General features: G+C 44.6%; 3 protein-coding genes across 5 annotated transcripts; 1 reads left to right on the forward strand and 2 right to left on the reverse strand.

Moving 5' to 3' along the window:
* Positions 1-23,279: 23,279 nt before the first annotated feature.
* LOC307213418 (uncharacterized protein) lies at positions 23,280-40,222 on the reverse strand. Its single transcript, XM_079971289.1, has 4 exons — positions 40,077-40,222; positions 35,999-37,060; positions 27,208-27,600; positions 23,280-23,703 (listed from the first exon to the last, which is right to left on the reverse strand). Exons 1-4 carry the CDS (start codon positions 40,077-40,079, stop codon positions 23,521-23,523), a joined length of 1,641 nt encoding a protein of 546 aa, XP_079827415.1. The 5' UTR covers positions 40,080-40,222; the 3' UTR covers positions 23,280-23,520.
* An 8,430-nt stretch (positions 40,223-48,652) lies between these two features.
* Positions 48,653-56,454, forward strand: LOC307211882 (uncharacterized protein). Its single transcript, XM_079969013.1, has 4 exons — positions 48,653-48,828; positions 51,490-51,720; positions 53,426-53,761; positions 55,933-56,454. Exons 1-4 carry the CDS (start codon positions 48,826-48,828, stop codon positions 56,134-56,136), a joined length of 774 nt encoding a protein of 257 aa, XP_079825139.1. The 5' UTR covers positions 48,653-48,825; the 3' UTR covers positions 56,137-56,454.
* Positions 56,455-91,026: 34,572 nt separating this feature from the next.
* EPAS1 (endothelial PAS domain protein 1) lies at positions 91,027-230,182 on the reverse strand. Of its 3 annotated transcripts, XR_013836566.1 has the most exons (18): positions 229,734-230,182; positions 211,687-211,743; positions 159,091-159,281; positions 139,608-139,759; positions 138,347-138,431; positions 133,902-134,020; positions 133,583-133,785; positions 120,484-120,590; positions 110,695-110,842; positions 109,101-109,309; positions 107,552-107,739; positions 104,348-104,458; positions 102,564-103,054; positions 99,831-99,954; positions 99,266-99,389; positions 96,537-96,728; positions 92,005-95,127; positions 91,027-91,864 (listed from the first exon to the last, which is right to left on the reverse strand). XR_013836566.1 is itself a non-coding variant. In XM_079968549.1 (17 exons), exons 1-17 carry the CDS (start codon positions 230,045-230,047, stop codon positions 94,976-94,978), a joined length of 2,967 nt encoding a protein of 988 aa, XP_079824675.1. In that variant the 5' UTR covers positions 230,048-230,182; the 3' UTR covers positions 91,027-94,975. The 3 variants fall into 3 exon arrangements, 2 of the variants coding, with proteins under 2 accessions (XP_079824675.1, XP_079824676.1); XM_079968549.1 differs by having other exon boundaries at positions 91,027-95,127; XM_079968550.1 differs by lacking the exon at positions 211,687-211,743 and having other exon boundaries at positions 91,027-95,127; positions 229,734-230,180.
* Between the last annotated feature and the right edge of the window lie 838 nt (positions 230,183-231,020).

Below are 231,020 nucleotides of genomic sequence, written 5' to 3' on the forward strand. Positions count from 1 at the left end.
AACAACCTTAGTCTAAGTGCTAAAAGGGCTCCAGTGGTGCATCCAATACGATCTCTTCGCAAACGTTTCCCAGATCACTTTGAAACCAAACTGTGCATTTCCCTTCCCAAGGAGTGGGAGCTGGCAGATTAGAGACCATCATCAATCTCTCTGCTAATTGTGTGTTTGACTTGCTCCTGGAACTTTTCTTCCTTAGTCTGCAAGTTCTTTCCCCTATGGATTGCACGAAAACAAAACAATCCGTCATGGGAACAAAACACACCAGTTTGCTAATTTTTAATTTAAGGAGGTGTTTCAAATGAAACTTTGCTCCCCTGCACCTCTACGCACCCCCCCACCACCACCACCACAATTTCTTGCATTTGGACTGGCAATTTCTATGTAGCTATTGGGCCCTTCCTACCACAAACATTGGTAGTCAATGCTAGTCCTAACATTTAAGCTAACAGATATGACTAAGTTAGGTTGATTTATTTCATTGGTTCTATTCTCAGTAGGACTTGGCTGAATACAACCCAGACTTCAATTGTTTTCTGTTACCATTTTGATTTCTTCTATTTAGTGACCGTTGTCATTTTGCTGCCTTGTAATCTTGCTGTCTTCTCCACATCCTCCTCTTCCTTCGTTTCTGAGGTGGCCGCTTACTCGTCACCAAAAATATGGAAAACCCATCACTAAAAGAAGACACAAGATTATGGTGCATGGGCTTGAACTGTGATCAAACAACTGCAGTAAGATTCTCTTAAACGGTGCTGATTGGCGCCTCTTCCAAAGTGAATCTGGAATTAGGGATGGAGAGCTGAACTCAACCATTGGCATCTTTCTTCTTTACCCAAAAGCAGACGACCCATGTAACGGAGATAACTGGACACAATCCCAGCTCTGGGATCTGATTCCCCGCCCCCTATGGAAAACTTGAGTGCAGCATTCATTTGCACTCAACTCCCTTTCCTTGGGATCATGACCACTATGTTTAGAACTGAGATGCCACACAATCTAATCTATTATTATTATTATTATTATTATTATTATTATTAAAGATTTTATTGGTTTACAAAAGTATGAGCAATCTCTCTCTCTCTTTTTTCCCCAAGTAATATTTTTACAGATCAGTTTCATTTGTTGAGACATTAGTGTTATATTAAGAAGAAAACGGGGAAAGAGGTGGAGGGGGGAAAGGTGAGTGGAGGTGGGGTCAGGTGGCAATGTTTCTGTTTTACTTAATATATGTGTCGGGTTTTGTGTCAGCGTCGCTTGTGCAGGTTCACTGCTATTCACTTGTGTTCCTTTGGTGGTGAGAGAGGTTGGGGTTGGCCTAGGGCAGCCTATCTCAACCTGTGGGTCCCCAGATGTTGTTGGACTACAACTCCCATCACTCCTAGCTAGCAAGGCCAGAGCTCAGGGATGATGGGAGCTGTAGTCCAACAACATCTGGGGACCCACAGGTTGAGAACCACTGGCCTAGGGTGTGGTTGTTCATTTGTGATTGGCTGTGGTGAGCATTCACACATGAAAACAAGCAAATCTTTGAAAGAAAACTAGTACTATTGCACTTAATATGCTTCTGAGATTGTTTGTTTACCTCTTTTCTTTTTCTGCTTTTTGGCTATAATCTGTTTGGGTTATAATTGTTGTTGTTGCTACTAATACACAATGTCTCCATCCAGGTAATCTTTTTTTTTTTTTAAGGTTAACCAATGAAGATAGGGACATGGGTGACGCTGTGGGTTAAACCACAGAGCCTAGGACTTGCCGATCAGAAGGTCGGCGGTTCGAATCCCTGCAACGGGGTGAGCTCCCGTTGCTCGGTCCCTGCTCCTGCCAACCTAGCAGTTTGAAAGCACGTCAAAGTGCAAGTAGATAAATAGGTACCGCTCTAGCGGGAAGGTAAATGGTGTTTCCGTGCGCTGCTCTGGTTCACCAGAAGCAGCTTAGTCATGCTAGCCACATGACCTGGAAGCTGTATGCCGGCTCCCTCGGCCAGTAAAGCGAGATGAGCGCCGCAATCCCAGAGTCGGTCACGACTGGACCTAATGGTCAGGGGTCCCTTTACCTTTTAATGAAGATATTCTTTTGAGCTATCATGTATCATTTTGGGGTAGGAAGGCAGCATGGAATTAAAAGCTATGAAACTCCCGAATCGAGAGACTGTTTGCCGAAAATTCATCAGCACTGTGTATCCGTTCCAAAGCCAAACAGCCCTGATTAAAGCCTGTTCACAAATCACTTTAATATCCATGATTACTAACCATAAAATTGTACCAATGAATTAATCAGTGCTTTCAGTTATATTTATGAACTAGCAAAATGCCCCAAAGGCAGCAGCAGAGGATCTTGGCACCAGTATTACGCAAGAAGCAATGACAGTCGAAACAGAGGTTGGTTATGGGGTGTGTGTGTGTGATAGATTGAAGCACTATAAAGTCATGGTGGTGGGAGCATTTGTAGAAGCACCATAGCTCAGTGGTAGAGAATCTACCTTGCGTACAGAGGATCCTAGGTTCAATCCCCAGCATCTCTTGCTATGGCTGGGAGAAGGGATAGGGGAGCAATTAGATTCAGTTCACACTTAATGGCTACCAGATCCACAATTTCTTTAACAATGTATGAACCAAGCACCTCCATTCTTACAAATTTGCACTTTTCTGAATTTTGCAATGTGTTTCTCCAGCTGAGCAACATGTACTAAAATATATATATTGGGGTTTGGAAGTGTGCGTGTGAATACACCTATGTGAAAATAACAAACACGGTTGCATTAAATTAGTGGAAAGTGCTTGCATAAAAAATGTGTATATTTGCCAAAACTGTGTATATAAATGTCTCTATTGGGAGAAATTATCGCTAAAATGCTGATGAATTTTCATAAGGGTTTTTTTTAAAAAAAGAAAAGCCTGCAAACTGCTTCAGAAATGCACACCATCTTGAGATCCTTGGAGGAAAGGTGGGATAGAAATGAAATGAAATGAAATGAAATGAAATGAAATAAATAAATAAATAAATAAAGTATATCATTGTTGAGAATATGTGCATTTCTATACACACTTTACCCTATGAAATGCACACATTACTTTGCTGGAAAACTGCAGCTCAAAATCCAGAGAAATGCAAATTTCGAAGGATGGCTGTGCTTCAGTTCATGTATCATTTCAGAAAGTGTGAATTGGGTAAATTTGCCTATTAATGCAATCTGAATCAAATTGCTCCCCTATCCCTCCTGTAGTGGAACAGGGATGGGCATCACCACTTCTTTCGCAGCAGCGACTATGATGTCATCTCCTGGGGCAATATCTGCCAATCCTCTACGTGCCAAATGGCTTTTCCCAGAGGGAAAACCCTCCAAATAAGCTAAGCAGAGGAAGAGGTAGGTTATATTAATACCAATTGCTAGATGATAGCACTAATTAAATTTGTTTTGAGGGTGTGGGAATCCAAGATCCCTGTATTGTGATCCATCAAATTATCATAAAATAGTGAGCAAGCTTTTGAGATCACCAGAACTGTCCAGCAGACTGGATGGTAAAGCAGGGAGGGGAGTCAGAATAGTCTCTTACCGCTTCTCCTATTGAAATCACTCCACTTGATCAAAAGCTTTCTGTAGACGGAATGATTCTTTGAATTCACGGACGGCGAAGTTTCTAGATTCAACCCTATTGTTTAATTAAATGCTAGGTTCACTAACTCCTGCCAACCTAGCAGTTCGAAAGCACGTCAAAGTGCAAGTAGATAAATAGGTACCGCTCCAGCGGGAAGGTAAACGGCGTTTCCGTGTGCTGCTCTGGTTCGCCAGAAGCGGTTTAGTCATGCTGGCCACATGACCCGGAAGCTGTATGCCGGCTCCCTTGGCCAATAAAGCGAGATGAACGTCGCAACCCCAGATTCGGTCACGACTGGACCTAATGGTCAGGGGCCCCTTTACCTTTACCTTTAGGTTCACTAAATGTTATTCAATGAACCAAGCAATTGTCCTTAAAAACTGAACTTGAAATCAATAAGCTTCGGTGCTATTAAAGATAAAGGTACCCCTGACCGTTAGGTCCAGTCACGGACGACTCTGGGGTTGCGCGCTCATCTTGCTTTACTGGTTGAGGGAGCCAGTGTTTGTCTGCAGACAGCTTCCACGTCATGTGGCCAGCATGACTAAGCCACTTCTGGCGAAACCAGAACAGCGCACGGTTCCTGCCAGAGCGGTACCTATTTATCTGCTTGCATTTTGATGTGCTTTCGAACTGCTAGGTGGGCAGGAGCAGGGACAGAGCAATGGCAGCTCACCCCGTTGTGGGGATTTGAACTGCCGACCTTCCGATTGGCAAGCCCTAGGCTCAGTAGTTTAGACCACAGCGCCACCCGCGTCCCTTAGGTGCAATTACCCATGTGCAAAATAGTGGCCTTTCACTAGGTTATTGTGGAAATACTTTCTACAGAGTTTACACGATTACTGAACTGTGGTAGCGGACTCTCAACACGTGCCACAAAGGAACCTAGAAATCAGTGCATGATATATGGAGGAAAAATGTATTGCATTTAAAAATCATTTTAAGAAGTGTATCTGTACCGGCCAGAACCTCCTATTAGCCTGGCATGAGCAAAAGATAATAAGAGATGATTGCATTGAGGATTATGAGCCTATTTTTAAGATAAAGTTTCTTGAGGTGACAGAAATTCACTGAGGGTGGAAAATTCTGATTTCAAGACTATAAGTCTCCAAAAATTAACATGTAAGTCAAATAAAACTCAGTGGGATTTGTTTCTGAGTAAACTCACATAGGAGTGGCCTTTCATTTACTTTTCCCCTGTTTATATTCATTTGAAATATTTCATGCTGCTTTCCTGCAGCTCTGAAGCCTACAAGAATGAAATGATAATATTACTTGGGACATCTTACAACTTTCACTATACTACCACTGGCCCTTGCTATCTTCATGCAAACTGGGAGACAGAGAGAAGAGCACAAAGCATATATTGAGAATGAACTATATTCCAGAGGTAGCCAAAATGCTTCCATTCTATAAAAGGAGCTTGAGTGTTAAATCAATAAAGGAGAGTGATGCATGACAGAGAGTCAGGAAATGCCCAGTGTTTTCAAAAGGTGCATTGAAGAGAAGACAAGAACATTATTGAGGAAGGTGTCCTAGGTGAATTCAATGAGCCCAGGACTGCAATTGAATAAATAATAGCCCAAACACACAGGCAAAGCAATTGTTAGTTATTTAATTTGGAATCATTGTGTATTTAATGCCAGGAGGTATTTTTTAAAAAATGCATCATTCTCAGGCCTCTTTCTTTTAGGATTTTTGTGAGTGCAGAGTTTTGAGGTTATCCTTTCATTACAAGGTGGCCAAATTGGTGTGTATTTTTCTCCCCAGGAAACATTTACCCAACACGCTGCAGCCTCCCCGGCTGCCCACAATTCTTCATCTGGGTGGGAACTAATAGGAGGAGTCACCCAACAATGCTTCTTTGAACTGCAGGCACCTAGGAAGGCTGCAGAGTGCAAACCACCAGTGAGATGACTGGCAGAGTGAAAGAAAGGAAAGGCACCCCTCGCCTCAAAAGTAAGGGAAGCACTATAACAGGACTGCACTCCCTGTACCTCTGACATTGTCTCTCCTGTTTCATAGTTTTTAAAGGCAATTTCTTTTCTCATTTATGGAGATGGTGAGAGTGGGGGTGGGGGTGGGGAAATGCAGGAGAAAAATACAGCATAGCACTAGATTCTATCAAATGTGGTGTACTCCAGTACTGTACAAGGAAAACATTAAACACCTTGATCAATTTTTGTTGAGACTGAAGTTCCTTCAGACAGCTGAGTCTTACATTATTGTTTAGGACCTTTTAGGTAAAGGTAAAGGTACCCCTGACCGTTAGGCCCAGTCACGGACAACTCTGGAGTTGCGTGCTCATCTCGCTCTATAGGCCGAGGGAGCCGGCGTTTGTCTGCAGACAGCTTCCGGGTCATGTGGCCAGCATGACTAAGCCACTTCTGACAAACCAGAGCAGCACACGGAAATGCCGTTTACCTTCCCGCTGGAGTGGTACCTATTTATCTACTTGCACTTTGACGTGCTTTTGAACTGCTAGGTTGGCAGGAGCTGGGACCCACCCCGTCATGGGGATTCGAACTGCTGACCTTCTGATGAGCAAGCCCTAGGCTCTGTGGTTTAGACCACAGCGCCACCTGCGTCCCTCCTTAGGACCTTTTACGTCCGTGCTAACTTATTGAATTGGGCTCAATAGCATATAGCAGGTACAGGCTCTTCAGAACAGGTGCTACATGGTTCCACTTGGTTGAGACAGTCCAAGTTTCTGATGTCAAGGGAATGCACAGCCATGGGCAAGGTGACCCCAGGAGAGGCCCCTCCTTTGTCTGGAGTCCCTGGCGGACTGGGTGCCTGGATGTACCCACCCTTGAATTTCCCACGGTGCCCCACAGCAACTGTTGGCTAGGGGCATTGTGGGAAATTCAGCCTCCTCCTGGCACTGCTCAAAATGTTGAGCAAGGGAAAAAGTGGGGCAGGGAAAGTATCAGCAGGGACCCCCCCCCCTGCACTGGGTTGGCTATGTCAAATCATCTGGGTACCCAAAAGCGGCAAGTATTTCCAGCTACTCCTTTTGGGATAAAATGGAAGATGACTGGAAAGATCAGGACAAAAGGGTAAGAGATTTTCTGGCAGGGGTGATGATTACTGGACATGAGCTAATGTATCTCATCATCTCTGTCTTGGGTTGTTTTGAATTTGGTTTGTCACATGGTTTCACGGCGGTTGCTGCTGCACTATGATATCAAAATATACCCTGAGGTCATGCTTGGTGGGATAAGCAAGCCCAGCATGGAAGGCATTCTGTTGCAAGAGGAGAAGGGATGCGAAGTGCAGGGAAGCGTTGCCAGGATCTTACTTAACGGAATAAATGTTGGCGATCAAGTGGGGCTCTGTAGCCAGGCAGTTTGCTTGGTTTAATGTCTGGTGCACCATTCCTCTCTGCTATATGGAGCTGTGAATTATAATCATATTCTGCATTACATAATCCTGCACAAAAGAGCAAAGGGGAAATTATATTTTATTATAAATGGCAACAACAACAGCACTTAACCACACTGTGTAGTTTTTTCATTTGTGCCAGTAGCGCGGAACATAGGAACTTTGGAAACTGCCTTACTCAGGTTCAATCCCCGACAGCTCCTGGTAGGTCTGGGAGTGTTTCCTGCCTGAAACCCCAGAAAGCTTCTGTCAGTCAGTGTAGACATGCTTTTCAAGGTATACATGCAGGCACTGGGAGAAATCATCAGGGGGTTTAGGCTGGGAGTCCATCAAAAGGCAGATGATACCCAGCTCTACCTCTCTTTCAAATCAGAACCAGTTAAGGCGGTGAAGGTCCTGTGTGAGTGTCTGGAGGCAGTTGGCAGATGGATGGCGGCTAACAGATTGAGGTTGAATCCTGACAAGACAGAAGTACTGTTTTTGGGAAACAGGAGGCAGGTGGGGGTGGAGGATTCCCTGGTCCTGAATGGGGTAACTGTGCCCCTGAAGGACCAGGTGCGCAGCCTGGGAGTCATTTTGGACTCACAGCTGTCCATGGAGGCGCAGGTCAATTCTGTGTCCAGAGCAGCTGTCTGCCAGCCCACCTGGTATGCAGGCTGAGACCCTACCTGCCCACAGACTGTCTTGTCAGAGCGGTGCATGCTCTGGTTATCTCCCGCTTGGACTACTTCAATGCATTCTATTTGGGGCTACCTTTGAAGGTGACCCGGAAACTGCAGTTAATCCAGAATGCGGCAGCTAGACTGGTGACTAGGAGTGGCCGCTGAGACCACATAACACCGGTCTTAAAAGATCTACATTGGCTCCCAGTACGTTTCCGAGCACAATTCAAAGTGTTGGTGCTGACCTTTAAAGCCCTAAACGGCCTCGGTCCAGTATATCTGAAGGAGCGTCTCCACCCCCATTGTTCTGCCTGGACACTGAGGGCCTTCTGGCGGTTCCCTCACTGCGAGAAGCTAAGTTACAGGGAACCAGGCAGAGGGCCTTCTCAGTAGTGGCACCCGCCCTGTGGAACGCCCTCCCACCAGATGTCAAAGAGAACAACAACTACCAGACTTTTAGACAACATCTGAAGGCAGCCCTGTTTAGGGAAGCTTTTTAATGTTTCATGCATTACGGTATTTTAATATTTTGTTGGAAGCCGCCCAAAATGGCTGGGGAAACCCAGCCAGATGGGCGGGGTATAAATAATAAATTATTATTATTATTATTATTATTATTATTATTGACTGTACTAAGGTAGATGGACCAATGGTCTGACTCAGTATAAGCCAGCTACAAGTTCCAGGATTCCTGGGGAGGGAGAGAAAGGGAGTGGGAGAGAGAGAGAGAGAGAGAGAGAGGTGATTAAGTTGTGAGATTATGCAGAAGTCTCATGCCTGGCCCTCCCCATGGCATGTGGTGTGTTTTGTCCTTTTGCAAATCACAGCTGGGGGAGCCTGCACATCCAGATCAGGACTGCAGCCCTGGGGAAGAGGGGTTTAAATCCTCCCCCCCCCCCATGCCGTCTCCCTGCTGGAAATCACCTGATAAATCAGGCCCCAGTGAAGTAACAGATTTCAAGAAGTGGGCAGTCCAGTTGTGAAGAAGTCTCGCTGTATTCAACCCCGGCTCAGCACTAAGAAAAAGGAGCTTGAAATGATGCAATATGGGACGATAACCATGTGGGAAGATTCAGCTGCCCACATCCTGTCAGGCCTGGCCCATGAGCAGCAGTCAGGGGACTGAGGAGTGACAGTGCAATTCTAGCCATGTCTACTCAGAAGTAAGTCCGTTTGAGTTCAGTGGGGCTTCTCCCTAGCTAAGGTTTAGATTTTCAGCATGCATCAGAATTTGTGGACAAGCCAGACATCAGCATGGAAGAATAACATACCCTCCAACATTTCTCCAATGAAAATAGGGACACCCTAAATAATAATAATAATAATAATAATAATAATAATACCCCGTCCATCTGACAGGGTTGCCCCAGCTACTCTGAGTGGCTTCCAACATATATAAAAACATAATAAACATTAACCATTTAAGAACTTCCCTATACAGTGGTACCTCGGGTTAAGAACTTAATTTGTTCTGGAGGTCCGTTCTTAACCTGAAACTGTTCTTAACCTGAGGTACCACTTTAGCTAATGGGGCCTCCCGCTGCCGCTGTGCCGCCACCGCACGATTTCTGTTCTCATCCTGAAGCAAAGTTCTCAACGTCTGTAACCTGAAGCATTTGTAACCCAAGGTACCACTGTACAGGGCTGCCTTCAGATGTCTTCTAAACATTGTATTGTTACTTATCTCCTTGGTTCGAGGGCCACAGAACTCCGTACCCTCCAACATTTCTCTGATGAAAATAGGGGCATCCTAAAGTGGGACATTCCAGGTTCAAATCAGAAACTGGGACAGCTTCTGTAAATCCTGGAAAATGAGGACACCTGGAGGGTCTGGAAGAATCACACAAACATGACACAGCTCAGGAGCCCCAAGTCACTCAAGTTCATAGCTCAGCCTTCTTCTACCTTTTCCTGGAGTTTCCAAGGGCCAGCCTAGGTGGGCAGAATCAGTCCGCCGTCTGAAGATTCTTCACTTGCCACCTGCCATTCAATGGCTCGCCGTATGCAGAAGCTTCACATAAATACAGCAGCTCTTGGCATTCCGCCTCCCCTGCTTTTATGAAAGAATGTGATGGACACATAAGGAATAAATACAGCTGCTCCCATCAAGTCTGGTTTGGCTCTGTGTCTGGCAAGTTAGCTGTTCCACCTCTAGGGCAATGACAGATTGACTCATCATGAGTTAAACATGTATCTTTCTGTCCAGTTGTATTTCACTCCAGGCTGCGTGAAGTTTAAGCAAATCCTGTTCGGTGTCTTTCTCCTTTTCAGTTAGACCTGAAATTTGGAATCGGGTTAGCTGACATAACAGTCATGCCTGTTCCTGGACTGAAATAGTCTGACCTTGGCTATCCATAGAGCATGGATTCCCTCCTGTCTAGACTACTGCAAGGCACTATTGGTGGAGCTACCCTTGAGAATGGCCTGGGAGCTTCAGCTGGTGCAGAATGATGCTTGCCTGGCTGTTGTGTGGAGCAATGAGAGAGGCTCGTATAACCCTGATCCTTAAAGAACTGCACTGGCTGTCAGTGAGCTGCCTGGCCCAATTCAAGGTGTAAGTACTAGTACACACTCCTGCCAACCTAGCAGTTTGAAAACATGTCAAAGTGCAAGTAGATAAATAGGTACCACTCCAGCAGGAAGGTAAACGGCGTTTCCGTGTGCTGTTCTGGTTCGCCAGAAGCGGCTTAGTCATGCTGGCCACATGACCCGGAAGCTGTACGCTGGCTCCCTTGGCCAGTAAAGCAAGATGAGCGCCGCAACCCCAGAATCGGTCACGACTGGACCTAATGGTCAGGGGTCCCTTTACCTTTACCTTTACTATTACACAAAGCCTGACATGCTTTGGGACTTTAAGGCGGCCAATGCGATGTTATCCAGATGTTGGGGACTACAGCTCCCATCATCCCTATGGGCTGGGGCTGATGGGAATTGTAGTCCACAACACCTGGAGGCCATCAGTAGGATACCCCTGGCTTCTTAGCACTATTTGAAGATTGCAATGTTGATATAAGCATTAGCCTCTACTTGCAAATGCAGATCAAGTGGCTGTTATAAAAGGGATAGGAACATGGAGAGAAATGAGTCTCTAATGCAGGAGCAAAACCTTGAACCTTGAATCTCCTGCAGGTGGGGACTGATGCAGTTTTCTGAGGGTTTTGCTGGTGGTAATCTTGTCCTGAAATACATTTTCACCACCAACTTACAAAAAAAGAGGGGGGGGGACCTCTGTAACTATAACCATTGTAGGTTTTCCTGTCCTCCTGTAATTGCGCAGTGTTCCTTACAGTCTCAGGATTTCCTCTTTCTGCATTAATTTGCACTTTGTTAGAAAGCGCAAAGGAAAGTGTTACGAGAGAAAAGGGATTTTTTTGTCACCCGCTGCAGTGCCTGCTTGTCACTTTGCTGCATGACTGCTGTTCTGAATTTTTTTTAAAAAAAAGGTTAAGGAAGCACAGCACACAGAATGCTCTACACACCCTTGTTTGTAATACAGACCTGTTTCTTCTTTTGATGCAAGTCACAATGCTAATGCAGATTTGGTGGAACTAAAACCTCGCAGGACCATCCTAAACATGTTTACTCAGAAGCAGGGATGGGCTAATATGTCCATTTTGGTTTCTTGTTTTCCAGTCCAGTTTTCCAGTCCAGCATAGCTGCCAACCTTCTCTTTTTTGCGGGAAATTCCCTTATTTCAGCGCTGTTTCCCGCTGCTTCCTGCTGGTATCCCGGATTGTTAGATATCCCGTAGACTGTCCCCGGGACAGGTGAGGCTGCTGATCCTTTATTTTCGAGGCTGCTGATCCCCTATTTTCAAATCTGAAAGTTGACAGGTGTGCAGTTCAGCTCTTCACATTTCAACATCAGCTTGTGAATTATTTTTTAATTAAAAAAGCAACCAACCTCATGCAAATTAATCAGCATCTTAGGGTCAAATTCTCCTAATATAGACATCCTTGTCTGCAATTTCCCCTATTATAAAGCATAGGTAAGGTAAAGGGACCCCTGACCATTAGGTCCAGTCGTGACCGACTCTGGGGTTGTGATGCTCATCTCGCTTTATTGGCCAAGGGAGAGAGAGAGAGAGAGAGAGAGAGATGAAAGAAAGAAAGAAAGAAAGAAAGAAAGAAAGAAAGAAAGAAAGAAAGATCTTCTATCATTTCCATTTCAGTGGAAACCATGTTTGCTAAGAGAACACATTTGGAAATCGTTGAACATTTACAAAGTGGAATTTAGTGTTAAGGAACTGTGCCTTGCTCATTGCTTCATTGCTGAAGTAATTTTTATGACGATCCCTAAGTCCAGAAAGGGGGACGCAGGTGGCGCTGTGGGTTAAAGCCTCAGCGCCTAGGACTTGCCGATCGAAAGGTCGGCGGTTCGAATCCCTGCGGCGGGGTGCGCTCCCGCTGCTCGGTCCCAGCGCCTGCCAACCTAGCAGTTCGAAAGCACCTCTGGGTGCAAGTAGATAAATAGGGACCGCTTACCAGCGGGAAGGTAAACGGCGTTTCCGTGTGCGGCTCTGGCTCGCCAGATGCAGCTTTGTCACGCTGGCCACGTGACCCGGAAGTGTCTCCGGACAGCGCTGGCCCCTGGCCTCTTGAGTGAGATAGGCGCACAACCCCAGAGTCTGGCAAGACTGGCCCGTACGGGCAGGGGTACCTTTACCTTTACCTTTAAGTCCAGAAAAGGCTCACAGGCTGAAGTGGGGCGGGGGGGGGGGAGAGACTTCTTTTTGCATGCTTGAATGTCATAAACTCACAGTTGTGCCCTAGTAATTGTAGCTCTGTTGGTGGACTCTGCAGCTGCCATATGACCAGTATATGACCTCATAGTTCTGTTTTCTCTCTCCAAGTCCCGTGCAGGAAGGAGTGCTGGGAAGGGAGGATTTAAGTGAGCAGAAAGAGGAATGATACAAGTTTGGAAGTTGCTTCAAGTGGAAATGTAAGCTTGGAAGGTGCCATACCCTCCAACATTTCTCTGCTGAAAATAAGGACGTCGCATTCCATAATGATAATTTACTATTTATACCCCACGCATCCTATTGGGTTGCCCAAGAACACTGGGCAGAAACATAATAAAACATCAAACATGAAAAAAAAATGTTTCTATACAGGAATTCCCTCAGACGACTCGGGGGGTTGGATAACTCCATACCCTCCAACATTTCTCCAATGAAAACAGGGGTGTCCTAAGGAAAAGCGGGACATTCTGGGATCAAATCAGAAACCCAGACGGCTTCTCTGAATCAGGGACGTCCCTGGAAAATAGGGACACTTGGAGGGTCTGAGATGCAAGCCTAGTTCTTAGGGTCAAACTAAACACAATTAGGGGGCAGCTATGTTTGTTCATATATGGGATACGGGTGGCACTGTTGCGGCACTCATCTCGCTTTACTGGCCAAGGGAGCCAGCGTACAGCTTCTGGGTCATGTGGCCAGCATGACCAAGCCGCTTCTGCCGAACCAGAGCAGCGCACGGAAACGCCGTTTACCTTCCCACTGGAGCGGTACCTATTTATCTACTTGCACTTTGATGTGCTTTCGAACTGCTAGGTTGGCAGGAGCAGGGACCGAGCAACGGGAGCTCACTCCGTCGCGGGGATTCGAACCGCCGATCTTCTGATAGGCAAGTCCTAGGCTCTGTGGTTTAACCCACAGCGCCACCTATGTCCCTCAGAAACCACAGGAGCTACCAACAAAAGAAGAGTGGCAGATGAAACTGATGGACTTTGCAGAACTGGCAAAACTGAACCAGCGAGACCAAGCATTCCAAAAGACTGGAACAAATTTATATTATATTTGAAAGACAACTGTAAGCAATTAACATCATTAGCAGGGTTATCTGAAGATTTGTAACATGAAATTGCTACCTATCCAGGTTGAGCAATATAATATTTTCGGTCATGATGTAACAAGGATAGGAAATGAAGCGAAATGTAAAGATGTAAAGTTTAATTTTGTAAACCATCAGACGGGAGGGAGGGAAGTCGTTAGGGTTGGTCGAGCCAAAGAGATAAAATAAGAGGGTATGGTGTTATGTAATATGATTATATGTAAAACCAATAAAAATCATTTACCGGTATATAAAAAAATATAAAGCACCACAAAATAATAAAAATAAAAATAAAAATAAAAATAAAAATAAAAATAAAAATAAAAATAAAAATAAAAATAAAAATAAAAATAAAAATAAAAATAAAAATAAAAATAAAAATAAAAATAAAATAATTTTAAACCACGTGCGTTGCCAGGAGGCAATGGTCCTTTTAGGATGTGGAGAACTTAGCTAGAAGGAAACGCCACTGATTTCCAATGAGGCTTACTTCTCAGCAGAGATGGTTAGGACCATGCTGTTAAGGCTTGGAAGGCTAAGATGCCTGCTTGAAGATAAGTTCATCATTTAAAAGAGGGCCATATGCTGCTCCTCCCTTATCCCTCCCGGCTCAGCTAATTTCGTGCCACTCGCCAAGAAAACCCGAAGTGTGCTGTTATCTCATAGAAAACAAAACTGAATACCTCAGTCCTAATTATAATTGTCCCTGACCTGCTTAACTTGTGCTCAAGAGCTGCCAAAATAAATGTGTCTTGCAGTGCAGCTGGAAAATGCCCAGACTTGGACTTGGACTTTGGCAAGTCTCCAGGGTAAGGGTGTTCCACAGCAGTGGGGGGCAGCCTTATGCTATTACAATGTGGTGGCTGCATGGATCGAGAGGATGCCGTTGGCTGATATTAAATATTGCAATCCAGGGGAAGTGAGGAGGCTGCAGTCCTCCTGAAGGAGGCTCAGTATACCTGAACGAATGTCTCTGTTCCCATCATTCAGCACGGACACTGAGGTCCAGTTCTGAAGGCCTTCTGGCGGTTCCCTCACTGCGAGAACTGAGGTCACAGGGAACCAGGCAGAGGGCCTTCTTGGTAGTGGCACCTGCCCTGTGGAATGCCCTCCCTTTGGGTGTCAAGGAAATAAACAACTATCTGACTTTTAGAAGACATCTGAAGGCAGCCCTGTTTAGGGAAGTTTTTAATGTTTGATGTTTTATTGTGTTTTTAATATTCTGTTGGGAGCCGCCCAAAGCGGCTGAGGAAACCCAGACAGATGGGCGGGGTATAAATAATATATTATTATTATTATTATTATTATTATTATTATTATTATACTGTTTCACACATTACACAGAAACAGAGAGCCTTTCTATTTCTGGCGCAGGGTGAGGCTCCAGCATTCTAATAGCATTGTCATTTTTGGAAACATAGGCTTATTTCAAAGATCAGTTCCTTAGCTAGGCTTATGTGGGTAGAAAAATATCCTATATGGGTAGAAAAACACAGAGTGGTGTTTTTGCAGTAACATGTGAAGTGGAGCTAAGCAAACAGTGGATCTGCCCTTTTCCTGCACTCCTTCCACAGCTACGTGTTCCCATTAGGACTTCAGAGTCTAAGTGAGATCCCAGAGCAATCACTGTCCCCTAAGATCGCCTTGCGAATCTGAGATGCACAATTGAGGATTATAGGAAAGCGATACTTTGGGGGATGCAGCATCGAGAACTGAATGCATAATCCTAATGGAGAGGCTTAATTTAAGATACTTGTTTTTAACAAGTCAGGAGATTAGGAGCAAGATTTGCAAACCACCAAATGGAGAATATTAAAATCATTTGGAGGCGCACCCTGTTACAAAATGCAGGCCACGGCAAGATGGCTCGGAAAAGATTAACGTAAAATTAACACATAAAAGCCAAGGATTTTCCAAGGAGAATGCTCTCACTGAAGCAGGAAACTGGTTCTTTACAAAGCCGATTTTTTGTGTACTTTTAGTAAAAAATAAATATTTTGCATTGCATTCTGTAATTCTAAAAGGAGTATAGTATGCATCTGTTTGAAACACATCTATTGAGTTATGTGTAAGGACTTCGTTCCAGCAGGCATTTAAAATACAGTTTTAGAGAGCTAGTGTGGTGTAGTGGTTAAGAGCGGTAGTCTCGTAATCTGGGGAACTGGGTTCGTGTCTCCGCTCCTCCATATGCAGCTGCTGGGTGACCTTGGGCCAGTCACACTTCTCTGAAGTCTCTCAGCCTCACTCACCTCACAGAGTGTTTGTTGTGGGGGAGGAAGGGAAAGGAGACTGTTAGCCGCTTTGAGACTCCTTCGGGTAGTGATAAAGCGGGATATCAAATCCAAACTCTTCTTCTTCTTCTTCTACCTCAGGTTACAGACGCTTCAGGTTACAGACTCCGCTAACCCAGAAATAGCAACTCGGGTTAAGAACTTTGCTTCAGGATGAGAACAGAAATCGCATGGTGGCGGCAGCAGGAGGCCCCATTAGCTAAAGTGGTACCTCAGGTTAAGAACAGTTTCAGGTTAAGAACGGACCTCCAGAACGAATTAAGTTCTTAACCCGTGGAACCACTGTATAAGCTTCTACCTCAAATCTGGTCGCTACTTTTTGTGTGTGGAGGAATGAAGAAGAATCCTATGCCATTATTATTATTATTATTATTATTATTATTAACATTAGCATTAGCATCATCATAATCATCATCATCATCATCATCATCATCATCATCATTTAGATTTTTTAGCTACCCTTCACCCAGGGCCATCTTAAGCATATCCAGCACCCTGGTGCAAAGCTCCCTCTGGCGCCCTCCCCCATTTCCCAGAGTTTTTTTTAAGGAGAAGGGCGCTGCCGGTGGGGCTGGAGGAGACGGGCAGCGGCTGGAGGGCAGCTCCTCTGGCGGGGAAGAGGAGGCTGGATGCGGCGCCTCCAGGCTCAGCTGGCCGCTTCGTGCCATGGTGGCCACGGCAGACGGAGGCTCCAGGCATGGTGCTGCTTCGGCGTGGCATGGCGGAGACGGGCGAGGGCGGTGAGCTGATGCCAGGAGGCGCCGCATCCAGCCTCCGCCTCTTCCCTGGCACCCTCCAGAACTTGGCGCCCTGGCGCTCCGTGCCACTAGCCTCTATGGGTAAGACGCCCCTGCCTTCACCCTATGATCCCAGGGCAAGTTAGAGAAACACAAGTGGTAAATTGTATCTCTAGGTTAGATTTGTTGTTTAGTTGTTTAGTCGTGTCCGACTCTTCGTGACCCCATGGACCAGAGCACGCCAGGCACTTCTGTCTTCCACTGCCTCCCGCAGTTTGGTCAAATTCATGCTGGTAGCTTCGAGAACACTGTCCAACCATCTCGTCCTCTGTCATCCCCTTCTCCTTGTGCCCTCCATCTTTCCCAACATCAGGGTCTTTTCCAGGGAGTCTTCTCTTCTCATGAGGTGGCCAAAGTATTGGAACCTCAGCTTCACGATCTGTCCTTCCAGTGAGCACTCAGGGCTGATTTCCTTCAGAATGGATCGCTTTGATCTTCTTGCAGTCCACATTACAGTGGTACCTTGGGTTAAGAACTTATTTCATTCTGGAGGTCAGTTCTTAACCTGGAACTGTTCTTAACCTGAGGTACCACTTTAGCTAATGGGGCCTCCCGCTGCCGCCGTGCACTTTCTGTTCTCATCCTGAAGCAAAGTTCTTAACCCAAGGTACTACTTCCGGGTTAGTGGAGTCTGTAACCCGAAGCACCTGTCACCTGAAGCATCTGTAACCCGAGGTACCATTGTATATGTGACACTGCCTCTGAAAACGGTTCGGAAACCCTCCCTGTGCAATGCCCCCCTGCCCAATGTCAAAGAGATAAACAACTACACGACTTTTAGAAGACATCTGAAGGCAGCCCTGTGTGGGAAAGTTTTTAATGGTTGTTTTTCTGTGGTTTTATGTGTGTTGTAAGCCGCCCAGAGTGGCTGGGGAAACCAAGCCAGATGGGCAGGGTATTATTATTATTATTATTATTATTATTATTATTATTAAACTTCAGCTAGTGCAGAATTCAGCAGCCAGGTTGCTCACTGGGACAAGACGGTTTGAGCATACAACACCAATCCTGGCTTGACAGATAGCTGTTGCTGAACCCCCTCCATCCCTTCCCACAAGGGGGAAGCTGTATCTGTTGAAGCTGCACCCACAGAATTTCATTAAAGGCACCAGAGCCCTGCCAGGGGAAATAGTGGCAAACTCATTCCTGGCTTTAAATCTTGTGGCTACGATGGCATACATCCAAGTTTTATATTCTACTGCTAATTGTTTAGAACAGTGTCAACAGCTGGAAGAGAAAAGAGACTTTCCTTTACATTTATTACTGCTTAGTTCTTTCACTCCTATGGAAGGAAAAGCTAAAGCAGAGCCATAAATCATTAGCCTCAGCTACGCTTTACAACATCACCACCACCTTGTCAGCAATTGTTCCTTTTTTTCTCCAGAGAGCCTTGGGAATTGTAGTTCTTGTGAGAATCGCAACATTTGTCTACTGGGGACCCCTAGTGTCTTCCTTAGAGACAAGCAGTTTTTACAAGGTTCCTGTAGTTAAGCTCTTCTAAGTTTGTAGTGTTGTTAAAACTGGAGGTTTGGATACATTATGCTTATAACAGGATATATTATTGTATATTTGTGCCTATGTTCCTGTTGCACCTATATATTGTTTACTGTTCTTGTGAGCTGCTTTGCGCATTATCTGGAAAAGCATACATACATATAAGCTTAATGATACTGAGATAGTCAGGATAACTCGCTTGGATAGACTCTTAATCCCAGGGTTGCGGCTTCAAGCATAACATTCGGCAAAGGATTCTTGCATTTTAGGGGGTTAGACTAGGTGACTCTTGTGGTCTCTTCCAACTCTACAATTCTATTATGTTACATGTATACACAAGAACATTGTCCACTGCACATGGGGGCCGTAATACACCTTTCTATGAGAGCAATGGAATCTTGTGCATGGATCATAGCAGCCTTAGTTTTTGTTTTCAAAGCATCTGCCACATACAGCAACGTGGCATAATTTTTGTTAAATTTTCTCAGGTACCCAAGCGCTCAAATCTACATCAGCATCACGAAGGGTTGCCAACTGGCTAGGACAAACCGCACACTTCAAAGCCATTCCTGTTCCCAGTTTGATCCGCAGACCTCAGCAAGCGATGCTTAGCATGGGGGAAAACTGCCAAGCAGAACCCGCTGCCAATTGCTAGAGCAAACCGCTATTGAAGGGACATCGACAAGGACATATTCATAATCTGGCAATCCTAGTCATCATTTGCATCATGGGGGGAAAGAGCCAAGAGGTGGTGTTGTGCATTGTGGCTTCCACGGCTCAGGAACAAACACCCCAAAAGGCATCTTTACAAATGCACTTATCAAGGAGTCGTCAATGACCCAGAAGCTTAGGAAACCATGCACTATGCTTTATCACCTCTTACTGCAATAGGGACCCTTTTCCCCAGACTGAAACTAGACATTATTTGGCCTGATTTCCGTATATATAAGTAAGAGAGCCTGATATAACTGAGCAGCCAATCGCCCATCAGAGTCTCTCACCCATTAATCTGTTTTATGGAGACACATCCAAGAACCTGCTGGGTCATCTCCCACCGCTGTTTCAGCAGCCTGAGCTCTGCAGCATCTCCCTGGGCACATCTCCTTGTTCCATCCGTGAAAACACAGAGGTTTTGCCAACAATAGCAGCACGGTACTTCCTGAATGCTAAGCTGTGTTGCCCAGCATAAATCTCACGTGGCAGAGAATCCTGGCATCCCTGCAACATTGTTAAACAAGGGAGACCTGCAACAAAATGCTGCAGTGTGCAGAGTGCTTCATTCCTTGGGTTTCCACTCCCCCACCCCAACAGACACTCAGTAGTCGGTGGCAACTGGCATGTTTAGTCCTTACTCAGCTGTTTTCATATTGCCGTTTTACTTTCTTAGGTTTCCCCCCTAAAGTGCTTTTGTACTGCTGCAAAAGCTAGGTTTCTCTCCCCCCCCCCCCCGGCTGCTAATACCTCCCTCTTTTTTCCTGTTGTTTTGCCTATATAAGTCCTGGCAGATGGCGGCACTCATCAGCCGAGTCTTCTGTTCGAAGGAGTAAGCCAGTTCCCAGTATCCTGCCACGCTATAGCGTGATCCGGGGGTCAGCAAGGTTTATCTTGCCTCAGCCGGATTGGTACCGCGGAGATCCCTCCGTGGGCTGGACTGTGTGTGCATATGAGCGTGCGCCCCCACAATTTTCAGCGTCTGTGTAGATGTGATTTTCGGTGTCTGCCCAGATGCACTTTTCAGCGTCGCGGAAGCGAGTCCCCGCACTGCGCCAGTTTAGCACAGTGTGAGAGCGGTCGGCTTAGTTCGGGGGCGGCTTGGGGGCCGGTCAAACGACCTCCACAGGCCGCTTCCAGCCCATGGGCCTTAGGTTGCTGACCCCTGGCGTGATCCAAAGACAGAACCTAGGATAGGGAAATGCAGATCGGAGTAGCTTGATTCTCAATAGGACAGCCATCTATTTGGGATGGGTTAGGCCTGGATTTTCTGCAACTCCGATTCTGCAAGTCAGAATGTAGAGATGAGGACATCTCTCAGGTACAACGCTTGCATGAGGAGGAGGGGTGCTGTAGAGGCCCCCCTTTTGTTGTTCAAGCCTGTGTTCATAGGCAGGGGGAAAGGGACGCGGGTGAAATTGTGGTCTAAACCACCGAGTCTCCTGGGCTTGCCAATCGGAAGGTTGGCAATTCGGATCTGCTCAATGGGGTGAGCTCCTGTTGCCCTGTCCCAGCTCCTGCCAACCTAGCAGTTTGAAAGCACACCAGTGTGAGTAGATAAATAGGTACTGCTGCAGTGGGAAGGTAAACGGAGTTTCTGTGCGCTCTGGTTTCCGTCACAGAAGCGGTTTAGTCCTGCTGGCCACATGACCCGGAAAGCTGTCTGCGGACAAACGCTGGCTCCCTCGGCCTGAAAGCGAGATGAGCACCGCAATCCCAGTCACCTTTGACTGGACTTAACTGTCCAGGGGTCCTTTACCTTTAACCTCATAGGCAGAGGAGCAGCAGGCCAGGGGCTTTTGCCTGATCAGTTGGCAACTCTGGAGCACGCTCAGAGAGCCTAGTAGGTATGTTCATTTCTCCAGCAGCAGCAGGCACGATGTATGCAGTGTGTGTGTGTGTGTGTGTGTGAGAGAGAGAGAGAGAGAGAGAGAGCAGCAGCAGCAGCAGCAGCAGCAGCAGCAACAGGAGTGACTGTGCAAAACAATCTCTTATTCAGAAGTGGAGTTGGGGGTAGGGGGTAGGGGAATGTGTGGTCCGACTATACTTCTGTTGATGCTACCTAGAATAGCAGCTTTTTTTTTCTTTTTTGCTGCATCACACTGTCGACTCCTGTTAATCTCGTGGTCCACCAAGACCCCTAGATCCTTTTCACATGCACTGCTCTCCAATCTGCCTCTTGAACCCCGACTCTTGTCTTCTGCATCCCAGTTTGGTGTCATCTGCAGATCTGATGAGCATTCCTTCATCCCGTCAATTAACATCTTTATAAATGACTTGAATGAAGGAATTGAGGGGATGCTCATCAAACGGGGGGCGGGGGCAGCGGTAGCAATACATGTGAATCACTAGCAGTACATGTGGAAAGTCTCCGCGCCTCGTGTCCGGGGACGCACGGAGCCCGTCCATAATTCATGCGCCTGAGCGGCTGCCTCGCCTCACGTACGAGCCGCAGGAGCCACCGAGGCCTCAGGAAGCGGAAGGCCCAGTCTGCACGTACCAAAGGAGGCTCGGCAGCGGCAGCAGCAGCAGCCCGGGCGCCTCACGTGGCACGTCTCGCGTCTCTCGCCTCCCTTTCTCCCGCGCCCCCGCCAAGTTTTGTCGGGGGCTCCCGGAGGCGAGGCTTGCGCTGGGAACCCTCAACTTCACAAAAGCGTGTCTCTGTGTGTTTGTGAAGAGAGAGTAGCGCCTGCCGGCTGCTATTTTTGTTTTGCTTTGTCAAAGGCAAAGCGGGGGGGGGGGGGGGACAGGACAGATTTCTGCACATTTGCAAAGAGGCTCTTTTCAGCCCAAGACGTGTCTTCTGGCTGAGGTGGAGCAGCAAACAGCAACTTTACCCCTCACCCCCAAGTCAAAGCGCGTAACACCGAAAACTTCATTCAGCCCTCAATTCTAATGCTATGAGAAAGAGGGAGAAACGCTTCTCTCTCCGCCCCCCCCCCGCCCGTTTCTCCATGCATTATCTTACATACGTACTTCTAAAGCAGGGGTCAGCAAACTTTTTCATCAGGGGGCCAGTCCACTGTCCCTCAGACCTTGTGGGGGGCCAGACTATATTTGGAAGGGAAAAAAATATGAACGAATTCCTATGCCTCACAAATAACCCAGAGATGCATTTTAAATAAAAGGACACATTCTACTCATGTAAAAACACGCTGATTCCCGGACCGTCCGCCTACCCATGCTCTAAAGTATCACCTCATGCTCTCTTTGCATATTTTTGTCCTTGTACTAAAGTATCACCTCATGCTCTCTTTGCATATTTTTGTCCTTGTACTTAAAAAAAATAAATACACAATATTTTAAATTATATATTTCACCATCTGAATCGAGACTCCTGAAGTAGCTGATCAAAATGTTTTCAATTCATAGAATCACAGAATCTTAGAGTTGGAAGGGACCCAAGGGTCATCTAGTCCAACCCTGCAATGCAGGAATCTCAGCTAAAGCATACGTGACAGATGGCCAGCCAACCACCAAGAAAGGACAGTCCACCACCGCCCGAGGGAGTCTGTTCCACTGCTGAGCAGCTCTTACTGTCAGAAAGTTTTTACAAATGTTTAGTCAGAATCTCAGAGTCAGGATTCAAGATAAAGATTGGAGATCTGGGCCCAAACTAGCAAAATGAGTTTCAATAGGGACAAATCTCAGGTTTTACACTTAGGCAGGAGGAACCAGCTGCACAAATATAAAACAGGGAACACCTGGATTGCTAGTAATATGTGTGAAAAGGATCTAGGGGTCTTGGTAGACCACAAGCTTAACATGAGCCCACCGTGTGATACAGTGGCAAAAATGCTAAGGCTGTTCTAGGCTGCATCAACAGAAGTCTAGTGTCCAGATCAGGAGTCAGCAAACTTTTTCAGCAGGGGGCCAGTCCACTGTCCCTCAGACCTTGCGGGGGGCCAGACTATATTTTGGGGGGGAAACAAAAACAAATTCATATGCCCCACAAATAACCCAGAGATGCATTTTGTATAAAAGCACACATTCTACTCATGTAAAAACACGCTCAGACTGTTCACAGGCCGGACTGAGAAGGCAATTGGACCAGATCTGGCCCCTGGGCCTTAGTTTGCCTATCCATGGTCCAGATCAAGGGAAATCCAAGTACTACCCTATTCTACCTTGGTCAGACCTCACCTGGAATACTGTGTTCAGTTCTGGGCACCACAATTTAAGAAGGGTATTGACAAGCTGGACCATGTGCAAAGGAGCACTGCAAACCAACTTAGCAGCTGCAGCTTTGTCCAGTCTCTTTGACTCCCTGTCAGGAATCTGTTTACTTCTGTTTACAGACTTTTAGGCTTCAAAGGATATAAAAATGGGGTCATTATTTTTTTTTTAAGGAAAACCATATTTGTGGACCATTTAGGAAGTTAGTGAACTTCTTGGGGAAGAAGAAGGTAGAGGTAAGGATCCCCACCTCAGGCGGTGCTAAGCAAATTCAGCAACGAGAATTTTTTTAAACTCTGTTATTAAAATAATTTATTAAAACTCAATTAAAAGTACATCAGGGTGCTTAGTCTGCATGCTTTATTGTGTCGCACATGTGTGTAAAGTGGGGGCAGAGAAAGATTGACAGAACTGGGGTTTTTCTGGGTTTTTGCGGTGCACGGGGTAGGCTTACGTTTTGTGCATGTGTTGTGGGTATTGGCGATTGCAAAGAGGAAGGTTGCATTAAATAAAGTCTGTGAAAATGCTGGTTCTGGGTGCACTGCCGGAGCCCTGTGAGCCATACATGCCAAAGTCTCTTACTTCCAGAATATTTTAACGGCACATATGAGGATGACACCGATGGCGAACATCTCGTGCTTCTTAATGAAGAAGAACACCAGTTCCTTCGCTATGTAGATGACGTGTATGAAGATGAAGCAATACAGGAACAAGGTGAACTGGTCCTGAGGTAACAGGAAATGATGGCTTCCCCCAGAAGGCTGTGGAGAGAGCAAAGGGAAAAGGTGTGAAGTTCCAGCCATGTTGCTGCAGGTCACCAAAAGTCTCGCTGAACAAAGATGCACTCTCTCCTTTGCAAGCGCCAGTACCGTAATTCCCGCATTACACTCCCATAGTGAAACCCTCCTGCGCTATTTATTGGAGGATGGATGGCGGCTAACAGATTGAGGCTGAATCCTGACAAGACAGAAGTACTGTTTTGGGGGGACAGGAGGCGGGCAGGTGTGGAGGACTCCCTGGAACTGAATGGGGTAACTATGCCCCTGAAGGACCAGGTGCGCAGCCTGGGAGTCATTTTGGACTCACAGCTGTCCATGGAGGTGCAGGTCAATTCTGAGTCCAGGGCAGCTGTTTACCAGCTCCGTCTGGTACGCAGGCTGAGACCCTACCTGCCTGCAGACTGTCTTGCCAGAGTGGCGCATGCTCTGGTTATCTCCCGCTTGGACTACTGCAATGCGCTCTACGTGGGGCTACCTTTGAAGGTGACCCGAAAACTGCAACTAATCCAGAATGCGGCAGCTAGACTGGTGACTGGGAGTGGCTGCCAAGACCACATAACACCGGTCTTGAAAGACCTTCATTGGCTCCCAGTACGTTTCCGAGCACAATTCAAAGTGTTGGTGCTGACCTTTAAAGCCCTAAACGACCTCGATCCAGTATATCTGAAGGAGCGTCTCCACCCCCATCATTCTACCCCCACACTGAGGTCCAGCGCTGAGGGCCTTCTGGCGGTTCCCTCACTGCGAGAAGCCAAGTTACAGGGAACCAAGTAGAGGGCCTTCTCGGTAGTGGCAGCCGCCCTGTGGAATGCCCTCCCACCAGATGTCAAAGAGAAAAACAACTACCAAACTTTTAGATGACAACTGAAGGCAGCCCTGTTTAGGGAAGCTTTTAATGTTTGATCCATTACTGTATTTTAATATTGTGTTGGAAGCCACCCAGAGTGGCTGGGGAAACCCAGCCAGATAGGCGGGGAATAAATAATAAATTGTTGTTGTTGTTGTTAATATTATTATTATGCTGCCTCAGCCAGCTGCCTAACTTGCAGAAATGTTCGCAGTAGCAGAACGTGCTCTCTATGGCTGCAAAATTTGGGTTTATGTTCAACGTAGTTTGCATTATATTCTGATTCATTGTTTCCGAGCTGAATCCACTCACCGAGTCTCCATTGCAACACACCCTTGTCTAGTTCTTCCCCGATAGCACAATCCTTGTTCTGAATCCTTCACGCTATGCATTAAAGCCTATTTATTCAGTGCACATTGGAAGCAGAAGGCTTCCCGCAAAGAATCCTGGGGACTGCAGTCCCCCCTCAAAGAACCATCATTTCCAGTGCCCTTATCAAACTACAGTTCCCATGATTCTTTGGGGGAAGTCACGGTCTTTGAATGGCTAGTGTGGATCTGCCTTTTGTTTCTCTCTCTTCAGGAGTTCTCCTGTCGTTTCCTGCCTTCACATACGGACCTCAAGTCAACACCCAGCCCATGCTGTTGGAAGTGGGTGAGACAAATTGCCTTCTCCAGATGACACACCTATTTCCTACCCATTTTGGACCATTTGCCTGCGATTGTCTTAACAAAAGATGAAACTGGCATGCCTGGGTCCTGACCATGAGGAAACCTTTTCCATTCATTCTGGTTCCCAGCCTCTTTCAAAGGAATGGGACACCTATGTCCACCAGGAACATTGCATAATGATCAGTGTGTTCTGCTCTCAGGAAGAAATTAACCATTATCTGCCTTCAGTCCCTGAGCAGTATTACAAATTACTCTTCCCGAGAGCTTTCCAAGCCAGCAATGTCTTGCCATCTGTTCAAGTTCAGAGCACTTTTCTACTTGATTATTTCAAGGGTGGCCCCTTTCACTAGCTGAGTCATTTGATATTAGTCAGGTTGGCAAAGTTTTAATTATATGAACCCATTGGCAGTGACCTTGAGAGTTGACAAACAGGAAATGCACCAGCCTCTGTGGGGGGTTTGGGGGGTGGGGTTTGGGGGTGGGCAGTGACTTTATTTTTATTTGCTTGTTTTTGGATTGTGAAGGGCAGTAGCCATAATCATTCCTGCTCTATCTGCTGGCCAACCAAGTGGCTCCGTTTTCCTGTAGTTTCTCAGTTCTCAAACTGAATTGGGAACTTGTGGTGAGTGACTGGAATCTATGAGGAATTCAATCTCTGGAAGCAGGAGGGGGAGAAAGAAGCTACTAAGGGTCAAATTTACCGGTACATGTTGCATGAGATCTGTCGCTGGAATTCTCTCTCAAAAACCAAAACTAGCAAGTTGCTAGCAGTAGAGAAGGATGTTGAACTCTTTCCCTTTGCTGTTTACTTGATCAAACTATTGCCCCCCCCCCCACTGTTGTTTCCCCTGGGAAGGAAAAATGCTACAAATACAGCAAAGAGCAGCCTTGGGAGGGAATTTTGATCTGGAAAAGACCTCAGGGTAGGGGAAAGAAATCTTTCCATGCTGCTGTGAGCAATTTCACATCCTACCCCCTTCTCCCTGGCTGCCTTTCAGGTTTTTGGGGTTGTTGTTTCTGAAAGTGTCAAGAGATTATGGTCCCTTTGCAAAATGCAGTTTGGCCATCAATTCAACTTCCTCAGAACAGCCACGTGGGCCCTGTTCCTGGCTGTGGAAGTAGGGTAGAGTCTCATAAGAGGACAGGGCTGTGGCACCTTTATATAGAAAAGGAAACCTCAACAGGGGTTAGTAAAGGTAAAGGGACCCCTGACCATTAGGTCCAGTTGCGGACGACTCTGGGGTTGCAGCGCTCATCTCCCTTTATTGGCTGAAGGAGCCGGCGTACAGCTTCCGGGTCATGTGGCCAGCATGACTAAGCCGCTTCTGGTGAACCAGAGCAGCACACGGAAACGCCGTTTACCTTCCTGCCGGAGCGGTACCTGCTTATCTACTTGCACTGGTGTGCTTTCGAACTGCTAGGTTGGCAGGAGCAGGGACCAAGGAATGGGAGCTCACCCTATTGCGGGGATTCGAACTGCCAACCTTCTGATCGACAAGCCCTAGGCTCTGTGGTTTAACCCACACCACCCGCGTCCCTTCAGGGGACATAGCTATTAAATGCGCTGAAAGCCCTGCACTGCTTTGTACCTGCCAGAGAAAATACAACACAGAAATGGTAAAAAAAACAACGGTTGTTTTTTTTTAAAAAAATCTACAGTGGTACCTTGGGTTAAGTACTTAATTCATTCCGGAGGTCCGTACTTAACGTGAAACTGTTCTTAACCTGAAGCACCACTTTAGCTAATGGGGCCTCCTGCTGCTGCCGTGCCACCGGAGCACAATTTCGGGTTCTCATCCTGAGGCAAAGTTCTTAACCTGAAGCACTATTTCTGGACTAGCGGCGTCTGTAACCTGAAGCATATGTAACCTGAGGTACCACTGTACAGAAAATGCAAGTTGGATCGTGGCCTGTATCTTCTTCCGTCTTCTTCCTCTGCTTTTCTCACCTCCACCTGCCAGCCCTTACCTGTGCCGTTGACAGTGCCTGCTGGCGCATGGCTTCCATCTTCTCCTCATGCTGCCGCTGCTTCTCCTTGTCTTCGTAGCGGTACCTGGTCATGGTGAGCTCCATATCTAGGCGCATCTTCTCCAGCTGAGTCGCCAGGGCGCGGGCCTGCTTGTTGCTTGGCTGCTCCATCTGGACCCAGGTGTCAATCTCCCCCTCCGTGTTGGCCAGGCCGCGGTGCAGGTTCTCCAGCTCCACCTGCGGCTTCATCCTCAGCTGTGCCTCTTCGTCTCGGATGTCCAGAGGGTCCGTCACATCGTTAGGGGTGCAGGGCGGCTCGGTCAGGTCGTCGGGGGCCGACGTTGGCTCAGTCACATTGTCGGCAGCAGACGAGACATTTTCAGGGTTGTCCTCCTAGCACGGAAAGGGCATCTAACCTGCTTTTGATGTCACAAGCCCATCACCTTCCTCCCCCATTTTCCAAGAACAAAATTGCAATTTGTTCGTCGTTTTTGCTTTGAAATAAAAATAAGTGGGTATATAAAATATAAACCAATAAACACACAATATAGCGCTTTAAATGTTTTTTTTAAAAAGCAAGCAGCTCTCATGAAGCATCGTAGGAAAGGCAAGACTAATGACTTAACCAGAGTTTGATTTTCTGGTACCTACACCTTTCATGCTAATCTCTAAGCTGGCAGGTAGCCAGGCTCACTGCATGGGTGAAGAACTAACCATGACTTCTTTTTAAATGCTCCATCTTCACCCCTTGCCACTTTTGAAATTGGGGTTTGACCTCACAACTTGCTCAGCTTGGAAATTGTACCTAAGTTGGCTAACAGGCTGCATACTGAAAAGCAATTTAGGTAGCTGATGCAGAACATCCTATATCCCCTCACCGCAAGAGAAAAATGAGGGAGTATACAACTTCTTATTGCACATTCATCATGATGCTCTAGAAGTGATGGTTCTATGCAAGCCCACTTTCAATGCCAATTGTGCCTGCAAAAGTTTTGGGGTGGCTGTGATGGACAGGCCCTGGGTCTGTCTCCTGGCATCCCAAGAACCAGTGAGAGCTGGTGGGACCAACAGTCAATCAGCAAAGAGTGAAATCCTAGAAGGACCTGAGGGGGTGTTGCTGGTTAGAACAGTGATAGCCATTCTAGATCTATCTGAGAATTGGTTTGATAAAGAGTGCTGTTTAAAAATTTCTGTATAAAGAGGGTGTATCTTTAAGTTTTGTGCCTCACATGGGAAACCATCAAGCATTAAACAGGCAGACAGTTTTGTTCCCTCCTCACACTTTGAAACTCTAGGTGGGATGTGAGTGGACACTGAGAAGCTTCACAGAACTATAATGCTATTGGTAAACACAGGCGCTACCATAAAATAGTTAATTATAGACTTCTATTGTGTGAATATGGGCTGCTGCCGGTAGCTTTATCTATTAACACTCCTATAATATTGGTCACACTACCCAGCACTCAACTTCAGTGAGGGTGTCTGTCACAATGGTGACACAACTTATTTTCCAATCAGTGCATATCGCACAATTTTCTGCTGAAATCACAGTTGGTTGTTGTTTTTTTAACACCCAAAAGAGTTCTGGTTTATTTTTGTCCCATTTTTATTGTATTTGTAGCACCTGCAGACAGCAATAATGTGGTAGCACTGGGGAAGCATTGCAGAACAAACTAAAGCAGGATAAATCCATCACTAGTCCACTACTGTTGTGCCCAGAATGCACCGACAATAAAACACCAGTGTGGCTGGGCCTCTTCTTAAAATTGAGTAGCTCTCATTGCGGTCAGTGCTTGGATAGAAGGCTCCTTCAGAGCCCTGTCCAAACAGCTCTGAGCTTCCTGAAGGAAGAGCAAGACAAAGGATAATGGAGGAACAACCATTCTTACCATAAGCGACTGAAGCTCAAGGCAGTAGGCGTGTGAATAACAGGGCAGCCTTTCGTTTCACTAGGCTCTCACTGTCCCATGATGCACTTCTGCAACCCGCCACCCCAGACAATATAAAAAGCAAAGCCAGACTTAACAGAGCCAACTGCCAAACTGATGTCATAGATGCCTCACTATGACATCACAGCCCGCCTGTTGCTACAACTGGCTCATCACTCAGTAGTAGAGAACCTGATTTCCATACTCTGAATGCTGAGCAAATGGCAAAAGGAAGTGGGTTTTAGCCTAAAAGCCTCATTTATAGTGTCTATTGTAATGCTGGGCTGCATCTACACAGCTATAAAAAAATGTTCTGAAATTGCTTAAAAAAACCTTTTTAAAGCTCACAATGTAAAATTTCATAAAGTTCCAATTTCAGCTCTACAGCGCCATCTGGTGCCACAGTGTTCTAACACATTTATAACTTTTGGTTTTCTTTTTTTTACTAATGTAGCTGAGTCCCAGATTGGTATATAAACATGGCGGCTGTGTCTGCGAAATACCCTAATATTTATATGGTGGAGGTTTTGTGTTCTGTCTTATCCTTCTTTTCTATCATCCCAACCTATCATCCCAGTGATAAAAATGAGCAGGCCTATTGGATTGCCACCATAAACTATAACTTTTCATCATTTCAGAAAAAAATAGATCTGTTACCTGATTAAAGGAATCTTATTCGATTAACTGTGTAAGTTTTAATTGTATATGAATATAAACAGTAGTTCTAGCGCAACATGCACTTCTCCCCCTGTCTTAGCCCACAAGATGATGCATGTGTTCAGTTGTTTTATATTTATTTAAAGCATTTTAATCTTGCTTGTTGGAAAAGAAAAGCTCTCAGAATAGCTACGAGATGTTTGCGATAAGGCGGTCCCTGCCCTCAGACGTGCAATCTTTCGTGAGCCCCTCCATCTTATGCTCAGGTAATATATACTGTATGTATAAATAATTCCATATATCCTAAAGACATGTAACCATGGGAAGCTGCCTTTTACTCATACTACTACTACCGCTAATAATAATAATTTATTATTTATACCCCGCCCATCTGGCTGGGTTTCCCCAGCCACTTTGGGTGGCTTCCAGCAAAATATTAAAATACAATAATTAAGCAAATATTAAAAGCTTCCCTAAACAGGGCTTCCTTCAGATGTCTTCTAAAAGTCAGGTAGTTGTTTATTTCTTTGACATCTGGTGGAAAGCCATTCCACAGGTTGGGTGCCATTACCAAGAAGGCCCTCTGCCTGGTTCCCTGTAACTTTGCTTCTCGCAGTGAGGGAACTGCCAGAAGGCCCTCGGAGCTGCACCTCTGTGTTAGGGCTGAACGAAGGGAGTGGAGATGCTCCTTCTGGTATACTGGGCCGAGGCCGTTTAGGGTTTTAAAGGTCAGCACAATTGGTCCATCCAATTCTGTATTGTCTGCCCAGGCTGCCTGTTGAGGCACTCCAGGCTTCTAGGCAAAGTTCTCTCCCAGTCCTATGTGGAGATGCCAGGGATTGAATGTGGGACCTTCCACATGGCAAACAGATGCTCCACCACTGAGCCCCAGCCCTTCCCCTAGTTTTGCCACACCACTATCTTTAACTCACACATGAGTATGCTGGATAGTACAGGAAGTACATCTGATGATGGTTCCTCAGATTGGGTATGGTTGTGTTCTTGTGGTCTGAAAGCTGAGCGCAACTGGCTGTTGGGCTACGTGTTTCCTCCTCCTCCTTGAAAAAGTTGGCTACCACCCCATATATCTTTTGGAACAATGGCCACTGCTTCCTTTTTCTGATCCCAGTCTCCTCCCCTCATTGCCTTTGTGATCTGCGGGCACAAAGCAGCCAGCTGTATGTGTAACGGACAGTCTGTGTCTTGAATGGAGTTGTTGCCTTATTCATTCACGACAGACCAGGCGGCCAGGAGGACAACAAGCCCCTTTGTCAGGAGATCTAGCCAAAGGCATGCTGACCGTCTCCACTGACTTCATATTTATCTGGTCTCCTCTCCTCCTCATCTGTGAGTTAAACAATGTGATGCTTTGTCTCCGAGTTGTGAGCGAGCAACTTTTCCTTCCCTTACTGGAACTTCGGCGAACTTATTTATTTATTTATTTACTTACTTACTTATTTATTTATCCGCCCCAATTAAGCCGCGCACGTCTCGCCAAAGAATGAATGAGAAAATGTTATTGAACGGTGAATGCTGGAAGGGAAAGTCTCTGTCTCTCTGTGTGGCCTGTTTTAAAGGACTGTGAGCGCAGACAGGTGGAGTTCCACTTCTCCTTTTTAAGTCATTTTTAAAAAGCCTTGAAAAATATGTTTCAGCTAGAGACAGCTGTGGAGAGGGAGAAGAGTGTTTACTAAGAGATTAGGAATTTGCCTTATACTGAATCAGACCATTGGTCCATCTAGGCCAGTATTTTCAACAATGGCTATCAGCAGCTCTCCATGGTTTCTAGTCCCACAATCAATCTCTCTCTCTCTCTCTCTCTCTCTCTCTCTCTCTCTCTCTCTCACACACACACACACACACACACACACACACACAGAACGATTTCCCTATGGAAACAGAGGCACATATTTACCGTATTTTTCGCTCTATAAGATGCACCAGACCACAAGACACACCTAGTTTTTGGAGGAGGAAAGCCAGAAAAAAAATATTCTGAATCTCAGAAGCCAGAACAGCAAGAGGGATCGCTGCGCAGTGATAGCAGCAATCCCTGTTGCTGTTCTGGCTTCTGGGATAGCTGCGCAGCCAGCATTTGCTCCATAAGATGCACACACATTTCCCCTTACTTTTTAGGAGGGAAAAAGTGAGTCTTATAGAGCAAAAAATACAGTAATTCTTACTAACTCCACCCAAGTTTCACCTCCCATTTTCTTAAACCTTTTTATATATACAGTATATAAATGAAGTTTTCTAAAAGCAACAACAAACTCCTCTCCAACAGCCTTTGTGTGACCCGACTGCGTAAAAGGCAAAAAGAACTCCGTAATCTCAGCAGAAGAACACAGAGCCTAGGACTTGCCGATCAGAAGGTCGGCGGTTCGAATCCCCACAATGGGGTGAGCTCCCATTGCTTGGTCCCTGCTCCTGCCAACCTAGCAGTTCGAAAGCACACCAGTGCAAGTAGATAAATAGGTACCGCTCCGGCAGAAAGGTAAACGGCGTTTCCGTGCGCTGCTCTGGTTCGCCAGAAGTTGCTTAGTCATGCTGGCCACATGACCCAGAAGCTGTACGCCGGCTCCCTCGGCCAGTAAAGTGAGATGAGCGCCGCAACCCCAGAGTCGGTCACGACTGGACCTAATGGTCAGGGGTCCCTTTACCTTTACCTTTACTTTCCATGTAGGCATGCACTGTGAAATAAATAGCAACCTGATTCTCCATTATGGCAGAGATGGAGAGCCTTAATTCAAAGTGCTGGTTTTGATTGATAAAGCCATACGTGGCTCAGGATTGTGGTACTTCAAGGACCACGTCTCCTGACATGAACTGACCAACGCCTGTGATAATAATCTGAGGCCCTTCTTTGTGGGCTCACTCGATGGGAGGTTCAGAAAGTGGCAGCACAGGAACAGGCCTTTTCCACGGTGGCCCCCCACTTGTGAAATGCTCTCCGCAAGGAGGTACACCTGGCACCATCTTTATCTAGTTAGGCAAACACTTCTCTCTGTACCCAAGCTTCTGGCTCTTACTTTATAGCTCTTTTGATGTATTCTTAGACTTCTATTTTTGCTCGTGATTGGTTTTTAATGCAAATCGTTTTGGTCGCTGTGTGAGAAAAACGACTAACAAATAAAAATAAAAATAACCACCCTTCAGATGTTGTTGGACCACAGCTCCCATCATCCCATCATCATAAACGGCCTCAGCCCAGTATACCTGAAGGAGCGTCTCGTTCTGCCCAGACGCTGAGGTCCAGTCCTGAGGGCCTTCTGGCGGTTCCCTCACTGTGAGAAGCAAAGCTACAGGGAACCAGGCAGTGGGCCTTCTCGGTAGTGGCGCCTGCCCTGTGGAACGCCCTCCCACCACATGTCAAAGAGAAAAACAACTACCTGACATTTAGAAGACATCCGAAGGCAGCCCTGTTTAGGGAAGTTCTTAATGTGTGACATTTTAATGTATTTTTAATCTTTGTTGGACGCCGCCCAGAGTGGCTGGGGAAACCAAGCCAGATGGGCAGGGTACAAATAATAAATTATTATTATTATTATTATTATATCCCTGAACATGGGTAATGCTGGCTGGGGCTGATGGTAGTTGGAGCCAAGCAACATCTGGAGGGCCAAAGGCTTCCCATCACTGGATTATGACACCTCCTGACCCAGACGAGCTCAAATAGTATCCATACAGTCCGGCAGAGCCTGTATTACTTCTGCAGCATAGTTGTGGTACTATGTACATGCCAAAAGCACCTGTAGACTGCGTTAAACTCCCAGAGCTCAAGCTTGAGCTGGGAGATGAACCAGGATTTGAGTCTAATGGTCTAACACTTCTATCTTCTCAGGGCTGGCCCTAGGAGAAATACAACCCCTGGGACGAAATGCTTTCAGCACCTCTGTTCCCTGCCTCCCATGGCCAGTTTTACAGTGTTGCCAAGTGGTATGGCTTGCTCAGGACAGCAAAACTTATTGTCCTGCTGTGCTCAAGCTTCCCTAGAAATGTTCATGAAAAGGACCCCAAACAGGCATGCTGAGTTGGGCCCAACAATGGAGGGTCTGTTGCGCATGCATGATGTCACACGTGCGACGCCCTGGTCCCCCCCATTGGGCCATGCCTGCCGGGATGTGCGGGTGCCTGCCGAGATGCTCTGGCGATCGCGGTGGGGGGCACAGATGGAGTGCCAGCAGATGCCTAGGGGCAGTGGGGGATGGCAGCACTCTCAGTATTGGGGGGGGGGTCAGCCCACTGCCATGAAATGTTGAGGGGGCAGAAGCCCTTCCTGCCCCCTATAGCCAGCGCCCCGACCCAAAGTTAGCTCTCAGTAATTTTGCTCTAGCTCACAGCAGGCAATACACTCAGCAAACATCAAGTCACCAAGCTCAATCCTGTTTTCTCTTCGGCGTGGCCCTTGGCACAAGCTCCCAACTCGCCTACCCATAAAACCAGACCTGTATTTGCTGAATTGACTCTATGCGAGTACTGTCAACCCCCGATTTGCACAGGGATTGCGTTCCAGGTCATTGTGCACATCGCTGGAGCAGACATAAGTCTACTACCCCTGTCCCCATTCCGCCCTCTTCTGGGTCCAAAAATGGCATGCACATGTACGGTTGCTCATGCTTTGAGCTCGTGCAAAATGGTCGTTCCCTGTACACATCTCATGGAGGAAAACACAAGGCAGAGAGTCTAGCGTGTTTTATCAAAGTATAATATACTACAGGCAATGCAGAGCAGAGGTTCAAAGTTATAAGGGAGAGACATTCTGTGTGTATTTGCTGATAGCCCAGCCTATGGAAGGAAGGAAGCCAATAGACAGGGCACAGGTTCCTCATTCAGACTGTGGAAGAAAGAAAAAGAGTTGCATGAACAGGATTCGGAAGACAGAGAGTCAAACCTAGTCCCTTTCATAGCTGTCAAGCGTCCCTTATTTGGCGGGACAGTCCCTTATCCCAGTGCCATGTCCCGCTGCTGTCCCTTATTGATGAGGCTTTGTTTGGCTGCTGGCTTGGCTTTCTGCCTTTGGCTCGGAGGGGCTCAGAAGTCAAACATACCTGTGCCCGGAAAATCCCTTATTTTGGCTGCTGATCCCTTATTTTCGAGGCTGCTGGTCCCTTATTTTCAAATCTGTAAGTTGACAGCTATGGTCCCTTTCAAATTTCCATTCAGGGGTTAAACCCACCAATGCCCAAGCCCAGTGACCAGCAGTGAAGTACCAATAAGCCTAGAAACATTCAGGAGCACCAGTGGAATGTCACCCATAAAATGATGGCTCCTGTGCTGATTAGATCACAGGTATCTGATGGTGTATTTGATGTTTTGACATAGGCCCTACAGCAGGGGTAGGAACCCAGGGTTCCTCCAAATGTTGCCCAACTACCACTGAACAGAAAATTGTAAACTTGGAAGGCAGTACCATCAAACTACCTCCAACACTCTTAACTACATTATCTCATCTTCCCATTTTCTCTCATTTCTGAGGTGTGTGGGGGATTATAGTTAATTTTTAAAATCAGTACTATATGCCACCATTTGCCGATAAGGTGCGAGGGCAGCGTGCATCTATAAAAATATAAAAGCAATGCCATAAAATGAAGGTCAAATTATAGTAAAAACAGTTCTGTAACTCTAAGATACCAGAGGAAAAGGCTGCGTTAACTGGAGACCAATGCAGATGTTTGTTTTTTCCCACATTCATGTTGATTTGTGCTCATGATGCTACTGGGATGGTCACACAGACCCTGCTTTCAATACCGTTTGTGCCTACAAAAATTTCCAAGCAGTCACATTGGTTCATTTCTGATTAGTGCCGATCCCTCAGCTTCCTGCTCACGTCCTGTAACTTTTTTATATAGCGCAAGCGTTCTGGTTTATTTCTGCCTGGCTTTTGTCATGCTGTAGTCCCGCCAGACTGAAATAAAGTGACAGCACTGTGGGAACATCAGAAAACAAACTAGAGCAGGATAAAACCCCACCACTTGGGAGCTGTCACTGTGTCAATAACTTGTTGTGGAATCCGCCTGCAATAAAGCACCCATCTGGAGGAGCCTGTATTTGTCAAAGGATATTATTTGCATTTTACAGTCCTTTCCACAAGAGCAGGTAAGAGGCGAGCCAGAGCGAAAGGGTCTCTGTGTACAAGAGGGCTAGAAAAAGGCTTGCAATCCAGTATGACCACAACCTCCCTTCTTATCTCCCGGTATCCCCTTTACCTCCTTGGGTGTTGCCTGTTGCTGACGCAGCTGTTCCATCTTCTCCTCATGCTGCCGCTGCCTCTCATTCTCTTCATGCTCGTATTTGAGCCTCGTTAGCTCAAACTCCATCCTCCTCTTCTCCAGCTCGGTCTCGATGGCTATGTCCAACCTGCTGCTCGACCACTCTGACTCTGCTCCGCTCACCACAATGCGGGGCACCTGCAGACCCAGGTGCTCAGTCACCTCGTCGGTCTTCTGTTCCGGTGGCACTGGCGGCCTACCTGCCTCCAGGATCTTCTCCAGCGGTTGTTCAGGCTTCAGGCCTTCCTGTTGCCCACTAGGCTCAGAGTGGGACTTCTTTTCAGTCACATCTGGCAAGTAGACTTCCATGGCCAGCTGTAGTTCTATCCTCATCTTCCCCACCTCACCAAAGGTCTCAGAAAACAACTCAGTTGCAGCTTCCGCCTTGCTCCCCGTCGCCTTCGGACCCAGCACTCGGATATTCCCTTGCCGCAGGCGCAGCTTCTCCATGGTTTCCTCGTGCTGCCGCTGCTTCTCCTTGTCCTCGTACATTTTCCGCTCGTGCTGCCGCTGCCGCTCGTTCTCCTCGGAGATTTGCTTCAGCTTGGCCAGCTCAAATTCCATGCGCATCTTCTCCAGCTCAATTTCCGTGATGGGGTCCAACTTGCTACCCAGCTGCTCCTCGTCCCCTTGGCCAGGCGTTCTGCATGGCAAGTGCTGGCGTATGTTCTCCATCTTCTCTTCATGTTGCCGCTGCTTGTCGTTCTCCTCGTGCTGGCGCTTCAGAAGGGTCAGCTCAAAGTCTAAGCGCATCTTCTCCATTTCGCTATCGGCTCCCTGGGTCTGCTTGGCGTTCTTCTGCTCCTGCTCCTTGGCTCCTTGGCCGTCCTTGTCCTCTCTGTGCTCATCCTTCTCCTCTTTGGCAACCGCGTCTAACGGCATAGGGCTGCTGGCGGCTTCTAGCTGCCTTCTGGTCGCTAACGGTGTTCGTTGGTCTCCATTAGCGAGCGCGTCAGTCACAATCGCGGGGATGGCTGGGGACCCTGAACTGTTGGCATCCTGAAACAGATTGTGGGTGGGGAAGGGAGAAGTCACACACGCTTTTCTGAGAAGACATCATCAACAAATATCACATTGGGGGCGGGAAAGTTAAGGGGGAAAAATTCAACTGGTTTTAATGCACGAGTGTCAGGCTTTGGGGAATCGACCTCCTCCCCTGTAGCCATAAATGAGCAGATCAAACAAAAGGGAATTTTTACCAGTTTCTTTATTAAACACAGCAAATGACAAAAGAAAGGGTCTGCCCAGAATGGCGGTGCTCACAATTAAGGCTTACACCCCTTTCATTCCTATTAATCTACATAACTCCTATGTTTTGTAATCTGAGTTTGTAGACTCTGCACTTTCTGTTCTGAGACTTTCTGAGCTCTTCTTGACCTTGAGAAGAGTGGATAAATGCTGTCCAATGACTGTGAATCTGTTAATCCTCTCTCTCCCAGTGTTTTTTCTGCTAGCTGTTCCCCATCCAGTATTTCCCAGCTTCTGCCTTCTGAACTGTGCCCCTCTGTAAACCACTGTTCCAAATCTATACTGTCTTCCCGCTCCTGGGAAGATTCAGGAGCAGGGGGAGGGGGTGGCTCCCACGATTCCTCCTCAGTGCAAAACTCCTCAGCACGGTCCGTGACAGCAAGGCCAAAATGGCTGTGTTGCACAAAAGGGCCCCACTCCACAGCAACTTGGAGCAAGGCTCTTAGTTTGGCTGCCCCTGTTCTGTGGAACAGCATCCCCATCCAAATATGAAGGCACCCACTATCTTCACTTTCCCAAATGCTCCAACTTTTTGGAACAAAATCCAGGATATCCACACCCACCATGCTGCCCTGCCCCACCTCTCACAGCTCACACTACTTGTCCTCACCCTCCCAACACTCATCGCTTGCTTGTGCTACTCACCCTCACTCTTGATGCTCTCGCCCGGCGCTCTGGCATTCAGCAGAGTCATGCCAGATAACTGGTCTGGAAGGCGCTTTGGCACGACTCTGCTGACAATTGCCAGAGTGAGTGTCTCTTTGACTGAAAAACAGGACATTCTGAGATTGAAACAGAAGTCAGGATTGGCTTTTGGATACAGGATGTCCCACTAAAAATGGGACAGTTGGCTTTCCAGAAACAACGGAAGACATCTTTTTTTCCTAACAAGATTCACAGCTGAATGGATGGGACTCTGCTGTGGGTGCCTACTTCATACTGAAAGACGTACATTGGCTCCCAGTACGTTTCCAAGCATAAGTCAAAGTGTTGGTGCTGACCTTTAAAGCCCTAAATGGCCTCAGTCCTGTATACCTGAAGGAGCATCTCCACCCCCATCGTTCTGCCCAGACACTGAGGTCCATTGCCGAGGGCCTTCTGGCAGTTCCCTCACTGCAAGAAGTGAGGTAACAGAGAACCAGGCAGAGGGCCTTCTCAGCAGTAGCACCTGCCCTGTGGAATGCCCTCCCATCCGATGTCAAGGAAATAAACTACTATCTGACTTTAAGAAGATATCTGAAGACAGCCCTGTATAGGGAAGTTTTTAAATGTTTCATTACATTTCTCTGTATGTTGGAAGCCACCCAGAGTGGTGGGGTACAAATATTTTATTATTATTAAATTTTATCTGCTGTTATTTTTATGTTGTTTTCAGCTGTCCCTCCCCCCTCTGTATTGTATTTTGCACATTACCTTGAGACATGTGCCAAAATTTTGTTGTTGGCACCCATCTGTCTCGAGAGGGATGTGAAAGTGTGTCAGAATAGTGAAATGGCATGGGAAGTTTAGATGACATGGGAAGATAAGGCAAATTCATGGAGAATAAGCTATCGATGGCTAGATGGCTATGAGTCACGATAGGGATATGCTATCTGTAAGGTCTATCATCCGGAGACAGCTGTTGACCTCATATCCTGCTTGCAAGCCTTCCAGAGGTTGACCACTGTAGGAAACAGGATGCTAAATTAGCTAGGCCTTTGGTCTGATCCAGCAGAGTTCTTATTTTCTTAGCTTAGGTGGGTATATCTTTGGCCCAATGAAGGACAAGATAGGAAGAGGAGGAGGAGGAGAAAATAAGGGGATTGCATATCAACAGAGTCAAAAATCATCAAATGTCAAGAAGATCAAGGAACAAGAGGAGGCCAATTGACTTCTCATCCATTCCTGCTGCAATGCAGGAATCTCAACTCAAGCATCCATGACAGATGGATATCCAACCTCTCCCTAAAAACCTGCAAGGAAGGAAAGTCCACCACTTCCCGAGAGAGTTTGTCCCACTATTGAGCAGCTCTTAACGGTCAGAAAGTTCTTTCTGATGTTTAGTTGGATTCCCCTTTCTTGTAAGTTGAAGTCACTAATTTGGATCCTACCCTACGGAGCAGGAGAAAACAAGCTTGCTCCATCTTCCATGTGACAGCCCTTTCAATATTTGAAGATGGCTGTATAAACTGTTCAAACTAACAAACAAACTGCATCAGCATTCTTGAGTGTTTTTCTAGGGTAGGGTGCATGGAGATAAAATACTCTGCTTTTAATTTCACATTTAATTATTTATAATGCTAATATCCCACCTTTCCTCCATGAAGCTTAAGGTGGTATTCATTGTTCCCCATCCTACCCTTTTATATGTATATATAAAAGAATCCTCTCAGCAGCTCTGTGGCGTAGGTCAGTGTTTCCCAACCTTGGGCCTCCAGCTGTTTTTGGACTACAACTCCCATCATCCCTAGCTAGCAAGACCAGTGGTCAGGGATGATGGGAATTGTAGTTCAAAAACAGCTGGAGGCCCAAGTTTGGGAAACACTGGCGTAGGTTAAGCTGAGAGAAAGTGACTGGCCCATTAGGCTCACTTTGCGAGCGAGAGACCCAGGTTCAAATCGCTGGGCTGGGCTTGGGCCAGCTCTTAGTTCTCAGCCTAGCCTACTACACAGGGTTGTTGTGAGAATAAAATGCAGGAGGGAGAGAAAAATAATTGTATGGTGCTTGGGAAGAAAGGTGAGATATAAATGAAATAAAAAGAAAAAGGAATGAGAGTGACGGATCTTACCATGGCGAAACTGGCCCCAGGGAGACAAGAATCTTAACCACGGCACATGCAGAGATATAATTTCCCCCTCAATCGGACCCCAGCTGCCCCACTTTGCAAAACCAGGCCATGCAAATCCACATTCCAGGCCAACTGCCGTGATGATGTCACGAGATTCCGCACTCGGCTTCTTCCTCACCCTCCCAAGCGACTCCGGCAAGAAACACATTCAGCTGCTAACAATTTGGCCCAGAGCTCCTTCAGCTGCTCATTAGTAGAGCATGTGGGCGAATCTGGTCAATTTCATCTTCTCTCAGTTTCTCATTTTTTTCTAGTCTTAGGGCCCATTTTTAAAAATTAATTTTCAATTACAAAAATTCAATATGCACCATATTATATTGACACCAAATAGCAATACCAACTCAAATACAAATCAATTACATAGCCAATTATAAATTTTGGGTGGCTTCCCACGTGCTGTACTTCAAGGTCTTATTCCCTTTAATTCTGCCTCAAGACTGTCACTCAACCCAAATACAATCCATTCTTGATAAAATCACTTATACCACAGCTACAATAATTAACTTCAATTCGCATTAACAAATATAATAATTTGTAGATTCCACATTTCCATGTCAGTTTGCAAATTCTTTAAATAAAAAAAAAACCTCTTGTGAAAATTGGTTGGCATTTGAGGGTGAAATGCACACAATATGCAATTTTGTGTGCATTATAATTATTATGTTTCCCTCTCAAAAGTGAAACTGAAAGCAACTTACACACACACACACACACACACACACAACAAATCCAAGCCTGCTAAAAGATAACCAGAAAATTAAGATCTAAAGATATGGGTCTATATGAACATTTTTGCTCGGCACTTGAAAAGAAATAGTGATGATACTAAGCAGGCTACCCTGTACACATTTTTTGCAAGCAATTTCCCTTAATATAATATTTTGCTGTACACTTTGTCCTAGCACATGTGGTTTTGCACACATTATTTGACTGTAGAAGCGAACCGCAAAACTCAGAGACATGAGCATTTGGAAGGGTTTGTTTTGGTTCAGGTTTTGTTTCAAGAAGTGCGAATTGGGTCGATTCGTCTTTCAATGAAAACTAAATTGATTTTCTCCCCCAGACCCATAAAAGCCCCCAGGCTGAATCCCTAGTGCATCTCTTGCTTAAAAGGCCATGGAGGAAATCCCTTCGTGAGACCCCGGGGAGCTGTTGTCCATCTCAAGACTGCTGGGCTAGAGGAGACCAATGGTCTCATTCCACATGAAGCAGCAAACCTAAGTTCTTGAGACCCTCTGCTGGAAACCTGATGCAAAGCGAGGTGACCTTTTCAACATCTTTGAGAAGATGTGAGCAGCCACCCAAGCCCAGAACACTTTGTCGTTAGTATAGGGTTGCTGTCTTGTCCTCTAGCACTTCAACCTGTGACTTTTTAAGAGCAGTGTGATCAGCAAACACTCACAAGTTACCATTCTTCTCTGCTTAAGAAGCTTCTCTTGCAGATTTTTGTAGGTCAGCCTTCTCTTTTACACACACACACACACACACACACACACACACACACACACAGTTTCCAAAAAATATACAACATATTTTATCTTATACAATATTTTGGACTTCCATCAACCACATCTGAAGATTTTTCAGTCTTCATCACTTAATCTGCATTTCATTAGTTTCACTATTACTTTTAATAGTCCTTCACTAATAATTCTCTTCATACTTTTCTCTGCCATATTTCACATAATCCTCCTTACAAAACTTCTTATAGTCCTACTAGCATAATCTGTTGATTACACTTGCATTTCAAATAATTCACATATTTACTCCAGTCCTCTGAGAATCTCTGATCCCGCAGGTTTCGAATCCTTCCTGTCATTTTATCTAATTCTGCATAGTCCATTAATTTCGTCTGCCTTTCTTCTTTCGTCGGTAGTTCTTCTTGTTTCCATTTCTGTGCCAATAATACTCTTATTACCGTTGTTGCATATAAAAACAGTTTACTATCCTGTCTGTTAATATCCTCCCCTACATTGCCAAGTAGAAATGCTTCTGTTTTTTTTTAATAAATGTATATTTCAAGATCTTTTTCATCTCATTATATATCATTTCCCAGAAGCTTTTCACTTTCTTACATTCCCACCACTGTTGGTTTCTGCTCTGTTCACTGTGCAGCGAAAGGCTTGTCACAAGACAATGTTTACATTCCACAGTCTGTACTGTTGGTTTTCCCACGGGAAAGGGAGGCTGGATGTGACGTACACTGGTTTCCTGTTTTTCACTGTTCTCACAGTGTGATTCTCTCTGTGCTTCAGAGGAGAGAGGATGCATTTCTGCTCCGGCAGAGGCAAAAATGTTTTTCTGTAATCTACCAGCTTTGAAATGTAAATAAAGCAATATAGAGTATGAGCACATATTCCTCATCATTCCGCTGTGCACGGACACTGCTAAAATCAACATTCTTGGTTATGGGCCCAGGCAGACGCAGTCATCTGATGCCGGCAAAAGGATCGGAATGCAGAAGGTCGGATCGGACGCTATCTGCTCTGCGCGTCAAGATGATTGATGAGGTATGTGCTACTGCTCCGGGCAGCCTGCCAGCTTCTAATTAATGGCTTTATGGCTGGACTTTGAACTTTTATGTCCGTTTGCCGGGAACAGGCAGCGGCTATGCTGGGGAAATCGAAAGTAACTTTTGCTGCTTTTGGGCTGAAGCAGCTGCAGATAACAGTGACGCAGCATGATTTAGGGCAGCAGAGAGAAAGCACTTTTGAACTTGCCTTTGGAATGAGGCTTGAAGCAGCACAGACGCAGCTTATATAAAGCAGTTTATTTTAACAAGCTGCATAAGATGGCTAGCTGCAGAAGGCTGGCTGATGCAAGTGGGGAATCTGATGCCAATCAGCCACATGCTCAGCTCAGAGTAGCCTGTGATACTGCCGTGATTCAGAATGAAGCAGATTGCCAGGGTGATAGCTGCATGGAAAAGGGGGAGTCTTCACAGACGTCATCCCAGAGTGCAGTGGAACCACCAGATGGCGCTAAAGCTTTGAAGGCAGTGAAATGCTACTCGTGTGGACGTCTAGGCCATATGAAGAGGGAATGCAAATATCCCAGGGCCAAGACAGAGCAGCGCAGCGAAAGCTCATCGCGTGGAAAAGGCCAGAGCAAAGGCAAAGGTCCGGTGTCCAGGACAACGCAGCACAAAGCAATGGTCTCACGCTTCACTCCAAAAGTTGCAGAGGTCCAGAAGACGTCTAGATCTTTCTTTGTTGTTGATTCAGCGGCAACCCATCACATGTGCAACGATAAGCGACTGTTCGTGTCTTTTACACCGCAGGAAGGTGCGATTCACCAGGCGGATGACCACACAATTCCCAGTAAAGGCTACGGAACTGTTGTTCTTCACAGTTTGGACTTATCGATACAGAATGTACTTTATGTTCCAGATGCCAAACATAATCTGCTCAGCGTTGGACAGCTGAATGAGTGGAACATTGACGTTTCCTTTAAGAACAAAAGGTGCATCATCACAAAGAAAAATGATTATGTATTGTATGCTGAATATGTTGATTGTTTGTATGTTTTGTATTATGATGATGTTGTGCAGGATGACACTTGTTGCATTGCAGGTTCTAACAAAAGTTTGCATGCAGAATGTATTCATGATTTTCATCGAAAATTTGGACATTTGCATTTTGAGGCAGTATCTAAAATGCCTGCCTTGGTTGAAGGTATGACTATTAAACCCTGCAGGTACCACATGAAGTGCAAGGCATGCGCAGCAAACAAGGTGAAAATGGCTGCGAAAGGTAAGGTGTCTAGTAGGCAAGCTACAGAACCATACCAAATTGTTCATGCTGATTTGGTTGGACCACTAGCGCCCTCTTTGGGTGGAAATAGGTACTTCATGGTTCTCATTGATGCATTTTCCAGGTATATTTATGTGTACAATCTCAAGCAGAAATCAGAGGCTTTTCATAGGTTCAAGGAATTCTGTGCTTGGTTGGAAAATGTGCAAGGTAAGAAGGTAAAGACTCTTTTCAGTGATCGCGGAGGGGAATTCACTTCTCAGCAGTTTGAAGCTTTTCTGTCTGAGAAAGGAATTCAACACAATTTGTCTAGTCCTCGCTCGCCATGGCAGAATGGACTTGCGGAACGAGCAAATCAGACATTGCTTCAAGGGTTAAAAACCTTGCTACATGATGCAAATCTTCCAGAGAGTTATTGGGCCGAAGCTCTCTCATGTTTCACTTACAGTTATAATCGCAGGTTATCTTCAGCGATTGGTTGTACCCCCTATGAGAAGATGTTTGGCAAGAAGCCATACATCAAACACATGAGAATTTTTGGTTCTGACATGTGGGTTCACTCACCACAAAACTCCAAGTTAGACAAGCGTGGTTTGCATGGTATCTTTCTAGGTTATGAGAAAGGTTCTTACAGAATAAGGATGACTGACTCTAAGACCATTAAGCTCACAAGAAGTGTTGAGTACAATGCCAAGTGGGGGGAGAATGTGAGAATTTTCCAATGTTATCCTGATGACAGTGATGAGACTGAGGATAGTCAAAAGCAGCCACAGCAACCCACACCCACTGATGAAAGTTCTGATTCTGAGTCTGAAACTGAATCAGGTGATTCAGAGGATTTCAAGAGTGCGAAAGCCTCTATGCGACCCTCTGAAAGTTCTGATCAAGAATTGGAGGAACCATTGTTCACAATAGGTCGCTTTTCTCCTAAGAAGGAAGAGAAGAGTGTTGAAGACCTAAGGCTAATTCGCAGGTCACAAAGAGCCACAAAAGGCAGACCTCCAAAGAGATTTGCTGATGAGTTTGCTAAGATAGCAGTAACAGCTGTTAAAAGCTCCAAGAAGGTATTTGAACCTTCAAGTTTCCAAGAAATCCAGGATTTGGATTCAAAGGAAGCTGAGCCATGGTTAAATGCCATGAAGGCTGAGCTTGATTCCTTGGAAAGGAACAAAACATGGGAACTTGTTCCAGTAGTTCCAGGAATGAAACTGCTAGGAAGCAAATGGGTCTTCAAAGCGAAGACTGATCAAAATGGCAAGATAGTCAGACACAAAGCCAGATTGGTAGCCAGAGGTTTTGCACAGGTACCAGGTGAAGACTATCACGAGACCTACTCACCCACAGTAAGGTATGAGAGCATTAGGCTTATGCTCAAGCTAGCTGCAGAGGAGAATCTACACATTAGTCACCACGATGTGAATACAGCTTTTCTGTACGGATCTCTAAATGAATCACTTTATATGCTTCCACCTGATGGCGTACAGGTAAAACAGGGATTTGTTTGTGCTCTGAAAAAGTCCCTTTATGGTCTCAGACAAAGTGCACGGTGTTGGCACACAAAACTCACTGAGGTATTGTTTTCTCTAGGTTTTCAGCAAGGGAAAGCTGATCCATGTGTATTTGTCAAAGAGGAGGGGCAAAAGAAACTGTATTGTTTGTTTTATGTTGATGATTTATTATTCTTTTGGAAAGATGTCACAATGTACAATAACGCCCTAGCTCAACTGAAAGAACACTTTGACATGAAAGATCTTGGAGAGATAAACAACTACCTATCTCTGGAAATAGAGAGAGATCAAGATGGTAACATTCTAGTACACCAGTCACGGAAAATTGCTGATGTGTTAGGCAAACTAAACCTGATGGACGCTAACCCTGTAGACACACCGATGATAACAGGCTATCAGGTAGATGACACTGAAGAAGCATTTTCTGACACTACACTGTACAGAAGTGTGCTAGGCAAGCTAAACTTCATTGCCAGATGTTCAAGACCAGACATTGCTATTAGCTGTAATTTGCTAAGCAGACAAGTCAACAATCCTACTGTTAAGGATTGGAAAGCTCTGAAACGCGTAGCGCGGTATTTGAAAGGCACTATGCATTACAGACTGAGATTTAACAATCAGAAGTCTGGTGGTCTTGAGATATTTGCAGATGCAAGTTTTGGAAGTGACACTACAGACAGGAAAAGCACGTCTGGAGTTTGCTATATGTACAATCAGGGTCTATTTGATTGGTCATGCAAGAAGCAAACAACACTTAGCTTAAGTACTTGTGAAGCTGAACTGAATGCACTGTCTTATTCACTCAAAGATTGTGAATGGTTGTTACAATTGTGCAAAGACATGAAAATTCCTGTCAAATGTCCAATCCAGGTTTACCAGGACAACAAAGCATGTTTGGCTTTGCTGAATTCTGAAGGTTGTAAGCAAAGCACGAAGCACTTGCAATTGAAGTTGCAACATGCTAGGGAACGTATTCAGAAGGGACTCGTAACGGTGTCCTATATGCCAGGTAATGAAATTCCTGCTGATGTATTGTCCAAGATTGTATCAAGGGATCAACACTGTACCTATGTGCAGAAGTTGGGTTTGTACTGATATTGTACGAACACGCTGCCCAGTGGTGTTCACAGAAAGGGGGAGGATGTTGGTTTCTGCTCTCTTCACTGTGCAGCGAAAGGGTTGTCACAAGACAATGTTTACATTCCACAGACAGCATTGCTGTTGTGTTTTCCCACGGGAAAGGGAGGCTGGATGTGACGTACACTGGTTTCCTGTTTTTCACTGTTCTCTCAGTGTGATTCTCTCTGTGCTTCAGAGGAGAGAGGATGCATTTCTGCTCCGGCAGAGGCAAAAATGTTTTTCTGTAATCTACCAGCTTTGAAATGTAAATAAAGCAATATAGAGTATGAGCACGTATTCCTCATCATTCCGCTGTGCACGGACACTGCTAAAAGTTCCTTCTTTTTCTTTACAAGGTGAGCCTTCTCTTTGTCTCTGCACGGGACAAAGTCAGGGTGAGTGTATCCCCTGCCCTGCTACTTTTATTTCTGGTCAGCTGGAAAATCTATCTATCTGCAGTTAGCAGTCAGCCAGATCATGATGCTGGAAAGATCCTCATTGAAGGAAGCTACTCCTTTTTTGCTTGCATCCAGCATCTGTTAATCAGAAGTATAAACTGCCTCTGAACATGGATGTTCCATTCTGAGCTACTGCAGCAAAGTTTCATTCACAAAAGCCATGGTACAGCTCTCATGTGGAATAGGCTGAATAGTGACCACAAAGTCAGTGTGGTCAGTCACACACCAGAGAGAGAGAGAGGATAAAGGGGTTACACATTTGCATAAAATTTGCATTTTGTAGATCTACTGAGGACCTTCCTCTTTCATCAAGTCTGTGAAGTTGATATCTTTTCTAGTCTTCACCTGCATTGGAATTGTTTTTATGATTTTTAAAAAAATGTTCTTCTCACTCAATGGTTGCCATCCTGAGGTCCTTTGGAAGGAAGAGTGTGATATACTAAATAAACAAGCAGATGCCGATTCAGAAACAATCACTTTAATTTAAATCGAAATACAACCCACCTCAGTATAGTGGTAAAGACCTGTATTTCTGCTCAGTCGTGTCCAGTGTTGATGGTCAGCTCCAAGGTACTCACTCCTACTTCTCGTGGCTGTTTTCAAACCAGATTAGTGTTGAATTTTGGCATCAGAGGTAATGTAATACGTTACAATGAACGCAGTATATAAATTCAGTGGAATATTTATGGTTGCAGAGCGTTATTTAAAAATGTGTTTTCAATTAGGCGTGTATCCACAGAAGCACGAAACCTTTCCATAACTAGGCACCCTGAGTATTATTTTGCAATGAAGTGCAGTTTTCTACCGGGGGGGGGGGGAAGGAAGGGAAATAAAACGTCAGCAAATAAGGAAATGAAAGACAGTGTTCTCCTCTCTGTCAGATTCCACGATAGTCGCTTTGGAAGGTGTGCTGCTGCAGCAGCCTGACAGATACTTGCAGATACTGAGAAGATACGTTGGAAAGAAAAACAGTGAGCAAAATGAAGGGGAGGAGTAGTGGAATAAGCAATGCCAACCTTCCCACCCCACCTGCACAGGTGGGGCAGCATTCAGGTGATCATCAGAATAAGGTCTAACCCAAGACATTTACCTGGCTGAGGTGGGCTAGAAGATGATGCTGCCAATTCCATGTTCAGAAGCCAACAAGACTGGCAGCTGAATCAACACCAGAGCAGTGACCTTCGCTGCGCCTGAGGGTGGCAGGCTTGCTTAGGGGGCATAGGGCACTCCAGGTGGCATCTATAATGGGGGCCACTGACCCCTTGCTGACTCTCCCTGCCCCCCAGCAACTTTCACCTATGGCAGCTGCCTTACTCCTCACCAAGGATGCCAACTTGAAGAAAACATTGAGGCTTTCAAACTGTTTTAGTTTTGTGTTAGTTTTAATGTATGTGGGGTTTTTCCTGTAAGTCGCTTTGAGTTACTTTTCATTTTTAATAGTGTCCAATAAGATCAATAAACAAATGTTGTGATTACAGTGTGTGCTGTGGGAGGAGGAGCAAAATACACCCTTCTTGGGTCATCTATTGATATGGCCACATATGATGTTACCAGTACTGTTTTCAAATAAAATATATAGCAGGCCTACAGACAATCCACAAAGGCCTCTTAGCAACACTTGTCTTAACTGTTGTGGTAACTGGAAAATTATGACATCATCCCAGTGCGGAATTTTCTGACATCACTGTGGCAGTTCAGGAAAGAGCTTGTAGCTGGTGTTTGAGCAGTGTGTGTCTGCTTCAAACTGGGGCAGCTGGTTTCGGTTCTTCTACATGGGGCAGGTGGGGATATAGAGGCTCCTGCCTTGGCATCCAATGTTGATGTATGTTCCCTTCCCAGTACAAAATCTGCTATGGTAAGAAATCCCAGTAAGTTCTTTCTGTTTCAGGATGGGGAAAGATCGTCTGAGGAACCTTTGGCCCTCCAGATGCTGTTGAACTACAACTCCCATCATCCCTTGGTCATGCTTGGTCGGGGCTGATGGGAGCTGTAGTTCAACAACATCTGGAGGGCCAAAGGTCCCCCACATCTGCCCTAGTGTTTCTAAGGCCATACATTTAAAGGTCCCCACCACAAAGAATCTTGGGAACTGTAGTTTCCCCCCTCACAGAGCTACATCTCCCAGCACTGTCAACGAATTACAATTCTCGGGATTCTTTGGGGGGAAGCATGTATTTAAACAGATTGTATTTGTGGATACTAAATCTTGGAGGTAATGAGCAGGGCTTATTTTCAGTCAGAACTCAAGTGGGTGCCATAGCAAGGGAGGTGTTCATGGTAAGTTCTGGCAACTCTTTTTCTAGAAAAATAGCACTGTTGTATGGAAGTGAAAGTTGGACCATAAAGAAGGCTGATCGCCGAAGAATTGATGCTTTTGAATTATGGTGCTGGAGGAGACTCTTGAGAGTCCCATGGACTGCAAGAAGATCAAACCTCTCCATTCTTAAAGAAATCAGCCCTGAGTGCTCACTGGAAGGACAGATCGTGAAGCTGAGGCTCCAATACTTTGGCCACCTCATGAGAAGAGAAGACTCCCTGGAAAAGACCCTGATGTTGGGGAAGATGGAGGGCACAAGGAGAAGGGGATGACAGAGGACAAGATGGTTGGACAGTGTTCTCGAAGCTACCAGCATGAGTTTGACCAAACTACGGGAGGCAGTGGAAGACAGGAGTGCCTGGCGTGCTCTGGTCCATGGGGACACGAAGAGTCGGACACGACTAAATGACTAAACAACAACAAAGGGGGCAGGGGCAAGATGCAGGCCTCTCTCTGCTTTGCAAGGGATCCATTCACACCTCTGAAAGGAGCAATCTGCTCATCTCCCATCAGCCCTCTGGGCAGAGAGGACAAGACAAGGCTGTATCCATTCTCCTCATATGACTCCTGACAGATTTATCCTTAGGAGATGTGGCCCTTAATGGGGAAAATGCAGCCCACTCCTAATATCATGTTTATCTGCAAACCTGAGATGGGCTCAAGGCAGGTGAGAAGGAACTTAGGGCATGATCTAGCAATACTACTAAATTTTATTATTTATACCCTGCCCGTCTGACTGGGTGGTCCCAGCCACTCTGGGCAGCTTCCAACATAATAAAAACACAGCAAACGTCAAAACATAAAAAAGCTTTCGGATACAGGGCTGCCTCCAGTTGTCTTCTAAAAGTTGTTTATTTCTTTATTTCCTTGACATCTGATGAAAGGGCGTTCAACGGAGAAGGCGCCACTAACCGAGAAGGCCCTCTGCCTAGTTCCCTGTAACTTCACTTTTCGCAGTGAGAAGGCCCTCGGAGCTGGACCTCAGTGTCTGGGCTGAATGATGGGGGTGGAGATGTTCCCAAGTCAACACCTTTTAAGTGATAGAGAGAGAGAGAGCTATAGCTATGTCAATCAATGAGTGGGAGAATTAGGTGCCTCCTTAACTCTCTCACTGAAATCAGGGCTGGATTTAGGTTTGATGAGGCCTTCAGCTACTGAAGGTAATGGGGCCCTTTATATGTCCAGCTGTCCTTTGTCAACAACAAATTGTCACTGTTTTTTTTTTGTGTGTTGGCACATTCTGGGTTCAAAGCATATTCAGGGGACTCCACTCCCCGCCATCAACAGTGGCAGTCAGGGAGGTTTGGAGGAGGCTGGCTGTGAAACACCCATTCGATCCTGACTCACATGAGAAACTCACTTTATAGCGTACCCCTTGTATCAAAACTGGGGGAAAGATGGCGTTGTGGAAGAGCTGAGTGGCAAGCTCTGAATCAGGCAGGTAACAATGGGGTGGCCCTATATGCCTTTTCTCTTCCTGAAAGATCGCTTTAACCTGCTGAAACATATTCCCTGTCCTTCCCTCTCCCTTTCTCCCCTTTTTATTTTTGTTGCTGGTTTTGATTGCATCTCCTTGACTTTGTGTGGTTTTGTATTAGAAATGGACATTTGTTGTTGTTTTGTGCATTGTAATGGGCAAAACAAATAAAAATCAGTTATCTTTGAGTGCGCGCACACACACACACACACACACACACACACACCCCTGCTTTAAAAGGTTATTTATGTATGCCACTACCGCGGCTCGTGTTTTGTAAGCCCCAAAATGGGAAATGAGTGAAGTCCTAACTAAAGAAGAATGGCCACTTAAACTGATGGAACATGCGCACCTTGCAGACCTAACATGTAGAATAAGAGAACAAGAAGAACATATGTTTAAAGAAGATTGGAAAATGTTCAGTTAATATATGGAAGGAAAATGTGTTTATTTGAAACCGTGGGCAGCATTAAGATAAATTCAACAGTGTAAATAAGTTTTGATGGATGTAATAATGCAATACTGAATGGTTTGGTTTATATAAAATATGCATGGATTTATGTTATGCAAAATGAACCATGGAAAGAGAAGAACGGAAGTCATTGATATTTTAAGGTTGTTGAAATGAATGTTCCAAAATGCAAAACAGAAAATTTAATCGAAATTATAGGAAAAAGCAAACAAACATAAACTGCCCTAAATCCCCATCTGTTTTATAACAGGAAGTATCCAGAGAACCCCATTCCTCATCAGATTTCTCCAACTTTGAGACGGAGTCTGTGCACCAAACAGACAAGGAGATTCAAGCAGATCTGGATCACACCAGCAATGTGGAAGGCTCTGAATATTCTTACCAAGGAGGCAGTGTAGGGTTCAAGGAGATGCAAACCGAGATTGAGTTTGCTGTGCAGATAACCCCAATTAAAGATTTGAAAAAGCATCAGGAAAGGATGGTAAGTGGCAGCGGATGTGGGGCAGAGATTCCTTGGCTCTGGGAATCCAGTTGAACTCCCATCCTTTCGATGGGAGCTGACGATTACACAGATCCAGCGGTCATCTTTTCTCATGACGCTACATCTGCAACCAATGAGGGCAGGAGGTCTGTGAGGCAAGTGGGGGAAAACAGCCTTGACCCAGCAGCGCATTCAGCAAGTGTGAGAAAAGAGCCATACATGCCTAATGTTTCTCCTTGCAGATGGGGTTCCTGGGCCATTCAGGGTCCTTTTCTTTACATAGAGAAGTATCTGTTCATCAGGACTCACGTAAGGTCCCTTCTTATAACATTTGATTACTGGAACACACTCTGTGTGGAGCTGCCCTTATATTTCATCTGGAAGCTGCAACTAGTACACAATGCAGTGGTCACAATCCTCATGGGAGCAGATTATTGGCAACGTGATTTCTGCTGCAGAGACAGCTGTGCTGGTTGCCAATTTGCTGCCAGGAAAGCTTCAAGGTTCCTGTGTTAATTCACTAAGCCCTAGAGCACCATCAGATGTCAAGGAAATAAACAGCTATCTGACTTTTGGAAAACATCTGAAGGCAGCCCTGTATAGCGAAGTTTTTAACGTTTGATGTCTTGCTGTGTTTTAATTTGTTGGAAACTGCCCAGATTGGATAGGGCAGCCCAGTCAGATGGGAGGTGTCATCACCACCACTAATAATAATAATAATAATAATAATAATAATAATAATGGGACCAAGGTACCTTAAGGGCCATCTGATCCCTTATACTCAAGCCACTCGCGAAATCGCAACATGAACAGCAGAAGCAGCTGGAAATTTATTTAACCCGGTTCAGCCTCACAAATGGCTGGTGGAATAAGAAAAGCTTTAAAAATAACCTAAAAATGCTGATAGAACTAGCCATCCCTGGACAACTCCTTGCTCCAAGCTTCTAGAAAGGGCTGTTGCTTATAGACTTCATGGAGGCATTTGACTGGCCGCTAAGGGAAATGCCGGTGCTGGAGTAGACAGACCTTCAACAGGGCTCTTATTAGGTTCTTTTGCATCCACACATCACATTCAGCCCCACAGCATGTGTCTACCATATGGGGGAGACCATGGATGTCTCCAAGGCAGATAATGATAGAGCATATATCTATAGTACAGTAGATGCCAATGCTAAGGCTGATATCTCTCAAGACTTTAAGAACAGCCCAGCTGAAGGACCAGCCACTCTAGCACTCTAGCATTTCCCGTAACAGCCAAGAGATGTTACAGATGAAGAATTTATCAGAGAGTGGGATATATGCAGAGTCTATGTAAAAGAACATTGTCAAAAGATCAATCTGTTGGCAGGTTTTGACTGAGCATCGGTGTGTAAATAGGATAATTTTACAAAATAAAATTTATAGTAAGTTAAATAACATGGAGAAAGGAAAGTTTAAGCGTATATTTAAGGAATTTAATTTGGGAACACAAGGGAAGATCGGAGGGCTTGTCAAATTTAATCACAAATGGATGTACAAAGCAAGTATTAGTTAAAGAATGAATTTTTTTATTTCTCATTTTGCCTATAACATCTATTGTACATTTCTGTTATAAAGTTTTCAATCAATAATGCATTTAAAAACTGGGGGTGGGGTGGAATGGAGCATAGCTGGCCTGGCTACTAGCCACTGATACTTCCCCCCTGTCCCTCCTTTCCTATTACAGGACGCTGCAAGGGACACGCCAGCCTCTTCGTACGTCCCTGATGACATGACAGAGACCTTAGACAATAAGAGTCAGGGAGACCGGCTGGCCATCAGCACCCAGCGAGGGACCAGTGCTCTGCAGCCAGAAGCCTACTCTAGGATAGGCGAGGCCAGCAGTATGGAGCGGATGGGTCAGCTGCACAGCAGGCAGATCACAGCAGCTGATCTCGACCTGGAGAAGATGAGGCTTGATGGTGCAATGACCAGACTGAGGTACCGGCATGAAGACAATGAGAAGAGGCGGCAGCACGAGGAGAAAATGCAACAGCTCCATCATCAGACAACCCCTCGATCAGTAAGTGAGGGGGGAATAAGGGGTAGATGTGAGCTTTCCGTTAAAAATGGAAACCAAATTCTGCATTCCTTGGCCTACAGCACCTTTGGGCATTGTTCTAGGTCAGGGGTCAGCAAGGTTTATTTTGCCTGGGCCGGATCAGTCCCGCAGAGATCCCTCCGTGAGCCGGATCTTGCATGCATGAGCGTGTGATTTTCTTTTCTTTCTTTTTTATTAGTTTTTTAACATATCATTTCCAACAATCACATTATATATCTTCTTATCTTATACATTGTTTTAGACTTCCGTCAACAACTCTGATGATTTTCCGTCTTTTATCACTTATTCTGCATTTCTTAATATATCTATTACTCTTAATTGTCATCAACTAATAACTCTCCTCATAGTCTTTCTTGTAATATTTCATATAATTCTCCTTACAAAACTTCTTGCAATCCTACTAGCATAATCTGTTCACTACTATTACAGTACTTTTCAAGTAGTTCATATATCTACTCCAGTCTTCTAAGAATCTCTGATCCCGCAGGTTTTGAATCCTTCCAGTTAATTTATCCAATTCTGCATAGTCCATCAATTTCATCTGCCATGGTAATTCTTCTTGCTTCCATTTTTATGCGTGTGATTTTTGGCATCTACATCTGCGCAGATGTGATTTTTGGTGTCTGCGCATGCGCAGATGTGATTTCTAGCACTGCGGAAGTGAGTCCCTGCGCCGCACTGCACCGGTTTAGTGCAGCACATGAGCGGGCAGCTCAGTTCGAGGGTGGCTCGGCAGCCGGTCAAACGACCTCCGCAGGCCGCTTCTGTCCCATGGGCCTTAGGTTGCTGACCCCGTTCTAGGTGCTGGAATCAATCTGTAAAAAAAACCAACTGCTTAGTTCCTGCTAGGGATGGAAGAATCTGTTAATTTCTACTCCCACGGTCTCATTTTTCCAACCTTAAAGCCAGTTCTCTACATGCCTGTGGCAATTTGCAATTAAAAAAAAATTATTATTATTTTAACCCTCATGAAAATTCTCCAGCATTTGAGTGCCCTTTTCTCCCAGTAAACACATTTTTGTATGCAGTTTGAACCACGGCCAACATTTCTGCAAGCAATAGAATCCTAATGTAATGGATTTTTGTATGTTATTTTCACAAATAACATTCATGGGGTTGTTGTTGTTTTTTGCACAATTACTGCTAATGTATGCGCTCTCTTTTTTTTTGCAAATGTGGTTTGGTTGGAAAACTGCATTGCAAATTTCGGATAAGAGCAACTTTGGAAGGCTGGCTGTGTTTCAACTCTTATCTTGCTCCAGAAAGCGAAATTCTCACAGATGCAACCTTAAATACAAGCTAAATTGAATTCTCCTCCACCCCCAGCTCTGCCTCTACTGACCCTTTGGCTTTGTCTCCCATTAGCTATCTTCTGCCCCACCAGATCCAATGGATACCAGCTTCCACTATCAGGCCCTTGAGGATTTCTCCCAGCCATGCCCTCTCCCTGGCTACACCTCTCACTGCCCCTGCTTCATAGCTGAGGCTGATGGGAGATCTGGAGGGCACCAGGTTGGCAACATGCTTCCAAAACACACATTTGGCTTCTGCCACTGTGTCTAAAGAAGACATTTTTGCTGTCCCCACCCAGAACAGTTGATGCATTAAGAATATAGGAAACCCCAAGGCAAGCACTGCCCATTGTATGCTTCATTCAAAAGACATTGGGGCAAGGGGGGCATGGTCCTTTTCCTCCAGGAATGAAAAAGTTTGAGGGAGAAAAAAAGAAAAGAAAACACATTAGATGCCATGTTGTGGGCTCGCCTGACTTCTGCAGTTTGACATTTCTCCGAATCGGTATTCTGAATGCACAAGCTAAATATTTCTGAGCATGCTTAAGTCCATATAAATCAAGGATGGAGAATCCGTAGCTCTCCAGCAGTTGTGGGACTCCAGGCCCCATCAATCCAATAACATCTGGAGGGCCTTGTTTCCCCCACTCCCGATATAAATCAATGGAATTTAAGTTGAGCACATTTACAATGTCTATGAAGATGCGAAGCCCTCTGGGTTCAATGGGAAGGTGTTTATAGTATTGTAGGCTCTTTGGGTAGCTGATCATAGGGAGCGTTTTGTTAACAGACACCTCTTTTTCCTCCCCCCACCCCTGTTTCTCTCCCCCCCCCCCACAGATTGGGCAAGAGCTCCACGAACTCCTTCAGCCCCAGAACCAGTATGCCCTATTTTTTTTCTGCTTCATCTTTATCCACATTATTTACACAGCCAGGGAGCTGGCTTTCTATTTTATTATGAAACACGACGTATTCTGCTTTGCCATTTTGCTGTATTTCATTTTCAAGAAGATTTTACTGGATTACAGAAGTAGGAGAAACTAATCACGAAACAGCAGCAGACTCTAGGCAGCAGAGAAAAAAAGAGGGCAAGCAGCTCCCTGATGTTTATTTATCTCCGTTCTATCGCCTCTCCCTTCCCTCCTCTTTACAATTCCCCCTTTTTCAGTCGCATGCGACGAATGCAAGATTTGGCTTGGCTGTCTAACTGCACTGGCAATTCTCTCTATCAAATGCCGCTGCTGAGTGTTGTTGTTTCCCTTTGCTATTCAGTTATAGGCTCATCCATTGCAGCCATCCCACCTGAGCCTGTCACAGTCATCGATGTTAATAAATTGGCCTAGAATTAAACAAAAAAACAGATTCTATTTCCCCAATTTTTTCTTTGAAAAGGGGGGTATAGGAAGCAGGGCCCCTGGAAATGTTTGTAAAGGGCTGGACAGGGGGAGATTCAAGACAATCCAGTAATATGTCCAGTAGGCAGAATATCGACAGATTCCTGCATAGGACGGGGATCGACTAGATGACCCTTGAGGTCCCTTCCAACTCTATGATTCTATGATAGGTAAAGCGTTCCCATAATTGAATTTCCATCCTCGAAAATACTTACTTTGTGCCAGCCGCATAGCTGTTAAAGGCATGAGACATCACTTGCTTTTTCTTGTACATATAGTTCTCATGGCAAGTTCCTGTTGAAAGACAGTTAATCCCTTCAGCAGGGAAAATACAGGAAATGCCTCACATTCCTTCCTTCTAATCGTTTAGCAAAAGTGATTAAGTGACCTTAGCAATGGCAGCACCTCCATAAGTGCCTAATAAGCCTTAGAATGTTGCCTCCACATTTTGCTTCCTAACCTTATTGATAGATGTCCAATTCACTTCCTTCTTTTAATTGAAGGCTAAGAGTCTGCTGGTTGGCTGGGTGTGTGAGAATGGACATGAAGATGAACTAGCAATTGTTCAAGTTTCTTCCTCAAAGTGAACTTCATTCGCCTTTAGTGTATTCAGCTATTATAGGAACTACTTTCTGGTGTCCTTCAGAGATTTTTGAACTAGTTCAGTGAATTTTGTTTAACTGAACTAGTTCATTCAAAGCACTGATAAAATGTAGAGATAGCAGTGCAATAAAGTGTAGAGAAGCAGGATAGGAAGAAGATTTTCTTCCCCACTCACAATACAAGAACTCAGGACTATCCAATGAAGGTGAATTTTGGAAGCTTCAGAATGAACAAAATAAAGTACTTATTCACACAGGGCATCATTAAACTGTAGAATTCACTCCAACGAGAGATAGAGATGGCCATCCATATCAACAGTTTTAAAAGATGATTAAATACATGGATGATTTGGCCAGTATGGCTCCTAGCTAGTATGGTTATGTTCTACCTCCACTATTGGAAGCAGTAGGAGAATAACAACTGAGGCCTAATATATTCATGTCTTGCTTGTAGGCCTCCCACAGGTATCAGCATGGGCACTGTAAGAACCAGATAATGGGCTTTTGGCTTGTTGATCTTATGTAGCAATTGGCTCACAATGGAGCTGAGCCACTAAGCCAATATTTCTCCAAAGACATTGGGGGGGGGGGAGAGAAAATTTCTGAGAGATTTCCTTTTCTCAGCAACCCCCCCCCCCCCCGCTGTCTGCTAAAAGAAGACTACTTCACAGAATTCCATCTGAATATTCTCCACAATTTATGTGTGGCGGCCGTAAACCTCCTTATACCTCCCAGAACGCCCTAAAATAACATCAGGTTTCTGGCATTGTAAAGGACTCCAAATTGTGGTGAGTCTGTAAACACAGATTTGCGGCTGCTTGGTGTGGGGTAGCCTGGGGGGGTGTTGAAGGAAGCTGTGCCATTGCTGCTGCTAATTGTGAGACCCATCCTTAAGAAACTGTTGAAAATTTTCTCCTCCCCCTGGAGAAATTGGGTAGAATGGTTCCCACAATTTCTCTGTATACAGAAATGGTAAGGACACAGGCAACAATAGGAACACGGGAAGCTGTCTCACACCTTTGTCAGACCATTGGTTCATCTATCTCAGAATTGTCTACACTGTCCGGTTTCAGACAGACAGACAAAAGGCTGGAGGGATTCAATTCAGATCACAATTTAAAGGCTGTGGGTTAAACCACAGAGCCTAGGACTTGCCGATCAGAAGGTTAGCGGTTCAAATCCCCGTGACGGGGTGAGCTCCCATTGCTCGGTCCCTGCTCCTGCCAACCTAGCAGTTCGAAAGCATGTCAAAGTGCAAGTAGATAAATAGGTACCGCTCCAGCGGGAAGGTAAACGGTGTTTCCGTGCACTGCTCTGGTTCGTCAGAAGCGGCTTAGTCATGCTGGCCACAAACGCCAGCTCCCTCGGCCAATAAAGCGAGATGAGTGCCGCAACCCCAGAATCGTCCGTGACTGGACCTAATGGTCAGGGGTCCCTTTACCTTTACCTACTTCACACTTTGCGAAACAGTTTGTGACTTGAAACTCGGGAGACATTTGCACTAAAATGCTGATAAATTTTCACAAGGATGCTTTAAAAAACCCCACACACAATCACAAATGGATATGGAAAAGTGTAGAACTGAACCTAAGGTTGGGGAAATGAGAAAATGAGCTGAAATTGACTGGTTTTGCCGAAACCTAGACAGGGGTGTCTCCTAGCCATTTGTTGAGATGTTGCAGATTGTACCAGGGATCTTCTGCATGCAAAGGAGGCAGTATTCCTCTGAGCTATGGCTCTCTGCTAGTAACAAGCACGTACAGACCATAATATACTGTATTACAGTATTCAGGATATTGAGGTCTAGAGATCTGGTGACAGTGTGGTTTCAGGCCATGAATAAGACTGTCTTGTAAGGCTAGGGTTTCTCATACACAGATGGGAAAGTATTACAGAAACACATCATTTTAAGACTACTCTTTCTTTAAACAGATTCACTTTCTTCTGGGTAATTATAATTACCCTGTTAAAAGAAATGGGGGTGAACGGGCGAGCAGGAAAACCCCACATAGCTGCTCTGTGACCTACATAGCTCCAGTAGAGCAAGATCAGGTCGATAAATAAATTAATCCCCCACTGACTTGAAGGTGATCATTACAGGAAGAAGGCTGCTTGCAAATGCATCTCTGAGTGTCACATATCTGTCAAGAAACTCCACCCCTTACAAGCCAGAGGCAGCAGCAACTCTTTTAAGAGCAAGGGAAGCGGGGGGGGGGGGGGGGAGCAGTTGGATGATTTGTGGCGCCGAGGAGCTGAGTTAACGCTCCACTTCCAAGACTGCAGAGGGAAAAGGGAACTGCTGGATTTTAAACGCTGCCTCCAGGGTTAGGGGGACAGGACCAGGATACAAAGGTAAGTTGCATGACATTTATTTGCGGGGAAATGCACAGAGGGGAAGAAAGAGCAGCGTCCTTGAGTTGGTTCATTGGTTACCTGCTTGTCAGCCTAAGAACTTTAAGAGCCAATATTGTGCATTGGCTAAGAGCAGAGGAACTGGCATGAAAGGACATGAAAGGCAGACGTCTGGAGTCCCACTCAGCAGACGGAGTGTCAGGGCTTCCAGTTGCAGCAGGTATTTATTATTTTATTTTATTTTATTTTATTTTATTTTATTTTATTTTACTTTATTCTATTCTATTCTATTTTTTTGTATACTACCTCCCATACACAGATCTCAAGGCAACTCCCAATATAAAAAATTGGCTTACCACATACATTACCATTTAAATAGCCCCCATGCCCTGCCCCCCCCCGGTCAGGCCATTAATTCTAGAGTCTAAAACTGCCCAACTGGCTAAGAGAATGAGCTGAATGAGGGTCTTTTGTTCAAATCTCACCAGCTGGCCCTAGGTGAGACATTGTACCCTGAGCCTCAATCTCCCCATCTGTAATATGGGGATAATATAAGAGTGAGTTACCGAACAGCGTCAACGTGAGGATTATAAGGCGATGTATAGCAACGATGCAAAGGTGCCAAGTTTTTAAGTTATTGATGACTTGCTTAATGAACTGAGTTGTTATATTGCATCTGTTGTGGACCCGTCATGGGTGGAATACTTGCAGTAAAGGTCCATATGTAAATAAATGTGACTTGAACCATGATTGTTGTCATTGATAGGACTTGTTATTGTTATTCTTAGGAATGCAGGTAAATCCAGATTGTCTGCTCAGGATTTAGCTGATTCCTGACACTTTGTTATTCTATCATCCAGTTGTGGGAAACAGCATTTCTACCTTTCCCATAAACTCTGTGCCTTTACAGCTGCACAAGAGACAGTGGATTTCCCCCGCCTGCCCGCACCTCCCAACAAGGAGAGGCAATACTGAGGAAAGCTTTACCTGTTGATTTTCTGCCTCTGCAAGGCACAGAACATCTCTCCGTGAAATGTGAGGATCCTGCAGAGGGCATTGCTAGCACCAAAACTGTCAAAGTATGCCCTCTTGTGCCCCTGATGGGGTACTGCATTTGCCCTGTGCTGGGCTGGGGACCGAACCCACCAATGAGCATGTGAGAGGGCAGTTGAGAAAGTTGGGAGGATCCATGCTGGCCCTGCTTCTGACCTCCATGCTTTTAAGGTCCCCTATGCACACAGCGCCTGAGTATGTAAATGGAAGCATGGATAAGCATCATGTGCATGCCTCATACCTTCCGTATTTGCAGCGTATCAATTGTGTGCATGCATAAGACCGTTTGCAAACTGCAGTAATAATTTTATTTATTTATTTATTTATACATACATACATACATACATACATACATACATACCCCGCCCCTCTGGCTGGGTTTTCCCAGGCACTCTGGGTGGCTTCCAGCAAAATATTAAAATACAATAATTCACCAAATATTAAAAGCTTCCCTAAACAGGGTTGCCTTCAGATGTCTTCTAAAAGTCAGATACAGTGGCACCTCAGGTTGAGAACTTAATTTGTTCCGGAGGTCCGTTCTTAACCTGAAACTGTTCTTAACCTGAAGCACCACTTTAGCTAATGGGGCTGCTGCGCCGCCGCTGTGCGATTTCTGTTCTCATCCTGAAGCAAAGTTCTTAACCTGAGGTACTATATTCTGGGTTAGCAGAGTCTGTAACCTGAAGTGTCTGTAACCTGAAGTGTCTGTAACCCAAGGTACCACTGTAGTTGACATCTGATGGGAAGGTGTTCCACAGGGCGGGCGCCACTGCCAAGAAGGCCCTCTGCCTGGTTCCCTGTAACTTGGCTTCTCGCAGTGAGGGAACCGCCAGAAGGCCCTCGGCGCTGGACCTCATTGTCCGGGCTGAACGATGGGGATGGAGTCGCTCCTTCAGGTACACACACAGAAACACACACTCCAAAACTAGAGTTCTCTAAGGAGAACTTTGAGGTGTCGATCTAGGTATGGAGGTGGAGACGCTCCTTCAGGTATACTGGGTTGAGAATGTTTAGGGCTTTAAAGGTCAGCCCCAACACTTTGAATTGTGCTTGGAAACGTACTGGGAGCCAATGTAGGTCTTTCAGGATCGGTGTTATGTGGTCTCAGCGGCCGCTCCCAGTCACCAGTCAATGGGAAGCAGGTCCAATCCCCACATCCCCAGCTCACGCTTTCATTTCCTTGCTTGACCATCCTCCTGGGGCTACTGTATGATGCATGGATTGTATCGGGAAGGACCATAGCAGAGCAGTAGAGCACCTGCTTTTCATGCAGAAGTCCTCAGGTTCAATTCTGAGCATCTCCAGGTAGGGCTGCGTGACAGACTGCTGCCTGAAACCCTAAACAGCTTCTGCCGGTCAGTGTAGGCAATACTAAGCTACATGGGACGATGTGTCTGACTCGGTACAAAGTGCATTTATGTTCCTATGTTTATCATCTGTGTCAGAACATTTCTGCCTCTGGGCTGGGGTTCATCTTGTAAAAAGTGGTGCATTACCTTGTTTATTTTAAATAGGGATATCAGCTAGTGGGAAAGCTTTGAGTGAAATCGCCCACCCTGCTTTTTTCGTAGAATCACGGAATTGTAGAGTCGGAAGGGACCCTAAGAGTCATCTAGTCCAACCCCCTACAATGCAGGAATCTCAGCTAAAGCTGTTGGAGATTCCATTCCACCTTTTGTTGCAGACATGGGATTGTTGCGTGTGGCATGTCTGTTTACATTCCAGCACAGACTGCTGGGTCCCGTGAGCGGAACTTCCGCTCGGTGTGTGTTGCTTTTGTTTTTGAGTCTACACCAGTGTGGTGTAGTGGTTAAGAGCGGTAGACTCGTAATCTGGTGAACCAGCTTTGATTCCCCGCTCCTCCACATGTTACTGGGCGGTTATATAGCACCGAGCATTCGCCCTGATTCACCACACTGAGGAGCCAGTGTGGTGTAGTGGTTAAGAGCGGTAGTCTCGTAATCTGGGAAACTGGGTTCGCGTCTCTGCTCCTCCACCTGCAGCTGCTGGGTGACCTTGGGCCAGTCACACTTCTCTGAAGTCTCTCAGCCCCACTCACCTCACAGAGTGTTTGATGTGGGGGAGGAAGGGAAAGGAGAATGTTAGCCGCTTTGAGACTCCTTATGGTAGTGATAAAGTGGGATATCAAATCCAAACTCCTCCTCTCTCCGAGAAGATGGCAAGGAGAGACGATATGTTTCTTTGTTCTGATTTATGTAACATAAATCCGTAGTTTTAGTATGTATCCACAGCCTCAAGCCTCTTCTGTTGTGCAGTTTACTCTGCTACGTATAGTGTGCTCAAGTCGGCTAGCTGATTTACGTCGGAGCCAGAGGTCGATGAAGGCCGAGAGGGAGACGATCCAGCTTGGGCCTAGCCAGCTGGCCTTTTGACCCCCGGATGCCGACAAAAGCATCCACGACAGATGGCCATCCAACCTCTGCTCAAAATCCTCCAAGGAAGAAGTGTCCACAAGCTCCCAAGAGAGACCATTCCACTGTCAAACAGCTCTTACTGTCAGCTCTTACTTTTTTCAGTTAATTTTACTACTATACATATGCTGGTGCTTAAGAAACATCAGTTCGTCTTGATTAAATACTGCCGTCAGTTTCTGTCTTGTGTGGGGGGGAATACATCTTAAGGTACATAAGGTTTCAGATATTAATGTTGCGCAGCATGAAGCGACTGGAAGCATAAGAACTGACTTCTGTTGGAAATAAAGCCTTGTCCAGACCCATAAAAAATATTATTCAAAGTTTACTTGAAGAACTCTTCAAAAACAAAACAGAAACATCAAAGATACATCAACCCAGAAATAGTACCTCGGGTTAAGAACTTTACCTCAGGATGAGAACAGAAATCGTGCTCTGGCGGCACGGCAGCAGCAGGAGGGCCCATTAGCTAAAGTGGTGCTTCAGGTTAAGAACAGTTTCAGGTTAAGAACAGACCTCTGGAATGAATTAAGTACTTAACCTGAGGTACCAGTGTATACTTAAAAGTGTGGAAGGAAGGGATGACTAACAAAGAGAACCTGCAAGCAAATCAGAAGAAGAAGAAGAGTTTGGATTTGATATCCCGCCTTTCACTCCCCTTCAGGAGTCTCAAAGCGGCTAACATTCTCCTTTCCCTTCTTCCCTCACAACAAACACTCTGTGAGGTGAGTGGGGCTGAGAGACTTCAAAGAAGTGGGACTGGCCCAAGGTCACCCAGCAGCTGCATGTGGAGGAGCGGAGACGCAAACCTGGTTCCCGCTCTTAACCACTACACCACACTGGCTCCTCAGTGTGGTGAATCAGGGTGAATGCTCAGTGCTATATAACCGCCCAGTAACAAAATCAGAGCAAATGCTCAATAAAGGCCAGACATGATCAAACTTCCAGGTATGTTTGGTGCAAACAAATCAGGATGGTGCTCAATGAGTAGATCATATGGAGGAGCCTCTAGAGCAGGGATTTCTAACCGGTCAACTACGATCGACAAGTCGATCCCTGGGTGATAGCAGTCGATCGCTAGCTCATTTCCATTCTCTTGGGTAGATTAGCTGTGAAATGAATGTAAAAGCTCAACAGGTTTGACCTGAACCCCTAAAAGCTCAACAACTTTGACCTGAACCCCTAGAAAAAGGTCAACAATTTTGCACTGCCCCCCTAAAAAAAGCTTGACAACTCAGATTTTTTCCTGGGAGTAGATTGCAGTCTCTTGGGAGTTGGACGTCCCTGCTCTAGAGTGTAGGCTGTTTTCCAAGAGAGGGGTCTTAGCAGGTCTCTACTCCCGCCCTGTTAATCTTCATAACTTAAGGACTCCTCCAGACTGGTGGGTTTTGTGTGTGTGTGTATCTTCTAACATGTCATTGACACAATGATAGCGCATCAGCGATGGATTTATACTGACACATCGTTCTGCTTTGTGAGTTGTTCTGCAATGCTTCCCTAAAGTTCTCACACTATTGCTACATGGAGGGGCACCCAGCACTATAGCACAGCAGAAGCAGGACAAGAAAACAATAAAAACCCAGAACAAGTTTCGTATGGAAGTTAAAAGGATTTTTGCAGGAAGTCACAGGCCATACACAGATTGGAAACAAAGCAGTACGTCTGTCCCGAAACCTTTGCAGGCAGGCACAAAGTGTACCGAAAGCGGGATTGCAGATAAATGCCCAGATACCATCATAAACACAAATAATCCTGAATGCACAATGGAGGGTTGTGTGTGTGTTTATGTGCACATTTCCAGTACACCCCTGTTGCTGCAAAGAGAAGCAGAAGATCAGAAATGGTTGCTGGTTGTCTAGGGGAGAACTTTGGCAATCTTTGGTAATATGGCACCCTATGGGAGGCCAAAATTTGGTGACCCCAAATGGATCTTCTCAATTTTGGATCATCTCAATTTTGCACCACCTCAGCTCAGCACTCTGTGCAGGGGAACAGCCCGCACCACCCTAAATCCAGTGGTGATCTTTATTCTGGTTGATGAATTCCTTATTGGCACCCTGGGAAACTCAGGACCCCACAAATATATTTCCAAATATCTGAGGAAAGCTATACATTCTATTGCTTGACTTGCCTGTGGCGATCTTTTTGTTACTATATTGTTGGGTGTATTTGAGTTCAGTGCTGCTTGGGCTCCAGAGAGGGAGGGTTGAAAGCTCTGTCGCAGAACACAGGTTGTCCACACAGGAAGCCCCAGACTCAGTCCCTGATGACTCCACTTAAAGCAGGAATGGCCAACTTAGTGCCCTCCAGATGTTGTTGGACTCCAATTCCCATCAGCCCCAGCCGGCATGGCCTACAGTCAGGGATGAAGGGAGTTGTTGTCCAGCAACTTCAGGAAGGCACCAGGTTGGCTACGCTTGCCCAAACTTGGCTCTCCAGCTGTTTTTGGACTACAGTTCCCATCATCCCTGACTACTGGTCCTGCTAGCTAGGGATGATGGGAATTGTAGTCCAACAATAGCTGGAGACCCAAGTTTGGGAAACCCTGGTTTAGATAATACAGAGCTAGAGTGGATGATGCTCTGACTCAGGACAAAAGTTTCCTATGTTCCCATGAGGGAATGAAATCTTACATTCAGTTACCCTACAGCAAACTGCATAAAAATAAATAAATCGCCATGAAAATTCACCTGCCTTTCAATGTGAATTTCTTCTAATAAAGATATTTCGTATGCAGTTTTGCTAATGCAGTATACACATGTTTACAAGCAATTTTCCCAAATATAATGGATTTTTGGGGGAGTTATTCTCACTAACCTGTTAATTTTCATGCACACCTTCCCCAATATATGTCTTTTTTTTGTAAACATGGTTTGTTCGGAGAAGTGCATTGCAAAATTCAGATATGTGCGAATTTCAAAGAAGGGTTGGGTTTCTGTTCTATTGTTGCAGAAAGCGCAGAATTTGAACTGACTTTATCCCCCATCAAGTTAGATATGGCAGCATGGGAAAATAAGGATGCCTGGTCCTTTAATGTCACTTTTGTGCTAGACCAGCAATGTCTATTTTGACTGGCAGCGGTTATCCAGGGTTCTCTCTCTCTCCCAGCCCAACCTGGAGTTGCCAGAGATTGAACATGAGACTTTGTTGAATATGGGGCAGATGCTCTGCTAGTGAGCTACAGCAATTTCCCAATCCTTGCTCAGAGTAATATTGCAACATCATTTGATGCACACAAGTAATTTTAATCCTCTACCTTACATGGTGCCTTCCAGCTGTTTTGACCTGCAACTCCATCAGCACCAGCGATCGTGGTCCATGGTCAGGGATAATGGGAGTTGTAGTTATGCAGCATCTGAAGGGTACCATATTGACTACCTGTGCCTTAGCATCCTGGATAGCTCAGCTGGTTAGAGCATGGTGATGATAATGCCAAGGTTGCAGGTTCGATCCCCGTAAGGGATAGGATAGTTGCATATTCCTGCATTGCAGGGGTTTGGACTGGACGATCCTCAAACTCCCAATTCTATGAGAAGCAGACAGGACTTGGGATGACCAGAGACCGATGAGCACCCAGTTCACCACAAGGTGGCAATCTTCCCCAGCAAAAGTTAACCCGCAGTCCCTTCAGTTGCCTGATCCATGTTCATCATAACCTTTATCTTTAATTTAGAACAAGGCCTACCGCCCGTTGGCTTGGCAAATATTTACATTAGCACACTTGCAAAAGCTTGCAAAAGCAAATCTTCTTTTTCAAAAAAAGGTTATGTAGATGCACGACACATCTGGGGAGTTGTGTTATTGATAAATAATACAGAGTCGCCAATCAGTGTGGCTGGGACTGTCAGGAATTGGCTGGACAGTGAGGAGTGGGAGAAGGGGGGGGGTGGAGACTGACTTGGGAGAACAGATCAGAGATCGGAAGGGGGGGGCTGTAAGAACCAGGAGGCAAGAGGAAGAGTCAGGAGAAGTTGCAGGAATGGAGAGTGAAGAACAGGTGCAGGGGGGTGTAGAGTCAAGGGCTTTGACACCTCCTGCTGCCCCCACCTCTCCTGCTCCACTGTCTCCCTGGACCAGGAGAGGGCTGAAGTGGGAGGAGCAAAAACAGGTTCCATGCAGGCATAGTCTTCGCCTGATTGTGCGCAGTTCAGATGGGGAAGATACATAAGCTGAAGTCTCTGTTGCAGCGGCTGCCTCATCAGGTGCACACCTAGGAGTAGCTAAGAGATGTAGGACTGATGGACATGCCTTCTCCTAACTTGAAAGGGTGCTTCTGGCAATAAAGAGTTCATTCCCCACTCTGGACATTCCTTGCCTGACAGCGCCATGACAGATACTAACCTGGATGAATCAATGGATTGACTTTGCATATGTAATCGGAGAAGTACAGTTTGGTTATTTTCTCTTTCTTTTGAATCACTTTTGGATAGTCTCTCTTCTTTTTGCAGACACAAATAATAATAATAATAATAATAATAATAATAATAATAATAATAATAATAATATAATTTATCATTTATACTCTGCTCATCTGGCTGGGTTTTCGCAGCCACTCTGGGTGGCTCCCAACAGAATATTAACAATAATAAAAAGCGATAAAACATCAGACATTAAAAACTTATCTAAACAGGGCTGCCTTCAGATGTTTTCTAAAAGTCGGATAGTTGTTTATTTCCTTGACATCTGATGGGAGGGCATTCCACAGGGTGGGCGCCACTATCAAGAAGGCCCTCTGCTTGGTCCCCTGTAACCTCACCTCTCGCAGTGAGGAAACCACCAGATGGCACTCAGAGCTGGAACTCAGTGCCAGGGCTGAACGATGGGGATGGAGTCGCTCCTTCAGGTACACACACAGAAACACACACTTCAAAACTAGAGTTCTCTAAGGAGAACTTTGAGGTGTCGATCTAGGTATGCACCCTAGTTCTAGCAGGGAGAAACTTCTCAATAGTTCAATCTTAATAATATCAAATGCCAGAGTACATTTCAGGCCAAGATTTTAAATGCAAATACAAATGCCAACAAAGGCATATTTAACAAGCCTGCAAGGCATTCCAGGGCCGACTCACTCCTGAGTTACATTTCAAGCATTAGATGGGTGAAAATGATGAATTGCATTTGAAGCTGAGCATGGATCCTTTCAGAAAATGGGCAAGATGAAAGGTAATTGGCTTGGCTGGCAGGGAGATGATGCAGTTCAGCTCCAAGGCCGCTCCTCTGCTTTTGGAATGCATTTCAGTTTCCTCTGTCAAAGATGCTCACTTACACTGAATATGTGATGGCCTGGGAATCCGATTCAGAGGCTGAACCGGAGGAATCCCAGCCTGCACAGGAGTCCCCGGCTCCAGGGCCGGCTGAACTGGGGCAGGGCCTTGATTCTGAAGCGCCTGCACCTGTGCCGGATCCTCAGGAGCAGGCACCAGGTGAATCCACTCTGGCTCCGGAGGTGGTTGAGGACGCATTGCCTACAGGTGCGCCTCTCCCAGCCCTGTCAGGGGAAGGTGAGCCTCCCCCTGGGTCCAGTAACCCTCCAGCCTCTCCTGAGCTGCAGAGGCTCAGGGCAGAGAGGCGGAGGGAACTGGGTTCTCTCAGGAGCAGTGCTCGCCTTAAGGCCAGGAGAGGCGGGTCTCCTGGGGGCCGGGACCGCTTTGGACCCCGCTTCGCCTGTGGAGGACTGTCTGCCGACCCTCGACTCAGGTCCTGGACCTCGCCCCATGGTAACCACCCCCCGGGACCAGAACAGAGTAGGACCAGGGGACCAACCAGCTCAGTATTCTGAGGAGCAATGATTCCTAAAAGGTCCATCAGCTGCTTCTTGATCCTTCTTAAAGATACCGTGATCCATCTAGCTTGGTACTTACTGTCTACACTGGCTGACAGTGGCTCTACAAGGTTCCAGATAGCTAGAGATGCCATGGATTGATTCTGTGAGTTTCTGCAAGCCAGGCAGATGTCCTACCACAGATCTAAGGCCCATTAAAAGATCAGGACATTTTGAAGTCCTGGCATCAGTAGGCTGAATCCTCTGCAGATTTACTTGAGAGCAGGGGTGTAAGAAGGCATTGTTTTCTATTTTGCCCTGTATCTGTTGCATAGTTTCTGTTCTGCTGCAGTTCTTCTTCCACCAATAACTACCTGCCTCACCGTCTGCTATGGTGAAACTACATAAGTTGTGTTGTCACTACCGTATTTTTTGTGTATAAAACCCAAAATGAAGAAATTAAGTTGTTTAGCTTTTTTTGGGGGGGGGAGGTCACTTCCACCAATCGCTCACCCACCTGTCCACCACTCTTAATCGCTTGCCACAGCCGCTGCTGATCGCACACCTCGCCGCAGCCGCCAATCGCCAATTTTTTGTATGTGAAATTTATATTTTTCTTCTTTGCATTTGTTGTAAGTCACCTTGAGACCCTTGTGGTACAAGGTGATGTGTAAACACCGACTGAGATCAAGCAGGCATCTTTATTTTACACTTTTTGGTCCTTGCTAAAATCATTCCTGTGTAGACAAGTTGAGGTAACCAGATGCCAAGTTGAGGTAATTTTAATCTGTTTTAGTATTTTAGCTTTTGTTTGCTTCAAAGTAGGGTTGCATTATTTATTTATTTATTTATTTATTTATTTATTTATTTATTCTGTTATCTTTTGTAAACTGAGGTCTTCTTTTACAATCAAGCGGCGTGCAATTTTATGAAATAAATAAGAATTCTTAAGAAGTTTGAAGGGAGTTGCTTGCAGACTTTTAATTTTATTTCCTTACTTTTGCTTTTTGTAAAAAAAAACAAATGCATTAACAAAAAAGTATCAAAGCAGTTTACAATTAACATACCCACATGCAATTAAAAACCATGTGTAACATTTTAAAATCTGAGAACATCTGAAGTTCACAAATTTCATCAGGACTGTCAAAAATGAAACATGAAGCCGCCATTGTTTTTCCCATGAGAATCTTATGTTTTGTGGTTGCTTGGGGAAGTTGCTTCAGCAACTTAAGATGAAGTTGTGGGTTTTCTTTCTTTTTTATTATTATTATTTAAAAAGAAGACTCAACCACCAGTGACACCGACATCTAGCTTAAGCGTGCTAGAGAGTGTCAATTTCATCTGGTCTTGTGATGACCAACAGGAAACCTACAGGAACCATATTATTCAGGTGAAAGATGGGTCACACTGATACCACAACCTTTTGTGGTTTTGCATTCTCATATATGTCTGGCAGCATCTTATACTGGGGTTGGTGGGTGGAGTCTGGTTAAACGACTTCACACTGAACTTTTGAGTTTCAGATCTTCGAAGTTGACATGACAATTGTTTTCCATCTTGCATAACATTTGGGCTAACCTTTGATGTGGGATAATGGGCAAGCTTCTATTAAAAAGCACATTTTCAGCACCTTGGTCGATTGTGAGCACCACAGCTTTGAAACCTTCTTTTACTGCAGCTCAGAGGTGGGGCAGGAAATCAGATTCTGTTTGCATTTAAAGGACGAATCTACCAAATTCACACTTTCTGAAGCAAAATGTGTGCCTGGATGCCAGCTTTCCTTCAGAGTTCACACTTCATTAAATCTGTGATGTAGTTGTCCAATCAAGCAACGTTTAGAAAAACGCACTTACTGGAGGAAATTGGCTTGCAAACACATGTGCATTAGTCCAAACTGCATACACAAATGTGTTTGTTGGGAGAAATCCACCCTAAAACGCTGGTGAATTTTCCTGAAGGTTTTAAAAACTGAAACCCTCAAATTGCTGCTAAAATGTGGAGAGCCAAATTTGAGATGAGAAAAATAAGAATCTGAGAGAACTGGAATTGACTGATCCTTTCATTGCTACTCAGAACACAAGAAAGAATTTCGTTAAGTCTGCATTTCTAAAAGAACTGATACACCAGGCCAACATGAATCAAAATGAAACTGTCCATTGGATTTTGCACTTCTTCAATTTTTGTGATATGGTTCTCATCTATCTATCTATCTATCATCTATCTATCTATCTATCTATCTATCTATCATCTATCTATCTATCTATCTATCATCTATCATCTATCTATCATCTATCTATCATCTATCTATCATCTACCTATCTCTATATCTATCATCTATCTATCTATCTATCTATCTATCTATCTATCTATCTATCTATCTATCTATCATCTATCTATCTATCATCTATCTATCTATCATCTATCTATCTATCTATCTATCTATCTATCTATCTATCTGTCATCTGTCTGTCTATCTATCTATCTATCTATCTATCTCTCTATCATCTATCTAATCTATATCTATCTATATCTATCTATCACACAAATGCATTAGAATGTATATTTTAAGGTAAAAGATGTTTTGAAACATATAAAAACTATTTAAATATGTATTTTCTGATTAAAATATGCTTTTAAGTACTTTCTGAAGGACTTAGTTCAATACAAATTTTCAGATAGACATTTTAAACATCTATCTTACCGATTAATGTGGAAATGGGATGGACTTTGACATTGACCCAGAATAAGCAGATCCACCCTTTTCTACTCTGGCTAGCACCAGCTCTCCAGAGTCTCAACTGTGGCCCAGGGGCTTCTGGGATTGCTCTCACAATTTGTTCTGAGTAGCTTGTATGGGCCAAGTGATGCTCAAGCAATTTCAAGATGGAGGAAATTCATCCTTGTTTGCAGAGCAAATCTTTCTCCCCCTGTCCCCTATTGCAGTTACAATTATTATTATTTAGACTCATTAGTCACCTAAAGATCTCTAAGCCACTCACATTCGAAAACATAAAGCCCTTTATATCATTGAAAAGTCATATAAAACACTAACATTCCCATACAAACAGCTACAATTAATGTACACATGTATGCATAGTAAAGGTAAAGGGACCCCTGACCATTAGGTCCAGCCGTGACCGACTCTGCTCCACTCATCTCGCTTTATTGGCCGAGGGAGCCGGCATGCAGCTTCTGGGTCATGTGGCCAGCATGACTAAGCTGCTTCTGGCGAACCAGAGGAGCGCACAGAAACGCCGTTTACCTTCCCGCCGGAGCTGTACCTATTTATCTACTAGCACATTGGCGTGCTTTTGAACTGCTAGGTTGGCAGGAGCAGGGACCGAGCAACGGGAGCTCACCCCATCACGGGGATTCGAACCGCCAGCCTTCTGATCTGCAAGTCCTAGGCTCTGTGGTTTAGGCCATAGCGCCACCCGCGTCCCCATGTATGCATACCCCTCCTACAAATGCACAGCTACAGGAAGCTTTGACAGCAATGCATTATGCTGATGGCAATAATGTTATGATTAGAATACATCTCCCTGCATAAGGAAATGTAGTGTGGCAGGGGAAGACCCGCCGGCCTCTGTGTTTGCACCTGTAATTTTCAATACTGCTATGAACTGACTCTTAACCACAAGGGAGGTGAGTCAGGAGCTTCTCTTCTTAGTAGCAGTTGACAACTCTGGCTTAGCAGAAGCCTTTGTGTCAGAGGTTTTCAACCTTTCTGAGTCCATGGCTCCCTTGACCAACTATGTTCTTTCCGTGGCACTCCTGTGGGGCTCAGGAGCCCAGGTATGTCACCCCTTGCCTGCAGAGCTGGCAGCCCCTCACCCTTTTTCAGGCACCCTCCCTTGTGGGGTATTCCCTCAGCCTCCTCTCCCCTCTCCTTGGGAGTCCTCCGGGCAGCCGCTGCTGCCACCCCTGGTCTCTGGTAGAAAAATGCAACCTGTGCTGCTGATAGAAGTAGTGCGACTCATGCAACATGTTGGCGATTAATATACACAGAACAATAATTATACACATGCTTTATCAACCTTCTGAGAAAAATACAAAACATTAAACAAAGCCACAAAGACTTGCAAACTACCCCGCCTAAAATGAACTTGTAATGTCTGGTTTCAATAGATTTTTCAAATGCTTAACTCAGTCTTTTAGATAAGTTCATGAAGATACCAACAAAAGATAAGTTTGGTGATATTCACAATACTGAGAGATGCTAGTAGAGTTGTAGATAGAGACCGGGTGCCGGCGTTTTGCACCTGTTTCGCCCTAGCAGTCCAAGTAATCAAAAGGCCGCTGTTGGCCCCCGATGGGGCCCTTTAACTGGGGCTTGCAGGTAGCACACTCCCAAGATAGTTTTCCGGGCTTCTTCAGTGGTCTAATCTCAAAGTCTACAGTGGTGCCTCGCAAGACGAAATTAATCTGTTCCGTGAGGCTCTTCGTCTAGCGTTTTTTCGTCTTGCGAAGCAAGCCCATTGACAGCTTAGCGGATTAGCGCTATTAGCGGTTTAGCGGCTTTTAGCGATCAGCTGTTAAGCGGCTTATCAGCGGATCAGCTGATAAGCGGCTTAGCGGCTTAGGAAAAGGGGGGGAAAAGGGGAAACCCGCAGGAACTCGCAAGACATTTTCGTCTTGCGAAGCAAGCCCATAGGGAAATTCGTTTTGCGAAGCGCCTCCAAAACGGAAAACCCTTTCGTCTAGCGGGTTTTCCGTCTTGCGAGGCGTTCGTCTTGCAGGGCACCACTGTATATAGATATTCAATCTTATAGAGAATACTCTTTCTTGGTTTAAGCTTAAGAGACTGATTTGCTTAGCAAACTATCACCAAACTTACCTTTTGTTAACATTCCTATATTACATCGGTAAACGTTGTCATATTACATTACAGGACTTACTATAATATAATTTTCAACATGTATACCTAGAAAGAAAATGAAACAAAAAAGAAAGAACAAAGAGAAAAAACAAAAACAATCCCCATCCCCCCCCCCAAAATCAAATACAAGCTACAAGAATTTGCTGAAATGGCGCAGCTAACAAATACCCTGAGAGGCAATTCAAAACAAAAATTTATGGAAAAGTGGGATAGATATAAAACATATGTTCAAAAATACAGTAAAGGTTCACTATCTATGCTAGCATTTGATTGACACTGGAGTGAGACTGAGTTGAGAAATAAGACTAAGAGCACATATCGATATAGGAATGTATTAGATAATATGTAAAGAAATATGCAATAAAAAGAGCACATTCATTTGTAAAAAAGGAATATACAATGGGAAAGACAGGAAGTCTAATGTGCTGGTATGTATATAGCCCAGTTTGAGGCCTAGCTAGCAGTTCCAGTCCAGGGGTAGGGAACCTTTTTCAGCAGCCACCTCCAGGCAACTATGCAGGGGCCACATAAATGTGGTGGGTGGGGCCAGAAGCAAAAATGAGACACACACACACACAAACCCCTTGCACCAGAGAGCTGTTGTCATCCAGACTTTACAGCTATCTGAGGAATTCAGCCCGAGGGCTGCTAGCGCTTGCGTAAGATTACTTTGGCTTCCCTCTTCTGAGCCAAGACTCTGCCACTTGAGCAATTCATTAAAGGCAGTCATAAATCGCTTCTTCCCCTCCCACTCTGACCTGGTAAACCTCAAGGAAACATTAATAGTTGGTTTTGTGTCAAGAGGAGGGTCCCTACAAAATCCTGGTGCGTAAGAGCTTTCTTCTGAGTTGTAGTTTATTTCTTTGATTATTCAGATCTTCTTTTTACTGCCTTCAAATTTTGGCGTTCATCACTCCGGGCTTATTGCTAAAGGCTTCCCCCAAGCCTCTGGTTGGCCACTGTGAGAACATAGCGCTGGACTGGAAGGGCCTTTGGTTTGGTCCAGCAGCCTGGCTCCTCTTACTTTCTTATTTGCAGCTCAGGTATTATAAAACTGCTTTAATGCTCTCTTTACTACATACCGCCCAAGTGCTCCCAAGCTTGCTAATGGAGACTGTTGTGCCTTCGATCAACTTGTCAGCTCGCCCTTAGGACCATCCCTTGCATATAGAAAGCTCACCCTGTAGCGGAACTGCTCTCTCAATACATCATTAAAACAAAAACAAAAAACAGGCAGTTGCTGGCAGCTTAATTAGCTGCACATCACACCTGAAGCAAAATGACAACTTTCAGTGTTGCTGATATATTAATTCTACCTAGAATCATAGAATCATAGAGCTGGAAGAGACCACAAGGGCCATTGAGTCCAACCCCCTGCCAAGCAGGAAACACCATCAGAGCACTCCTGACATATGGTTGTCAAGCCTCTGCTTAAAGACCTCCAAAGAAGGAGACTCCACCACACTCCTTGGCAGCAAATTCCACTGTCAAACAGCTCTTACTGTCAGGAAGTTCTTCCTAATGTTTAGGTGGAATCTTCTTTCTTGTAGTTTGGATCCATTGCTCCGTGTCCGCTTCTCTGGAGCAGCAGCAGAAAACAACCTTTCTCCCTCCTCTATGTGACATCCTTTTATATATTTGAACATGGCTATCATATCACCCCTTAACCTCCTCTTCTCCAGGCTAAACATGCCCAGCTCCCTTAGCCGTTCCTCATAAGGCATCGTTTCCAGGCCTTTGACCATTTTGGTTGCCCTCCTCTGGACACGTTCCAGTTTGTCAGTGTCCTTCTTGAACTGTGGTGCCCAGAACTGGACACAGTACTCCAGGTGAGGTCTGACCAGAGCAGAATACAGTGGCACTATTACTTCCCTTGATCTAGATGCTATACTCCTATTAATGCAGCCCAGAATTGCATTGGCTTTTTTAGCTGCCGCGTCACACTGTTGGCTCATGTCAAGTTTGTGGTCAACCAAGACTCCTAGATCCTTTTCACATGTACTGCTCTCAAGCCAGGTGTCACCCATCTTGTAGTTGTGCCTCTCATTTTTTTTGCCCAAGTGCAATACTTTACATTTCTCCCTGTTAAAATTCATCTTGTTTGTTTTGGCCCAATTCTCTAATCTGTCAAGGTCGTTTTGAAGTGTGATCCTGTCCTCTGGGGTGTTAGCCACCCCTCCCAGTTTGGTGTCATCTGCAAATTTGATCAGGATGCCCTTGAGTCCATCATCCAAGTCGTTGATAAAGATGTTGAATAAGACCGGGCCCAAGACAGAACCCTGTGGCACCCCACTAGTCACTCTTCTCCAAGATGAAGAGGAACCATTGATGAGCACCCTTTGGCTTCGGTCAGTCAGCCAGTTACAAATCCACTGAGTGGTAGCATAGTCAAGTCCGCACCAGAAGTGTATGTACACCAGAAGTGACTTGTTGGGCAATTGTGCCAAAAACTTTCTTCTCGTGTTATTCACAGTTCTTTTCTTTCATATGATTTTTTTCACTGAAAATTTTTCATAAAATGCAAATATTTGATTATGGAAGGGGAGGTTTTACGCTTTGCTTCAAGCAGAGTGAGTAAAGAATGGACATTAATGCGGCCGGCCAAGGAAATTTTGGGCAGATCTACAAAGAAGTAAAGGACCCCTGGACGGTTAAGTCCAGTCAAAGGCGACTATGAGGTTGCAGCGCTCATCTCACTTTTCAGGCTGAGGGAGCCAGTGTTTGTCCACAGACAGCTTTCTGGGTCCTGAGGCCAGCATGACTAAACTGCTTCTGGCGCAATGGGACACTGTGACAGAAACCAGAGCGCACAGAAATGCCATTTACCTTCCCGCCGTAGCGGTACCTATTTATCTACTTGTGCTGGTGTGCTTTCAAACTGCTAGGTTGCCAGGAGCTGGGACGGAGCAATGGGAGCTCACCCCGTCTCAGGGATTCAAACCGCCGACCTTCTGATCGGCAAGCCCAAGAGGCTCAGTGGTTTAGACCATAGTGCCCCATCTACAGCATACATTGAAAGCACATCTAACACAGGTTTAAAGCACATTCCTCGTCCGTGAGGGCCTGCCTTGGCCCTTCTCTTCTCTTGCCACATCAATCCGGCCATCTTTCGCTCTACCTCCCTCGTTTTATCCCACCTAAGAGTGGCTGCAAACCAATCTCCAGTTAGATTCTCGCAAATTATGCTTAGCCTTCCAGGCTGCGGGAGATACAGCGGTGCTGACGCCGGGGCGCTCACTCTGTGTGCGTGTTTTGGATGTACAGTAGCCGCCAACAATCATCCGCTGGGCTCCCCAATTGCCATCTCTCACTCAGTCCCATGACCTTCTCGCCATCACTGCCTTCCTGCCCATCTGCCCTGCCCATCTGGCCACGTTGCGTTGCAAATAATGGCACGGCAGTGTTCGGTGCCAGCTGTGTGGCTCCACGGCGCCCAATTCCCTCAGCTGCGTGCGGGACGTGGTGCCTGCTGAGGTCACCGTCATGTGAAGTGCTGGCCTTGCAGCTGTACGGAAAGAGGCCACGCTGCCCTTCGTGACTCTGGGAGATGTGTGTCTGTTGTTGTATCCTTGCCACAATGCAAGAGGGGTTAAGGGCGCTTGCAGCAACACTGGGGCCATTCATGCCATCAAACTGGAGATTGTTGGAGCAGTAGGGGGGAAACGCCCAAGTCAGAAGCAAGCTCTGGACATGCTGCAATGGCAACTGGGCACAAAAACACACACACACACCAATGGAGACACATTTGGTGTAGCCCTGATTGAGCCTGGATTTGAACAGCCTTTAGCAGCTGCGTCTCCAGGAGAAATGTGGGCTGTACTCCTTTTCCCATCGGGATATTTCAGTGATGGGAAAGCCTCTTTCAGTTGACTTTCTCCCTCTTAAACTCCTAGGAAGCTTTTATGGTGGTATCTCGGATTAAGAACTTAATTCGTTCTGGAGGTCCGTTCTTAAGCCTGAAACTGGGGGAGGAAGGGAAAGGAGAATGTTAGCCGCTTTGAGACTCCTTAGGGTAGTGATAAAGTGGGATATTAAATCCAAACTCCTCATCTCTCCAAGAAGACGGCAAGGAGAGACGATATGTTTCTTTGTTCTGATTTATGTAACATAAATCCGTAGTTTCTGTTCTCATCCTGAAGCAAAGTTCTTAACCCGAGGTAATATTTCTGGGTTAGTGGAGTCTGTAACCTGAAGTGGCTTTAACCTGAAGCGTATGTAACCCGAGGTACCACTGTATTTGGGAAACCATGAAGGGCAAGTTTCTGACTAGCAGCATGATTTTATGTATGTCTACTCAAGCTAACTAAGGGACGCGGGTGGCGCTGTGGGTAAAACCTCAGTGCCTAGGACTTGCCGATCATATAGTCGGCGGTTCGAATCCCCGCGGCGGGGTGAGCTCTCGTCTTTCGGTCCCAGCTCCTGCCTACCTACCAGTTCGAAAGCACCCCTAAGTGCAAGTAGATAAATAGGGACCGCTTTATAGCAGGAAGGTAAACGGTGTTTCCGTGTGCTGTGCTGGTGCTGGCTCGCCAGAGCAGCTTCGTCACGCTGGCCACGTGACCCGGAAGTGTCTTTGGACAGCGCTGGCTCCCAGCCTCTTAAGTGAGATGAGTGCACAACCCTAGAGTCGGACACGACTGGCCCGTACGGGCAGAGGTACCTTTACCTTTTTACTCAAGCTAACTAGTTCAACGGGGCTTAATTATTTGTCGTATTGTACCATTTGTATTTAAATGTTTGTCACTTATAGGCATTTTGCATTAGGCAAGGCATACATTATCAGTAGAAGCAGTAGAAGCAGTAAAACTAGTAAGAGTCAATCATATTGGTTGCCAGTCATGGGACTGCAAAAACCTGCCCCTTTTAATTTTGTTTTCCTTCCCTTTGGAAGAGCAACCAAATGTGTTCTGGCCATACCGAAGCACGTGAAACTGCAAACAGAACTCCATGCTGCAGCATTCTATTACAGACCCAACTTGTCCTTTTAAAAATAAACAAACTGGAAATACTGGAAATTTAAACATGCCTTTCAATTTAAGTTATTAACAGATGTGAGAGAAAGAGGAGGCTTTGCCCTGCCCGATTTGAAATTATACTATGAGGCATCATGCCTTTGCAGGTTGAAAGAATGGATAAAATTAGAAAATAAGGAATTGTTAGATTTAGAGGGGTTTGATAACAGATTTGGATGGCATGCGTACTTATGGTGTGAGAAGAAGAAAATCCATAAAGGTTTTGAGAACCACATCTTCCGAGGTCCTTTAGTTGAAGTTTGGGATAGGTATAAAAACCTATTGGAACCTAGAGTACCACACTGGTTATCTCCATTTGAAGTTATCAGTGTAAGGAAAATCAATATGAGAGGTGATTGGATTACATATGGCCAATTGTTATTTAAAGAAGGAGGAAAATGGAAAATGAAACCATATGAACAGGTTAAAAAACATGTATATGACTGGTTGCATTATTTTCAAATAAATAAAATGTTTAGGAAAGATATTAAAGAATGTGGTTATGCAGACAAGGATTCAAAATTTCAGATAGAAATAATAAACAATGATTTTAAAATTTTATCCAAAATGTATAAGTTGTTGCTAGAATGGAATTTGAAGGATGAGGAAGTTAAATTGGTAATGATACATTGGGCCAGAGATTTTGGTTACAACATACAATTTGAAGACTGGGAAAGATTATGGAAGGAGAATTTAAAATTTACAGCATGTATGACATTAAAAGAAAATGTTATGAAAATGTTTTATAGATGGTACATAACACTGGTAAAATTAGCGAAAATGTATAAAACATGTAATAAGTGTTGGAAATGTAAAGATAAAGAAGGCTCTTTTTACCATATGTGGTGGGAATGTAAGAAAGTGAAAGGCTTCTGGGAAATGATATATAATGAACTGAAGAAGATACTAAAATATGCATTTATAAAGAAGCCAGAGGTCTTTCTGTTAGGAATTTTAGGAAATGAGACAAAGAGAAAGGACAGTAAATTTGTTCAATATGCAGTGACAGCTGCAAGAGTGTTACTGGCTCAGAAATGGAAACAACAGGAAATACCAACAATGGAAGAATGGAGAATGAAGCTGTTAGACTATGCTGAGTTGGATAAATTGACTGGGAAGATTAGATATTTAAGAGACCAAAAGTTCATCGAGGACTGGGGAAAATTTGTGGAATATCTGGAAAGTATAAGTGAGGGACAGATAACGCTAGAGGGATTTAAAGAAGCACTGTGAAATGTGAGAAGTATTGTTAAAATGGAATAGAAAAAGAAAGGTTCAAACAATGACAATACAAACCTAAGAAATGCGTAAATTAAATAATGAATACGAATGATTTACGGAAAAGCTGAAGGAAGTCCAGAAAAGAAATACTTTGTGAAAAACTGGATGTGAAATTATTGTGTGTTTTTGTTGTAAATTAATAAAAAATATTTATTAAAAAAAACACACCATGCCTTTTCCTTTCCTTTTGCATGAATTCACTTGGATGGTTGGAGTCTCTGTTCCTATATTGGAAAGATGACAGTTCAGTCGCCTTCTTCGAAAGTTAACTGCTGAAAAGGGAGAGCACCTTTTCACAGCGTGGCTTTGGAGAGGCACACTACGCTATTGTTCTCTCATTAGTCACACATCTTTCTTGCGGTTAGTAATTAGTTAGCTCTTTGCTAAGAGCTGTTTGCTGAGAGCTCTTTGCCGAGAGCTGAACTCTTTGTTCTGTACCAGGTCTGCTTCTAACATTAAGTAATATTTATGTGCGGTCTGCTCTTTAATTCACCCATCCATCACATTTATATACCTTGGCCTGGCAAAGTAGGTTTGTGCAACAGCCACAGAATTGACAAAGGACCCAAGAAAACCCCCACTTTGCAATCAAGTAATTTGTAGGTAGTGGGGAATAATTCTTGGTAGGCATACTCTACCTATTCTGGGTTAGGTAGGTTGTCTGTAGACTCAGCTAGACTGGCAAAGAAAAAGCGGTTAATGTGCGTTGTGTATGCGATATAACCTTGTGCCACCAGATGGCGATGTGGAGTCTCCCTTTTCTCAACCTGCTTTCCCTGTTTAGATTTACAACATTTTAAACTGAAACGCTTCTTTGATGTGTCTAGATCCAGCCCACCTGTCCTACATTTGAGGGACATTGGATGATTCAGGACAGACAAAATCCTTGGGATACCTCAGTTGGTAGTGTTGTAAACAAAATCTGTCCTTCTTCCCTTATGGGGTATCCAAGAGCCTATATAGAGTCCTTAAGTGGATTCTCTATCGGTAGGAGAAAATAACAGAGGCCAACCAGAGAATATTGAGAAGGAAAGCAGCTAGTAAGCCTGATCTTTATTGATCTGTTGCAACAGGGTCTCCCCTCACACGCAGGAAAGGAGGAGGACCTAGAACAAAGGTGTGCCCACCCTTATATTCCCCAGCCACTCTGGGCGGCTCCCAAAAGAATATTAAAAACACAATAAAACACCAGCCATTAAAAACTTCGCTAAACAGGGCTGCCTTCGGATGTCTTCTAAAAGTCAGATAGTTGTTTATTCGTTGACATCTGAAGGGAGGGCGTTCCACAGGGAGGGTGCCACTACCGAGAAGGCCCTCTTCCTGGTTCCTTGTAACTTCACTTCTCGCAGGGAGGGAACCGCCAGAAGGCCCTTGGAGCTGAACCATTGGGGTAGAGACACTCCTTCAGGTATACTGGGCTGAGGCTGTTGAAGTCCGGTTTCCACAGCCCTAAAAAGGGGCAGGCAGAAGAGACAGGAGGGAGTTGACTTATGAACTGCCTCTTGTGATCAGAAGCCCTGAAAAACATTATGCAGAAGATGAATCACACACCCTCCAACATTCCTCAGATGAAAATAGGGACATATTCTACATCCGTGTTGTTGTCCCACTAGATGCAGCAGCCAAGCGAAGCAAACCAGAGCCAATCGACTGCAATGGCTGCTCTTCAGCTCCTGCGACCCCCAGCAGTGGCCTTGTGGATCGGTCCTGCCCCCTTTGTTCCCCCACCCACCACTTTCTTTATGGGAAACCGACTGACTGAGGAGCAGGGATGTGGTGAAAATCTTTCTTAGGGGCATTGAAGTGACCCAGATATTGTTTTCATAAAAACAGGAAGTGGCGCCATATTTTTTTCATGATAATTTTTATTCAATTTTCCATATCTTTTTTTCCATAACAAAGAAAACAAAACAACAAAGAACATGCAACATGTATAATTTCCAACTCTTAATTTCATATTCCTTACTCTCCCGACTTCCTCGTACCTCCCCTTTCTGCATTCTCATGTCGAATTAATTAATTAACAAATCCCTCCCTTACTTTCAAATTAATTATAAAAACATTCAATTTCTTCCACTTAACCGTTATCGCTATTAACCCCTATTTTTCTTATTCAACATCAATCTAGCATTCACTAATTTTGGAATATTTCTTTAAATAGTCTTTAAATTTTTTCCAATCTTCTTCCGCCGTTGCTCTTCCCTGGTCTCGGATTCTGCTCGTCATCTCTGCCAGGTCCATGTAGTCAATCACTTTCATCTGCCACTCTTCCACGGTGGGTAGGTCTTGTGTCTTCCAGTACTTTGCTATCAGAATTCTTGCTGCTGTTGTAGCATACATAAAAAAAGTTCTATCCTTCTTTACAACCGATTGGCCGACCATGCCCAGGAGAAAGGCCTCTGGTTTCTTAGGAAAGGTGTACCTAAGTACCTTTTTCAGTTCATTATAGATCAGTTCCCAGAAAGCCTTAATCCTTGGGCACGTCCACCAAAGGTGAAAGAATGTTCCTTCTCTTTCTTTACACTTCCAACATTTGTTCTCGGGCGAATGGTAGTTTTTTGCAAGCTTGACTGGGGTCATGTACCACCTATAAATCATTTTCATAATATTTTCTCTCAAGGCACTACATGCCGTGAATTTCATCCCGGTGGTCCATAACTTTTCCCAGTCAGCAAACATTATGTCATGACCAATATCCTGCGCCCATTTAATCATTGCAGATTTAACCATTTCATCTTGTGTATTCCATTTCAACAGCAAGTTATACATTTTTGACAAGTTCTTAGTACTAGGTTCTAACAGTTCAGTTTCTAATTTTGATTTTTCTACCTGGAAGCCGACTTTCCTGTCTAGTTTAAAGACTTCCATTATCTGATAATAATGCAGCCAGTCTCTCACTTTCCCTTTTAACTTCTCAAAACTTTGCAATTTCAGTCTGTCTCCTTCTTGCTCCAAAATTTCCCAATATCTCGGCCAATTGACCTCCATATTTAATTTTTTAACGGCTTTTGCCTCCATTGGCGACAATCACCTTGGAGTTTTACTTTCCAACAAGTCTTTATATCTAATCCAGACATTATATAATGCTTTCCTGACAATATGATTTTTAAAACCCTTGTGAACTTTTACCTTGTCGTACCACAGGTATGCATGCCATCCAAAAAAATTGTCATAACCTTCTAAGTCCAAAGTATCAGTATTCTCTAGAAGTAGCCATTCTTTCAACCAGCAAAACGCTGCTGATTCATAATACAATTTAAGGTCTGGCAGGGCAAATCCGCCCCTTTCTTTCGCATCAGTTAATATCTTAAATTTTATTCTAGGCTTCTTGCCCTGCCAGACAAACTTAGAAATATCTTTCTGCCATTTCTTAAAACAATCCATCTTATCCACTATTTGCAATGTTTGGAACAAAAACAACATTCTAGGCAGTACATTCATTTTTATAACTGAAATGGGGGGGGGGGCATTAAGGGAGCAGGAGGCATAGATCTAAGAAATGTGTTAGAGGGGCACACAGATCTGAGCTTCCAGTACCACACTGAAACACTGCACTGGAACTGGAAAATCAGGACTCTGTGAGAAAAAGTGAGAAGTCGTAATGGCTTAAGGGTTTTTGTGATAATCCTGGCATTTTCAGGGCAGCTGGAGGGTATGGAATCATGTATGTTTCAGTGAATCGAAAGGTCTCAGTTCCTTACAGAGCAAGCCAACAGAAATGGGAGCAGCATGCTTTAAGCAAAACCAAGAGCTTCTAAATGCCATTTATTTCCATGGTGCACACGTGGTTCTCTCTCATTCAGATCTATGGGCCCCTGGAGTACTTAACTCTGGCTCTCGATGGCATCCACATTCCTTTTCATTTGTGGAAATCTTGGCTGAAGGATTTGAGATGTGCTGCCTGGTGTTAATAATTATCCCATTTGCAAACCTGTCCCCCTTTCCCCCTCCTTCCGCACTGCCATATATGATCCCAAATGCTACTTTTAAAAACGTTTGCCGCAATAATGGATTGCTGTGTCAGCTTGCTTGGCACTCTGGCCTTAATGCCCCCTTTGCCTTTGCAAATATAATCTCGTAGGGGTAATAAATATAGGGTTTCCTGCCCCAGCACCACACTCTAACGTCTGGGAGGCAGAGCTTGCGATTCTGTTCCCCCTGTAACTAAAATCTAAGCGAAGGCCATTCGAAAATCCGGTATGGGGGAGCAGTTGAACAGGAAACAATGGGGTTTCTTCATAGCAGATCTCATTAGGCTGATTAAATAGTTGGGAAAGCGAAGCGTGAAAAATGAAACATGACTGTTGTGGCGGCTTGGGAGCACTGAGCTTTTCAGCCACGGATGTTGCCCTAACAGCAATTTCTCACATTCAGTAGTGGCATTCTCGTTAGTCCTCCGGGATTTGAACCCCATGTGCACTCATGGGTTAGTTAGGCTTTGCGAACTGGGCAACCGAATGTGGCAACAAGGCTGAAGAAGGCGCTGTTGCTGTTGTTTTTCCAAAGAGTTGTAGGTGGTGTGAACACAGCATCGTTCCATCTCATTTTTGCCATTGCTAGCCAATGAAGTTAACATGGGGAGCTTGCCTTTTAACATTGCACAGTGGTACCTCGGGTTACATACGCTTCAGGTTACAGACGCTTCAGGTTACAGACGCTTCAGGTTACAGACTCCACTAACCCAGAAATATTACCTCAGGTTGAGAACTTTGCTTCAGGATGAGAACAGAAATTGTGCTCCGGTGGCTCAGCGGCAGCAGGAGGCCCCATTAGCTAAAGTGGTGCTTCAGGTTAAGAACGGTTTCAGGTTAAGTACAGACCTCCGGAACGAATTAAGTACTTAACCTGAGATACCACTGTACAGTGGTACCTCGGGTTACATACGCTTCAGGTTACATACGCTTTAGGTTACAGACTCTGGTAACCCAACAATATTACCTCAGGTTAAGAACTTTGCTTCAGGTTGAGAACAGAAATCGTGCGGCGACGGCGCAGCAGCAGTAGAAGACCCCCATTAGCTAAAATGGTGCTTCAGGTTAAGAACAGTTTCAGGTTAAGTATAGACCTCCAGAACGAATTAAGTACTTAACCTGAGGCACCACTGTATATTTATTTATGAATTATGCTGTAATTCCGCCTGTGGTTTACAGCACGTTATATTACCGGAGGATCACACCCACAGCATTCGTTTAAAGCTCATTTAATACACATTCAAAGCACATGGCTCCCCACTGCCAGAAGCTTGGGAACCATAGTTTGCCCACTCCCTGAGCCGCAACTCCCAGCACCCTTAACAAACTACAGCTCCCAGGCTTCTCTGGAGGAAGCCATAGGCTTCAAATGTGTGCTAAATGTGCTTTGAATGTGTGGTGTTTATGTGGGCTGGGTCAAAGAGCTCATTCGTAAAGCTCATCTTTGCTCTCTACAATGAAAACTATCTAAAACAATCAAAATCAATCTGAGAGCCTTTAAGACTGCTTTAAAAAGTGTTTTCCCCTTTCCTGCTGACTTTGTATCATGCCAAGGCGACCTTCTCCCAAAGTGCATCTGACTGCATTTTTTAAAAATCGAAATGGCCCATCCTAGCGGGGTTTTGTTAAAAATAACAATTGTCTCTGTTAATTTGCATTGTTTTGGAGTCTTTAGGAAGCCACCCGGGAGGATTTTAGTTGACTTTCTTAATAAACAAATAATAATAGGATGAAATTGTGGGAACTGCAACAAAAAGGTGCTGCATGTCTTTATTGTTCTAAACAAAAAAATTCCTTCCAGTAGCACCTTAAAGACCAACTAAGTCAGTTCTTGGTATGAGCTTTCGTGTGCATGCACACTTCTTCAGATACACTGAAACAGAAGTTTCCAGACCCTTCTATATAGTGAGAAGGTGGGGAGGGGTATTACTCAGAAGGGTGGTGGGAATGGGTGATTGGCAGATAGCTGTGATGAGCCTGTTGACGACTCTTAACGACTGCAATAGGTCTTACAGGAAAAAGCAAGGGGTGAAAAGGTGAAAAATGGCTTTGTCATGTATAATGAGATAAGAATCCAAGGTCTTTGTTCAGACCAGGTCTCTCCATGGTTTTAAGTTTGGTGATAAGTTTCAATTCAGCAGCTTCTCTTTCCAGTCTATTTCTGAAATTCCTTTGTAGTAAAACAGCTACTTTGAGATCTTGTATAGAATGTCCTGGGAGATTGAAGTGTTCTCCTACTGGTTTCTCTGTCTTGTGATTCCTGATGTCCGATTTATGTCCGTTTATTCTTTGGCGTAAGGTCTGGCCTGTTTGTCCAATATAGAGAGCTGAAGGACACTGTTGGCATTTGATGGCATACACAATGTTAGACGATGAGCAATTAAATAGTCCCGAGATGGTATGTGTGATGTTGTTGGGGCCAGTAATGGTGTTGTCCGGGTGTATGTGGTAGCAAAGTTGGCATCTGGGTTTATTGCAGGCTCTGGTGCCAGTGTTCATGTTAGGTCTGGTTGTAGTATTATTGTGGGTTAGGAGTTGTTTAAGATTGGGTGGCTGTCTGTAGGCAATGAAAGGTCTTCCTCCCAGAGCTTGAGAAAGAGAACTGTCATTGTCCAGGAGAGGTTGTAGATCTCTGATGATGCGTTGTACTGTTTTAACTTGGGAGCTGTATGTGATGACTAGAGGTGTTCTGTTATTTTCTTTTTTGGGTCTGTCTTGCAGCAAGTTCTCTCTGGGTATCAGTCTGGCTCTGTTGATCTGTTGTCTAACTTCATCTGCTGGGTATTTTAGTTCTAAAAAGGTTTGCTGTAGATCTCTTAGGTGAGAGTCTCTGTCTGTAGAATTGGAACAGATGCGGCTGTAACGTAGTGCCTGGCTATATACAATGGACTGTTTGGTATGTTTGGGATGGTAGCTAGAGGCATGTAGATATGTTTGTCGGTCAGTTGGTTTACGGTATAAGGTGGTGTCTATGTGCCCATCCTGTATTTTTATAGTAGTGTCCAAAAAATGTATTTCTTGCATAGATTGATTCATTGTTAGGTTGATTGTGGGGTGAAAATCATTGAATTTCTGGTGGAAGGTGTTCAGGGTCTGTTGACCATGTGTCCAGATGATAAAAATATCGTCAATGTATTGCAGGTACAAGAGAGGTTTGAGTGGGTAGGAGTTTAGGAAACGTTGTTCTAAATCTGCCATGTAGATGTTGGCATACTGTGGGGCCATGCGGGTGCCCATTGCTGTGCCGCTGATCTGAAGGAACAGGTCATCCCCGAATTTGAAGTTGTTGTGGGTAAGGACAAATTGGCAGAGTTTGGTGGCAAAGTCCGCTGTGATTTTATCTGAAATGGTGTTCCTTATAGCTTGTAAACCATCGTTGTGTGGGATGTTGGTATACAGAGATTCCACATCCATAGTAGCTAGTGTAGTATTGTTGGGAAGATTATTTAAAGATTGTATTTTCCTCAGAAAATCTGTGGTGTCACGTACATAGCTGGGAGCACTGATGGCATATGGTTTCAGAACAGAGTCCATATAACCGGAGACACCCACTGTAATAGTGCCAATACCTGAAATGATGGGGCGTCCTGGATTTCCTGGTTTGTGTATTTTAGGTAGAAGATAGAAAGTTCCTGGTCGAGGTTCTGTTGGTGTGTTAGTGAGGATCTGTTCTTGGATGTGTGGGGGTAGCTCCTTAACAATCTTGTTCAGTTCTTTTTTGTATTCTTGTGTGGGGTCTGAGTCCAATTTTATTGTTCTAGTCATTCAGCCATTCCCTCTTGAGGACACTCCATTCTTCCACTCTCTCCCTTGATTTTGTCCCCCAATGGTCCGACTGCATTCTGTGGCCATTGAGCATGCTCAGTTATCACTAAGTCATTTTTATTGACTCCCCTTCACCTTTTCACTCACTAAATATTTTTTTGGGGTGGGCATACTTCTGCAAACCTTGCGGCTCCCCCAAGCCTGCTGATATATCCCTGCTATTCATTTTTATTTATTTAAAGATATTTACAGTGGTACCTTGGGTTAAGTACTTAATTCGTTCCGGAGGTCTGTTCTTAACCTGAAACTGTTCTTAACCTGAAGCACCACTTTAGCTAATGGGGCCTCCTGCTGCTGCCGTGCCACCAGAGCATGATTTCTGTTCTCAACCTGAAGCAAAGTTCTTAACCTGAGGCATTATTTCTGGGTCAGCGGAGTCTGTAACCTGAAGCGTATGTAACCCGAGGTACCACTGTATATACTTTCCGTCATGCAAAACAAATCCAGGTAGTGTGAAGCAGATTCCCAAGGCCCTGGTCCTGCCCAAAGCTTGACTCCAGTATCAGGAAAGACCTTCATGAGCAACAGCACTCCTAACCTGATCATCAGAGAAAGAGGGAAGGATACCACAAGCGTGGCACAACATGAAGCACAAATCTGAACATAGCTCACCAGGCGCACATGATGGCACGCCAGGAGGGTCTCAAAAACCCTTCTGGGTTTGGGGTGCCAACTTTGGGGCACTGTGATATATTTGGCAGGCCACAAAACATGGCAGGCAGGCAATTTTTGGCGTGGCGTGGCGCAAAATAGTTCAGGTCAGCTAGGACCGGTGCCACAGTTACCTGGCACTCTTGACAAGTCCTGTGTGGAAAATGGCACATTTCAAAATACGCTCAAAGGGGCTTTATTCTGTTGCTCGAAGGGCTTCCTCAGCTGCAAATGTTGCTTTGTTTTGTCAAAGAAGCGCACGAGTTTGACGTGGGCCCACCCCATCCGAAATTGGGCACGTGCCAGTCGGAAGTGTGTATCCCATGGTGCTTTGCAGCAGAAGGTCCCTCACAGCTCTTGTGAAAGAGAAGGGGGAAAGAATGCACAGAGGAGAGGTGAATGGTGTTCTGTGAGTTTGTCCCCCTGCCCCCACCGAGAATCAGAAACTCCTTCTGGCGTGGGCTGATGTCACAATACTCGTATACAAGCACAGAAGGGAGGCAGAAGGCAGCTGTGGGGAGAAGCGGAAGGAAAGCGGGAGAGAAAGATGGTTACTTTCCTGCTTTGGAAATTATTTTCTTTTTTCCAGAAGGAAGTGTGCGACGTGTAGAAAAGGGGGGGGAAATGTGCAACCAGGAGAATGCAGTCCTTTTGGACGCACAGCTGTCCATGGAGGTGGAGGTTAATTCTGTTTCCAGGGCAACTGTCTTCGCCGGCTGAGACCCTACCTGCCTGCGCACTGTCATGCCAGAGTGGTATATGCGCTGGTTATCTCCCGCTTGGATTACTGCAATGCGCTCTAATCCAGAACGCGGCAGCTAGGCTGGTGACTGGGAGTGGCTGCCAGGACCATATAACTAACACTTGTCCCAAATAATCTACCCTGGCTCCCAGTACGTTTCCAAGCACAATTCAAAATGTTGGTGCTGACCTTTAAAGCCTCAGCCCAATATACCCGAAGGAGCATCTCCACCCTCATCATTCAATCCGGACACTGAGGTCCAGCTCCGAAGGCCTTCTGTTGTTTCCCTCACTGCGAGAAGTGAGGTTACAGGGAACCAGGCAGAGGGCCTTCTCGGTGGTGGCACCCGCCCTGTGGAACACCCTCCCTTCAGATGTCAACTATATGACTTTTGGAAGACATCTGAAGGTAGCCCTTTACAGTGGTACCTCGGGTTAAGAACTTAATTCGTTCTGGAGGTCCGTTCTTAACCTGAAACTGTTCTTAACCTGAGGTACCACTTTAGCTAATGGGGCTTCCCGCTGCCACCACGCTGGCACTGCACAATTTCTGTTCTCATCCTGAAGCAAAGTTCTTAACCCGAGGTAATATTTCTGGGTTATCGGACTCTGTAACCTGAAGCGCCGGTAACCAGAGGTACCACTGTACAGGGAAGTTTTTAAATGTTTGAGGTTTCACTGTGTTTTTCTATTTTGCTGGACGTCACCCAGAAAGGCAGGGGCAACCCAGTTAGATGGATGGCATATAAATAATAAAGCCATTATTAGTTCTTGTTATTATTATTATTATTAATGGACTTCAGCACTGCATGGTCTCAGCAAAACAGAAGGTGATGCAAGGGGAGGCAGCCATGTGGGTTCCTTTTCCTCTGGACAGGAAAAGGCCGCCATCTTCCCAGATGCTGCAGAAGTCAGCCAGAGAATGCTTTTAGAAAAATACACATGAAAACAAAGCAAGACATCCAAAAGATACACATAATTTGATTTTTTTTTATTATTATTCATTTAACAAATGCTTTTCTAGCTTTTTTTCTGCACAAATCCACTAATATGCAGCTCTAAGCTGAGTGTGTGTAGCACATTTTGGTCTCTTGCAGATAAAAACATGTTGCAAAACTTGCCAGGCATGTTGCAAAACTTGCCAAATCTTGCCCCATTAATAGATGCCTAAACTTGTGGCCCCTGTAAACTTGGGGGCCTGACCCAAATGACCCTCCTGGCTCAGCCCCACTGATTGGTCCCACCCAGCCATACGCTTGGAAGATTTGAAAGGTGTTCTATCAAAGTTACGGTGATGATGAGAATCCTTCACGATTTGCAATTAGCTTTCAGGCATGGGACATCTCCCTGGTTTCATGCATGTAAAAATTTATTTTCTATCAATAATTTAATAAATTATTTTGCTTTACAATGATACATTCAAGTGACATTTTTTCTTTTCTTTTGCCCCCCCCCCCTTTTTTTTGGCGGAAGCAAGAGTCACAAGACATTTCAGGATCAGTATACTTTAATATGGTATCAGTGTCAAAATACATTTCCTTATCAAGTTAAAAGTTGCCATACAGTTACAAGATTATAAATAAGAAATTCAACAATAGAGAGAGCATGAAATAATTACGACAATAGTTACGGTTAATATTTTAAGCACAGATTTTCTTTTACCCCCTTCCCCTCCCTCCCTCCCCACCCGCACAGTGTGTTTTTAGTAAATGGTTAGGGTACAACATCTTAATGCTGAAACTACAAACAGAGATTAAAAATATAATAGCAATATTTAAGCGTGATTAACCCTTCAAGCACACGAATCATTACCACTTTAAAGACCTGCTTTGCTGCAGCCACAGGCTTCAGACCGCTACTCCAGAACTGCTACTGAACGTGAATGGGATTACTTTAAAGCAAACTGCTCAAGGTTGGCAGCCTAGTGGTGACGCTCTTAATTTATGCTTCTTTCTAGGGCTTAGCTACCATTTCCCACCCCCTTAAGACAGTTCAGGCCACCATCCAGCCAGTTACACACAGCAAAGAGCCAATTCACACATCTCCCAGAAGCAAACTCCGATCTGCTACTGACTGTATTACACTCAACCGGAAGATGCAGCCTATGAGTGTGATTTGATGATATATGTGTCAGCTATATTCACAGGTGCTTAATACTGGCTGAATCATGTCCTTAAAAAACAAAAACCTAAAGTCCTTTAAATATCGTGGGCCGTACTATTTTGCTTAAAAAAAATGTACTTCGGATAGAAAACTGCTCCCAAGCTTTGTGCAATGTAGCACAGGTGGAATATTAAGTCGGCACAAGGCCTGGCTGACTTATTCAAGGTCCACCGCTAAATTGCATGCATGAGTAGGGCTTTTTGGCAAGGCTTTCCCTCTGTATCAGTGGGATTTTTCTCACTGATGCCACTCTCCCTGGTGGCAGTGGGACAGAGCACAGAGGAAGAATGCAAGGAGAGTTTCATAGGAGGAGCTGTTCCACCAGATCCCTTTCTTTTGAGGGGGGCGGGGGGGTTGTAGCCACTGAAGACTACAAAAGCTCCAAGGGCACTAACCATGATCATTCCCTGAAAGCTGTTCTGTAACCCAGCAGAGAGGATCAGGCCGGAAGGGAATCCCAAATGCAATCTTTAAAGAAGTTTGGATTTTCCTTTCCCCCTTCATCATGTAAGTGAAAGTGAGAAATATATATATATATGTAGGTTTTGCAGGATGGATCCCTGAGCAGTCCAGATTCCTGAGCATATTTGCTCACAAATCTTTCCCTAAATAATGGCTTTCACAGCTACTTTCCCGTGGAGCAGGCATCCCCAACCTTCGGCCCTCCAGATGTTTTGGACTACAATTCCCACCATCCCTGACCACTGATCCTGTTAGCTAGGGATGATGGGAGTTGTAGGCCAAAACATCTGGAGGGTCAAATGTTGGGGATGCCTGCCTTGGAGGATCCTCAACAAATCAGGCACAATTCATTTAAGAGTCAAGCACTTTCCCCTCCATTTATTTTCAACAAGAAAGGCTAACACCCTCTCAGTGAAATCACTTTGAATGTGAAGTGCTTCATTTTGACTGGATCATGAACATTATGTCAAAACTGGGCTTTCAGTGGGGTACGGCATCGCCAAAGGAGCGAGCTAAAATTATTGGGCTTGGATGGGCAAAGCTAGTGGCAAAACAATTCCTTATGGGTTCTGTGCACCTCCAGTGACCTCCATGTCCACTTCAGTGGACCCAAGGGATGCGTGTTCAGACGTTCCCTCTTCAGCAAAAATAATGGGGAAGGGCAGCTTTGCAAGGGCTCCATATATGCATTGTAAAACATATGGCACTCTGGCACAGTTCTGTAGAAGTCAAGGTTTGCAATCTAGAACGGGAGCTGTTATAACAGCAATAACATTGCTGTTATGGTTGCAATGGACTAAGACTCTGAAGAGCGCCTTTAATGACTGAGGCCGTGTATTCGCCATACATTTAGAGCTCATAGCTTCCGCCAAAGATTCACGTGAACTGTAGTTTAAGGGTTCTGGGAATGGTAGCTTTGTGAGGGGTAAATGATGGTTCCCGGGATTCTTTGGGGGGATCAATGTGCTTTAAATGTACAGTGGGGCACACAGCCGAACACATATGCTTATGAAGCCCACCCTAAGAATATTAGTTGTGCTCAAATCCTGTGGAAATTAATGGCACTTGTGGGATGGTTTAGCTGCATTTTGAGCCCTATTGATTTCAGCGGGCCTTAGTTATAAGTAACTTTCTCTGAACTGGAACTATGTTCAGGAGGAGGCATAAATGGTTCTTGTTTGTAAGGGAATCCACAGGCTCTTATAAATCTATGCTGATTTGCCCCAGATACATTTATCTGGGTAAATAAAGCATAACGCCTAATATCAACATTATTTTCTGTCGCCCTGAATTTGCCCCTTAGCCCTTCCAACCTGGCCTTTCTCACCAAAGCTCGAACGCTTTAATAAATATTTTTAAAATCTGCACCCCACAATTCCTTGAGCTTCTGTTATTGCTGGATTGACTATATGAGTGTGCCTGTTTGCCCAGCAAAGGCAACGGGTCTTGCAGAGACTCCTTCCATTTTAAATAAATTCCTGAGCACCAACATTGGTTTGTTTTTGTTTAATGGCATTTCTGAAAAGTTCAGATTGCCGTTTCGATGACCTACAGAAAAATCATTTGCACTTGAAAGGCTATCAACAATTAAAAAGTAAACTAAAAAGACAACAAACACCTTCTCACTCAGCCGCTCCAGAGCCTAAAAACATTGATTTCCCCCAGTGTAATAAGTAGGCAAGCAAATATATATTTAGTTTACTTTTTTCAGCAAAAATTCAGTAGTGCAGAGAAAGAATGTGGCTAACTAGCTGGAAGTGGCAGGGATGAATGCCAACCCCCAACTTAGCTGGGAATTAGCAGTTTTAGTAACAGCCTTTGGACAAATCCTGCAACATCAGCAACAGCGTAAGAAAACTCTACCAGATCTAAGTAAAACGGTTCCCAAGAAGAATGGCTCTGCATCAATGTCTAAACAGGTATAGCAAAGTACCAATATATGATAAACATTTAACCCAGAGAAAAAGGATCAGTCAGTTACACTTTGTGTAAAAAATATATATATGGAGAATTAATACACACAAGATGGGTTGAATTCCTTCCCCGCCCCACGTATTTCAAATTGTGCAGTGATACCCTCTCTGCCTTCTCTCAGTTGTCCCCAACTGCCATCCGCTCCCAAATTCCTCACTTTGCCAGGCTGGTTCCTGAGGAGGGAAACACTGACCTAAATGTGATGGCAGTTGGCGGTCTTGGGATTCGTTCGCAGTACCGTGCCCTGAATCTAAGACAGCAGGCACGCCACCCCGCTTGTTTAATTAAGGAAACGTTGAGTTTATCCTGGGAGTTGGGTAAGGTCTGGTAGGAAAGGCACCTCGATGTTGCTAAAAACAAAACAAAACCCATTGGCAGTTATTTGCCTGATAGCTTTGGCTCTTCCATATGCAAAAAAAGAAAAAAGAAAAAAACCCCACCGATCCTCAAATCCAAGGCCAACGCAAGACAGGCGGCTACATTGCATGATCTGAGAGATGCACACTAAGATCACTTTGCAATGCCACAGAGGGCACTCAGCCACAAGGCTCAGATTTCCCTCTTGTTTCATTATCCAGTCAACTACTTGGATTAGTCCTGCCTTGGATTAGCCCTGTATGGCTAGGTTAGTCTTGCCTCGGACAAAAACACAGCCCCAAGTTTTAGATATGTGACCTAAATGTAAGGGGAAAGGCTGTAATTTGCAACTTGGCAAGGACCAACCAGCATGAAAGCTGCCGTTGGGTGTGTTAGAATTATGGGCGTTTCATCGCTAGCTTTTTTTTTTTTTAATTGTTAAAAGGCCATAATCTGTGATTATTGTTTTCCCCCCCATGTTAGAGAATGCAGAGGAAAAACTAGGGGTAGGGCAACAAGTGCATTTCATCAGATTTGTTTATTTCACTTATCTTTGGCAATAAAATAAACCTTTGCAATAAACGGAGCCAAAGTATTACATAGAGGCGCGAGCGAGCACACCGCAGCTTCTTCTTCTTTTATTAGCATGAATAATGAGGAAGTTTCAGAACACATAAATTACACAGCGGTGGGGAATCATATAATATAAATTTTCTAAGGAACGTCTTATCGAAATAGAAGGGGGTTGGAAATACAGTAGATGCATACTTTTTTTTTATGCAAATAAAGTGAGTAACTTCACAGAAAGGCCACTATTTGGTGACGTGGACAAGTTCAATAGTTAAGTAAAATCTTGTAAAAGTGTAATCAGTATTAGAAATTGTCTACTTGCAAAAATAGATTTAAAAACTGCAGCTGGTTTGTTTTTGTTTGTTTTTGGACGGTATAGGCCAGGGAATGCTGCAAGGCTGCTTCAGGTCGCCTGGTCGAGAGCTCGGAGCAAATCGCTGCCTTGCAGGAGCGTCGAACTCCCGAGAACTGGGACGTTAACCTCACAGTCATATCGGGTCAGTTCCGGCAACAAATAAGGTTCCAAGGATGAGCCGAGCAGGCGACTTGTCACTCCTGAAATGAGAAGATTTAGATGTTGAGTGGCCTTCTTTTGTTTATTTCGGTTCAGGCTTAAGATTTCTGCCTGGAAAGGACAGTGTACAAGAAGAAAACACCATACATCCCCTTTGAGCCCTAAATGGCCTCGGTCCAGTATACCTGAAGGAGCGTCTCCACCCCCATCGTTCTGCCCAGACACTGAGATCCAGCGCCAAGGGCCTTCTGGCGGTTCCCTCAATGTGAGAAGCCAAGTTACAGGGAACCAGGCAGAGGGCCTTCTCGGTAGTGGCGCCCACACTGTGGAACGCCCTCCCACCAGATGTCAAAGAGAAAAACAACTACCAAACTTTTAGAAGACATCTAAAGGCAGCCCTGTTTAGGGAAGCTTTTAATGTTTAATAGGTTATTGTATTTTAGTGTTTTGTTGGAAGCTGCCCAGAGTGGCTGGGGGGAGCCAGCCAGATGGGCGGGGTATAAATAATAAATTATTATTATTATTATTATTATTATTATTATTATTATTATTATTTGATGAGAAAAATAGCACACCGCTTCAATGAGAAAACTGCAAGTGTCCAGCAAGAACAACACATCAGCTTGAGCAGGACAAACAAAAATAAGGCAACAGAACCAAGCAGTCTTGTCTAAACTTCAGGCTTCAGTGCAGGGATAGGGCTGGGCACTCGTATTGAAGGCATTTAGATAGTCTTTGCTGAGTCATGAAAGGCGAACCGGGAAGGAACCAAACACCCACCAGAGAAAGAAAAACACAAGAGAGTTCCACACTCTCTGAGCACTGCAGTTGAGGGTCCACCTAGATACCATGTCAATTATGCGTCTGGAGTGTGCATGCTTGGCTTCAATTATCTATTTACTAAATGGTATTGGGGGGCGGGAGGGACACAGGTGGCCCTGTTGGTTAAACCACAGAACCTAGGGCTTGCTGATCAGATGGTCGGCGGTTCGAATCCCTGCAAGGGGGTGAGCTCCCGTTGCTCGGTCCCTGCTCCTGCCAACCTAGCAGTTCGAAAGCACGTCAAAGTGCAAGTAGATAAAAAGGTACTGCTCCAGCGGGAAGGTAAACGGCGTTTCCGTGCGCTGCTCTGGTTTGCCAGAAGTGGCTTAGTCATGCTGGCCACATGACCCGGAAACTGTATGCCGGCTCCCTCGGCCAGTAAAGCAAGATGAGCGCTGCAATCCCAGAGTCGTCCGTGACTGGACTTAACGGTCAGGGGCCCCTTTACCTTTACCCTTTATTGGGGGGCGGGCCAGGGTCTGATCAAGATCAGGGCCAGGCAAGTGTCATGAACCAAGCCTTACGTGAGCTCCTGCCTGCAACCACTGGTCTCTTCCCCACCCACTCCCTGCCGCCCATTGGAAAACAGTCCTTCCAAGTTCGTGTTATGGTTTGCGACAGAACTCACCTGACATCCTATGACCTTGTGGCACACTGAAGTCCTGATAAGGGGGGCAGTAAAAGTGTGGAGAGAAGGCAGCTTTGGGGATGTTGGCAGAGGTTCTCAAAGAGGCCGGCGGATGCCGTGGCTGCAGTTGCTGCTGCCCCATATTCATAGGGGGTTGGCCTGGTCCTCTTTGTGGGTTGCAAAGGAACTCATCTGCAAATCAAAAGCAAAAAACGGGGCTTCAAAAAGGATGTCCGCTTTTAGAAGCACAATTCTGGACACAAGATTTCCCCCCACGTTTGTCCAGGAGTCAAGAGAACAGGCTGACACTGGCATGCGCATCTGCCTGCTTAGCCTGTTTCGATATTGTGGAATATTGCACATCAATATTAGTGTTGTGATTCTTGTAACCCAAACGGTACCTTAGGGTGTGTAATGAATTGTAAGAATAACGACGATGATTTGTTTATTAAAATGTTCTTACAGTGCTATTCCATAGAAGATTTCAGAGTGGCTTACCAAAAAAATACATATGACCATACAGTGAAAATATAAAATATTGTATTTTTCGATCCATAAGACGCACTTTCCCCCTTCTAAAAAGTAAGGGGAAATGTGTGTGCGTCTTATGGAGTGAATGCAGGGGGGAGGCAGGCAGGAAAAGCCCCCAAGAGCCGTATACAAGCTTTGCATGCCTCTTGTGGGCTTTTCCCCAGGAGGGAGAAGGGACTGAGGCAGCCAGTCAGTCCCTTCTTCCTCCTCGTAGAAAAGCCCGCAGGAGCCGCGCGCTCCTTAAAGGGTGTGCAGCTCCTGTGGGAAAAGCCGCACACTCTTTAAAGGGAGCGCAGCTCTTGGGGGAGCCTTAGTCGCGCGCAGCCTCTCCCGGGCAGGGGATGAAGGCTCCCCTTGCCCGGGAGAGGCTGTGCTTGGCTATAGAAGAAGCCAGGACAGTGAGCGGGATCCCACTGGCTTTGCTCTTTGGGGCTGGGGGGGGGAATATTTTTTTCTTGATTTCCCCCTCTAAAAACTAAGTGTGCCTTATGGTCAGGTGCGCCTTATGGAGCGATAAATACAGTAATTAAAAAAGAAAACAAAAACCCCATACATCAATAAACCATTGTGGACAGATGTGTTCTTAAATGCCTGCATAGCCTGGCGGAATATAAGAGCTTTCAGCAGCCATTTTCAAGTTAAAACAAAAGGCACCTGCTAACTCTAGTTCAGTACTGTTGACCCTGATTGGTTCTCCAGGGTTTCTGGGGGGTGGGGGTGGGGGGTTGGCATTCTCAGCTCTACCTGGATATACTGGGAGGTGGAGCCCAGGACCTCCTGCATTCAAAGCAGGTGCTCTGAAGCTGGGCTGCAGCCCTTCCCCAAAAAACTGCTGTATAATCTCAGGCAGTTGTATCTATGGATGTATGATGGTGGCTCACATTCACTCATGCAAGGTGCCACTGGAGGCTGCAAGTCATGCTGTATTTGTGAGCTTCCCAAAGGTCTGGCTCAGGGCGGATATAAATCAATGACTTAAAAAAAATTTTTTTAAAAAAAGATCAGATTTTTTAAAATTTAAATTGGATTTTTTTTTAAATCAGTTTTTTTTAATTTAAACTGGATTTTTAAAATAATTTTTTTTGGGGGGGACATCTAAAGGCAGCCCTGTTTAGGGAAGCTTTTAATGTTTAATAGGTTATTGTATTTTAGTGTTTTGTTGGAAGCTGCCCAGAGTGGCTGGGGGGAGCCAGCCAGATGGGCGTGGTATAAATAATAAATTATTATTATTATTATTATTATTATTATTATTATTATTATTATTATTATTATTATCAGGGTGGATATAAATCAATGACTTAAAAAAAATTATAAAAAAGATCAGATTTTTTAAAATTTAAATCAGTTTTTTTTAATTTAAACTGGATTTTTAAAATATTTTTTTAAAAAAATATTTTTTTTGGGGGGGGGGAATCTTTCTAAAGATGGTTTTCTATTTAAGTTACATTATAGTCCAAAGGTTACTGATCAGGAAATAAGGATTTGTTTTAAGTTTTTCATGTGTCCAAGATTTAAAAAAAACAAAAAAAAACCATTTAACCACATCAGTTAACAAACATGAGTACATATGCTATAATGCTATTGTTTTAGTTAAACAGATTGTTTAAATTGTTTTTAAGGAAATGATTGTTTTTCTCTTTCCAATAAAGTACAGCAGAAAAGTTGTCCAAATATAAACAGTTAACTTATTAAACCTCACAATTATTTCATAATTATCTCTCTATGTATTTCTAATAGTATAACCAAATCAGTAATATAACTGTAAAAACTACTCTGAAAATTTATTATTCGAAAAATGAAACCTTCCTCTGGTTGTAAATAGTAAGTTTATACCAGCAAGAATGAGTCTTTGTGTAAAAAAGTGATTTAAATCAAGTCTTACTAACTAGTGATTTAAATCAATTTGATTTAAATCAAATCCACGCTGGTCTGGTCTCCCTGGGAAAACAGAACGCTGGCAAAGATGGACCATTTCCCCATCTGGTCCCACAATACTCTTCTTAAGGAGCTTGAAGTTAGTGCAGAACACAGACAGTGAGCATAAGATGTGGCAAAAATGAAATGTAAAGGCAGGGACTGCATTTGCAAGACAAGTTTTGTGTTCTGTCACCAGCTGCCCAACAGTGACATAGTGGACCCCATGTGACTCCATTTGGTTATATTGAATTACCTTTCATTTCTTTAAAAACGGGTCTTACCATTAAGGACACTTGTGCTGAGCGACTTCTTCTCTGTAAGTAATGCACAATTTTCACCTCTGAGGATTTTCATCCTTTTCCACATTAAGTGTGTTGGGTTAATGCCAGATGTTTCTCCTTGTATCTATAGATGGGGAGGGGAGGGGGAAAGAGAAGGTATAAGCCTGACAAGAAAAGAATATTGTTTAAAAAAATAAACTCATTTTTGTTTTAAGGCCATAGAAGGGAACTTAGGAAATTATCTTACACCAAGTTGTTAGCATACTGCCAGTGTTTTATATCAACGTTTGGGAGCTATTTTTGTTGTTGTTTATTTTTTTCCAGTATGCTGTGTGGAATACTAATGTGTTATATGAAACACACATACACATACACACAAATGTAAGTCGTTTGGAGACCCTTTGGGTGACAAGCAACTAGCTCACACTGATTAAGTATCTCCAGGGAGCAATCTGGATTACTGGAAATGTTGGGGACCCAGGACCTTCCCCATGCTAAGCAAATGCGCTACCACTGAGCTATGGCCCTTTCTCAAAAAAGGCAGTCTTTGTGGAGGACAGATTACCCCATTCAGGTGTTGAAAGGCTTGCTCTTCATAGTCCAGCTGCCTCTTCAGCTTCAAACTGTTGGCAAGAGCAATCCGCGCAGGGTTTATATCCATGCCCCGCTGCCCAAGGCACTCCAGCGACCTATCAAGACAAAGCCATTGTTGCATTTGAAAAACAAAACACTGGAGAAGGATCTTTCCTCAAGCCAAGCTTCAAACCAGAACAGTGAAACTTGCTTACCTGCAGAGGCCTCTTGTTCCTAACTTAGGTTGCTGTTGGATTCTTGGGGGAAAGACTTTGGATGTCCTCCTTGAGCAAGGATGTGGATGGTGGTTCTCCAGCTGCTGGTGGACTGCCAACATCAGCAGGCCACTGTCCCTGCTGACTTTGGAGCCATCCAACAACCTCTGGAGGACCACAAATGCCTGTCCCTGGGAGACAACTCAGTGACTGTAGAGAACAGCTGTAGCATACACAACCGACAAGTCCAATACCAACCCACATAGTTTATTCAAGCTGCAATATTCTTTCTGCTTCAATAGAAACCTGCACTCCCCCACAGGAAGGATGCTTTAGGCATGAGTGAAGGATGCGGGTTGCCGGTGGAGACTTATTTAATCGTTTTTGTGTATCACAGCTGTTTTCCGCAGACAGTATCTGCTGCCAAAGCTCTGCTAGCCCTTTGTGCTGTAGTAGACAATTCACAATGCCTTGCTGGTAGCAGAGGCACGAGGTCAACAGAAGCAGTCTGTTTTTCCTTACGGCCTGTCACGTCAGGCTAAGGTGGCACGTGGCAGTGTGAGAATGGCATCATCCCACACCGCTATGACAACATTTGGAAGGCTGGAACGTCGTAGATGAGGTCAATGGCCTGGGTATGGTTTGAAGAGACAAGGCCGCTTTGCTGAAGCCAAACACGTCTGGCCAGTCAGTGATTGGAAGAGACCACCTGGGAACAGCGTAGACCCCCCACCCCGAGTTTACTTATTTATGACATTTATATATTTTGATCCCTCCAACAGGATCATCTCCCTCCCTTCCTGGATGAACAGCTATTGGGCGGGGCAGCTTTATGTAACTGGCCCCACCCACATGATTCTGTCCTATCAAATGTTGTTGGAGCAGTACTGGATTATGTCAGCAGCTAAAAGGTAAAGGGACCCCTGATCATTAGGTCCAGTCGTGGCCGACTCTGGGGTTGCGGTGCTCATCTCGCTTTATTGGCCGAGGGAGCCAGCGTACAGCTTCCGGGTCATGTGGCCAGCATGACTTTGCACACAGATCCTTAGGCCAAGGCTGGGACCTGAGGCCCTGCAGACTTGTGAAGGGACTAAAACTCCCATTAACCGCTGGCTATGCTGCCTAAGGCTGATGGGAGCTGCAGTCCTGCAGCATTTGGGGAACCACCAGTTCCCCACCCATCTTAGCCCATGCCTACGGTTTATTATTATTATTATTATTATTATTATTATTATTATTTAAATTCTTTTTATTAATTTTCACATTAGATCACCGAAAAGAAAAACAAATCAACGGTTACAACAGTTGTAAAAAACCCCAACACACACAAAAAAGAAAACTAAATAAATATCAATACATAACGTATAAACAATGTCGATTTCCATTACGCTTCTTTGTCTTCTCATTTATATCTTTATATCTTTAAGTATTTTAATCATTCTTCTACACCTATTGACTTCCATCCCTCCCGGTTTATTATTATTATTATTATTATTATTATTATTATTATATTTATTTATTTATTTAAATCAGCCATACTATAATCACATGGTTTTAAAATTATGAGAATCTCTCCAAGAAGACATGCTGACCTCTTCCCGACCCTTTGAAAAGCAGATCTGCTGGCAACGTTTTGTTTTTGTTTTTTCTTCCTGGGACAATTAACTTCCCCTTAAGGTTTCTACTTAAAAGTATATTGCTGTTGGTGTTCCTCCTTTTCGTTTCCACCACTTTCGGCCTCTGGGCCAAAAACGGAAAGCCTAGTCACTGTTTCACCTTATTCTGAACGTGCTCGTCTATTAAAAGTCGTTAACGATTTAAGGCTCCGTTTAGGGAAACCCATTAGGGACACACTTTCAAAAGTTCCAAGTCCAAATGGAACCAAGCGAAGGTTGGTCAGGGCTTTCAGAAATAGCTGGACAGATGTCCTAGTGGCTTGCTTTTGGCTACTGGCGGGTGGGGGGAGATCTCCCAAGACTGTTCCACCCCCTCCAAGTTTTAAGGTTTTGATTTACCGTATTTTTTGCTCTATACGACGCACTTTTCCCCCTCCAAAAATTAAGGGGAAATGTGTGTGCGTTCTATGGAGCGAATGCAGGCTCCTTGGCTTTAGCGATAGCGATAGTGCTCCCTCCGCGCTCCGGAGGCTTCGCGTTGCTTTCGCTGAAGCCTGGAGAGCGAGAGGGGTCAGTGCGCACCAACCCCTCTCACTCTCCAGGCTTCAGGGATAGCCGAAGGGGCTCCATTTCTCCTGCCGCTTCGCTGAAGGGACGCTGAGCAGAGAGGGGGAGATTATTTTTTTCTTGTTCTCCCCCTCTAAAACAAGGTGTGTCCTATGGTCGGGTGCGTCCTATAGAGCGAAAAATACGGTAATTCACACACTCTCTTGGGATTTTCTATGGGGAGCTGGTTTCTGGCAACAAAGGGCCCAGTTCTCCACCTTCTCAACATGACGAATGAATCAGTTCAAAGCAGCTACCTAAATCCACACACTCTTTCGTCCGAGTTACCTTTTCTTATATAAGTTCATATCAGGCAGGTGCAGCGGTGGCCCCGAGGGAGAGCTAGCTATGGATCCCAAACACTTATTGACCGCCGCTCTCTGTTTCGTAGGGGCATATTGTAAGGGTGGGTCAGGGGGCCACTGTGTGTTGGGTCTCCCACCCATTGAAGACAGAGGAGTGCTGGCTTGGGCATAGTAGGGCAGCAAAGAGGATGGCTGGCTTCCGCCGTTCAAGAAGGGTGGTGGCAGAGTCCCCTGGCCCGTGTTGACGTTTTTGTTAGACATCGGCTGGCAGTATTTCTCCGGGAAGAACTGGTCCTGCGAGGGAGGGACAAGGGGCTGGAAGAGGTTGCTCATGTTGCTCAAGCTCTGCTGAGTGAGCTGGGCGCTTTCGGAGAGGGGCCGCTCCTCTTGACAGATCGGGCTGAGTTGGAAATCTTCTCCGTCCATCGGAATGTAAGGAGCCAAAGTTTCAAGGTCCAGTTCGTTGAAATCAGTCTGCACAGAGAGAAGGGACCAGGGAAGACACCGTGATTGCAACAATACGAAAGAAAAATGATCCTGGAAGAAACGTTTCTCCTCCTCTTTCCTAGAACAATCTCTAACACTGTTGTGCTGCCTTCCTCTATGTGGGGCTACCTTTGAAGGTGACCCGGAAACTACAACTAATCCAGAATGCGGCAGCTAGACTGGTGACTGGGAGCGGCCACCGAGACCATATAACACCAGTCTTGAAAGACCTACACTGGCTCCCAGTATGTTTCCGAGCACAATTCAAAGTGTTGGTGCTGAACTTTAAAGCCCTAAATGGCCTCGGTCCAGTCTACCTGAAGGAGCGTCTCCACCCCCATCGTTCAGCCCGGACACTGAGGTCCAGCGGCAAGGGCCTTCTGGCGGTTCCCTCGCTGCGAGAAGCCAAGGTATGGGGAACCAGGCAGCGGGCCTTCTCGGTAGTGGCACCCACCCTGTGGAATGCCCTCCCACCAGATGTCAAAGAGAAAAATAACTACCAAACTTTTAGAAGACATCTGAAGGCATCCCTGTTTAGGGAAGCTTTTAATGTTTAATAGGTTATTGTATTTTAGTGTTTTGTTGGAAGCCACCCAGAGTGACTGGGGAAACCCAGCCAGATGGGCGGGGTATAAATAATAAATTGTTATTATTATTATTATTATTATTATTATTATTATTCCGCAACTTGACGCTTTCCAGATGTTGGCTGAATCTAACTCCCATCAGCCTCAGGCATGCTGGGAGTTGTAGTCCAAAGCATCGGGAAGGAACTAGGCTGGAGAAGGCTACTCCTGCTGATGAGCAGGAAAGTAGGAAGCTGCCATATTACACAGAGTCAGTCCATTGGTTTTCTAGCTCAGTAATGTCTACAAACTGATAGAAAGCAGTTGTCCAGGATTTCAGGCAGGAGTCTCATCTAGTCCTGCCTGGAGATGGTGGGGATTGAGACTACAAGTCCCATCATCCCTGACCACTGGTCCTTTTAGCTAGGGATGATGGGAATTGTAGTCCCAAACATCTGGAGGGCCGGAGTTTGCCTATGCCTGCCCAAATGTGATGTAACAAAAAATAAAAAGCTAATTGAGGATTCTGAGCTTTCCCCCCCTGTTCAAGATAGTGCTGGTTTCCTTCCCATCTTGCTTTATCTATCAATACACAGCCCCTGCACTCTGTTCTCTTGCAGCGCTCGTGGCCCAAAGGCATAAGCATTAGCTGCCAAAGAGATGTGTGAGCAACACACTGATGACGATGTTACATTTTCCTGCTGGCTTCTCTTACCTGTGAGTTGCACTGATTCTTGGCATCCGTGTCCAAGGCAAAAAGTTTCTCAATCATCTCGATCTTCAGGTCTTCGTCTAAGGAAGTGTAATAGTCTCCAGGGCTGCTTGGCTGCAGAGTGAGAAAGACAGAGCAGACTATCAGAGGCCTGCAAATAACCACCTGCCTCGTCATAAGAATTTCATCCAGCGAAGCTTTACCAAAAGCAAATCTTTGATTTCTCATTGGCCACAAAACCACTTCTGAACTCGAGAGGAGGTGCTTCACACCCTCTCCACATGCGCGGGGGCTGGTTCTCAGTGCAATTGAGGGGATCCCTGGCCGCGTCATCCAGGGGCTGGCCTGGGGGGGCGTGGCTTGCGCGATATCACACTGGCGCGGCCAGGGATCTCCATCTTTTGCCACCTCAGCTCATCGGGTTTCCCACCCTCCCACCCTTTAGGTTTTCCTTTTGACCTTGCTATGGACCTCGGTTGGTTGCCGTTAAGGGGCCTGGTAGGAATTTTTTCCACTTGGCAAATTGTCACCAGCCACTTGGTTTTTTGCCTATCTCGTAGCAAATCGTCACAACTTCCTCGGCATTGGCAGTTAGACATTGGTAGGGGTATTGTCATGTAGATGAAGGGGGGAGGAAGCGCCATCACCTCCCCGAATATTGAAGGGTAGTCCAGTAAAGGATTCCGGGGGGCGTGGCCCTGTCCGAAGCCTATGACAGCGAGGGCCTAAGGCACGACCCCGAGCAGTAACCCCGGGGGAGTTCCTAGGTTCCTAGTTGATGTGCATCAGCAGGACTCCCCCTACTGGTGGTTAACCCTTCCCAGTCTTCAAGCAATCGGGCTGAAGCCGGATAGTCGGTTAGGACCAATGCCTAAGCCAATACCGCTCATTCCTGTAACCAATAAAGTTTTGGCCATTTTTTGCCCATTAACCTAAATATTTGTGTCATGTGTCTTTATTTCCACCGGGGGGAGGCGGGAACTCGCCACACAAATGACCGCCATGAGTATATGTAGCCAGGTGGGGAAGTAGGTATTTTTTACAAGGCCTGCTTGGCAAAAAAGCAGCACCTACCTGCTTGTACTAGGGGTGCATGGGTTCCCCTATAATCATTTGGAAAGGGATTGGGGATTTCAGTGTGTTCTGTGGAAATATGGGCAAAGCCCTCACGCATACACATACAAAGTCCTTTGATCCAAAGCACCTGAAAAGTCCTTTGATCCAAAGCACCTCTTTCTCCTTCTGGGCCTTCTCCTTGGTGGTACTCAGTGCACAGCATCACTTTCCTGATGGAGATATTAAGAACCTAAGAAGAGTCCAATGGCCTGTCTAGTCCAGCCTCCTGTTCTCAGTGGCCAACCAGATGCCCGTGGGAAACCTACAAGCAAGACCTGAGAACAAGAGCCCTCTCGTCACCAATGCAATGGCCACCGACTTCGATGGCTTTCAAAGTGAATTGGAGAAATATATGGAGGAGAAGGAGATCATTGACTACTAGCCAGGACGGTTATGCTCTGTCTCCATGGTTAAGAGGCTGTATGTTGAGAGCAGTACATGTGAAAAGGATCTAGGAGTCTTGGTTGACCACAAACTTGACATGAGCCAACAGTGTGACGCGGCAGCTAAAAAAGCCAATGCAATTCTGGGCTGCATCAATAGGAGTATAGCATCTAGATCAAGGGAAGTAATAGTGCCACTGTATTCTGCTCTGGTCAGACCTCACCTGGAGTACTGTGTCCAGTTCTGGGCACCACAGTTCAAGAAGGACACTGACAAACTGGAACGTGTCCAGAGGAGGGCAACCAAAATGGTCAAAGGCCTGGAAACGATGCCTTATGAGGAACGGCTAAGGGAGCTGGGCATGTTTAGCCTGGAGAAGAGGAGGTTAAGGGGTGATATGATAGCCATGTTCAAATATATAAAAGAATGTCACATAGAGGAGGGAGAAAGGTTGTTTTCTGCTGCTCCAGAGAAGCGGACACGGCTCCAAACTACAAGAAAGAAGATTCCACCTAAACATTAGGAAGAACTTCCTGACAGTAAGAGCTGTTCGACAGTGGAATTTGCTGCCAAGGAGTGTGGTGGAGTCTCCTTCTTTGGAGGTCTTTAAGCAGAGGCTTGACAACCATATGTCAGGAGTGCTCTGATGGTGTTTCCTGCTTGGCAGGGGGTTGGACTCTATGGCCCTTGTGGTCTCTTCCAACTCTATGATTCTATGATTCTATGTTTCCGAATACCAGTTGCTGGAAGTCACAGGAGGGGAGAGTGCTCTTGCACTCAGATCTGTGATGGCCTGGGACTCGGGCTCGGACTCGGAACCAGAGGAGTCTCAGTCCACACCAGATCCTTTGCCTCAGATGGCATCTGAACCTAGTCTGGGGCCTGATTCTGAAGAGTCCCAGTCTGCACAGGTTCCCCTGCAACAAGCACCAGCTGGGCCGAGTCAGGGGCCTGAGCCTGCCCTGGCTCCAGATGCAGGGATTACCTCGTTATCTTCAGCTGGGCCATCACTTACAGCTGCTCCACTACCAGTTGGGTCAGGAGAGGCTGAGGCGGCCTCTGGGTCTAGTAACCCACTGACATCTCCCGAGCTGCAGAGACTGAGGTCTGAGAGAAGGAGAGACCTGAGTACTTGCAGGAGGAGTGCTTGCCTTCGGGCGAGACAGGGAGATGAGTCACTGGGGGATCAGGACTGGCCATTACCCCAACAGAGATAAAAGGCTGTTGGAACCCACCCCAGGTTGCGGGAGCAACACTGCTGTTTGCCAGAACCTGCCTGAGATCCTGTGCCTGACCTTGGCTGGTTTTCTGCCTTGGCCCTGCCGGACTGACTCCTTGTGGAACCCTTGGATTCGGGACCGGACCTGGACCGCGTTACTTGGGTTACCCCCGGGCCCAGCACAGGATCATGCTTTTGGGTTTGCCGCAGGCATCTGGTTGGCCATTGTGAAACAGGATGCTGGACCGGTCGGATCTTGCCAAGTAAATCTCTACTGTCATCATTTGCTGTTAGTTTTGGCTACAGGAGAATAATGCAGCTACTCTTCTGGAAATAATCTCCCCCTTTTTTAAAACAAAGAAACAACAAAACTGGTATTGTAGCCCATGAAAGAACCACACATGCCCCTGAGGCACAACATGCATTCTGGCCGCAACCCTGCGCGTGAAAACAACAAGGTCATCGCTCAGTGCAAAGGGCTTCCTTACAGTGGAACAGCTGCTGTTGCTGCTGGCGCTGGGAGTGCTGCTGCCAGGTGCAACCTGGGGCAGTGTAAAGGACGGCACACTCAGCTTCTCAGCTTGCGGAGCCGGAGCCTTCGCTTCTGGAGGCCACTGCTTGTTTGGGGTCATCACAGCTTTGTTGTAGGAAGAGATTTCCTCAAACTTTTGCGTCCCTGAAATTTAAAGATATGCAAGGTCAACTCATCTGCACAGCCTACAGTCCCCAAGACTTCGTTTTAGTGAAAAGAACAAGCTGCACGAGCCTGAAATCATCAGACGTGATGGTCCTCCTCACATCATGAGGGACAGTACAGCTAAGTCTTGGTTTAGTATAAATAGGTGTTAAGCCTGATCTGATAATCATTCATGCTTCTCTGAGATCAACACTATGCAAACAAAGGACTTTCTCATACTGGTGTCTATAATTCTTCATTGACGGTGGCTGCTCACATTACTCCCCTCCCCATACCCGCTGATGTGGAATATTTCCTATATCTGATCTCCACACAGTGTTCTATCTAAATCAGGGATGTCCAACTCCCAATAGACTGCAATCTACTCACAGTATAAAAAAACTGACAGTGATCTACCCATTGTTGTTGGATAGACCAAAGAGATTTTTTGGGAAGCTAAAATTGTTGAGCTTTTATCTAGGAAGGCAAAGTTGTGTGTGTGTGTGTGTGTGTGTTTGTGTTTTGGGGGGAAGAAAATTGCTGAGGAGCAAGAGATCGACCAGGATCTACCAGGAACACCCCGCGATCTACCATTAGGTCACAATCTACCTGTTGGACATGCCTGAACTAAATGAATTACACACATCACAGGCTTGTGAATTTCAGCTCTTCGGAAATTCAAAGGGTCTGCTTGCTGCAGAGGTGATTCTTTGTGCATGGCAGAAAAGGAAGTGGGTGCTTAAGGCATTAAATTTGAAAGATCACATGTAGTTAACTAGAGACACCTGTGCCCATGCAATAGTATATTCATGCAGTCATATCCACAAATGGCTTTGGCTCATAACATAGCCTCCAATCTGGAGTCTGCTTGGTTGTTTGTAGGTTTGCCTTTGAAGAAACCGAATGGCAAAGATGCCAAGGCCCGATTCCTCATGGTTTGATTTTAATTTATTTTCATTAACTCCAGTTAGAACAAACCACAGTTCCTCACGCTTGTTTGCAACATGGAACTGCAGTTTGATATAAAATGAAAACAGAAGAGGAGGAAAGGGGAGCGCACACAAAGTCCCAAGGCTCCCAATAGCTTGTTTGTTGGAGTCCAACAACATTTGCAGGGTACCAAGTTGGGGAATGCTAATATCGACCATAATCTAAATCCATTTTCTTAGGCTACAAAACTACAGCCAAGTGTGCTTCTTTGTATTAGTTAAATAAGTACCATATAGAGCTGAGCTGAGCATCTAAAATATTTGCTTACTGTAACAATTTATGAGAGATGTATCAATCCACCAATAACCTACTGGTTAACTATTGTGCAAAACAGAAGAAAAGGTGGTTTACCTCCCCAGAACATTACTAACCAAAGTCAAGAGAAATAATAGCATCGCCAGGTGTTGGTGCCAGCTGTGCAAGTTCTTCAGGTTCTTCTTTCAGCTTGGTAAACAAGAAACCACTCTTTTCTGCCACGGGGACTCCGTTATCAAACATAGGATTCATTGCCATCATGTGCGGCTTAAAGAGCGATTCTGTCTGATCCATGGAGAACACGATATCATTGTTCTCTATTTCACTAACAAGAACAAAATCAGGTGGTTTAGAATAGTTTGTACTCCGATGAAGAATGTCCACAAGCAAAGAGTTCAATTAATTAAAGCGAAAATTCAATTTTACCAAGCAGGCACCTGGATTTAGATGCTTAACCTCTGACAACACACTTTGCTCTGACTGCTACGTAGTTGGCTATGTGCCTACCTATCAGTGCAAATGGACAGTTTTAGGGGCGAAAGGAACAACCAGATTCCCACAGGGATGCTACCAAGAGGATCATAACACACATTATGAGTTGAGAGGGGCCTCCTTTTTCTTGGGCAAGCAGAGCTGGGTCTGAGGTCAGGAACTAGCAGTTGGACATCCTGTGTGAGGTTTGACCTATGTTAAACAGCTCAGGACTGCAATACCTCAAGGACTGCCTCTCTCCTTATGAACCAACCTGGACCCTGCTAGCATCTTCTGAGAACCTTCTTCGTGTGCCTCCTCCATGAGAGGTCTGGAGGGTGGCAACACAAGACAGGGCTTTATCTGACAGTGGGTCCCTGTTTGTAGAATGCTCTCCCCAGGAAGGCTCGCCTGCCACCTTCATTATACACCTTTAGGCGCCAGGCAAAAGCATTCCTCTTCAATCAGCCCTTTGGTTGATATAGTCTACAGCAGGGGGTTAGTGGTTTGTTTTTCTTCTTATTTTCACTATGTGTTTTGTGTTTTTGATATTGTAAGTTTATGTTGTGAACTGCCCTGAGATCTACAAATGAAGGGCGGTATACAAATATTATAATACTAATACTAATAATCTTAGAACAAAGATGGGGACCTTCCAGGTGTTGCTGGATGCCAACTCCTATGGTAAGAAGGTAAAGGACCCTTGGACAGTTAAGTCCAGTCAAAGGTGGTGCAGACTATGGGGTGCAGCGCTCCTCTCGCTTTCAGGCTGAGGGAGCCGGCGTTTGTCCACAGACAGCTTTCCGGATCATGTGGCCAGCATGACTAAATTGCACCTGGTGCAACGGGACACCGTGACAGAAACCAGAGCGCATGGAAATGCCATTTACCTTCCCGCTGGAGCGATACCTATTTATCTACTTGCACTGGTGTGCTTTCAAACTGCTAGGTTGGCAGGTGCTGGGGCAGAGCGATGGGAGCTCACCCCTCATGAGGATTCGAACCGCCAACCTTGGGCAAGCCCAAGAGGCTCAGTGGTTTAGACCATAGCGCCACCCACATCCCTAATAATAATAATACTCTTAGAACAAGGATGGAGACCTTCCAGGTGCTGCTGGATGCCAACTCCCATGAGCCCCAGTCAACATGACCAAGGGCTGGGAATGAGGGGAGTTGTAACCAGCACATCTGGAGGGCCTGCAGTTCCTCAACCCTGCTTTAGGATTCCGGCGGACTTACCTGAGAACGTAATTGACGCAGATGATGCACTGAGGTTGCAGGTTGCGTGTATTGTAGATGACCGTTCCTTGGGTCTCTAGCCACACGTACCCACCATGCTTGGCAAGCATGCGGTACTGCCCAGTGACCACTTGACCTTTTGCACACACTTTGGGGGGTGTGTGGAGAAGGGAGGAAACAAATAGGAGTGACCAAGTCAAAATATTGCCAGGTGCATTAACATGACTTTATAAATAGCCCCTTTCACAGAAAAAAACTCCCAGCCCTCTCACTTAAAACTACAAAAATACATGCTGCAATAGGTCTGTTGGTCTTACAGAGTATCTTGTGGTTTGCTTTTGCTGCAACAGCCCAAGAAAGCTGTCCTAATACCATTTCATACTCTTTTTCAAATCTAAGTAAGGCTTTCTGCATCCTGTGATTTTGTGAGCATGCCACAAAAATACACACATATGTGCAGGTGTGACATTCCTGATAACCTGTGATTTCTTTGGGTGTTTTTTGTTTTGTTTTGTTTTTAGATTAAAAGCAAGTTTTTCGCCCACATGGCTGACAAGCGCTATTTAGAACATGCCTGCTGAACCAGTGAGGGGTTGATTCTCAGAATGAGGATGGTGTTCCAGTGGCCTATAGCTCTTACTGTCAGAAAGCTTCTCCTGATGTTTTAAGTCAGAATCTATTTTCTTGCAACTTGGAAGTCGTGAACTCTTTTCAAGGAAATATCCACACTCCTTGCTCCATCCATTTTGGCCTCTGGTTCTGGCCCCAGTCAGCATGTGACCCTTGGAAACTTTCCCAGAACAGAATATGGCCCCTGGATTGAAAATGGATTCCCACCCCTTGTTTAGACCATAGGAGCTGCTAACTTTGGCTGCCCCTATTACCCTTTCCTGTGTGGCTGCTCACAGAAATGCTTTCAAAGTGCTGTGAAGCCACTGGAGGTGATGGCAGAGACGCACACTTTGCTTGCCTTAACTGCTGCATTAAGGATGTTCAAAGGGGACAACACAGCAGTCAGAACGTCTGGAGGGCTGGTGGGGGTTAGGAAAAAAGACATCATCTCCACCCACCCACCACGGGCTGCCATCTGCCACTGCAACTGATTTATATCATTCTAATTGCCTTAACTATACATTGCTTTAATTGCTCTTCACTGTAAACCGCCTTGGGAGCTGTTAGGGTTGAAAAAGCCGGGTCTGTGGAAAAAAAAAACCCTTGATGCTTTGTAAAGATTAAAGATTAAATTTGGAAGATTAAATGTCTGTGCTATCTAAATTGCAACGGCTCCCTCCCAGCTCCCAGTCTCTCGACGAAGCATCATTTGGGCTGCAAAGGGGTTGTTTGACTTGAAACACCCAGCCCCAGCTTGTATTTAGACTGCCTTGTAAAGTATGGTTCCATATTTCAAAAAGTTAAAATGCGGACACAGTTTTTGAGCTATTTTTTTAGGAGACTCGTCAAAAGTAATCAACATTTCCAACATGGATTGCCACACCCCCAGATTTTCCTGCACATTTTAACCAATTTTCGGAAATTCCACCCAGGCAATGTTTCCGATGGGTGAATGCCGGATACGTCTGGGAAATTTTGGATGTACGGCAGCCCTATTATAAGAATCTTGAACATGAAATCTTTGGCTTCTGGAAGAGTTGGACACAACTAAACGACTAAACAACAACAACAACAACACCATCGTAGGAAATGGTGGGTTAGGATTCTGGTTGAGGGCTACTCCACATCAGAGCAAAATGTGGCCTGTCTCCCCATTAACATAGAGGCATCCACATTACATTCTCACCATCCCAGTGCTGTCCGGACCTTCTCCCCTTCAAACGCTGGGTTTTTTGATCCTCCGAATGTGCAAAACAGAAAGGATTTTTAAAACCCTGCATTTAAAGGGGGGAAAGCTCCACATTTTTCTCTGGTGTGGACAAGCCCTGAGAGACAGTGACAGAAGCAAACGGGCTGCCTATGATGCAGAAATGACCATTTTTTGGTATACAGCATGAATCATCTACAAAGTGCTTCTATGATGTATTTTACTTCACCTCCCTCTTCCTTGTCAGCAAAGGTTTTGCATTAAAAATCACCCTGCTCTTAATTTACTTTAGACTACTACATTTTGATTACCAGATTACTTGTGTGGCATGCATGTGTGAGGAATATCAAAAGGTTTTGTCTGAAAATTGTTTTAGAAAATTATGTTCTGCAGTGTCTGCGAAACATTATTATATACGGGCCTCCTAATAATCAACTTGCAACGAAGAGTCCTAATGAGAGTTGCCTGTTACATTATCAAAAAGCTTGTTACTGCTTTCATCATTAAAAAAATAAAATAAAATCACATTATGTTCTGTTACAACAAAGAGTGGCTTGTACTCTTCATTTAAAGTCACACTGTGTGTGTGTGTGTGTGTGTGTGTGTGTCCGTGTCCAGCAGCTATTTGAATCAGCTGTATTATTCTTAGACTTATCAGTCGCTTGTTACCTAAAAGGTCTCTAAGCAACTAATAATAATAATAATAATAATAATAATAATAATAATAATATATTTATACCCCACCCATCTAGCTGGGTTTCCCCAGCCACTCTGGGCGGCTTCCAGCAAAAGATAAAAAAATCAAATATTAAAAGCTTCCCTAAGGAGGGCTGCCTTCAGATGTCTTCTAAAAGTCAGATAGTTGTTTATTTCTTTGACATCTGGTGGGAGGGCGTTCCACAGGGCGGGTGCCACTACCGAGAAGGCCCTCTGCCTGTACTTACATTTGTACTGTGGTATACATTATACCACGGGGGGGGGGGGAGAACATTTACATATAGAATGTTAACGTTTTCATGCAACATACAAAAAAGCCGCACACACCCAGTAACAACCCTAGGAAGCTTTCACAAAACTGTAGATTTAGAAGGAACGCCCCCGCCCCCCCAGCTCATCTATTCCAACCCCCCACAATGAAGGAATCACAGCTAAAGCATCCATGACAGATGAACATCCAACCTCTGCTTAAAAACTCCAAGCCAGGAGAGTCCACCATCTCCCAAGGGAGACCGTTCCACTGTCAAGTGGCTCTTACTGTCAAAAAGTTCTTCCTGATGTTTAGTCGGAATCTCCTTTCTTGTAACTTGAAGCCATTGGTTTGAGTTCTACCCTCCGGAGCAGGAGAAAACCAGCTTGCTCCATCTTCCATGTGACAGCCCTGTAGATATTTGAAGATGGCTATCGTATCTCCTCTCAATCTCCTCTTTTCCAGGCTAAACACACCCAACTCCCGCGACTGTTCCTCATAAGGCTTGGTTTCCAGACCCTTTATATCTTTGGTCACCTTCCTCTGCACACCTTCCAGCTTGTCCATATCCTTCGTAAATTGTGGTGCCCAGAACTGGACACAGGTGTGATCTCACCAAGGCAGAATGTTGTTGTTGTTTAGTCGTTTAGTCGTGTCCGACTCTTCGTGACCCCATGGACCAGAGCACACCAGGCACTCCTGTCTTCCACTGCCTCCCGCAGTTTGGTCAAACTCATGTTGGTAGCTTTGAGAACACTGTCCAACCATCTCGTCCTCTGTCGTCCCCTTCTCCTTGTGCCCTCCATCTTTCCCAACATTGGGGTCTTTCCCAGGGAGTCTTCTCTTCTCATGAGGTGGCCAAAGTATTGGAGCCTCAGCTTCACGATCTGTCCTTCCAGTGAGCACTCAGGGCTGATTTCCTTCAGAATGGAGAGGTTTGATCTTCTTGCAGTCCATGGGGCTCTCAAGAGTCTCCTCCAGCACCATAATTCAAAAGCATCAATTCTTCGGCGATCAGCCGCCTTTATGGTCCAGCTCTCACTTCCATACACCACTACTGGGAAAACACACTACTGGGTCACATGCTAGTAGAGGCCCATTGCCAATCCCTGGAGCCTCTTGCCCCAGCTTCTCCTCCTTGCCTCTTCACCTGTCCTCTCTGGCCAAGAAAGCTGAGCAGCAAGGAAAAGGAACAGAGACTTCCACATGCCTGAAAGTCAGTCCCCACATTTAATTATTATTTGGAGTCCTTATTTGTCAATGGATTCCCTTCCTTTCCCCTTCACTTATAGAAAAATCAATCTTTCATTGTTGCAGGACCTGAACTTTGGAACTCCCTGCTTATTGACATCAGGCATGCAACTTCACTGTGCCCCTTGCAGTGCCTGTTTAAAGCAGTTTTATTTAGGCAAGCCCATCCAGGCTTTTTAGCTACTGTTGATCTCCACCATGCTTTGAATATTTTAAAGTTTTTAAATGCTTTATTTAAATTGCTTCAATATTATTATTTTTTTGGAACAAAGCAGCATATATGTTTTGTTAAATGCACAAAATAAATAAAAGATACTGCTATTCTGAACAGTTTAAAGACCACAAAGAAGTCTTTGGTTAAACAGTTTTCTAAAGAATTTCAGCTGGCTCTCCATTGAGATGAATGGCAAGATTCAGTGGGAACAGGAACAGATCCAAATCATTTTAAAATATTAATGATGGAATATAATTAATCTCTTGCTATAGTTCTACAGCGCATCGTCAGGGCACATTATGCAATAAGACAAAGATTTTGTTTCCTTTCCCTCTCTCTCTCTTCCCTGCTCCATAGGTTGCAGGGAGTGATCTATGCCAAATCTGCCAAATTAAACCCTATTATCGCCTCTGATGACTACCAATTAAGTCTCTTGGAGTGTATAGAATTTTTTTTATATTTGAAGCCAAGAACGCAAACAATGCTGTAGCTTAGTTCAGAACAATGCCATTACCCTATCGCAAGACAATAATACAGGACTGCAAACTTGAAGCAAGCTCTATCTTGGCAGAGGGTTGTGTAGTTCATGGGCAATGTAGATATTTTCATTAATTTGTACACTCCCCTCCCCATCCCTGTGAACAATCATTTTATTATTTCCCCATTGATGGAGGATTATAGTCTTTCTGTGGGATATAGCAATAATAATATGAACAGCTTGTATTTTAGGATTGAATTTCCATTGTTTTTAGAGTTTCTGTGCTGGTTACCAGCTTGCTCATGGACATACAAGGTTGGCCTCAAACAAATATCTCCCTCCCTCTCTCTCTCTCTCTCTCTCTCTCTCTCTCTCTCTGCACATTGATTTCCCACCTGTAAAGTAGTTCAAGAACCACTTTGTAAGGTTGGTGGAGAGAAAACAATTTTTAAACATACTACATAGAAAAGGTTCAAAGGTTGCAGACCTTCAGACGTTTACCTGGGACTGAATCCCATTGAACTTGGCGAATTGTACATAATGGTAAACATGTGCTACATAAACAACTCAACAATAGGGGGGAAAATCTGCTTGTACAAGGATGTGCCCTTGTACAAATAACTTCACTTCCCTCCATATGGTGTCAAGGCGAGATATACATGTGTGTGCATGAATGCTTCTTTCCCTCTTGCTGCTAGCGCCTATAGCAGCCTGGAGAACATACCCTGGAGAAGTCCACAAGGAGGGGGCAAGGGAAATAGTCTTCTATTCCAATTGTCCCCTCCCAACAATTAGCATTTAGTGGCCTTTGTAGATTTCATATAGCCATAATGGTTAATAGCAACTGATAGAACTTTCATTCTTGAACTTGTCTAATCCCTCTTCAAATCCATCTAAACTACTTTGGATTATTTTATTGGATGCATAGTTTCGCACGAGGCAAGAGACCTTCCCCATTGTCCTTCCCCTGTCCCCATGACAACGATTTCCAGACTTCTGTACCTGCCACCCACAAAACTCAGTCTCTATCCTCTTCCCTCTTTCCCACTCTTTGCAAACATAGCCAAATTAGTAGAAAAAACCCTAATAGCAAAATTGCAAAGGGGAAAAAAGAGCAAGGCACATTTGGAAAACAATCTATTCATTTATTCTGGATCATAAGTAGCAGTAGCTCAAAGAATTTACATCCCCTTTGAAGGGGAAAAAGTTTATTCAGAATTTGCTTATAGAAATTGCTCCTTCCTTGGAGTTGTGCTGCATTAGCTAGATGGCGCTGCTTTACCGTAATGGGGAACATGAGCCTGTGGACATTCCTTTAAATCCATTGCCCTTTGGAGTCGGAACTGTATATTGTGTTTACAGGGTGAGAAGCCTCCATTCATACATGAGAGCACATTCAAGGCTCTTCGCCATCAGAAGATGATCCCACAGCAGTTACCAAGACCATGTGTGACAGGAACAGCGGCCAGCTCAAAAATCGCATGTCAGATTTCCCAGAAAGGAAGCTCTAGATTGAAGAGATTTATGCTTGTTCCTGGGAATACTGGTAGGCAATGCCCACAAGGAATGTTCCCCAGGCTTTTCACAGGAACTATGTGCCACTCCTGAGACTTAAAGGAACGCAACCTTGCAAACATGGGGTCTTCTCCTTTGCTCATATAAAAACAAAAGGACTAGGCTATTAGGGAAATGAAAACTTGGGTAACTTGGGAAGCAGAACTGGAGTAGATATCCTATTGTTTGAGGCTAAAGTACAAAACTCTTAAGGTGAGAGGTGTTGGACATTACTTGTATGAAGGAAAATCTGCAACAGAAATACAATCTCAAAGAACTGCAGGCTAAGGCTCACAAATAGTTAGGCTAACTCTGCACTCCTTCCCCCAATGCTGTACAAGTTGTGATAAAGAGAATTCATGTTCCAGGAATACCCAGAATAGTCTGGCTTTCTTCATGGGAACACTTCGAGAGTTACACATTTCGTTTCTTGCTGGAGATGAGTGAAAAAAGCGGACTTAGAATTCCTTTTCCAAGAGATGTCAGGTAGCCAACATACTAGATCTTTTGTAGAAAGCAGCTAAGTCCTGACTATTCTCTGCCAAGCTTACCAAAACCAGATTGTTCTTTAGTGTTAAGTTGTTACAGAAGAAAATGTCTGCATGGAATCAGAACATGGGCTCCCTGGCATGAGGCCATTCTGCAGGGTGACAATACATAGCTACAAAGCGATTACATCTATTTTTAGGCATTGTGCAGCATGTTACAGTGGCAAACAACAGAAAAGGAACTAAGGAGGCAAACAGGAGTGAAAATAGACCTACAACTTTGTCTCAAGTTTGTGAGATTTATAAGTAAATGTGTGTATACATTCAATTTACTTGTTGCTCTGAATATGGAAGTGTAATGGCAGGAAGGCAATAAGAGGATCTAGTTGATTTGACGTGTTACACCAAGTATTTTAATGTGGCCACATGAAATGTTGGCAATCCTGTCTGAGAACTGGGGCTGCCAGTGCTTTATGGGGCCTCATGAAAATCCCTGAGTCCTCCCAGATAGCCATCCCTTGCAGGGGTCTCCATCACTTTCCTCCACGCCTGTCAATAAAAGGTGGCTTCAAGATCCGACAGGCTGCCTACCACTCACAGCTGAATTCATAGGAACACAGGAAGCTGCCTTGTACTGAGCCCATGAGTTCATTTAATTCAGTATTGTCTACATTGAGTGGCTACTGTTCTCCTGGCTTCAGGAAAGAGCTTCTGCTGGTGGGACACCAGGGACCAAACTCATATCCTTTTGCATTGAAACATGTGCTCTGTCACTGAGCTACAGCCCTTTTCCAGTTCCTCACCTGCCTTCCTCTCTCACCTGTTTCCTGACCCTTTCTTGCTTCTTTGGCCGGGAAGGAGCTCCAAATTCTAGAGGTACCTTTCAACTGCTACTTGCTAGCATTTATTATTGAGTGCACCTCATTCTTTCTCCAAAGAGCTTAGGGTAGCACACACAAGGTATTTCCTGACCCAGCAAAACTGAGTTCCCAAAGTATGAAGGAAACAAACATAAAAAACCCCTTTGTGGACGATTAATTGCAGCATACTATTGTGTGTGAACCACGACCTACTTCATCAGATGCATAAATTGCTATCCTCAGTTATCGGATGAGTACATGCATGTGAGAATACCTATATGACCAAATGAATTAACATATCCTTAGTAATAAAATTGCCGTTCAAGTGTAGCATCTTGCCCTATGGATTGGCTCCCCACACAAATTTCTCCCAGTGCAACAACATGCCACCACCAACTAAGGAATCTTTTGCAGTGGTGCGGAGACTGTCAGTTTGCATTTCATAGTACAGAAAGTATTGATCTGATGTGCAGAGATCCTTCCTATTCTAATTAATCCAAGAGGGTTCTGGAAGCTTGTCTGTGTGAAAGAAACAAGCAGAAGGTTCATGATGTTTGGGTTATTCCCTCAGAGAAACTGAGTACAGCTGGTTCTGTTATCTTTTTCGGTCTAGGTCATACTGACTATAATAGTAAGGCCAGAAGCACCTGGGTTTCACTCTCTGTCTCTCTTTCCGTCTGGTGTAGTGTTCTGTATCTTAACACCTTAGTGTTAAGGTTTAAGTCTTATTATAAGTTATTGCAAGTTTAAGTTAAGTCTGCTGCAACTGGATTTCTTACGGGCAGTGCCAATCCTGAATGTATTGGATTTGTGACCGTTATGCTCATTTGTCTTCAGTAGCAGTAAAGCTCTGCTTTATGAAATATAATTGCCTCTGGTCTTTTTTTGGGGGGGGGGGGGAATTCTGCAACATGTTTAAGTTTTTACTATGCTCACTTTATGTTGGAATCTGCTCTGCATCAATATGAGTAGAGTTCATGACACAAACTTGGGTGACTATGTGTCCTACTTAACACAGGACAGTCCCCTGTTTGAACGGCTGTCTGGTTTAAAGGTAAAGAACTGTAAGGAGGGAGAGTTGTGGAGGGGAAATGGTGGCTTGATATTTTCCATCCATTTAGCAGCAACCTCGACAGCAGACTCAGCAGGCCCACAGATCACCTCATCACCTCACTCTTCCCCATTATGGTGAGATGCACCGTACTTCCATTTAAATGATGATTTAAAATTATTTCCAATTCTGCATCTACACATATAAATTTAGCAGATTTCATGCAAACCACTGTCCTCCTTTGCATTCTTTTTTGTTGAAGCATAAGCGCCCATGCTTGAGGAGAGAAGCCCTGGGACTGTGGCTAAGGTCTCTGCCCCTTAACCATGATCTGCAGCCCAAGTTTGTCCTATGTTTCCAGATCATGCTTAAAGGGAAGAGATTTGAACGATGATCCCAGCTTTGAACAACATGTTGAGCCAAACCTTTGGCACACTGTGCTAAAAGGACCAGGGAGGAGCAGAACTTCTGTGAACTCCTCTCTGGGAGTGAGCACGTTTGCACGGTCCCAATAAGCCATAGCTTGACTTATCACGAGGTGCTTACCAGGCCAGTGTTTGTATGAAAGTGGACTGAAGAGGCTCATGAGCCTTAGCACCAATTATTTGTGTTGCCCACTGAATGAATGAATAAATAAATAAATAAATATACAATGAAATTCAAAGACTATTTAGCTAAATATGCTAAGATAACTTAAATAGAAATACTTGCTAGTACCAGACTGGCTTAGGATTTAAATATGTGATTTTATAGAATAATATGTTTAAAGTTAATATGAAAAGAATGTTATTCGACTAAGTAAATTTTATGAGAAATTAGTTTTGGAAATCCGTTACAATGATATACATATACAATGATATACATTGAAACTCAGCCAGGGGGATTTGAGGAAGTCACTTAACAATGTTAATAATAGTGGAATAATTACAGTTACGATTTATGTGTGTTTTGTTTGTTTATAAATTTGGAAAATTAATTTAAAAATTCTGAACAAACAAACAAACATACAAATCATGCTCCTGCCAAATAAATGCAACCTCACAGCTTTGCAATGTGCTCAATAACACACATTCCTAAGAGAAAATGCAGGTTTAGAATGAGACTCACAGTTCTGATGACTTTTGGTCATATTCTCAGAGTCCAGCGCATGGTAGAATTCATAGGCAGAACGGCCCAGCAGCTCCTCAGGATGGTATCCAACTAATTCAGTGATCCTTCATGAAACAAGCAAACCAACATTTTCATTAGATATTTGGTTTTGAACATTTTTCATTTAGTAGCGTGCCTTCCCAAATTAAAGAAAATCTGAGCTTGTAAATTTTTATTGGTATTGCCCTGAAGAAGTGTACTTCAGCTTCACTGGGACAAATAAACCTTCTTTCACACAACTTTGTGATTTCATCTTTCTCTCCCTTTTACGCCCTGATTTAGCATAGGATAGCTTCTTACATTCCTACTGAATGGTGCATTTGGTTGCAACAAGATAGCTCTAAAAGCAGTCATTTTAGCAATTGCTCATCTAAAACATAACATTAAGAACATACCAGAGCAGCATCCTCTGCTGTAGAGTTTTATCTCACTGCATCAAAGGCAAATGCACAAGTGTGGACATATCTAGATGGGACTTCTACCTGGGCTGAGCATCTCTTTAAATACCTGGTCCACCCCCCCACTTTCTTTTTTGCTGGATTTGCAGGTGCTTCTACATTTGTCTAAGCATATTTGTCCAAGGTTTTAATGTAACTACCTCTACTAGAGTACACAGTTTCAGTTAAGTCCCCGTTAACTATTGCACTAAAATAAACAAACGTTCCTGATCACACATGCATACTGATTGCCAGATGACTGCAGCATCAAGTGCTGACCTGTGTGTGTGAATGAGCCATCACCATACACCACAAGACATAACTTTTATGCCTTCCCCATAGATCCAGATATCAGGTTTTGAATAATACAAACACATGCAGGCAGAAAATGGCCAAAATTCTACCATACGTTTTGTATAAGATTAGATGCTTCTCAGTAGAGTTTAAGAATCATTTGTCAATATTTACAAGCTGAGCATATCAGCAAGAACACAAAATGCCCGAAGCCCCAGAGTAGTGCCACACAATGACGACATCAGTGTGTAACTTTGTATTTGATCAGCAAATGATATTTCCAAATCCAAGCAGTTCCTTGCTAGCAAATCAGGCCTTAAGACTAGAGTGAAAGGGAGGCTGGTCTCCAGTCACAGGTAAGGAATCAGGAACCCTTGTTTAGAGAGCTAACCTGCTGAGGTTAGCCCTGGTACCATTTGACACCTGCATCATTCTAAACCATGGTTAGCTTTAACCAGAGTTTGCAAACTTTGGCAAGCCTGCTATGCTAGCATTTTGCGCACACATAATGAAACAGCAGAGTGAGCTTGAAAAAGATAAGGAAGAGAGGAATTTGCAAACAAGGGTGGAAGGAACACATAGTTCACAGAACGGTTGTAACTTTTTAACCATGGTTAAGGCACCAGGAAATGTTGTGTCTCTACTGTGCTATCCGCAACCCATGATTCTGACTGATTTATGTTGATAGAGCAGATTGGAATGGAGCAGAGAGGGACCCAATTAACTTTTGACTCTTGCTCCTCTTTGGACTTCCATCATTTCTTTAGTTTTGACTCTCTAAATTGTAATTTATAGTTAGGGGTTAGCTCATTGCTTTTGGTATTTCCTTTACTAAAGCGGATATTAAACAAACAAATGCTAGGCAATACGTTAAATGATGGCTTTCCCCCAGCTGCTGTACTTATGCAATAATGTTTTGTAGCATAAATTCGGCAAAGATTTTCACACAGTGACTCCATTCCTTGCGTCACCAATGTACAAACAAGTACCAGGTTACAAATAAATGCCACTGTGAGGATTTGGCTTCGAAAACGTCAGTTGTGTACAGAGGTAATTAGAGAAAAGACCCTATTGTAGCATGTATACTCTATCAGAATGATTGATGTACATTGCTATTAAAATTCAAAGTTCCCACCTTTGTTCCTCCTCCTCCATGTTTCAGGATGTCCTTGCTATATTTTGTGCAGTTTTTGTTGTTGTTTCATTTTCACATTTTGTATAGTTTTGATCCTATCTAAGTCAAGAGTCCATACACTAGCTATCTGCAGAACAAAACTGGAGGATGTATTTAAGAACAACTGCAGAATGAAAAGGCTACACCATGCCCCCACCTTTTGAACGACTTTGCTCCCAGTTGACGTTAACCTTACAAAGCCAGGAAATACAACCTCAGAACAAGCACACAGCCTCGTCTGCCTGCAAGCACGTAATTGCCATTATCACTAATGATGGTAACACTGTATTCTCACAAGGATCCTGACTTCTGCGAAGGCTCTTCTACCCCACACACATTTTACGCAGGGTGTTTTTTTTTTTTAAAGGACACGGAGCACACTGGAACTTGCGTCAGCAGAAAGAAAAAGAAATCAGGCTCCCATCTGTCAGAAGAGCCCCCAAATGCGTTGTAATGCATTACATTATCTGAGAGCACATCTCGGGGGTTAACATCTGTGATGATGGAAGACCGAAACAGAACACAGATCTCCTTCCCCAGCTTAAACTAGGAGGGCAGCACCATAGCTCAATGGTGGAGAATAAGCTTTGCATGTGGAAGTTGCCAGGTCAAATCCTTGGTCTCTCCATGCAAGGCTGAGAGAGTCTCCTGTTTGAAACCGCAGAGTGTGTGTAAGTCAACATTCCCAAGCCAGGTGTTCTCAAGATATTTAGGACCTCGACTCCCATCATCCCTGACTCTTGGCTATGTTGGCTTGAGCTGATGGGAGCTGGAGTCCAGAACTTCTGGAGGGTACCAGGTTCAGGAAAGGTGGTGGAGGCAGCATTGAGCTAGATGGATCCAGCTCAGCACAAGCCTGTTCCCCATGAGTGGGAGACAAGAGGAAGTTCCAAACCCTGTCTTCATTAACTGCTCTTGTCCCCACAATCTAGGGCAGGGATAGTACCTCTGGTGGGGGGACCCGTTGTGTTCCTTCTGGGCCTCGCTCAGCTCTCACCTGTGGCTCCTAGAAGCCGTCAGCATGCGACAGTGGCCACAGCCTGGGGAATGGCCTCAACTGGCTGGCTAAACCAGGGGAAGGTGAATGATGGGTCTTGAGGAACTTCCCTCATCCGAAGCAACAAGAGAAAACCCCCACATTGGCACCAACAAAAATATTTTATTCTATTCATTTAAACGATTTAGTTAAGCAGCTTTTTCTTTGGATAAATACAATGGTATTTGGAATAGGTTTACACATAATATATTTGGTTACTGACAATTATATCGGAATTAGGATAATAACAAAATACTGTACATTAATGAATGGTGATGTAACAGTATTTTTTTCTTTTCTTTTTCCATTCTCACTTTCTTTCCTCCCCCACTATCTTTTTATAAATGAAATTCTCTTAATAAAATAATAAATGATTTCTGTAACACTTAGCTACAATCGTCTCTAAGTAAAAAGTGGTCAGAGCTATAAAATCAGTCTGCACCAGGGGTGTACTATATCAGTAAACCCATTCTAGAATGACTAGAATAGTAGTTGCTGATGATGTACTAACCAAGCAGTAGGTGGCTAGGATAACTGCATCCTAAATACTGGAATAACTGCACCGATTTTGAGCTTTTGAGCAGGAAAGTGTCAAGAAGGAATGCTGAACTTCCTTCATTTTTCTCTGTAACTTAAATACAACATTAAGCACTTAGGAGGAGGAGTTTGGATTTGATATCCCGCCTTTCACTCCCCTTCAGGAGTCTCAAAGCGGCTAACATTCTCCTTTCCCTTCCTCCCCCACAACAAACACTCTGTGAGGTGAGTGGGGCTGAGAGACTTCAGAGAAGTGTGACTGGCCCAAGGTCACCCAGCAGCTGCATGTGGAGGAGCGGAGACGCGAACCCGGTTCCTCAGATTACGAGACTACCGCTCTTAACCACTACGCCACACTTACTACTGACTGCCCCTGCGATGGCGAACCAGTGCGTTTTTAATCCATTACTTTTCTTTCAATCTGTGCTTTACTTCCTCAATGCAACATCAACCTCGAAAAGTTCACACCCCAGAATTACCTCTTGCGGTACATGTGTCCTGTGAAAATGTCATGTTCAGCTGGATCAGATGTAATCTTGGATTACAAGGTCTCATGCATTAGGGAAAGAGGTGTTCTGTTGCCTTTTCACTGAGGTAGGCACGCAGCGTTGCAAACAGCTATTTAGATGCTAAATGTCAAGGGAACAGTGTTTATTCTCTTAAAACAGCAGGTAATGAGGAAAGCAGGGAAATTCTAAACCTGACCTATACGAGATTGAAATATTATCCAGGGATTAAGGTTTTTAAAACAGCTACTTTTGAAAACTGGATAAACCATCCATATGCCGATAAGCTTTTAGCAGAACCGCCTTAATAACACACATGACCCTGCCAATTTTTGTAAAGTGAAATATGCATTTGGTTCTTCACTCCCTCCACTCCTGAAACCTGTATTCATGAAATGAGTTTTATTTTTGGCTTTCTGAGCTGCTGGCAACAGTCTGCAGAAAGCGCCTCGTTGGTAGCTATCCTGCTTGTTTCCAAACCTGTAGTACGTTCAGAATCAGGGTTTTTCAAAAAAAACAACAGCAACCCTAATGCACACAGACTGCCGGCATGGAAATTGCATTAGCCAATTGCAGGTGGAACCAAGCACCAGATGCGATGCTAAATGGCCAGCCAGTATCATGTCACTCTCTTTGCCCAAGTCCCTTTCAAGTGGCACACGTGTCAGGCATAGATAAGACCAGAAATTATGTATTGAGGTCCATATGTTCTTAGCATTGCAGCACGTTAGACAGTTTGCCCAGAAGTCTCTCTGTTTATATTTGGTTTTGCAATGGAACTATACATTGCAGTAAACATGGGACTGCCATCAAAAATGGCAGCTCGTCATCAAGTTTAACCCCTCTTTCAGTATACCTTTAAAATGCACATGTGTGCAGGCATCACCTAACTCTGCCTAACTGTATCCTAAATATGGGCTGCCTAGTCTAGGAAGAAGAGAGTCTGACAAATCTGGAGAACAGCATTGCAAAATTCGAAGATGTGTGAATTTCAAAGGATGACTATACTTCAGGTTGTGTATTGTTCCGGAAAATGAGCATTAAGTAGGTTCACCTTTAAATGTGGACAGAATCAAATTTACTTATTTATTTTATGTTTTTCATAAAATTTATACCACCGCTTTGTTGTATAGAAAACCTCAAAGTGTTTTATGGAAGGATAAAACAAGAAAAATCAAAGAAAAATTTACAACCCTGATTTAAGACATGAGGAAGTTAAGATTCAAAAGTAGATTAAAATTACCTCTAAGTGCCTGGGTAGGCTTATTTCATCAAGAATGTTTTTAGCAGGTGCTGAAAAGAATGCAGCGATGACACCTGCTCGGTTTCAATTGGCAGGGAGTTCCAAAGTGCAGAAGCTGCCACACTAAATGATCAGATTTTTACAATTGCATAATGGGTATTATGTGGCACCTGTAGCTGTGACAATTCCACTGATCCAAACGGTCAAGTGGGAATTTCTCTGCCACCCCAATGTAGTCTAATAGCCCACCTCTTGCAGAAGTTGAAAGATTTGGTGCAGCACAGGATGGGGAAGATTTATCTCTGAGACTAAGGATAGTGGATGCCACACTTTACGCAATATAGTCGTACTTTGAATGCCTTGCGAGTCTAACATTTTGGCTCCTATACGCCGCAAACCCGGAAGTGAGTGTTCCGGTTTGCGAACATTCTTTGGAACCTGAATGTTCGACGTGGCTTCCGATTGGCCGCAGCCAATTGGAAGCTGTGCCTTGGTTTCTGAACATTTTGGAAGTCGAACAGACTTCTGGAACAGATTCCATTCGACTTCCGAAGTTCCACTGTACTGGGCTATATGGCTTAGCTAAGGATAAAGCCACTGGTATGTCCCTATGAAAGAAACCTTCTCGACAACCAAAACACTGGTTTAAAGCTCTCTCACACACAATACCTGATATATCCAGTTCCAGGGCCTTCATAAGACATTTTGTCGCATGAGGCCAAAGCCAGTTCTCCAACCTTCCCCATACCACATAAAGAAACAAACTGGACCTACAGTTCAAGCAGACAGCATCTTCTGCTGCGTCTGATGTAGGGATATCTGAAAATTTCAGTGGAAATGGAAAAGGAAGTGGAAATTGCTGCAGTTTGTGTGTTCACCTGTGGCCAGGAATGGAATTACCAGAAATTAGCAGCCGCTGGAAACCACAGGGAGGAAGAGCGCTCTTGTCCTCAGGACCCACTTCTGGGTTTCCCACAGGTATCCAGTTGGCCACTGTGAGAACAGGATATTGGACTAGATGGGCCTGATCCAGCAGGGGGTCTTCTTATGTTCTTATGGAAATTGATCATGTGAATATCATTGGTATTTGTTCACATCACTGTTGTGGTGTTGTTGTTTTTAAAAGTTCACAAGCGATGTGCAATTAATGACCTTTTTTACATTGTTTTGCATAGATAGTTGCGTAACATATGTGCAAGTTCAGCTTGCATTCAGTAGCAGGCAGCGAGATGAATAATGTAGTATTTGGTGGAAACGGAACTGCAGTGGAAGGGGAACAGTGCTGATTGTGACAAACGTAGGCCAGAATGGAAATCACTGCTTTCTTACATCCCTGAGGACAGCAGGCTAGTTTATGACATGCAGGTTTGGCCCCCAAGGCACACACAATTCTCCCAACATCTTGCTGATGCCCCATACCATCTGTTGCTGGAGATGACTTCCTCACTCTCCTTAATGGTACCCTTGTCCTGTTAACTTATAAGAAAGTAACAGAGTTGAACCCACACTTAAGATTATTTCCATCTCACAAACACACAGGAACATGAACTTAGTTCTGAAGATGGCCCCAGTTCAAACAAATAGTGGAATGAAACAGTTTTTACAAATAATGGAATGAAATAACCAGTTGTTGTTTTTAATGTGGTTTTAGCCACCGTTCCTGCAGGAACTTGTTGCATTTTTCTAACGTCTATATTTCAAAAAGGCGCGTAGCTGCTAATTAGAGAGAGAAAGTCGTGTTAGATGTGTTAGGCAACCTGCTATCCTTCAAGCAATGGACTAATATGTAGGTAAGCAACAAACAAGCATAACATGGCCTGCAAGCTGAAGTCTGATATAGTTTTCCCTTGGGAAAGCTTTCCCCCTTGAATGACTCCAACTCATGGGTGAGTTGCCACATGGTCAGGGGAGCGTCACAGCAGCTAATCTGTTGCATGCTGCCTATTCTGTATATACCAGTGGTCGAGAACCTAATTAAATCTGCCAGGGCCACCCATTTAGTTTGCAAGGCCATGTGAGCCAAGTCATGCCCTCCTGCCCTATGTCTGATGCCATATATACAAAGCCCTCTGCACAGCGCTTTGCAAGCCCCTGCAATCGGTTGATCACCAGGGACGCGGGTGGCGCTGTGGATTAAACCACAGAGCCTAGGGCTTGCCAATCAGAAAGTCAGTGGTTCGAATCCCCGCGACGGGGTGAGCTCCCATTGCTCGGTCCCTGCTCCTGCCAACCTAACAGTTCGAAAGCACCTCAAAGTGCAAGTAGATAAATAGGTACCACTGCAGCGGGAAGGTAAACAGTGTTTCCGTGTGCTGCTCTGGTTCGCCAGAAGCGGCTTAGTCATGCTGGCCACATGACCCGGAAGCTGTATGCCGGCTCCCTCGGCCAATAAAGCGAGATGAGCGCCGCAACCCCAGAATCGGTCACGACTGGACCTAATGGTCAGAGGTCCCTTTACCTTTACCTTTATGCACATGCTTTGCAAGCTAAGACTGTCCGCTGTTTGTCTGGCACTCATAGTCAGCAGTGTATACTAATGGCAAGCTCATTCTCAGAATGCAAATCCTCATCTAGGCAAAACATGGGCAGCACCCATGCGGAAGAGGGAACCCTCCACAGCTTGTGAAACCCCATGGTTTGCAGAAGTACAAGAAATCAGGGAGGGGTCTTAAAAGTTGCCAGCAGGAGCGCCTGGTGGGGAAGGACCATAGCTCTAGGTATGGCTGGAAAAGGTATGGGTGGAAAAGTCTGAAGCCCTAGAGGGATGGAGCCGGTTAGTCTGTGCTGTGCTTAGAGGGACAAACGGTCTGATTCTGATTCCTATGATGATCTGCCTTAGTTTGGCTCTCACTAAACCAAAATCAGAAAAACAACATTGTGGACCTGGTCTAGTATTTGCTTTTAAAGTTGGATTCAACATTAACTTCAGTTTAAATGTCTGACAAAAGAGACTTACTAACTGCTGCATTCCAAATGCTTCCAGTAGCTCTCACTTCCATGGTGAGAAATGTCTGGGGTTTTGCCAAAAGAACCAGGAGGAAGTGTGTGTTTTGAGTATCGCTCTTTGCCTTTTTTGGGCGAAATCCCCCTAAAAAAAAGCTCAACAACTTCTTGAAATACGGCAACCCTACATCGCAGGTTAAGGGGAAGGATTATTTCTGCTTTAATGAGGAAGTGCTGGTCAGCTGCAGAGTTCATTAATCTAAAAGGATTTATTAATTGTATTTGCAGCAGAAGCAGTTTTAGCGCTGGGTTTGAAAACGGGGCATCCTAGCTTATGGGAAAGCCAGTGGAAAAACCTGAGCGTTGCACAATGGCAAGGAAAGCATATTTCCCAGCACTGCCTGACAAACCACGAGGCTTTTGGGACAAATATCCATTGCTGACGTTGTTTAATAAAGGGACTTTGAGGGTTTTGCATCGCTCCCTGTTCTTCGTCACCTCTTCCTGATCTGGGAGTGCCTGCCAGGGCATTTCCGCAGGAGGAAAACACTTATCTGGCTGGCCCATATCCTTTCCCCTCTTGGTGCCCATTCAGATTGGGCGGGCTGCTCTTTTCAACTCTTGCTGCCAGATTTAGGGGGTTCTGCTTCAGTTTAGGATGAAGGCTTGTTTGCCCCCTCGCGTTTCCTCCAAAGAGCCTGCAGCAGTGCAAACAGGGACCTCCCATTTTATCCTCATCAACCAACCCTCCCTGTGAGGTCAGTGGCTGGAAAAGGTTCAGAAAAAGGGGGACCCCAAAAACAATCAAGTGTGTGGAGCGACTCCCCTGAGGAGGAAAGGCTGCAGTGTTTGGGACTTTTGAGTTTAGAGCAAAGGCAAGTCAGAGATGGGACATGGGTGGCGTTGTGGGTTAAACCACAGAGCCTAGGGCTTGCAGATCAGAAGGTCAGCAGTTCGAATCCCTGCGATGGGTGAGCTCCCGTTGCTCGGTCCCTGCTCCTGCCAACCTAACAGTTCAAAAGCACGTCAAAGTGCAAGTAGATAAATAGGTACCGCTCCGGCAGGAAGGTAAACAGTGTTTCCGTGCGCTGCTCTGGTTCGCCAGAAGCGGCTTAGTCATGCTGGCTACATGACCCGGAACCTGTACGCCAGTTCCCATGGCCAGTAGAGCGAGATGAGCGCCGCAACCCCAGAGTCAGTCATGACTGGACCTAATGGTCAGGGGTCCCTTTACCTTTACCTTATGTCAGAGATGTCATGACAGATGTTCATAAAATTAGTAAAACGATGAAACTTGTTCCCACAGGAGGCAGTGATGTCCCCCCAACTTGGATGGCTTTAAAAGGAGATTAGACAGATCCCATGGACAAGAGAGCTATTGATGGCCAGTAGCCCAAATGGCTATCCTCTGCTTCCGCGGTCAGAGACAGAAAAGCATCTGAATACCAGTTGCTGGAAGCCACAGCAGGGGAGTGGGCTCCTGTGTTCGAATCCTGCTGTTGGTTTCCCACAGGCATCTGGGTGGCCACTGTGGGAACAGGATGCTGGACGAGATGGGCCCCTGGCCCAATGCAGCAGCCTCTTCTTATCATAGAATTGTATAGTTACAGATAGGTAGCCGTGTTGGTCTGCCATAGTCAAAACAAAATAAAAAAATTCCTTCCAGTAGCACCTTAAAGACCAACTAAGTTAGTTCTTGGTATGAGCTTTCGTGTGTATGCACACTTCTTCAGATACACTGAAACAGAAGTCACCAGACCCTTCTATATAGTGAGAAGGTGGGGAGGGGTATTACTCAGAAGGGTGGTGGGATTGGGTGATTGGCAGATAGCTGTGATGAGCCAAGAACTAACTTAGTTGGTCTTTAAGGTTCTACTGGAAGGAATTTTTTTATTTTGTTTTGACTACAGAATTGTATAATTCAAGAAGACCACAAAGGTCACCTAGCCCCCTGCAATGCAGGAACATGGGACCCGAAACCCACGGCCCTGTGATGAAGTCTCACACTCTACCAACTGAGCTTCTTATGCTAACTAAGGTTGAGATATACCCAAAGGACCGCCTCTTTCCCTATGAACCTACCCGGACCCTGAGATCATCTTCTGAGGCCCTCCTTCGTGTGTCTCCTTCTCGAGAGGTTCGGAGGGCGGCACCATGAGAACGGGCCTTCTCTGCAGTGGCTCCCCATCTGTGAAATGCTCTCCCCAGGGAAGTTTGTAAGGCCTTTAGTTGATCTGATTTATATCCTATGCCCTTTTAAAATGTGGTTTTTTTTTGGGGGGAGGGCTATTGGGTTGTTGTTTTTATTTTTATTAGGTATTTTGTGGTTTTATATCTTGATTTTATTCTGTGAACCACCCTGAGACCTCCAGGTATAGGGCGGTACAGTAGTACCTCGGGTTACATACGCTTCAGGTTACAGACTCCGCTAACCCAGAAATAATGCTTCAGGTTAAGAACTTTGCTTCAGGATAAGTACAGGAATCGGGCTCCGGCGGCACGGCAGCAGCAGGACGCCCCATTAGCTAAAGTGGTGCTTCAGGTTAAGAACAGTTTCAGGTTAAGAACGGACCTCCGGAACGAATTAAGTACTTAACCCGAGGTACCACTGTATATAAATTCTAATAATCATAATCATACTCATAATAATACAGTCATACCTCGGGTTAAATATGCTTCAGGTTGAGCATTTTCAGGTTATGCTCCGCAGCGACCCAGAAGTAACTGAATGCGTTACTTCTGGGTTTCGCCGCTTGCGCATACGCAGAAGCTCAAAATGATGTCACGTGCATGTGCAGAAGCAGCGAATCGCGACCCACGAACGCGCAGACGTGGGTTGCATTCTGCTCAGGATGTGAACGGGGCTCCGGAACAGATCCCGTTCGCATCCAGAGGTACCACTGTAGGGAGATGACAATGTCCAACACCACCCAGGCTACATTCAGACAACCCTTATCTGATAATTTTCCAGATTCATTTAGAATCAGTGCCATTCTGTGACATGCTCCTAAGATTAGGACTGCAGCTTCCTTTTACCATATTGTAAGCATCCTCAGGGCCGGCCAGGGCATTTTGCTGCTTGGCTGAGACAAAGCAGTGAATGTCTCACCCTACAGACCCCCCTCACTCAAAACTACACAGCACACAAAGCTAGTTGATTTGTTTTGGGACCTGGGGCAGAAAGTCCCACAGGAGTCTGTTTCCCTCTGAGGCAGTAAAAAGACAATATGAAATTAAATAACTCTTTGCTGCCCTTTCATGATGTCCCAGATTCGCTGAGTTGGTGACTTCATTCTGTCTAATGGTAGGAAAGGCCCTGGCCATTCTATTTCTATGAAAAACACTGGGTGTGTGTGTTTGTGTGTGTTGTGCAGACTTGCATTGCTTTATTCCCACATCCAACACAGATTCAGAGCAAATTTTTTAAGCAACGGGATATTTACTATGCCAAATCCTAAAGCATGTTCTGATCCCCATCACAAGTCGCCTTTGTTTGTCATAAGAGCATTAGTTTAAATCTTTCTTACAACCGCTCAACTTTCTTTTTTCCTCTCATGGTGGGTTCAGGGCACTGCTGAATGTTGCCCTCTTTGTTTCCAGGCCTTATGAAATATTCTCACGGAAGCTGAACTCCTGCAAATGTTTAACTCAGACAGCACACGAACAGTCCCATTGTCTTTCCTAGGTTGATCTCAAAAAGAATGCTCATGGGCCCGTGTTGGTTTTTTAGGCCTGTGTGAAATTATATAAATAAATCCCATGATGCAACAGGAAAGCTTGACCTGACATTGCTAGGAGTACTGGAATGGCAAGAGAAACAAAAGGTTTGCAAGGAAAGGATTAGCGCCAAGACGGATGCTTTAGATGAGGCCTGCTGCAACTTGTGAGCACGGCTTGCAGAATTTTATGCAGTAGCCTACAAAAGCTTTTGACGTGTTGAATTGGTTAGTCTTTCAGATGCCACAAGAGACTTCCTTTTGTTTTAAAAAGACTAGAAGTCATTGCCAAGGCAAGTTACAAAATACATGAATTGGCCAGATGCATTTGACTTGGGTATCTCACAACTTGCACAGTCTTGCTTCAGTCCCGCCTTTGCCAATCGGATTCCTTCCACATATTTTGGACCACAATTCCCATCAGCCGCAGGCAGCGCAACCATGTTGGGAGTAGGTAATAAGTCTGTGCTGGCTGTGGGTGATGGGAGTTGTAGTACAGAACATCTGGAGGGTGCTCAGTTGGCAACAGCTGTTTATTCTCATGGAAACATTGCATAAAACACAGGTTGGACAGAGGAATCGCCTCTACCTTTTAGACTTTTTACCATATCAACTGGTTCAGGTGTAGGATCAGGATTCCTAGTTGAGCAGAAGTTGCCCACTTCAGATCTTTCTGCTCAATGCAGGAAGGTCTTCCTGCTCAATGAAGGCAAAGCATGTAGGATGGGGATACTGGGGCAAAGTGTACCCCCTGTGCCCCCTACCCACATGCCCAAATGGGGCTAATGTGATATTGTTATACAGGGCAGGCACAAACTCTCCAAAACTCTCCGAAAGGGAAGAACAGGGTTGTTCTAAAGTCATAGCTCACCAAGACCAGACAAAAATACTTTGAATTCCCAGCAGCCAGCTTAAAATGTTTAGCAGCTAATTTCTATACAGAAGTGAGTATATGTTTAAATTATTTTGCATCGGCCTCCTTTTTTTTTTACTTGCCACGGGTTTGTCTAGTCCTGGGGGTACTGTTCTCCCTATCGAGCCATATGTCTCCTTTGGGGTTTGCCTAAGTAACTGCGTTTTGCTCTGGTGTCTAAGAATATTCTTCAAAGAAGGGTGCCTCTCAATTTATCACGCCGGAGAGGCATTATGAGGAAATAGCTGGTCTTTTTACCTGTCATCACAGTAGGTGAATTTCATGTCCATGCTGTGACGGCTCAAGAACGTCTTGCTGTCCAGGGGGATGTCGGTATTGGAAGGGTGTTGAATGGGTTCACACATTAATATCAGGCAAGACAAGAGAGGCTCTTTGTAGCCACAGAGAGCATGAGGAGGGCATGTATTATAGACCTTCAGTTGTCCAGTGCAGTGCAAAACCTGAAACATAAAGAAACTATTTGTACGAAGACAAGGGTTTTGATTTTTTTTAAAAAAACCAAAGCAACTTGAGTAGATTAAATCTTTCAAAAAACATACGTTAAAAAAAAAAGTACCTTCCATGTGGCCGATTTTAGATTCACAGTTCTGCCTCTGTTGGTAACAGTGCATTTCATTCTCATGAAGAAGTCCCGCTCCATGGTCACCTCTTTATTCTTTTTCCCAAAGCCTGGACCTGAGAAAAATGTGGACAAGATTCTTTTTTAAGGCTTGTTTTGCAGTTTCCGTTGCATGCTCTAGTAACCAGCCAGCAAAGTTACCGTATTTTTCGCCCTATAGGACGCACCGGCCCATAGGACGCACCAGCCCCCAGAACAGGTCCCAGAGTGATGGCGAAGCTGCGCGCAACTTTGGCATCGCTCTGGGAGCTTGCCAGGCTGGGGGGATAGCTTCCTGAAGCCTGGAGAGCAAGAGGGGTCGGTCCGCACCGACCCCTCTCACTCTCCAGGCTTCAGCGAAAGCCTGCATTTGCCCCATAGGACGCGCACACGTTTCCCCTTCATTTTTGGAGGGGAAAAGGTGCGTCCTATAGGGCGAAAAATACGGTATTTCAGAAGGACCAGAGTAGGAACATTCCCAAAACCGCTGTGATCAACTAGCTACACACTTTGCAAGTACATTTTTATTAAAGTTATGCACGTAACAAACATACAAAAAGATACAGAAAAGCTTACAGAAGAAAGAAGGGTCACTACAGTAGAAATATACAAGCCAACCTTTTCCTTTCTCTGGCTATACAAAGAGAATTAGTCTGGCTGCTTCCTACAAACAAAAAGAAGAGAGAGGAAAAAAAAACAACTTCCTTCCATCCTTTTGGTATGTATCAAATATCTGCCTCCATTACGCATTTGGTTTTTAATCTATAAACCTAAATTCACTCACTGGTAGTATAGTTCTAACCCCGCCAATTCACATTAAACATTTATTCCAATATAGTTCCAGTATTTGCTCCAATTTTTCAGAAATTTCTGTTCATCTTGATCTCTTATTTTACCTGTTAATTTGTCAAGCTCAGCATATTTTACCATTTTGATCTGCCAGTCATTCATGCTGGGGATGGTTTCCACTTTCCAATATTGTGCCAACATAATTCTCGCTGCTGTGGCGGCATAGAGGAATATCGTCCTGTCTTCCTTTTTAATTTCTTTACCCGTCATTCCCAACAAAAAGGCTTCAGGTCTTTTGGGAAAAGTGTACTTAAATATTTTTTTAAGCTCGTTGTAAATTGCTTCCCAAAAACCTTTCACCTTTTTACATGTCCACCATAAATGATATAGGTCACCCTCCACCTCACCACATTTCCAGCATTTCTTATCCTTTAATCTGTACATTTTGGCCAATTTTACAGGGGTGTGATACCACCTATATAACATCTTCCAAATATTTTCTCTCAAAGTCATACAAGCTGTAAACTTTATGTTACAATTCCACACTTCTAACCATCTTTCAAAGTCGATGTTATAGCCAAAATCAATTGCCCATTTAATCATTGCTTCCTTCACCTCCTCGTCCTTTGTATACCACTCTAATAGTATATCATAGATTCTGGATAGGGTTTTGTTTTTGACTTCTATTACTTCTATATTAAATTTTGATTTTTTTATCATCAAAACCCAACTTCTTCTTGTCCTCTTTTAACAAATCATTCACCTGGTGGTATTGCAGCCAACCCGTGAATAGATTTTTTATCTCTTCATAAGGTCTAAGTTTGGGCCCTTGGTCTGTTTTTCTTAACATTTCTTTATAGGTGGCATTTTTCTCCTCCATATTTATTTTCTTCACCGTTAAAACCTCTATTGGTGAAATCCACATGGGGTCTTTCTTTCTAGCTACACACTTTGAGGATAAAGTTAATCGATTTTGGGGTGACCTTGGCAGTTCCAGATGAAGTCCCTAATGCCAAATCACTGATGTGGTGTGAGATCAGTTTCAGCTTATGCAGTCTGCTGATGTGAACAAGGTGCTGGCAGCTCTATGTCCAACCACATGCCCTCTGACTCTCTTGGCTTAGTCAATCTAGCAGAGGGGGTTGACTGGTTGGGCATGGTTAATGCTTCACTGCATGGGAGGCTGGTCCATGGTACCTTGAAAGAGACAGTGGTACAGTCACTCCTAAAAAACAGGCCCCGGATCCCTTGGACTGGAATAACCTTCAACCAGTCAAGAATATCTGCCCTTAGGGGAAGGTGATGGGAGACAGCTGCAAGCACTTTGATGACATTGATTTAGATCTGTTCCAATCTGGGTTCAGGCTAAGTTGCCCTTGGTTGCTTTGATGGATGACTTTGACCAGGGCATGAGGAGTGTGACCTTCCTTACTGATCTCTTCGCAGCTTTTGTTACCGTTGACCATGGTATTCTTCTGAACCAGCCCCATGGAATGAAAATTGGGAGCACTGTGTAGGTGCTGGTCATATCTACAAGACCAAGTCCAGAGAGTAGCCTGCCTAAAATATTTATGTTTAGGCAAGCACATCCAAACACATGTGGGACACGGGAGGTGCTGTGGTCTAAACCACTGAGCCTCTTGAGCTTGCCAGTCAGGAGGTTGGTGGTTCGAATCCCCATGATGGGGTGAGCTCCCATTGCTCGGTCTCAGCTCCTGCCAACCTAGCAGTTCGAAAGCACCCCAAAAAGTGCGAGTAGATAAATAGGTACCACTCCGGCGGGAAGGTAAACAGCATTTCCGTGCACTGCTCTGGTTTCGGTGTTCCGTTGAAGCGGCTTAGTCATGGTGGCCACATGACCCAGAAAAAACTGTCTGCAGAGCAGACAAATGCTGGCTCCCTCAGCCTGTAAAGCGAGATGAGCGCCGCAACCCCAGAGTCATTCGCAACTGGACTTAACTGTCAGGGGTCCTTTACCTTTTTATCCAAACATAGATGTTGGCATCTTTTATTCCTTCTTACTGTTACCTTTAAATGTTTTTAATTCCCTTTAACTGTTTTCTTTGACAATATTAACAAACCTTGCAAACAACTTACAGGTATATAAATTTTGCTAAATAAATATGCTAATCCCTGTGTAAAAACTGTCCCTCTTTGTTCTGGGCATGTTGACCATCCAGTCTGGTGAAGCCATCTTCATCAGCACCACTCACTTAATCTGAGAACAGTTTGGGTGGGTTCAGAGAACAATGTGATTCTCCCATGAGGATTTCAATTTATCACATGATAAGATGCTCATTTCATCACATGATGCAGTGAGGGGGAAGAAAGCTCAGAAGCGCAAGAGAGATAAACACTTTGTCCACAGGTTAACAGATTATTTGATCCACCCTGTTATCAGTTGTTTCGATTACTCTACAAAGTTTCTGTGCAGCTGATTGAGAAACCAGGTGATTAACATCTCCCTAGAACAGTTCTCTGCTTGGCATTGCTGCACTGAAGGTTAACTGCTGACATTCTAAAGCAGTGATGGGAAAATATATGGACTCCTATCAACCCCAGCCAACATGGCCAATAGTAATGGATTATCTGAACTGCAGCCAAGCAGTAGATGGAGTGCCACAAACTTCCCATCCCTGTTTTAAGGCAGCCTTTAGCATCTCTGGGCATGCTGGCTGGGGCGGAGGTGAGTTGTAGTCCAAAACATCTGCAGAGCAGTAGATGGGGGAAAGCTGTCCAAAGCAATTATTGCTCCATGTACTGTATCCTAAAACACTTCAGCCATTGCTTAGGCCTCAGGATGCGTCTTGGGTGAGATCTGGAACAGACGGTGGATTCAAATGCTCTGCTCACTGCAGGCAAAAGCCAACACCTTAATAAGTTAATTCCTTCGTTTGTCCAAATACAGAATCCCCAAGGCCCTATAAAGCAGATCCTCTTGGAAGAGTGAAATGTGTTTCCTGGCACAGTAGCTACCATCTTCTTGTGCTAGAGGGAATTAGGGAGTGGCCATATGAACTCAAATCCCCCTCCTAGTTTCTCCTAGAGATAATGCCCTAGTGCCAAATAACAGTTGGCATTAGCTTACACTTTCTAAAAAGAAAATACTTCCCTGGTTGCAATAATTTCCCCAGGAGAAGCAGCCATTGCATTTGGTCTTGAGTCTGGAGGTTCAGACAGGCGAAGTGCTTGGGGAGACACACAAATCTTTCTATTATTCATTAATACTTTTAGTTAATTTCCTTAAGGCCCTCAAAACGTCTCAAGACGACTTACAGCAGAAGAGAGATGAATTGCTCATATTAAAAACGACTTTAAAAACATGAAACACTAAAAATTAGAAAAGAAGATCTGCCTTCCAAAATCAAGCCCCCACCTCTCCAACAACATTCAAATGATTACCACAATCAGCTGGCTGAAATATCACAAAACAGCAAAAAAGAAAATTAACAATAAAATGCCCAGGAGAAGAGGCGTCCTTGCCTGGCACCAAAATATATTATTAAAGACAAGTCTTCTTGGGGATACTACTCCATAAATGATGCACAAAGTACACTGCAATATTGTTGTTGCATTATTATTATTATTATTATTTTTAAAAAAATATTATTTACCATTTTTCAAACTCAGGTTTTCTCGAATTTCCTCATGATCACATGGGTGAGTGAAGTCAAAAATGCTGTGTCCGGTCAGCTCCACCTGTTTGACCATCAAGACAAACAGATTAAAAAATGGGGTTGCGAAAATGAAATTACGCTGGGAGCGTATTTTGGACCCCCTTGTTCCCAAAATGCAACACATGACAAGAAACTTTGAGCAGTGTTTTACAGAGATGTTTTAGATAGCAGCTGACTGTTCATTGTAAATGCACACTCTAGCCGTTTTTGTACTTGTATTATGTATTAAGTATTTATATTTCCTTCCCACTCTGTTCTATGGCCTGATGGTAGTGACAGCAATAATCATTTATCATTTTATGAGTGATATTTATTTAAAGTATCTGCAAGTCACTTCAACATCATCATCATCATCATCATTATTATTATTATTATTACCCGTAGATAACAAAAAGTTATAAATATTTGTTATACTTTGTCACAATCTTCTTAAGGTTCCAACGACTTCCCACCAACTCCTTATGTCTTTATATGTTCTTTTACTTAGTGCACTATTTGTCTCAGATTTTGTTGTTAATTATCAGAAATACTGTACTTTCTTATACAAATCCAATATATCATAGAAGTTAACCGAAGGCTGCCACAGACATCATGCTATTACAATAGTCTTTAAGGTACTTTTTATATATACCCCATTTCTTAATAAACGTTTGGTCTGTATGGTCTCTCATTTCCCCCCATTAATTTAGCCAGCTCTGCATATTCCATTCATTTATGTTGCCATTCCATCTTTGATGGGATTTTCCCACCCTTCCAGTTTGAAGCTATTAAGATTCTTGCAGCCACTGTGGCATGTAAGAATATTTCCCTTGCATTCTTGGGTATTAAAAGCAACCATGGAGCTGCAACCTGCTGGGCAAGCGAATAGGCCTATCTGCATATTCCATGTTTCACTTGTGCACATTTAAATCTCCTCTTGGGTCCCTCTGAGCTTAACCCTGGCCTCTTCAGGGCTAAACACCCTTGCAGCCACTCTAATCCCAGAACAGCAAAGGCACCACCATTCTCTTCCATAGAGCACTTGCAGGAAGCTTTTGCTAAGCCACATTTAACAAACTAGATCTACCAACTAGAGCAAGAAGCAGAAGTTATATTATACCATAAACCATCCTCGGCTGAAGGGCAATATACAAGCTTAATAAATAAGCATCACAGTATCATCCAAGCTGCTACGTGAGATGCATCAAAAACAGCTCACCTGTGTCAAGCCCATATACTTGCTGATGTTCTCCGACAAAAATATCATGTCTCCATCCTGTGTGATGACAGTGATAAATCCCTCCAAAGCCTTCAGGTACAAGTTGTCCATCTGCTGATCAGGCTCTGTTTTACTCTCATTGTCACCACAGACTGCACAAAGGAGTGGGGAGCGGAGGGGGAGGAGAAGCAGGACCAAAAGGAAGAGACAACAAAAATAAAAATAAATCAGAAATGATGCTTTGCAGTATGCTAGCAAATCCCAACCAAAATCATATCTGATATAACCAAGGAGAAGAGTCAGTGGAAGAAGATTGGAAAAAATTTAAAGTATATCTTCAAAAATATTGTAAAATTAAGGACTGTTAGAAAGATGTTGGAAAAAGAAAATTAGGTGGCTTTGGTTGAAATGACATAAAGGACTAAGTAAAGATGAGTTGATGAAATTGATGAAAGAGAGGACGTTAAATTGCAATATATTATATTAAATTACTTAAATGAAAATAAGGTTGGAAGGATTTGCTGAAATAACAATTTAAATTGGAATACAAAATTGGGAGGTGAGAGGAAGTCAAGGAAACAAGTAAAGGAAGAAAGTTATGTAAAGGTTTAATTAGTTCTTTTTATTTTTTAAGTGAATGTATTTTTCTTTTTTTAATTTATTTTTGGTTTTTTTTAGCGGTTGTTGTATTTTCCTTTTTGTGTATTGTATTGTTCCTTTTTCTTTTTGTAATTCTTAAAACTCTGAATAAATATTATTAAAAAAAAAACCAAAAACAAAATCATATCTGATATAAAGTTCATGGCTTTGCTTTTACTGGATATCTATACAGTTTAACAGCATTAGAAAAAAAAAGTTACAATAATTATAATATTGTGACAGTTCAGGAAACAAAGCCACAATCTTATTTGACATTGGGGACCCATAAAGTAGCCTTATATTGAGTCCGACTGTTAGCCCATGTAGTGCTGCATAGCCTACACACTGGCTGACAACAATTTCACAGAATTGTAGCGTTGGAAGGGACCCTGAGGGTCATCTATCCCAACCCCCTGCAATGCAGGGATCTTAGCTAAAGCATCCATGGCAGATGGCCATCCAACCTCAGCTTAAAAACCTCCAAGGAAGGAGAGTCCATAATCTCCCGAGGGAGACCGTTCCACTGTCAAACAGCTCTTACTGTCAAAAAGTTCTTCCTGATATTTAGTCGGAAACTCCTTTCTTGTAACTTGAAGGCATTGGTTTGAGCCCTACCCTCCAGAGCAGGAGAAAACAAGCCTGCTCCATCTTCCATATGACACAGCCCTTCAGATATTTGAAGCTGGCTATCATATCTCCTCTCAGACTTCTCTTTTCCAGGCTAAACATGCCCAGCTTCTTCAACTGTTCCTCATAAGGCTTGGTTTTCAGACCCTTGATCATCTTGGTTGCCCTCCTCTGCACACGTCCCAGCTTGTCAATATCCTTCTTAAAATGGGGTGCCCACAACTGGATGTAGTACTCCAGGTGTGGTCTGACCAAGGCAGAATAGAGTGGTACTATTACTTTCTTTGATCTGGACGCTATACTTCTGTTGATGCAGCCTAGAATAGTGTTAGCTCTTTTTTTGCTGCTGCATCACACTTCGGACTCATGTTAAGTTTGCGTTCCACTAAGACCTCTACAGTGGTACCTCAGTTTAAGAACAGTCCTGTTTACGAATGATTTGGTTTACGAACTCTGCAAAACCAGAAGTAGTGTTCCGGTTTGTGAACTTTACCTCGGTCTACAAATGGAAACCAAACGGTGGAAGGGCACCGGTGGCTGGAGGCCTCATTAGGGAAAGTGCACCTCGGTTTAAGAACGGATTCGGTTTAAGAATGAACTTCAGGAACAGATTAAGTTCATAAACTGAGGTAGCACTGTAGATCTTTTTCACATGTACTGCTAGGAAGCCAGGTGTTTCCCCATCTTATATTTGTGCATCCTGCCTAAGTGCAGAACCTTACAATTGTCCCTATGGAAATTTGTTCGTTTGGGCCCAGTTCTCCAATCTGTTAAGGTCATCATGAATCCTGATTCTGTCTTCAGTGGCATTAGCTTCCCTTCCCAGTTTGGTGCCATCTGCAAATGCCAGCAGGGCTTTCAGAGGAAAGTCTTTACCAGTCCTTCGTAGATATCCCAGGAACTGAACACGGGACCCACTTACCTACTACAGCCCTTACTCACTGAACTCAGTTGGAACCTACTTCCCATAAACAAACACAAAAAATGCTGGAGTTATAGAAATTTGCCATCTTACTAGGAAATGCATGTGGAACCAGGCATATTTACACACACACCCTTAGCTAAATAAGGAACTCCATGCAGATGCAGTCACTGCTTGATCTAAGTATTGGAGCTGCACATGCTTCGTTAGGAAATCAGCAATTAGCATTAATAGGGGAGGAAGAAAGGGGTGCGACTTCATTTCCCCTACAACAAAACCCTCCCAAACAGCTATCTGACCAGGGCTGGACATGAGCAGTCATTCCACCTGCTTCTATACAATAACATAAAAATAAATAAGATGCTTATGAGAGGCTCACAAGTAAGTCATGAGTGCAACTGTACTCTCCTGCCTGAGATGGAGGATGAGGCTGTGATGACTAGCCATGTTCCGTCTCGGATGCAGTAATGCTTCTGAGTATCAGCTGCCAGAAACCACAGGAGGGAAGAGGGCTGCTGCACTCAGGTTCTGCTGGCAAGCTTCTCATGGGCATCTGCTTGGCTACTATGAGAGCAGGATACTGGTGCAGATGGGCCACTGGCCTGATCTTCTCATGTTCTTCTCATGTTCTTGTGTGATCCCAAGCAAATGGTATACAGAGGCTGGTACTGTCTCTGATACTGAAGATAATATAGGCGTCGTGATGATTAGCAACTGGTAGCCTTATTGTGCCAATGACAAACCTAGACAGCATCTTAAAAAGCAGAGACATCACCTTGCCAACAAAGGTCCGTATAGTTCAAGCTATGGTTTTCCCACTAGTGATGTATGGAAGCGAGAGCTGGACCATCAAGAAGGCTGATCGCCGAAGAATTGATGCTTTTGAATTATGGTGCTGGAGGAGACTCTGGAGAGTCCCATGGACTGCAAGAAGATCCAACCTATTCCTGAGTGCTCACTGGAAGGACAGATCGTGAAGCTGAGGCTCCAATACTTTGGCCACCTCATGAGAAGAGAAGACTCCCTGGGAAAGATCCTGATGTTGGGAAAGATGGAGGGCACAAGGAGAAGGGGGCGACAGAGGACAAGATGGCTGGACAGTGTTCTTGAAGCTACCAGCATGAGTTTGACCAAACTGCGGGAGGCAGTGGAAGACAGGAGTGCCTGGCGTGCTCTGGTCCATGGGGTCATGACGAGTCGGACATGACTAAACGACTAAACAACAACAGCCTTATTGTGCATGAATTTGCCTAACCCTCTTTTAAAGCCATCCAGGTTGGCAACCAAAGCCTGGACAACAGACTGAACAGGTAGGCCGATCACTCGCTCACAGTCTTTTTCATTATGGCGAAATGGATCCTTTCTGAATTTCCGTATAAATTAAAATATGCACATTTCATGCAAGACGGTGTCCTCGGCTGTCCTCTTTTTTTGGCGTTGAGTTTCTGCTTTGGGGACAAGCATGTTAAATAGCTACCTTTCTTTATTGCAGCAGGCAGTTCCACAGTTCAACTATCAAGAACCTCCAATTTGATTATTCCCACCAAGTGGCTGCAAGCCACTGAGTTAGGCTGGTTTTTGCTTTCCAATGATAATTTCAGTCTTGCAACAACAACAAAAATTTTTTTCCCGCAGTTGTATTTTTATTTATTTATTCATTGAAATGCTGGGTCCTACCTACTGTTAAATGCCAATCTGTCTCCTGACTCTTAACACTCAATGAGAACTATTCGCCAGGGATGGGAAGAGATTCTTCGCACTAGGTAATGTTGGAAGGAATTGAGGTTATGATTTAGAGAGCCACGTGATTATTTAGCAAGCACCCAGCAGGTCTTTCGATTTGTGTTTAGGGAACAGCCGCCTTTGTGTGCAATGCAGCCATCTGATTTTGAAGTGGGGTGGGTGGGGGTGGGGAGACAAAAAGGTTATGTTGGGTGTGTCCAGGACTTTGAAGAACCAAAAGTACCTCTCTCTGGATTGTGGTCAATCTGTCTATGCCTAGCAGCCTTTTCTGATGCAACCAAAGCGTTGAGGAAGTAATTGGACTGTCAGCACACTCTGGGGGCTGGTAAAGGTAGAACATTCGCCAACCTGGTGCCTTCCATGAAGGCTGAGGCTCATGGGAGCTGTGGTGCAAAGCATCTGGAGGACACCCAGTTGGCGAAGGCGGATGTAAAATATAAAAACAGCTCTTCCCATTGATTTGTTGTTGTTTAGTCGTTTAGTCGTGTCCAACTCTTTGTGACCCCATGGACCAGAGAACGCCAGGCACTCCTGTCCTCCACTGCCCCCCGCAGCTTGGTCAGACTCATGCTGGTAACCTCGAAAACACTATCCAACCATCTCGTCCTCTGTCGCCCCCTTCTCCTTGTGCCCTCCATCTTTCCCAACATCAGGGTCTTCTCCAGGGAGTCTTCTCTTCTCATGAGGTGGCCAAAGTACTGGAGCCTCAGCTTCACAATCTGTCCTTCCAGTGAGCACTCAGGGCTGATTTCCTTCAGAATGGAGAGGTTTGATCTTCTTGCAGTCCATGGGACTCTCAAGAATCTTCCCACTGACATTGCAACCTAATCACTCTTGCAATATATTCTACAGAGGCAGTACGCCTCTCTGAATACCATTTGGTGGGAATCACAAGTAGAGGAACGTGTTCTTAGTGTTGGCCATTGTGAGAACAGATTGCTAGATCACATGGACATTTCAACCTGCTCTAGTTGGGCCTGTCTTGTTTTCCTAACCAGCAAACTATATTTTGTAGTTAACTGGGGCTCTGAACCAGAATTTCAATATGTGGCTGGCAGTTCTGGTTTTGTACAGAAGGTACAAACCAAGGTTTGTTGGAATAATATGTAACAGTAAACTGTGTTTTGCAACTATCACCACTCGGTGGTGGGGATTGGGGAGTTCCTTTCAGTTTTAATGACAAATTTGCATTAAAAAAAAACAACACCTCCCAAATTTGTACTTCTTCCAACAACACATAGATACTGCTATCCTTCTGGAATTCACACATCTCCGAATTTTGAAATGCAGTTCTCAAACCAAAGGATATGTGAACAAACATGCATATATTAGTGGAAAGTCTACATAGAACCATTTGTATTGGTGAAAATAATGTACAAAAATGCATTATGTTCTGGGAAATGGTTTGCCCAAATGTGTATATTAAGGAAAATAGCATGTTGCATATAAAAATGTCTATATTAGGAAAAATACACACCAAATACTGACAAATGTTCATGAGGACTTTTAAAAATAATTGCGAACTGTTGGAGAAATGAACTGAGAAAGAAGACACTTACAAAATCCACATTTTCCAGATTCAGCCATCACTATCTGGTCATATAAACAGTAGCAGAAAAGGAGTTTACACTGGTGCATGGGCCAAAACTGATGACTGCTATAGAGTAAATATCTGCTGCTAAAGTCAATAGGAAAGATACCCATATATGTATTGCTCTGCTACTTTTAAGGCAGTCAGTGTTTAGCCAAAACAAACTCTTTACAGAGCAAAGGTCACATAACACAGCAAGTTGCATGATAAGTATAACCTTTCCACTACTCTAGGTCCCAACCCTGTTTAGACTTGTAGTCTAAAAGCAATGCTGGTCAAATGCAAGAAGTCTATTCAAGTCCTTTTGTTCTGTTTACTTTTGCATATAGATTTGCTCAGAAAAGCTCTTCAGCCAGGGACTCAAGTAAAGATTGCTGGGGTGATGGGCCTCAGTTGCATCAGACATGTGCTGAAGCAACTGCCCTGTACCATAGCTTGGTACTGCTCCTAAAAACTGCTAGCTGAATAATAATAATAATAATAATAATAATAATATGGATGTTGGTGATCTGACACTAAGTAGAACGCATTGCAGTAGTCCAAGCGGGAGATAACTAGAGCATGCACCACTCTGGCGAGACAGTCTGCGGGCAGGTAGGGTTTCAGCCTGCGTACCAGACGGAGCTGATAAACAGCTGTCCTGGACACAGAATTGACCTGCACCTCCATGGACAGCTGTGAGTCCAAAATGACTCCCAGGCTGCGCACCTGCTCCTTCAGGGGCACAGTTACCCCATTCAGGACCAGGGAGTCCTCCACACCAGCTCACCCCCTGTCCCCCAAGAACAGTACTTTTGTCTTGTCAGGATTCAACCTCAATCCATTAGCTGCCATCCATCCTCCAACTGCCTCCAGACATTCACACAGGACCTTCACTGCCCTCGCTGGTTCCGATTTAAAAGAGAGGTAGAGCTGGGTATCATTCGTTTTACTGTATAATGGAGTGTTGGCCTGGAACCTTTGTGGAAAGACCATAGCTCTGTGGTGGAGCATGCAGAAGGCCCCATCTTTGATCCCCAACATGTCCAGGTAGGACTAAGAAAGGCTGCTCTCTGAAACCCTAAAAAGCTGCTTGCTCTCTGTCATTATGGACCAGGGTGGGGAGACTGTGGGCCTCCAGATATTGTTGGATTGGTATTCCCATCAGTCCCAGACAGCATGGTCAATTGTTTAGGGTGATGGAAGTACAGCAACATCTGGAAGGCCATAAGATCCTTACCCACGGTGCTCCTAAAATTGAGCTACATAGATAGACCAATGGTGTCAGACAGGTGTCAAACATGCACATCTGGGTGTGGTGTCCTTGGATAACTTAAAACTAGCTTTCCATACTTCTGAGCATATAGTCCTTGCGTCACTGAATGGAAAAAGCGAATGCACAACCTCAATTATGAAAATGCCCCGTTTGTCCTTTTGCTCCCTCAAACAGCGTATATGTCAAAATTTGCTACAAAACGTAATTAGCAAATTATCTGGGCACAGTGCAAGTCAATCATAATTGCTTTAAGAGGCTGACTGTAGCAAAGCTGGATGGGTGGTTGAGCTGTTTCATTTTCTGCTGGGGTTTACTAAAGTTCATTATAATGGCTCCAACAGCCACTCTGAAATTCACTATATGCTTCATGACACTATCAAAGAACTCTACTAGGTTAAGTGAGACTGGGCCTGCTCTTGCAGAAGCCATGCTGGTTCTGCTTCAGTGAGGCTTGTTCTTCTACATGCTTGGCTATGTTATCTTTAACAATGCTTTCCATCAGTTTTCCAGAGACATCTAACTAGTCTACCATTTCCAGCATCCATCCCTGGATCCCTTTTTCAAAATGGATGTTACATTGGCCATTTCCCAGTCTTCAGTAGCTGGAAACCACAGGAGGGGAGAGCACTCTTGTTCTTCGCTTGAGGGTTTCCCATAGGCATCTGAATGGCCACTGCAAGAACAGGGTGCTGGATTAGATGGGTCATTGGCCTGATCCAGCAGGCTATTCTTATGTTCACCCACCGCTTCCAGTTTATGGGGCTGAACGACTGAAAAATCTGCTTTGTCCCCTCAATTCCAACAGCAATAAGCCAAAGGCTTTAATTTGATCGAAGCTTTTCTCTTGGAGAAAATTTAAGCAACCTTGTGAACTATTGTCTGCCTTAAAGGGCTATAATTGTTGTTTTGTTTTTTTTCTACTTTAATACCATCATTGTAATTATTTGTTAGTTAACTTGGGCTTTGGGAAGGAGGCGTGAGGCTCTGGCAGGCTCCTAGAGCCCTCCCACCTCCTTTCCAAGCTGGGAAAGCACTAGCTAGACTTTGGGAAGGAGACGGGACCATGTCAGAGCCCTTAGTGCCCTTACAACCCTTCCCCTAGTGCCTTGCTTACCTGGCTTAGGAAAGGCAGTGTGAGGGCTGGGTGTCAAATGTTGCAGAAGGCTGCCAAACAATGCCCTCGAGGGCTGCATGCAACCCACAGGCTGCGTGTCGGACCATCCTGTTCTAGACTTTACCTCAAACGTTGGTTTAGTTGCCTTCTAAAACTATAGTCAAAACAAAATAAAAAAATTCCTTCCAATAGCACCTTAAAGACCAACTAGGTTAGTACTTGGTATGAGCTTTCGTGTGCATGCACACTTCTTCAGATGCACTGAAACAGAAGTCACCAGACCCTTCTATATAGTGAGAAGGTGGGGAGGGGTATTACTCAGAAGGGTGGTGGGATTGGGTGATTGGCAGATAGCTGTGATGAGCCTGTTGACCACTCTTAACGACTGCAATAGGTCTTACAGGAAAAAGCAAGGGGTGAGAAGGTGAAAAATGGCTTTGTCATGTATAATGAGATAAGAATCCAATGTCTTTGTTCAGACCAGGTCTCTCCATGGTTTTAAGTTTGGTAATAAGTTGCAATTCAGCAGCTTCTCTTGCCAGTCTATAGTTTTGCTAACAGAAAACAATTAAGAGGAAGGGCCATAGCTGACTGCATTACAGGGGGCTGGACCAGATGACGCTTGGGTTCCTTGCAACTCTACAATTCTATGATTCTATGACTGGTGGAGCACGTAGAGGTCCCAAGTGCAATCTCCATCATCGCCAGGCAAGGCTCGGAGAGATTTTTGCTTGAATCCCTGGAGAGATGCTGACAGTCAGCACCAACAATACTAAGCCAGATGGGCCATTGACCTGGCTTAGTATAGCAGCTTCCGATGTCTTGTACTTTATCAGTTATGTAGAGTAAGTGAAAAGTGCAAAAAAAAAAAAAAAAACCCCAAACACGAATCAATGCCCGATTTGACATTGTCCCTTTACAGCAAATGCCTAGCGTAATTTTCAAAGAAAATATGCTTTTTGTGCTAAAAATATCTTATGTAAACAAGCTTTGATTGATTCCCACTGTCAGGATGTGCATAGCTCCAGAGGGCCAGAACACATTTCCGCAGATGCTTGCTCACTTCCTTCCATCCAGCTTCTTGGAATGTAGCGGAGGGCTAAAAAAACCAGGCTCTCTTTTTGCAAGAATGAACAGCTCAGGTATGATCCAAACCCAAACTCCACAATCCAATGTGGAGAAGAACCAACATGCTTTTGTATACATGCTATTTTGTTCAAAATATAAAGATTCCTGCTTACACAGCAGCAGGACTTATAACTGGTATTTATTATAATATTTATAGGCCACTCTTTCACAAAAAACGTCGATAATATAAGATTGTCTTTGCACTACAACAGCCCTGGATAATTCCGGATTCCATTGCTCATGCCCCAAAGTAAATGGATTGTAGATTTCATCTTAAGAGCACAAACTACTGACAATAGTAGTATAAATGCAATTGAAGCGGGGATGACTAACCGGATGATACTGGGTTGCAACTTTCATCATTGCTCCCTATTGACCATGTTGACTTGGGAATCTGACAACATCTGAAGGGCCACAGAACAGCCACACCTGAATTAAAGCAACAATCTTTGACATGTTTACCTGCAATAAATCCCAATGAGCAGGGAGACTTATTTCCACACAACATAGTAAGTCACTGCACACTGACTTAACACCACTTGTTTTGACCGCACTGAAGTTCTCAATTGCATAAGGACCCGAGAAGCTGCCTCAGTCCATCAAGCTCAGGAATGTCTTCTCTGATTGGCAGATTTCCAGGGTTTCAGGTAGTTGTATTTCCCAGTCCGACCTGGAAGCACCAAGGACTGAGCCCAGATACTCTGTCACTGAGCTACGGTCCACCCCCAAATTGCAAGTGCAACAGAGTTTGGTCCAAGTTTTGATCAAAACTGGTAAATGTACTATAGCTAATCTGATTACCACCTCTTCCATGGGGCGGGGGTAACACACGAGGGGGTGGGACACCCAGTCACTCCTCACATTTATATTTTGATTGATGTACCGATGTGTAACTTCATTCTGTATGTTTACTAGAAATTAAGTCCTCCTGCATTTGCAAGATTGCTTCCAGGTGTCTGTGCATAAGCTTGCTGTCTTAGAATGGATGCCAGTCCCGTTCCCCCCCCCCCACAAACGGAACATTCACTGAGCCAAAAACAGCCAATAAAGTCCAAGAAGGCAACAAGTGTTATGCCTTGGGCTATCCTTGAAATATTCAGGTTGATCCTTATATTGGGCGCAATCTTGTAGAGTGCATATTATAAATTACAAACAGGTCCATTTTGCCAAAAAACCCCACCCCCCAGTGCTTATGATGTTTCTTAAACCACACAGAAAAACTGTTTTTCACACACCATCTCCCTTGTTCCTTACCCGCTTTCTGGTTCGGGTGAGGATCTTTTCTCGAAACAAGCTCAGGCCATCTCCCTGACTGCCTTCCCTTTTCTGAAAGAGCTTCCTGTCTGTTTCCTAGTCTTTCCTATTACTTTTACTGTCTGTAGCCACAGAAATAACCCACCAGTTTCCTCCACCTGCTCCAGAAAATATGAAAGAAAAGAAGTAGGTGGGGGGAGGAGGGGGAAAGAGACTAAACTAGACTAAAAAAAGAATGGTCTACTAAGAATGGTCTCCAGGAAAAACTGTCTCAACATAGCCTTTGTTTGTCTAGTCCAAGCTGAAAAGGGTGGCATCCCGTGGGCCTTGCTCTATACTTTCTAAAGTTAACTGCCAGACTCAGACTAAACATTGGCCATGTTCACACGTAACAGTAACCCACAGTCACAAGTTATCCCGAAACCATGGTTTGCTGCTGGGTAGCTGATCCTGACTTGCCAAGCGAGTAACAAGCCACAATACCTGGTTGAGACGCAATGTGAAGCCGAGGTTGTCAGAGGAGAAGCAAAATAGGAGCATCTGGGGAGCCTGCACCAACACACTGCCCATTCACTTTGAACCACGAAAAGCCAAGAAGTGTTGCTTAGCATTAGTTGTGGACTGCCTCTCTGGTTCCCCTTACAAACCACAGTTTCCAATCAGGAGTGAGCCTTGGGGAACATACCGTTCCTCTCTGGCGCAGATTTCGCTCCTCTTGCCTTTATTAAGAACATAAGAAGATCCTCCTGGATCTTCTGTTGTCCAAGCCTCTCTGTCTGGCCTTCAGACAGAACTCTTTCCAGGCCACAAAGGTAAAAAGGTAACATTCACATTAGTTGCTCGGCATGTGTGGTTGCCACATCTGGAGGGCAAACCATTCTCCATTTTCACCAAACCTAAGAAGAGACAAGATGGCTCACTCATGCTTCCTTTCACCCTGCTAGTTCAGAACATTAAATGTCACTCTGACTTCAACATGTGTTGGATGTTTCATTCTGTCAGTCAACTGCTAGGCTGTCATCATTCCTCATACCTATGCCGGAAGAGGCTATCCTTTAGGCCCCAGATGTTGTTGGACTGCAACTCCCATCATTCCTAACCACTGGCCATGCTGGCTGGAGCTGATGGGCGCTGGAGTCCAACAGCATCTATTTTTATTCAAGTGGTTTACAAAAGGCAAGCTAAAATATTCACTAAAAGCATTGGTGAAAGCAAACATTGAAAACAAGTTACATAAAAATAATAAAATAAAACCAGTTACAGATAGGTAGCCGTGTTGGTCTGCCATAGTCAAAACAAAATAAAAAAATTCCTTCCAGTAGCACCTTAAAGACCAACTAAGTTAGTTCTTGGTATGAGCTTTCGTGTGCATGCACACTTCTTCAGATACACTGAAACAGAAGTCACCAGACCCTTCTATATAGTGAGAAACTTAAAACCATGGAGAGACCTGGTCTGAACAAAGACATTGGATTCTTATCTCATTATACATGACAAAGCCATTTTTCACCTTCTCACCCCTTGCTTTTTCCTGTAAGACCTATTGCAGTCATTAAGAGTCGTCAACAGGCTCATCACAGCTATCTGCCAATCACCCAATCCCACCACCCTTCTGAGTAATACCCCTCCCCACCTTCTCACTATATAGAAGGGTCTGGTGACTTCTGTTTCAGTGTATCTGAAGAAGTGTGCATGCACACGAAAGCTCATACCAAGAACTAACTTAGTTGGTCTTTAAGGTGCTACTGGAAGGAATTTTTTTATTTTTTTTTTAAATAAAACCAGTAATTTTGAAACAAATATGCTTACTAAAATCACATGTTACAGTCACAGTCTAATGTTGCATACCTGGGTAGGTTTGCCGAAATGAGTAAGTTTTCAGCAGGTGCCAAAAACAATACAGCAAAAATGCCTTCTTAATATTAGAATCATGGAGCTGGAAGGGACCACAGGGGTCATCTAGTCCAAGCAATGGAGGAATCTTTTTGCCCAACATGGGGTTTGAACCCATGACACTAAGATTTAGAGTCTCGTGCTCTACCAACTGAGCTATCTGTTAAGATGGGCAGGGAGTTTCAAATTTGGGTGCTGCCACACTAAGGGATCGAATGCTTGCAATCTAGAGGGTCCCCGGCCTATGCCTTCATTCACATGGCAGGGAGAAATGTTAAGCCATTCCCCAGAACTGCACAACAACACGCTGGGTAAATTTCTGTGTGTTGAATTTCTGTTGATTTCTGAGCGTCATTCTACCATTCAAGGTGATTAAAAAAACAGAAAGACTCCCCCCTAAGAACACCATGAAGAAAATAGGAACAATATTCTACAGCTATTGTTCCCGTTAGCTTCCTGAAATACTAATCTCAGCCGAGCCGGGAGACTACCAGGCCTAATGCTTCCTTCCCAGCATTCTTGCACAGAGCTGCCTACTGTGAAAAATCAAAAGGAAACATGTTACTAACTAAAGAAGGAACCAGAATAAAAGAACGCTTGGTATGTTGCACTCTTTTGAACTCCAAGGCATGGGACCAGCATTTCCTATTATGAAATGATTAAAAAAAGAACAGTTTCAGACCTTCAGGTGGCTTCAGTGGAATACACATAGGACACAAAACTCATTCTAAAAGTGGCACAGGTTCATTCTAAATACTCATTTCCCCTCTTCTCTTCGGCAAGCTGAAATACAGCTGGGGAGTGGCAGGGGTGCCAACCTGAATAAAATATTGTGGGGGCCCAAATAAGCCCCACACCACATAATCAATCACATGATGCAGTGCACACACACCATTTGAATGGGAATGCCCATCAACTTGGTGTGGGCCTAGCTCCCTCAAATATTTTATTGTGGGGGCCAAAGCCCCCACGGCCCCTAGGAGTTGGCTCCTATGAGGGGCGGGGCTTCAGGAGACTCAGCTACCAACTTTTCTCAAATGAAGACGTGGTGTGACATAAAAATGTTTTGAAAATGTTTGAGCTGAATTGATTAACTGAACTCCTATACCAAATTTGCCAAGGGTTGCTTTCTGTTGGTAAAATAATATAACCCTGCACCCCCCAAGCAAATATGTGTGTAAATCCGGCATGATTGTACTTCTAAGAGTCCAAATGTTTGCTTCAAAAAACCAAACAAAACTATAAACTATAAAGTCTTTGTCTGTTTGTTTTAAAGGAAAAATGTTAACTTAAATCAGCAAGGTGGGTGTAAGAAGTAATGAGACTAAACAGGAAGGGGAGAGCTTGAAACAAGATAAAGCTGGACATAACATTTTGACTATTTGTATATTTGCTGCTTTAGAAGGGTGGGATACTTCTCAGGCCGATGAGGAGGGATGATCAAACCTGTCAATTTCAGTTTCTCCCCTATTTTCCATTTTTCCACTCTTAACGTCACTTCTCCACATCAGTTTGCAATTTAAAAAAAAATCCTCATGAAACTGAGCAGCAAATTTCTCCTCAAATTCACACAGGTGTGTGCAATCTTGTCTAATGTACACTTTTTAACGATTTTTGCGCTGTTATTATTATTATTTCTTAAATTTCCACACCACCCTTTATCTGAGGATCACAAGACACTTTGCAATATAAAAACACAAAAATACATAACGTAGTAATAAACAAAAAACAATACCCCATGCACACAGTTTTAAAGCAAAGCAAATTTTCCCCAATATAATGCCTTTTTGTATGGGGTTTTCACTAACATGCAATTTCATGTACACCTTACCATAGTTATATGCATTTTTGCACACATTACATGGCTAGAGAACTGAACTGCAACATTCAGAGAAATGTGAATCGGCTGTGTTTCAATTTTTATATTGTTTCAGAAAGTATGAACTAGAGAGGCTTAAAATGAGAACTCTGTTGAGAATTCCTACCCATCTCTGTTGGTCAGATATCATTTGGCAGATTTTATCTGGACTGCTTAAGTCAGTGTTTCTCACTTTCTCACTTTTGAACTCAAGAACTATGGAGACATTCCCTATCTTTGCAGAATGTGATGCTCAAGATCACACCAGGTACTTTGACCTCCCATTGGTTCTGTAGCAACCCTCCCACAATGTGTTCTACATCAGTAGCTTGGGTGACAAATTTTCATAAACAGGACCTGCAAAAAATGTTGCAGTGTGGCATATCTAGGATTCCAGCCAGCCATGACTTTTTCTAAAATACTGCATTTCACACACACACAAACACACACACACACACAGAGAGAGAGAGAGAGAGAGAGAGAGAGGAGGAGGAGGAGGAGGAGGAGGAGGAGGAGGAGGGAGAAAGGTTTTTGCAGTATGTACTGCCAGGGACGCAGGTGGTGTTGTGGGTTAAACCACAGAGCCTAGGACTTGCCGATCAGAAGGTCGGCAGTTCGAATCCCCATGACGGGGTGAGCTCCCGTTGCTCGGTCCCTGCTCCTGCCAACCTAGCAGTTCGAAAGTGCATCAAAGTGCAAGTAGATAAATAGGTACCGCTCCGGCGGGAAGGTAAACAGTGTTTCCGTGTGCTGCTCTGGTTCGCCAGAAGTGACTTAGTCATGCTGGCCACATGACCCGGAAGCTGTACGCTGGCTCCCTCGGCCAATAAAGCAAGATGAGTGCCAAAACCCCAGTGTCGGCCACGACTGGTCCCCTTTACGTTTACTGATCCACACTCTGAGAATGCATTTGTGATTAATTTATAGGCCTGTAGACATAAAGGCCAATACACAATGCTGCGTCCTGATCTACACATCTGTTACCCATACATGTGGTTTTGAAGAATAAGGATCACACCTAGGCACACCATGGCCATAGGAACCTATTCAAAACATCCAACTTTTGGATGTCAAGTTTGCTAGGAGAGAATGCTAGGGTGTTAGGGAAAGGTTGCTGCACTGCTGATTCCCCATGTCCCATAGATAGGTAATTAAATAGGGGGCTTCAGTTCAAAAATGGAGAAACACACATCACAGTTGATTGTACACCACATAAACTACCATATTATTTGCACCATAACACTCACTTTTTTCCTCCTAAAAAGTAAGGGGAAATGTCTGTGCGTGTTATGGAGGGAATGCCTACGGGTGGCATGCCTACGGATTTTCCTCCTCTAAAAACTATGTGCGTGTTATGGTCGGGTGCGTGTTATAGAGCGAAAAATACGGCAATAGATATAGTGATGTTTTTCTGCGTCTCTGGGTTCTGTTCTGTTCTCTGGGGGCCTCAAACTTTTAACAAGACTTGCAACTACAGCCCAAGAAAACCAATTGCAACGACAGAACCAGTAAGCAACAGTCAAATACTGGCTTTGAGAGAAATGCACAATACAGAAGTGAGTGGAATCCAGTTAGCATCCTTGCTCTCACACAGCAGGAGCATCTACTATCACAGCTCCCTGGGCACCCCCAAAATCTGTTCCAGAGGGTTGGGGGAGTTGGGTTCCAGGAAGGAAGAGGAACTGGCAAAAATTGCTTCCCTCCCCATTCTGCTGGTAGAAGCCTCTGCTGGATCCAAAGGTCTTTCATCAGCATGGGAGGTGTCATTGGATGAAACCTTTAAAGCGGGAGGGGGGAGTCCAAAAGGTTGTGCACACCTGCCTTAAGAAGTAAAACAGCTACAGCCCTGGGATAATAATCTCCACTGACTTACTGCACAATACACAGTCACTGCCAGGGAAGCTTTCCTGAATCTCTGGATGTTCTTACTGATAGAATTACGAATTACAGACTGGAGCTATCCAACTAGCTATGTAACTTTGGGAGGGAAAATCAACAGGCAGACCAAACTTAGCAAAGGACGAACTTTGAAAGAGGATGCACACTCCAGAACAGGAAATAATGGTTTGTTATTGTTTTAATCCAAACTGTCTTAATTTCCTCCCTGCTCGATGCATTAAACCACTTAGCGTAAGGGGTGACGCAATCCTCCGATTCGAAATAACATCTGCCTACGATCCTATTTTTAACTAAATGAAAGGGGCATTAAGTCCAAAGATTGGAGGCTAACTTTTTAATTTTTTAATAAACCTAATTCACATCACTCATTATTTCTGGAAATATTTGGGGGGCGGGAGCGGTAAATGGAACATTCAGAAGTATACCATGCTTGACGTGAGACTGGCAATCTGGCAGTGTTGTAGATTTTTAACCCAGCCGGTGTTGAATGATGCAATGACTACAGTGGTACCTCGGGTTAAGAACTTAATTCATTCTGGAGGTCCATTCTTAACCTGAAACTGTTATTAACCTGAGGTACCACTTTAGCTAATGGGGCCTCCTGCTGCCGCCGCGCTGCCAACACGCGATTTCTGCTCTCATCCTGAAGCAAAGTTCTTAACCCGAGGTACTATTTCTGGGTTAGCGGAGTCTGTAACCTGAAGTGTCTGTAACCCGAGGTAAAACTGTATGTATTTCCCCCTCTGGCAGCTGTCTATAGTGTTGGTGGCTCCTGCCATGCAGAGTCGGAAGGGAACACAAGGGTCAGCAAGACCAAATCCCTGCGATGCAGAAATTTTCTGCCCAAGATGGCGCTTGAACCCACAATCCCGAGATTAATCATCTCACCAAGCCTTACTTTAGGGGTGACAGTCCCGATTTCTATGCTGGATGTGTAATGCCAGGCGGCCATGAGGGCAGAAGAACCTGCCTAATCAATCTAGGTAGTCCATCTAGCAGCAGCCACTCTCCAGACAGGATTTCCCCCCAGTCCTACCAGGAGACACAATGGCTAGAACCTGGGATCTTCTGCATGCAGAACATGTGCTGTGCCAATGGACTATGGATCCTTACCCGGGATCCATTGCATGGTGCATGACAAGTGGCTCTGTTGACTGCATGTTACTTGCCCACAGAAACACCATCATGGAAACCTCTAATTAAAGGTAAAGGTAAAGGTACCCCTGCCCATACGGGCCAGTCTTGACAGACTCTGGGGTTGTGCGCCCATCTCACTTAAGAGGCCAGGGGCCAGCGCTGTCCGGAGACACTTCCGGGTCACGTGGCCAGCGTGACATCGCTGCTCTGGCGAGCCAGAGCCGCACACGGAAACGCCGTTTACCTTCCCGCTGGTAAGCGGTCCCTATTTATCTACTTGCACCCGGAGGTGCTTTCGAACTGCTAGGTTGGCAGGCGCTGGGACCGAGCAGCGGGAGCACACCCCGCCGCAGGGATTCGAACCGCCGACCTTTCGATCGGCAAGTCCTAGGCGCTGAGGCTTTAACCCACAGCGCCACCTGCGTCCCTGTTAATGAGGTTCACATGCATAAGCAAACAAACACTCTCTCTGACCAAGTTCCATTTTGCATGGCTCCCCTGTGCTGAGCAACGTGGGTGGTTTTCCGCCTGATGCATTAAGGCAGCCAGACTAGATTTTATTGGGCAGGGAATCTAGGCCATATCACAAATCTACTCTCTGTTGCAAGCAGCGCTAATCAAGTCATTAGGGTGGACCATTCAGTCTGTTTCCGGTCTGTGCATATTCATAAATCTGTTCCCTCTTGTTTCCGCATTAATCTGTGCAGGATTTTATTTTAAAGAAACATTTTTTAAAAAATTACATATGTATTTTTCTTTCAAAATATGCAGAAGTTTCAATCCCCAGCATCTCGAGGTAGAGCTGGGAGAGAATTCTGCCTGAGACTCTGGAGAGCTGCTGCCAGGCAAGTGTAGAAAATACTGAGCAAAATGGACCAATGGTTTCATTCTGCATATGGCAGCGCCCAGTGTTTAAATGCACATTTCTAAACTTACTATATCTCAGAATACACATTTAATGTTAAATTTCAAAATGCACATTTCAAAATGCACCTCGATACAAGTTTTGGACCAGGAAATGCATTGCAAAATTTGGAGGAGTGAGAAATCAGAAAGTTGACTATGTTTCAATCTGCATATTAGCCAAAAGAGGTGTAGATGAGGTCCTTTCGTTTCAGATTTCTCCAGAATCCCATTCATCAGACACCTCTGTTAGCATTCTCTTTTGCTGGGCAGGCTTCTGCTGGTATAGAAGTATGCAAGCTTTTGAATTATACAAGGGCTCTTTGGCAGAATGGAAATATAAGATCGTTTTCAGCTGTACAGATAGCAAAGATAACAAGACATGAAACACGTCTGGCACTTCAAGGAGATGGCCGACCAATCACCAAAGGTGTTTTTCCTGCCTTCACGCAGAGACATGTACACACAGCAGAGGGTTGCAGACTATGGAATGACCAGCAATGAGCTACAGATGCTTAGGGAGACAGAATGGCCTTTATATGCTATCCTGTTTAAGCGAAGACCTTCTAAAGGCAGTTATGCAACCGTCTTTTCCACACAAGATTGAGATATGCTTGTCCCAGCATGGAAATCTTTTGTGATTTACCATCTCTGGCATTTTAATTAGATTAAAATTTCCTCAAGCTTGAAAATCTTTTAATTGGTTTTAATTAACATTGGTCCGGGTTTATTTTTAGGTGTATGCCTTGCCTTTGTGAAGCAATGCTGATTTTGTGCATGTGCGTGTGTCTTATTTGTTTTTTATTTGTTACTTGGGCAATGCATTCATTTTATGTATGTAATACCAGTATAGACCTTTCCTTCCTCCACAGCCAACTTGGCAGGAGTGAGGAACAAATTGGGTATAAATTTAAACAAATTCCTGGGCTTGGAATTGCCATCTTTAAAAACAAACACAAACAAACCAGCAACCACCACCAAAAAGTAGTTGCAGGTGGATAAAATGTGTGTGGGGGGGGATGGATCCTTCCATCCAATGTTTTCCTTCTGAAAAATCTCCCAAAGTAATTTGCCCTTGAACAGGGCTAGCCCAAGACATTCTGCTGCTTGACCGCTACACCACTGAACAATATTGAAAGGTCCTGGGAACTGGGGGCCATGCTCCCCAAATGGGAAGTTTGATGGACCTGAGACAAGGCGCTGGGTTGCCAGTTGTCACTGGACAACACACCACCTGTTAAGTTGTGGGTGAACATATCAGACGACACAGCGATTCTTCAAACAGCTCTTGTTTATTCACAGGCCAGAACAGAACTGAACTGAAGGGTTCAGCCAGCCTGCTTATATAGAGCTCCAGTACAACGTAACTGTAACCATTTTCTAAAACTATCCAATCACTGAACGTCACTTTCGATCCATTATTTGCATACCTATCTACAGTATCCCCCTGCTGGCCCAGGGTGAGAACTTCAGTACATAACACCACCATTCATAGACATCTCTGCTTTTACAAAGCTTACCTGAAGACAATAGTTTGTGTGTCCGCAAGAAACTGATTGCGAGGCGCATTATCGATGCTTTGTCCAGGTGTGAGCTGATGTTGTGAGGCAAAGGGAGTTCATGGGCCAGCTCATAGAAGACCTCTGTCTCCTTGCTCCTCCTGCACCTTGCAGCATCCCTCGACTTCTCCTTCCTCCTTTCAGAACTGCTCCTGTGATGACAAAGAAAAGGAGAAAGAGAAAATAATTGTACCGACTGTAAAAGCTATTGAGAAGTAATAATTTATACTCCGGCAGTACAAATACAAGGGCCTTCTGGAATGGGAACAATGTTCTCAATCTTACTGAGTTCAAAATGGTTTGTTCTAAATTAGCTGTTGTATTTGCCTTATCCCTCATAATCTCACATCCTCTGGGCAATGCACCATTTTTCAGTTCAAAACCATTTAATCTTAAGAAAATCAATCAACCGTGGTAATTAAAACCCACAAAAGGAAGAAAACTGGACAAAGAACATATTGCCAGTCACAACTAACCCCACCGAGTGCTAAAAACGATATTGCATCGCATAAAAGCAGACAAGTGACATCAGTATTGATGTTCATTAAAAAGGTGAGCTCTGAGTTGACAAAAGTGGTGGGAGACTAAATGATCGCTGTTTTCTGATGGCACCGTGATCTGAAGTAGGAATTAAATACAGTGGTGCCTTGGGTTACGAACTTAATTCATTCCGGAGGTCCGTTCTTAACCTGAAACCGTTCTTAACCTGAGACGCGCTTTCACTAATAAGGCCTCCTGCCACCGCAGTGCAGCTGCATGATTTCTGTTCTCATCCTGGGGCAAAGTTCGCAACCCAAGGTACTACTTCTGGGTTAGCGGAGTTTGTAACCCAAAGCGTTTGTAACCCGAGGTACCACTGTACAAGGAATGGGACCAGCAACAAAATGTGTCCTCGCCTCCAAGCAGTTCGTATCCTTGCCTGCTTACCAGTTAGCCATACCTTCCTCCAGTGTATTATTATAAGCTGTACGGAGTTCAGGCAGGGCATTCTGCTTCCCACCCAAGCCCAGTTATCCAGTTTTACTTTCTTTTCAGCATCCTATGGATTCTGAACAAGCTCAATCAACTTTGTTGTCCCCCCCCCCCCGCCGCCCTTTTATTTATATAGATAGCAATTCTACAAACATGGGGTTTCCCCCAAGCATGCCAATATCTCATTTCTCAATGGCCCCATCTGGGCCTCATTCAAGTTGCTGCTCACCACCTGTGCCCACTATTTAAGGGAGTGGCGCTTAATTCATAATTTCAGCCTGTGGTCTCCTTAGGTCGTGCCTCTGTTTTCCTGTTAAGAAACAAGGAGCGGCAATCACTTTATACAGCACAGGCCCAGCAGCACAGGTGTGCTGACCTGAGGGCACAACAATGAAGGAGGCAAACTATTCTGTTTTAGGCTGCAATCCTGTGCATGCTTACTTGGGATCAGCTCCCAGAGAACTCAGTGAAACACATCTTTTTTTGGTACTGAAAAACTTCACTGGCTCCCAGCTCATCCCTGAGCATTCAACTCAGGTTGTTGGTGCTTCCCTATAAAGCCCTATACAACTTTGCAGAGCCAGGACAAGATACACACACAGAGAGAGAATGTATGGAAGCCAACTGGACTTGTAGCTGAATTTTACTACAACACTGGGTTATAATGATGGGTCATCATCCTCTACCACACCTGAGGGCAGCAGACTAACTCAGAAAGTTGAGGGCATCAACCCCTCACTGCTGCTGCCCATCCTCAAGCATCTACAGGCAAACTAATATCAGTGTACTGGAAGAAGCAAAGATCACCAGTGTTGAAGCAATGATTCTTCAACATCAACTACGTTGTTCTGATCATGTTGTGCAGATGCCTGATGATCGTCTTCCAAAGCAACTACTCTATTCCGGATGTTTGATGACTGTCTTCCAAAGCAGCTACTCTATTCCGAACTTAAAAATGGAAAGTGTAATGCTGGCGGTCAACAAAAGAGGTTTAAAGACTGTCTCAAGGCAAATCTTTAAAAATGTAGTATAAACACTGACAACTGGGAAACACTGGCCTGCGAACGCTCCCGCCCGGAAACCAATGTCCCCACTGCGGAAGGACGTGTGGGTCCAGAATTGGCCTCCACAGTCACTTACGGACTCATTGTTAAAACCGTGTTTATGGAAGACAATCTTACTGGGCTACAAGTGATCCCCAAAGAAGCATTTGCCAGATGAGTGGACTGCCCCACTCTGCCCAATGCTAGGGCCAGCACTGATGGCAGTCATTTTTCTCTCCCGTCTTTCTCCCAAGTTGGGGTTAAAGGCAGCTTGTATTCAAGAAATGGAAAACTATATTTAGCTGAAGACTTCTTCATTCGATTGCTTCCCCTGGGAAAGGAGGAAAAGCAAAGGTTGGTTCTTGCTGACATATGATTGCCCAAAATCTCCTATTAGTTTCTAGAGTCCTCTTGGTTTTTGATACAGGAACACTTGGGTTCCCCCCCACCCCACCCCACCCCATGACACCGGGGAAAATATTCCTATGCACATGCAAGCGGTCCACATCCCATTGTATCTGTGCTGCACAGCATTTTTTTTTTTTAATCAAAAAGATTTGCAAGATTTGTTCTTTTTCAAAGGTAAATGTGCAGGAGACATCTAAGCCCAACTAAGTCTCTACCTGAGCCTTTGGGGATACCACAGGTTAAAGAGATAAATTTTCTGCAGAACCAGCCAACTGAATCGCAAAAGCTTCATCATAAAGAAATACACTCGTGGCGTATAATCACATGCAAGGCCCCTCCCAAACTAATTTCTCCAACAAAGGTACTTGTTCGGCAACCTCAGCAATGTCTTAAATAGCCTTAGATGCTTCAGATTACAGACACAATAGCCCCACTAAGTAGTGTTTAGAAGGTTCCTCACCCCACCCCAACATCTACAGCAAAAGGGGACACTTCTATGATACCGATTGCTGGTCGCCCACTATTAATATTATCAGCTATTTTGAATTGAAATGCTCCAGGGAAGGAACACAAGAGAGAAGTGTGTGTTGCTGGATGATGGAAAATAAGCTATTACTTGATTGAGGCACATGAGGAGCCAATATGGAGAGCCATCAGGAGAAGCTCATGTTGTGAACTAAGTTCTCAAGCTCCTTTATACTGACTCATACTATTGACCCACTGCCTGGCAGTGTATCTTCAGGGTTCCCGACATAGTTTTCTCCCAGCCCCACCTGCAGATACTGAGGATACTGCTCTGCCACTAAGCTACAAGCCTTCCCCCCACCACAAGGGCTATATTTCAGTGTTTCTGTGCGCTTCGGCACTTGTCACAGTGCTCTGTTGCACCAGAAGCAGTTTAGTCATGCTAGCCGCATGATCTGGGAAAGCTGTCTGCAGACAAACACCAGCTCCCTCGGCCTGAAAGCAGAGATGAGCGTCGCATCCCATAGTCGAATTTGCTTGGACTTGAGAATCCAAGGGTCCTTTACCTTTACCTTTATATCAGCTACAATCAAATTCTCTGCAAAAACCAGCTGCTTCTCTCCCAACTTTTAAAATCCACAAAGCTGTCAATCAGGGTTGTGGTCTTTAGCTGGTTACTTGGCTAGGTTAATCAAGGAAAAGCATTATGACTAAAAATGGTGCCTCTTATTTACCAGGCAACACATTTCCACCCAACCCCCCCACCCCATAAATGTTAATACTGTATAAAATGAGATGTAAGCGGCTGCCACAATCTCAGAAGAGGCTTTCTCCCTTCTCTCACGCCGCTGAGAGAGTGCTTCTTCTGAAACTGGTATGTCTTGCAGTGCATGTGCGCACCTCATCTCTAAACAAAGAAAGCATGCTTTCTTCCCCATTTTATTTAGTTTTATTCAAATGCAGATTTAAATTAAAGTCTAGATTGTCTGTGAAAGGTTTTGAATCACACAGTTTCTGGGCTCTTTTGCTTCTCTGTCCATCACATTCTCTGTCTATCTCATCACCCTGCCATTTTGGTTATACCAAGAGATTTGGGGCCGGTTCACATGGCAGTTTCTTGTGCACTTGGCGCAGGTTCTTTGCAGTGCCCACACAATATCACTTTTGTCAAAATGCCATCTTCCATTCCCTCTCCCCTTAAATCCAGAATTATCATTTGTTTGGGCGGGTTTTGCTGATTGGATTTGGTAATGGTAAATCTGGATCAAATTTAGCTGAGGGTAACCACAGTCATGTGGACACGACCCAAACATGCATGCACTGAGCAGCACTGAGTTCACAATAAGATAAACTCTACTTGCCTTGTGAACTTCACTGCTGAATAGGGAGGAGTGCATTTCAGTTTGATTTGCCCCAAGTATTTTTTTATGAACTATGCCACACTGGCATGTGCAAACATCATTTCTTATCTTGAATTTATATCCTGCCTTTCCATGATAACACACCCAATAGTTATAGCCAGGGGTCGGCAAAATTTTTTAGCTACAAGCCGGTCCACTGTCCCTCAGACCTTGTGGTGGGCCGAAGAAGTGGCACTGGGGGCTGGGGGGCTGGAAGAAGAGGCGAGGGGGCAATTAGTCCTCCTCCCCACCCCCCAGCCCCAGCTGCTGCGCTTACCTTCCCTGGGGTTGCTGCCACCACCACCACCACCGCTGCTGCTGCTTCTCGTGAGGAGGCAGAGCGAGCTCGTCCACTCTGCTCTCTGGCCCACAGGAGCACCAAGGTGGTGGTGGCTGAGGGAAGATGAGCAGCACGAAAGGGCTGGTTCCAGAGAGGGGCTGTTTAAAATGGTGCTCAGCCAACTCAGCTGAGCCCCATTCCTCCTCTAGGCAGGGCAGGGAAAAGCCAGGAGCAGGGAGGGAGGAGGCGCCGCCATGGTGTGTGAGAGGGAGGGTGGATGGAATGGCGCAGTGGGGGAAATGGCACAGCCCAAACGAACAAAATCCCCATGCCAATCCACGGACAGTCCCCAGGCCGGATCCTGAAGGCGATTGGGCCTGATCCAGCCCGCAGACCTTAGTTTGCCGACCCCTGGTTTTATCTCTGCCTTAGGGCTGGCCCTACCTTTAGGCAGAGTGAGGTAGCCACCTCACATAACTGATCGGCAGCCAAGGACCTCCATGCACACTGCCCAGGTTGCGCCCTGGGGAGGTCTCTTTGGTGCTACTAATGCAACAGTTTGATTTCACCCCCACAAGCGCACTCCATTGTCTCTCGAGACAGACGGATGCCAGCAACAAAAACGATAAAATGTCACAAAATCGTTTGTCATTTAATTTATGATCATTGCATTCTTACTGTCAGATGACAGGGGGATGAGATCCGTTTATGAGGTGCTTTTTCCCTGCCTCATAGTACAAAGCTTAACAGCCAAAAACAGGGTTAAGGCTTAACTCTGGTTTTGGTTGTCAGGTGCCAAAATAACTTTCCTGGCTTTGAGCACTGCTATGAACCTTGACTTGAGGCAGACAGTACACGTGTGCTCTGATCAGCCAGGGAAAATGCCTTGGGCTGTGTCCTGTTAGCTCTTGAGGAACCAACCAGCTCAGCTCTTACAGAAAGCTCAGTGAAAGGAGAGTGTCCTGTCATACCACTGTTGTGCTGTGTGTGTGTGTGTGCAGTCATTAGTTCCCGCAACTCAAAGGTTAGGGACCCATGGGTAATTAAGCTGTCAGAAATAAATGCTGCTGTCAAAAGGCTTGCTATCAAAGCTTCAAATGCCAACTTGCAGAACAAGAACAGTACTTTTAAATGTTACCAGGAGATGAAAGAACATATACCCGGCTTTCTGGACGGGACGCATGGAAACTTCAAACTGCTGACCAAACTGACCGGATAACTTTAGGGTATTTAAAAGGGGCAATTAAATAATGATTCTACGTTTCCTTCTCCTTGCTGAGTATGATGCAATGTTTACTACCGCTTTACATAAACGGCGTGCCCACAGCATCAAAAACAACCTTCATATAACACGGAATCCAAAGAGCTCCAAAAGTAATCCACTCATTGGCTGCATCCAGAGTTACATCCTTTTAGCAGTAGAAGCCACACCACTGACTTCCATGGATAATGTCTGGAGTGAGCTAACTGCATAGGCCTGCACCTTTGTTTTTGTTTAGTTGTTTAGTCGTGTCCAACTCTTCGTGACCCCATGGACCAGAGCACGCCAGGCACTCCTGTCTTCCACTGCCTCCCACAGTTTAGTCAAACTCATGCTGGTAGCTTCGAGAACACTGTCCAACCATCTCGTCCTCTGTCGTCCCCTTCTCCTTGTGCCCTCCATCTTTCCCAACATCAGGGTCTTTTCCAGGGAGTCTTCTCTTCTCATGAGGTGTCCAAAGTACTGGAGTCTCAGCTTCAGGATCTGTCCTTCCAGTGAGCACTCAGGGCTGATTTCCTTCAGAATGGATAGGTTGCAGTCCATGGGACTCTCGAGAGTCTCCTCCAGCACCATAATTCAAAAGCATCAATTCTTCGATGATCAGCCTTCTTTATGGTCCAGCTCTCACTTCCATACATCACTACTGGGAACCGCTCAATGGTCAATCCAGTGGCGGAGCTTCATGTTCTGGCACCGGGGGGGGGGCGGAGAGCAGGCGGGGGCCGGGCTGGCACGCGTCCCGGGGGGCGTGGCGTGCCACCTGCGGGGGCATGGCACCCAGCATGGGTGGGGGTGCAGCCACAATGGCACCCCACCGGGATCGCGCTGCCGGGGGCGGTGCGCTCCCCCCGCACTCCTCTTCCCCTGCCAGTGGGTCAATCTAGTCTTTAAAAGAAGACCAGCAGGGCTGGCCCTACCATTATGCACAGAGGGAGGTAGCAGCCTCAGGTGTCAAATACTGGAGGCAAGAGTGGCAGCCCTATAGCTATACTTCCTAAGCAAACACACCCACACCCCTCCACCACAATGCACAGCATGTCCTGCTCCCTAACCTAGTCCACTGCTTCAGGTGCAGCAGAGGATGCTATTTTATCACCAGTGCTGTTTAGTAAGATTCAGCCCAGCTGGCTTCTTTGCATGGAATGGGAAGAAGATGCCATCTTGCCCTTCATTTCAGATAGGAACATCTCTCGGGCAGGTGCTGAAGGCCAAACCATACCAAAGGTATTGCAGGTACAGCTCCTGAGATCCCCAGTTTTATGCTCTGGTCCACTTTGTAAATGACTTTTCTATCTTAGAGGACTGTCCAGTAGCAGACAGCATAGTGGTGCAGCAGTGCTCACCTGAACATGACCTCCCTCTGACTGTGTCACTGCAGCATACCGAGACACAGAAGGGGAAACTTGTGTTTGCATCTTTTAAATGTACTATGTGAAGAGACCTTTAGAGGTGAGACAGTTGGATTCTTCCTATGCTGGACAACTGGGTTCTTCCCCCATGGACACCCTCCCCATTTTTCAAACAAAGCAATTGATGCAATTCAACCATTTTCTTCCAGTAGCCACTTTTAAGGCTGGTTTGCAATGCCTAAACAGTTTCGCTACAAGTTGTTGTCGGAAGCATGAATCTGCTCAACCACATCGAAAGCATGCTTTCCAAAACTCACTCTCAGCTTTTTATATTATTGCTTTATTTCACATCATTTGCATTTATGATATCTCTAATAAAATGCAGGCCAAGATCACACTAGAGTGATGATAATAATACCCAACGCTGGAGCCCCAATTATTCGTTTTGTGTTTGGTGAGTCTCGAGATCCTAATCTCAGAGAGAGAGAGAGGAGTCTTTCCTTGTGGCAATCAGTCATTTATTCTCGACAGTTTATCTGCAGGTTTGCAAAAGCATCATCGGCCAGAAGCTAAAGAAGCACTGCTGAGATCTGCCTGCAGATAAGTCAACTATTTACATAATCTTAAAAAGTGCATACCAAAAGCTGAGCTTTATCTCTTTGGCAAAGGGTAAAGTAATGGTGGTCAAAGTGCAGGGCAAGGATTTTCTGAGCTGCAAAGTTTTAACGTGCAGCTCTCAGCCACTATTAGGGGCAAGGCGTTTTACAGCCTTTGTAGGCTTACTCAAAAGCAGAAGTGGGTCACCGGGTGGGACAGAGCCACTCTGCTGGCTTCCCCAACATGGGCTGCTCCCACTTAACAGGAGGAAAGGGGGCATGGCAGCAGGGAGGTTGGTGTGCTGCAAATGCAGAAGCAGCAGATTGGCATTGCCTCCAAGATCAAAAGCGCCATGCCTCTGAGAGCATTTGATGCGAAATAGCAGGACAGGGCTATGGCCTGGCTTGCATGTTTTCCATAGGCATCTGGTTGGCCACTGTGGGAACAGGGTAGGCCTTGAATCAGGGCCAGCAGGGGCCTTCTTGTTATGTTCATTTGACACAAGTAACACCTCCCGTTTCAAAAACCTTCACCAAGGTGTGTTGATCAATATCATACAAAAGCAACATTCCAGACAGTACAGACAGACATTCCATCCAGCACAAGGAACAAATACAAGTGTCACCCTGGGCTCCTTGGGGAGGATGTTGTTGTTGTTGTTGTTGTTGTTGTTGTTGTTGTTGTTGTTATGTTGTTGTTGTTGTTGTTGTTGTTGTTGTTGTTGTTGTAGCTGTCAACTTTCAGATTTGAAAATAAGGGATCAGCAGCCTCACCTGTCCTGGGGACAGTCTACAGGATATCTAACAATCCAGGATAGCAGGGGGAAGCAGCGGGAAATGGCGTTGGAATAAGGGAATTTCCCGCAAAAAAACGGGAAGGTTGACAGCTATTATTATTATTATTATTAGGAATAATTGCAACTACTACTGCTGCTTTCTGCAGCAGCAGCAATCATGAGCACCAACCACAATTTGCTCACATGCCAAAAAAAGTATCCAATGAACCGAAACCGGTTCAGATTCAACCCTAGGAAAACCACGACAACATCACTGCCTATGGCAGTGGCAAATTTCAGCCAGCCCCTTCAGCTCTGCAATGGAATATTTGCTGTTCCTGCTTTGTGCTTGGAAATGATGGATTATTCTTGTTACTGGGCAAACTACCCTTGAGCAATGGCCTTTGGCTCTTTGGGTCTACCAAGGAATATCTTCAATCCAGTGGAAACAATTCCCAAGCAGAGCCTTAGCTATGGCGGGGTGTGTAGTGGGGGTGGGACTAGCCAGGTTTTTTGCCCCAGGTGAAGCCCCTAGAGGGGTGTCACTGAGGCTCCCAACCTCTGTGTGTGTGTGTGTGTGTGTGTGTGTATGTACACAAATGCACATGAGAGGGAACCAAACTGGGTTTTTGACCCAGGTGAAATGAAGCCTAGTTTTGCCCCTGTCTCAAGTATTGGGAATTTATGTATTGAGTATACAACATGATCTTTTAAAAAGGGCAATATGAAAAGGCAACTATACCTTTCACAAAAACACAAGCATTGCTTGAAGCTATGGAAAATACCATAAACCAAGCGATGATTAATAGGTCTCATATTTTGAATCAAGTTGTACTACACACGTGGCCAATATTGATCTCAGCTGAGTAATGATTGGGAAATTTATTTGTCTTAGTCCAAAAACAGGAAGTGGTTAAGCAATTTAATGCCCCTTTAACTGATGGCGATGCATTTATTTTCAAACGTTTAAAGTGCTATATTTCAATTGCAGTTTGTTGCTAGCCATTAGAGAATGTCACACCCTGTTTTACTTTTTTATGCATTCTGGAGAGTACTCTGCACATGAAAAAGCAAGGGAGGTGGATTTTTCTGTTTATTTTGAAAATACAGTGACACACACAAAATGGACATTCTGAATGAATATGTTTGCTTTACTGCAGAGTGAGTGGAAAGTAGAGCATTTGTTTGGAACAGCTTTCCCCCTGTTAACCCAGTTTTTCCTTCTTTGGGGGATGCCTGAGGAACCACGAGGCCCATGCAAAAGTGTTTTGCAGCCCACCAAACCTGTTCCCATTCATGCAGAGCCAGTTTGACTTCCCATTGCAAATCTCAAAACAAAATTCACAAGGGGACACAGCAACTCACATAGCAGAAAGAGCTTTCTATAAGCATGGATGTAAGAAGAAGGCCGAGACACGACCACACTTGGAAAACTGTGCACAATTCTGGCTGCAGCATCCCAGAAAGGATATCATATTACTGGGAAAGATGCAGGAAAGGGCAACCAAAATGACTAAGTAGCTGAAGCAGTTCCCCCATGAGAAAATGTTACAACATTTAGGAATTCTAAGATTAGAGCAGTGTTTCCCAAACATGGGTCTCCAGCTGTTTTTGAAATACAATTCCCATCATCCCTGACCACTGGCTCTAGGGATGATGGGAGTTGTAGTCCAGAAACAGTTGGAGACCCACGTTTGAGAAACACTGGATTAGAGGGAAAAGGGGGAGATGTGATAGACCAGGGGTCAGCAAACTTTTTCAGCAGGGGACCAGTCCACTGTCCCTCAGAACTTGTGGGGGGCCAGACTATATTTTGAAGGGGGGGAAATGAACGAATTCCTATGCCCCACAAATAACCCAGAGATGCATATTAAATAAAATGACACATTCTACTCATGTAAAAACACGCTGATTCCCGTACTGTCCGTGGGCCGCATTTAGAAGGCGATTGGGCCGGATCCGGCCCCCGGGCCATAGTTTGCCTACCCATGTGATAGACCTTCATAAAATGGAGAAAATGGATTGAGGAAAATCTTTCTCCCTTTCTCATTATGCTAGAAGCTGGAGTCATCCAAAGAAGTTGAATGGTGGGAGATTTAGGACAGCGAAAAAAAAAGTACTTCTTACAATGCATAGTAAAAACTGTAGAGTTTTCCATCACAAGATGTAGTGATGGCCACCCACCTTGGGATTACACAAATTCATTGAGGATAAGGCTATCAATGGCTACTAAGCATGGTGGATCTAGGATAATGGGCTCAACTAGTGGTTATACTGCTGGTGAACTTCCCATAGGTATCTGATTAGCCACTGTGCAAAACTGAGTACGAAAGAGCTGTGGAGTGACAACACAGACAGCAGGATAAATTAAGTAAGGGAAAATTTCAGGGTACTTACACATCTGATTCAGTATGCAGTATGTGGAAGTTTGTATCACAGCCAGCAAGATTAGCATACCCGTCATGGGGATTCAAACCACCGACCTTCTGATCGGCAAGCCCAAGAGGCTCAGTGATTTAGACCACAGTGCCACATGCATCCCATGGTCCAGAACAGTGACTTGGAAAGCTGGAGGACTTATTAAGAACAGGAAATGCCAACCAGCTCCTGGACTGATAAAAAGCATGATGGGGTGGCTGGTTGGATAGCTAAAACCAGGGATTTCTTGAGCAGGAATTCAGCGGAACGGAGTTCCCTTACCTTTTAAAAATTAAATAACCAATTTCTTTATCTGGGGATGCTGGAATGGACATACACCCAATGCCGGAGCCAAAAATCCACTTATGCCTGTAATCAATAAAGTTGTGGCCATTTCTAATCCAGATCATTGTCTGCTTGAGTTTATTAATCACTTCTTACATTTAGCCATGGCCCGGGGAGGGTGTGGCACTGCGACTGGGCCCACAATAAACCAACAAACTTTGTGGTGAGTTCCCCTACTTTTCCAGGGGGGGAAAACACAGACTAAAGCTTTCGTTTCCAAATGGGTCCTCCATAATCTTGGTGTGAGATTCACCTTTCCTCTCTAGATCTGACCTGGCATATCAACCAGTGCTGTCTCCCCATTATCTCGCTTCCTCCATACAGCCAACAGCAGAATCCTAATATGCCCAGTGATGGAAGAAGGAGTGGGGGGCATTTGTTCAAGGACTGGGAGCCCCAAAATGCTGGCTCCCACAGAGCTCAGATTTCCATTTCAGTGGGCCTGCCCAGATTCAGTTACCATCAATGACTTTCAAGGACTTGGCAATGCCAACCATTTCATTTGTTTTCTGGAAATACCTTCAAAGGCTCATCAGCATCTTTGAAATACTTTGGTGTCCATTCTTTAGAAAACTGGATTTTCCCTTTCCAGACATTGATATTGCAATATTTGCCCTCCAAGTAAAAGAGACATAGTAATGTCTCTTCAACCAAAAGGATCCCTATTCCCATACTAATGCAAAAGTTAGCTTAAGTACTTTAGGTTCAGTGCAATTTCCTCAAAACTGCACCAGAGAGGAAGCTTTGTGTGGCCTTAATATTTCAAATATATTCTCCCGCTCTACTGATTTAACAGTGAAGAAATAGGTTGGTTATTGGTACCCACCACTGGTTTAATAATTTATTATTTATACCCCACCCATCTGGCTGGGCTTCCCCAGCCACTCTGGGCGGCTTCCAACAAAATATTAAAATACAGTAATCCATCAAACATTAAAAGCTTCCCTAAACAGGGCTGCCTTCAGATGTCTACTAAAAGCCTGGTGGTTGTTTTTCTCTTTGACATCTGGTGGGAGGGCGTTTCACAGGGCGGGTGCCACTACCCAGAAGGCCCTCTGCCTGGTTCCCTGTAACTTTGCTTCTTGCAGTGAGGGAACCGCCAGAAGGCCCTCGGCGCTGGACCTCAGTGTCCAGGTAGAACAACGGGGGTTTGCATTAAGTATGTAATTAAGGATGTTAGCTGCCCTGAGCCTGGTCCTGGCCGGGGAGGGTGGGGTATAAATAAATATTTTTATTATTATTACATTAATAAGCATATCCTCCAAATGATAGCTCAGTTGATTAGAGCGTGGTGCTGATAATGCCAGGGTTGCAGGTTCGATCCCCACATGGGACAGCTGCATATTCCTGCAAGAAAATAAGCAGCTATCCGATTTTTAAAAGGCATCTGAAGGCAGCCCTGTTTAGGGAAGCTTTTAATATTTAATGCTGTATTGTTTTTAACACTCGATTGATAGCCGCCCAGAGTGGCTGGGGAAACTCAGCCAGTTGGGCAGGGTATAAATAAATTATTAGTATTAGTATTAGTATTATTAGTATTACATTATTATTATTATTATTATTATTATTATTATTATTATTATTGCAGGGGTTTGGGCTAGAGGGTCCCTTCCAACATTACAATTCTATGCTTCTAAATGGCTGTCAGAATATCAGATGGGTTTTTCTGTGCATCTAAAAACCTCCTAGCTGATATACATACCTGATCCCTAACCCAGCAGCAGAACCCTTGCTTTGCGTCCTGTCTGCTCCAATTAAAAAGCATCGGGTAGCAGACAGCTCTCTTGTCTAAGACCAGGCAGAGATGGGCAAACAACTTCACCTGGTGCAAAGCAGGTGTGTAATACCAGCCTAGGCACATCTGCGGCCATCCTGATGTTGTTTATGAGATATTAACTCTGGTTCATAATTAGATTCCATCCCTCCATGCATCCACATAATATACATTTGCAATAGTCACCCAGTTCCATGAAGCACCATCCCTACACTAACTATTCCCTCATTGATGTTTCAATCATGAAACAGAAGACTTAACATAGATACTATCAGAGGAGTCTCCTCCCCCGTGATCTGATTTGAATGCCATCTACTGGCACTTGCCCAGCAGCAGAACTTGTGTTCTGATTAGTATAACATGCAAATGTAGGTGCCCAGTTTTGTCTGGAGGCTGCCATGCACTGGGGGAAAGACAGGGCAATTTATTTCTCACTGCTTATTTACTGAATTTAAGTTACTTTATTCATATGTTCCATAAAATACCTGCCCAAAGACAATCTATATTGAAGGGCTTCTGTATTAAAGGAAATTTGTCCCATATTCCAAACACTTGACTTCACAAGAAAACAAGAAAAGTAACCAGCTGTTAAGCACATGGTAGCCTCAGGACTCTAGAAACTCAAAACTCTGCAAAGTGTGCTGTGTCCATGCACGCAGCTGAACAGTTCTCAACAGGCTAAGCAGAAAAGTTACACTTTTTGTACCAGCGTAATTGTTTGCGTTTTGAGATAATGCGTGAATCATGCTACAGCTGCTACAGAAAACAGTAGGTTAAATACAAAGTTTATAACTTAACAAATAGAAACACAGCCTCTAAGAAGGCTTTTCTCATGGAACTGATAACCCTAGAAAGGGACTTTTCTTCAGTGGCTCCCCGTTTGTGGGATTGCTCTCCACTAGGAGGCTCGCCTGGCGCTTTCATTATACAGTGGACGCTCGGGTTGCGAATGTGATCTGTGCGGGATGCACGTTCGCAAACCGCAGCGGCGCATCTGCACACGCCCGGGTTGTTATTCGGCACTTCTGCGCATGCGCAAAGCGCGATTCAGCGCTTCTGCACATGCGCGACTGCCGAAACCCAGAAGTAACCCGTTCCGGTACTTCCGGGTTTCGGCGGTCTGCAACCCGTAAAAACACAACCTGAAGCATCTGTAACCCAAGGTATGACTGTACATCTTTAGGCACCAGACGAAAATATTTCTCTAGAACCACTGGCTCATTAACATTTTATGGCCTTTTAAACGTGTTTGTGGGGGAGTGTTATTGGTTTGTTTTTGTTTTGTTATGTATTTTGTGTTATTCTTTCGTATTTTTATGTTGTGAACTGCCCTGTGATCTTTGGATGACGGGCAGTACTGTATTCAAATGTAATTCATAATAGGAACAGGAATAGCTTCATATTTGAATGTGGAACCTTCCCCCTGACTCCCAACCCAATTTCATCCTCAATGTTGCATGCCATTTTGGTTACTAGGCTATTCTTCCTGCTTTAAATAATCAATTAAGATTTTCTTCTCAGTTTATTAGTATCCATCCCACCCCTACATACAGGACTTGGAATATTCTCCCATCTGTAGTTAGACACACATACATGCTTGTCTTTACTTGCATTTTCCTAGGATTTAAATATTATAACCCCCCTGCCCCCTTTCAGTCTGTATTCTGGTTCTACCTGCAAAAACCTCTGTCCGTGTCTTTATGGTCTCAGCTGGGGCCTGAAACCGTTATTCTCGTGTAAGAGGGCAAGTTTAAATTTGTCCTTTAATAATCAGCTTACAAATAACTTCTGCCTGTTTATTATTAGAAGCTAGAGTACAGTTGCTACGGTATGTTGACAACTGGATATCTGTCACCCTCTTCTCAGGTTGTTTTGACAGGCACTTTTTATCTCTAGGAAGACATTTGGGTTTCTTAAAATTAAAAAAAAAGGAACACATACCAGCGCTCTGCTTTTTTGTTTGTTGGAAAAAGAAAAAAGGTGGGGTGGAAACCACAGGCACACATACACACAAATGGGCAGAAGAAGAAGAAATAAATAAGAGACTGTGAACTTCCGATATTACTGAATTTGTGACTGGTTGGAGAGTGAGGGAGGTTTAATACAGTGACAGTGTTCACATCTTACTGCAAACCAGTCTTTGGCAAGATCAGAATTGTAGTTGAAAACACAGTTAAAACCCACAAACCAATTAAAAACAAACATTCATAAAAACCATCGCTATTTAAAAAAACAAAGACCGTGACATCGACCGTGTTTTTTGGTATTGCTTGTGGTCCTCACTCTCTTAAGGGAGCCCCTTACAAGCCAAATTGTGTGGGAAGAGAAGGGCCGCATTTGCCGCTCCTGCAACATCAGTTATTTGTTTTATTTCGATGTCCTTACGTGCCACTTTTCTATATATATATTATACAAAGCTACTAACAGCTTGGTTGAAAGGGCACCAATGAAACATAAGCAATCAAAAACGCCTCAATTAAGATACTGCACATGTAATACTAATCTGTATCATAAAATCAATGAAACAGCCCAGCAACCGTTAATAAATCAAAAGCCACGTTGATGCAAACGAATCTTAAGTGCTAAGTGCAAGGAGAGAAGGTGTTTAATTCCCGGGACCGCCAGATAGAATCAGGGTAGGTCCAGGACATTTTGCTACCTGAAGCACAGGAAGGTGCCTGCCCTGCCCACCCCACCCCACCCCTCAAATTCTGCATACAAAAGCTGACCGGACTTCATATCCTCAGTGCACTTGAGGTCACCAGACTAGCTTAGGGAATGCAAAGCAGGCCACATGCCACTCACAAGCTCTGCCCTCTTGCCAACACATCTCCACCGCTGCCTGATCCCCCAGGCATCTAAAGTAGCCACCTCACTTGGCCGGCCCTACATGGGGCAAGGAAAGGCTTCTGAAGATACATGGTCAATATATTGTGTGGACGATACTGAGCTGGACAGATGGGCTCATGGTTTGACTGCATATGGCAGATTCCTATGTTCCTGGAAGATCTTCTTGGGGGAATATTGCTGAATAATTTGGATGCCACCATAGAAAAGCAGTGCCTACTTTATCTCCGACACAGAGGGCGGGCCTCTGAACCCAGACTTAAGGTCCAGGCAAGAAGGAGCCTGCACTTTATTTATTTTATCCATAGGAGTGGGAGGAAGCAGCCAGGTTCATGCAGGGACGCTGCTGGGAGAGGGGCCAAGCATTCATTGCAGATAGCATCCACTGGATTCCTCTGCAGCAATATTGCTTGTGCAATATCCTAATATCCTAAGTGATATACCTCGGGGTATCCAAGTGCATCGTGAAGTAATGCATAGGATGGGGGGAACAGTAGATGGGAAAGCAGTGAGAGGCAGCTATTCTCCAACTTCTTCCTCAGCTGACCACAAACAAAATGCAACATTAACTGGCCTTGACATTTGGGGTCTGGCATTTGCAGGAGTGGAGCTGCCAGGCTAAGCAAGCTCAAAACAACCCCTGGGAGGACAAATGGGATTTTCATAGTTCACACACATACAGCTGCTATTAAATAGAGGGTTCCCCCCCTTTTAATGCTCCCCCCACATTTTAATAAAGGAGTTACCGTAAGTTCTTTTTTCTTTTAACTATGTTTTACTGTTTTTATATATGCTGTAAACCAGGCACAGGCAAACTTGACCCTCCAGATGTTTTAGGACTACAACTCCCTGACCACTGGTCCTGTTAGCTAGCGATGATGGGAGCTGTAGTCCCAAAACATCTGCAGGGCTGAGTTTGCCTATGCCTGCTGTAAGCTGCCTAGGGCAGCTGGGGAAACCCAGCCAGATGAGTGGGTATAAATAATAAAATTACTATTACAGTCATACCTCGGGTTACAGATGCTTCATGTTGTGTTTTTTCGGGGTTACGGACCCTCCAAAACCTGGAAGTACCGGAACAGGTACCTGGAAGTTCCAGGTTTTGGCAGTCACGCATGCACAGAAGTGCTAAATTCGCAACCCAAGCGTCCACTGTACTATTATAACTGAAGAGTGTATTGACAAAACTGGAGCGGGGTGGGAGGGGGCAGAAAACCCAACAGAGTAAGGTGACACCCACAACATATATTTAATGCACATGGTTCCCCCCAAAGCATCCTGAGAACCACAGTCTTCCCCCTCACAGAGCTATAATTCCCAGCATGCTTGATAAACTAGAACTCCCAGGATTCTTTGGGAAAAGTCACATACAGTGGTACCTCTGGTTATGTACTTAATTCGTTCCAGAGGTCCGTTCTTAACCTGAAACTGTTCTTAACCTGAAGCACCACTTTAGCTAATGGGGTCTCCGCGCCACCACTGCACGATTTCTGTTCTCATCCTGAAGCAAAGTTCTTAACCCGAGGTACTATTTCTGGGTTAGTGGAGTCTGTAACCTGAAGCGTATGTAACCTGAAGCGTATGTAACCCGAGGTACCACTGTACTTGAAATGTGTGCTAAATGTGCTTTAAATATACAGTGTGGATGTGACCTAAATTCTTTTTGAAGTAAAACATCCCTCCCCCACACTGTCACAACAGAAAAACAAAACAAGCAAACCTGCTATCTGCATGCCCCAAGTTGGACTTTATGATGCTTTAATTACGACTTCGTCATTTCAGACGGGCCGCACCGACAATGCACAATCTCGGTGGAAAATATATGATAACAAAAGGCTAAGAATAGACCAGAAACACAGGAAGTTTGCTCTGGGATTTTAAAACAAACACAAGGCAACGTTTTATGGTACCAAACTCATACTGGAAAAAATGGCTTTGAATTAGTGGGGGAAAAGTTACCCCAAGAGAGAGGGCAAGGGGAAGAAGAGTGAGCTACGAGCACTCAGAGAAGATTATCCGTTTCAACTGCTAAATGGCAACCTCTGTTGTGTATTTATACTACTCATAGTCTGCAAATCACTTTTAATTGGAGATAATTTGTCTTTTTATTTCATTATCGAGCACAGCAGACAAAAGGGACAACAAATTCACTTTACAGCTGCTCCAGCACTTGCTGTCCATTAACACGGACAAATGAAGCCCAATTAAAGCTTTCAAGTCACATTTTCAGAATATATTGTTCCAAATGTTCTCTGCTTGAACGACACATGGTCACACAACTGGATGCATGCAGGTTTCAGGAAATCTGTGTATTTTAAATAACACTGTATAGACTGCGTGCGTGCATGAACACATGTGTGTTCATCCAACAGCACAGTCCATTTATGTGACGGGACTGTTCAAAAGCTTGTTTTCTAAAACAATCACACCTCTTTCGGAAAAACAGTGACTCCTCTGGGACACAGATACCCTGGCCCCCACTCCCCATACCCTGCTAAACTTCTAGCTTTGACTACTGCAATATAGCTGGGGATGCCCTTGGAGACTAGTTTGGAAACTGCAGCTAGCCCAAAACATTGTGACTAGGCTACATAATGTGAACTGGGGCTCATGCCCAAACCCTGATTCAGGCATTCAGTGGTTCATGGAATCAAGGAGAGTTTGGGTCATGCTCACAGATTCTTGTCTTGCCTGTGACATTTCCAACACCTGACCCCACAGTTTTACTTGTTTTGGAGGGGGAAGGAAGGAGAAGCTTGGACCTCGTTCTACCTGCACAATCACACAGGGAGCCTGCTTTCGACCTTCCCAATCTATGTGTGCAAGGCTGCTAGAAGCAGACTGAACTGGGAAGTACTGGGAAGTACTGGCAACTGAGAGCAACAAGCAAGTTATGGGGATGCAGGATGTTAAGTTGTGGGTGAACATATCAGATGACACAGGCAATTCTTCAAACAGCTCTTGTTTATTCACAGACCCAGAACAGAACTGAACTGAAGGGTTCAGCCAGCCTGCCTATATAGAGCTCCACTACAACGCAACAGTAACAACTTTCTGTAACTATCCAATCACTGAAAGTCACTTTCAATTCCTTATTTGCATGTGTGGACCTGAGTGAAAACTATCTACAGTATCCCCCTGCTGGTCCAGGGTGAGAACTTCAGTACATACCACAGGGGATGTGCCATACAAAGTTTTGGGCAACATAAAGAACTGGGGAAGCTACTGTCCCTGCTGTCCCCTTCTACCTTTGCCGCCTGAGGCAGTCGCCCTGAACTTTATAAAAGTTGACTGTATTATTTTCAGGTCACGACTGACTTACACAGACATACTATAAGTACACGGCCTTGCAGTCTTTTCTTGCAACAGAGCTAACCAACTCTCTTGGAAAAGCTCACTTGGAACAAATGTTATTCCTCAATGCAAGAAAAACCTTTTATGGCTTCTGGTAGGAAAATGGAATCTAATTTATCACAGTCATGCAGATACAAATTAAAAGCTATTCGGTGGAACTAATACACTTCCACTCATTTTTCTCTCTGTGTGTGTACACTTCGCAAGTCAAGTTGTATTTTAGATGAGTAATTAAAAACACACCCCTTGAAGCAGAAGGCCAGGAGAAAATATTGCATCTTTAATTAATGGCTGAAAGAAATTTAATTCTGGGAATAGCACTACATGGCAGCTGGGCTCAAGTGGATTGCCTTCCTCAGCTGGAGGAAGTACAGGATATTGGCAATTTTTTAGAAACCGCGGGCTTTCCTCTGTATGCATTTGTGTATTGCATACACAAAGTTATTCCAGTGAAAAGCTTGTTATTATAATGCATAGTAAAGCTACAAATCACAAGATAACAGAACCAATGTACAAGAAAACAATTAGTAAATATTGCCAGTCTTTCAGCAGAATTTAAATAATGCAGCAGCTTCTTGAGTCTTCTTCAGGAAACTATTCTAAAATTTGGGTGGGTGCCATCACCAAAAGGACCCCGTTCCACTGCATTTCCTGAGACTGAAGCATTGAAAAGGAACATTCCACACGTTTTTGTGTGTTGCATGTCTAGCACGTATGTTTTAAAATCAAAATTCTGTGATTTTTGGATAGTACTCGGTGTTACAAAGCAAAGTTATCCTCAGACCAGACTCACTGAAGTCAATGGATATTTAAGATTATCCAACTATGAAAGTTAGTTTTGTCCATTAATTTCGATGGGTCTACTCCCAAGTATTTACTCAGGTAGACTAACTGAAATTAATGGACAAGAATAGCTTTCTTAGTTGGATAACCAATGTTCTGAATTTCCTCTTTGAAGCTGTCCTTGTTAACCATACATACTGAAAGCAGTTCATTATCTATGGCATGTACTGCTGCAGAGAAGTGAAATATAATTTCAACTCTACTCTAAAATGGCCCTGCTTATTAGAAGTCCATGAATAAATATTTCAACCAGGCACCTGAAGCATTGCTCCTGACTGTTGTTCCTTAAAAAATAATCAAAGTTTAAAAATCACAATTCAGTCAAAATTAAGCAAAACTAAGTCCCACTGGATCTCATAGAAATCAATAGGCTTCAAAGTGTTTAGGCACTTGAAAATAGCTGAGAGACTTGGCAGACCGCTAGATTATTATTTTTTGCCTGGTGTAGCAACTGTATTGCAGTGTGTTAGATACTGCATGATTTCCACTGTCTTTCTAGTGCTTCTTTTATTTCTTATATTGTATCTTACAGTATTACAATCTGAATACCATGGAATCCTATTGAATTCAAATTGTAAGTTGTTCTCTCTCTCTCTCTCTCTCTCTCTCTCTCTCTCACTCACACACACACACACACACCACAAGCCACCTGAATAAAGTTCATGGACCATTATTGTCCTAAAAGATTATCCTTTTTTTAAAAAAAAAAAGTTTTTGTGACAACTCTCCTTAAAGAGAAACAGACCTGTTCTTTAAATAACATATCTTAAGCTTTCGCACTAAAATGTTTTGATTTTAAATCCTCTTCTGCAAAATTCATTACAAGGCCTACCTACACTGAATTTTTTGAAGCAGGGATGGGACTATCAATGGATACTAGTCATGATGGCGATACACTATTTCTAGAATTAGAGACAGCATACCAGCAGGAGCAACAGCAGGAGGAGGGTACAGCCTTATGTCCTCTACATGTGGGCTTCTTATAGGCAAGTGGTCAACCACCATGAGAAACAGGTTAATTATGATCCATCAAGCCACTTCCTATGCTCTTAGTGATAAAAAGAAAACCAGGACTGCATCTGCATGGAGGGATTCTTCCATCGCATCCAGATCCCCTCCAGCATGTTGGATGAGGGGTGCCAGATTGCTCAGTAAGTCTGGATCCAACCCTGCTATCTTTCAGATTAAAAAACCCAAGCCTAAACAAAAAGGAAAGGAAATATTTTAGCCAGGCTTGCAGCAGTAGTGTCTAAATCGGTCTTCTAAGAGAGCTCTCTCCCCTTCCTGCCCATTTTGTTATCCATCAAGGAGTTCAAATGTCAAAGCTTTCCCAAAGACTCATGATGCACATGTTGTCCATTTAGAGCTCCCAGAGTTTAGCTGCATAGAACAGAATGAACCTTCTTCCAATCTGGCAGAGCCCATGGGAGTTGTCTGAGTTCACGATAACCGCAGAGGGGATAGAAAAGCAGGGTAGGATAACCTCAGAAGAAGCATAGGAACACTAACATGTTTACATGAGCTTCCACGGTCACAAAAGAGAGATATTTCCACCGGATCTAGTTGGACACAATCTAAAACTAACCTAAAACAGTTTAAAAACAAATCTCAAGGTTGCCATGAATGGTGCCTTTCAGACACCAAATGCCTGAGTAAACAGTCGAGTGGGGTTTTTTAAACTTCTGAAATTCAACAATGAGGGAGACAGACACATATTACTAGGGAGGGCATTCCACAAATGGGAGCCACCAATGAAAAAGCCCTGTCGTGGGTCAGTGTTACCCAGGTAGCCCCTAGTGGTGGCACCAACAACAAGGCCTCATCTTCCTATCATAGGATCCAAGATGCCCGATACTAGTTGATTTTGCACTTCCACAGAAACACGGGAAAGGCCGTCTAATGTGGTACTGCTGTGTCATCAAAATTCAGCTTTCTGAAGGACCCTGAATGAGAAGCAGGGAAAGTAAGAACTCTTAGGGTGAGAAAGACTGGGAGAAGAAAGCAAAGCTCCCAGGTGAGAGAGCTTGGGGGGTCCACCACTTTCTGTAGGTTAAAAGCTACCTTTAAGAGAGGACTCTGTCGTCTTTTGGATTTGATACCTCGCTTTATCACTACCCGAAGGAGTCTCAAGGCGGCTAACATTCTCCTTTCCCTTCTTCCCCCACAACAAACACTCTGTGAGGTGAGTGGGGCTGAGAGACTTCAGAGAAGTGTGACTAGCCCAAGGTCACCCAGCAGCTGCATGTGGAGGAGCAGAGACGCGAACCCGGTTCACCAGACTACGAGTCTAACCACTACACCACACTGGCTCTCTTTTCTGTTTCTCTGTTTTTGTTTAGATTAGTTTCTTTTATCTTGTTGCATTATGAAAAAGCTTCAATAAAATCTTACGGAATGGGAAATAATTCAGCTTTCTGAGAAACTCAAATTTTAGTTTTAAAATGCAAGTCCTTCTCCCATGAGATAGCAACACCCAGCCATTCCCTCCCTTCCTTAGGCCCCATATATCAGTTACGCCAAAAAGAAACGCAGGATGCCTCTAGACTGTCACTGTTTTGTGGGAGGGATTCAGACACATACCGGATGCTTTGCTTTGTGCAATTAAAGTAGATTTAAGCACCCTGCCTGCCTCGTGCAACAAATACACTTAAGTAAAGCCACAGTCCCTTTTCAGTTAGGAAAGTGACAGGGAAAGGCATTGAAAGGTGTGGGGTGAACAAACGATTAATGGAAAGACGTTCCACAAGCAAATCAGGATGAATCCTCATTGTCCTGTAACTATGCCATAAACAAATCAGAGATTTTCTATAGCTATGTAAGTAGCGAGTCCCAGTGATCTCAGTGGAACTATCTTTTGTGTAAAGATACATTACTACATTACGCAGGTGGCGCTGTGGGTTAAAGCCTCAGCGCCTAGGGCTTGCCGATCGAAAGGTCGGCGGTTCGAATCCCTGCGGCGGGGTGCGCTCCCGCTGCTCGGTCCCAGCGCCTGCCAACCTAGCAGTTCGAAAGCACCTCCGGGTGCAAGTAGATAAATAGGGACCGCTTACCAGCGGGAAGGTAAACGGCATTTCCGTGTGCAGCTCTGGCTCGCCAGATGCAGCTTTGTCACGCTGGCCACGTGACCCGGAAGTGTCTCCGGACAGCGCTGGCCCCCGGCCTCTTGAGTGAGATGGGCGCACAACCCCAGAGTCTGTCAAGACTGGCCCGTACAGGCAGGGGTACCCTTACCTTTTACTTTTACATTACTACCAAGCTAGTGTGCAGGATTGCTTGTCAATCAGCATAACCCAGTCAAATTTAAGCTCACAAACTCTACTGGTCCCAATAGGAGAAAGAGGTAAACACACATCTCTTTCCAGACAGGAATTCCAGACAGATCCCTAATCCTGTTCTCTGGATTGCTCCATTTAATCATTCTTACACTTGATGCTGGCTGAGTAGTGGTGGAAGAATTAATTAAGCCGAGTTTGCTTAGCATTTTGTAGATCGAGAACAAGATCAATTAGTGCTATATTGTTAAGCATGAAAAGCATTACCTGCCCAGTTTTCCAGTTTGTCAAGATGTGATTTGCCATTGGCAATACTTAAGGTAAAAGGTAAAGGTACCCCTGCCCGTACGGGCCAGTCTTGACAGACTCTGGGGTTGTGCGCCCATCTCACTTAAGAGGCCAGGGGCCAGCGCTGTCCGGAGACACTTCCGGGTCACGTGGCCAGCGTGACATCGCTGCTCTGGCCAGAGCCAGAGCCACACACGGAAACGCCGTTTACCTTCCCGCTGGTAAGCGGTCCCTATTTATCTACTTGCACCCGGAGGTGCTTTCGAACTGCTAGGTTGGCAGGCGCTGGGACTGAGCAGCGGGAGCGCACCCCATAAGTATTGGCAATACTTAAATCACGCCAAAGGGGCCAAAGAATGTACGGCGTTTAGGAAGCAACAGTGTTGGCCTAGGTTTCTCGAGGGGGGAGGGGGAAAATGAAGCTCCGCCTTATAAATCCTTTTGGAATGCATCAGCAAGTGCAATTTTTTTGAGAAAGTGATTACTGCTTGCTCAACTTCAGACAAGGGCCCATTTCATGACACTAAGCCAAATTATGGCTTAGCAGGGACAAGCAACTGTGCCAGGTACCCAGAGCAAAAACTGTGGCTGCTTCGCTCCTCCCCTGCTCCTTATAAACCATGATTTCACTTAATGTTGAGTGTAAACCCAGGCTTATGGTATGCCTCAGTCCTAACAAACATGAGCTGATTGTTTTGAGAACTGGCGCGTCGGACCTTCAAGAGGTTGGGGGCTAGGCATGGTGGGCAAGCGAGTTTGTGAATGGCAGGATTCGCACCAGGGCCCAAGAACCATCAACTGGACAGGATTCTGCCTTCGACTGGTGTGAACAAACCACCACTATCCCAAGCACATCCTATAACCAAGAAGGGCACATTAGTGAGATTCCAATTGGGGGAGGGCTGCAACGGCAGTTAAATTTATGCTATTCAGCCACCCAAAAAAGTCAGTAGCTGTGTTTGGAACCTATTCAATGATCTCTATATACAGACTGGGGGGCGTATATGTACACAGCTCAGGAAGAGGGGCAGGGTGGAGAGCAAATGAAGAGAGGCAGTTGAAAGCCCCTCCAAAATTGATGTGCCACTTCTGCAGCAACATGCACTAGTGCACTCTTCAGGAGAAACCAGAGACACACAAAGGCTTTTCTTAAATTTAAATAGTAGTTCTTTAAAAAGTCAGGCAGTTGTCCTATGTATGCCAAAATAAACTTGATATGAGCCTTTAAGCATGGCATTGAGGCAGATCCTTGAGACATGCCGGAAACATCTGCTTGGCAATGAGAATTCTCCCCAGCCACAGGTGTCTTTATCAGGGGAGAGATGGGCTGGAGGGTGAGGCACTCAATGTTGGTCAATGTGGCTGCCAGAATGTGTGAAAGCCTGCCACTCTGGCCAGATGGCTGAAGGGAGCAGAGATCTGTACAGTGGTACCTCGGGTTACAGACGCTTCAGGTTACAGACTCCGCTAACCCAGAAATAGTACCTCGGGTTAAGAACTTTGCTTCAGGATGAGAACAGAAATCGCGCGGTGGCAGCGGGAGGCCCCATTAGCTAAAGTGGTACCTCAGGTTAAGAACAGTTTCAGGTTAAGAACGGCCTCCGGAACAAATTAAGTTCTTAACCCGAGGACCACTGTAATTTGATGGCAGAGCACAATTATTTTTCCTTCTCGGAATGAGAGCTCAAGCTTTCTTTACTCTTTGAGCTATATTGTGCGATAAAACCCTACACTCTCTTGCAAGAAGCTCCCAAAAAAACTTTGGCGGAAACAAAAAAAAGGGGGGAACGCCATTTCACACATTCAAAAAGAACCAGTGGCCTTGTTTCTCTGTCGCTTCTATAAATGCGGGGTCTTTAGACTCTCTCTTTGCTGAAATGTTTTGCAACAACCAGTAATGTTGTTTGGTGTTGGCTCAAAAAAACAAGCACCTCTGTGTATTGAAATATAACCTTCTGTCCGTTCTGCCAACCTCACCGCCCTTCGAGGAAGATTAGAACAGGAATGTCCCAACTGTCTATTGCACAGCTGAGGTAGTCAAAAGTCACACTCCTCTGAAAGTCCTTAATTCCCATTTAAGTCATTTTAATGAGTAATTCTTTGCATAGCAGTTACAGCATCTCAGAGGATTTAGAGCCTCTTGTCTCATTCATTTGTAAGGCCTTGTGGAGTAGGCTTCTATTATAAGGCAAGATTTTGACAGGAATTGGAGTTCCGACTTTAATCCTAAGGGTTTGGTTCCTCTGAAATACCTCCAATCTCTCCTCTATGCTTCCCCGCCCCCCTTTTCAGGGCTGTTCCAGATGTTAGTTTCCCCCCAACTCTGGTGACGAAACGCAGAGTAGTTGCTGCAGCACAGATCATATTGTCACAACAATCTGATACAAAGATGGGGAGAATGCTATGATCCTGGTCACAGAGGCTTCCAGGCTTCCCCAAACTTCCAAGTTCATTCATTTATAAGCTGAGTGAGTTTATAAAGTCGTCATCAACACCAACCCATCAGCAACGCATGAAGGGGCAAATCTGTATGTTCTGTATCACGGGGGGAACCTAGGGGTGTGGAGGCTCTCAAAGCCTACGTAAGTGGACAGAGGAGTATATGCAGTGCTTTTTTCTGGGGGTACACAGGGGTACGCATACCCCTAAACATTTTGTGAATCTTTGTACTTTGTCCATTTACTGTATTTATTTTTCCCAATTTGAACCATAAAATGGTGGCTTTCTTGAGTCAAAATGAGAGTACCCCTAAACATTTTTTTTTTTTTAGAAAAAAAACACTGGGTATATGTGTCACTAATGTGACACACTAGGTAAAGGTAAATCACATGAGCAGTACACCCCAAAAGAGCTCAGGTGATAGATTTGCCTATACCTTTTTCTCCTGCTTGCAAATCTGACTCTGTTGTATCCAGAGTCCCTCAGAGCTGTGTCTGAGGACCAAAGGAGCTGAGAGTTAATTTTGCAAATGCCGTTAATCATGCACATTTTTTCCAACGCAAATAACAACTAAGTTGGTGCCGCTGCTGAAAAGGCACCTGGAATAAGGTTTAAAGCACAGAATGAAGCATGCAGGGTGGTACGTTTTTGGCTTATGATGATGACGACATTTGCAATCCTCAGTAAGCTGTTGGGCAACAAGAACTGAACCAGCATGGTCATCACTGCTGCGCATGACAGACAACTCTCCCACAACCAAGTGCTGTTATCAGCCAGGGATGTGCATGTCACAGGCTCAGACAGGACATTCAGTTTCTTAGCCATCGTGCACATTGATGGCGAAAGTGTGACTTATGTACATTAACCTGAGCTGGGCAAGTAGCCTTGCTACCTGCAGTAGTGGAGAATGGGATGCCCAGATTTCAGAAGTCAGGTCTCAAGTCAGACCTGACCCCTTTTTGTATATAGAACAGGGGTCAGCAAACTTTTTCAGCAGGGGGCCGGTCTACTGTCCCTCAGACCTTTTCGGGGGCCAGACTATTTTTTTTGGGGGGGATGAACGATTCCTATGCCCCACAAATAACCCAGAGATGTATTTTAAATAAAAGCACACATTCTACTCATGTAAAAACATGCTGATTCCGGGACCATCCACGGGCCGGATTTAGAAGGTGATTGGGCCGGATCCAGCCCCTGGGCCTTAGTTTGCCTACCCATGATATAGAATATCAACCCTTAATTCAATCTGTTTGATTCATATGCCATGCTTCCGTTTTAAAGATCATATTTTTTAAAAGTTCAAACTTCAACTTGAAAAGAAAATTAATCCCAGTCCTCACTGAAATAAAAAAAGGAAGCCCCCGGATGTTAAGTAGTGCTATTCATGCACTGGATCGAACAAACAGAAAAGACTCTTGTGGCACCACACATCTTACATTTAGGGCACACCCCAGGCTTCTCCTGGAAAAAGCCTGGGAACTGTAGTTTTGGGAACTGTAGCTCTGTGAGGGGTAAACTGCAATTCCCAGGAATCTTTGGGGGAAGTAATGAGCTTTAAATGTATGGTGTGTAAGCCGCCATACACATTTATTCTGGCATAATCTTTCATGGATTAAGGATCAAGGTGAATGCGTGTTTTCTGTGCAGGGTTAAATTAGCTTTATGGATGAATAGCAAGGCATCACCTGCTAACCTTTATTCTGCTCCCTTTCTCTGTACTTTGACCTTTCAATGCCTTTTTTTTGCATACCAGGCTTGATTAGGTCACACTATATGAAAGTAAGCAAACACAAATCTCAGCCCTACCCCTGCCTGTACAGTTATATCCCCATCCATCCAGTCCCTTCCAACTTTACAATTCTATGATTCTATGATCCCCATTTCCTATCCTGAGATTATGATGCTTTTAGGTGGCATCCCTTATCTTTGTAATCCTTTCTGTATGAGAGAGATGGAATCAAAGTTGTGGTAAGCAAATGTCTTGCTGCAATTAGTGGGGCGGGGGGGAGAACGATTATGCTTTCTTGTAGGAAAGAGTGTGTTTTCCTTTGAAACAATGACATAAAGATGAAGCATCTCAATCGAATAAGGTTTCAATCACTGGCCTGAGTGCTGTTTCGCTTGGACTGGGGGAGAAATCTGATTCAATTCCTATCAATAATAGGTGATTCCTGATGCCTCTGCTGCAAACATTGCTACAGCCCATGGGCTCTGCTCCAGAAGTTCCACTTCAACAGCTGGGTAGGATTTATTTTGATCGCCTGATGTTGGGAAAGATGGAGGGCACAAGGAGAAGGGGACAACAGAGGACGAGATGGTTGGACAGTGTTCTCGAAGCTACCAGCATGAGTTTGACCAAACTGCAGGAGGCAGTGGAAGACAGGAGTGCCTGGCGTGCTCAGGTCCATGGGGTCACGAAGAGTCGGACACGACTAAACAACAACAACAAGGGTTGATTTGATTTCCTCACTTTGTTCCCAATATAGATCTTCACTCCCCACACTTGATCCCGATCTCCATTTCCCCCTACTTCCCTGGAAGGGAGGCACCATTTGGGATTCACCTAAGGTGCCCAAATGTCTGGCCCTGACCTCTGAAGCACATTGGCATCAATGCTGTTTCACACTCTCCAGTGCTCAAGACTCCCTACAGATCATGGGCCTAAACCTTAATGAATCCAGGCTTAAAATTTAGTGCATGGGCTGGACAGGGAACCTGCTAGGTTATGAAAGTTATGCTGAAGATGAAACAAGAACTTCAGCAGTGAGCATAGAAGTCAACTCCGAGGGGTCTTCAGCCTCCTCAATAAAATATCCCCCCAATTGATGGGCATTGCCATTCAAACAGTGTGCATGCATTGCGTCATGTGATCGAATATGTGGGGCTGGGCTTATCTGGCACACCCACCCAATTTTATTCAAGTTGGCACCCCTGGCAGGGAGAGGATACCAGCATATAGAGCAGAAAACTTCCAGCGTTCAGCAATCAACTCTCTTTTATCTCTGAGCACAGGCACCTTTAGATATAGACTTATCTGCCCCAAGCGTGCTTCTGGCAGGCAGAAGTATCTCTGCACCACAAGAACAGCTAAGTGACATAAACAAGGAGCTCCAGCGCTTCTTTCTCTGCTGAGATCAGGCGGCTTCACTTGCTGGAACAGTGCAGCACTGCAGTTACATAAGTCAGGAGAAGGGTGTTTCCCCGTGTTGGAAAGCAGATTACTTTGTGTGGCCACGTGCTAATCTAAATACAGATCACATGTGAGTCAGAAACAAAACGAAACAAAACCCAAACACTCAGAAACCTTGTGTCAGATTGCAAGCCTGAATATCCTATCCAAGCTTAAAAAACATTATTTGTACAGAAAGGGGGGGGGGGAGAAGAAGAGGTCTATACATATCTATATATACATATCTATATATCAATGTATACATACAGTGGTACCTCGGGTTAAGAACTTAATTCGAGGTCTGTTCTTAACCTGAAACTGTTCTTAACCTGAAGCACCACTTTAGCTAATGGGGCCTCCTGATGCTGCCGCACCACCGGAGCATGATTTCTGTTCTCATCCTGAAGCAAAGTTCTTAACCCGAGGTACTATTTCTGGGTTAGTGGAGTCTGTAACCTGAAGCGTATGTAACCTGAAGTGTCTGTAACTCGAGGTACCACTGTATCTATATATGTATAGATGCAAATCTAGAATTTATTAATATCATTTATTCATTTACACTCCACCTTTTTCCCTGAAGGTACTCAAGACAGCATGCACGAGAGAGAACCGCTAAAAACATGAAAAAAATCATTAAAAAACAATTAAATATTGTTAGAAGTAAAACTATGCACACATATGAAATCTACTAAAACCATGCAAATAATTACAATACAAACAGTGTGGCACCACCAGCCCTTTCATTAAAACCAGTCAGTTCTCAGAAGCCTGTTAGAACAACTAAATCTTCACCTGCCAGCGGGGGGACAAGAAGGGACCTAGTTTAACTTTTCTAGGGAGGGAGTTCCACAGTCTGGGAGCAGCTAATGGGAAGCCTCCCCCACACACACACACACATCCCCACCAAGTGTCCCTATGTGAGCCCCTAAAAATCTCACAACCCAGGCAGGTATCTATGAAGGGGTACAGTCTTTTATAATAATTTATTATAATGATTATAATCATTAAAATAGGAACACAGTGCATTGCACCACAATGACGAAAACTGTGACCTGCTTAATCTGCTGTCCAGGTGCCAGCAGTTGATGGGCAACTTCAAGGCCTCTTTTCTCCTTATGCTCGGTTACCTTTAAAGCAGACTTGGATTGGCAGTCCTTTGAACAAAGCAAGGGCTGAGAACATGCAGACCTCCGGGTATAACTCGCATCATCCCCAGCCAACAATATATGGACGGCCACAGGTTTTCCATCCCTGTCTCCTGAAAGTAGGCCACACGGCCACCCTATATCTTCTCTAGGAATCCTTCCTAAACCTGGCACTGGATGACCCACCATAACCAAACATCAACACACAAACAAATATTCTCCAGTATGAACATAAAGGTAAAGGTAAAGGGACCCCTGACCATTAGGTCCAATCGTGACCGACTCTGGGGTTGCAGCGCTCATCTCGCTTTATTGGCTGAGGGAGCCGGCATACAGCTTCTGGGTCATGTGGCCAGCATGACTAAGCTGCTTCTGGTGAACCACAGCAGCGCACGGAAACACTGTTTACCTTCCCACCGAAGCGGTACCTATTTATCTACTTGCACTTTGACATTCTTTTGAACTGCTAGGTTGGCAGGAGCAGGGACCGAGCAACGGGAGCTCACCCTGTTGCGGGGATTCGAACTGCTGACCTTCTGATTGGCAAGTCCTAGGCTCTGTGGTTTAATCCACAGCACCACCCACGTCCCTGAGTATGGACATACTGTTGCACAATATGCCAATCTCAGAGCGGTGCAAGGGTCTAAGGGTTCCACCCTGGGCTCGGGTTTCCTTTTGGAATGAGGCACAGCAAATATATGGTTTATTCACACACATATACAACCTGAAACTATGATGGAGGGGTTCACAGCATTAACACCCCCGAGAGGGCTATGCTTCCCCCCTAGCTGCAGCCTTGGGTCAAACGTCGCTCTCTCTGGGTTTCCAGTTTGCTGCTCTCAAACTCTCTGCTCTCAACTCTGCCTTAGTCCTTCTAACTAACCAAGAGTTGGGAAATGGGCCCCACCCCTTTGCTGTCTTGCACAGATCCACTTCCTTTGTTCCCCATAATGGCTGCAGCCAATCAGAAGCCGCAGAAGCTGCGCTGGACATCCAGCTTCCAAAAATTGTTTGAAAACCAGAACACTCACTTCCAGGTTTCGATCATTTGGGAGCCGATATGCTCAGGAGCCAAGGCGTTCAGCTTCCAAGGTACAACTGTACAGTATTTGTTTAGAGAACTTATGAGCCACTCTTCAGCATAGGTTCCCAGTTTAAAACAAACAAACAAACAAACAACAGTAATACACTCCATTATATGTTTTGGGAAAGTGCTTGCTCATGCTGTATTTGCACACCTCTTAAGATATTGTCACCAAATTTTGCGTGATTGATCAATCTGGTCTAAACCACAAAGCCTAAGGCTTGCCGATAAGAAGGTTGACGGTTTGAATCCCCGCAACAGGGTGAGGTCCCGTTGTTCAGTCCCAGATCCTGCCCACCTAGCAGTTCAAAAGCACGTCAAAGTGCAAGTAGATATATAGGTCCTGCTCCAGCGGGAAGGTAAACGGCGTTTCTGTGTGCTGCTCTGGTTTCGCCACAAGTCATGCTGGCCACATGACCCAGAAAAACTGTCCGCAGACAAACGCCGGCTCCTCATCCTATACAGTAAGATGAGCGCCGCAACCCCAGAGTCGTCCGCGACTGGACCTAACGGTCAGGGGTATCTTTACCTTTACCTAAGATATTGTCACCAAATTTTGAGTGATTGTTCCTAAGATCAAGGAGGAGGTTTCCGTCTATGTTTGGATATAACAGGCTGCCACTTCAGGAGCTGACCTTCACAACAGAGCTTCTAGTTCCTACCTATCCAGCTTAGGTGCCCAAAGGCAATTGTTTACATTTGAGTAGTGCTATATTAGGTGCTCTGTAGATTCCATAACCCTCCAAGCCCTTATTTGCACCACAGTCTCTTCATCTATAGTTCTTCCAAGCTGGCTCTTTCTCAGGTTGGGAACCAGGAACTTTGTGATTTAATGAGCCTAAGAGGTGTGTTTGTGTGGGGAAGAGAGAAAATAATGCTTCGTTGGTATTTTTTAAAACATACAGGCCATCTTTTTATTCGACGGTGGCATCAAAGCAGGTTTACAGAAACCATAAAAACCAAGCCACCATCATTAAATCAATAGAAACACAGCAAAAACAAAACTTAATTCCGTGCATATTTACTTGGCAACAAACCACACTGAACTTGCTTACTTTTGAGGAGATGATGCTATAAATCTAAGTTACCCTTTAAATATAAGAATAACTAAATCAATCCTGATTTCAGTTAAGTCGAAATATAAATCAAAAATAAATCTAATGAATAAAACAAAAGTTGGAAGATTCAGGACAGAAAAAAGAAAGTACAGTGGACACTCAGGTTGCGAACGTGATCTGTGTGGGATGCACGTTTGCAACATGCAGCAGCGTGTCTGCGCACACGCGGGTTGCGATTTGGCGCTTCTGCTCATGCGTGACCTCCAAAACCCGGAAGTAACCCATTCCGGTACTTCTGGGTTTTGGAGCATCTGTAACCTGAAAAATCAAAACCTGAAGCATCTGTAACCCGAGGTATGACTGTATCTTTTTGCGAAACAGTTAAACAATGGCATTTGTTCCCACAGGAGGTAGTGATGGTCACTAACTTGGATGGCTTTAAGAGGATTAGACAAATTCACAATGGGGAGTGCTATCAATGGCTATAAACCATGATGGCTATGCTCCTCCTCACATCTGGAGGCAGCCAGTGTTAGAAATTCGGATATATACAAGTTAGGCACCAAATGGCTCCTTAAATCAGGGTTACAGTTGCCAAATTGGACTGCCTAGTTGATATTTGGGGAGCAGGCAGCTCAAAAGTCGTCTTTTTCAATATGACTTTTTGGTTCCTAAACTTTTTGGTTTATCTGATTGTGCAGATAAAATGCAATGGATAGAATTCTACAGGGTGTGTTGCTAGTGTTTGAAAACAATCAAGATCCAGTGATGCCCAGGCATGCACCTCCAGATGGGGGAGACCTCAGGCGACATCCTGGCACTTGGGCATCTTCACTTGGTCGCAAGTGGCCGATACCTAGGGGCAAAGTGTGCCTGGTGAATTTTGAACGCTGAAGGCAACAATACTTCTGAAGACCAGTTGCTGGAAACCACAGGAGAGAAGAGTGCTCTTGTGTCCGAATCCCGATTGCAGGCTTCCCACAGGCATCTGGTTGGCCACTGTGAGAAAAGGATGCTAGGCTAATGGACCATTGGCTTGATTCAGCAGGCTCTTCTTATACTCTTATGGTGGAATCCTTCACTTGGGAGAGAATGACAGGCTAGTCTGTTTTGCTGCTTGTCTAAAAGCACTGTTGGATTTCCACATGTGAGAGAAAAATACAGTGGTACCTCAAGTTGTCGAACGTAATCCGTTCCAGAAAACCGTTCGACTTCCAAAACGTTCGACAACCGAGGCACAATGGGCGGTCGGCAAATTCAATTGAGAAAACTGAGAAACGCACCTCAGAAGCCATTCGACCTCTGAGGCGCGTTCGAAAACGGAAGCATTCACTTCAGAAGGTCTTCGGTGTTCCAAAACCGAAACATTTGGCTTCCGAAATGCTCGAAAACTTGAGGTACCACTGTATTTGCTTAGCTATGTATATATGTATGTGTTGAGGACATAACTACAGCAAAACAGAATTAAAGCCATCTAAGTCTTGCCTAAAGGTAAAGGGACCCCTGACCATTAGGTCCAGTTGTGGCTGGCTCTGGGGTTGCGGTGCTCATCTCGCTTTATTGGCCGAGGGAGCTGGCGTACAGCTTCCGGGTCATGTGGCCAGCATGACTAAGCTGCTTCTGGCGAACCAGAGCAGTGCACGGAAACTGCGTTTACCTTCCCGCCAGAGCAGTAACTATTTATCTACTTGCACTTTGACGTGCTTTTGAACTGCTAGGTTGGCAGGAGCAGGGACTGAGCAACGGGAGCTCACCCCATCGCGGGGATTCGAACTGCCGATCTTCTGATCGGCAAGTCCTAGGCTCTGTGGTTTAACCCACAGCGCCACCCGCGTCCCAAGTCTTGTCTACCAAAAACCTTTTTCTGGTTGATTCAGCCTGGTTGCTTCAACTTTGCCTTGGGCTTCAATGCACACTTCTACGGCCCAAAGCACATCCTACACATTTCCCAACTTCTGACTCAGAGCTTCAAACTGCAACCAACAGCACGAGCCACGCCACTGGCAAGCAGTCTCCCCAGGTGACCCTCAGGTAAGCACCTCAGGTAAGGACACGCGCTTGGGCCAAAGTTTGCAACACCACCACGCCTCTGAAATGTATGACGTTGGAGAGCGGAGCAGCTGGACCTAATGCACACAGCTATAACCAGCAGCGAGGAAACATTATGCAAGACCACAGGAAGTCAGAGGAGACAGTATTCTGCGCAGGCCTGGCAAGCAGCCTGTGTGAACTCCAGCTAACAAGCAGACCTCGGTTGCTGGCGCCAAACCAACCAGAAAACATTCCTGGTGCTACACATGTTTTTGCCAGTGGGCTGTACTCCAGAACGTTGCGTACCTGACGGAAATCAGATTAAACTCAGGTCTCCCTCCCTCTCTTTGCCAACAGCTCTCCTTTTTTTTTGCGTGGGTGGGTGGGAGGGACAGGAGAGAGGGTGGGTGCTCATTCAGTATTTGTTAGAAATGACAACAACAACCGCTCCAGCAACCGCTTTGCTAATTGTTTCTTCTCCAGCCCTTAGCTATCATAAGTGCCAGAGCTAAAACATTCTTCCTTTCTTTCTTTCTTTTTGCAGTGAATTCCCACTTTGCCTGTGACTTTGCCTTCCGCTGTCCCAAAACTTCACCCAAAGTGAACCCAGCTAGTGTATTAGCTTCCTCGACACCACCTTGCAATAATAACACCATTTGGGACAGTGTTGAAGACGTGTCCACTTGCGCAAATACATAATCTTTCAGAGGTTTGTTGTTGTTGTTTAGTCGTTTAGTCGTGTCCGACTCTTCGTGACCCCATGGACCAGAGAACGCCAGGCACTCCTGTCCTCCACTGCCCCCCGCAGCTTGGTCAGACTCATGCTGGTAACCTCGAAAACACTATCCAACCATCTCGTCCTCTGTCGCCCCCTTCTCCTTGTGCCCTCCATCTTTCCCAACATCAGGGTCTTCTCCAGGGAGTCTTCTCTTCTCATGAGGTGGCCAAAGTACTGGAGCCTCAGCTTCACAATCTGTCCTTCCAGTGAGCACTCAGGGCTGATTTCCTTCAGAATGGAGAGGTTTGATCTTCTTGCAGTCCATGGGACTCTCAAGAGTCTCCTCCAGCACCATAATTCAAAAGCATCAATTCTTTGGCGATCAGCCTTCTTTATGGTCCAGCTCTCACTTCCATACATCACTACTGGGAAAACCATAGCTTTAACTATACGGACCTTTGTTGGCAAGGTGATGTCTCTACTTCTCAAGATGCTGTCTAGGCCTGTCATTGCCCTTCTCCCAAGAAGCAGGCGTCTTTTAATTTCGTGGCTGCTGTCACCATCTGCAGTGATCATGGAGCCCAAGAAAGTAAAATCTCTCACTGCCTCCATTTCTTCCCCTTCTATTTGCCAGGAGGTGATGGGACCAGTAGCCATGATCTTCGTTTTTTTGATGTTGAGCTTCAGACCATATTTTGCACTCTCCTCTTTCACCCTCAATAAAAGGTTCTTTAATTCCTCCTCACTTTCTGCCATCAAGGTTGTGTCATCTGCATATCTGAGGTTGTTGATATTTCTTCCGGCAATCTTAATTCCGGCTAGGGATTCATCCAGCCCAGCCTTTCACATGATGAATTCTGCATATAAGTTAAATAAGCAGGGAGACAAAATGCAGCCTTGTCGTACTCCTTTCCCAATTTTGAACCAATCAGTTGTTCCATATCCAGTTCTAACTGTAGCTTCTTGTCCCACATAGAGATTTCTCAGGAGACAGATGAGGTGATCAGGCACTCCCATTTCTTTAAGAACTTGCCATAGTTTGCCATGGTCGACACAGTCAAAGGCTTTTGCATAGTCAATGAAGCAGAAGTAAATGTCTTTCTGGAACTCTCTAGCTTTCTCCATAATCCAGCGCATGTTTGCAATTTGGTCTCTGGTTCCTCTGCCTCTTCTAAATCCAGCTTGCACTTCTGGGAGTTCTCGGTCCACATACTGCTTGAGCCTTCCTTGTAGAATTTTAAGCATAACCTTGCTAGCGTGTGAAATGAGTGCAATTGTGCGGTAGTTGGAGCATTCTTTGGCACTGCCCTTCTTTGGGATTGGGATGTAGACTGATCTTCTCCAATCTTCTGGCCACTGCTGAGTTTTCCAAACTTGCTGGCATATTGAGTGTAGCACCTTAACAGCATCATCTTTTAAAATTTTAAATAGTTCAGCTGGAATACCATCACTTCCACTGGCCTTGTTATTTGCAGTGCTTTCTAAGGCCCATTTGACTTCACTCTCCAGGATGTCTGGCTCAAGGTCAGCAACCACACTACCTGGGGTATATGAGACATCCATTTCTTTCTGGTATAATTCCTCTGTGTATTCTTGCCACCTCTTCTTGATGTCTTCTGCTTCTGTTAGGTCCTTTCCACTTTTGTCCTTTATTATGGAAATCTTTGTACGAAATGTTCCTTTCATATCTCCAATTTTCTTGAACAGATCTCTGCTTCTTCCCATTCTATTGCTTTCCTCTATTTCTTTGCATTGCTTGTTTAAGAAGGTCTTCTTGTCTCTCCTTGCTATTCTTTGGAAATCTGCATTCAATTTCCTTCAATTATGTTTCATGATCTCCCTTGCATTTTGCTTGCCTTCTCTCCCCCGCTATTTGTAAGGCCTCATTGGACAGCCACTTTGCTTTCTTGCATTTCCTTTTCATTGGGATGGTTTTCGTTGCTGCCTCCTGTATAATGTTACGAGCCTCCATCCATAGTTCTTCAGGCACTCTGTCCACCAAATCTAAATCCTTAAACCTGTTCCTCACTTCCACTGTGTATTCATAAGGGATTTGACTTAGATTGTATCTTACCGGCCCAGTGGTTTTTCCTACTTTCTTCAGTTTAAGCTTGAATTTTGCTATAAGAAGCTGATGATCTGAACCACAGTCAGCTCCAGGTCTTGTTTTTGCTGACTGTATAGAGCTTCTCCATCTTTGGCTGCAGAGAATATAATCAATCTGATTTCGATGCTGCCCATCTGGTGATGTCCATGTGTAGAGTCGTCTCTTGTGTTGTTGGAAAAGCGTGTTTGTGATGACCAGCTTGTTCTCTTGACAGAACTCTATTAGCCTTTGCCCTGCTTCGTTTTGATCTCCAAGGCCAAACTTGCCAGTTGTTCCTTTTATCTCTTGACTCCCTACTTTAGCATTCCAATCCACTATAATGAGAAGAACATCCTTCTTTGGTGTCACTTCTATAAGGTGTTGTAAGTCTTCATAGAATTGGTCAATTTCAGTTTCTTCAGCACCAGTAGTTGGTGCATAAACTTGGATTACTGTGATGTTAAAAGGTCTGCCTTGGATTCGTATCGAGATCATTCTATCATTTTTGAGATTGCATCCCAGTACAGCTTTTGCCACTCTTTTGTTGACTATGAGGGCCACTCCATTTCTTTTACGGGTTTCTTGCCCACAGTAGTAGATATGATGGTCATCCGAACTGAATTCACCCATTCCCATCCATTTTAGTTCACTGATGCCCAGGATGTCAATATTTATTCTTCCCATCTCATTTTTGACCACCTCCAACTTCAGAGGTTTACCGGTCGGCAACAAGCTTTTCTGGGATGGCCGCATCCAGAAGGGAGGAAGGGGGAAGGCGGTATCCCACTTCCCAAGTTGGAACGCTTCCGCACCCCATTTTCACGGAGACAGTATAATCACACCACTTCTTTTTATTCTTTCAGGTCAGCGGTTTGGAGTCCAAAAGCCAAATCAAATCAAATCAAAGTTTATTAAACGGTCACAGACCAGATTAACTCGTACAGCTAGTCAGCAAAAGATAACACCAGAAGAACAAAGGACAATTTCAATACAGATTAGGTCATAACAACAATTTAAAATTAGACAGCATAAATAAAATTAAATATTTGCCTTCACCTGTATATTGACATTGGAAAGCTCTTGTTTCCTGCGCCTAATAGCAGCTACACAGAATTTGGCAACATTGATCGTAATTTCAGGGACCTTATCTTCTACCAAGGCTCTCATACATAGGAGTTCTGGTTTATTTTTAAGCTTTTGTAGAACTGGGGCAATAAAGGTCAGACGTAAGTCCTCGTAATAACTACAGTGCAGCAATACATGCAGACTTGTTTCCACTTCCGATGAGCCACATGGGCAAACACGTGACTCATATGGTTTGCCCTCATATCTGCCTAACAACAGGGCAGAGGGCAGAACGTTGAATCTGGCCAGGGTAAAGGAGTGTCTGTACTTAGGTATTTGTAAATCAGCCAGATAATTTGCGGGTGAGAACCCTCTCCCAAAGTCTCTAATTGTGGCATGTTTATCCATTTTGCCCATATGACATTGCAGCTCTATGTCCCTAATGCGTTGGAGCACTTGACTTCTGGCACTCTCATATCCTGCCGCTATTAAGATCTGCGGGGAGAATCCCAAGCTTCTTATCTTTTCAAACAGGGAAGCTTTCCAGGTAGAATGAAAGGTGTCTAAGAGTGTTAAGGGAGCCAAACCGGCCGGGGAAAAAATAAGTTTTAACCAGTAGTGTATCTTTAGAATCCACAGCCGTGCGTTAACGGGTGGTTGTCCAACTTCTAAGCGGACAGCTATATTAGATACACAAGGGGGGATCCCCAATAAACACCGATAGAAGTCCAAAAGGTATTGCTCCTGGGCTAGACTTGGCTCTGTTGATCCACACAGGATATTAGTAATGGCAGTGGTTGTAGCCTAATTAGTCACGTGTTACCTAAATGGTCTCCAAGCAACTTCCATTTAAAAACATACACCTAAATACATTATACCAGGGGTGCCCAAACTTTTTCCAAAGAGGGCCAGATTTGATGGAGTAAACATGTTTGAGGACCAACCAAAGTTTTTTAGGATTGAAGTTGTTGAGCTTTCCCCCCTAATTTTACCCCTATGCTGTTGAGCTTTTTTAAAGGATTTTACCCTAGGACATATACTGCCACGGTATACCATGGCAGAGGGTGGGGAGGGGAATAGTGACTGATAGATTTTGGGTTTTTTTTTTAAGTCCCATTTCCAAATACCTCAAAATATTTACAGGTGATTGACTAGATACGCCTTGGTCTTACACAGAAGTGCTTTTCTTATACAGTGGTACCTCAGGTTAAGTACTTAATTCATTCCGGAGGTCCGTTCTTAACCTGGAACTGTTCTTAACCTGAAGCACCACTTTAGCTAATGGGGCCTCCTGCTGCTGCCACGCTGCCGGAGCACAATTTCTGTTCTCATCCTGAAGCAAAGTTCTCAACCCGAGGTACTATTTCTGGGTTAGCGGAGTCTGTAACCTGAAGCGTATGTAACCTGAAGAGTCTGTAACTGTATTCTTAATTCCATTTAAGGTATGACAGTACTTTTAAAAAAAGAACAAAAGAGACTTCGGGCTAGAGTTGAGACACAAGAAAGAGAGCAGTTTCCTCTGAGGCAAACTTCTAGTACCAACATTTTAACTCTGCATGTGTGGATATAGCATGGTCAGTCTGTCTTGAGGTTCTTGCAAATGATAGTTAGATTTTGTTGGCTGTTGTAAATCTCCCTCTTCTCCCACTTAATATGAACCACTGCTTAATATGTGTACAGTGTTGGTGTCAACTGTAGTGACATTATTAATTGGTCTACTTTATGCTTTTTGTGTTTTATGCTTATTTAAACTTTTGATGTGCCTTAAAATTAAATGTTAAGGGATAGTTCAACAATGCTATGAAGTATTGCAATACATTGTCGTTGCTATGCTTTATGGCTCTTTTTTATTATTAGCCTATGTTGTTACATTACTTTATTTTCTGAGAGCCACTCTGAGAACAATGTATTTATGGAAAATGTGGTGACAACGATTATAATTGGGCAATCAGTTCATGGATGAACTGAGAATTAAACATGCGTCTCTCCAGTGACCATGCTGACTCCCATTTCTTAAGAAAGAGACAATTACTGGTGTGGTGTTTACAATTATAATCTTCCACACACTCACAGTGCACTTCCAATTACTTTCCGAACAATTTTTAAAAATCCAGTATGTGATGCAATGGGAGATGAGTTTGACCATAGCATGCTGTTGTCATAGTAGTACTGGACTCACCAAATCTGCACTGAGCAGATTTAAAATACTAACTAATGTTGGGCCATGGAAGCATATTCTGACATGCTACTTTCTCCATGGAATGCATGTTTACAACCATATTTTTTTTGGGGGGGGGGGCGGATTAAGCTAACAATGTAGACACAAAGAAAAGCAAAGGTGCAACAGATAAGACTCCTGTTAATGCTGATCTAAGGATAATCAGCACTGCAGTCAACGTATCAAGAAAACCTCAAACATCTCCAAATTCAAAATGCCGTATCTAAAAACTCTGCTGCCATAATTTTAATCTGAAACATCCCATTACCAGTAATTTCCTTGTTATTGACAACTTGGTAAAAGATGCTGTAGGAAACCATCTTAGAATGGCCAGTAGCATTATAAATCAGTTACTGACACTAAATTGGTATTTCCATCAATAAAAGGTTATTATCACAAGCAACATGGAGGGTCACTTGAAAGGCTGGTATATAGTAGAGAGTTTTTTTGTTATTAGAACAAGATGTTTCAATTCCTCTTAAAATATATTTTATGGCATGGTAATAAAAAGGGAGGTGTGTGTTATTAGACAAGAAGTATTATTATTATTCAATAATCTTCTATTCTATTCTATTCGGATTAAGTTTAGGAGTCAATGACCTACTTTGGGGCATATGAACACATAATGTTTAAAGTCTAAAGGCACATGAGGTGTCAACCTTCCTGAACTTCTGGGTTTGGTCAGTGCTGAGGTCAGAAACATTCTGAAAAACCCATATACCTATGGAAATCAGTTGGGATATATAACTCTTCACTACCACCCCAAAGGGACGCGGGTGGCACTGTAGGTTAAACCACAGAGCCTAGGACTTGCCGATCAGAAGGTTGGCGGTTTGAAATCCCCGTGATGGGGTGAGCTCCCGTTGCTCGGTCCCTGCTCCTGCCAACCTAGCAGTTCAAAAGCACGTCAAAGTGCAAGTAGATAAATAGGTACCACTCCGGCGGGAAGGTAAACGGCGTTTCTGTGTGCTGCTCTAGTTGGCCAGAAGCGGCTTAGTCATGCTGGCCACATGACCCGGAAGCTGTCTGCGGATAAACGCCGGCTCCCTCGGCCTATATAGCAAGATGAGCGCCGCAACCCCAGAGTCAGTCACAACTCGACCTAATGGTCAGGGGTCCCTTTACCTTTACCACCCTAAATTATACTGCTGAATTAAGCATAGTTTGGGGTAACCAGAAATTGATTTTTGTGTGATCTCCACTCAGTTCTGCTACACAAAACAAATTCCTGGGCTCAGAATCCTTTAAATCTAAGTTTATGCCTTCTGTACGAGCATCCAGCTGGTGGATCTCAGAATTCTAGTAAAGAAAACTAAGATGGCTCTCTCAAGCCTAATGTCTGTCTGTTTCTCCAGTATAGAGCTAGGGTAGGTCAGAAAAGCTGGGGAGGGGGGTATGTCCATTGTCTGTGCCCAACTGCCTGAACATGTGTACAAGGTTTTAAAGAAGACTTTTCAAACGCCACGTAGATCTTCTCACTTTTCATTGTGCTTCCCAGTGGCATGCAACATGGACTTGGGTTATCAACAAGGAACTTAGAGCGTGGAATTCCATACATGGTATCCGATGAGCAGCAATTGTGTTTGCAAAAAATTCTAGTAAAGTCCTGCCTTGCAAACACAAGGTTTTGCAATGTGGGTCTAGCTCTGGTTTCAAATTCCTACTCAACCATGAAGTTCACTGAGCAACTTTTGGCCAGTAGCTCACTCTTTCTCTCTTCCCCCTCTAACCTAACTCGCAAGATTGCTTTAAGTATAAAAGTGGGAAGAGAAGTCATTCTAACTGCTCTGAGCTCCTTGGCAAAAAATATATTTTAAAATGCAGTAATTGATTTAAAAAAAAAATAATTCAAGATGAATATGAATGGGGCAGGGTGCTGCAAGCATAAAATTATAGCCTGCCTCCTAGGTGTTACTTAAAAAAAAAAAGTATCTTCATGAAATCCTTGTATAAATGTTAGGATTTTCTTTGATCTAAGCTGAAGCAAAGAAGAACAAAGACATTCCAACTTTGGTCTTAGTCCAGCAAGACAGCCCATCCTCCCACCCAAAAATCCCAGTAATTTGTATCAACATAAAGAACTTTGAAGAATACAAGGTAATACCGTATTGGCTCAAACATAAGCCACACTTTTTTTTCCATATTCCGCCCATGCAGAATATCTGTGGCTTATATTCGTGACCTTACACAGTGTGGCGCCTGCTGGCCACTCCCAAGCCTCCCCCAAGCCGGCAGGCAAAGGGGGGGAGGCCGCCAGCAAAGCGGCGTGGCTCCCCCCCCCCCCCCCAGAGCAGCCCAGAGCTCAGGGCAACTGGGTGCAGCCCGCCTGCTGCTCCCACCTCCCCTGAGCCACCTAAGGAAGGGGGAAGGCCACCAGCAAAGCAGCACAGCTCTCTCCCCCCAGGAAGTAGCCTTAGCCTGTTTTTTCACCTTTTTTTCTTTCTCCCCCCGCCCCTCCAATTTTAAAGGTGCAGCTTATTTGCAGTCAGTGAGTCTTATATTCAGGCCAATACGGTACTTAAAGGTAAAGGTAAAGGTACCCCTGCCCGTACGGGCCAGTCTTGACAGACTCTGGGGTTGTGCGCCCATCTCACCTAAGAGGCCAGGGGCCAGCGCTGTCCGGAGACACTTCCGGGTCACGTGGCCAGCGTGACATCGCTGCTCTGGCGAGCCAGAGCCGCACACGGAAACGCCGTTTACCTTCCCGCTGGTAAGCGGTCCCTATTTATCTACTTGCACCCGGAGGTGCTTTCGAACTGCTAGGTTGGCAGGCGCTGGGACCGAGCAGCGGGAGCGCACCCCGCCGCAGGGATTTGAACCGCCGACCTTTCGATCGGCAAGTCCTAGGCGCTGAGGCTTTAACCCACAGCGCCACCTGCGTCCCCTCAATACGGTACTTAAGGTATGCCTAAAAATCTGTTTGGTTATAATCACGACATCAGCTGTAAAATATCTATTGGGGAAAGTTTTCATGACTTTCTCTGTCATTGCTCTCTCTCCACCCAAATCTCTGGTTAAGTGAAAGTCAATCCAAGACGGAACCGCACATGTTAGAAGAGTCTTGGGGTTCCATTTAAAGCCAGATAACCAACTCATATTTATTTAATCCAATTTTATTAAGTCTTTAGAAGGTGTGTCAATCCACTCAGCAACCAATGCAACTATGTTATAGCACTACGTAGGATTCCGCCCACAGATTTCTGCCTCACTTGCATTCATTTCAATAGCAAAATTTGAATTTTTTAAATCACTAACCATTTAATTTTCTTTGCAGAATAGCCCTCCACGTATTGTTGGACCTGAGATCTCATAAACCCCACCCAGCATAGCCAATGGTCAGGGATGGTGGATGCTGTAATCCAAAAACATCTAGGAGGGTTACGGGTTCCCCATCCTTTATATAGATGGATAGGACACAAATATATTTCAGTGCATATGAGCAACGGGTGTTCTTTATTTTTGGACTGGTTGCTTGGGTAAGCCACCTTGGGGAAAATAACTGGATCAGTGCTTGCTTTGGAAACAATGCTATTCCACTCCCACTCCCCAATAAACTCTCCTTAGTACACAAGTGCCAAGATGCATTCAGAATGTCAATGTGATTAAATCAGCAAGTGTTGCCACTCACAGAAGCAACTTCTGCTGTTAAGTACAACTCTTATCAACTGAATCAAGATATCGTTTTACCTACATTGTCCGCCGCATTTGGCAGATCCAGCACGACAACAAGAAACTATGTCCATTATCTACCACAACTATATATCTGTCAACCACAAGATGCATTAATTGCACATTAATCCCTCGAAGCTTACCTAGCCAATTGTTTCCAATGGTATTCAATCTCTATATAGATGCTATAGCATAAAGGTCACATTCAGATCTGACGTAAAACCCATTGAAAATTGCATGCTACTCAGTAGGTGCAGCTTACCTATGGAGACACAATGGGGTGGGGTGGCAGGAAAAATTAACACAGAGGATTGCCAAATAATGTACGCCTCACACTTTTACCACACCTTCCCACTAATTATAAGCCATTGCCATTACTAATAATTGGTAGTAATCGGCCCAAAACGGGGATTTGGGTTATATAACTTAATCCAGGACAAGAGAAGGCTATCCAAAGAAGGCCATCAAATCTAAACCAAGGCAAAGTTGTAGGACTGGAAACTAAAACCCAATACAGTTTTCATTTCTCCTACATTAAAGAAGATGGAGGCTTTCAATAAAGATTCATCCATTTTAGAGGGACTATTTTATATCAAAGATGAAGCGATGGGTTTGCTATTACCTCACAGAATGGCCTGATTTAGATGTAAGTGTTAAGTTGTGGGTGAACATATCAGACGACACAGCGATTCTTCAACAGCTCTTGTTTATTCAGAGGCCAGAACAGAACTGAACTGAAGGGCTCAGTCAGCCTGCTTATATAGAGCTCCAGTACAACGTTACTGTAGCAACTTTCTAAAACTATCCAATCACTGAACGTCACTTTCGATCCTTCATTTGCATAACTATCTACAGTATCCCCCTGCTGGCCCAGGGTGAGAACTTCAGTACATAACAGTAAGTATCATAGTTTTATATTGTGGTTTGTTGGGGGCCTGTAAACCACAGCTTCCCAGTATTGATGTCATGGGAAACAAGTATTTAAGAAACCCAAATTACCTTCACCAAAACGATGCGTGTGAGGGAAAGAGAGACAGAGAAGGGTGAGAAAGGAGCATGTGGGGGCACGGGGCTCATTTTCAGCCTAAAACTGGTTTAAAAAATGGATGGCCTGAACCAGGCAATGTACCACTGAGTTTTTACAAGTACAAGGAATGAGAGGGTGAAGAGTCACTTGATGAGTCAAAGCTTTTCTTGATCTCCCAGAGAAAATGGCTGGCGCAGAGTCATCTCTCACAAAAGTGACAACCAGAGCATTCACTGAAGGAGGATGTAGCCATGTGGGCTGAACACTACTCTTCTGTTACGTGAAGGCATTACTGTCAACAAATAAATAAATTTACACACACACATAGGAACAGCTTCGTCAGCACAGCAGGATTTTGTGCTGCCATTTTGGTTATTTAGAGAAGGCTCTGAGAAGGGTCTCTTTGTGGTTAGCAACTGCATGGGAAACGAAAGTTTACAACGCACCAGTATTAAATTTCCACCTAGTCTTCTACTTATTTCTCTCCCCCCCCCCTTCAGGTTTGTACATGCCCACATAAAGAGGAAAGCTGCTGTTGTGCTTATTTCTACCACACTTAATGCTTCCCATTATGCAACAGCTCAGGGCAACACTAAGGCACAATAGAAAGGATTATTTGAATTCAAACATCACTGTTTATTAGTGACAGCAAAAACACTCTTGCAAACACTTTAGATAGCTAATAATAACAAATGAAGATAAAAGCTCCTGTAGCATAACAATTAAAATGCTGAAATATGAACTGGAACCTATTAATACTGCCAAGCCAAGAAAGCCCATCCTAACATTCTTTCTTTCTTTCTTTCTTTCTTTCTTTCTTTCTTTCTTTCTTTTACTAATTAAAACACACAAACTTGCATAAAGTATTTAGAGCTACATTTGTAAGCAGCCACTTGCTTTACTCACCCACGGTAGGTAAGAGTCACTTCCAATTTGCAAGGCAAGGCATTTTTTTTGTCCTTAAATGCAGAGTTAGTTGGCTCACTTGTTTGTTAGTTTCTTTGAGGTATTTCCACGCCACCTTTTGCATACAAACACGTAAAGGGGTGTTACAGTAAAATAATTAATAAATTAAATGTGATAGGCATGTAGCAAAGCTTATTTTGGAAAATGCTTGTCCAAACAATATACCTTTTATTAGCATCAATGAACCTATGGATTCTCTTGTTTGTCTTCCCAATTTTATGCCAGATTCGGTACCTAGAAAGAAACATGCCCACCCCCTTGATTCCACTTTCAGGCATCAATGTTGACAAGTGACCAACAAGGTATGTATAGACATGCAAATTGGTTCCAGGAAGTGGCGCCATATTGCGTGGGGGGAGGGGGGGAGGAAGGCATAGATCTAAGAAATGTGGTAGAGGGATGCACGGATCTGAACTTCCAGTAACACTTTGTAACACTGTACTGAAGGGAAAACATTCTTGGGAATTCAGGACTCGGCATGAAAAAGTGAGAAGCCATGATGGCTTAAGGGCTTTCCTGGCATTTTGGAGGCTGTTGGAGGGTATGAGAATATAGGGAGTGCCTTGCTAGATGGAACCTGTAATGGAAGCAACCATATATTCTATCCCATGCTTTCATTTTCCCATTTCCCTTTTTGTGCTTTAGGCTTTAAACACTAGAGTAGGGACCTGTCATGTGTTCTTTGTAAAGCACCATGTACCTTGATAATGGGACGCGGGTGGCACTATGGGTTAAACCACAGGGCCTAGGACTTGCCAATCAGAAGGTCGGCGGTTCGAATCCCCGTGATGGGGTGAGCTCCCATTCCTCGGTCCCTGGTCCTGCCAACCTAGCAGTTCTAAAGCATGTCAAAGTGCAAGTAGATAAATAGGTACCGCTCCGGTGGGAAGGTAAACGGCATTTCCGTGCGCTGCTCTGGTTCGCCAGAAGCAGCTTACTCATGCTGGCCACATGACCCGGAAGCTGTACGCCGGCTCCCTCGGCCAATAAAGCGAGATGAGCGCCACAATCCCAGAGTTGGCCACGACTGGACCTAATGGTCAGGGGTCCCTTTACCTTACCTTGATAATGCTAATATATATATATATATATATATATATATATATATATATATATAAAATTTATATATATATTTGTGGGTGGGTGTGTAATATAATGGAGAAAGAGACATTGCACCATCTTTTGTAATTCATGAAAATCTTTAATAATTTTTTTTTTAAAAAAAACCCCAAATCTAATCCACCGCCATTTTGTTTCCACCAGCAGCCAGATATTTATTTATTTTTTAAAAAACCTACATCCCTTGCAATAAACAAAATGAATAGGTAGCATAGTTCCCATAAGCATATACTTGTTCACGCAACCAGCTTTGTCCAGAAGTATTTAAAACATATTGGCCCATGGGAGGGGACAACGATGGCTGCCAAGCAAATTTTCTGCACATGCCTGTGTCACAGGGTGGCTGGCATGGCTCAGAAATACAACTGAACTGAAGAGACAGAGACTATATGCGCACAAGTTGAGTGAGCAAGCCATTTAACCACAATGCTGAATGAAGGCATGTACTTACCTGGTACTTTCGCGCTCCCAGCCTCCGGCATACTGTGATCTATATTAAGCGCTAAGTGTGTTTCAAAACAGTGGAGGAGGTTGGACTAGAAAATATTACAGGTCTTCCTAGTCTCCCAAGCTTACAAGTGCATTTAGAAGACAGTAAAATCTTAATTGCAGCGGTAGGAGATCATATAAGGTACGGGCAGTGGAAGGCACCCAAGTGTGCTCAAATGGCTTGTGTTAAAATACCGTGAACACCAGTGTTGTTAATTAATTGTTCTTCCAGCCCAACCTTCAGCAAATGGTCCCAGGGGAGTTACAAAAGAACCACAATTAAAGATCTTAAAATCACCTGGGAAGTTTACCTATAAATGTCAGTAAGAACCTCAGGATAAATACATTCAGAACACACACTGATTAATGTGACAAACTCTGATCTAGAATCCCCAAAAAAGAAAAGTTTCAGGAAGAATAAAAAGGGTTTTGTTCAATATCTAAAAGTGTAACAGAATAAGTGGCAGTAGAGATGTAAGAACACAACAATTTCCACTGCCCAGTATTTGTCTCAATCAGTACTTTTCTGTTGCACTTTGGTTTCTGCCAAATACTACGTGATTTGACTTACTATCTGCTATTCAACATAAGTTACGTAAGTATTTGTGTACTATGTTCATTTCGGTGTAAAGGAAATGTAAAAACAATGCTACAAAGTCATTTATTATGAATTGTTTGCCGTTTTTAAACAACAACTACATGAATGAATACCAATTGTATTATCTTGGCTGATTACCATTTCTGACCACAGATGAACATGCAAACTTGCAACTACAGTACTTCCATTTCCTTTTCTGTTTTCTTCAGAATTCTCTGATATCCCAAAGTGCCAGGCAGGCAACTCTGGAGGAAAAGCTCCACAAACTACGTCCAAAACCATTATCTCCCTGACCATAATCTGCCTCACCTCCAGTGGCAGAGGCACCTAGAGAGAATCAGCAGAGGACCTTAGCATCTGGGCAGACAGATATGGAGATGTTTGTTCTGTTAGGTGCCTGGACCCCAAGCTGTTTAGGGTCTTAAAGATCAGCATGTGGGACCTGGGCTTGCAAATGAACTGGTGGCTACACAAGTTCTCGTAATACTTAAAGGCAACCAGTGCAGCATACTACCCAAAATAAGGTTGCCAGACGTCCCCGTTTCCTGGGGACAGTCCCCGGATTTACAAATCAGTCCCCATACAAAATCCATTGAAGCTGAAAAGTGTCCCCGGATTCATTAAAAAAAAATCTGGTAACCTTAACCCAAAGCACAACAACGAACAACATTACACAATTTGAAAATCTCTCAATTAAAAATGCATGTGCTAAAACAACTTGAAACCACAATATAATTGCATCAGAAAATTGTACTCTAAAAGTTTTCTTTTTTTAAAAAAATCCCCACTGGAAAAATGAATCCATAATTGAAGATGAAAGACTTTCCAATACCGTCTCCTAAAAATTAGCATAGTTTCAGTATTGCTTCACATAGATAATATGTTGATGTGTTTTCATTTTCTACGGATCTCCCATGAGTAAGCAGTATCCAAAGCATGAACCAACCTACCATCTGGCAGGGCCAGCCCTATCATTAGGCAGAGTGAAGCAACCACCTCTGGTGACAGATTTTTTTTTTTGGGGGGGGGGTAGGGAAGCAGCCCTCCTGGCCATTTCCTCCTAGTCATTTTCAGAGTTGCATATGCCACACAGACTGCACCCCCTAAACCACAGGGACTCCTCAGTTCCACTAAGGTTTAATGGAGGATGCTACCCAATGCCAGAGTTGAAGGAAGGCTGAGCGGCCAGTCCATTCAGCTCCTGCACATAGAACTGCGGCAGCACCATTTTGTCCTTTGCCCCAGGCATCAAAACAGCTTGAGCCTGCCATTGGCATTTTGAGAAGTAGGCATAAAGATATTATGCTCTCCCTGCAGACTCATAATACAGTGGTACCTCTGGTTACAGACACTTCAGGTTACAGACACTTCAGGTTACAGACTCAGCTAACCCAGAAATAGTACCTCGGGTTAAGAACTTTGCTTCAGGATGAGAACAGAAATCGTGCTCTGGTGGCGCGGCAGCAGCGGGAGGCCCCATTAACTAAAGTGGTGCTTCAGGTTAAGAACAGTTTCAGGTTAAGAACGGACCTCTGGAACGAATTAAGTACGTAACCAGAGGTACCACTGTATGTGACTTCCCCCAAAGAATCCTGGGAGTTATAGTTTATCAAGCATGCTGGGAATTATAGCTCTGTTTTAACTATGTAGAGAGCCAGTGTGGTGTAGTGGTTAAGAGTCACGTAATCTGGGGAACCGGGTTCGCTTCCCCGCTCCTCCACCTGCAGCTGCTGGGTGACCTTGGGCCAGTCACACTTCTCTGAAGTCTCTCAGCCCCACTCACCTCACAGAGTGTTTGTTGTGGGGGAGGAAGGGAAAGGAGATTGTTAGATGCTTTGAGACTCCTTAGCGTAGTGATAAAGCGGGATATCAAATCCAAACTCTTCTTAAAGTGGTACCTCAGGTAAAGAACAGTTTCAGGTTAAGAATGGATCCCCAGAATGAATTAAATTCTTAACCTGAGGTACCACTGTACCTGGGCACTATGGGATCGTTGGACTTTGAATTTTTCAACCACGCTTTTAATTAATGTATGTTAAATGTGTTGGTAGACGTTTATATAGCCAAGCTGAGTTTTGTAATATTCCATAATGACAATGGTAAATCAGATTACATAGATAGATATAATGCATCATACACTGTTTATAGTATCAATTGACATATCTGTTATACTCTCTTCAGTTTTTCGTTATCCCCTCCCTGCCCTGCCTTTTTGCTGCTGTTTGTCTACTGTTACGGTCACTATGTCCACCAACTGTATTTTAGCATCTTCCATGCCACCAAAGTGAGAGAGAAAATTATAATGCTGTGCAAATCAAAGCATATTAATAATTAGCTGTGACATGGTAAACAGAAAGTACTTTATTTGTATTTTCCAAAGTTAAAGAAAGCTATATTTTGAGTTTGTATTGAGGGCTTTGCATCTTTTTAAGCCAACATATACAAAACAAAATAGTATTTTCAGTGCACCTCTAGGATCTTAAAAATACTGAAAAAGAATGGGATTGATAGCATCAAGGTTTTTTTGGCTTTTTTACATTGAGGGTAATCTAATTGTGAATACACATGGTTAGGAGATTTGTTGATAATGTTATCTGGAGGTAGGATAGTTCAAGGATCAGCCTGTGATTTTCCATACAAAACAAGAGTGAAAATAAGCAGCATGTTATTTAAAATTAAAAGCCCAGTGAACATGTGCCACTTACTGCTACCATTATGTACGTCTAACCTAATCAGCAGCACAATCAAATTCAAGCCATCTTGCTTAACTGTGACAAAATTGCATTTACGGAAACTACTTCAGAACCTCTTAAAAATATGACCTTCAGACTTCCTTTTATCTCAGGCAACAAATGTTTGTCGAGACGCCAAGTGCACAAATTGTACATTCTAGAACACTTAAAAATGAAGTACTATGGGGTCCTTCTATGTGACAATCCTCATGTTCATTCGACTGGATGGCCTTTTGCTTTCGCAAAAACTGAACTGGCTGACTTGGCGCTTGCGTGTAGGTAAAGACTTTGTGCTCTTAATGAGAACAGGTGTAACGCTGGGCTGGATTAATCACGACGTTAGGTAAGCTCCTCCACAGCAAGGTTTCCGTTCCAAACTGGGGCTCTGGCTGCAGCACAAACAAGCAAGACTTTCCCAAGAGGTGCCCATACTTATCTTTACATGGGTCACTTTTGAAATACACTGCAGCTTCTCTCACCTCTCCAGAGGACCAGTGGGCTGGTTCCCTACACCACACATCTCCATCCTCTCTTCTTACAAACCTCAGCTGGAACCGCTCCAGATTCTGCTATACTAGAATTACTAGAAAACTGTGAGGTCACAGCCACACCATACATTTAAAACACTCTTATACCACACAGGTGGCGCTGTGGGTTAAACCACAGAGCCTAGGACTTGCCGATCAGAAGGTCAGCGGTTCGAATCTCCACGACGGGGTGAGCTCCCGTTGCTCGATTCCTGCTCCTGCCAACCTAGCAGTTCAAAAGCACATCAAAGTGCAAGTAGATAAATAGGTACCGCTCTGGCGGGAAGGTAAACGGCGTTTCCGTGCGCTGCTCTGGTTTGCCAGAAGCAGCTTAGTCCTGCTGGCCACATGACCCGGAAGCTGTACACCGGCTCCCTCGGCCAATAAAGTGAGATGAGCGCCACAACCCCAGAGTCGGCTACGACTGGACCTAATGGTCAGGGGTCCCTTTACCTTTACCTTTATACCACTTACTGTTCAAAGAACCTGAAGAACTGTAGCTTGGTAAGAGCGATGACCTCACAGCATCACAGACCTACAGTTCCCAACACCCTTACCAAGCTACATTTCCCAGGATGCTCCATGACAGTTAACAAGTGCGCAAGAGTACTTTAAATGTGCGGTGTGGCGGATGTGACCCAAGTTACAAACTAACTGTTACAACACCTCTCAACGCTTGCCAGCCGCCAGAGGAGTGGTGCCAGTCCTCCTGCCCCTTCTCCTTACCTGTCGCTGCACTTCCCAAACTCCCCTGGGCTCGATTCCAGGAACCTGTTCTGCTCCCTGTAACATGCAAGGAGAAGCCCATTTAGTCCTGCCCTGTGCATCCCCCCTCCCCAATATCTCAAGTTGCTTAAGCACTCTTTCTATAAAGTACCAACGCCTTTACCAAAGGTGTCATGGGCTTTGAAGACACTCGAACTCAGGAAGAAAGGGAGAAACGAGCTACGAGGAAGGCACATTTGGCAAACGCTCACCATGATCAACTCCCACCAATGTCCCCACTGTGGAAGGACATGTGGATCCAGAATTGTCCTCCACAGTCACTTACGGACTCACTGTTAAAACTGTGTTTATGGAAGACAATCTTACTCGGCTACAAGTGATCGTCAAAGAAGAAGAAGAAGATAACGTACCAGTCTTTAAAGGCAGGGTGCATACCCTCCAACATTTCTCTGATGAAAATATGGGTGTCCCATTCCATAATGATAATTTTACTATGTGTACCCCACAAATCTTACTGGGTTGCCGCAGCCACTCTGGGCAGCTTCCAGCATATATAAAAACATAATGAAGCATTAAACATTTTTTTTAAAAAAAAAACAGGATTGCCTTCAGACGGCTCAGGTAACTCCATACCCTTCAACATTTCTCCAAGGAAAAGTGGGACATCCTAAGTAAAAGTGGGACATTCTGGGATCAAATCAGAAACCAGGATGACTAATAATAATAATAATAATAATAATAATAATAATAATAATTTATTATTTATAACCCGCCCATCTGGCTGCGCTTCCCCAGCCACTCTGGGCAGCTTCCAACAGAATATTAAAATACAATAGTCTATTAAACATTAAAAGCTTCCCTAAACAGGGCTGCCTTCAGATGTCTTCTAGAAGTCTGGTATCATAGAATCATAGATTTGGAAGAGACCACAAGGGCCATCGAGTTGTTGTTCTCTTTGACATCTGGTGGGGGGGCGTTCCACAGGGCGGGTGCCACTACCGAGAAGGCCCTCTGCCTGGTCCCCTTAACTTGGCTTCTCGCAGTGAGGGAACCGCCAGAAGGCCCTCGGCGCTGGACCTCAGTGTCCAGGGAGAACGATGTGGGTGGAGACGCTCCTTCAGATAAATCAGGGACATCCCTGGAAAATAGGGTCACTTGGAGGGTGTGAGGGTGGCGGCTGTGGGGAAGAAGAGCATTCAAGCAAATGCCATCGCCCTGCACTGGTTTCATACTGGCAATATGTCTGTACGTTTTAAGCAATGGCTTCTTCCAATCTATTAGCAAGCACAAGCCATGCCCAGTACTGAAATCTGTCTCACCATATCGCCACATGGGTGGAACTTGGCAGAAAAAGTAGGTGGGATTAATACGGACACCGGGGTGGTGGAAATAAAGTAACACCCAGCTCCGTCAAAGTCACCAATTATACCCAACAAGTTTCTGGAGTAGACTTGGTAGAACGCTCTGTCACAAGAGACTAGGGCCCTGTGGGACTTGACATCTTTCTGCAGGGCCTGCAAGACAGAGCTGTTCCGCCTGGCCTTTGGTTTGGACTCGGTCTGACCCTTATATTATCCCTCCCCTTACGGTTTTGATCCATTGGCTACTTTTAAAATGAGGCTGCATTTTAAATTGCATTTCAACCTGTATTTTAAATTGGTTCCCCCCCCCCCCCATTATGCTTTTATTGTAATTTTACTGGTGTTAGCCGCCCTGAGCCCGGCTCTGGCCAGGGAGGGCGGGGTATAAATAAAAAAAAATATTATTATTATTATTAAGCCATGCTTCTTTTTCCTGCTCACAGGCAGTAGCAACAATAGATCATTTGCTCATGTGAGCTAGGTACAAGCAGCAGTAACAAAGAGATTTTCTGCTTACAAGTGACTACTTGCAAGAGATGCTTTGCAGATAATAAGCCACCAGTGAACTCAGATCACGCACCCTGTTTGTGTCTGTGATGCAAGCAGCACATTTAAAGCACGTTGCTTTGAAATCTGCAAACCGGGTGCCAGGAACTGTAGCTCTGTGAGGGGTGACCTACAGTTCCCAGGGTTCTTTGGGGGAAAGATGTGACTGTTAAAGAGGTATAATTGTGGGGAGGAAGTATTATTTTTTAATCAATGGTTTGCTCCAGCAGCTACAGTTAACATGAAAATTGAATGCAGGGATGTGGGATCTGTGCCAGCCCCCACATGCTGCTAAGCTACACCTCCCACCACTGGCTCTGCTGGCTGTGGGGGATGAAGGTTGGAATCCAACAACATCCAGAGGACCAGAAATTTCCCTCCCCAGTTTACTTGCTAGGAAGGAATTTCTAAGCGACTTTTACTAGTTGCATCGACAGGCGCATGAGCATGCCTGCTCTAGAATACCTTAAGCTACACCCACATGATTCATTTGTCAGTTCGGTTACTCAATTTTGGGACGAAAAGATAACCTCCTGGAATCCAAGCTTCGCACTGAAACAATGCAAAACTCCCTGCCACATTCTGGATTAGCTGTAGTTTCCGAGTCACCGTCAAAGGTAGCCCCACGTAGAGCGCATTGCCGTCGTCCATGCAAGACAGCCTCTATAGCCACATCCTCAGGTAGAAGCCACAGCTGTGCTGATCCATTATTGTACTGGCTGATCTCCTACTTACTGAGCCAGGTTCAAGGTATTGGTATTAATTTCCAAAGCCCTGGAGAATTTGGGTCCAGGGTACCTTAGGGCAGTGTTCCCCAACCTTGGGCCTCCAGCTGTTTTTGGACTACAATTCCCATCATCCTTGACCACTGGTCTTGCTAGTGAGGGATGATGGGAGTTGTAGTCCAAAAACAGCTGGAGGCCCAAGGTTGGGGAACACTGCCTTAGGGAACCCAAAACCCTTATATCCCAGTTCCGTCACGGAGATCATCTGCTGGGATGTCACTGGTTGCCCCCTGAACTGCAAGTCCCACGATAACAACAAGAAATAGAGCTTTAGTGGTATCACTCCACCTTCTGTTTCGACTTTCAAATGCTGGCTGAAAACCTTTCTATGCCATCAGGCTTATGCCAGCAATTAAGAACACATCTTTCCATAATAGTTAGTTAGTTGATGGGCACTGAATTTAAATTTGCATGTGTTTTTATTACATATACTATGGTACCTCGGGTTAAGAACTTAATTTGTTCCGGAGGTCTGTTCTTAACCTGAAACTGTTCTTAACCTGAAGTACCACTTTAGCTAATGGAGCCTCCCGCTGCCGCCACGCCACCACCGCATGATTTCTGTTCTCATCCTGAAGCAAAGTTCTTAACCCAAGGCACTATTTCTGGGTTAGCGGAGTCTGTAACCTGAAGCATCTGTAACCTGAAGTGTCTGCAACCCGAGGTACCACTGTAGATATTACTGTAAACCTCTGTGATGTTTTTTTTTAAGATTTAGAGGAACATAAGTGTGTGTGTGTGTGCGCGCGCGCGCGTATACTCAATTATGTGTGTATATATATACTCAATTATATATACTCAATTATATATACTCAATTATTAGGGTCAAACGCAGGCGACGCAGGTGGCGCTGTGGGTTAAAGCCTCAGCGCCTAGGGCTTGCCGATCGAAAGGTCGGCAGTTCGAATCCCTGCGGCGGGGTGCGCTCCCGCTGCTCGGTCCCAGCGCCTGCCAACCTAGCAGTTCGAAAGCACCTCCGGGTGCAAGTAGATAAATAGGGACCGCTTACCAGCGGGAAGGTAAACGGCGTTTCCGTGTGCGGCTCTGGCTCGCCAGAGCAGCGATGTCACGCTGGCCACGTGACCCGGAAGTGTCTCCGGACAGCACTGGCCCCTGGCCTCTTAAGTGAGATGGGCGCACAACCCCAGAGTCTGTCAAGACTGGCCCGTACGGGCAGGGGTACCTTTACCTTTACCTTATTAGGGTCAATATGATCACAACGCTATGCATGGTTTCCAAGGAGTAAGCTCACGCTCCGCTGAACTCACTGCATAAATAAAATGTAAAACATATTGAGCTTTAAACAAAAGATCTCTTGGGGTGGGGGTGGGGGGACGATGACTCTTTGCAATTGTGTCTATACATTGAACATCCATAAAACGTCTTCTTAAAAAAGAAGAAAAAGATTGCCACACAGCGGAAATGCAACCTTTAGCTTTTAACAAGAAATGAAAACAATCTTGCAAAGAAGTGTTAGAATTTTAAATTGCTATCCTGAAGAAGGAATCCTATCAAAGAAAAGAAAGTACCTAGCCTCTGAATATTTCCCTCATTCTCTTTCCTCTATGCTACTATGTCACAGACAAATTTGAAAGCATGAGCTCTACTACTGAGCTACAGCCCTTCCTCAAATTATTGGCTCCTCTTGTCAAAATAAAGATATAAGAAATAGAGTGGAGGCATATGCTGCATATGCAAATGAACTCAATCCCAGAATAATCAGAACTTGGCGAGGGGGGGGACCACTGCATGGACCAGCCCCAAAAGACAGCCTACTGTTTCTAAAGTCATCATCAAATTCCAATGGGGGGGGAGGGAACTAGGAGGGACTGAAAGATGTCAAGGTGCATGTCCTATAAAGATGGAGGCAACTCTCTGAGCATTCTCCTCTTCCTTTTTATAGGCTAACCATGACGAGGGCAGTTTGCCAAATGAGAGCGGCCACTGGCCTGATGCAGCAGCTCTAGTCTCATGTTCTTCTGATGAGGCTGGATTCTGTAGTGCTGATCTGTCCCTGCCCCAAGGAGTTTCACACACAAATGCTGGCAAAAAAAAATATGGGAGAAAGATGGGGGCTGGGAGAGGGAGAACATGCATCAAACTGCATGTTCTTAGGCAGAAGTTCTGCTGGACTCCAGCTCCCACCAGCCCCAGCAGACATTGCCAATGCTCAGGGGTGATTTCCTTCTTATTTACAACAGTATTTCTGTACCATTATTTCACATCATACAAAACCAGGGCCATTTGCAATGCTGAAACACAAATCACCATTTCAATACAGTGGTACCTCGGGTTACAGACGCTTCAGGTTACATACGCTTCAGGTTACAGACTCTGCTAACCCAGAAATAGTGCTTCGGGTTAAGAAGTTTGCTTCAGGATAAGAACAGAAATTGTGCTCCTGCGGTGTGGTGGCGGCAGGAGGCCCCATTAGCTAAAGTGGTGCTTCAGGTTAAGAACAGTTTCAGGTTAAGAACGGACCTCCGGAACAAATTAAGTACTTAACCCGAGGTACCACTGTAGTCAGTGCAAATAAAAATGCAGATATTTAGATTTGGACGCCTATGGCGTGTATGCTGCAGTCTTTAATTGTTATTATTTTTTTCCTGGATTTTTTTCAATGATGAAACACAGAACAAAATGAACAGCAGAAGCCTGGTCGATCAATACAATTTGTCCACATAAAATAAAAGCATCACGGCCAGTCAGCACAATGCAAAATATCAAATGGTGAAATCAAATATCAAATGGGCCGTGGTTTTGATAGCATTCCCTTGCTCTTAAGGCATGAAAAGCTCCTCCCATTTTGAATGGCAGTCACGGGGTGCTACTGTCTGGTATAAAAACAATAGTGTTTGCTTTAGAGGCACAGTTATAGCAGGAAACACACTTAAAACAGAACCATGCTTAAACAGAAACATATCATATAATATCTCTCTCTCTCTCTCTCTCTCTCTCTCTCTCTCTCTCTCTCCAGCACCTATTAGGTGGGCGCCATTGCCATTATAAGAGAACAAGGGAAGAGTTCATTTTGAGTTCCGGCACCTCTTTTACTAGAAAAATAGCAGTGTTGTGTATGTGTGTGTGTGTTTTGCTGAAACTGCAGATACCAAATACACCTGTAAAAAACTATACTTAGATTTGTAAATACAAATTTAGTTACCCATGTGTGGCAAGTTTTACAAAGAGGCAAGAAATATATAATGGCAAATTCAAAAAAAGATATAAAGCCATGCATGCAAACAAACAAACAAACATAGGTGGTGGTTTTGTTTAGTTTATAATTGGAAGAGGCTATTTCTACTTCCAGGTTATTGATGTGGCAAAAGTGCCTGACATTCTACATGCTCAGGAAGGAAGTGGGAAAACGTGGGTTAGTGCCCTTTTTCGTATTTATTGGCTAGGCTGCTTGGCCTGGTTTTTTGTTTTAAACTGAATAACTGTATTTCTGTTCAGATTAAATATTATTCACTGACTATGAACTGAAAAAAGCACCCCCAAACTTTCTAACTTTCACAGAGGCCAATCAAAACTAGGGTGTGCAGAATCAGTCATGTTCTCCAAATAAAATAAAATAAAAACCTGACAAATCCCACATTTTTGTGATCACAAGAAGAGTCCAAGAGCAGAGTGCCTTTCCCAAAGATCAGGCATAAAAAATTCAATAAAAGCAAACATTGTTACCATCGGCCTTTACAACGGAACACAATCGTCAATGTTTGTTGTGTCAAGCGAGAAAACACAGAGGAGGATAAAGGCTACTTTCATGCTATCCTAATTTCTACAAACTTAAAACAAACTAATCTCAGTGCTTTAAACCAATTTTATTGTATGCTTTTCAGGGCCCCTCCCTGCCAGGCCAAGTGGGAAAAACCCTGAAAGGCAGAGAGAACAGGTCATCCAGGACTCAGAGCCAAGATGGTCTCTTTGTACAAATAAAAATGCAGATAATCTTTAAGGTTGAGTGGCTAATCAATACAGTGGTGCCTCGCAAGACGAAATTAATTCGTTCCGCGAGTTTTTTCGTCTTGCGATTTTTTCGTCTTGCTAGGCACGGACTTTGGAAAAGCTTCAAAAATCACCAAAGTCTTCAAAAACCTCAAAAAAGGCTACCACACCGCGTGCTATGAGTTGCTCCTCGAAGTGAAGGCACGGTTTTAAGAAAAAGGAAACAAACTTGCAAGACGTTTTCGTCTTGCGAAGCAAGCCCATAGGGAAATCCGTCTTGCAAAGCAACTCAAAAAACGAAAAACTCTTTCGTTTTGCGAGTTTTTCGTCTTACGAGGCATTCGTCTTGCGAGGTACCACTGTATAAAAAATAACCAGCTACAAAGCTGTTACTGCTGAATTAGATTGCTTTAGGGCAAATCATCCTGCTTCATTTCCAATCAATGCCTGGCCTGTATCTTCCTGCTGATATTTGATAACTTTTCATACCACCAATGACCCAGAGGTGGGTGAGTGGGTGTAGTCCCACTTCTGCTGCATCATGTTCTTCTTGTTGTTTTATACACTGCTTTTGAGCCAAAATGACTTCTAAGTGGTTTACAACTATAAAATCAATATCTTATTAAAATACACAATAACAAGACCATTGGAGCATTGAAACATCCTTAATTAAAATATACCATTAAACAGTTACAATGGTACCTTGGGTTAAGAACTTAATTTGTTCTGGAGGTCCGTTCTTAACCTGAAACTGTTCTTAACCTGAGGTACCACTTTAGCTAATGGGGTCTCCCGCTGCTGCCGCCGCGGCACAATTTCTGTTCTCATCCTGAGGTAAAGTTCTTAACCCGAGGTACTATTTCTGGGTTAGCAGAGTCTGTAACCTGAAGTGTCTGTAACCTGAAGTGTCTGTAACCTGAAGTGTCTGTAACCCAAGGTACCACTGTAATTAAAAAGCGTAACCATCAAAGCAGGTTTTTTTTTAAAACAACAAAATCAGAAGTTCAGTGTGCTTTCCCAAGCAGGTGTGTCTTCAGGAGCTGGCAGAATGCCGATACTGATGGGGGCATCTCCTATTTCAGAAGGCTATAGCACGGAAGTGCCCTTCTACACAGCAGTAATGCAAAAACATTAGGGCAGCATTGCAGAACACCTAATAAAGTGTAACAATTTGTGGGCGGTACAGTACAGTATAAATCCACTAGGAATGCACTATTATTGTTTCATTGATAATATTGCTGACTTCACAGGAACACCAGTCTCATTCTGGGTAGAATGAGCATCTGAGCAGGCCCATAATGGGACTTCTTTGGGCTAAGACTAATGCTAGCAATGTTATATTTGGGTAGAGTGAAAACATGGAGATCCTACAGCAGAGGGCAATCAACAACTTTCTCTATCAATAAATATCCTCCGCCCTCAGCTGAACAGCTTCCAGACCCTTACTTTAATTATTTGTTCAGCATATACAGCGCTCTTTATACAGAAATCCCATATAGGTTAATGTAAAAAATAAATAAATAAATAAATAAATCTGTTCAACAGGTACGTTTAAAATTCTAGAGCAGCCTTTACCAACCTAGTGCCCTGCAAATGCTTTGGAATACAACTCCCATCAGGATCATTGGAGATGTAGTGCAGCTCTAACTCTAACATCAAGAGGGCACCAGGTTAGTGAAGATTGCTATACAGGATATCCAGCATATAGAAGAAAAACACTACAAAACAATCTAATTCAGCGATAACAGCTTTGTAGCTGTTTAATTTTTATATTGATTAGCCACTCAACCTTAAAGATTATCTGCATTTTTATTTGTACTTTTTAAATATAATAATAAAAACTAAATAAAATGCTAAACAGCCCTGACAGTTTATGATATGGAGCTATTGCACCTGTATTACAGATAAACATAACATAAGTAATCCCTGAGGCCTTATGATGCTCACTAGGGCTGATTGTAGTTTGGAGTCTGACAACATCTGGTTATCCACCCCTGTGTTTAAATCAGGGTTGGCGTATGTCCTGAATCTTCCAGACATAGCCAGCAATTAACCATCAGAAATAGTGTCTGGGCAGAAATCGCTGAAACGTCCGGGAAAATCCAGACGTATGGCAACACGTGTCAACTGTGTCTCTTTTTTTGTCAACTCCTCTTAAAAATAGCTTTTAAAAAAACAACTTTTCCGTTCTGATTTTCACTTTTGGAAATATGGCAACCCTAGTTAAAGGCATGTAACTCAGTGTGTATACATTCTGCCCCTTGCCTCCTCCTTCTTCCTTCCCCTCCCCTTGTTGTTGTCTGCTCCTTTGCCGAAATCTGGATGGGAAGCTGCTACGGGCATGGATATAAGTTTGTGCGACAGAAATGACCCTCATCGCAAGAACATAAATGGAGCCCTGCTGGATGGTTCATATTCTCCAGGATCCTTTGATCTCCCCTCTTGTGATTTACAACAACTGGTGTTTCTGAAGGCATATTTTTTCCAACAGTGGAAGCAGAACAGAGCCATTTCGGCTAGTAGCCACTGAACAGCCTTATCCTCCATGAATTTGTCTAATCCTCTTTTAAAACCATCCAAGTTTGTGGCCATGGTTGCCACTACCTCTTGCAGGAGCAGAACCCATAGTTTTAACTGGTGTGTGTGTGTGTTGAGCAGGAAATGGGGGGACTGAGTTCCCTTACCATCCAAATATTAAATTATTATCATTATTATTATTTTGGCCTGCAAGGTCTGGAATGGATATACACCAAGGCCTGAGCCAAAAATCCACCTATATCTATACTGTAATCAATAAAGTTGTGGCCATTTCTAATCCAGATCATTGTCTGCTTGAGTTTATTAAGCACAACTTACATTTAGCCACTGCCCGGGGTTGGGTGGGTGGCACTGCAACTGGGCCTGCAGCAAACAAACTTTGTAGTGAGTTCCCCCACTTTCTTTTCTAGAAAAAAGCACTGGTTTTAACTATGTAGAGAGCCAGTGTGGTGTAGTGGTTAAGAGCGGTAGTCTCGTAATCTGGGGGACCGGGTTCGCTTCCCTGCTCCTCCACCTGCAGCTGCTGGGTGACCTTGGGCCAGTCACACTTCTCTGAAGTCTCTCAGCCCCACTCACCTCACAGAGTGTTTGTTGTGGGGGAGGAAGGCAAAGGAGATTGTTAGCTGCTTTGAGACTCCTTTGGGTAGTGATTAAGCGGGATATCAAATCCAAACTTTTCTTCTTCTATGTACTGCATGAAGACTTTCTTTTGTCTGCCCTGAATCTTCCAACACTCTGCTTTTCTGGGTGTCCATGATTTCTAGTGTTATGAGAGAGGAAGAAAAGCTTTTCTCTCATCGCTTACTCCATGCTAGGCATAATTTTTTAAAACTTCTATCACGTCACATTTTACACAGCTTCTCTCTGAACTAAAAAGCCTCAAGAGCTGCAACTTTTCTCCATAGGGGAGTTGCTTCAGCCCTGCCACACCTCTCTCAAGTACACACAATACTATTTTCTGTAACAGTTTATGGCATATACAGTGCTTTTTTTTCCTTAAAAAATGTTTAGGGGTACTCTCATTTTCCTACTCATATTGAAATGCTGCCCCTCAATGAGGCCAAACTTAGATTCACAAAATGTGTAGGGGTGTGGGTACCCCCACGTACACCCCCCCCAAAAAGCACTCGAAATAAATACAGCTGAAGCTGCAATCCTATGCAGATGTACTTAGCAGCAAGTCCCACTGAACTCAGTTTGGGCTTCTGCTCAGAGATGCACAGGATTTCAGTGCAAAGTTTAGGATCGCCAAAAGAAGCAGATGTCATTGCTGTGACAGCAGAATCTGACTCACTGCTGCAGAACCTTATATTCCATTTAACTAACACAAACACTCATTCCCGACAGCTTGTTTTCCAAATGAACGTTTTCATGGCGTACAGAAAAGAGTGCTGTTTACATTCTTTGGGGAAGAAAAGGCAAAAACACTCCAGCCAAAATCTGCAACGCTACGTGTTGCAAATTAAATGTTTGCTCCGAGTAGACAAAACCAGAAGAGCTACTTGGCCTTGCAAACTCTGCCAGCAACAGAAACGACAAAATGGTTAATTGCTTCTGGAGCGCACGAGAACCCTGAGCGAAAAACCAAGACCTTTTGAGAATTTTGAGCTAAAAATGTTCTCGGAACACTGTGCCTCAAAAGAAAACAGGAAGTCTGTCCCAACAAGATCTGGACATCTGGACATATTAGTCTGGGACATTACAACCGGCAACACCGAGAATTGTACACATGGTGCTATGGAACTCCTTCACAAGGGAAATCAAGCAGAGCCACCCTTCTCCCTTAGGTTCAGGAAACTTGTGAGGCATTTATTTCTTTATTTATTCAGACGTTCGGCTGATGGTTTTAGAAAGGTTGGGGGTTTTTTTGGTTGGTTGGTTTTTTGTTTGTTCTCCTGTGTTTAATTACCACCTGCAACACATTCTAATGTTGCTCTGAATATTGCAATTCATGTAACCTTGTAGTTGTGAACCACCACAGGTTTGCTTGGGAGAGGAAGGGTGGCTTATAAATCTGGAACCAAAAAAAAATAATGTTTGCACTCAGTGGGATTCCCAGTTTGCTGTATCAGCAGCACAGATGAAGGTGAGAAGGATGAGATTATTGGTGAGCAGAATTTTAAACATCCACTCCCGGCACTGCCGTCCCCCTCGCTCCCCGTGCCTCCACTGTTCCCATGACACAACTGAGCACCAGCAAAGAGGGCAAGCACAGTTTGTGTATGGAGGTTTGTGTTTTGTATGTAGTTCAGGGATGTGTGGTGTGTGTAACCACGTATACGAAGTGGCAAAGTGGTGTGTGTCGCCATCTTGGTCATGCCCGCATTTGAGTTCGCCACATCCACCTTTGGCATGCGGCCCTCAAAGGGTTGGCTCTTAGTGAATGTGGCCTTTGATGGGGCGGGAGAGTCCCATACCCAATATAAAGGATTGCAGACACAGGCTATGTGCACGCTACACATGCAAAACACATTTAGAGCACATTGTTTTCCACCCAAGAATCTTGGGAACTGTAGTTTACACCCTCAGATATAATCCCCAGCACCCTTAAACTACAGTTCCCAGAATACTTTGTGGGGAAAGCCATGCATTTAAAAGGTGCTTTAAATATATTATGATTACGCAGTCATCGTGTTATGCAGCCTTAAGTTTTCATTTGCCTTTCAGTACTAGACAGTCTACACAGTAGAATACTTTATTATACAACACCAAAGCAAAGGACAGGCTTTCTAGCTTCCAAATAAGTCCCAGAACAGTTAGGGCAGCCCCACACCGCCTGCAAGACATCTACTAACTTCTTCTGCTATTGCACAAGTTCGCCTTTCACTTTTCGGAATTTTGATCTGGCAGCCTAAAGCTACAGAGTGTGCCTTTCCTTCTGTGTTTATTATGACATCCTAAAATTCTAAAAGAAGAAGAAGAACTTTGCTAACCTGATACAGGAGTCCTGTAGACCCCAGTTAAGTCATAGTTTAAAAGAACAGGATATGACACACTCAGATTTAATGCAAGCATATTAAATTGTTCTAAGAACAGTTGTTCATATTCCAGCTTCAACTATTGGAGTGGGTGTGTTATCCAGAGTCTGAAGTGATCCCTGTTTTTGAGTCATATTCCACTGATTATTTCCCCACACAGAGCTGTAGCTAGGTGATCTTACACCCCTGGCAGAACTGCCCAGATTGCGCCCCCCTAGCCACAGACAAATTAGCTCTTCTTTCTGCCTCTCCTCCAACCCCGCCCCCTTCCACCCATTCAATTCAGCCTCTATTTAAAACCATTTCTTACAAGGCAATTATCAATATTTATATGTATGGACATGTTATTTGCTGATTTTGCACACCCCTCCATTGCCTGTGCCCCTGGCAGGGGCCCACCTCGCCACCCCCTAGCTACAGCCCTGTCCCCACAAACATTATTCATGGACCTTTTCTTCAATAACCACTGCAAAAATCCTTCTGGGAATATAATTTATTCCTTTTCTTGCTCTTTTTGAAGAGAAAGTACTGGTTAACACACCCTTGTCTTAACTATATCAGCTTAGCTGTTAGGTTCTTAAATGAGAGCTTTTCACCATGCTGGTCATCAGTGATTCGTTTTTCCTCCCCAGCACACTTTTAATGAATGCAGCAAACAAATGTAATATGTAAGCACACCACAAGAGCGGACGGCTAAACACCGTGGACATTCAAGAACTTTATTGTTCACAAAATCTGAGTTGGCACAGATATGGGGAGAAAAGTTTTACATGTATCCTACCATGCACCCAAAGGCAACAGGGGTTAAATATTCAATAAATAGGAAATATTTCAAAGGAGAACCGAAAGGAACATGAGCTTTACATTACGTATCTTTGCTCATTTGAAGCTATATGCTCTGTCCTTCCAAAACAACAGATAAGAGCTACACCAACAATGCCAAGATCTTATACATATACCTTATACAGGCCAAAAGGGCTTGATTGCAGGTTTGCCCTGGAAATCTTCGCACATACCTATATTTCCTCCCCCCCCCCCCCAACACACACACCCTCCATGAAAAGCTACCAGGTTTCTAAAAGGTGCCAATGGGCACACAAGAAAACGCAAAGCATTAGTGTGTACCCAGAGCTCCGCACAAACTGTGGCCCCTTCTCTTCCATGCACACATTTCTTGACTACAATAAAAGAGAATGGAATGACGACTGCTCAGTTATAATCATAGAACTGTAGACATGGAAGGGACCACAAGAATCAAGCCTCTGCAATGCAGGAATCTTTTGTCCAATGTGGGTCTCAAACTCACAACCTTGAGATTAAGAGTCTCATGTTCTACCGACTGTGCTGGTTCCGAGTCACTATGCATCTCATATGGCAAATTGGAAGTTTCTACAGGTGGCGCTGTGGGTTAAAGCCTCAGCGCCTAGGGCTTGCCGATCGAAAGGTCGGTGGTTCGAATCCCTGCGGCGGGGTGCGCTCCCGCTGCTCGGTCCCAGCGCCTGCCAACCTAGCAGTTCGAAAGCACCCCCGGGTGCAAGTAGATAAATAGGGACCGCTTACCAGCGGGAAGGTAAATGGCGTTTCCGTGTGCGGCTCTGGCTCTGGCCAGAGCAGCGATGTCACGCTGGCCACGTGACCCGGAAGTGTCTCCGGACAGCGCTGGCCCCTGGCCTCTTAAGTGAGATGGGCGCACAACCCCAGAGTCTGTCAAGACTGGCCCGTACGGGCAGGGGTACCTTTACCTTACCTTTACCAACAGAAGTCTGGTCCGCCCAATTAAAAAAAAAGATACAAACTTAACCCTCTTTGAAGGTCTTAGATAACAGACCATACAAGAGAAGCACACATAAGATGTGAAGTTCTAGGTTGCAAATATGGAAACATATGTTTTTTAAGACAACAAACTACCCGTGCTCCAAGTTTAGTCCTTTCAGCAAAACCTGGACATGATCCACCCAGTGTTAAACACATTTAAATCCAGTTGAAGTCGGTGAAACATACTAAGTTTGAGTTGATTTTTGCTGTACCCCAAATTTATATTTTCAGGGATTGAAACCAGAGGGTAACTTAAACACATAATGTAGCACTTCATGTGCATAGATAACTTCCCCGATAAAACCATCAGACTTCAAAGTGCTTTGCACCCTGGAATTCTAATATTAAAATGAAGACACATTATATCAAACTAAGATTACTTAGGAGTAAGATCCACTAAATTCAATGTGAACCAAGGCAGGATGTCGCATGGGACCTTAACACACCGCACCTTTGTCGCCTGTGTTGAATAAAATAATATACTGAACATTCCTGGGTTGAACCCTCTGATGTAACAGACATTAAGAGACTAAACTGGGAAGTTGGAAGCCTCTAGTTTAAATCTGCCTCTGACATTAATACACTAGGTGACTTTGCATTCTCAGCCATGGGCGTAGCGAGGGGAGGGCAGGGAACTGCCCCCTTGAATCAATTTTTTTAAAAAAAAAAAAGCTAACAGAGGTTCTGCTCCCCTCCTAACAAAATCCTGACTACATTCTATGTTCTCAGCTGAAATATGTGCCTAACAACAGGTGTATTGTAAGGATCACTGAGGATGTATGAGAAACATTTTGCACAATCAGAAACGTGTGGTACAAATCTGAAATATTAAAATTGCCAATTCCTGAAGCGTTGAAAGGTGAAGGGGGAAGAAACGACCCCTTTCAACTTCGCCTCTGATGGTGGTTAAAAATGTCTTGAAAGGGAAACCACATAGAGAATGCGGCTGAAGCGTGGGCAGGAAGGCAGGGTCGTCCAGCAGTAAAAGGGAGAAGCATCTTCGTCGACACTGGCTGGCTGCGTTAAAGAGGATGAACTAAAAAAATTCCGCCTTTGCACAATCGGCAAAGCTAGTAATGGGGGAAGATGGTGTAAAAGCAGCCGCTGAGCTGATCTGATGAGGCATGGACGGAGCAGGGGGACGGGAGGGGCAGAGGTGGCGGTTGTGCAATCCGAATTCACCCTTTAACCTCCTGGGAAGCTGCCGGACCTTCCCAGCACCAGCCTCCAAAAGGGGATCCACTCGAATTAAACTGCCTTGCACTGGTCCGTCTCTGGGCGGCTGCCTTCAGCCTATCCCAGACGCTGGGTCTTCAAAACTTCGGCAAGGGGAGAGAGAGAGCTGCTCTCCGTCAAACCGATCGCCCCCTGAAATTTCCTTGTGCCACTGACGGCGAACGCTCAGTTCAATCCGGTGTCACTCCACACATCATGATCTCCAGCTTTTGGAGAGACGGTGCTGGAAAGCCAGCGCTCTGCAAACTGGCGCAGTTCAAAAGTTTATGTGAACGCAATCTCTCTCCGCTCCCCGCCCCACAAAAAAACACTTCTTTGAATCCTACTCCGCTATTGACGAAATGCAACCGAAGCTGCCAGCGAGCTGGAATACGCGCAAAGGCGCGCGTGGTGGCGATCCGTGGCGGCGCCAGGGAAGGACTTGGGGACGCAGAAGCCCAGGGGGCCCTAGTCCACAGGAGGGGCAGGACGCAGCCCCAAACTCAACAAGGATGGTTCACCGCCCGGGAAGCCAACGCGGTGCCCCCGACCCAGATTTTGTAGACTCACAACTCCATTCAGCACCCCCCACGCACAGTCACCATGGCCAAGAGTTAAGGGAGGTGAGGGGTTGTCCAAAACATCTGGAGGGCGCCACGTTGGCTACCCGTGGTGCAGTAATGCTGATGATTCCCTAAAGAGTAAGACCATTAAGTCCAGGGGCTAAAATTACCTAACTGTACTCCTGCAGTTTTCTGACCGCGCATTTCTCCCTAGTCAAAGTTGGCTGAAAATCAGCTGTGCATTTAATATTTGGGGGGGGGGAGAGAAGTCGGGAGCGTGAAGTGTTGCATCTGGAGCGGCGGCTCCTTAGTGCAAGCTGTCGTTATTCCTGCCTCTAGAAAAATAAATATGCCACGGGATGAAGAATGGGAGTCACTCCGTTTACTTTTTAGAGGATTCGACTCGGTTCTTTTCTCGCGTAATAGCTCCCAGACGCGCGACAAGAGTGGACACCGACAAAGAACATGCTAAAGTCCCATTTTTGTCATTATGCAGACAGATGCACCCCAGTTACAGATAGGTAGCCCTGTTGGTCTGCCATAGTCAAAACAAAATAAAAAAATTCCTTCCAGTAGCACCTTAAAGACCAACTAAGTTAGTTCTTGGTATGAGCTTTCGTGTGCATGCACACTTCTTCAGATACACTTCTTCTTCACATGCACCCCAGGTTACATTTTAACTGGCTGTCTAAAGGCCCACGGGCATGGGGATAAGGGGGGGCGATCTTCAGATGCTCCCTTCTCTGTTCCGGAGGTTCTAGAGTTACAGTAGTTCAACAGGTAAAGAGCGGAGCAGGATGCCAAAGCCGTTGGATTTTAGTAGCGTGAGAAGAGATCGTTTTCGGACCTCTCTGTTTAAGGCTGATAATTGCTTTCCGCCTCCTAAGCGTAGTTCTGTCTCCAAAAGACACTGGCACACACAGACACGCACAAGGTGCAGATCTGCGACTGTTCCTTAGCTTTGGCGAACAGCTTTCTTGGGTAAGTTTGGGAGCATCCTATAAGCGTCAATTCCAAGGAAGAAGAGGAGGGAAGGGGGGAAGCTAGCCAAAGAGCTGGAAGTTGAACCTTCAAAAGTACACAGATCTGGGAACAACAAAACCGTCACAGATCCCGGAGCAAAGCCAAGAAGAAGTAACATTATTTCTTTCGCGCCGCAATTCCAGTGAACAGCTTCAGTCATTCCCAAGGCATCGGGGCGAGATCCTGCCAAAATCCAGCGCGTCCATGTCCCGCGGATTTCAAGGGCAGAGTTAAGAAGCAGGGGCGAAAAGCGCCCTTTGAAATCGACGGGAACCTAACCAAACGTGTTTTAAAATATATTATTACAGTATGAGTATTACAATCCAGCCTAAGCAAAGCTCTCGGAGGTCCCGTAGATTTCAGGGCAGATGAACATGTGTTTAATGAACTCATGAGAAACATGGGTTTTTTTAAAAACAAACAAACGTAAAACTGCTCAGCTTTGTCTGGATTGTACCCAACATTAAAAAATAAGACAAAAGTGTACAAACGTCAACAAGCGAATCGTACAAGTGTGTATGTATCATAGGAGCCAGCTCCTAGGGGGCGAGGTCCCTTCGACCCTCCAATAAAATATTTGAGGGGGCCGCCCCCCCCCAAAATTGATAGGCATTTCTATTCAAATAGTGTGCATACAATGCGTCAAGTGATCGATTATGCAGGGCGGGGCTTGCCCAATATTTTATTCAAGTTGGCACCCCTATTGTGTATTTACACAACACGCACTATATATATATACTATATATATATACACAATACACACACACAACTGTTTTGATTTTGTTTTTTTTTTGTGTGTGTGTGTGTGTGGAGCAGTGCCAACTTGAATAAAATATTGTGCAGTGCCAACTTGAATAAAATATTGGGGGGGGGGGCAGGTAAGCCCCACCCCGTATAATCGCTTAGAAGTCGCAACATCCACCCACCATTTAAATGGCAATGCCCACCAACGTGGGAGCCCACCATGCAACCCCAAAAATAAATTCAAGGGGCCACCTTCCGTGAGCTATATGCCCATTAGATCAAGATCAACGCTGAGGCCTTCCCGTCCAACAAGCAGAACGACGATAATACAATATTGACAAGTTGTTGCTGTTGTTGTTATTATGACCTGATACGGCGGGAGAGACCTCAGCCAGAGAAGGGCCACTTTGGAGCTGAGAGAAGAAAAGGACTCGTTCCTAAAAAGGGAAATCCCCACCCCCGATCGGCGCCGGATCGGGGGGCTGGGGGTGCCCTGTTGCTCAGGTGCGCCCTGGGCGCCTTTCCTCTTACCTCTTCTTCTCCTTCTCCGCTGTCATCGTGGAAGCGGCGTCTGGATACCCGGGCTCCCTCGTGGGCGCGCCCGACCCAGGCAGGCAGGCAGGCAGGCAGGGGGCCTGGCTTGGGTGGGTGGGCAGGTCCCCGGAGGCCTTTGGAGAGGTGCAAGGGGCGTGCTGGGCTGCGCCGGCGGGCTCCCTCTTTCGGCCGCGCAGGATCCCTGGGCTGGGCGCGCGCTCCTCGTGGCGAGCGGGTCCGGTGGCGGCGGCGGCGGCGGCGCTGCTTTCGAGGCTGCGATCCCGGGGCCGAGCCGCCCCTGAGCTGACCATACAGTCTCAGGACACTGCCGAGGATTGTACAGTCCGCTCAGGGGAGAGGCGAGGCGGGGCGGGGCGGGCGCTGTGCTCCCCTTCTCTGCCGGGGGAATCGATGTGAAGAGGCAGCTGCGCGCGCGGGGCTCCCTTTAAGACGCGCAAGCTTGGCCGGCGCTCCGAGAGGGGCAGGCGCCAGACGCTCCTCCGCCAGCCGAAGGCTCCCGGCTCCAGCTGGAGCGGCCGACGGAGCGCCGGCCAATGGGCGGGCGAGGCGCACGCCGAGGGGCCCGCCTCCTCCTCCTCCTCCCCCGCCGCCTCCCTCCCCGCCCGTCCAGCAAGTTTCTCCCGACTTGTGGAGAGGAAGGAGGGCGGCGGGCGAGCCGGAGGGACGCGGGGTCCCTCCGAAAGGGGCATCGCCACAGGCGGCCTCCCGGACACCCCAGGGCGAGGCGAGGCCCCGGGACCTGTTTGCCCCGGGAGCTGAGAGGGTTCGGTGACGCACGGGGAGGAGGAGGAGGAGGAGGACAGGACGCGGAACAGCTCCCCGGAGCCGTCAGGAAGCTGCCCGGGCGAGTCTCGCGCCCTTGCCATTAACTCCCAAGGGCAGGGGTGCCGACTAGAATAAAATATCGAGGGCAGGGAAGGGAGCAGGTAGGCCCCGCCCCGCATCGCCGATCACATGACATGGCACGCGCACACAACATTAGGGAATTATCCTCAACTTTTTTTGGGGGGGGGGGAGCCTCCTGAAATATTTGATGGAGGGAGCTCAACCCCCTAGGAGTTGGCTTCTATGACTAGGGGCCAAGGTCCCTTCAGCCCCCTCCAATTGATGGGCATTGCCATTCAAATTGAATGGGTACAGTGGTACCTCGGGTTACATACGCTTCAGGTTACAGACTCCGCTAACCCAGAAATAGTACCTCAGTTTAAGAACTTTGCTTCAGGATGAGAACAAAAATTGTGCTCCGGGGGCACAGCGGCAGCG

This window comes from Podarcis cretensis (assembly GCF_951804945.1).
Source record: "Podarcis cretensis genome assembly, chromosome: 3".
Classification (NCBI taxonomy): Eukaryota; Metazoa; Chordata; class Lepidosauria; order Squamata; family Lacertidae; genus Podarcis; species Podarcis cretensis.

Bases quoted from the DNA above. Each gene is read 5' to 3' on its own strand.
- LOC307213418 (XM_079971289.1), bottom strand. The intron at 27,601-35,998 runs GTAAAGGGGATA...TTTCCGTGCTAG, and splicing joins AACAGGCAACACCCAAGGAG to GAGGACAACCCTGAAAATGT. The intron at 23,704-27,207 runs GTAAGGGCTGGC...CTCTCTCCACAG, and splicing joins AGGCACTGTCAACGGCACAG to CCTTCTGGGGGAAGCCATCA.
- LOC307211882 (XM_079969013.1), top strand. The intron at 51,721-53,425 runs GTAAGTGGCAGC...TTCCTATTACAG, and splicing joins AAAAGCATCAGGAAAGGATG to GACGCTGCAAGGGACACGCC. The intron at 53,762-55,932 runs GTAAGTGAGGGG...CCCCCCCCACAG, and splicing joins ATCAGACAACCCCTCGATCA to ATTGGGCAAGAGCTCCACGA.
- EPAS1 (XM_079968549.1), bottom strand. From the start codon at position 230,047: ATGGTCAGCTCAGGGGCGGCTCGGCCCCGGGATCGCAGCCTCGAAAGC. The intron at 211,744-229,733 runs GTAAGAGGAAAG...TGCATGTTACAG, and splicing joins GCGGAGAAGGAGAAGAAGAG to GGAGCAGAACAGGTTCCTGG. The intron at 134,021-138,346 runs GTAAATAATATT...CATTTTTCTCAG, and splicing joins AAACCTGAGTTTGAAAAATG to GTCCAGGCTTTGGGAAAAAG.